Source organism: Dromaius novaehollandiae, chromosome 2 (assembly GCF_036370855.1).
Source record: "Dromaius novaehollandiae isolate bDroNov1 chromosome 2, bDroNov1.hap1, whole genome shotgun sequence".
In the NCBI taxonomy this organism is placed as follows: domain Eukaryota; kingdom Metazoa; phylum Chordata; class Aves; order Casuariiformes; family Dromaiidae; genus Dromaius; species Dromaius novaehollandiae.
In genome coordinates, this window is record NC_088099.1 from 2378202 (window position 1) to 2666559 (window position 288358).

The window sequence follows — 288358 nt, forward strand, 5'->3', positions numbered from 1 at the left end:
TGAAAGCTGCAGGAAAAGAAAGTGGCTTGATCTCTGCTGAGTTGGCTAGTGTAGACATGCATGTTTCCATTGAGAATGCCTACATTTACTCAAGAAAATTCACATCAAGGTATTTGTGGAACAGCTGATCATTAAAATCATATTTTGGAAAACCTCTACATTTTCTGCTTTTCTGAAGAGTCACTAGATTGGCTGGACACAACCCGACAGACTGCTTCCAGTGGATCACTCCACCTGAGGAAGGGCTGAATAAATTGCCTGGTACTTTAGGCAAGAAGCAGACAGGTCAAACTCTAGGGTCCTTGAGAAGGTTCAGTGAAGACTGAATAGGCATTGAGATTTGTGTCCTCCTAAAGCAGACATCTGAAGCAGAGCAGAGGCAGGATATCCCCAAATGTCTATTTCTCACCATTGATTGTAAAGAAATCCTGGGATAATGAACTCACTGACAGTGTCTACATTGTCAACAGCTAAAGTCAGCTGAGATGAAAACTGTTTTCCATACGACCTTGTGCGGTTTGTTTCCTCCTGGTTATACACACACACTCACACATTCATACCTCATTCCTTTTCCCTGGGACTAACTCTTGAAATACCAGAAAAGGTAACCTTCTCTGACACTGCCTTTTAAAAAGTCTGAGCGTATGAGCTTGAAACAGCAGTAGGAGCTTGCTGGTGGTGTTTTCTCAGCATATTCTGCTTCCTGGTCTTAAGCTCAAGATGGGGTCAACTGGTTAAAAGCGTTAACAAGGGTGAGATTTGCAGGGACTGTTTAATACAAAAGATATAAATGTCGTGCAAGCAGGAACAAGACCCTAGGATTCAGGTCAATGCCCTCATTGACTGAGCCAGTGAACCAGCACAATTTTGTCCCTTTTCTCCCTGGCTCCATTTGGTTCACGTTCTCAGTCAGCCAGGAGGGCAGCACTGACAGGAACAACAAAACAAGACAATTCCTAGTGCTGTGCCCTGTCAGGTGGACTGTATTGAATATGGTTATTAATTGCTTGAGGCAGTTCAGGCAGAAATCAACACATTCACCCTTCCCACTTGAAAAGCTCTGAGCTTCCACAGCCATGAACTTGCATAGCATTTTTTTCCCTTGAAACAACCTATCTTTTAACCAGTACTAATTTGGCCAAAGCTCTTTTTAATTGCTATATAAAAGCTCCCAAAGCCCTCTGGCATGAAATTATTAGAGAGCAGCTGTGACTAATTACATTTTTTGATTTCACAGGACACAGCTCCAGTAAGATTGTTTATTGTTGTTCTTGTGTTTTAAAACCAAGCTGAAATTCAACATGGCCTTGGAAGAGGTCATCTCCCCCATGTTTCCCATGGCACCAAATATATATGAAAGTGAATCCCATACTTTTCATATACAAACTTTGTTTCACTTACATTGACTTCCCTAAACTCCTAGCTACAGAGCAATATTGAGGACTGTCCAGCATGTCCCCAGTAGAGCATCAGAGAATGGCAATGCTTGACCTGGTCTCCAAAGCTCACAGCCCTGAGCTTTTTGAACAAACCATTCCAGGGTACTGTACTACAGTAAAGGTATCTCACACCTTTTTTTTTTTTTCCCAACTACCCCAAGTGATAATTGATAGCACTATTCCCAACTGGATAGATGTTCTTAGCTGAGCAGGAAAATCACACCATGGGCTCCCAATGAGCTCCACTTGATGCAATTAGGTCTCATTGCTTCTTGTTGTAGTATGATATGGTTGTAACACTTAGCGCAAGAGTTATTTTCAGCTTTCTGCCATGACCCAGATCTGGGTTTGGGTCTCCACATTGCAGATGCAGCTGGCTGTCTTGTTCCCAAGACTATTTATTCATGTTATACGTCAGATGGGGTACCTGAGGGGAAGAGATGGCAAAAAGAGTGACATTCAGCTTAGAAGATGCCACTTAGTAAGTCTAGCATTGCTGCCCACTATGTCATACAATATACCAGGGCACGCAATACATGATGGTATTGCAAACACTGGTTCCATGTACAAAACAATTTAATGATGTCTGATAATTATTAGTTGTACAAGATGGGATGGCTGAGGAACACATGTGCTTGAGGTCAGGTGGCTCAGGATCTCCCTATTTTACCACCTTCTCTATTTATGTGTTGCTATTACACTGGGTCTAGATGTTTGACTGATTTCAATAGCCTGGTTGGAACTGGCTAGTGAGCACGGAAATTGCATCTCCTTCTTCCCCTAAAAAAATGGCACCAAAGGGGTTAATCAATCCAGGCAGCTTGGTAGATGTACAATGAACCTGTTTCCTTTAATTAGTTTTCAGGGCAAGAGGAAAGAAATATTGCCTCTAGGACCAGAACATTTTATGGCATGGCAAGTGGAATAAACCAGGAAAGCAGCATCACTAATTAACTTGCTCTGAACTGCAGCAGAACCCGTGACTTTCTAAGAAGGAACTGCAATAGCTACTGAATTGCTCCCATGACCTTGTTATCTGGTGCTGCTGCACCAAGGGAGGACATGGTAGAAGGGAAAGACTGCTTCAGTATAAGTGAAACAATGCAACTATTATGGCATCTTTAATCTGCATGGACTTCAAACCACAGAGTTCTCCTATATATTTTACGTCCCTCCTAAAATACACAGGACTCCTGAGTTTACTTGCTTGTAGACTAAGCATCATGGAGAAAGGTAGATAGGATCTGAGGTGGGTACAATTAGCAGGCCAGTGGTGGCAGCACAGAACAGTGTACAAGTGTATAATTCAGCTCCCTGAGCAGTTGAGAAATTTGGGTAAGTTTGTCTGTGCAGAGCTCCAAGTTATGAGACCTAACTAGCTTCTGTAACCTGAATTGGTGTATAGTAGGATGGCATGGGCATCTGTCTACCGTGTACCAGTCTTGTTGAAATGCCTGAGTAGAATTCATCGCACCCATCTACAGGTATTTACATCTGAGCTATTGCCTAGGCCCCTTTTGTGCTAGTGAAGAGGCAAAATTCATTTGTCCTATATTAGATGTCCTAATAGATGCCCAATTTTCATTCTTTCAGATGGTTTGAATCAAACTATTTAACTATCAACATCTTGAGTGAAATTCAGTTGCCCAAATACTGGCATTGGGTGTCATTCCAAGTATCAACTAACACATCTTCACAGCTCTGGTAGAGGTATTTTGCCTGACTTACAGCCTCTGCTGATGAAAAGTCCTCTGTCATATCTGCCAGCCCCATACAGATGTCTCAATTCCCTATAACATCTCAAATGGCATTAAGTACCTGTGGTTAGGCAACTGAATCCTGTCTTCTCTCTGTGGGTAACAGCTGGTCACCCATTGCCATGTGAATTCAACCATTTCGCTGTGCTCTGAGCTCACATCTACCGGAGGTAGCTTCAGAACAGCTACCCCAAAGACTGCCAGCAACGTATCCATGCGTCTGTGGAACAGCTTCCTTTCTGTTCAGATGAGTTTTGCGTGCTTCCACAGTTATGCCAATAACAGGGCCTGATCTGGGTCTGTAAAAACTATTTTGAATATGTCTATCTGCTGATATGTGACAATTGTCAAGGCAGATTGCCTTCGTTATAGCAAGGGTTAACTTGCTAGTCCTGGCTCAGAATGACAAGTAGTAGATAAATGGGATGAGGTAGGCATTTTGAGCTTGCTTGGACTGAGAAAGTGAATATACTAGTCTTCAAATACATAACAGAGTTTTTGGAGAAGAAAGGAATAGTCTGTTCTCCAAAACTCACAGAGAATAGAATAAGAATCAGTCATGTTCTTAATTCGCAGTAAAGTGATAAAGATTAGATTCTAAGAAAACCTCCCTAATGGAGTGAAAAGTGAGGCACTGGAAATAATTGCTTGGTTGTGGGTGTGGAATCTCCTTTACTAAATATATTTAAGGGCAGGTTAGACAAACGTCTGTCAGAAATGATGTCAGAAGGAAGAAGGGGCTAACTAGCCCTCTGGAGATTTTCTTTGTTCTACGATTCTTTGATTCTGCTCTGGAAAGAGGCCAAAAATACAGCAAATCCCAAAGTGGATATTTAGGTGGATAGCAAGAATATTCAGCATAATCACGCTTAATGCTACTATGAATTCTGGAAGGACTATTTAGCTTCTTGATTCAGGATTTACTTTTACTGCTCTGGCTTATGACTAGATCTCAGTTGAGGACAGATTATCTTACATATGCTGAATGTGAATGTTACAGACTTTAACATAAGCTTTTTAATGAACTGCAGTAGAGCAGTCCAAAGAAAACTTTCTTATTCCTTGCTCTCTGCCCAGAAGAGGAAGAGGGAATCCAAGGTCATAAGATCAACCTAGCTCTAGAGATGAATTCCCCTCTTGGCAGAAGATTCCTTAATAGCTGGGGTTAACAGTGAATTAAAAAGAATAGAAGTGGAAGAATGTGCACAATTTAAACCTTATATCATCATAGATGATTATACAATTTCCTGTGACAATAAGTACCTCCTATTGTTTCAGAGACTCAGAGTGTGCAATACCCATGCCGTGGCTGATTTTTCATCTTCTTTCACCCTTGCCATTTTTCTTGCCTGGGAAAGAGCTATGTTTGACGGACAGATCTATGCTTTTTATTGCCTTCATGTTCTATTGCTGCCTATCTGTAGGCTTAGAAGAAGTTGGCTAGTGAGTGTGAAGCGTTTAGCTAGGTATGGCAACCTTATTAATAGTCTGCAGTACTTGAATATTGATTTAGAAGGATCAAAGTGGCTTTGCTAGTAGTTTGTTTTGAATTCTCTGTGTTCCAACAGTCTTTGACTTTGTTACAATTAACTAGTGGCCCCTACTCTTTTATTCAGAGCAGGTTGAGGGGAAAATATGCTTAAGGAAGTGTATTGCGGAGCTAATCCACTGCCATTTCAGTGAAGCAATAAAGGCTGGAAGAAGGCAATGATTTTGTTAAGGCGCAATTAAGAATGATTCACTAGATAATACAGTTGAAGCAATCAAACTAATATAGTAGGTAATGAATTCCAGTTATGAGAACCATACTGAAAAGAGTGCCTTAGGGAATCTTAGAAGATTTTGAAAGGTCATGTAGTGCTTTTCTATGTCCTTAGGCAGAATCAACACTATAGGCCATCCTTGACTGACGTCTATCTAACCTATCCTTGAAGATGCCCAGTGGAGGAGACTACTGCTCCAAGCAATCAATTTTAGTGTATCACTACCTTTCCACTATAAAATTTGGCCTAATCACTAACCTAAAACTTTTTTTGTTCTGTAATTTATGCCCAAGGCTTCTTGTCCTAGTCACCATGGACACAAAAAACACTTTTTTCTCTTCCAATCTGTTACTATTTCTGAGATACTTGAAACCTTTTTTTATGTTTCTGCCAGCCTTTCTTCTCCAGACTAAGAAAACACAAATTCTTTCAGCCTGTTCCCCTAGATTATGTCTTGTATTGGGACAATTAAAAGGAGAATCAAGTGCTTACTAGCCAAAAGTCCCAGACATTACTCTAGATGCTTTTCTAGAGAGGCCATTCTTGCACACAGTGGCAAAGCAGGTATGATGTGCTCTTATACATCTCAGAGAAAGCCCAGTGACCTGAACAGCACTGATCATGATGCTTCCTCTTTCATCGTCCTGTGCTGGTCACTGGTGTTTGGTCTCATGCTCTCTCACAACAGTTACCCTACAGTTTTGCTCAATAGCAGCATTTGAATAAAACTGCTCTTTAAGAAGGGGTATCTCCCTGACCACACATGACCAGCTTGGCATGCAGGTCTTTTTTCTTCTTGGAAGTGCAGGTTGGTGCTAATTTTGCTGAGTTTAGACACCTAAAGGTTAGAGGGCTGGCTGTGATCTGGTCATCCCAGACCTCCTGTGTCCCCCTTCCAAAGGGGACTGCTCATGCTTCTATTAGGTAAGATGAATCTCTTTCAGGAGAAGCTGTTCATTTGCATGGAGAATAGGCAGCACCAATATTTAACCACATTTGTAGGCACCTGAAGTGTGGTGAACCCCACTTGCAGCTTCCCTGTACCTGTAGGTATTTTTACTCCCATATCTCAAACAGAACGACAGAAAACCTGGAAAATTCATTTCAAGCCATCTTAACTCAGGTGGCTCTTAGCAGTAACAAACCTTCAGAAGCTTCTCCTGTGATGTCTCTCACTGAGAAGCAGTGTGGTCAGCACGCTGTTTTAAACAAAGATCCAAAACATTTTGTAGACTCCCTGTTTAAGGAAAGGAAAGCCTCAAGCTGCCACTTGTGTCTTGTGAATGAGAATTATTTTCTTCCAGCTAGCATGAGCATTTGTGGTCTCTGTTTCCTTTTTATTCCTCCTTTGGGACTTCTCTCTTTCCTTCTCTTCTTAGATTAAGACCAATTAGATAGATGTAAGGAAAAGTGATGAGGCCACAGTCCCTCCCATAAGGCAATCCTAATTCTCTAGGTCATGGTGAAAAGCTCTAGTAAAAATAAATCTTTCTGATGCCTAGCCTTCTGGATCACAATCTGTACTTCCAGAAATAAAATAAATATTTTTAAAAGAAACCCTCAGGTCATTCAAGGCCCAAGCAGTGGGACAGATCTAGATTGCTGGGTTAGGGAATGGGCTTATAACCACATCCATCAGGATATATTGTTTGTACAAATATGCAAAAAATCTAGTCAATACAATCTCACATACTCTCATCAAGACAATTATTTCTGTTCTTATTACCTACTAAACACTCCACATTTTGTACCAACAAAAGGCTGGAGGACTCATACAAAATGCTAACTACCATTATGCCTTTTGACCAAAGGAAACAAAGAAACATTTTTCACTTCTTTTTTTCTTTTTACATTTTTATCAGAACACATACCACCCTTCATTAAACAACTAGATTTTTCCTAGAACCTGCGCAATTCTGGGTTTATGTCCGTTGCAATAAATAGTTTTTCAAATTGAAATTAATTTTAACTACCATTCCCTCTGGGATTTTAAAGCCAAATTTCTAGTTTGAGAGTATTTTCTACTTTCTCTCTTAAAGCAGTGTAGGGACAGTGACACCTCCAGAAGGCAACTGAGTCTACCAAGTGAGAGAACTGAGTCTACCAAGTGAGAGATGTGTGAGAAAAGCAGTGAGAGTCACACTTGAAAACCAGCATCTTTCCATGGACTTCAGAGTCTCATTGACCAATTACATTATCTAGTTCCCTTTCAGTTGACCATGGTGGTTTTCTTCTCACCTTACTTCAGTCATCCTAAGATCCTTTTACATATACAGATATGGAGTAATTCTTCTCACCTGTTTCAAACATCTGCTTTGGGATGAGCTCAGCTGTGCCCTAGATTTGTGCTCATCATATCTCTACTGACTACGGAGGGAGCCTAGACTGACTATCTTGTATTATTTCCTACAGGTCACATAGGTAATCTTAAAAGAAATTAATCCCATGGTAAGTATTTATCCACTCGCAGAGTGAGCTCCGTGCATGTTCTTTGCTTTGTGCAATGGTGACCCATCTCCATATTGTTTCTTCATAAGGGTATGAAGCCTGTTTGAGTCCGTCCATTTTTTTCTCAGCTTCTTTGATTTGTGATTTGCTTTGGCAATCCTAATTGCATGGTCATGACATTGTGAAGGCAATGAACAATGTCATCACGGAGCTAGATTTTAATCCATGGTAACACAGAAGTAAATGACAGTTGCTTCCAAACCGACATTTTGCATTAAGGTGACATTGAGAAAGGAACAATACTTCATACAGGAATGACATGCTATGGAGTGGTGGAAGAAGGATTGTATCTGGCTTGCCATACATGAACAAAGTCTTATTTACAGCTGAGTCAGTTCATTAGCTTGTAAATCAGTCTGGAGCAAAGCTTGGGCTCACTCTTCAACATCTCCTTCAAGGCAATGCAACTGCCCTGCCATCTTATGGGACAACATGGAATAAGTATGAAAATCAGCCGTCTTGCACTGCTTTCCAGGGGATCATGTGGTGATCTGAAACAAAGGACTTTAGTGAGGGATCACTAGGGAGCCAGGCTACAATATTTAAGGTGCGATACCTTGTTCTAGCAGAAAATACTGTTCCCTAGCTAGGTTAGCATTCAGGAATACATCACACCTTCTTGCTTAATGCTTAGCCTCTTTGCAGAAACTTACCTTTATCAATGATTTAAGATAAGTTATTGGGGTTTTGCATGAGGAAGAGAGTGGCATGTTCCCTCATCCAAGTTCTGTTTGAGACGGTGATCTCAGGCAGCGGGCCGTGGCAAGAAGCTGGAGGTATGAATACCTTAAAGTTCTGTATCTAGATTCACCATATTTCATCTATTCAGGTCCATCCTTGTTTTATTTAGAACTTTTCACCTGCTACTTTTATGGTGTTTCTGATATTTCTAATTCTTACATTGAAAGAGATAGAAAACAACAATATCCTATTCACCTTCTGTGTGCCACTCCTGTCTTCTGTCATACCTCCTCTCTCATTTCTTCCCAAGATAAAGAGATTGGGTATATCTGAGCATTCCTTATGCAAAAAATAGTTTGATACCTTTGTTGATCCTTGTCATCCTCTCCACGTCTTCCTCCTTACTACAGTTCTCTATAGGAGCAGTCAGCAGGAAATTTACCTTATAGATAAGGCAAGTGTTTAATTGAACAGTAGAGCTTGCAAAGGTAAGAAAAGGGTCAGTTTGACTGAGGAATGCTGCCAAATATGTAAAGAGAACATGTCAAGTAGTCTTACAGGTTAGCCTCAGTCTCTAAGGGGAAATTGCTCTTTCATCACCTGCTATTGTAGTAATCAGAAATTTCACCCTCCACTTGAGAAGAGACTTGGTCACAGCTGGGGAGGTGCAGTAAAAATTTTATATTTTGAGCTATCAGCATTTCTTGATGAAAAAAAAAGAAAAAAAAAGAACAAAATAAAGCAAATCACCACAGCAGCAACTGCTTGCTCACCTTGAGTCCTGCAGCCTGCCTTTGGGGGACAAGGACAAATGAACACCTTTCTTTACTTGGAAAGAGCTTTTTGAGACTTTGCAGGGTTTTGATGAGATCATTCTAAATTTGATCTCTGTTGTGGTTGTAATAATAAGCCGTGAAAAGAGCAGGCGGGAGAAAAAAAATCCCACCACAACCATCTGGCTTCCACAAAGCAACACTGCCCATGACATTTGTAAATACTCAGAGGTTAAGTGAGACAGAACAAACTTCATCATTTCCTGAGCACCTGTCAGAAGTGGGCTGGGTTAGGAAGCGGATGAGCAGGGTGGGGTTGATGGTCGTATAGGCTGAGATCCAGCCTCCCAGGAACTCATACTAGATGCTCTACGTGAAGGGGAGAGATGCCCCCTAATGGGGGATTATAGAATATTCCTATTTCTGAAATCCCCTTTTTTCCTAGTTCTGAAGGCTTGTGTATTCACTGAAGTGTGAGTCCATATTTCTCATCACCCCCTTTGGAGCCTGGCAAGGAAAAAGCAACCACAGAATATTACTGCTCAGTCAGACCTCTTCCGTTTTCCTGACCTCTGTCCTCGTTCAATCCTTGTTTCCCCTTCTATGCCTCTTCTAGGAAGACTGGCCAAAGACTCTTTTGATGAAAAATGAAAGAAGAGAAAGGTTGGCCCTGTGGAACAGTAAACTTTTTACAGGGTACAGGAAAAGTCATTGCCCTTTAGGATGCATAATGAGTGAGTGTGGGTGCATAGTGGGTCATACGATGGAGAGGAGCTATGGTTTAAAGCTGCAGCTGGTGTCTGTAATTTCTCAGGATGTCCTGTGGTTGTGGGTTCCCCAATGGCAGACATGCTTGGCCAGCTGATCCCAAATTAGGTACAACTGATACAGGTACAGCAAGGAAGAAGCTTTGCATGGTGATGTAGAAAGTGGAAGGCATGAATCTCACTGTGGATGCCTGAGATTGGAGAGGGCTCCCTGGGACATACTCAAAAAGAGGACATTTTTACGCCCTTAAGATTTTTCATTGCTGAGCAACATGAAGGCTATTCATGCCGTGCTATATTTTGGCATCCAAAAAATATCTTCAGATCTATGCATTAATACAGAAATATGATAGTGCCTGAGTTTTGGCCTTCGTAGAATATTGAAGCAGCACTCAAAACTACCTAGCAAGGACTCAGACACTTAGCAGAAGCCTTTCTTAATCTTGCATCCAGGTGAAAGCGAAATCTGTGTGAAAGAACTTTTCCACCAGCCAGGTGGACACATTTAAAGCACAACAAAGCTGAGTGGTGTGAACATGAACCCACTGTCTCTAAGAAATTTAATATCAACCCAGAGAAAATAATTATAGATTTCGGTCTTGCATCTCGTGCCTTATCATGTACTGAGTTAATCCACACAGCAGGCAGGTAAGTCAGCTCACAGATTAAGGAATCCAAGTATAGGTCCTGTAATGCAAGTTTCTGGGTACTGGGTGTCCAGTCTCCACTGAGCTCAGTGGAGGTGCAAAGTTCTGCTGAGATGCCCATGCTCATGGCTAGTGCTGTCCAAGTTGATCTCATGGACCCTGTCTGGCCTTCATTTGGCAGCAAAGGAGGACACAAAGGTCAGATACCCTACTGTGTCCAAAATGTCACTAGAACAACATACTTGTACCTCCTGTTTCATAAGTCATGGATCCTAGAGAACAATTCAGCTCACCTGTGTGTCAGCTACTGTGTTTGATTGACTGATTTGCTCTCCAGGGTTCATTGACTCTTTTGAATGGATCTTCATTGACTATAATGGAAGCTTACTCATCTAGTGCACGTTGTAACACCTGTATGTAGACATGTATCTTAATTTGTGAGCTGGTGACCACCCTTGGTGACATTATAAAGCCAATCATTTATTTCCTATCTCCCTTTCTAGCCTCATAGGAAATTGCAGACAGATTTTTCCTTCTGGTGTTCTCCAAAAAGAGAACAGATATATAGAAACTACACGAAAATAACAAGCCATTAGGGAGATGTATGTCTGCAACATCTCAGGGGCTGAGTTCAGCTGGTATGAAATGTATAGCTTGCAAGGGCTTGCACTGTATTGGCCATAGGCTCAGGAAGGCAGCAGCTGGGGGACAAGGAAGTGCTATTTACTCTGAAGCAGGACAGCTCAAAGCCTGTGAGAAATAGACGGTAGCAGCTCTTAGCCTTGCTGACTTCCATTTGGACGAAACATCATCAAGAGCTACTTCTGTTTAGGAGGTGAGTCCAGGATTCCTTTTGGCTGGATGTATACTAATAAATTAAATTGCACCAGGGCATGTTCCAGAGCCTTGATCATCCATATTTTTAAATTCTTAATTTTGGTCTCTGGCATGTTTTTGACCTGTGCCAACTAGTGCTCACCGAGATGATTCTTGGGCATGGCTTGGGTGTCAGTGCAGGCCAGAGAGCATTCTCAATAGGCAATTTGGATGTGGCCACCTTGTTTGGGAGGATAAGAGAGGTTAATAGTGCGGATGTTACCAGGTCCTGCCAACTGGCATCAGGACAAGAGAATGGGCCCTGGCGCTGTTTATTTTACTATTATAGATGTGGCCCTTATGTCCAGATGGCGTAAAGAGGATGCCAAGACTGGTTTTGAGTGGTTGCCCAACCTTCCTGGAAGACTGGAAATAAAGCACTGGTTTTAAAAGAGCTGGAAGCCTTCTCTCTGTGGACACACAGCAGTCCAAGGGCAGACGATGCTGCTGTACAGATAACCTTTACTGCTGCTTCTCCTCTGGGTCTCCTAATTCCCCATGTTGGTTCTTTACATGGAATGAGGAGTGGCATTTGTGAACTCCTTAGATATAACTTTGGACAGAGTGGAAATTGTTGGGTACCACCAGTGATTTGAGCAATATGGACGGTCGCTGCACTCCTAGGTAGTTACTGCTAGGGTTCTCAACACATTTAAACCCAGGTGCTTTTAAGTTTTCTTCACTCTGTGTAGGCTTCTTCTGTGACATATTCTGGAAACAGGCACTTCTGCCTCATGGCTCTATATGTTTTTCTCCACTGAAGAGCTTAGGTGACCACCTCTTAGACTACATCTAGTGTGGAAAGTGAAATGGGCCAGGGATCCTTCCTAGAGTCTAAGGGCAAAGGTCTCAGCATGTTTCTCACCCATGTGGCTAAACTTACTTCTTCCTCCAGTGAGGTGCTGCTGGAACAGTCCCAGGCTAATCCTGTTCCCTGAATGGTGCTTGGGAACCTGCAACAATACTCGTTTGCCCAGGTCAAAACTGTCCTTCGACTGTGCTACCAGTTAAACAGTGTGGTTAATCCTTGGCCAGTTTCTAAGCCTACGCCCAGCTCCCATTTAATTTGCTAGTATAGACATGACCTTAGACTCTTAAGTTACAGCACGTAAATACTACCCTACCTTCCATGAAGAAAGAACATATTATTTATTGGAAAAATGTTATTCCATGTCCTTGGAGGTATTTTTACAAGACATCCAGAAACTGTGAAAACAACAGGAATCCAACATGCATCGTTTTAAAGATCAGCCCTGCAAACATTCTCTTATCTGGATTATTTTTTAAAATGTCTCTGTCTTGGAGTGAAGCAATGAGACTCATCTTCCCTAATGAGGTGCTTTGATATCTGTAGAAATTTGTACAGCCTTTGTATTATTTCACTCAGAACACTGGCTTAGAGAGTGGCTCTAAATTTGTCCAGCATTTAGGGGCCCTGGAGAATAATATAGGTCTCCTATAGGCCTCAGATCCCTTCAGTGAACTGTGATTATGGGCTTGATAATAATCCATCCACGGTATATCTGTCTAATGATAGGGTACATTTGGAAGGAAAATTATATGTAATTTTGCTGCAGCGATTCTTATTTTTCTGCTAAATTTAGGATATCAAGAATCACCATAGAGGAAGACCACACTCAGTTTCAGAGGAACCAGTCCAGATTCATATTGGTGGAAGAAAGAGCAATGCCAGGAAAAAAAAAAAACACAACAAAAAAACTATGATTTTGCAGTTCGCTTAGTTGCTGTCTGTAGTCTCTGGCCTCTATAGTTGTTTACATAAGAGGTCAATTCAATTATTCAGATCCATGACGCAGACATCTTCAGTAGTGTTCATTCATAAACTGGTACTGCATCTGTGGTTTATTTCTCCTTAATTCCATCCTCCTTGTGTGAAAACAATCAAGATACGAAAAGGCCAAAGAGAACTAATCCATTTTGGCAAAGTAATATGTTATCCAGGAGGTGCTAGTAACTTACCTTTGGATAGTTTCCATGACTCACCAGAATCCACATGTTGTTTCTCGTAGTACTGGAGTTTATTAGGAGATGGCATGGCACAAGAGGAGTCCCTAGGCACAGATGACACCAGGACAGTGTCAACACAAGGCAAGACAAACAGCGGCTGAATTTAAAACTGCTTCTCAGCCTGTTATGGACTTTATTCTGGTGTGCTCCAGGCCTCCTGGTTCCCATCTTTACTCTGTTGTACATTTTCTGGTTTCCTGGTCTTTGGCCTGCTCTTTGGTCCTCATCTCTGGATATCTTAGCTCCTTAGCCTGTATATTTTATCACATCTCCAGTTAGAGACCTAAACTGCAAGGCAAGATGATCGACTTCATCATCACTGAAACAAGCTCCTTCTGTTTAAAGCTGTTTCATTTTCCTCAGGCACAAGAAACTCCAGGAAAGGCTGGCACGAGATCCAGTGATTTTGGCAAGCCAGTTCGGATTGAATCAGAAGAAAAAGCTGGTTTGTGAAATCTACTACAAATCAGCTATGGCAAAAAAAGAAATAGCATTTTTCCAACTGTCTGAAGGAATATTTTTCACAAAATGATGGTTTGTCAGCATTAAATCTGTCTAGCAATGTCATGGCTGGTTTGATGGATGAACAGGGACAGGTCTTGCACTTAAATCTAGTCTAATGGAGACCATGTAGAAAAAGTATACCAGTGAATGTCATAGCAATTTCTATCCAATAGAAAATATTGCAAATCTTTGCAATCTTTGGGGAAAGAGAAGGGAATTAAAACACTTCTTTTTTCCTAATCAGAACTAAAACTTGAATTTGAACCCCCCCCCCCCCCCCCCAAAAGAGATATCTCTAAGTGGGCAGAGTTCCTTGTGTTCACAAAGTTTTTTCATATTCTCTTCCAAAAAAGCTGGTAAATTTTGGAGAAACCTCAGTCTCTGAACTTTTATTCGTCTTGGCTTCACACAATTGCTTAGGGGACAGCAAAGGTATCTTGGCACTGAAGAAGCCAAGAAAGCCAAGAAAACCATGATAGACATCCATGGAGACTGGCAGCTTAGGAAATAAGCAAGGAGCAAAGGTACCAGGCAGCTTCTGCAACACCAAGCCTGGGTCCATTGCTGAAACGAGGCAATAGTTTCATAGCATCTTTTCTGCTTGGAGAGCTGGAAAGTTGGCAGCCTGAACTCTGGGTTGGATGTTACATGCGTGACTATGATGCCAGAATGCCTGGGAAGGTGGGCTGGCACGAAACCAGCTGACTAACCTGACTGCCTGGTCTCCACTGATGGTCTTGAAGAAGTGATCACATTCCTGCAGAACATTACAGTATTGCACAGGCAGCATTTTCCAATAGAAAACTCCTGCCTGAGAAACTTGGACCTGCTCTACAATGACAAGAGCAGGCTAAAGTCTTGGAGGCCTGGTACTGTACTGAGTTTGAGCATGGTCTTAACTTCTTATCACTAGCCTGTTTAACTGTGAGGCTGCAAAAAAACAAAAGCAAAAGCTTAGTGCTAAATTTTTAATAGTGTAGGGTTTTTTGTTTTTAATCCCTCCTAGTAGAAGGAGACACCCTGGACAAAAGCACTATGCCAACATTTGAACAATCTGGGACCAATTTTCAGCTTGCCACAATCTTTCTGTGTATCTTTGGGCAAGTGCTTGCATCTGTGTCTGTGCCTGAGTTACCCACCACTAAAATGGGAGACTTGGATGTTTCACTACCGTGGTAGGCTAGGCTGGATGTAGTTCCCATTTCCTTCAGGAAAAAAAAAAAAGAAATAAAAAAGTATACTTATGTGGGGAGAAGAGGGGCCTGCCAGGGAAGTACTGATCAGTAGGGAAGAAGACGCAAGCTTGTGGAAGAGATACAAGCTATAGAGAGAAGGAGAAGGGAGAGAAGTAGAAGAGGGGGAAGAAATCTGGGTGTGAAGGGTCCATGTAGGTGTCCAGTTCAGCCAACAAAACCCAGGAGCTGCTACCACACAGTAACTGAGTGGATAGCTGTCTGTGACATGGTGGCCAGGGTTAGCATAAATCACTCCTCTTGACCTCTTGGCTGGAGCTGTTGAGCCACTTGGGGCTCTTTGTCCCTTATGTTCGAGCTGTCCTCTTGTTCCCACACAGTCACTAGGGTTATGTCCCTCCGCCACCGAAAACACCCTCCGCAAGCCTGGAACTGCTCCCAGGTCACCGTGTCACGAAGACGCAAATGGACAGAAATTCTGGTTGTCCTCGGTGAGGAACACCTCCTGCCTTCCCCATGGCCCAGCAGTGCTCTCCATCCCACGCAATGGGAGAAAGCTGAGCTGCTCCATCAACACCTGTCCAGCGCTAAAACACAAACCAACCTTTAAGTGTGAATATTTTCTACACTAACCCACTGCAGGAAAAGGAGACAGATGAGCCGGTCAGCAGGTGACATGTGTCCCAGCAGCTCAGATTTATGGGCCAGTTAATGCATCTTGGAGGACTGTCTGCCACCTGCCATCAGTGCTGCTATTTTTGTGTGAAAGTGCCGTAACACTTAGTGACCTGAGTGGTATTCTTCAATTAAAGCTTCTGGAAGCTAGTGACCTACCTCGTAAATGGTGGGATTCATCAATTGATGGGAAATGCTCTAAAGTGCAGGTGTACTTCGTATTATTTGTTACCTCGTATTATTTGCTTTGTTTAATGTGCATCCTGGCCAGTGCCAAATTATGCTTCCAGCTGTGACTGGAGCTAATTTCCCTTATTCTTGGGGCTTAGGTACTGGATGGAAGAGTGGGCCCTAACAGCTCTGTGGATAAAGATAAAATTTAAATTGCAGCACAGTATTAAATAATTGAACATTATGTGGAAAAATGTTATTTTTATTAGGGATCATGCAGCACGTTCAAGCAAAAACAGGTCCAAAACTGAGAGAGAAAACAGAAGACTGGAATAATAAGAGTGCAGTGAATTGAACAACTAAATTTCTCTCTGCTGTAAAATATTTTTGTGACCCTGTTGGTATTAACTTCTATGAATTTAGATTACCCAGTTATCTATTGCTTCGTCAAAACTGGTCTTTTACAGCTGAAAACAGCTTTGTCAAGTTCGGAAGTTCCTCCGATAGTGCTGAATGTTGTTCAACATACATTTCACAGGCTTCTTTTTGTTTTAAAATATTTTGTTTTGTTTTAAATAACAAAAAATGGAGCCTTTTACCAGTGGTTTGAGGGTGGGAAAGGGGTCCTGCTCCTGTTAACTAACAGATCTGGCATTCTGGCTTTAGTTAAAGCATTCTGCATGGTAGCAGCACTAAAAGACTTTCATTTGAAATCTGCTTGAACAATCGCTCTACAAACTGTTATGTTCTCAGGACAACGATGTTTTTGGCCACGGCTGCTCAAAACAGGAAGCAGAATGAGGCAAGCTAGGAAATGTGGTGTACTTCATTTCTGCCTTTGGTCTCACCACGTGGGCTCAGGATGGTGGGAATGGAGCGGAGGGAGGGAGGGTTTTTGCCACCTCCCCACGCGGAGGTGCAAGTGCCTCAGATGAGCACACCCGATAGCTGCTGCTGCTGACCACATCCTTCCTGTTCCCTGAATCACTATCTGCGGGCTGTGCTTGGTGTTTCCTCTGCCACAGGCGATAAAGCCAGCAGAGATGCAGCCAGCTGCCCTGTGCAAGGGGGGCAGACACCCACGGGGCAGCAGCCACTCTGGTGGCATCTCCCTGCAACCTAGCAGCTCTCCCACGGTGGGGAGGCAACCTTTTTCCTACAGTCTTCACCCAGAGTGGTGACTGTAGTGCAAATGCTTACGGTGTGGAGAGTATTTACAGATATTCACTTCGAGTTTAAGAAATGAAGGAAGTGTTAGACCAAATGAATGTCAATCTTGTGGTCCCACAAGCCCACATTCCTGTCTCTGACAACAGCCAGGGGAGAATAGTTCACACAAAGATGATATAGAAACTTAGAAGTAGGCAGCTATGGCACAGTATGGGATCCCTCAACAACCTTGAGTCCGGTGTTTACTTTTAGCATTGGTAATTGGAGGTCTGATTGCTCCTGTGCTCTACGTATGGTGGAAAGGGTCTGCAGGTGGTTGTGGCTATGGGTTGGACTTCAGCCTAAGGGGTCTCTCCTCTGCCTGCCGATCCCTGCCATGGGATTGCTATGGTAAAGAGTCCCTTAGCCATGTCTTGGCATTTTTGAAATGTCATAGGCTTCTCCCACATATTCTGTTAAAATCAATGATTCTGCACCTCTGAACTTGGCCACTTTGGCTCTTGGTTTCCCAATTTTACACCTTGCTGTGCACTGCAGAAGCACTCCAGATATCTCAACATTAGTTGTCGGTGCTTTTGAACCTCTAATGAGCAAGCAGCTCTGAACAGCTGGGGAGAGGAACTTTTGCACAGTTGACTTGGAATAAAGATATTTACCAATGCTCTTTAATGCTCCTTTCTGGTCCAGACTTGAGTAAAAATTCAGCCTAGAAGAAATAAAACCTGCTAATGGTCTTTTGGAAACAACCCATCCAACTCATTAAGCAGGACTGGACTTCACTGGCTTGAAATAAATAAATGATATACTATTAAATAAATGATATACTGGGGAATCAATATAGCATGCCTGTAGGCAAAAGCACAGATTTGATAGTTCCTTTACCACATAATATATGCACAACATTATCAGAAATAGCACATTTCCCAAGTGGCTTTAAGGGACATATGGAGGAGAAGGTCATTTTCTCTGGAGGCACTATTATTTTCTTGATAGTGTCTATCAGCTGCTACTGCACAGGCAAATAACTAATTAACTGGTGGATGTAAACAGCTCTCAAGTATTTTGCCTGTCAGTGTTTTGACTTAGGTGGCATTTGGTCACTCAGTGTTCACCTTTGAAGAACATAAAGATGGTGAAATAAAGGGAAAGTATTCTCCCGGCAGGCAGACCATCTCTCCTCAGCCACTTCTGCCAGCAATGATTAAATGGACTACCAAAATGAACTACCAATCACTTAATTAGCTCAGTCCAGGGTCGGTAGGTCTGGTTTTACAGGGAAGGAACTAAAATGGATGAAACTGGCTGTGGATAGAGAGAAACAGATCTGAGTGCCTGCTCAGATCCTGATCCTTGGGAGACCTAGCTAGCCAGCTGAATGTGGAAATTCAGAAGAGATTCAATATCAAAACCGTTCTCTGGAGGTGCTTGGCTGAACCTTGACTGCATGGAAGAAATGGGATTTTTAACCGACCTTTACTTTTTTGCAAAAGATGGGGCTTACTGGAGATTGGGTCACCTTAACCTGGAAGATACTAGGTGTTGGAAGCCAGGAAAGAAAGACAGGTAATTAAAAAGGCTAGGAAGCACCAAAATAGCTTAGTTGAGGACTATGTTTAGAGATTGTATCATCCTGAGTAAAGAAGTGTAGCTCGTTTAGAGTCACAAATTCCTTCTACTACGTAGGATTCAACCCCAGGACATTTAGTAAGCAAAAGAATGATTTAGGTATTTTTATGTTTTAGATGGGATAGAGCAAAAACTTACTGCAAGGGGAAAAGGAGAAAGTCATTTTCTCTAGAAGATTGCTGTAAGGCCTTTCTTTTTTTAAGCTTATATGAAGTTTATTTCCTTTTGGAACACATCCTCTCTTCTTGTATTTAAGAAAACCACAGAGACTTTTGTCTCCAGGGAATCATCTTTTCATACTAGCCAGGATACAATACATCAAAAATTAGAGCAAAACACACAAGAAAAAGTAACGATTTGCCAGGATTTCAAAATGCTCAGCATCACACAAGAGAAAGCTGAAGCAGCCTGGATGTTGCTATGTACCTGAGACACCTTGGTTAAGCGGAATGAGTTGGTGAAGTCATCATACCAGCTGTGCCAGTGTTTTAAGAGTATGCTGCATATTCACTGTGCATGGATCCAAAGCCATTAGTTTCTACTTTTTGCAGGCACAGTGAACACCTGGCCCTCACCTTGAGAAGCACAGGAAAGGAATGATGTGCAGGAAATGGAGAGGGAAACAGAGCAAGGAAAATGCTGCAGGAAAAATGAAGGCAAACATCTTCACTTGTTTGGAATGGACTGGTCAATAGTCTTCTGAAGCTTTTCTAAAGATTTCAGTCTGCAGCCCTGCTAGGTTTGTTAGCTCAGGTGCTCTGTCTCCAACCCTCATCACTGCCTAGACCCCATCAGCCACTGATACTCCGAGCTGTCCGGATGCTCCAGTCCTGCCAGTGCTGACTCAAGAGACCGTGTCCTGCTGCCGTCTGATGTGCCCTAGTTACCACGTCAGTGAGAGTATCTCTGAGAAAGCATAAAGAGATGTCCTGTAGTTGTGAGCAGAGCTCTTGATACCTTTTCCCAGTATTCCACCCCTGAACATCCACCCATTGGTCATCTCCTGCCTCCCTTTCCAAAAGATGCTAGGATTCAGGTGAACAATGTGATTTCTGGCATTCTGGTGTCACAGCCTTCCAATGTCCCATTTTTTCTGTCGTTAGCAGGGGCGATCAATTATTCTTATTAATAGGAGAAAATGGAGGCTTTTCCCCTCATCACACAGATCCAAGAACAAGGATCGTAAGGAAAGTCCTAGTACTACAACACACAAAGCTGTGAGGAATCTGCTTTTCCTCCCTTGGGCCTGAAATAAGAGGCTCAGATAGCTCCTTTTCCCCCTTTCAATCTCCTCTTCCATTTTCAATCAGAGGAATGCTTCTTCACTTATTACCCTTAACCCCAAGTGGCCAGGGAACAGCTCCAAAAGACTCATCCACCTGTGGAAAAGACAAATGACTCTCCAGGGCTGGATATATGGAAGCCCCAAACTGTCATTCAGAAAAGGCTAGTGATACTTGAAAGATTGATTTTGTCAAGCAAAGCTAAAGATTATATGTGCCTTGCTGTTTCTTCTGGGAGGTGAATCCTGCTGGCCTCTCTCACGCACATAGTGCATTTATGCCAGAAAACATATAACTGACTAAGGTCCGTGGAAAATGTCCCTCAGAGAGAGAAATAAGGCTTGAGGAGAAACGTTGCCTCTGCCTCTACAAGCTGGATGGTTGCCCTTTGCAGTGAAAGTTGAAGTGCAGTAGTGGGATCTAGATAACTCCAGCTTGGTGAGGACTGTACACACTTCTTTAGGAGGCACAGCTTTTCTCCTACAGTTTGCCAGATTCCTTGTCACAGAAGCCAGCTGGTTGCTGAGGATTAAGGTCTCTGCCATCCTCCACCAGGTGCAGAAAGAAAATGTTGGTAAGTTATACTCAACCAGACTAATTTTCCCTCAACCAAACCCACCTCTAGGGTCTCTTGAAGAGATTGCTCAAGTATTCAAGTGTTCTTTCTCTTCCCATTTTCCATTCACACGTCTAAATGCTGATTGGGAATATTCATTCTCTGGATGGGCTACTAGCCTCAGGGGAACAACTTTTCCTGCTGCCTCCCACATACTATGACTGAAGTCATCATCAGCACCAAAAAGGAGAAGAATGAATGATGTTACCTTGTTCTGATTTCAATATTGTTTTCAGGGTTTGTGTGTGCCACAAGGTAGGGTTTTATACAGTAATATTAAGCAATGAAACCCATCTCCTATGTCCCTCAAAACCCCAGACATTAGATATGGCTGGACTTCATTATGACCTTGTCCTGCTTGCTGTATAAACGGGGAGGTTTTGGCTAACAGGTTGTCTGTCTGCCTGGGTTGCCTGTCTTTTGACAACTGCTATGGATTGGCTTTGAACCTCAGAGGAAGTTCTAAAAATCAGCAGGCCGTAATTCTGTTGTTTGGGGGAGTGTCGGAAAATCCTGATTCCTATTCAGCTCAAGCTCTGCGACACAGTGGGGAAACTCTGGCATTTTAGGGCTAGGATAGAAAAACAGTTATCAGGTATAATTTATCCTACCTCAAGGAGGGAAAAATAGATTGGATGACCTCTGAGGTCCCTTCCAGCTCTTTTTTTCTGAACAGCCTTTGCTGTGTGGATGGATGCTGTGTTCAACGCTGGAAATGCTTAGTGGGAACCTTGCTGGTAGGATATAAAGTCTGCACCAGCCCTTAGCAAAGCCAGCAAAGCACTGCACAAGGGAGCTTATTAATGGGGGTGACTAAATGCCAGATTATTATCATATTTGTCTGCAAGCACCTGAAAAGTCATTTTTTCTTTACAGACTTCGTATTTAATTTTAAAATTGTATAAAGTGGATATTTAACAAGTTTTCTGAAACTGATCCAAATCCCATTAAAATCAGGGGAAAACTTTCCTCTCAATTTCAGAATTTCAGTGAGCTTTGAAAAGGCCCCTCTGTGTTTTCTTGTGATAAATATGCTGACAGCACATGCCTGATGCTAGCAGAATTGCAATGCTCTAGCCTTTTTGTGTGACAACTGTGAATATTTCCTTCATAATTATGATGCACAGTCAGCTTTGCTCTCTCGTTATAGCATTACTCATTTGTATATGGCTAGTCATTTCTGTGTCCTTTTTCTTTTTCCTCCAGATTTCACTTTGCATTGCTTTCATCATTGTGATTGCAGATTATTTCTAACCACCTTAAAGCCAGGAAAAGAAACAAAGCATCAAAATACCTTATGTGAGCATAACAAGAAGTCAGGCATCAAATCTACTGTCTCTTATAAATGTGGTAGCTGAAAGAAGATGTTTCAAAACACTAAAATCTTTAATAAAAACAAGAACAACAAGAAGTTTGAAAGCTGATATGACTCAGTACAAGCCTATCAGTTCCAAACCTTCTGGAGCCTCAGGGGGATTTGATCAACAGGCAAAATATAAAACCTGAGAGAAAGAAGATTCAAGAGAATTTCTGGGTATCAGTCTCTGGGGTCAACTGGAAAACCAGAACTGGACATTTTTCCCATTTTCCCCATTTCCATTTTTCCCATTTTTCCCATTTCCATTTTTCCCATTTTCCGATTTCCCCATTTCCCATACCTAGCAGTGGTAGGTATGTGTCAATCTGAGCACTGCCTCCAGAATCCTTACGAGAGACGTCAGTCATCACCTTATTCTGGTTCATCCCCGAGCAGAAAAACACTTACATAAGTGCGTATTCTCCCTTATGAATCAGGGCCCTAATTGTCTTCTGTCCTACTTATTTTAACCTCCTGCTCCATCTGACACGATGATCCAGGCTTTGCCTTTACGAATGATAAAGACATCTTTGTTCCTTTTTGGCATGCAGCACTTTTGCGGGAGTAAATAAACAAGGGAATAAACTCACTTTTTTGGTATTCCAGGCCCACCACATGGAGCTGTAAACCACCAGCTGCCCAAATTGGAAGACAAACTTTGCTTACCACTGCTCACCCTTGGCCACGCAATTGGAGATACAGACAAATCCACAGCGGTGCCAAGCATTACGGCTTCCTGAATTGTAATGAAACAGGAATAAAGCTCCTGCAATCAGTTGTGCCTTGAGATAATCAGCCTTTTGGATGCCTCTTTGCTTTGAAAGAGTGCAAAGATGCTTGCTCTGGCTCTAATTAAGCCAAAGGCAGGGTAGCAACATCTGTGCATGCTTCTGCTGGAGAGATTATCCCCGCTAAAAGGGGGGAGGAAACTCCCTCTTGAGGAAACTTGATGAAGTCCCTTGAGGAAACCCTTGTTCTAGGTGAAAACAGAAATTGCACCTTCCTTTGGAGTGCCTCTGATGGCTCTGTCTGATGAATCTCCTGCTCTCCTCTGCCCTGTGGACTGATGCAGAAAAAATGACTTTAAGGAGTAATAATGAATGAGAGGGGGAAAAAATCCCTGTCTGTTGCAATTGTTTTTTTTTTTTCTTTTTCCATGACTACTGCTCTGTAAATCCTACAGTTAACTGGGCACTACTTCAATTACAACTGGTTCAATCATACCAGGAAGAAAAAAAAATCAAACCAGGCCCTCCCAAACAGACATTCCCCCCTCTCCAAAGAAAACTTTTTGTTTTTTCTATAAAACTACAGTACAGTTCTGAACTTTTAAAAATAATTGAGAGAATGGAGGAATTCAAACCAAAGAAAACTAACCTGAACTTAATAGTTCCCACTGTTTATTGACTTATTTAAAAATAAAGAACCAAACCAAAAAACAGAGGAACACTTCTTAATGAGGATTATCAGCTATGCTGAATTGGTCCAAAGAAGGTGGAGCTCCGGAGGAAAGGAAGGTTTGTGATTTCTTTTTCTTTTTTTGCCAAGAGAGCATCAGTTTTCTGTATTTAAACGTGTTATTTCAGCATTCTTACAAAATCATGCCATCAGCAAATTCTTATTTCCTTGCATCATTTTATTTAGAAAGAACCAGTCCCAGCAAGTGATTCCTACACTACATCCTTAGGATTATATGACTATCCAAGACATGATGCCTACAACTGTGATGATTCCCAGCCTGTGTTAGTTCATATTTGTGGCTGCGACTTTCCATGATTCTGTGGTTTTGATTAGTTTCTTAAACACCAATTAAACTTCTACAATCCTCATGGAGAAAAAAAAAAAGAAAAATCTTGAAATATCTATGTACACGTGTTTGTGATTTATCAGTGCAACTAGTAATTTGCAGCCAAAGTTTAAGATGTATAAAAATAGACTGATGCACAATTTGATTATACATCTGTAACTCCTAATGTAATAAGCACCACTCTTTTCCCTTAAGACTGCTATTTTTTTTGCTGTACTGATGGCAAAAATCATCTCTTTAGATAATTATGTCTATACTGCTGAATGCTGCTTATTCACACTTCACGCCTAGCCACTGAATTTGTACTGCTACCTGCTATTACTGCTAAGCTTTGGAAAACCACCCCACCATTCTATTTCCCATGATTAATCATTAAAGCAAGGATAAACACTGAGATTTTTTTAGAAAAAGAACTTTATGTCAACGGAAAGTTTTGCTCAGGGTTCTTGAAGATTGCTCTTCTGTTCAAATGATTAGGAAGTTTCTTCTAAAATCTGGCACAATTTTACCTGTAATTTTAGCTGATTCCACAACAAAGGTCTTTAAATAAGTAAGAGGTGTTTTTTCCCTGTGAGGGAAACATCTCATCTCTACATCCCAAATGACCAGGACCAGGCTTAATTTGCTCTCCAGCTTTCTCAGGTTTCAAGGAACTGTTACATCTCATTTTTATTTTTAGGTTACAAGAACACTTTTTCAAGCTCAGAAGTGTTTACAATATAATAAACAAAGTTTTGGAGGAAAAAAACCAAAGTTTCCTGCTACAGATTGGAAAGCAAGTACATGTTCCTCAGAATAATAAGTGATCAAATACTAATTCTTGTGTTATTGAAGTCAGATACTTTATTGATTTTAAGATATAAATTATCTTTAGCTGGAAGTTTCTACCTGGCAACTCTGGAAGACAATATTACTGTCTCTGAGAACTTCTTAAAAACTTATAACTTGATCACATATAATTACGTCAGCATACTCTGGCACATAGAAATTAAGGGTGGGAACAAACATGCAGATTAGAATGTCTAATTTAGGTGATTATGTGTGCGTTGTGTAGCTAATCTGCCATTAGAGTTAATGGACATTTGGGAACGATGTGATTGCTCATATGTAGAAATCCAGTTCCATTTGAAATGCCCTAGATGATCCCACCTGAGCACTGGCTCCTGGTCCAAACGTCTGATGTTTAAGTAACTGAATTAAACCGTCTGTGCCAACGGGGACATGCAGATCTCCCGAGTCTGGAATGTGGCTTGTGACTGCCACACCATCTGCTCTTTAGATGACTTGATTCTGGCAGACATTTTTTACTGCTCACTTACAGACACAAAAAGTTGTTAACACATCACCTTCTTGTGCTTTAAATTCATATACTCCTTAATTCTTCCTGCTCCCTTTTTTATTAGACCCATGTTGTTAGTGATTCTTTATGCAAACAAAACTGCAGAGGAACTCATTTTATTTTGTGTTGCCCATCCTGGATAGCTCTTATATTTTATGATTTAATCACTTTTTAAAATGAATCCGCTTTGCATTACAGCTGAAGGCTAATGTATATCAAACAGAGGCTGTGCAAGGGTATGTAATGAGATGCATTTCAAGCACCTCTTGGTCTGTGCATTAGTTGAAATGTCTCCAATGAGTTCATAAAGGCAAGGCTGCACCTGTAAGCAACTTCCCAACCATCTGGACAGGATCCTGGCAAACGTGCTCTAGGTGACCCTGCTTGAGCAGGGGCGTTGGACTAGACAATGTCCAGAGGTCCCTTCCAACCTCAACCATTCTGCGATTCTGTGCCTTGGATCACCTGTTGCCACCGGTGCTGGTTGGCTCAACTCATCTCAGCAGACACTGCAATTTCACTTTTGCCACCTTTGTCCAGACATATCCACAAGGGAAACTCACACAATATTTTTTCTGGGTGGAAGAGACAGCTTGAGACCTTCCTGCCTTACCTACTGCCCCATTCTTTGAGTTAGTAGTCCAGACCTACCTGAAGAACCATGCTGCAAATCTTATCGGGGGAACTATGTGCGTTAAAATAACCCTCCAAAGTGAAGGACAAAAATTTGATATAAGCCAAGATTTTCTCCTCAGTGGGTTGTACCAGTACACACAGGGTTGGCATTTCACAAGCACTGAGTTGGCATTGTTCTGGTTGAAAATAAGTGGGTGATTTATTTTACATTTTTTGGACACCTACCAGAGAATGGGAGGGATCAGCCTTCTGGGTCTGATTCTGGAGAGAGCCTCGAGGGACTAGCTCAGAGCTGTTAGATGGCTACCACTAACCAAGATGAATTTCATACATAGAGTCAGAAATATGTCACTTGTCAAGCTGTAGCAGAATTTGGTTCCAAAGAGCATCAGAAAGCATTAACATTCTCATCGCACCAAGGATTTAAGAAGGGGAAAGGAATGAACAGAGAAAAAGTTGGGTTTTTTTAATGTCCTAAATAAAAGTGGACTTGCCAAATATTGACTTGGCTCATAAAGGCACTTGAACTGTTTAAGCAGCTGCCAGAAGAGAGCTGGAGGGGAAGAGTTCCAGCTATCAGTGGAATGGTAATAGGATACAGTTTTAAAAAGATAATTTCTAATTTTTAAAGCCAGAAAGTAAAACCGAGAATTTTATTTGAACTCACTAAGACCACCACGCTTAGTAATTTCTATCAAGCCCCAAACTCGCTGTCCTTTGCTGTGTCATCACTTTGACAATGGCACCCTACCCCTTCTCCCTCTCCCCCCCAGCTTTCAAATGATGAAGAATCTACCACACTTATCCCCAGGTAAACATGATGGCTGCAGAAAAGCCCTAAGAGGCAGGCCTGGATTTAAACAACACATGATCCCAGCCAAGGTAATGGATATAAACTGAATTTAATACATTGAAAATAAAATAAATTGAATTTGGAAAGAAAAATCTTATGACATGTGACTATCCTATTCTGTCACCTCTCCGTGCACATTTTCTATCTTCCAGGCCACAGTGGATCCTGCAGCCTCACAGGAATGTGTTACTCTGGATCCTGTCCTCCATGGATATTGTCCATGGAGAAGTTCTTAAAATGCAGTAGTGCAAGGAAATTCAAATTGCCCCATTCTAGCAGGAAAGTGGTCTAAGCTTCCTCACCAAGGTGTCTGCTCGTAAGCAGTTACCAAAGAGCTTCTGGCAACTGATGGGGTGGAAGGCCAAGGAAAATGGGAAGGACCTCTGAATCAATGGACTCAGCTACTCACTTATATTTCTTTTACCTCTTGCAATCTGGCTAATAGCATGGATTTCTGAACAGTGAAACAGTCTCCTAGAGATGGGATAGAAGAGCTCAAGCTCAAGTGCTCTGAAAAAGGGTTATACAAAACATTAGAGTAGATGTTGCATAGAGAAGTACCAACAATGTAAATCAAGATGAAGTGTATAACAAGGCTTTTTCATGTTCGTTTTAATTTGAAGTACAACACTCAAAACTGAATGAATTTAAGAAAGTTAATTAATCCCTTCCACCTTAATTTATTTCATAAAAAAGATATGGAACATTTCTTGGAGCTCAGTGCCCAGATGAATTCATTGCTGTTGTGAGATGTGAGTTAAGACCAGTCAGTCTGACCCTAACTTTTCTCATACTCTTCCGAACAAATCTCAGCAGCCATGTGCACTCACTCCTAAAGAGATGTCTGAATACTGGAAGCACCCTGTTACATTGCCTTAGATATTTCATTAGGATACTGTTCCTTATGTTCCAAATGGAAAAGGAACTGAAGCAGTACCATGAGGAAGATCCTTCTCATAATACTTTCAGCTGGAGTGGGAATAGGAGTCACTGAAACAGCAAGATTTTGATATTGTAGATGCAGACCCAACTGATTAGGACGAAGCACATGGTTAATCTACCAATTGTTCTATATCTCTTCCAGGCTGGATTCTCTGGACATTTTATTACTTAAATACTTGTTCTATTTATCAGAGCCAAACTGCTTGCTGTTAGATAAGACTATCATCTCTTGGCTGGCAGACAAACAGCTACAGCTATGTAAACATCTGGTGCCCCAAAGGCAGCAAGAACAGAGTTGTTGGTTGTGAGAGTGAGCCTTTTTCCACATGTCCAATTGATTTGCTGGACAGCCTCGTGCCTAAGCATGTAAGAACTGCTATGCTTAGCCAGGCCAAAGGTCTGTCTTGCCTGCTAGTCTGTCCTAAAAGTCAATGCGTAGGGAAAGAGTAGAAGAAACAGGGAGAGTATCTGGAATGACTTCTCAGGATCAGTCATTCCATGGCTCAGCAACTTCCTGTTCTGGTGGCTGAATCCAGACCCTTTTATTTAATAATAGAATGAGATGGGTCCTTCATGGTTTTATCTAGTTATTTTATAAGCCTTTCTATATATTTGGACTCCACAGCTTCCTGTAACAATGAATTACAGGATATGAGCATGGCAGAAGACTTCCTTTCATTTGCTTTTTGAAGGCTTACTTCAGAGCTTCAGTGGGTATCGTAGAGGTTCCTATTCATTTACTCTTACCTCATTACCTTTCATGAATTCACAGACCTTTTCATGACTTATCAAACTGAAGAGTGAATAGGGTATCTTCTGATGTGGACATTGGATTGTCCTTGTTACTCTTCTCTGTACCTTTTCTTATCCCTATGTGTCTTTTCCTGGATGGAAGGATTGCCAGAAGATTCATTATGTTGCACCATTTAGCTATAGTCATACAGTGATGTTTGGAAAATGCTCCTCACTTAAGCAGGCATAACACTGCAGATATTCTTTAGCCAAGTCAGGGAGCTGACAGTACCAAAATGTTGCAGTGAGCATGTTTACACTGTCAGTGAAACCCAAATGTGAGTCCGCTCTTAAGGCCAGCCTTGCCACATGTCCACTTTGTAAACCCTCATAGACTGCCTCAGGATCATAGCCACATCTTTTGGGGAGAGTAGCCTTTGCCTGTGGTCAAAGCTTGAATTCTAGTGGGGCTGTAGATGTGACAGCTTAGTACAGTCCAGTGGATGAACATCATTCTGAGCACTACTGTACCTTGACCTTTCTGGAATAACATGACTCACTGGTCAGTGAAGTGGATGCAGCTGGAGATCCAGTGATCACAAGCTAGGATTTGAATACAGGGTGAGACCATTCCCCATGCTACCACTGGCAAAGGAAATCGTGGTGCAGCTAAGTTTGCTTTCATTTATATTGGAGGAAGTGCAAAGGGCAAGCTACTACCTCCAGGTCAGCTCCAAGGAAGGCAGCTCCTGAAAGTACCTCCTACATCACCACCTTCTCCACTGCAGATCTCTATGTCATAAAATCTGCTTCACTGACATGTTGAATCTGCTGTCTGTGCAAAGGACAGTAGAACCAGCCTGAAGTTTCATGAGGTCTCATGGGGCCCACCAGCAGTTCCTCTTCCAAGCTTTCTCTGCATCACTGGTTAGCATGCACTCAAAATGCACTTTGTCTTTCAGTGGAGAGAAAAACTTCTGTCCCACCACTCTTTTAATGAAATCAAGGACTCATTAAAACCCCTCAAAATGCCCCAAACGCAATTGTTTTTATTTTTATTTTAATCTCTATTTTAGTCAAGAACAACATTTTATGCAAGGAAAAAAAGCACATCTTGTTGACAGAATACTCAATTACTCGCTCCAAGTCTTTCAAGGCCTTTTGGAGGATTGAACCTTTGGACTCTTGACTATTTGTAATAAGATACATAAGACTTTTATATACAGCTTTGAGCACCGGTATGGTTATAGTTAGGAACGCGATTCTCTAGGAACGTAAGCCCCTTTCCCCAAAGATCTGCTTCACTGTGTCTTTGAGTCATAGTGGATTCTTTAGCAAGCAAAACTAATATTTTACTTCTGTTGGTTCTGCAGAGCCAAAGCCGTTAACGGAAAAATCATCTCGATTCAGTTCCAGCTCATGCATCATCAGCAAAATGGTTGGCCATATTCCAATGGCAGATCTTTCAGGGAGGACTTAAGAGGCACACACAAAAGGTTTTCATCCAAAACTGAATTTGTGTTTCTGGTAATTATGGTGTGTGTGGGGGACATCTTTCATTTTATAAACCAAATGGATACAATCTGGAAGCCATTGAGTGAAACCAGAGAGTGGGAGAGAATTTAGAACTTCACCATTTTTATCGAGCTGATTTTCTGATGAATGGTTACACTTTAATGTGAAAGTTGTTTTGTTCTGGCCTGTGAAGGGCTGTTGGATGTGGAACGAAAGATGTGGAAATGCATCTGCGCCCAGAGATCGATGATATTCATGGCTATTTTCCTTTTGTTAAGGTTGCAGGAGAATGGTGACATTAAAGCAGACAGCCGGGCCACTTAATGTTTAAAGGTTGGATACAAAAACCTGGTGTTTCACTTAAATAAAAAGGCAGTGCTTGTTTTTTCAAATGAGTCCAGTCTCTATCTGTCTTTAAAGGCTTGAATTAAAAGCCCTCCCTCCCCCTGCCAGCCCCAAGCAAATATTGTTATTCTTTTTGTGGTGTTTAAAGTTTATGAAGTACTCACAAGTTCAGGGTTCTTTTAAGTTGCTTCCTTTCCATGGCGAAGCAAGGCCAGAGAAGAACACAGGAATGTCTGTGAGTCTGTTAATTCTCTTTGCTGAACCCTTTCTAGGGCAGGGAAACTCCCATTTTCCCTAAACAGATGGTCAGGCTTTTAGAGGGAAGCAAGTCCTCCCGGGATGCTTCTTTGGACCCTCATGCCACTGATTAGCAGGAATTGCAAGAACAGGACACCTTGATGATGGAGGCTTTCCTTTCCTCATCTTTCCCTTCTCATTCACATCGTTGCTCTTTAGCAATGAGTGTTTCCTCTCTTGGCTGACTTGTTTGGATACTTGGCCTTTGGTTTCAGCAGTCCCCGCCTTTATAGCCAATTTTCAGACAGGTCCAGCATATTGTTTTAAATCTAGACAGGACTATTTTTAAGATTACCCCTAAAGAAGATGAAATTCTCCTGAAAAGTTACTATTTAGACCTTAACAGAGGCCTTACCTTGTACTCCACACTGTTTCCACAGAGCACTTTTCTCCTTACCTAGTTAGATTATTTACTTACCAGGCTCTTTCCTCTCTTGCTCCCAGGCTCCATATTACTTATGTCAAATTGCCATCTTGTTCCCCAAGGGAAATACATTTTTATTCATAATGATATAGTTCCTGCAATTTAGTAAATGGATAGATCTTATTGGCTTCAGTGACTGGAAGAATGTCTAGGAGCTGAAGTGATAAATATTATGAACAACTACTGCCAAGTGAGTAAAGAAATAGCTCTAAAAATCAGCTGTTAAAATGGCTATGGAATATAAGTATGCTTCTCCAGTAGAAACACAAACAGATAAATAAGAGCAAGTCCCCGTCAGCCCATACAAATTTCAATACATTCCCTCCACTTGAGAGGCTGGTAGCCTGTTCTGTGAAAGCCAGAGCAAAACTGTGCTTCAGTATGGTCCAGCTGCCTTATACGGGGTTGGGATCTAGTGCTTGAGCCTTCAACAAGCCTGAAAGTTCACACCAAAACATCTAGGTGTTCTGTAATCAGCTAGAAGAGTTGCCTCTGCACTGGTTTTAGCATGGCTATGGGTAGCCAGGTGCTGCTGGAGCAGTACTTACGCACCTTTTCTAACAGCTTGTCATCATGCCCACTGGACATCGTGAGTGTGAGTGCTTCCACGTCTGTCTGGGGCAAAAACAACCAAGTCAGCTTGAGCCGTGGTTTTACAGTTACTAAAACTATGTCTGTGTGCTGTCACATCACTCAGCAGTGCGAATTTGATGTAGATCATGCAGGGACTCATAACCACATTGCTTTTAAACTAGGCAGCAGTGCAGGGTCTCTTCCAGCTGTATGCTCATATGCCAACTTTATATCTGCATTGTAGGAGGCCAGGTGACATCAAATCCACCGTGAAGCCTGTAGGTATGAACTTACGCTGCCCATATTGTTTAAACACATTTGAGCTGGCAGAGTCCAGGGCTGCAGTATTTTTGCCTTACTTGCGAAGCCTTAAATTTGGAGTGATTGTACCCTTCAGCCACAACTTCAGATCACTGCCTTAACTATTTTAACTATTTCAAGTGATTTTACTTGTAACAGATTTTATTTGTATCCTGGCAGGATACAAAGGTGGTAATCTCTGGCAGATGGCATGGTAGCAAACATCTGGGGGAATGATGAGCACAGCTGGCATAGTTGTTTACAACATGAATGGGAGTTTGTAGTTGTGATGTGTGACAAGATAGGACTAAGATGAGTGAGTGGCTCTTCAGTCTGGCAAGAAAAGAACTGAAAGGGCTGGCTCAAAAAACCCTAAGCATATTGCAAAGGGGTCTGTTTTCATTAATTTCTCTATTACAAGAAGTAGAGGTCAAGAAATGAAGCCCACAGGAATCAGTTTTGAAAGAATCAAAAGAAAGTGGTTCTTGATAAAATGAGTAGTTAATCTGTACTACTCCGTGTCGAAAGGCACCGTGGATGCTGAACGCTCATGAGCTCCAGGTAAGGCTGGAAAAATCAGGGGAGAGAAACAAGTTCAGAAAGTCCTTGAGCTGAAAATAGTTGGAGGCTAGGGGATTATAAAAGGGAGATGATGCATAGATTTAATGCCACTTGGTCTTTCCAAAGTATTTACTTATGCCCATTGTCAAAGACAGGATCCTGGGAGAAACGGATCTCTGGACCTATTACGGCAGCTTTTACTTTCTTTCATATTCAAATGCATCGCTTTCCGCAGTCTTTATCCCTCACCATCTCCTGCCTTGGTTACTTAAACCTTCCTGCTGCCGTCTTTGTGTCCTTTAATCCCAGTCCATCCACAATGTGACTGCTGAAATCACCTTCAGTGATCAGTGCTATTTAGCCCTGGACCTTCCTTTGAATTTTTGCCTTGTTCTACATGTCCAGACGCAAACCTTCTTTCTTCCTGTTCAAGCCCTGCATTTTTTTTTTTTATACTTATGATCCTTGTTTGTGCTTGACCTCTTTGGTGGTCATTTCATTAATGCAGGGAGCAATTAGTTCCATTTTTGTAGCTGCTGGGAAGACAAGTAGGACAGAGATTTGCTCACTGACACTCTAGAAACTGGTGCAGATAGACAAGAATTGATAGCAGCTTTAAATCACTTTGGTGCTAGTCTCCTCTTCAGGCTAAATTCTCTAACAAGTGACACTATATTGTGTTATTTTTATTTTTTGTCAGCATTTTATCCTTGAATCACACACCTTCACCAAGCGTACACATGAAGGTGTCTTGTAAGGTTATTTGATTCAGCCAGCAACTTCCTTCAGTGCTCTTTTAATAAGAAGTGTCTCTCTAAAAGTTCTTGAGAGATTTATTCAGTGTCTGCTCAACTCTACTGAGTACTGCCACTTTATGCTTGCCTTTAAATTTCAAGGTTATGCAAAAAACTCTCCTTCTCCCTGACTCTGTTCTCTGGTTGACTGGAGAATATCTGTTTCCAAAATAGTGAATTTAGTGCCTGGCATCTATAACGTCTCTGACGTTTGTAAAACATTTTTCACAGAATTGTACGGATGTCTAATAAAAATGATTCATTTGGCGGGACAAAAATCTGACAGTAATAAAACAAAATATTCTACATATAGTAAGAGAGAGAGAGAATGGGAACCACTATATTATGCTGAACCTATAAGTGATCCACTTATATTGGATCTGGCACGGCCCAAAGAAATGATCAATACTTCCATGGGTCCTGTCTACACTTGTAAAACAAAAAGCAAGGTGGAGAGTGAGCCAAGCCAGGAGACTTCAATGTTCTCCATTCCTTGACAGGAACCTGGCTCTGAATGTAGCTTAAAGGTTGCATCTATATTCATAAATAAAATCGGTCAGGGTCTTTCGGTGGTCCTGAGGCCAAATGGCACAGCATAGCCTACATCCATACAGCTGCTCTTTTACTCACCTAAAACAGAGTATCTTCATATACTGCATATAAGGAGCAGTACTTGGCCTGTGAGAACCTCAAAATAGGTGGCCAAGGCATCATCTGAAAGAATGCTAATTGGCATGGGACAAGGACAAAAAGAATTGACAGTATGAATGATAGAATTCTGGCATTGTGGAAGTTCCTTGATACTCTTAAGATTAGTCTAGCTGTAAAGAAAACCTTGATATTACCAGTTTGGAAGGAGGGCTGATTTCTGGTTTTATTTTTTTCTAAGTTTCAAATGTTTCTATAAGTTTAAGTTTGGTTTCTTGGCCATTTGATTAGTTTTGCCAGTATGTCTCTCAAAACAAGTACAATGCTTCAGGACTCTATAGAAACAACTTCTGGAGCTCATTTGCTGCCCACGTGACCATACCAGAAGCCTGCTTTGAAGCACACAATATCCTCTGATATTCTACACTTGCCTGAAGGATGACACCACTTTTGAGGAGGGACTATGGTTGAGGGAAAAGAGTGAGGGACCTGCTGTGTTTGGTGAAGGACGGGAATGGAGGGAGCAGCGATTCTGAAGGAACCCACCTGGGAGCATCCAGAGGTCTGAAAACTCCTTCAGTTTTCCTAGGGGACATCCTGGGAAAAGCCAATCAGAGTAAGGAGGACTCTTACCCTTGTTAGGGGAAGTCCAAATCACAGAAGATGTGAAAATATAGGTACATAGACAGAGTGCACTGGTACATTTACACTCATACTTTTGAGGGCACCTCCTGGTTATTTGCCAGGCTGGTGGGGTTTTGAGTTCTGACTCATGATTTTTGAACTCTTAGATTTGGCAACACTGGGCATCCTAAAACAGCCTCTAACAGGTGGTAATGAAGGGGGCTGGGGAGTGATTCAGCAAGAACACAGTATTTATGACTATAAAGGCAAGCTGACTTCTGGGAAGCCAGAGAATGCGAGATATTTTTAGAAAAGGAGGGACAATGAGGTCTTGTCTGCACTGAGAATTTTCCCCAGAACTCAGGCTGGCCTGGAAGCTGTCTGAAATCACTGTGCAAACAAATCCCCAGCTGCCAGAATCAATGCTACTGCCCTTTTAGTTTTAAGTAGATTTCAGAGGGTTTCTTTGGTTGCCAGCAGAACTTCGTGGGCAGCAGTTCTCTCGGCAACTTGTAGGGTGGCCATTACCGCATCCCTGAGCAGTAATGCGTTGTTCCTTGCACACACCCTCATGAAACAGGGCAGAGTTCTTCCTTCTTCTACAGAGTGGGTGGCCACAGAGCAGAGAGGATAAATGAATTATTTAAGGCCAAATATGAAGTATGTGGTAGAGTATGGTCATGATACCAAGACTTGAACTAACCCTCTAACCATTACACCACCTTGTTCTAGCAATGGTTCAGATCTTTTAAAATCCACTTGAAAAGACAGAAAATTTGCATATATAAGACGTTATTTGTCTCCACACACAAGAAGACTGAACAGATTTCAAGCCATCTTTTAAAACAATTGTTTTTTTTTCTATACCTTAATGTTCCTTATGTTGGAAGAACAAGACCTGGAAATATGGAGTAAGAGATTTTGAGGAGCCCTCAAAACAGCAAGTCCCAGGAAATGAGGGTGCCACCAAATAAATAATTTTTAAAGTTATCTAAGCCAGTCTCGTGACTTCTAGGTTGAACATGGCACATATTGTGTGTCCAAAACCACCTTTCTTCTCAGAGTTAATCTAGTTCCACCCCCCAACTCCAATTTTGAATCAGCTCCACCTAAATCACCAATGATTTCTGTCTAACCTGTTCTTAAAATCCTAAAGTGAAGGAGGTTTCAATACCTCATTACTCTTACCATTACCTCACAGAGATTACTTTGCTGTATTTAGTGATATTTTAGGTTTTTGAAAACTATTCCTATGCTTTCCCTTGGCCTTTTCTTTTCTAGTGTTTTTTTAAAAAAACCTTTTATTTTCTTTGGTAGGCTATTATTTCCATACCTCTGATGCTTCTCCTCACCTCCTCACCTTTGGCTGGACTACTTAGACCTACTTAGACTCCAAATGGAGTATGTGACATATCAGGCTTCCCAGATATTCATAGTAATTTTTTTTTTTTTCTGAGTTTCAGGATTCATTAAACCCTTGCCCATCATTTTCCATATTTTCCACTCTTTTACAAGAAAGGAGTTGCATTCAGCCACTCCTTTCCTATTCACATATGTGTGAATGTTGACATTTGTTTGTAAAACTGTGTTTAAGTAGAGCTGAAGTAGTAGAACCAAATAAAATAGGAGTTTAATTTTCTCTAGATTTTCTTTAATCCCTCTCAGCTATTAGCTTCCTGCACCTCTGAAATGTTTCTCTTAAATCCTTCTCTGAAAGCTCTCAAAGATTGAACTGTTGCTTATATGCTCAGTAAATAGAATCAAATGGACTCGTCTTTCTGTTTGTCTCTTTCCAGTACATAACAGGATGAAATATGCAGTTTGGGGAATTTGTCTGAAAAGATTTGGCAGCATTTTGAGATTTTCTTGGCCAGTGGGACAATCTGATTTGGCAAACTAGCTAAGAAGTTGTTGAAAGAATTAAACTTTATTATTGGATCAGATGTGATATGGCTGTTTTGCTAGAACAGTGTTTTGGAGGTCTTGTTTCCACTAGTGGATGTTTTTTCAAATTTTACAGGCTAAGTGGCTTTCTTTTATGTGTGTAGCATAAAAGACCCTTAGAACCCCCACAGAATGGATTTATTAGTCTGAAATGAACAGAAAAGGGATAATTTTCAAGCATTAATTTTTTCTCAGACTTTCACATTCAATGTCTAAGTCACTAGATGTATAAGTCGTTTGACCTAAATCGTATTGTAAATTTACAGTTTATTTTATGGGTTAAAATCCCAGAAGACAGAAGGTCAGTGCTTACATAAGCAGTATGTATGTCCTTTGTTCTTGCCAGCTCTTGTGCTGTGTTGAATTTTTCATGTCTGCAAAGGAGAATGATTGCTGTCTGAAAGGCTCAAAACAGATACTTTACTCACCCCTTCACCTGCAATCAGGAAATTGCTCCCCCCTTAAAGACTTCTCATGAGGAACGTACCCCTCAAATCAGTTTAAGGCTTGTAAGCATCTGAACTAAACAAACAAACAAACAAAAAAACCCAACAACAACAACAAATAAAACCAAACAAACCTCACTCCATGGGAAATGTAGGGCATCAGTCATATGTCAAAACTTTGTATTGGACTACGAGGTCACACGAAGACTTTTGCAGTGAGCAGGGGGCAGTGGCTTCTGGAAGAAAACCTGAAATCCATCTTTTGAAAGCCATGTCTAGTTACTTCTGGTTAAACTTGTTGTCTTTGGTAAATGCAGGAACTCTTATGCACCGGCTAAAATGATCAGATCAGTTTTCTCAAATAATAGCAACATTCTGTGAAGTCAGGTGTAAAAAAGCTACCTTTTATTCCAGCATGGTTCCACCACATTCAGCCTTGGCTTCTATTCAGTCCTTGAGCTAATGCTTCATCTTTAATTAACATCTAGGTTTCATACTTGCCAGAATTATGTAAGAACATATGTTCCTGGAAAATCCTGTGTTACTATCTTTTGCTGGACAACCCCATTTAACTATATTTACCCTGAAAAGTATATAAAACCCACATGGGGTAGATGGGTATTAACCCAGAAGTGTCAACAATCCAAGTCCTCCATTTACAGTCTCCTGGTTATACTTCCTGGCAAATTTACCTCTTTTTGTCTGAATTATGCAGCCCACATTTAGTTTCTTCGGAAACAGGTTATAAGTTGTCCCACTGTTTCACACCTCTAGAAATAAGAGCACTGAAATGTGGCTCAGCCTCTGCACCATTCTGACTACCTCCCAAATGCTAGGTGTAAAACCAAGCCTTAGGAACACACAGTCTCGGCAACACCAAGGCCATGGTCCTGTCTCACCTCAGTGACATGGCAAATATCCCAGCAGAGCATTTCTTCAGTGTCCTTCTTCTGCAGGTCTTCCTTGTCCCTTGCTCCCATGCCCTTGAGTATTGGGAAGCCAACATGCAGGCCACCTTCCCACATCCTAACGGAATGTCCTGAAGTTGTCTGGCTTTGCTGTCAGATTGTGCATTGTGCATTGTGCATGAGGCTGGTGCCCCAAATCCTCTGCTGAGGTCTGCGTGCAGAATGAGAATTGAGGTCTTGGCATTTCCTAATAGATTTCTTTCCAATCAGACCCAGATAAATCATTTCACTGAAATAACTTCCCATCTGCCCTCAAAAAACCATAATGTATTGCTGTCAAGAAAGTGTATGTTAGTGTTTCTCCAACTGCTTAGAAAAGATGGATGAAAATTTTAAATGAAATTGAATCTCCTTCCTTATGTCCAGGTTCTGTTTTATGTGGTGACTCTGTGATGTAATTGTTTGGAAGGTCATGACTCAGGATGCCATCGCTGGACTATCAGAATAAATCTTATGGGCAACAGAAGTTAGCTGTTGTGTGGATCTCATTGGGCTTTGGATATAGGCCAGTTCTTGGACACAAAACTGAGTGAACATTGGGAATTAGGCCGAAGATATTTCTCTGAAGGAAGGAAAAGAAGAAAGGGAAAGAAGGACAGGTGGTTCATGCTTGGCAGATTTTTGCAGCATGACCGTGTCTCTGACAGGCAATGGGGAACCTTAACAGAGCTGAGGCAGCAAGACTCATGTCATAATGTTCTGTGGGAAACATTTTGGCTGTGCAGGGTGCTCTACAAAAAGCAAAGGCTTTGTCCCAAAGACCCAAGGAACACCATACCTAATGGACCAACAAAAGAAGAGACAACACCCCCTTCTCCACCACTATTTAGAGCCTTCCATCATCTGCAACTTCCATCAACAGTCACTGGGACTGTTAGCATTCACTGCATTCACACCAGGAGCTCAACAAGACCAAAATATGAGTCAAGTACTGCTCTAATACTATCTGTATTGTTATATTGTTAGCCCAGTCTCTAGCATGGTTTTGGCCTAGGTCAAATAATATTTTCCAAAACAATTTCTGGGCATTTTTAAGGTGTTATTGCGAGCCAGGAGTCTTTCCAAATGGCAATTTGGATGTAACCATATTGTTTCAGATTTCAGCTGTATGGATGTGAGCCCTGGTAGGACAGATGGCTGAAGGGCCAGGGAACGGGTCTCATTTATTTACCAACACAAGGGCATCCCCTGAGTGCCATGAGAATAGAATTTGTGGCTGGACTTGACAAGTGTCTACCCCAAATCGGACTGTGCCTTGTTATGTTATGGCCATGTAGTTGGACTGTGAGTCAAATTGCTGGACATGTGCATCCCTGCTTCTACTATTACCACATTATCTGAGTTTTCCTTTTTCTGCCTGAGACATTTTCTGCAGGTATTTCAAGATGCTTACTGTCTCCTTCCTTGAATCACTTGGCTTCTTTGCCCTTTCCCAGCTGTCTGGTCTAGTGCATACTGTTGCTTTTGAAGATTAAGCTGCAGCTTGGTCTCCTCTAGTTCTGAATTTCTTGTTCTTTCCCTACTGCTGTCCAGCTCTGTGTGATATTCTGCTTTACCAACTCCCAGAAAGCTTCTGTCTTACTTTCTCCACTATATAAACCTCATAAAGGAGTCACACTAAGACAACTGGGATACCAAGCAGGATTCAGAGGTGAGATCCTCAACGGCATGAACAAAGAGCAAATGTAACTGTTTAGCCAAATCCAAAAGCCTGCTTATTTCCCGTCCTCTGCCACATCACACCTAACCCTGACCAAACCAGGACCTCTGAGCTCTGCCACCCAGTCTCATCTCACACTCTCCCTCAGAAAACCAGGAACAGTCCTGTGCTCCTCAACCATTCACCAGCTCCCCAGTCCCATGAAACCGAAGTCCTACGCCTCCTCATGCCAAATCCACTTTGGGCAGCTCCCCTCCAGCATTTCCAGGCCCACAGTCCAGCAGACACAGCCACCACAAGCTGCTGTTTTACACAATAACAGCTTGTTATGGGGGGAGGCTTGGATCTTTGAGGGACCCCAGAATTATAGGGCCCCAGACAACAGTTTGTGCCTAAAGCAAGTTCTGCTCCAGGTCCTGTTGATTCAGGGAACCTGCTCTGGAAGTGAGTTGGTTTTCAGGTTGCACTGCAACACTACGCTTCTCCCTTTGGGAATCTGCATTCACAGCCTCCCCATCCAGCTGATTTCCTCACAGCCTGCTGTTACAGCAGCCCAGCACGGGCTGTTAAGAATTGTCCCAGCAAAGAGGTCAGCTCACCTCTGTCCCTTGCGGTAGCCATGCTGGCTTTTGCCTGTTCATCCCTCTCCTGCCCCTTGGAGTTTGCAGGCGATGTAGCCTGAAGCCTGCTTCTCTATCGTGCTACTGATCCTGCTCAGTGAAGATGGGACTTCAGAGGGACAGCAGAATGTGCACCTAGAGATGTGAGAGCACTGGGCTTGGGATCCAGGTCTGACATGGGTGACAGGGCTGCAAGGCTCTTGGTGTTTACCACAAAAGTGTCTGGATGCCACTTGCAGAGACAGCAGCAAAAGAGAATTCTTTTGGACTCTTTCCCTCAACCTTGTATCTGCAGAGTAGCAACAAACAGCCACAGATCTGTGCTATATTTCCAAACACATCTGAGAAAGCGATCTGTGAGGAAAAAAAAGAGCCTGGGGCATTCAAAGCCTTGCCCACTTTGTGCACAGGGCAAAGATGGTCCCGTGAAGGACAAAGGTCTCCTGGTATGCCTCAGGCTGGCTGATGGCATGTGTTCCCCAGGACAGAGGATTCCCGATGGCACTGCTGTGGATAACATCTCACTGGTATCACTCCTCAGCCACAGGCTACCACCCAGTGGGTCAGCTTAGCCCAGCTCTCCATACTTCTGACTAAGAGAGAAAACGAAAAGGTGAAATGTATGCTAAACCCTTTCATTAATAACCAGAAATGTGCAGCACAAGCGACCCTCAGTGCATGCTCCCCCCCATACCTGTATCTGCTGTCCCCAAAGACTTGCCTGGACGGCACATTCCAGCCAGGATGGGACCTGCGCCCTACACAGCGGTTCTGTGCCTCTCCCAGCTTGGTGACTCATTGAACAGAAAGCCACAGAAATTCAATGATTAGCCTCTATTTCTATACACATGGGGCATTGATCCCAGGGTCTGTTATATGGGCTGGGGAGGGGGCAAATGGGACGGGGACAGGGTGGGGGGAGAGTGTGACTGTGTTTCATTTATAAAGTCAAGCCCTGTTCTAGTGAAAATCTAAGTTCCTGTTTCCTTTCCTCTGTATTAGACTCCCTGTCCTCTTACAGGAAGTCTTAATAAAGTCTCCAGGGATGTTTAAAATGAATTTTAAAAAAATCATAATCCCCATTGGCATCAGTAAGATACACCTCTGTTTGATAGCATGGAGCCAGGGAATATTTGAAAGCCTGTAAAATAAACTCATTAAACTGGTATTCTGAATGCACTGCCTATGGAGAAAGCCCCCTCTAAGCTACTTCCTATCTCTTGAGTGCAGAAAAAGATTTGACTGGGATTCGTAGCTGAGCAGTTCTGAGGGTGGGATGCAGGGAGAGCAGTGCTTCACTGTGTAAGAGGGACAAGGAGCAGGAGAAAGACCCTCGCTGCAAAATACAGGGCTGACTTTCTGCTTTCAGAAGTTTTGTTTCAAAATCATCCCTCACACTAATGAGGAACGAGCTGTACGGATCTTTTGGGGTCAGCCACAAAAAGGTTTTCCAAGTCCAAGCGGATGGTGAGAGGTCTTTGAGTGATAGAAATAGCATCAGTTAAAGACCACCACAAAGGGCCTCTGTTCTTGAGAGACTGAGCCAGGACCAGCAACCAAAGTGGTAGGAAATGATGGCCCTGAATGGCCGTGAACCCCGGCCAGCAAGCAGGACACACTACAGAGGACCAGAAGAACAGGCTGTCTATCCAAAAGCCATCAAAATCCAGCATCTGTCCAGTGTGAGACTGGCCAAGGGTCCCTAGAGCCCAGCCTCCTGTCTAGGATGGCAGCACAGCAAATGCCCAGGGAAGACAATAAGAGCAGAGTAGACACGTAATGATGCTTTTCTATAGGGCTCTCCCCATCTCCAGGTAAAAGGAGACTTTCTCTTCCCCAAAATTAGACTCCAGAGAGCACTAAGTACAAGCCTAAGGAAACACAAATTACAAAAATCTCTTTCTGTCTTCTTTCTTTTTCCCCTCATTCTCCTTAAAGCAGACTTCCTCCAGGACACTGGATCTGCTCTTCAGTTTCTCAACAGCAGATTTTAAAAGTGAACATGCTTTTCTATTGTGTCTTACACAGAATTTCTACTGTTTACTATGACCTCCCTGGAAATAAGTTTGTTTTAACAGGCAGTTTTATGGTAAGAGAAGATAGGGAAGTTCAGGGAGGCTTCATCACTATTATCATAGATCAAATCCCTGGAGCACCTTAAGAAGGAAATGTGCACAAAGCACTGTTTCACAAATGAGTGCTCACGTCCCATCCATTGTCCCGGATTTTGCTTGTGACATCAAGCAGACCGCCTTTTGTGCCCCAGCTACCCTGCATGACACTTCTCAGTCTGCAGGAGTCCAGACTAGGGGACTCAGTACATCAGGGACTCAACAAATGAAAAAGATGTATTTTCTTTAGCCAGAAAAGATTAGGATCATAAGAGTTTCACGGTTCTGTGTGCAGAAATATGGGAGTGCCCTGTGAAGTGTCATATGAAACTAGAAACAGTAGACAGTCAGAGTGATCTCACAGTTATTGTCTGAGGCATCTCTGACACACCTTGGTGCCTTTGGTGTTGTAATCCAGCTGAGTGTGCTTAGCTTGTTGGTGCATTTGCTGGAACATGCTCAAGGGACCCCTACTCACAACAAAGGAGGGAAGAAAAAAGAAGAGGGAAAGGAGATTTTTTCAACTCTATTTTTGAAAATAACCCCCCCCCCTTTTTTTTTAAGCATACAAAGCATGACCTCTTTGAAACCAATCAACCAAGTCAGCAACATCAAAATGCGCTATGATGGTGAAGAGCTCCATCTCTGGTCCCTGAAAAATTTGGGGTTTGTTCCATTTTTATTTTTGGCCACTGGGAGGGCAAACCCATGATTTGAACATCCCTACTTTACTGTGGTCCACCTCAGGTTTGGGACTCCACGTGTTCCCTGTTTGGAAGGGGGAATTTTCATTTTCTCCCATTCCCAGGGTAGGTCTCATCTGTTCTCCAGCGGTCTAATCGGGTGATCAAGGCAACATAGATGAGCCAACTGCTTTCCTTGCTACGTGTCAAAAGGGAGCAGGACACAGTGAGTTTACTTTCTGAAGACAGAGACAAGACACTGTTAATATTAGATCTGTAGTATGGAAGCAATAAGAAACTCCAGCTCTTGTCCAGAGTCCCACTGTGTAAGAAAGTATACAAACAGAGAACAAAAAGGCCATCTTTCTGCTCAAGAGACTCTGGTGCTGCTGTAATTACTCCACAGAGTTTTCATTCTTTAAGAAAGCTGGAATTTAACGGTGAAAAAGTATCATAACGTTTCCTATCAACAGATAAACCTTGTGTGGAGTATCTCCTGGCAGATCAGTGCAGAACCTATCCTCATTTTTTTGCTGCTTTTTATTAATATTAAAAGGCAAACCATTGAGGAAAAGGGAGAATAATAAACATGCCTGCAGCTTTTCCCTGGGCTTCAAAGGAACCAGAAATGAAACCAAAGGAAACCCAATGTTTCCAGCCCCTCCTATCAGTCTGCTCATCCAGATTCATGATCCTCACAGCAACCCCTTGGGGATCCCTAACTCTGCCAACTTAATCTTTGTCCACTAAAGCCAATAATTATTTTCCTGATACCTCTTGAGCCAGTGATGCCCTTGGGATATTAAGCTAGTGCCAACTGCACTCTTACCTCTATTAACCAGTGGAAGCATAGCATGGGAGAAGGGTGATGGCTCAGGTGGCCAAATGATACCACCAGAGTCTTCTTTAGACTGAAGAAGAATAATTATAACCAAAGCCAGGCTTCGTTTAACACCATGAATAAAACAAAACCTCCCGGCATGTACTACCTTTAAAACTGGCTTCGGATATTACAGAGGAAGAACAGGGTCCCCTCTAGTGGAAAGTTATGGAATATATCAGTCAGGAGATCCTGACAGTCCTTCTTCATCCTGACTGTGTAGTATCTGAATTTGTTTCCTCCAGTCACCTTTCCCACACACACACTGCCGAGACGATCTAATGAAAGAGGAGATGTGCCATTACTACCTGGATGCCTGAGCTTTGGGTCTTAAATCCTGCTTTTGGCATGTGAGATTCGTTGTTTCACTTACATTTGCAGAGAATTCAGCACATCTCCAATTGTGTCATTAATGAATCATTTTGCAAAGCTTCAGCTGTGGATGTAGTTTTTCCAGTGCAATTTCTCCATCTGGTGGGTGTAAGGAGCAGCTCCCGAGCTGCTCTTGGTCAGTGTGCAACACTACAGCAATACCATTTTACACCCACTGGGATCTGGCATTCAGGTTCCACCTGATCATTGTAATACAGTGGAAATATAGGGAAAACAGCACAGCAGTTTTAGAGCCATGCCTATAAATTTAATTCTCTCCATGCCCACTTTAGTGAGAGGCATTACAACAAGTTTTGTTAGCTAGGATGTTTTCCCAAAAGTCTGTGACCCCCAGTAATGCATTCCCATCATTCCACCCACACTGAAGTCACTCCAGTGAGTAAGACATAAGTTCATTTGTATCCCCAGATGACCCCGGCTCGGTCCTTTTCAAAGGAGAAACATTTCCTTCAAAATTAATACAATGTTTGTTTCAATGGCTAAGAATGCAAATTAATGTGACATAGTATGTAAGACTTCAAATGTATTTTGTATCTGATCTTGGCAGAAATGGATTCAAATTTATTGAAAAGGCTCCAGCAGTCCTAGATGCAGCATTTATTTTATTTTATTTTATTTTATTTTGGCAGAGAGTCTTTGGGGAAGAGGGTTAAGGAAAAAGCTATCTTACTCTGTGATAATGAGCTTACTGAAGAAGTGAAGGGACAGATTCTCATCACTGGAGCTTTCAGACCATGTGCATATCTGGTCCTCTTCCATCTTACCAAATAGGTACAGTTTGAGAGAATAAGAGTCAGCATCCATATTCTGCTGATCATAAGTACCATTAACAGGAGGATAACAGCACCACACCACGCAATATCTTTCCAGCCACAGGACCTGGAAGCAGTCCTTCCTGGCCACATCACAGCTGGATCCTCCCCTACAGAAGTTTCACCCATGAAGTGGACTTTACAAGACATAAGCACCCAATCAAACCTTCAAAATACATGGTGTGCCGGACAGCGAGCTTGTGCACTTCCAGGAGAGCAGCATCTGTGCACATAGGCAAAGAGTATGGCCTGGTCTGAATACAATATATTTTTTTTCATTTCTCTTCTTTTTGATGCCCTGCAAAAGAAATAAATTAAACAGGGAGCGAACAGAAGAAAGCACATGACTGTAACATGATGACTGACCCAGAACACCTTTTTATATCGGAATTAATGTGCTTTGGTCAACTCTGGCACTAGGAGTCTCTGCAGCTCCCAAAATTGAAGGTGTGTTCATGTGCACTGACACCTCATCAGGTTTCCTCTAAGGCTTTTACATCACTCTTTTGTGGGTGCTCCTCCGTGCCAGAGTTCCCTTTTTATCAAATGAAGTGAAAGCAACATTTGAGATCAAGAACCTGAAGTGTACAGACCAGGGTGGTGGGACAGCAAGGACCTGAGTGCAGGTGTCAGATGCCGTACAGGCTGATGGAGACAAAGTCAGGGAGTGTTGCTCAGAGGCAGGAGGGAGAGGGATGCTCTTAAGGTCTGGAGTTTGAGAGATTTGGGCTGAAGTCCTGGTTCTGATACTGCTTTATGGTGTGACTCCAGTTAAGTTACTTAGTCTCTCTTGTTCTTGTGAAGTTAAAAGCTCTTTGCTTTCAAGGGTCTGTATGATGCAGAGAAGATGAGATGGGAGCATGCTGCTTCTGTTGCTCTGGCTTCTCCCAGTCCGAGGAACATAAGGAGCAATTGCAGCAGCTATGAGCCTCTGCACCTGAAAACAGGTCTTACACTCCTGCCTGGAAGTTGTAATCCCCTCAGCTAATCCACTTTTATCCATTGAAAAATTAGATGTGGGACTGTGATTCAGGCATTTAAAACTAGGTGTTTATAGTGTATATACTCACATGCATCTTGGGTATCCAATTACCATTGATGGAGATTTAAGGCTCAAATCACTTGTCTGCACATAGGGGCAGAATTTCTCATCTAGCAGCATCCCTGAATTCTCCAAACTCCTCTGGCATGACAAATCATCCTTGGAGGCAGTGAACTGTCACCATTCACTCTCTTGGCCCCATCCTTGCTCCCCAAGTCCCTTCACCAGCTCTGATGCCTTTTGGACCCTCCATGAACTGACTGACTTCATTAACACAGCAGCAAACTCTTTTTGTTTTTGCAGTGTTCATTTTCTGCCAGGATGGGATAGGTAGGAGAGGAGAGGGAAAAGGAAAGGTGGGTTGAATGGGACCTGTCTTTGCAGTGATAGATCAGCTCACTGCATGTGTTGTAACCACAGGGACAGAAAACAGTTGGGTTAACATAAATCTGATTCATAGGGTAAGCCTCATAGCCTGTACTTGAGATAACTACCTCTTGGCTTCATGGTGTAGATGAACCTGCACCCTCGCATGTGCTCAGAGCCAGTGAGTCTGATGGTGATGACAGAGCTTTAGTCATCATGATAGCTTGCCAATTATTTCCACTTAGCTTGCATGTTTTGCAATTGCCAGCCTAAATACCGAGTATCCGTTGATCTCCAGGCATAAACTGCTGAGGTATTTACAAAACACATTAGCAGAAAAGCCACTGATGTTAAAACTACTCTCAAGAATTCTCCAGGAGGTGAGAGAAGCAGGAGCTGCACTGAAGTGTGTCAAAAGCTCTGGTTTCAAGACTGCTCAGAAAGAGCGAGTGAGAAGGCATGCAAGCACTCAGTCTGGCTCTGCTGAGATGCTGAGTTTCTGCTGGAATATGTTGAGCACCTTCACATCCCCTTCACATCTCCCCATGGGCTCTCGTCTTCTGTGGACCTCACTGAAGTGATGATGAAGTGAGGACAGCTACTGCCTGCAGCAGCACAGATGCGATCCACTTTTTTATTCTCTGTGCCTCCTACTACAGCCTGGTTTGTATGTCTTTCATTAGAAAAGAGAAAAGGTGGATAAGTCTTCTGGGAAATACACACTTTTTTATCTAGGGAAGCATTTTCCTTTAGCAGTTCACTGAAAGAGGCAGAAGAGAAAAAAGGAAAGCTTTCTCCTATGTGTCCAAGCCATCTCTCGGAAACCACATGACCTACGACTTAGAAATGCTTTGATTTCTCCATTCATTGGGCTTTAGCATCCAGAAATTACTTCATGTAATTCAAATTATCCATGTGCAAGCCCTATTTAGGAGATGAGTGCTAATTAATGTTTATCAAAAGCCATGAGGTCCTTAAGAAGAACATATTTTAAATGAACCATGTCCCCTCATTAGTTTAGGTCTTCGTCTCTGTGCAATACGATACTTATCAAAAGTCCTGGTTCTCACTCCAGGCTTCAGTGTGGTTTCAGTTCTTGTTATAACAGACAGTAAATTTTATTTACAAGCTACTGCATAGCCAGGTTTTCCTTTGCTGGAGGGGAAGGAAAAACAAAACAGTGATATGGTCTTTAAAAGATAATAAATCTGTACATCCAGTGGCACTCAACAGCCTGAATATATGGAGGGAGCATGTCCTATCTACTCCCTGTGCTTCACCCACAGCAACTGGACAGTGCCCTCCTCCACCCCAAGTCAGGTGAAGACTGTCAGCACTGCCTTTTAGCAGGGTCACTTCTTCTTTGCGGGGGTTTTGGCATTCCCACCAGCTTTGCCATTAGTTTTGGTGCTTCCTCCTGACTTTGCTGCTTCAGCTTCTTTTTCACCTTTCTTTCCACCACCTTGTTTCTTGTCACCAGTGCCCTTTTCTCCTTCTTTCTTCTTGGCCCCATCCTTCCCTTCTTTCTTGGATCCTTCTTTCTGGTCCTTTTCGCTTTCCTTCTTCTTGGAGTCTTTGGAGCCATCTTTCTTGCCCTGTGCCTTGTCCACTTTTCCAGATACAGTGGGGACTTCCTCTTTTTTTTCTTCTGCCACCTGAGCTGTGTGTGAGATAGAAAAAGAAAACAGAAAGATAGTTAACTTAGGGTGATATTAGCCAGGGAGGGGACAAAACTCCTGCTCCCTGCATGCAGATCTTGGACAAAGGAAAAACACTTTTACTGGGACTTTCTCCATACAGCACTTTTGCTCAGTCACCAGCAGCTTTTCATACCTTTGTTTTGAGAACACAGACTAATAAGGTAAAGCAGAAACAGTAATTTCAAGAGCTAAGTTGTGGCTCTGTGGAGGAGATTGCTTCTGTTGGTAGGAGCTGGTTCATGAAGATTATGAGCAGAGTCTCTAAGCATTTCCCCAAAATGACATTCAGTGTGGAGCTGTCTCCCAGGAGAGGGAACAGAAACATCTCTCATGTAATTCAATATAGCCCTGGCTCGTTTGTTTGTTCTTTTGTTTTTCTCTGCACGGGGGTGTGTCTCCTCCAGATGAGAGGATGAGAGTGGACAGTTGGGATTTTGCTGTGAATCTTTGCTCACAGACAAGCAGAAGATGACGTGCCCTGCACAGGGCTACAGTATAGCCTATGCTAATGTCATCAAAGGATTAGTTTCCTACCTGCCACTGTAATTAATGTCAGCAACATACCATGGGCCTACAGCAATTAACCCTAGTGCAGATTTGATTCTGTTCTGTTCTGTTTTAACACACAAACCAAAATAGATAGAGGATGCTTATAATGTCTTTACTTAACCCTCCTTGGCCTTCTTGGTGAGGGGAATCACCTTAAAAGTGTCACACTCTGGCTCTGCGGACTTTAATTATTCTGAATAAGGATTTGGTAACAGAAAAATATTCCTTATCTTTCTTTTTGTTTTTTTGGTTGGTTATTTTTTAAATAAAAGTGGACAATTTTCCCAAGAGCATTTCTGGGCTCAAAGCTTGATGCACTGAGCTCTAAATACAGATCACATTTCATATATTTCTTACAGAAAGTTTTTTCTTTGCCTAAGACCAGTAGGTATAAAGTTGTGCAAAAACATGTGAAAATGTGTTAAGTTTCCCATGACCTCCTTCACTGAAAATCCTCATTACAGAAGTCAGATAGGTGAACAGATAGCCATGTTACCACAACTTAGTAGTTAATCTCAGCCAAGATGTAGCAACAGCCTGTGAATGACCTCAGCAAATGGAGGATGATGGGTCACTGTTTAGCTTTCTTCAGTTAACACCTGGGCTAAATCAAAGTCCTTTATGTTTATCCAGCTAACATGAAACATGACAGTTACCTGGCTTGGGTGGTAACTTGGTGTGATCCTTCAGTGAGATGTCTCAACCCTCACCTGGAGCATCTGCCATCTAATTTGCTTTAGCAGCCCTGTTATAGATTGCTGTAGTGCCACTTTCAGATTGCATCAGTGTATTACCAGGGAGAATCAAACCTGAATTTCTTATCTTTGCCTAAAATATTCCCACAGCCTGCACACTAATATAAAATATCACTTTTTGGTCTTGGAAACTGGAAATTCATTTGAACATACAAATGGAAGGGGAATAATGCAGATTCTTCCTTACAACTGCAGAGGAAATCCTGACATCTCAAATGAGATGAGGAGAAAGAATAAAAAATTGTATGCTTCCTGGAAGAAAGCGGTAGGAACCATGTGAACTGCCAGAAACATCAGCAGAGGCTGCCTGAGTCCAAAATACACAGGGATCTCCCAGGCCATAGAACCTAATGGTACTTCTCCACTCAGAGCAAGGGCCGAGTCCTGCTTGTATTTCTCACACAAAATGGGAGACAGAAATGAATGAAGGAAATTGTACATAATATTTTATACACTGAACCCTAAAATCCATTTTATTTGTGTTCAGAAAAAGGGGTTGCTGTATATGACACTCAAAAAAGCACTTGGAGAGCCATTTGGCAGTTAGAATATGCCATCACAGTAAATGTCAGATAGATTCAAAAAATGCCAAGAAATGGAAGTATTTAACCATTATAATGTATTCATCATTAATAGCATTCGACTCAGAAATCTTGAAAGCATTTAATAGCCATTTGGTAATTGAAATTCTTTGTGTCATCTCTCTGGCCTTGACTGTGACTACCAGGTTTTGTCACGGTATAAATATATAAATAGTCAACAGATACATATATTATGTTTCACTAATATGTAAGTCAAGGTCGGTTGCTAAATGCCGGTGGAGTGACGTGGCAGAGCATTACACTCTGTAGAGCTGCAAACAGTAGGACAGAGAAGAAATCCAAAAGTTTGCATTGTAAATGCCTGATACATGAAGTGAAACCCTTTTGAGGACAGCATTCAGACTAATCTCAGGAGAAGGCCAAACCAGTGGGTTTGAGCACACAAAGCTTTTGCATCTAACGTTTAGGGGTTAGGGGTCTTCTTTGGAGTCAATTGAGACAAACAGGCACTTTTAAGGCACAATTTATCTATTATAGTTTAGCACCCCCCCTTACCATGAAAGGAGCCACATCCTTGAGAACCTTTTTCTTTTCACTGTGGATAAAAGCGGTTTAGAGAACTAGCCCTGATGCAGATATCTCCATCTATGCATATAGTGTGCTTGTGGAGAGATGAATCCCATCCCAGGTACTGGTTCCTTCAGGGTGGCTTGGGCAGACTCTTGTTCTGAGATTTACTTCCTTCTCAAAGAAGTAGGTGGCTTCAGATCATATGTATTCACTGGCCATTAGTCCAGATCAGCAGCTGCTCAGCAACCTGTTATCTGCCAGGGTCCTTCCCTGCAGCATGTCAGACCCATAATTTAAGGTCTCTTGCAAGGTCAAAGAGAGTCAGCTACTCAACCCACACATTTCATGGGGTGGGAGCTTGGGTAGTCTTTATGGTGCAGCTGACGTCTCAAAAACTGTTTTTCTGTGGCACCTTGTTCACGAGTCCATGATGCAATATTTTACCACTGTCCAATTAAATCCACACCGAAATAGCCAGTTTTTGGATGCAGCCTGTGGGCGTGTTTGTGGGATGTGAAGGCTGCTTACAGGGGTTCAAAAAGTATCAGCTTTCTGGGGCAAAACTACAATCCTCCTTGCCAATTACCTTTTCCGCATCTTTGGCATATTTTCATCCTTATTTTATGGGCTTTCCAGATGTAAGGGCAGGAAGAGGATGCAGCAGTAAATGGGTTAATTTGGCTTTCTGCTATCCACAGGCATGAGCCAGACCTTCACACTCCCTGGAATCCACTGATAGCTGGTCCTTATAGAGTCTGATATTTCGTCTTTTGGGCAGGAAATCGAAGTATACAACACTAAACACTTCCATGTGTGATTGTTCGTACAAGTAAGAGTGTATTAACTAGACCTTTGGATGACTTTTGACTTTAAAGTTTAATTTCAACTACTTACTTCCATGGCAGAATTGGAAACAGGACTTGCCCCAGTGTTTCACAAATCTTTAAGGTCTGAACTCAATAAAGCACGTTAACATGAGGTTAATCTTAAACCTGTCCAGCGAATCAGATTGGGGTAAAGTAACTTGTAACAGCTCCACTGACTGCAGTAGGTATATGCAAATTACTATCACAAGCTATTCAAGTGACTTAGCAAAAGCTCACACAAAAGGCTTCAGATTTTGTGGCCTGTGTCCTCAAAGACTGTCTGTGTCAGTAATTTAAATAGTACCAACTACTAAATGGCACTACTCTAGTATAAGTACTAGATTGTCTGCAATAATGAATTGAGAGAAAGATCTCTGACATGGTGTTGGGCTAGGCTGAGTATTACTCTTCCAGGCACAGTTTAAGAGTAGCATGAGTCAGGGATGATTTCCAGTAGGCCATTTGGATACCCACACTCTGCTTTGCAGGTTAACACAATATAACAGTATGGACAAAGGCTTATTCTTGCCAGTTGGGTTCCGTTCCCAAGAATGGTCTGGCCATCCTCAGTTTATAGTATAGGTATAGTTAGGTAACTAATCAGTCACCTCTGAAATATTGAGCTATGTGTAAGTGCCTACTGTTAAGCACATATTTCTGTATTTTGCTGGTGTAGGTCTAAATTTTACCAATTATGTTATCTGCCTCTTTACTCAGTTTCATGACTGCAGCATCACTGAGTTAGTGAAAATCTAAGATTCTATGAAGCTACAGACCACAGGGCTTTCAGAGCCACAGGAAACAGGGGAAAAAAAAAAAAAAAAAAAAGAAGAGAGACACAGAGAGAGAGAGATCTTTGTAAAAAGGAATTGAGAAAACAGAGGTGAAACACAGAAAGGGAACTGAGAAGCAGTGAGTCCCAGGCATGATGGATCTCGTTGGAAGCCATAGAAAAGAGAAGCCAAAGAGACAGACAGACAGGAAGGCAGTCCCCCTAATTTCCTTGCAGGGCCATTTCATCTTCTTCTTTCACCACAGGCAGGGAGTTGAGAGGTCTGGACTGGACATGAGCAGAGAGAGTTGGGAGATTTTCAGTAGAGCCTAGGGTACAGAATCAGGAAAGGTGAGTGAGAGGAGGGGAGACCAGTCACAGAAATACTCTTGGTCATCCTGTTGGACAAGCCATTTATGGGTAATGTGAAAATCTAACCACCCTTTTTTCTTCCTACTCACATCCCCCCAGGAACTGGTGCTTAACATGAATCAGATTCTCAGGAAATTTTAAACATGAGCTTCAAAGGAGTGACCCTGATTTGTGACAGTGGAGAAACTAGCTTTTTTTATCTAAATGACCATGCCTGCTGCCACAAATTTTGCAGGTTCAGAATAGTGCATGCGAATGGGAGGAGTTTACCAAATCTGTCCCATGGCAATATCTTCATGATTGTGCTGAGGGAGCCACTCTGATTTACACTAAGGGAAGACCTAGCTCTTTGCATTCATGCATACATAAAGCAACCCCAAAAGAAGAGGTGGTTTTCATGTGTAGGTGTGAACACGGGGTGTACCTCCAGGGATCTCTGTCAGCTCGTTGAGTGGTGGCACGGTCTCCAGTTTGTCTGCGTACGTCTTGGCTGCTTGCCGTTGAGCGTATCGCGCCTCTATCTCTTTCTTTGTGCGGGGAATCCGGCACTTGAAGATACAGCACAGGGTGATAACTGGGAAAGTGGAGAGAAAAGCAAGGGCACTCAGTTTAGATCAGCAGAGCTCTGTTTAGCACAGGCTGGCCTGATCACAGTGAAGAGACTTTAGCAGGAAGAAAGCAAATTTCAGTGAAGTTTCCTCAAGTGGGAGCCATTTACATTAGTGGAAGTATGTGGCTGAGGGATATGGTCACACAGTTTGAAGCAACTGAGTTACCCAAAGATAAAGAAATACTGTTCTTCAGCTGAGCTGTGGTGGTGGACTGGGCATGTGCTCCCCACCAAATACCATGTAAAGTGTTCACTTAAACCATATACACCACTACTGCACCCAAGTACAACACAGTCATTAGTTTTATTTTCATGACCACCCTGTAGATTCGTGAAGTACCATCCTATTCTACAAGGTGGGGGAAAGGGCATAAAAGCACTAAGAGCATAAATTCACTATCACTTTGGAAATGACAGCAGCAACTGAGATGTTACTATCATCCTTCAGCAGTGTGTTATCACTGTTATCAGCTGGAGGTTCCTGCCACCACATTTTAGCCATCCATTTTTGTGTCAGGTAGGTCTTGGGGCTGTGGACCTCCACCTGATAACAGTGAGGAGGAGCTGGGGACAGTAATGTTGTCAACCCCTTGAATTAGATCTAGAACAACAGCTCAGCCTATGCCTTAATTGACTTTCAGCCAAATCCATTTTGGGCAGGGCAAGAATTGAATCCAGATCTCCTAAATCCCAGCTTCATGTTCTCACTGTTCCATCATGAATCTTTCCAAGGGCTATGCTCCTTTTCAAGACTTAAGCATGCAGCTCATACCTTTACATCTAGTAAAATATATTTTGCCTTCATGTTTAAATCCATATATTACTTCATAATTTCCATCTGCAAATCTAATCATGATTCAGACAATTCATTACAATGAATTAGCTATTGGTTCGTTGCTTAGGTTATACAAATTCACAGGCTTGATCAGATCCCTGGTTCATCCATCTGCCACCACTGATAACAACAAAGCTGCAGCCTCAAGGAAAAGAGCAATGAAGCTGTGAAATGGGTAATCATAAAATTCGCTGGTCCATGGGTTACTAACACATGTCAAGAAGCATGAGCTCTCATATTCTTTATGAACTTTTGAGTTGCTTTCTCCTCCTTAAATCCATTTTCTCTTGCATCCTTAAAAAGTTTGGGGATTCTTCTAAATAAAAGCTTAGCTTTCAAATCTAGTTAAGTTCTTAACCTCATTTATATACCTTGTGGAAATGGATTCTGCATGAAGAGATGTCATATGATCAGTTTTCCATGTTCTGTCTTCTATTTTAACTGGCGGTCTCCCACCCTGTATCAACGTTATGAGAAAGGAGCATGTGTCCAACTTTCTCTACATCTCATCAGTTGAATCAGGTCCCCAGGCTTTGTATCGCCATGAGTGATGTATCAGGCCTTTAAGACTAATTCAAGGAAAAGAGAGAAATAATCTGTATATTTGTTTCCAAGAGTGAGCGTTTCTCATTAACCAGGAGTAAAAGCACTTTTGCAGAGGGCCTGCACAACACCGGCACCTAGACCTTTTGGTGGTGTAAATTTTCTTCGCTAAACCAGTTTGTTTTGCATCCGTCCAGCCTCTCCTAAGAAAAGGGGGATCATGTTAGCGAGGAGCAAGCTCTGCATGACCCCTTCATACCCTGCCTCCACAAAGAGAAGGAAAGTAGAACTTTTCTTAGTGTTTTAACCAAAATTGGTGTAGTGTCGCCAAAGAAAGTGCAGCAGCTCCCCTTCCCCTTTGCTGAGTTTTGCTACCAAAAATATCTCTCTCCTTAAACAGTTTGCTGCAGAGGTGCTGTAGTGGAATCACACACAGGGCAACCTAAAAGTCACAACAGGACAAGCCACCTGAAGCAGAAGTGAATTGCCTAAAGCAGGATGAAATTGTAACGACTTGTAATTGGAGAAGCAATCAACATGCTTTTATCCTCACTCTTCTGCAAGGGTCAGCAATAAGCTGGGGGTAATGGAGCTTTTATTTGTGTCACAAAAGGAAAGCGAGGTGCCCATATGGTACAGCAGGATGTTGGCAGCTGGTGGGTGGGTAACCTGCCACATCTGGGAAGCACATGGCTGGCTCTGTCCTGCTGTTCGGTGCAGCAGTATTTCACTGTGCAGCAGTATTTCACTGTGCACCTGCCCACAAAACCCGCTACGTTGCAGACAGATAGCAGAAACTTCTTCAATCTAGGAGGCAAAAAAAGAGAAAAAAAATCCAGCTGCTGGACTTGGAATCAAGCTAAGGTCAGAATAGAAATAAGCATATATTTTTAATGGAGACAACAAGCAGAGAAACAATCTATTGGGGGATGGGGTATGTGTTTTCTCTCTAACAACTTTTAAATCAAGTTCTATCGTTTTCCTAAGAGCACTCTAGAAGTCAGCTAAGCAGGGAAATCCTCTACTTACATGGAAGAAAAATCAGGAAAATTAGCACCACCTTTCCCCATAAATGATGAAACTATCAGCTTTCAAGTGAAACAGGGTTAATCAATGTCCTTGAAGGTCAAGGACAAGATGCCTGCTAATATCACAGTAGTTGGCTTAGCTCTGGGGGAGTAGGGGATGTTGAATCTCTTGCAGCTGTATTTCTTTTCTATTACTAAAGACAAAAACGGTAGTTGCTACACAACACTCATAAACTGGGCTCTCTGTTTAACTTTCTAATGGACATGAAGTGGTGCACTGTGGTACTGGAGACTTATGTTGTCTTTGGACATGAAATGACTCATAATCAGCCCCTGGAGCAAGAGGATTATGTGAAAATAATAGAGTGCCATTCCTATTTCCAACCCTACTGCAAGCTATGTTTAGTGCACGGCTTGAGCCATGAACAGAGCTAAGTATTAGACCGAGTGCTATTACCTTGTAAAAGAACAGGCAAGTGAATGAGATTTTGGTGCAGGAGCTTTAGGCCACTGAAAGCGATGAAAGGAATGATCATTTTTTGCTAGTGTGGAGTTGCTGCCTGCTGGATTCCTTTGCTTTTCAGTCCATTTCACACACAGGAGACAGTGTGGGTGGAATTCATCTGCACAGCTTTCTGTGTCTAAAAGTGAGATTAGAGTCTCAGCCGGTCTCTCCCAGCTCCCTTTACCACTGAAGAAGAGAATGAGGCATCTTCATCATCACCACCCTTACTGGGGATTTGGCTGCCTGGGCTCAGGGTCACATTAGAGGCGACGTAGCTGGTGGCCTTCAAAGAGTTAGAAGAAGCTTCAGTGGAGGCTCCCCCCTCCGTCACTGGGGAGTGACTTTAAGCTGGTGCTCTCGTGTCTGGTCCCCGCGTGGGCCACACTGCAGTGGAGTTGCAGCTGTGCCCGTGCCTGGCCATGTATCTGGTTCATGCACAGCCTGATGCATGGACGCGACTTTATGGCTTGGCCTCAGACCTGCCTTGTCACTACGGACTTGCCTGGCAATACCTGGGACGCATCTGACCCCAGTTTCTGTCTCTACACCTGAGCTTGACCCTGACTTGCCAACCTGAATACCTGGCTTGACCTCAGACCTGCCTCATCACCGTGGACTTATCTGGTGATCTTGGCTGAACCTGGCTACGGTCACTGGACCTGTTCTGCCCACCTTTGCCCTTGCTGAGGACATGGCCTCTGCCGGCCTTGCCACCACGCTCAGCTCCCAGCTCCCCTTCCCATAAGGAGCAGCCTGCCCTTGCTGCCCCCTGGCAGGGTCAATGCAATGCGGCTCCTTCCCTGGAGAAACGATGCTGCCATTTTTTCAGGAATGCAGACTATAGATCCAAAGGTCCACACTTAGCCTTCATGTGAGGATTGTTGTTTAAGAATATCCATTCCCATATAAGAACAGATCTAGAATTGGACCATATTGTCTTCTCTGAGAGTTAAACATCAAATCACCCCACTTCCACAAGTTTAGGACACTGCCAGTTATCAGCTGAGCCACGTTAACTGATGGGCCCATGTTCTCAGGCTAGCAGAGTTATGAAATAAAACAAGACAGTTAAAACCTCCCACGGTGGTTATACATACAGTGAAAGTAGCTGTAACCGAAAGTTTTTGTCTGAGATACAGTCATGTGCAGGAATATTAACTACAACTCAGTCAAGTGTTGATGAATTGATCATTTTTGATTCTGGGTCCATAAGATGAAGTATTTGTGGGATCAGTTTGCTTGGATGTTACTTTAGAATTAGTTGTTATGCCTCTCATCTAGGAGAGAGATGACCTGACTTCAAGTCTTGAATATTTATTTTGTATTAAATATTCACTAGATCTCTTATTTTGCAGGTGAATGCTTTAATCTTGCTGTTATCAAACAATGTTTAGTCTCATTCTCTCATGCTGTGGCCCTTTTTTTCCTTTCCAGGATTTCAGCTTTCATTTTAATTGTTCAGAAGGCTTCTAAAATGCAGGCTAAGTAAACTATTACCTTAATGCTTGTCTGACTCCGCAGGGAGCTTAAAACATCCCTAAGATGTATCACTGTCCCATTAGCACCATGGAAGAGCCATAAAGATACTCAGTATCCAGAACTGAAATGGTGACATTATTCTTGGTTTTTCTCATCAAACTGCATAAGGCAGAATAAGAAACTTCTTGGGCTAGATAATGTAGTGGGATCATTTGCATTTCTCTCCTTTTTTCTCATCTTTTCTGTATTAAGAATATATGGCCTTGTGATACTATGATAACAAACATCTTCCATTAAATACACAACTAAAATCTAAATCTTTTCTTTTTTATTAACATGCTGTGGATTGCTTTGCTGTTTAGCTTCTAAAAATCACTTTCTCACCCTTTTTTCCTTTTCAATTCTCTGACCTACAAGGTTGAATTCAGCCATCTATTCTGAAGGAACATTTATATTTTAAATTAAAACTCAGGCCTGATTCTGCACATAGTGTTCTCTTTCCACACTGAAGATTCAAAGTGACAACATGGCAAATCATTTTTCACTGCTTCAGCCAAGGTGAGCATTTGAAATGTAATTTTTTGGGTAGGAAACAAATACTTTTTGAACCTTTATGAAATGGGATTTTGAAAGCAGTCAACTTTTTGCCATCTATGATGACAAAGGAAATATTATAATTGGTACTTTTATCTTTCTTCTGCAAATACTTAAAAATTCTGACTTGGGAAATAATGAGGAACTTGAAAACTTTTTCCTTTCTGGATTTTTAACATGTTTTTGTTATTTTTACTGGAGCAATATCTTCCTAATATCCATATGCAATACTGCAAATGGTTGAGGACCTGAGAAATGGCACCATAAAAACTGTAATTTGAAAACATCATCTGAAGTACAGGTTCAGAACAAATGTTAAATACATAATTGCCACCAAAACCAATCAGATGCCTATGGCTAAATAATGACTGTATGTATGTGCACTCCAGCTAGCTTAAACTAAAATATTTGGTTTTTAACTGGGGAGAGCTAAGAGCATACATATAAGTGTGAGTAGTTATACTGGCTTAAACCAAATATACCTGTGGCCAAGTTACCCTTTCCATGGTCTCTATTCTCTTCTCACTGAGACCAGTTTAGCTCATCAACTGTAACACAGTTGCTTCTGATTTACCTGGAGAGTAAATTTAAAAACCAAAAAGACCTGGCTCTCTTAGGAGTTGGGAAAGATATAAATGAAATATCTTCTCCAGGGACTGTTTGGTCTAATTCAGCAGAGCTATGATTGAGAACTGAACAGTTCCATAAACTGAATGGAAATTGGCTGCAATACACAGTATATTTGCTTCACTTGAAACTGAAAAAAACCCCATAGTCTGCCAATGAAGCATTTAATTAACATTTAACAAAGTAGCCTGTGCTCCTCTGAGTTAATTAGGCAGCCATTCCATTGTTAATAATGCAAGCAATTAATGCAGATGTATTCAATGGCAAATTAACTGCAACACTTGTGTGTAAATGCTGTTTGAGAAGCCTGGAGAGTTGCTTGCTGTATGAGTAGGAAGTTGTTTTTAAGGAAAGAGTTAGCATATTTTGGGCAGTCCAAACAACTTGCAGTGGTGCTAATAATAGACTAATCATGATAGTGCAAAGTTCAGTAAGAACTATTAAAGTCTTAAATAAAACTAGTCAGGGCTTGGGTGGCTGCTCATTGGACTGGTCCATCCTGAGTGCTCAGCTGCTGTGATCATGCTGCTACGGCTGCCTGAACCACCCCACTTAAAGATGCCAGTGCTACTACCAAAGCTCCTGCCAAGCTCCTTGTGTCTTGGAGAGGGCCTCTGAACACAAGGTCCAGTAGAGCAAGGCTTTCCCTCTAAAGGACATGCAACGCTTTGAGGTGGTGACCCAGTCTGGGGTTGAGATGACAGCAAGGAACTACTTTCTTATAGAAAAGAGAGTGAAGCATGGAGAGTGAAAACATCATTTTTTTAAAGTCCAGGTCAGAGATGGATTAGATGCCCTCCTAAGATCCTCTTCAACCCTATATCTTTTTCCACTCAGACTGTTACATACAATTCTTTCAAGGAAAATCCACTACTCTGATTATGTACTAATTTCCAAGCAAGCAAAACTAGGAGCCAAGGAACAAGGGCTTTTACATTGCAACTACAAAATGACTTCAAGCAAAACATGTTTTTAAACATGTGTACCTTTGCAAAATGCCCTGAGGATATTCCAAAAGGATTGCTGCAAGGGGCCAAGGCTGCTCTAATATTTGCTCAGCCGTCAAGCTTAACTACACCGCTACGTGTGATACTTTCCTGGTGTCTGGAAAAGAACGCCTGCCATTAGATCACATCTGACCTCTCTGTACATCACAAGTTATTATGTATAATTAGGGACCCAGTGAAATAACTTGTGTTGGATTGAATCCCGCATTACTTTGGGAAAAGGTGGAGAATGTGGCAATGTTTAATCGCCCTCCCTGCCACATTTATTTCTCAAATTCCCATTTGAATTGACCTGATTTTGATTTCCAGACTGCTTTTGCATGTATCCAACAGACTGAAGAGACCTTTAGTATTTTTTTTTCCCTTGTAAAGTCCTTCAATGCTGCAATCAAATGGCCTTTTGATCTTCTTTCTGACAAGCTAAACAGACTGCGCTCAGTGAAACTCCTCCTGGAAGACCTTCAGTGCCTCCATGCATTGAACAGAGGTGAGGGTTTTTTGGCTTCTTTTTTCCTACAAGCCCTCAATTTTTCAGCTTTTGTTTTAATACACAGGCACAAGCATTTCACCAAGGACAGCAGACAGAGGTGAAAAGACCCTCGTCTGTCTCACTTACCCTGGTAATACATCCAAATATCTCTTTGTGGCAGCATCACCCTGAACGGGTTTGTTTAACTGCTTGTCCACTGTGCTCTGAAGATATTTTTCAGGCACTGAATGTCCATTTCTTCTGTATTCACTGCATCTTGCTTCAGCAGACTCAGCTGACTCTCCCTGTCTGGCTCCTTCCACCCCTCTTCCCATTCTCCTGTCTGCTGGCAAGGAGGACAGCTTCAACAGCAGCCTCTTTGTACTTATTTTGAGCTCACTAGTGAAAACGTGGGTTACGGTTGGGCCTTTCACCAAAACCAGCGTTACCCTGGGTAGTCATTTCAGAGAAATTAGATTTCTGAGCTAAGAAACTACAGGACAAAAAGAAATGGGTAGTCACTGGGGGCTCCCTGTGCCATCTGTGTAGATGCAGTCAGGGTAGTCAGTGTGCTTGAGGGTTCATCTTATCCTAAAGTAAACATCTAAAACATTAATTTTCCCAATTGTTCTTTCCTCTGGTCGCTAGAGATATCTAACCTGACGGTGTCTTAGATAGTTGGGAGGAATCCAGATGACAGCATCAACATTAGACACTATTGCTGGTGATCTGAGCTATTAATTAACAAAAGCCCTTAATTAACAAAGCTGCTGGTATCTCAAGCTTTCTGTCTCTTTCTTGGGGTCCTTTATGCCTGGCGGAATAGCTTCAGAAGTTAAGTGGAGAGCTCTCCCTAACCTTATTGCAGAGATGTGGGACTGAATCTTCTCCACTGTGTCCATGCAAGGAGAGGAGCTGTCACAAGGAGAAGCCAATACTGCAGCTGAGTGAGGCAGGATATAAGAATAATCCTTTTGCCTAACAAGGAGGGATACCTGTTGTCAGGCATTTATTCCAAACACAGTCAGCAAGCTGAGCCTGTCTTTTCTGTCAGACTAGAGCTAGGAACAAAACCCAGGATCCCTACACCTGCAGCTCCTCTGGTGACTAGGGTAGATCAGAACCAGACTTGGGTCCAATCTCTGCAGTTCAGACCCGTCTCCTCACTCTCACACACATGCACAAACTTTGTGTAGTCCTACATTTACACACAGATCCTAACTCATAATTAATTGCAAAAAAATATATGTCTGCTACCTACATTAATTTTCACTATCTGAAGACCAGGTTATTGAATGTTATTTACCCCTGTCTCGAAAATCAGCAAAATCGTTATGTTCTTTAGGTTGATGTTAATTGGATTTTCATGAGACGGTCGCCTTTCACTGATTCTCCACACCAGACAGAGATAATGCCTAGGTGAGTCCAAGCATGAAATTGCACATGAAAGGCAAATGAGAATAAAACTTGCGAGGGTCTATTGAAATGATAACAATTACAATAATAAATCAGAACTTGAACAGTTAATCAAGTGGTGAATAGGGTTTGTCCAGGAAGGCTGCAAATATGAATTCACTTTCAGATCCATAAAGCCATTCTCTGCAAGACATTCATTGTCCCATGCGACTCTCAAGCCTGTACACACGCACCTCATGCACTGCAACACAGCAACGCAACCTTTCCTCACAACCCCCATCTGTGACTCCACAATCTGCATGTGCACAACTCTGCAAACCCTATTGCCTTGAGCACGTATGGTCACTGAGCAGGAGGCAGGATGAGGCAACAGGCCAGGCTTCCAGCTGGTGGGGACACCCCCACGAAGGAGGTGTGCTGAAGGCATCTGCCCCTGCTATAGCCCAATATGCCTGTCCTTCCCCTTGCAGACTCCAGACACAGCCCTCTCCATGTAACTGGAAAGTGACTGCCACATTCAAGAGAAGTCATTCCCGGCCAGTGGCATCTCCAATGCTTTTTAGCTGCTGGAGGTCACAGCAGCAAATTTTGTAGTAGACCTTAGTGTGTTTACATGTGGGTGTGTGTGTTGACCTGTATAACAATGGAAGTTTAAGATAACATTATTGTATAAAACAAGAACAGCATAGACTATTTATTATCAAGATAATAAGACAAGACTAGTTGTTATTCATCAGAATACAAAAAAATGGCCATTGCTTTGTAAAGGTTTTTGTAACTTTCTCCTAGACATCCCTTTTTGTGCTCAGCTTGAGGTACATATGCTGGTGGGTACAAGTTTGGGATCTTGGGCTATTGTGCAGGTACACAAATGCACAACAACTCTGAAACACATTCAAACATTAATAAAAAAGGCCTTAAGAAAACTTATTGCATGTGGTAACAAGATTTTGTGTGGCACCTTGGACTCAGGACAATAATGGGGCTTAAGCTGTTTTCCCCATGATAAGAACCACTCCTTGTCTCAAGACTTATGCGTATCCATTTGGACAAGGGATATTTCCTTTGGTAGAAGCCAGTACTTCCTCCCCTTGCGATCACATCTGCACTTACTATTCTGTGCATCCCTGTAAGTGTTTCTCATATGCTAGGCAAGATGTCATCATCTTTGCTGCCAGTGATGCAGCATTTGAAGTTATATAGCCAAAGTCTCTGTCAGAATCACCATGTGAAGCAGCCCTGAGCCAGTCTCCATCGTCTGTGTTTCACTGGAAATTCTGCATATTAGTGGAAACGTCTGTCTAGTTTTGCCATCCAAAAAGTAATGGCTATTTAATGATGTAAATCTTCTGCTTGGTATTTGCACTTCAACACCAGCATCAAGTAGGTAATTAAAGCTCTAACACTTCAGATTAAACAAGGTGAATGCAATTAATAGAATGCAGTTCAACAGCTTTGCTGGTGCCTGTTAAATAATACTTGATTCCTAGGAACCTGTTTATTCAATGTGAACCTCACTTGTGCTCTCACACTATTTTATACTCCTCTTGAACCCTTGGCAGGTTCAGTTCTAGTTTACACAGGGAGACGTGCAAAAGTCTTGCATCTATCAGTCCTGAGCATTGCTCCTGATGGCAGACCTGGTTCTTCAAACTTTCTTGTCTGAGGCTATATATCAGAAGACAACCACTGCTGCTCTTGGTTGGGGCTCTGTATTATGATTTGACTGGCAAGGGTGAGAATGGGAAAGCATCTCTAGTAAGTCTTGCAGGAGGATACAAAGGTAGCAAAAAAGATATCAGAATTGGGCCTCCTACTTTTGCAATCAGCTTCTGCTTTAGTCCACTGTCCCGTCACTCCTCATCCAGGTAAGCCCTAGTCCTAGGAGCAAACCTGTTTCCATGGTCCCAGAGCTGTTCTGGTGACAGTGATGCCACTAAAACACCAACTCTGAATTAAAGGTGTCTCACTCATGGAGGCAAAGTGGTCTAGTGCACACCCTGAGCTTGGAAAGCTCAGCAGTTCCTTGGTGTGATGATCAGGTACCTTTCACAACCAGCTCAGACTTCAGCTTGAGCAGAGCACAAGGCATGAATCCACACTTGGAGAGCTGCCACGGGATGTGATAACAGCTCTGCTGCCACCCCACCCCCCGGGGGAGGTTCCTGCCAGAAGTCCCTCAGTCCATCCTACCTTATCCCTCACACCGTCTCTTCAACTGCGTAAGGATTCAAAGCTAGATGACAAGAGGTGTCTCCCTGTCTGTGGTACCTGAAATACAGCTGGCATTGAAGGTCTACATCTGGCTGGCATGATACAGGTGAAGGTGGACTCCGGGAAGGAGCTGAAGGGCACTGCTTCCTCTTCGTAGTACTGTCCCTGCTTCTAGCATCCTTTTCATGCCCTCTCCCTTCTACTTATGCCTTTCACTCCAAAGCGATGTACCAGCAGGGATATTGAGGCCTTTTGCTCTGTGTCCTGATCTATTTGTTGGACCATCTCTGCAGAAACCAGTGGGGCACTGCTCAAAGAGGTGCTCCCAGATTTGGGAGGCATGTGCAGCGCTTCCTACTTCTCTCCCTGGTGTGCTGCCGCCAACCCCACGCCTGGAAGTCATGGAAACATGGAAACCAGCAGACTTCAGACCTTGAAACCAAAGTAACACCCAGTTAGGAAAATAAACAGCCCACAGGCCTGCTTTAAAATGTTGATGGTGGTTTTGATGGCTTTGGGGAAGGAAAAAAGGAGTTAGTACAGAGCACACTGGTCAGGTCTTGGTCCCAGGTGCTGGCTCTCCCGACGATTGATCTGGGCCACCCTCTCCTCCATCACATCAGTGTAGTTTTAAAAGGATAATACTTTTTGTGCAAAACGCTTGAGCTCTGTGGATGAAAGAGGCTGTGCAAGATTCAGGGACTCTGTCCCATCCCCTCTGAGCGACACTGTTGGGTCTCAATTCCTCATTCACAGGTTTTGTGAAAAAAAAAGCCAGGCATAGCAAGAAGACAGCAGTTCTATTGAGCAAATCAAATCCTCCTGACAGCTAATCTCATCTCGGGTGTCGACTGTTGTCTTATCGTAGCCTCTCCTAGGAAGAGAGCTGGACGGCACGGCTGTATCTGGTAGATACTCCTGCATCCCAGGGGTCTCTTGTCTTATCAGCCGGTATTCAAATAAGCAATCCAGTGTGGCTGAATTATGCTAGATGCTGAGAGGCATCCTGACAAGGATTTAAAGGCACACTGTCACAATGCTGGCCAGGCATTAGGCCTGCCTTGCTCTACCTGATTAAAATGTCTAAAAGGAAAAGTTTCCTTTAACGAAGGACAAAATGACTGTGTAAAAATCTTGTGGGCAGAAGAGCAGCAGTGACTTGACTTGTTCTGTGCCGTACCTGAAAAACCTTTTTTTCTTCTTTCCTTTCTTTCCAAGTTTTCCATGTAGAGGGTCTGCTTGCATTGAAAATGAGCTCTAATGTGGCCTTCTCTGACTGGAGCAAAAAAATTAGCATTCCTGATTTTTTTAGTAGATAAATAAGAATCATATAATGACTGAACAGCATGTCCATGAGAGTTACACCTCCAGCACGACCTGAATGCTCTCTGTGTATTCTGTGAAACCACATTTCCTCCAATGGGCTGCTACATGCCTGAAGTTTTATTTGTGGCATGACTTTTATCCTGTCACAGAGCAGAAATAAAGGAAAAAGATGGATAGAGGGATGGGCTGTTGGACAGAAGGAGGCTGGAAGATGCCTTCATATGGCATCTGAGAAAACTGGCCATCAGCTGCTCCAGGAGAAGCAGCAAAACTTTCTACTAACAGGTGTGCAAACATTTCAGCTCTTCTTCTGGTCTCTGGTGGTTAAGAGTCATGAAGCATCCTGTTTGGCTTGTAAACTGCCCCAAAACCTTGTTATGGATTAGAAGACCTCCCCAGAGACTTGTCATTCATTCCAGTGACATGTATTGACAACATAACTCTTTGTGTTCTTTCCCCCCCCCCCTTCATTAAATAAGGATATGTAATAGGGTTTGGAATTTGGCCATTTTCCTAGCATTTGTTATGTGATGATGCCATCTTGTGGAAGTTGCTAACAGCGGTTTGAAACTACATCTAAATCACATCTACATTTGCAAGCCCTGCTGCACAGCAGGAGCGGGTTTGTGAGATGAAAGCACGGGGGACCTGCCGTCCTTGCTTGGTGCCCTTCATCAGAGCAGCTCTAGCCTAGTCCTGCGGGTGTAGGTGCTGTTAGCAATTATAACACTCCAACTGGAACATAGTGGGACCATTTATTTCTGCAGCATATCTTCCATTTCATCCAAAAGGAATTGAGTTTGAGGGTCCCACGACCACGCTGATGTGAGTCAGAGTGAGATAGGCAGGGTCATTGGCTTCAAAGGCATACTCCTCATCTGAATTCAAATGACACAGCAGGCACACCTTGAGGCCTTAAAGCCCTGATAAGGAGATGAGATTGTAAACCAATGGGATCAAGCCTAGACCCTAGGAAGAAGGCCTCTGCCTCTGGTTGTGCCAGGTCCTGCTTTGACTGGGAGGTTGATGGTGCTCCTGGAACTAGAGAAAGGAACCACACAAAAGCTCTTCTCCAGCTGTGGTCACCTTGGAAAAGCCAAGTGTTGTCCAGTGTCCTGGGCTGATATCAAGACAGCTTCCAAGACCTTGCTCACAGGAAACCTGCACTTGCTGCTGGGAGGTGACACTTCACTGGGAAAACCTGGGGAACCACCAATGCTTTGGGGAATGCAAAGGAGAGGAGGAGGGGGAAGATGTGGCTGGAGCAAAAGGCAAGAAAGAGGTGAGAAATGACTTCAAAATCCAGTTAAATGCATGTTGTCAGGTTTGAACCTATCACATTTTGACTTGGACTGCTGATGTGGTTAATTTGGGGTAATAATTGTTTCCTCATATAATACATTGTTTTCATAAAGCTGGTTGACTGTATAGCTTAAGCTGGTGCAGGTGCTTTCACATCCACCCTGTTCATCGAAGGAAACAGTTTCTTCAAACAAAAAGACTGTGCTATAGAAGCAGAGCCCTAAAGTGGCTCTCTTCCCTGTTGTGACATACTGAATCTATCTATCACTCTGACTGCTGAGACTCAGCAAGCTGAAAACCTGTAATTTCCTAGAAAATACCACCACTGCTAATATATAACCTAAACCACCTGTGTGGTTTAGTGTGGGATCTTGAACCTTAAAGCAGATGGTACTTTATAGTTGAGTGTCACATATCTCATTTGTTAGTCTGGCTAAATTCAGATCCTCAAAATAATATAACTTCTCATTATTTATCACTTTCATCATTTTTAAGTACCTGGGCTGTAACTTTCTTTCTATGCTGCTTTCTATAATAAGTTTCATTACTGGGCTGTCACCAGAATGATGAACTGTCATAAGTGTTTGCTTCTTGCTACTGAGATTTTTAGGTAACTGAAGAAAACTTAGCTTCTTTCCTTCAAATGGCATATCTTGGTGTGAAATCTGAGCTGTTAGTTTGCCAGCATGGGAGATTTTTCTTGCTTGTAATAATCCTAAATAAGTTGGTAATGCCAAAGCCATTTTCTAACCAATAACAAGATAATGAGACTTACTAGAGGGAAAAATCTGTTTACAGTAGGATGTCTCCAAACCAAAGGCAACCAGCCAAGTGAACCCCTTCACAAGTCTACTTGTATTTTAAATCTGCCAGTGTTAATTTTGATCCCTGCTTCTTGAATTTTAGGGAGTCCATAGGGTTAAATATTTGGCCATGCTTATTTTGTTTTACAGAGGTTTTTTGCAATTGTTTGCAAAGGGTGTTGTGGCATGTGATGAATTAGCATATGCTTCACTGATTGAGAACAGTTCAAAACCCCTAAGAGTACTTATCCTGGAGGCTTTGGGTGTAGGGTGTGTTATCTGCCCAGAAAGGGCAATGAGGAGAAAACAAAACAGAGGAAAAGGCTTGTACTTGCTTTGAAAAGGTGAATGTTTCTGCTTTACAAAGAGCATGGGCACATAACAGGAAAGATATTGGGGAAGAATGAGAAAAAAGGATTAGCTGGAGCAGAGCAGTAAAAACTGGGAGTGCTCAGGTATGAGTGAGATTAGTTAGCCAAACTGGCCAAGGCAATAGGAAAGAAGAGACCCATTACTTAATGATGACCAAGAGCAGAAAAAGCGATGCAGAAAGCTAAGGCACTCAAGGCCTTCTTTCCTTTAATCATCTTAAAATGGTTCATTGTTCCGTGTATGAAATTAATTTTAACAAGGAATTAGGACTACAAGCCAGAATTGGAGGAGGAAAAAGGTTAAAAAATATCTAGGAGATATAAGGCAGGGGGATAGCCCTCTTAGAAGGGGTAAGGATCTGTGGCAATCTCTGAGCTGATAGTAATTGCCTTCAGGGTCTGGAGACAGGCTCTGTCCCTGTGCTCATCTGTCCCCAACAGGAAAAAGAGAACAACCCAGGGAGTTACTGGCAAGTCAGTGTAACTTCATTTCCAGGAAAGCTGCTGGAAGCAATGTACTTATTAAACTCTTTGCAGATGCCCAGAGAGTAACAAGAGGATGGGAAATGGGAATGGACTTATCAAGTGTGGCTTGTATCATACTGATCTAGTTTCTTAGTATGACAGTACAGCTGGCTCAAGGGCAAAGCAGGAAATCTCACATTCCTCATAAGGTCTCTTCTCGTAATGTCTTGACAGTGTCCTACGTGACACTCTCAATAGCAAGATAGTGGAAGTAGTGTGCATTGAACAGTGAAGCTGGTTTAAATACTGTTCCCAGAGTGATCTGCAAGGGGGTGAAGCTGAACAAAGACTTTTTGGTGGGGAATCAGTCATACCCAGACAGATCCTCAAAGCCTGCTGGGGAAGTGCCTGATCCCATCCCACCACAGTCAACAGGTCTGAGCCAGTGGCTTCCTAATGCCTGTATCCAAAAAAGATTTTAGGTCACAAAACACCTAGAACAGGGGTGAGGCGCCTAAATGTCAGATCTGGTGCAGACCTCTTGAGGTTTCTTTGCTTTGGCATGTGGGACAGCACAACAAGAGATCACACACAGCCTCCAGGGCTGCATGAGAAGGTATGGCTCTTGCCAAGCTGTGTGACAGGGCAGGACCATGGCTGTCATGTGCATCTGGGGCTGCAGGTGGTTCTGCATCTGGCAGAGCAGTCCTAGCTGCAGCACAGCCCTACTGCCTCTCATCTGCTCTGAGATGCCACCAGCTGGGACCCGTTGATCCATGCGCTACCAGATGAAGCCATGGTGGCCAACCTACAGGTACTTCAAAGATCCCATCCTGCCTGCAGCAGCCCCTCATGTGTAGCCCTGTGACTCCAGAGACGACAGAGCCATGGCCATGTGGTCTGTAGTCCTCCTTGGGTCAGGAACGGGTCCTGCTCGGGGAGGTGCTTAGTTGGTGCAAGGCAGAGAATTGCGACTTACTGACTGCCAGGACAAAGATGGCAAAGATTCCAATCACCTGCCAGAGACGCAGCCCCCAGATCACCACTGTCTCTGAAGTCACGGGGTCCGGCTTCTTTTTTGGGGGTTCTGTGGTGGCCTGGGAAAGAGGGAAAAAAAATTGTGTGTTAAGAATTTGAACGGTCGCTGTAAAATGGCACAGCAGTACAGAAACTAGCAGCCCCAGTTCTTTGGGCCTCCAACAATTTGGAGTCTTCAGGGAACAGGGCTTTCAACAAAGACCTCATTTACAGTTTGTACTGATTTAAAACATGTCTGAACTGTTGCCAATTTTCATGATTATAAAGCAATTCTTTTTGCCTTTATTTCTTAAAAAATCACGGCTTAAAATCCACAGGCTCCTGAAGCCTTTCATATTTTGTATTCATCATATTTTGCAGAGCAAACCTAGAGCAAACAGAGCTCAGATGGCTGGACAAGCATGTGGAGATGAGGCAGCTCTGTGGGTCAGGGCCTGTGGCCAGGCACAGGCAGGGCTGCGAGGCAGCCGGGGGCTGTAGCCCAGGGGGGGATCAAGCCCTAAAGCTTCTGCTTGGAGCAGCTCCTAGGAGATCAGGGTCAGCCCTTGCTGTGTTGTCTCTAAGCTAACCCAGAACCCTTCCCCTCCTGGGAAGGAGGCAGGATGCTCCTAGGACCCTGGGAATAACTTGCTGCGTGACTGCCAAGCCATGGAGAAACACTGCAGAAGAACTGCTAGATCAGATAGGACAGAAGGAATTGTGTATGAGATAGCAATTGATGCTGACCCCAAGCTTGGTCCCTTCTTTCTCATTCTCATCACGCTCTTATCGTAAGGGCTGCTGGCAGAAGAGGCAATCCTACTTCCCCGACTCTGGGCTTGGTTTTGGTGTTGAAAGCTATTGGGTGTGGTTCACCTCTTGCTATGCATTCCTGCCTTGACCATAAGCCAGTCCCTCTTCCTATGCCCAGACTTCAGGGGGGGCCTGAGAGAGGGCTAGGTCATGGTGAACCCTCAGTTCTTCCTCTGGTTGCTGCCTTCACCCTCAGGACAACTCCAGCAGCCTACAGCTACCCCGCTGCCTGCATTTTAGAAGCAGTATAGGAAGGAGCCAGGGGGCTTGTCTGCCCCACGCCAGCCCCGCTGCCACTGCTATAGGAGTTACAGTGGCAGAGAACTTGTCCTGGCCAAGCCCATCTCATCAGCCCTGCAGGCAGGGCTGGCTCTGGGCCTGCGATAAGGAAAGATGTGAATCTCCACTTGTCCTGCCCTGGAGCTCCTCCAGGCATGTGCCTCATCCTGGGCTCATGTCCAAGCTCTCTGAATGCCTGTACTCTGAAGATACAACAGATGCTGCCTGAACTTCCCTTTTCTAGCAAGGGAATGCTTCACAGGAGGCCAGGAGGACTTTGTAACTTGAGTAGCAAGCATTTCTGTAGTGCTGTTTCAGAGCACCTTGTGTTAAAGATGTGAGTGGGGGTAAGATTTGATCTCTTTAATGTAGGCATCTAGTGTCATTTGAGGTGCTGTGGGGTATCCTCCAGCTGCCAGTCCGGCAGTGCGTAGGTCTTGCAATGGTCCTGCCATATGTGCTAGCTGCTGTATGGATGTCAGACACTCGAGGACCTCTCAAATAGCACTAGGCAGCTGACTTCACAGCAACGGCCTCATCCCCATGGGATATAAGACAAAGTCAGGACATCTCACATCTATACCTTGTTCTGTTTGCCTCCCGTTGGATGAGCATCCAGTGCCTCAGCTTCCCCACGGGTAACAGAGGAACATTACTGCTTCCCTTCTTCTGCTTTGAGCTACTTTGAAGGAAAACGCCGTGTGGATTTGATACAGGAACAGATACTGGGGCTCAATTATAAGTTGGGGAAGGGCACTTGATTTAATTGCCTACTGTGGGGCCCTGATCCCATAACTCCTGGTAGTGAAGGGTTGATGAATTCTTGAAGGGCAGCAGTATGTACAGGAAGCAATTCCCACACACAATATTCTGTAGCTATCAAAATGGTAAAGGAGAATTGGATAGCTGCTTAAATTACATTTAAGCACTGGGGATCCAAGCATGTTGCCAGCAGACTCTCCCTATAAAGTTAGCTCCACAGAGTGGAGACATCAGGTTTCATTAAATACAAGAGAGAAGGGTTCCAAAGGTGGTCACTCTGGACTAGAGGTTCCAGTTCTGTAGCCCAGGCTCTGAGTCCTACAGCTCCAGCAGTATGAGAGATTCATGTGATTCAGGAAGGAGTATGTATTGTAGGGAGATCAAACTACACAGACAGTGCTGAGGAGTCAAGATTAGAGGTTAGACCAAGGGATTCCAGCCCTACTTCTGTGTGTAAATAACAACTGTGAACAAACAGCTGTGTTTTTAGACATACAGCCCTCAGGCAACCTGATCTCACCTTCAGCATAATGCTCTTTCCCCCAAAAAAAAAAAAAAAAAAAAAAAGTACTTAGCTAGCCAGTATGTGCTGAGAGCCCTGAGGTTACCTGAGAGCACATTAAATGTGTAGAGACCCAGCTGTGCTGTGGTCCAAGAGGAAGGTCTTGGCTTCTCCCTTAGCTTTTTCCCTTGCAATAATAAACCACGAGCCTGCCCAATGGCAAGGTGGTGCCGTTTCATTTCTTTCTGTGATGTAGCCCACAGGATCCTTTTGTAGTTTCAGCATATTCATATCATGATCTGGCAAAGAATTTAAGTAAGGGATATAACCCTAACTGCTTTTGTTTACTTAAAAATACTTTCATTTTTACAATTAAGCGGATGTTCTTCCCCCCGGCTGAAAGTGTACATTTTCTTTCAATTTAAATTTGGCTTTGGGGACAGTCAACTTCTTTGTGTGTTCTTCCCCATTAAAAACAGGAAAAAAAAGTCTTAAAATGAATGAATTAAAAAGGAATTTGAAAAAGAACTATGAATTCTCCAGGTCTCTCTCCATTCATAAAAAGTAACTTTCTTTTTAATCTAACTTGCTTCTATGTTTTGGGTCACTAATGACAAGTCTGACAAAAGAAATGTGCTCTTAAATCCTCTTCTAGATGTCACATCAAGCCTGGTTATCTTTCTGGATAGCATGTCTTTAAGAGTTGTTTGGGCTGAGAAGGGGTTCTTTGAATTAAATTCTCTGGCTTATACTGTATCGGTGGTCAGAAAAGATATGAGAGTGTCCTGTTTGGTGCATGTCTACAAAAAGATGGGATTTCGCTAAAGGAGTGTGTTTGATGCAACATGAAGAGGGAAGCACAAGGGGCCAGTGAGCAAACCTGTGAAAAATAGGAGAATAACCATGGTAGCCTTATCTTTTGGAGCTGATGTTGTCAGCTTTCTTTACGTGGTTTACTGATGATCTGGCTAGTACAGAGGAAGATCCCTGCAACCCATAGCTGTATCTGTCTCTTCAGCCTTCGGGATTGTTTCAGTCTTAGATTGCCATGTAGCTGCCTTACAGACCACACAGCCACCTTGCAGGGTGTTTTAGAGGAGGCAGAGACTCATCAATAACGTAGATGACTGACCATTCTTTACACCATGGAGGTTTTAGCTCTGCCTGCATCTTATCCTGGAAGTCAGGTATCAATGGACTATCCCTTTAGAGGAACATCTGGCCTTTGATATACAAGATAGAATCCAATAAAATACAGCTAGAAATGTCTCAAAGTCTCCAGCCCATCATTCTGTTCTCTCTAGGCTTTTGACATCTATAGTCTTGACTTCTCTGTCCAAACTTGTCACCCCAGGTTCACTTTAGAGTTGCTGAAAGGAAATAGGTACATCTATGCTGCAATCTGTCTGACCTATATTAGGTACTTGAGATGAGGGGAATTGCATCCCCGGCTCCTGACTGTATTGAGTAGATCTTCAACATCTGTAGGGAGAGTCTGGGGTAAATAGCTTTAGAGATGCATACCTTCTGTTGAAGAAACCTCTGCGAAGTGACAATTCAGGTGGAAATTGGACATGGCTGTGATGGCCTCCATGACAGTTAAGTAGTGTTAGACAGTGAGATACCTAAGTCTCATTGCAGATCCAGTTCTTAGGTTTTTTTTTTTTCTGTGACTCTGTTCTCCACCTCTGAAATGGGGATGACCATACTTCATAGCTATGTTGAGGGGACAAATAGTATGAGTAATGAAGTTTTCAGATGTTGCAATGATTGGGGGACTACTTGAGAGAGATCTTGGGTTGATGCATAGTAGGAGAGAAATCTCACTGTAAAATCCAGGAGACAAGTTATGAATTTCCTGCAGAGCTATGCTTAAAGCTATTTGACCTAACGCTCACAAGCTAAACCTGTGGTATGGTGAGAGCAAAGGTGATCAGGTATCATGATACAAATCTGGAGGGCTTCAACCACACTAGTCAGATGGGTTGTCTAGGCCAATGCTGTGGTGCTAGAGCAGCAGAGATATGGTGGGACACACACCAACAAGAAACATTTGTTCTCTCAGACAGTGGCTTAGAAGATCGGAGGTTAACTATCCCTCCCTGCCAAAGAATTTGTGATGTGCTGTGTTGCAGTAAATCATAGAGTTAAAACCTGCTAATGACCTTTTAGAACAGTTGCTAGCAAAACACATTCACTGGTTCATATTTGAACTTAAGGCCTGATTTGAATTGACAACAGCCTTTTGATAGAAGCTAAAAATACTTCACTTCTAAAAAGTCTCCTAAGCATGCACATCTGATTCCCCGCAGTGTCCTTTCCTTCTTAGCCCATGGAAGTGCAGTTAAAACACAGCTGTAATGGATACCAGAGAGACTGAATTGGAGCTGGAGCTGTTCTCCAATTACTTGCCCATTTGTGCAATATAAACCATATTTTAGTCTCTTCTTAATGAAGGATGTTTCCTACTGAGTCTGGAGTGCTTTGTTTCCCAGTGGGATCCCAATTACACTCCATCTGTGGTGGACAGGATTGCTGCCTGAGCTTGTCTCTTCTGTCTTAGGTACTTAGCACCACTTGGTGCCACTTCATTTCTATTTGTTCCTGATAGTGCAGGGAGTGGGCCTGGGGCATCTCATACTCAAAAAAACAGCTGAATGAAAGAGAGTCTTTTCAGAGTGGTGTGATCCTATAGATGAGTCTGGGACAATCGACTAGGTATGAATCTGCAATACTCATCACTAAAGGACCTCCTTCATAAACTGTAGGATTTCTTTATACTGGTTACAAAGCAGCTGGCAATAAAGAAAGGAAACAGAAGAAGCCCCGGGGAGTAATCAGGGCACCATTTTAGGTTCTGAAAATTTTGTCTAATTAGAAGACCCTGGAGATCTAAGTTCATTTCCCGTCTTGCCTCTGGCTTTCCTGTGTTACCATGAGCTGCTCGCTTACTACTGATCTTGGAGTCAACCTCTAGCATAGCTTCAGTCTGAATCACAGGAGACGCTTCCTTTTGAAGTTCTCAGTATGGCTTTTCTCTTCTGCAAAATCGGGCTCCCCCAAAGGGTCTCTCCTTCCAGGTTGCCTCTGGGCAACTTGGAAAGGGAGTTAGGTGTAAAGAAAATCCCCTTCAGGAAGGCGAACTGTGGGGGTTTCTGCTGAAATCCTGCACATCTGGATAAGATTTAAGTGCACATCAAGAAAGGAGAGAGGATACAGAAAGGGGCATGGCTGGTGGGGCACGGCCCCATTCAGCAGAGTCCCCAGGGCTGTGCCAGATGGGAGCAGAGAGGAAAGCTTAGCTCTGTAGATGTCCGGAGGGAATGGATTTAAGGCTGATCATAGCTATTGCTCTAGGCAGTTTTTGGAGCAAGTCCTTGGAGGATCTAGCATCAGTGCAGGGAAGGGAACCTGCAGTTCTGGAGGCCCAAAGATTTTATTTATTTATTGATTGATTGATTTTACACACGGGTACTTGCTGCTTAGTCAAGCCTCGCTCATTTAGTAATGGTCCTTCCCTCTGCTTTGTCAAGGCACTTGCAGGACTGTGTTGCACACAGCAGCATGATGCTCCACACTTTCTTGACTGGTTGGGCAGTCAGTGTGAGTGACTGTGTCTGCTATGAGGAGTCCTGAGGCAAGAGAGAGGCTTTACTGGACAGCCAAGGACTGTTTTCTCATGAGGCTCAGCTCTGAAGACAGCTATGCTTGCAGGCATATTCCCCATCTACAGCCATAGAGAGCAACCCCTCATACAGCCTGGCTCCCTGTCTCATGACCAGCCACAGGGCATCTCATGCACCAGAGCCTTAGGACATTCAGCAGTTTGGTAAAGTCTGGAGTACGTTATTAGTCAACATTAATCATAAGCACAGAGTCCTCCAAGAATACAGTATAAAAAAGTACAAAAAGTAGGTAGATTACAAATCTGAAGGTGAGGCAGTAAGAATCCACCTTCTCCTTTATAATTGGTGAAGGCACCAGTTTTTCCACATCACACACAGGTTTGAGTCCCATATGTTGCCCCCAGTGCCAATCTCCAGCAAGAATGTCGAGTGGTATGTGTTCATCTCTTCATGTGACACCCTTGCATAGGACTGGCTCTATTGCAAGAACAGTAGAATAATTGTAATTGGAAGCAGTAAACCAAAGTCAGAGTTTGTATTAACAGTATTGAGCATGGAGCTGTGGGACTAGAGATACTTACTGCTTTCCCTTCTAGTTGGTCTCTTTCCTCTGGGGATCTCAAAGCATGTAGTGCATCACCCTTGTTAAATAGAAATAATATTTCCAGTTCAGGGTAGAAGAGCTGAGATTGGGCAGTTAAGAGACTTTTCTCAAGATCACAGCATGGATTAACAGCTCTTTGGGAAACAGAATGGATTCCAGGGTCATCCTCTAACTGCTGTACCACTTATGTAGAAAACCCCACAGAGATGCAACATGCAGTAGATATTTAGATGTTTAAATGTTCTTCAGTCCAAGTAATCACAAGTTAAAACATAGCAAGGATGAAGAAACTATTGGACTGGTAAAAAGCTGCATGACAATTGTGGGAGGGGAAAAAAGATGCAGATATGCATGAAGATAAGGGATGAGTTGAAGTACCGGGTGCCCAGCTGCAGGCAATTGTGTGCCTCAAAAGGAGAGCCTAGGTCTCTGGATCGATGTAGGAGTAAGTGTTTACTGTCAGGACCAGGAAGGATAGTAATGGGAGCACTTACTGCCAGTTTGTGGCTAATTCTGCACAGAGTTGCATCAAACCAGGTTGAATTTGTGTTGAAAGACAAACTAAAACAGGGTTGAAGATCTGTCACTTTCAATGGTTTCACAAAAGCTCTCTATTTGCCACTTTCTGTAATACTTTGGTTCAAAATGTTGCATATTTAAGGCAAAAGTGCAAGGGGAAAAAGCCACAAGCTGTGAATGAAGACTGCTGCAGAGTCCTGAGCATTCATGTAGATACTTTGGTTTAATTGCTGTAACTTTCCATCATATGTTCTTAACTGGGCATTGAGAACGCTAGGGTCAAAACATGCAATGAAATTACTGTATCACCATGGTCAAGCTACCACGGCTCAGTAAATCACCATGCAAGCTGACCTGTGGCACGTGTCTGCGTGCATGCACTGGGACTAAGTAGCAGAGGGCTAAGTCTGCATTACTACACATGCTGACTGGACGAGATGTCTGAGCTCCTAAATGAGTTGAAAAATGTAGCACTGAATGCCCCGCACTTAATCCCCATTAGCTTTTGGAGATGATACATACAATGGCAAAAACATCTTAATGAAAGCAACTCCCAGTAGCTATTGGAAATCAGAGCTGTTGATTTGTGCATGGGGATAAATGTCAAGATTTGGAGTCACTGATTTGTGCTTGGCAGTAAATGTCGAGATAATGGAGTGATTGGATCAGGGACAAAGGAAAAGATGTAAAGGGGTGAAACTCTGCAGAGATGGAACTGTGAGATAAGGCAATTCTTACCTGGTCATAAATAAATAAATGGAGCTGGTTCTCACAGTTCAATGAAGGATGAATTTGAAAGGGGAGGTGCCCTTGGCCATGAGTGTGGTCCAAACTGAAGATAGATAGATGGATGAAGAGGCTGCATTTAGTATTAAGATAAAAAGCTGCCAAGCCAAAATACTGACAGTATTGTTTTGTAGGCTGAAAACAGCTTCATTAAAGAAGACTCCAGAAAACTGGAGGGAATAAAAAAAGATTCCTGCAAAAGATGTCAGGTTTAAAAGGAGTCATCTTTAGATACAGGAGGGTGTTAGGAATGGAGAAAATGCAGGCAAAAAGCAGCATCAACAACACACAAAACTAATAGTTCAACTGGGAAATGTTTCTGGAGGAAAGCAGATGAGAAGATTTCAAAGAAAATTATGCAGACACACCCAAGGTGTATATGTAGCCTCCTATACAGTATTGTTACCATAAAGTGGCTGGGCATTGTCTACAGAAATATGGAAAAGTTGGGCCTTCAGGAGGGGAGAGGAAAAAAGAAAAAAGGCAGAAAGGAATAAATGAAACATTACAGTGTTCCCTGTGCCTCCAAGAAGGCTCTGGGCTGAAAGAAAGTATAACCATGTTATATCAAAAAGATTTACAGCTCAGTTTAGTAGCCTAAACTTAATGGAGACATTGACGTAGCCCTTGGTAAACACTTCACATAACACTCGTGGAAGATCTGCACTCTCTGGAGCAGTAGCTGGAAAATGGGCAGAATATAATGCAGTGCCTAAAATAAGACTAGACTTCTAAGTTTAGACAACTGAATCCTACTCCTATTCAATACAAATGACCAGTACCAAAGATGGACCATGGATGTAGGTGTCCTGCAGGGTGATTGAGTAGCTCCCTAGGCTCTGCTGACTGTAATGACTGTCTTCATTGGCTATAATGGATGCCAAGATACTCAGATCACTTACTGGCACTTACCGTAGACATGTATATTTAAGTGTCTTCACCTGCAGGCTATGTTGCTCCCTTGAGTTAGGGTAGATGCATTCCCTTTTAGATTATTAAAAATACGCTAGTTAAGCCTGAGTTAGTTACTCTAAGGTTATGTGATGGCTAAGATAAAGCAGGTGCTTCCAGAGGGTCACTTATCCCAGTCTAAGGCAAGTGACTTATCTAGATCTGATGAATAAATGATTATGTCTTCCCATTATTATAAATGGAGCCTATGGTGATTCACTCAGATTGAGGTGTTTCATTTTTAGATTCCCAGCTTAGAGCATGTAAATCCTGCCCTTGACATCCAATTCTTTGTCTGACTTCTAGGAGTAGGGAAGAGAGACCATGGGATTTTGAGCCATCCCATAGACCAAACTGGCCTCCAGCTGGAGCTGGAACAGGCTTTAGGGGCTGGTTATGCCCTATGCCTTTGGCTTGCTGTGTCTTGAGCCCTGTAGGGCTGGTTTTGGGAGGGATCTAAAGTGAGCTAAGGCTGGACTGCATGCACGGTACCATGGACTCACCACCCCACGGGGCAGGCTTCCTTGGCTGGGAAGACCCAAGATCTGCCTCTGTTTCAGAACGGACTGTGCCAAAGGCCTGGCCCCTAAACCCTGCTTGGTGGCATGTCCCCAGGTGCAGCGGAGGCCCAGGCATGTCCGCCCATCCCAGCATGTCTCGGAGCTGCCTCAGGCACCCAAGGAATGAGTGATCTCTGCATTACCTACAGGTGTTTCCTTTACAAGGGCAGGGAGGAGGCAAAACCGTCTCCTTAAGGAGCAGAACCTAAACTGGCATTGGACACTCAGCACTGTAAAACATTAACTAAACCCCAAAACACTAAATCACTTCCAGGCAAGTTGCATTTTCAGGTCAGAACAGCTTGACATGGGATCTTTGTTTCCGATTCATTCCCGTCAGGCAAACTGTCAACAGTGATGGGGTGAGTGTGTGTGAAGAAGTACCAGCCCCAGTGGAAAAGGAGTTAGCTGCTGGAGACGGAAGCTTTATTTGCTTCATTAAGCAATAGCGAAGAAAAATCGTAGAAGGCCCCACTTCTCAAGGTCTCTTTAAAATGCCCCCTCTAATTAGTCTTGACTGGTGTTGCTGCTTTGCCTGCAGCCTGGCTGAGCTTTGAAAAAAAAACTAACAATGTTTATTCCTAATTGCATTTGATTACACATATCTAAAGGCCACAGATGGTTCTGGGGGACTGAGCTTTAAATGGGTAAACATGCATGCTCCCTCCCTTCCTCTCCTTCCAAGTAGCAGGAAGGAGATGGGCAGTCTGAGGATGACCTCCATGCAGGCAAAGGTTGTCTCGTGATGCCAACAAAACTCCCGGTGGTGGTGAGGAAGCCCTGCCAAGGTCCAGCTACAAGGTCCAAAATACAGCAGCGCTAATAACTGATATTTGGGTTCATAGGCAAAGGCTCCACTATACTACAATGGTGTGCTTAAAGAAAAGAGATGGATCATAATTTAGAACAGTTATTTATTTTAAGGAGGCAATATGTTTAGGTATAGATGCACTTACTCTGCAAATAAGGGAAATGTGCAGAGAGCATTTCCATTTTTTTCCTAAAATTTTTGCTTCTTTGGGTCTAGTGACTTTGCACACTCTACAGTCTCTCTCCCTCTCTCTGAGTCTGTCTCCTTAGCTGTGACATGGAATTTTCCAGAAAAAGGCTTTGCAATTTTCTATCTTTTTTTTTTTTTTTTTGAATCCAGCCTGACTCACAATACCTTTATCTTCCTTACAGATGCCCTTTTTAAAACTAATACTTACCTCTCAAAACATCATGTGCGTAGCTCACGTACATCCATCTCTTGGGATATTATTTTCCTATTTGCTCTCTTTATTGTCAGCTATTGAGTTAAATCTATGCATTCACATAGGGAAATCAACCTCAGGAGTCCACTAGAACTACTCGGTAATTTTGCCTGCCTTCATTTGAACTGTAATCACACCTCAATATTTTTAGATTATTGCAATTAACATCATATCTGTCACATTCGCTTGGAGGCAACAAATGAGAGTTGCTGCCTCCTGAGCCAAATAATACACAGCTAAGCGTAACATAAACTGAACTCCACTTATGTTTGATCTGCAGGACATTATGTCAGGCATCTACATGGCAATTTGAAAGCAGAAGGACTTGGAAAACACCTGAGAGGTTTAATTATCACTTTTTTTTTTTTTAATGGCCTTCAATCTATCTTGCAGTGAGGGAAATTATCTTGTTACCTAACTCTATTGGGACCAGCCTTGCTTTATCTCACTGCTGAAGCTTTTCATAACAAGCAGAAAAGATTAGGGTTTTCTTCCCCTATTCTCAAGCCTATGCTGCTGCTCTCGCGTGCAGTCCAAGCTAGAATAAGGGGAGACCAGAGGCCTCTTTATTTTTCTCCCTGTGATGATAATGAGAAGAATGTAACATTTTCTGGTCTGATAAAGCTTCTGAAATGTTTCTTTTGTGTCACTTCCTAGAGCAGAGCTTTATCTCCTGACTAAGGAACTTCAAACTCCAGTCCAGAGGGAAAGAGCTTAATAAAGGGTGACAGCAGGAGAATTCAAATCAGTAAGGGGCTAATTGATTAAACCAAATGCTAATCCCAAACACCTGATATCTTTTCATCCCACCCTCCAACTTCCCACTCAATCCAAGACTTGTAAGAGATGATGGAGGTGCACCTTGATTCCTTTCTCCATGAGGAATGCATTAAACTCCATGTCAGCCCCTCCTATGATAACCCTGATGGGCCAAAACTCCACCCAAGGAGGTGGGACCCTGCTATAAAATGGTGGAGAGTGCTAAGGTCCAGTTTTCAGACTTTTTTTTATAGTTGTTTACTGTTTATTTGTAGCCTGATTCTTTCAAGTGTCTGCAGGGAGATAGAAAGGTTTTTAACAGGAGAAAGTTCAGGGAAAAGAAATAAGGACTAAGAAAAGCCTTGGGATAGGAATGAGAAGATAATGGGGTCAATGAGGACATAGGGATGACTGGGAAAACATGGTCCATTCTAGCTGGTTTATCAGAACCTAGTATTAACAAAGTGGCCCAAGTTAGCACAGAGACTTCTCTGTGCTTTCCCAAAACACAGCCTGGATGGTTTTCCAGTTATGCTGCTGAGTAGAGTATGCCTTAAGCTGGATACAAAATAGTCATAAAAAAGTTATGGTGCTAGTTTTCAGCCCTGGTCTAAATGACAGCTAAATCTAAGAAGTGATGGTGTTTATATTAGCCTCCATGAGAAGAAATTTCTGTTCCAGGGCGCAGGAAATATTGATGATCCTTCCTACCTAACTTGTCCTAATTCTGTTTCCAGAGTGTCCCTGCTCTGGGGACATGTTGAAGGGGCATGTCGAAGGTCTGATGGGTAAAAGCAGTAGCAGCGTTAAACATGCTATTGCCTCGTCCCTCCTTCCCCTTTCCCTGTTCTTGAAATACAGAGCTTGTCCTAGTTGGGACTCTCGGAGGGATGATGGGGAAATGGTGAGAAGCTAAGGAAGGGGCCAGTGCTATGTGCATTGTATTAAAAGGATGTGACTTTATGGGAGCTGCGTGCATCATCTGAGCAGTCCTGTGCAAGAAACAAAAAAGCCAAAGATGTGCTCTGTGTCATTTAGTCTTGTCCTCAGTGCTGGAGCCTTGGTGTAATGCTGGGAAAAGCCTTTCTCCTCACTTCTAGGTGCTCATCTGGCACCAGGTAATGTCTGAGTGCTTTGCAGTCATGAACGTGTTTTAAAGGTGGAGTGTGGAGGCACTGAGAGGTACCTGGCAGAGCTACTAGGGCATTTATCTTCACAAACCTGCACATCCTAAAGCTGAACATGGACATGCGGCTCCTGGAGCAGAGTCCCCAGCTCTGTGTGAAATGCTGAAAGTCTCTCTTGCAACGCACCTTACCAGAGGGCTCCTAGCAGTTGGTGCACTGAATGGGGAAGTGCCTAGGGTGGCCTGTGGGTCTAATCCCAAATTTACCCAGTAAGAGGGTAGCTTGCTAATCCTTGGACAATTAACTTTCATCCTGCGGGTTCACATATTCTTCTAAAGACCCTATAAAAGAGAAAAGCTCTTTGTCAGTGCATTTGGACTTGCTGTTCAGAGGCTCTTATTGCCCTTCTCTCCCAGGTGGAAAATACACTAGAATCTCCATTTTTGGAAAGCTTTGAACACTGTTCAAAAAAGATCATCTTGTTTCTTTACTCTTCCTCTCTTCCTTACTGTGATCTCCCCCTGCCCCATCAAGCTCACTGAAATATTCTGATGTACAGTGCATTTGACTTTCTCTGTGTTTGTTTTGATAGGCTGGCTTAGCATAAACTTAATTATTCAGGATGACTACATTGTATGATTACTTAAAGCAAAATGTCCTTGCAGAGCTTCAGAACGGGCTGTAATTCATCTGCCTTTAGGAATACAGAAACTGACTGTTCGTCTAATCTAATTTTTGGATACCTGCTAGTTAACCTGCTGTGCAGCATGCATTTTCAGATGAGATTTGCTCCTTCCTAAGTGCTATGAGAAGTATACAAGTTTTCAAGAAAGTCTGGTGTAAGTAAAGCCAACCAGAAAATTACACCTGTTCTATAACGATTTTCCTAGTTTTGACATTTAATTTTGTTCTGCTTTGGCATGAAGATAAAACCTGCAAAGTGTGTGTCTGTGAAACGTAATGATAGGGAACATCTATCTTCAAGCTGAAAATGTCAGGCTGCTTATTCAGGTGGCTGTCTCAGCGTTTAGAAACGGCAAGAAAGTAAAAGTCTTCCTGTCGGGGCTGATGCTGCGTCTGCAAACCATTCTGGCTTCAGTGAAGCATATTTTGTCAAATGTGCTCTGTGAGGAAAAGTTCTGCCTCACTTGTAACCTTGAGAGCTCTTGTAGGCTGAATGGCTTGGAAAAATCTCTACAGCAGTCTGCGAATTTGTAAAGGAGCTCATAGACTTGCTTTGCTGGTGGATGTTATATCAGGGGAACCTGGTTCTGTGTAGGTCAGATGGGATGTCTTGGTAGACCCATTTGAAAATATTGAATTAAATAACTTAAACAGTAGTGGCAGAACTTGGTTCACGGGATGGGTGTATGATCCCAACACGCCTGTTGCCTCTCATGGGTTGGTGGTGAACTGCTAAAACATGCAGACCAAAAGCTGCGGAGAGCAGACCTGGCCTGATGAGAGCCTCTGTTGGGTAATTGCTAAGCCAGATTATAACATTTGCATTAATTTCCCCGCGGTGTGCTTCTGTGGCTGATCCCTTCTGCAGGCAGGTGGTTTGTAGCCCTGGTCCTGCCCAGGGAACCATTTTTGGCCCCGTTTTCTTTAGCCACAGAGGCAATGCAGAAGTCCAGCTGACACCTCCTGCACGTCACCAAGTGCTTTGACCCATGAGCTGCTGCAGCACCGGTATGGCCTGTAAGGGAGGTCCCCAGCCTGGCACAAGCACTGACAAAGCCAGACTTGCCTTGTCCTGCTCTGTAGCACACGTAGTAATTACAGGTCAATTTGGGTGGATTCGTCTAAGACACATACATTATAGATGTCTATGCTGTCTCGGGGCCGGTCCCTTGAGACTTCCTTTGGAAGCAGACACAGAGAGATAACAATTTTTGAGCTGTGCTGACATGAGGAGCAATGTGCTGCTAAGGTGGTAATGAGTTTTTGCTATGCTCAAGGCTATGGCGCGTCAGACTCTTTGCTCAGTCCTCTTAGGCTTAAAAAAGCTCTGCTGTAGAAATATGCTGCCCCTCAGCACCAAAGTACCTGTGCACTGGGATTCAGACCCTGAGCTGTGAAGCAGGTTTAAGTGTGCTCTTCCCTCCCGGTCCAACCTGGCCTTGCCGAAGGGAGCCAGGGCCAGGGGAATATGTAGGTGTTTTCAGGGGGTGAGCTCTGAAATTGAGCCATGAGTGAGGAACATCACTTCAAAAGTCAAAGTTTTGGCTGAATGAGATGAAATGAGGGAAGGCAGAGGAAGAAAAATGCAGCCTGAATGTTTAATCTGGAGGAGTACACGGCTGTTCCCGCTCTTCCTTCCCGAGCCTCCGATGTCAGACACTTGTTGCACATGCAGTACTAGACTAGAAGATGCTGTGCTGTGACTTTGGCCTCTTTGGGAATTAAGCCCTCTTTGGGGATTAAAGCAGCCCTTAATTGCTTACTGTCCTCAGCAGCAGCTACTGGCATTTTAGAAGTGGCTTCCTCCTTACGCTAGGCCTGGCAGAAAGCAACAAGTGTTGCCTGAAGAAGCCTCTAACTCCTTGGAGCCACCTTAAATTCTCTGCTGTCTGCCGTACCTGTCCTCCCTAGGTACAGTGCATGGAAAAAACATGATTCCTGAGCACCTTCAACCCCAAATCTGCAAAGCAGGGTGCTCCTTACCTCAATTAACTGTCCCATGGCAGCTCTGGAGCAAGACAAGAAGAGGGAGGAACACCTCATCCAGGAGAGAGGATGCTGCAAGGGTGGATCCCACGCCATCTTCCTTCGCGGGCGTATCACCGGCTTGCTCCGCTCTGTAGCCCAAGCCGGAGAGGTAATGAATAACGGAGCTCGCTGTCGGCACCGTTCAGCATTTAGCAGAAGCAGTCGCCTGCTGTCCCATCCCTTCTTTACTGCCTTCCTTTCTAGCCCGGCAGTTGCAGAGCTGACGCTGGGGAGTCATTAATTAATTAGACTGGTGTCGCTTACAGAGTGCTCTGCTGCTCCTTGGGTTGGGCTTTGCAGAGGGGGAGCGCAGGGAGCAAAGTCGTGTTCAGAGCTCTTGCTGCTCCCAAGAGAGGAAAGCTTATTATGACCCTGTTTTTTTTTTTACAGCTGTCTGACTGATTCCAGCTCTCTTGCTCTTGTTTTTCTCCTGGCCTGTTGAGAGAAGCCTCTCCCCTAATGAAAAAGGGCTGTAAGCCAAGCGGATGCATCAGCAGCATCCTAGCTACCCTATGCTCGCAGAGGCCGGTGTTACTGGAGATGAGTATTTGATGCCTGGGGAATTTAACAGCATCTTTCATTCCTGAAGGATCTTGTGGATGTGTTGCTACACTCTGCAACTTCATTTAGTCTTGAGCTCTGGATAGAGCTGGAGGCAATGGGGAAGAGTGTCTGCAAGGGAGGCCGTAGCAGCTAAAACTGCAGGGTGGCCTTTGGGCTGCTCCGAGCTGCTTGTAGCCCATGGTGCAACCTGCAGCTGGTGAAGAAAGTTGTCGGGATGAGATGGTTAGAGAAAGCGAGCCTCAAGTGGGTGTGAGGGATCGTGGGACTGCCAGCTGGACTGTTCTCCAGCCAAAAAGCAAATGAAGCCTTCCGCTACAGGGTCAGGAGGAGGCCGGATCTGCTAGATTTAGAAAAATATTAATAATCTTAGGATACAAAAGACCAAGCCCAGATGAATGCCCTGAGCACGTGGCTATGAGCTTCTCAGCTGTGGCTTTATTTCCAGTAAAAAAAAAAAAAAAAAAAGAAAAAAAAAAAAAAAAGATCACACTGGGGCTGAGAAGCTTTTCCTAGTACAGGACATGCTGTTACAAAAGGTTTCTCCAGAAGCATTCAGTTTCGATGTGCTTTACTGCCGCAGTTTCACTTGAAAAAGAAAAGGCGGGGTGGGAAGAGGGGAGAGGCTGACTCAATTCGAGCAGCAGGCACTAGCAGACTAGTGTTCTGGTCAAACTCCAGCATGGATAAGTCAGAGTTGCTAACTTAAGTGTTCTTGTGTTTTTCGTTTTGTTGTTTTTTTCTTCTTTTTACAGTATTGGGATATATGTTCTCAAAGATCCTGTTCTGAATCCAGTCACCACTAAGCCAACAGGAGTCATGAAACTGTTTTAAAATAACTCTCCACTCTTTCTGGCTATGGAAAACATAAAGCTCTGACATCATCTCCACCTCTTTACCAAGAACTCAAAAGAAAGAAATCAAAGATCCTAAGCTTATTTGCCTTCTATGGCTGAATCATGACATTTAAAAAGCATTGTAGAAGGCACGGCTTATCATATTTTTGTAATAATTGAGATAACTATATCTTCTACTAAAAATAGCTTTTTGTAGCGTTCTTCCCAGGAGAAGCCTGGGATTTTAGGTAAGAGAACAAAGAATGAGATCAGGGAGGAAGCTGAGCTTTTCTAGTCACTGCTGCTAATGTGTTCCAGTACTTCAAAATAACTAGGTATAATTTAAGGAAAAATAGCTCCATAGCAAATTAATATTTTATGAGCTCAAATAGGCAGGCCAGCTTTAAGGTCTGCTTTACTGATTAGATTCTGAGGATTAGAGGAAGGTGGCACTATGCCAACCTGTGCCTTGAACGGGAGGAAAAGCAGCTGTGCAATTCTGCATCGCATTTGCGCGCTCTGCAGATTTATTCGGTGACTGCTAGCTGCTGCGTTTCCCTATGTTAGGTGGAGGGAAAGTGCATGCTTGGAAAATTGGTGGGTGTTGTGTTGCAAGGCCTCGGTGAGAGGCAACGGATGGTGGCAGTGTGGTGGCAGGGAAGTCGCGTGTCTGCCACAGAAGTTGTGTGCTTTGGCCCTCTCATGCCCTCATGGTCCACTTTGGATGTTCAGAGATCCTGAAAGGTGGTACATTGAGCTCGTCTTACTGCTTTTCAGCATGACTTCTTATGTCAGCAAAACTTCTTAAGGGAATGGTGCTTCTGGGCTTGATGGTTTCATCTCTCCTCCTGCCCCTTTCCCCTGGACTTGTAAATTGTTAGCTTAATTCAGTTGAAATTGGCCAAGAGATAAAGGTTTCAAAGATACTGAATATCTGTGCTTTTCATTTAAAGTGTGCTTTTGGGTAAAAGGTTAAATCAGTTGTCCCCACTGAAGGAAGACGCATGAGAAAGCAATGAGTTGTCCCCACTGAAGGAAGACGCATGAGAAAGCAATGAGTAAGTATGAAAGCAATTCATGTTGGACACCAGAGAACCTGCGTAGGGTTGAGTTGAGATGCAGGAAGCGCTGGTTTGTGTCTGCACCTTGCTAGACACCAGAGAATCCAACCACAGGGCATAAACCCAGGTGAAACCGGGCTCTGTTAATTCTGCTGCTTGTGGGACTGTTTTCTCTTAGAATAAATTGTCTAAGCATTGGTGGCAATGCACCTCCTGTGCCCTGGGTCAAACGCAGTATGTTCTACCTAAACCTCTGGGGTGATGTTTCCAGTGTGGAGCTTGTTCTTAGTGTCTTGCCTATGGGCTGGGAGTTCAGTGCTGCTCCCTTTCTTTTTCTCATGTGTTTTATTTTGTTTCTAATACATACAAGGAAGTTAGATTGCAATTTGCCAGCGGGGAGATATCTCCCTTCCAGGTACTGATGAACCAGGCTTGCCATGGCTCGAAACACTGCTGGAAAATATCTGTGCCAAAAGTTATGCAAAAATAGAACAAATAAACCTGCAGTGATCACTTTTTTCCCAACCTCCAGGCTTCTTATTCTAAATATGAGTCACTGAAACTGAGTACCTCCTTTAGCTTTTAGGAGAGAAAAAAATGTATATATTTTTTTTGCAGCCTCCAGAACTTGCCACACCAGTTAGTAACTTTTTCAGGCTTCTTGCCTTGAAAATACCTGGTGTAGGACAGAGCAGAATCATTTTTTGCATTTTTAAATGATGAGATTTCATATCGACCTTCTATCTCTTTGAGCTTTTAGAGTTAATTTCTAAAATTTTCCTTCCCGGCAAGGAGGACAAGCAAATTCCCTACATGACACTGTCTACTTCTAATTTGGTAATCTGGCCTCTGGAGCTGGGTATTTTGTAGCGGGGAGGGGAAAAAGAAAAAGAAATGTTGCAAAACTTGTGAATTTAGCAACAGCAGGGAACTGGGCTTTGCAGAGAAAAGGGAAATAAGTGACTTTTCCCACATACAGTCCTACCAGCAGTGATCCCTTGCTGGATGAGGTTTATCATAGCCCAGATTGCAAATGCTCTTCTTGTGTATTCACAGATCAGCGGATGACCACCAGTCCCCCAGTAAAGCCACATACGCTGCTAAACTTGTTGTCAGCTTCCTATTTTTAGCTGTATCTTTTGGAGCCTCTTGGGAAATAAATGAAATGTTGATCTTGCTAAATATGTCATCTCGCCAATCACTGGAGCACTGGCGTTGTTGCTACGCAGAAGGCGATAATGTTGTTTTGGAGAATGCTGCGTTTCTGAAGTGCTTGAGTTTGTTCAGAGTTGCAGCAGAAAAAAAGCATCAAACTACTGAAAAGGGATGGAGACGGGACAAGACGGAGCAGGCAGGAGTTGCCTGCCGGAGGGCATCCTTGTTCTCTGCCACAGGCAGGCAAATGGCTGAAGAGTCCCATGGACCACAAGGTCTGGAAAGGTGCAGAGAGCACAAGAGCAGGGAAGTGAGCCTGCTTTCTTCATCTGGACTTTGCTGATACCCATCTCTCCTAAAATACCTGGGATTTCTTAACAGAGACTCCTAATGCAGACATGTTTTCTGAGAATGTCTCGTGGGGAGATGATGCCTGTCTGGTGCATGTTCGTGCACACTGATACGTCACGAAATTGTTATTGGGCAATGTTGACAGAAATCTGAGAAACTAGCCCAGTGGGTAACTCTTTTGTGCAAGTCACAGCCCTGTTACATCACCAGCTCCTCAGGGTGAGCACCGCTTCCCTTCCTCCAAGCGCTCTGAAGCACCCTGAAACCACAGTGATGGGCACCGCACAGGGTTACGGTGTTTGCAGAAAAATGACCTTCCCCACTTCGAATGCATATTTCTGAGTAAGTGGGGGAAAAGGGGGTTTTGGGCAGGAAAGCAAACCTTTCATCTTCCCTAAGTCTGGGATTCTCATCTCTGTTTATCAGCCCCAGTAACCTCCATGCCCTCAAGCTTTGAATTCCACATTTTCACGGCTCTCCTTGCTCTTACCCTGGAGGAGTAAGTTCGGTAGATGCATAAGGTGTTTCTCTGCAGAGCTGAAGAGAAACGACGTGTCCACCACAGCCGTGTCCTTTTAGAAACACCCCTAAAGCTCCATGTATGAAGAGCTGGAGTTGCATCGCCCATCCGTGGCTGTGGTTTCCCTTTAAATTCCCTAAAAGCCGTTCAAGCGTCCAGTTGCTTGCTGAAACATTGATGTGGAGATCTGCCAGTGCTGGCAGCCTGCCAGGGGTTTCCATGTCTACCAAGAATGTTTTGCAGTGCACCTTGGGAGAGGAACATTACTTTGTCGATTCTTTTTTTCCCCCCCCTGTACAAAGTGAGTAAATAAAGCAGCTGAAAAGCTAGAGCAGGCGCTTTTCGTCACCAGCTTTTTCCACTCACATGGCTGCGTATCCAGGCTGACAGCTCGGCCCGTGGTAAGGCAGGCGTTTGCTCTCCGCGCAGGTGGCATTTGTCTTGTGTGAGATGTTGCTGAACTGCTTGTGGTCTTGTGGGAGATGGGAGTTGATCGTGGTCCTACTGCAAAAGATTTCACTCTGTGCAGAATGAAGATCACTGAATTATTTCTCTGGGGCTGGGGCGATGTTTGGTGTGTGCCACTGTCTCCACCCAAAAAGGGTATTTCATAGGGCTAGGGGAGGGTACAGTCACCTTGAAGACAAGGCAATGAGGGGAAGAAAACGAGGGAAAGGTGTGTCAGGTAGGCTTTGAATTCAGCAAACGCTGGCCACCTCTGCTTCTGTAAAATGTGAACACTGCTTGTTTCCTAGCTGCATGGAGCCAAAATGCTGGAGAAGTCCTTCCCTGTGCTGATAAGGTGTGTGCTGTGGGAGGGGGAGTATGATGGTGCGATTCACCGCAGCGCTGTTGGACAAGGGTGCCCGTGTTTCTTCGGCATCGTGTCTCCGGTTGGTTGGACTCGTTGCGCAGTGAAGCGTCTCGTGGTTGCGGGCGGTTTCCAGCCCGGCGGGGTGGGAAGTAGCTCTTCCCATTCAGCTGCCGATGGGGGAGATCAGACCCAGCTGGCGTGGTGCCTTGGGAAGGTCACTCAAGGAGAGGGCCACCAGTCTTGGGTGGCAACAGAAGGAAGGACACTTCATCTTGGGTTGCTCTCCCCCTTGGTTGCCACTTTCACAGCAGGTTATGTAGCCGGTGGAGGTAGCTTTGGGGACAGTGTTGTACTGACTAATCATTGCTCTTGCTGCAAATGTGGGTTATGGATGGTCTGTCTGGTCTATCCTGCTGCCTTAAGGGTGGGGGCATTTGGGAACTGAGAGGGGTAGGAGGGGGGAAAGATTGGACCAAGACTTGCTCCAGTCTATGTTGCTCATGTGGTGTCTAGCCCCTCATAATCTTCTCCCACACTGCCTATGTTTGCAGGTGAGTAGGGCCTTTTCTCACCCCTCCCAAATCCAAAGGCAGCTTTCTTGTGAGATGGCTATAAAACCCAGCTGGGTGACAGGTGGGGAACTAGTCTTCATTGGGAAATAAAATCTAATTGATTTTTGCTGTGCACCCTCCTGCAGCAAGGATTTCACATATCTGTAGCTCTGCACCCTTGCTCCTCTTCCATGTCCCCACGTGCCAGATGCCTCTAGCTATTGGATTCCTCTGATGCGCTAACTGCAGGCATCCGACATCGGTTCCCATGGAGCGGGAGGAAGGCCCCAGTGTTGCACCTGGGGTTGTGCCACACTGTTCAGAGTGTTTCAAAAAGACTTGGGAAAAGTCACTGTCCCCCTCCGCAGCCAAGCACTGGGGACCCCTGCACTGCTCCCCCGCTGGGACACTCTGCAGCCCAAAGAGACTCATGCAATTAGGTACTCGCTTATCTCGCTGGTGCCACTTCTCCGCTCCTATTCAGACAAATCGTACGTCATTTTCAGAGCCTGAAGGTTTGTAATCATTCTGCTACAATGAAAGAGCAATACAAGGCTTTTTTAGGATTACACAGCTTCCTGGAAACTTATCCATGCAGCTAACTAACTGCTGGAACGCCCACATAGTTTAAAATGTGTTTCTATAAAGGAAGAAGCTGTTCTGAGCTGAGAAATGAGAGTTTGGTGCTGCCATAGGAAAGCAGGTTTTTCTGGTTTTTTGTTGTTGTTGTTTGTTTTCCAGCTTTCTGCACGTATAACAACTTCTATGGAACTGGGGCTGACTGCAAGAGGCTGGTGTTTGTTTTCCTCTTTAGCAAGGCCTGTGGTTGGGGAAGCTACCACAGAGTGGTGAATAGTTTTGAACAGTGAGTCATGTTTCATTCTTACAACTACGTGGGCATCATAGGTTTATTTAAAGAAGCCTTCATTGTTTCTGTTCTTACGGAAGGAGTAACCCTCAAATAGAGTCCCTCTGCCTCTCTTGGCCTGGCCAGTTGGCATTGTAGAAGGTAGCTGCTCTAAGGATGAGTATTTCTGATCCATTTTGTTCTGTGGAGTATGAATTAGAATGGCTTTATTGGGCAGTAAGCATACTAGTCATGTTGCCCCATGTGATACGGTTCCCCAAGTGCACTTGAACTGGTGTCTTTGGGTATGATGTAGGGCTTGGTGCAATTGCAGAGGAGCCTGGTGTCTTCCCAAAGTGTTTGTAAACCATTTGAGCCTTCCAGCATCCTAGGAGCAAGGCAGCACCCTGACCTTTGAAGGGCAGCTATGGCCAGATGGCTGGGCACCCTGATGAGCCTCTCTGCTTTCAGGGTATAGATGTGAGTATTGGAGGGGACATACCTTGAACTGAAGACCTTCCCCCCTATCATGGCCATCTAGTTTTCCTGCCTTGGCAGCTTCATCTTCTGGGCTGTGTGGGACAGGAGCATGGGACCAGTTGGTGCAGCTCATGATGTAGTTTCAGCACCGCCTTGTTACAGCTGGAGTTTGTCTGATGGGCTAGGAACTGGTACAGCTTGACTAACAGGCACAGGGGGATGTGCTGCTCTTGGGCATCTTTTGGGTCTTGGATCAGATGTTTAGTCCATTATGATAATGGCTTGGTCTGATGTGCTCCTGTTTGTTTTAGAGCAGGGAAGAGCTGGAAAGGGATAAAAAGAGAACCAGGGGCTAACTGGTGCAGGCTGTCTGCACACGTTTCAATTACCAAAGCTACCATCTGTCCAGGGTCTGTATGTGCCTTTTGGATGACCTTGCACTTCTACTAGTTAAAGAAGTGGTCGCGAGTCCCTGCTGGTGGTGAACCTTAGGCAATGCTGGTGCTGAAAACTGGGTCTGTCATACACTAGACACTGTGTGGCCGTGCCATCAGAGACAGTACCAGGACCAACTGCTCCCTAATAGAGAAGAGCACAGGTAGGGTGGGCTTGCCAAAGGCCGCATAAACATCTGGGGAAGTGGAATTTAGGTTATCTGGCTGTTAGACCAAGGCTGAAATTTCTAGACCGTGCCAACTTCCAGCTATTCTTTCTCTCAACTCTTGAGGCTGAGAGCCCATTTGGGATAAGTACTGTGACATTTTAGTTGCATCTGATCTCTCAGTCTAGCAAACATTGAGACTGGAGGTTGTGGGAAGAGTCAGTCTCTTAATGCCACCTGGGGCTTGTCTGCACAAGGTAACTAGAGTGTGGTAAGGAAAGGTATTGATGTGCGGTACACTGTGCTAACTTTTCCGCGCCTTCTCTCCTTATGCTCCCAGCTTTTGTGTTGCTCCTGCTCCTGGCCAGTCTTGTGTTACAGTCTGTCCCTGGTCTTGTCTGGTAATCAGCCCCATCTCTCACGGAGAGGAACACAGATGCAGACAGATGACTCTCTGCAGTATATGTTATCCAAAGCTCTTTGTACATCCTCACGTAAGCCTGGGGAACTTCTGCAAGTGTTTGCTTTCAATAGTGGTTTCCTATTGATTAGTTGCTCAGAGGTAGGAAAACATTGCATGTTCCCATTGTTTTCTTGTACCTTCTTTTCTAATTACTGCTGCCATGCAAGTCTCTCTCACCCTTAATGGAAAAGCTTGTGTTGCCTCAATAAAAAGAACCTGGAGGAGTTTGATTAGCAAGAAGGTTGTGAAACGTCTTTTGCATGAGATATAAATAATTACACACTTAGCACCTGCACAGTTTCCCAACAATATGCACAAATAACCATCCTTCTAGCCTTGCTAGGCACATGAGTTAAAGAGTAAAAACTTCAGTCAGTTACTTGATGTTGAGCTGTATCTGAGACTCTCAGGATGTCTGGAGATGTGAATAGAGCTACTGTGGTTTTTGTTTTGTTTTGTTTTTTTGAGGGAATGGAAAGCCATGCAATATTGGGATTTATGCTAGGAGGAACTATCTTTTGTTGAAAAATAGGATTTCACACCTGCAAACAGCCTCTCCCTAGGGTAGGTAGGAGCTGAGGTTTCACTGAGTGAAAGTTCATGGGAGTGGGAGGCTGCAGACTGCCACTACACCAGAGCATGCTTCAGTAACCCTGTATTGGAGCTGACATAATGAAAGATATTCTTTGAACTGAGTCATACAATGGAAGTTCCTAGAATAGGTGGTTCCTGTAAAACGGGGTGGTATTGCCTTGGCAATACCCAGGACCTGGTTTCAGTAGAGGACCTTGGTCTAAAAGTCAGCTTTGGTAGTGACCTCCTTGATGGAAACAGCCACTTTGTTCAGGGAAGCTGTATTTGGAGGAATGGAGCCATTTCCTCAACAGATGTAAACCGGGGCAAGATTTGGTGGTGGATCCTGTTTTCATAGCTAAGAACCCTAAGCAGTCGGAGCAAGGTGAGCTCTTTTTCTTTAGAGGTTTCCTTTTCAAGCCCTTTATATTTTTAAAGGGGTGAATGCTTTTAACTGCCTCAGGTGGTTGCATGCCAACTTGCTGTGCCATCTGTTTAAGGGCAAACCTCTTAGAGACAGTACCGAAGCTTTTTTTTTTGCCCTATCCCTTGAGTGCATATTCCCAGTGACTGTGTTAAGCCTGGATTTAAACCACGTTCCCCAGGGTGCCACTTGCAAACGTTAGGAAATAGAGACTTAAAAGTGAGATTGAGTGGGGAGAGAAACATATAAAGCCCCTCAGGACCATGCCTTGACCGGCGTTGCTGGCTGCAGGCAGGTGAATGATGGTGGTAGTCCCTAAGCTCCAGTCTAGAACTGGTATCAGGTCTTCTGTATTTAAGATCTGTGGCTGCAGATAGCTAGAGGCCATTTCAATAATAAAGATCTGGTTAGATAATGAGAGGGAGACCTAGAGCTGATAGGGAAGGTTTCTAAAGACTTTTGTGGGAAACCACTGGCTTCATTGAATTAAAAAACTGTTAGAGCAGGCTTAGTTCTGACAAAGCTCAGGACTTACCCTCCTTTTTGGAAAAAGAGGAAAGTACCAGTTATTAATGTGTTTCTGACTTGCTTTGGTTTGCTTTTTACAATTGAAAGTCTCTTAGGCTAAAATACATGTATAATGTATGTGTGTTTGGGTGTATAAATATATATATTTCACTCTGACCAGGACTAAAACTTCTTTGAGGATGTGTCTATTTCCAAAATATCTTTGTTCCCTCCAACCTTGATTTCCAGGAGGATGGGGAAGCATTAACAGTATTGCATTCACAGGTGGGAAACATGTTTCGTACACAGCTTTAGGTGCTCTTGCAGCATCTGTGCTCTCATCAGTGTCCTGTCTACTGTAGAAATGTACTGGCTAGCAGAGTGCTTGTCTACGCTTACCCTATATTAGTCTATATCGTTATAAAATGCTAACAGTATATACTACCTAAGCGATGGACCACACTGTGTTTCGCTCTTCCTACCCAGCCCAAGCCTCATCTGGTCCTAAAGGCTGGATGACCACAGTGTGCCTCGACTCCCTGCACAGCCACCATGGGAACCTTGAGTTTTCTGAGCTCTAGGATGGCTCAGCTGTTGTTCAAGTAGCAGCAAATTGCTTTAAGGTAAACCAAGGCCCATTTCTGTTCATCCTGAAGGTGTAATTTGTGGTGATCCGGTAATGGCTACGCAATGAGTGGAGGTGTCCATGGAGGGGGGGCAGATCAGCTGAGTGTGCAAAACACCCTGGTCTAGAAGCTGGAGGCCTTATCTTCTCCACTGAGAGCAATGTGTAGGGAGAAGGGTACGGGAGGAGGGATGTCAAACTCTTCAGAGAAAGATATAGAAAGATCCTGGTTGTCCAGTCTGCTATTGGAGCTCCTAGGAGCGAGAGTGACTATGGCTGGAGACAAGAGGAAGAGCCGCAAATAAGTAGGAGAGTACCAAGAACTATGTTGCACAGGTGATGACTTGCCTCGTCTATGTTCAGGAAGGATGCCTCAGTGGTGAAGTGCAAGGAGGCAGGTGTTAGGGCCTGGGGCTTCTGCTGTTGCCCACCAGGGTTAAAGCCGAGAGCCAGCCTGGAGTGCTTGGGCCAAAAATGACATTGGTGCAAATGCTGAGCGTTTTGGGAAAACCACCTGAATTCTGATGAGAATCAGAATTCTCATGAGGAAACGCAATCAAACAACAAAGAGTTGTTCAAAACCAAATTTTTACAAAAGTCTGTCAGCACAATTTCACCACAGTTTTCAAAAATGGAGTTAAAGAGTAATGTGGGGAAAAAAAAATCATGAATCTGAGGTACAAATGTTAAACTGCTTGACCAGAACTGTGCAGAAACAAGTCACAAAGCTGAGCATAAGGCCCAAGCCCAAATGCACTCAATGGGTCTGACCTGTCAGGTGGGCTCTCTGGTGACTATTTCCCCCAGCATGGAGCAGAGCACCTGGGACTTTCACGCAATGCCTCAGGGGAGCTGGAGATCCCCAAACCTACAGACATCACTGGCACCATCATAAGCTCTGCCAGGGAGAAATCACCCTCCAGACCCTGTATGTATGGAGGAAAGGGGTCAGGCCTAAGCCCTGATTGCTAGCTCTGTCTTCTCAGAGGTTTGGGGAGCAGATAGGCCAGCCATGAGCTCATGGGGACCTTGCTCAGCCTTTCCCTTCTCTTGGTTGTATCTTCCCTTGGATTGTTCCCTGCTGCATGCATGGATTGCCTTTCTGTTCACCCATGTAGCGAAAGCCATCGCATTGAGTTATGGGCACATCCCGCTCTGAAAAGACCCCGGGAGTCCGGCAGAGTGGGAAGGAAGTCGACACAATAGAAAACTTCTCCAAACAAAAGGCGTCTTGGACACCACCTCTGTCTTCTGCTACACCCTGGGCATCCTCTCTATATTAAACCAACTTGTCCTGAGCCTTTCAGGCCACGTGAGTTTTAGTAACTTGTAAAAGTCCTTGAATAGTATAGAGCTGGGGCGGAGGAGAGCCACTCAGTCGTAACATGTCAGAGCATCTGGGAAAGAATGGGGCTTTGTTTTTGCTCTCCAGTGTGCTCTGAAGCAGAAGAGGATGGCGTGGGGCTCTTGTTGATGAGCATATTTACTTTTTTTTGATGTGGAGAGCGTGTGTGTGTGTGTGGTGGCTGTTCCTGCTTTGACAAAACACTTGTGGGGATTTGTGAACTGTGGACTGACTGGAAAAATCTAGGGCTTTTGTGCTCCAGCTTTAGGAGGTGGGATGATGGCTGAGCTCCATAGATGAGCTGGAATGGACTCTGGGTTTTTTTGTTGTTGTTTCTTTCTTTATTTAAAGCAGGGTGAGTATTGTGACCGCTGGCTGAGGTGCAGCAGCTTTTATGTTGGAGCGGGGAACAGGCTTTGCATGCATCGCATGCAGTCTGTCGCACGCTGTCTGCAGCAGGCTCTGAATGGCAGGAAACGTCCTATTTCCCAGGGTTTCAGTCTGGCTCCTGTGAATTTCGGCAAGCGCAGAAGTCGCACAAGGGGGGCGACTGGCAGAAGAAAGGAAGAGTCCAGGAGCTACATCTGGCGAGCTGCCGTGGAAATGCTCTGTAGGGGAAAAGGGACATTGCTTGGATTCGATCTGAGAGCTGCCACTCAACAAAGCAAACACATTCTGTCATTTTTCTTCTCAATTTATATTTCTTGTTTCCTTACTACACGTGCTGCAGTAGCCCATGGCTTGCATCAATCAAGAAACGTCCGTTCAGAAAAGCAAACAATAAGCAATTGCTTTAGAAACCCTATTTACGAGAGTTTCGTAACTGTCTCCCTGGGCACTGTGGGTGTCTCGTCTAATGAACAGGCCCAGATCTGTGTTTCAGCAAAGGAGGTGACGGGATGTGGGAGGGAGAGGTGGGTGGGGTGAGCGGCGGCTCTGGAAGCACCGAGTATTTCAGGACTCGGAAGCTCGGAGGAACTGCCGCTCTAGCAGTTACCGCGGAGGAAATTTAATTGGCCCCCTTATGTAAGGTACGTTGCTCTACGCACTGGTTACTTCTGGGTTTTGCTACTGGTGTTGTTTAGCTGGTTGTTATCCTAAAAGCTGTTAAGGCAGGCTCAGTTTTACGGTGACACACGTACCGGAGGAGGGCGTCAGCAGGCTGACGGGACTACTGAAGGTAATGCTTTGCGAGTAAAACTCCCGAGGCAGAGTGAAGTTTGGGAGTGTTTTTTTCAGGAAGAGATTCTAGCTGCGCAGGTGAGCAGAGGAGTGGAGTGCATTTTCCCGGGGTGTAAAATGCACTGGCGTTTTCCACCTCCGTGTTTCATCTAGGCGGCATGTTGGCTCTGCGTAAAGAAGGTATGTTGTCTTTAAGGTGTCTAATTCCCAGTGCGGCTCACGCTTACCTGAGCTGGGAAACCCTCTGCTGCTCTCGCCTCCTGTTTCCCGTGGAAGGATGCTGGTGCACGCAGCTCCTCGGCAGCCGGCAGAGCCCGCGTGTGCCGGGATGTGCTCCTGGGTGGAGGGAGGGCATCTCGGCCCGCACGGGGCAAGCAGCCACCTCACCTGGCAATACGAACCTGACGAAAGCAGGTTGGGAGCTGTGCATTTGCACGGGGGTTGCACAGCTCCCCTGGCAGAGCAAGGAAACCAATACCGACTAATTAGTCAGGATGAGAGAGGCTGATAAGATCTCCTGGGTTTCTATGAGGGAGGGATGTGGTCAAGAGCTGGCAGGTGGTTGCAGTGTTTAGTGAAAAGTCTGGGTCAAAGGCACAATTATAGGGGAAGAGTAACATGCTTAAGACCTTTAAAAATTAACAAACAACTACATGATTAGAGCCTGACAGAAGAGGAGCAGCTGTAGCTCACGGGAACGGTCGTTGTTTTTAAACTTTAGCTTAGTTTAATCTGGACCAGAGCCAAAGCTGCCTCTCTTTGTCTGTGGAAATTTCCTATGACCTGGGAGCTTCCTGGACCTTGGAGCTGCTTCCTGAACTTGGTATTTTCCATACTGCTATTGCAATGATTTAATTCACAGTGAGCTGCAATATAAGATTTTTGAGGATCTGTTTTGGCTGGGAAAGCAGGCAGAATTGTCTGTCAAAACCCTGCATTCAATTTTGTGATGCGTTTTGGAGGCAAACAGTATAAACAAGTTCAATAGGGATAAAATAAATTCAAGCACAATAGGTCCATAGGCAGATATTAGAAGTATCTAGGATTGTAGCCTTTGACATCCCTTATGCAACAGTGGAATGGACCTCAGAAAGTGGCCAACCTTATGTTCTTTCTCTGAATAACACCTCTTATTGCTGCTGTCAGATGAGCCGGATCACTGGCCTGACCTAGCAGGGTATTGTTTACATTCCTGTTGAGCTGGGGAAGGCTCATGCAAAGTACTTTGGGCTCCACAAACAGGAATCTTCTTGTAAAACAGTTTTGTCAGAGCTTCTGACCAGCTCTTCAGGTCATCAGAAGACCTGGGTTTTGGCACTCAAAGCACCTCCGTGAACTGTGGCATCTTGGAATGATGATCAGAGGTTAGAAAGGCCTGATGACTCTTTGCAGGTCTGCTCCGCCTTCTCTGGCTTGTAATTTGTCCTCTAAGAGCACTTAAAGGCTTTGATTAAACACTGGAAGCTTCCTGCTGGAATGAGTCTTTTGTGAAACCTCGTGTGCTAGAGGAGAAGTTCTGCAGTTCTGCAGTTGGCAGATGGGAACGGATCGGTGTTAATGTTTCTGGTGTCAGTATTGAAGGGCTCTGGTGAGTTCAGAGGACCCAGACAGAAAACAGAGGGAGTTTGCGTGCAGTGATGACACTGTCCCAGGTAAGTCTTCTGTCTCCATTCCTGTTTTCAAGAGTGGACTTTAGCCCTGCCCTATTTCTGACAGGTATAGGGGATGCCATGCTAAAGACAAGTGCTTAGGTACTGCAAGGTTCACTTGGGAGGGCAGATCTGGGAAGTTTTATAAGTGGCATTTCACAGTGACACCTCATTAGCTTTGGGGCACTATCTCTAGCCTAAGTTAATGTCTGTGAGATGGGAGGAGAGGCAGGAAGTGGTGCCAAAAGGCAGGACAGCCAGAGGATGGATATGGAGGCTCACATGTGAACATCAGGTGGAGACAGCCATCTGAAGAGTAACTGCTGCCCTGGTTGTTTTATGGCCGTCCTCTGTCTCTCAGCACATGGTGTTACCGTACATTGTAGTCCGTTGTAGTCCATCTCATCCAGGAAGAAATTCAGCTCTTCCACTGTCCTCCAATATTGTTTGTGTCTTTGGATTGATTTCCAGGCTGTAATTCAGACTCTGACGCTTAGGGTCTGACTCAAAGCTGCTTTGAAACAGATGATAACACATATTATAAAACCCTCATGTGTAGCACTTCCTTCGTTATCTTTTACTTTTTGAGGCCATGCTGAAGTCCTGTTTGCTCTGGAAGAACAGTGAAGATCAAACAAGAGGAGAGGTCTCTTGAAGACAGACACTCCTGCTCCCAAATCTGCTCCCAGAGCCATGACACAGGAATAATAGGAAACCCAGCGATGGTCCTCTGAGCTTTCCATAACTTCTTCACTCCAATCAAGAATGCATGAGTTCTCTCTTCTCATGACCTCCTCTCCTTTGCTACCTCCAGACAACCTGTAGTTGTTTCATGTCAGGCTTGGAGGTATCTGGTTTCCTCCTATAACTCCAGGTCATTTTGTGGTGCATAAAAGTTGCTGGATCAGAGCAGTTCTGTTTTTGCAAGCATATGCTGCTTGCAGGTGTTTTTGATAATGGGAGGTGCAGTGCCATGAGGGATTGAACCACCATCTTGCCTTATCATACTTGCCATGTTATTTGCAAAGGTTGAATTTTTGTTATTTGCAAAGGTCTTAATTGCAATGAGAGTGATCTTCCCTAGCCTTTGCTGTCGATAAGTAAAATATCTTACTTGATCTAACTGTTTAACTCTTGTTCTTAATGGACAGAGACTGAGTGAACACAAAGGCCAACTCATCTCACTTAGGCTGAGTTGAATTCAGCATCTCCTCTGTCTCTTTCTCTCTGTTGGTTACAAAGGGAGTCTAAGGTGGATAGTTCAGCTTTAGATACTTGGCAAAGGCAGATGGATTCTGGCCTTTTCAAGTCAACTAGATGTTTACCATTGTCTTTAGGCTTGGGAGTGAACATCGTAAGCAAGGCACGTGAGTTCCCAGTTTGGGTTTGGGGGAGAAAAGGTTTCTATAAAGCGCTCGTGTTTCCTGATTTTGCAAAAAAGGGAAAAATATGTTCCCCTCCCCCACCCATAACTTCCTGTTTTTTCCTGTTTTTCTGTGTTGAAGATGGATGAGGACAAAAAAAATCCAAAAAAAAAAAAAAATTGGGCTGAAAAATCAATTACAAAACCTTGATGCTTTCTGCAGAAAGTATTGAATGCTTGTTTGACCCTTCTTAAGCTCCTGCCTACGTGCTGCTGTCATAAATCTGTTGAGCTTCAAATGTGGTTGATATTCTGACAAGCTGGCGTTGTCTCTTCTTTCAGTGCTTGGGGTCCTGCAATGGAGGTGACCAACAAATGATTTTTATGCCAAATGCATAAAATCAGTGGTATCAAGCCAGGCTATCTCACCTCTGATAATGCAGATGAATAGATACTCGGAGAAGAAGAATATAAAAGCTGGGAAGTGTTGTAGTAGCACTTCCTTCATATGTGTTTCTTGCCTCCTCAGGAACTTCTGAGCTGGAGTTGATGCATGTCTTTTTATTAGCTTTTAATTGTTTTTTTTTCTCCTCCATGGACTTGTCCAGCTGCTTTTAAGTGTGGGTGTAATACACTCGCAGCAAGCACAGACTCTTGTGGCAATGAGTTCCATGGTTTAATTAGACGTGGTGTGCAAGGTAGGGCTCCCTCTTGTTTGTCCCAAGCTTCCCCCATCACTTGAGGGCAGAGGCGGTTGTGCCGTGTTCCTAGTGTCTGCTGCATGGCATCAGGTATGTGGGAACCCGCACCAAAAGTCTGCGGGTCTTATGCTTAGTGTGAGAGGCTTGATGGGTCTATTAACTCTGTTTTTAAACTGTGCTATGGACTGTGCCTGCCTGCTTTTATTGTTTCCTGCTCAGCAGTTTCCCCTGATGGCAGACCATCTGGTTCCTTTGCAGACAAACTTTTTCTGGCATCTGCTGACCCCCTCTATCCCATACTAAAGCCCTATCCAAATAACTCTGTTACCTCAGTTGTTCCCTTCCTCTGTTTTGCTGATAAAAGCTGTCTTGGGATTTCTGGTTTTATTGTCTTTCTGCCCTGTTTATTCCCAATACCTCTTAACTCACACGCTGGGTGTTTCTGGCAGCTTATGAGGTGACTCCAGTAAGCTGAACACTAATTCACCCCGAGTCACGACGGATCTGAGGTTTGACAAGAGCAGAGTCTGAATGGGAGCACTCGCTTCACTGTGTTCGTGTTGGTTAAACAAAGCTTGGAATTGTTTTTCCACACAACAAAATGGTCTTTGTGCTGGTCGTAATGCAGACTCAGCTGGAGCGCGACGCGTGAGGGGGAGCGTAGTTTGGAATTGCAATTAGCTGCACTAGAAACTTGGCCCTGGCCGAAAAAGAACAAAGGTTTGGATTGAAGGAGAAACGACGTCTCGCCATGGGCCACTCGAGCTTGCCCTTGTGGCCGAGGGAGCTCCTGAGTTTGTGGACTCTGAGCTGGCACTGCAAATGCAAGAGGAGGTCCTGTCCTGCTAGTGGGCATCTTTGTGTGATTGTACGTCAAACCGAGCTGGGGAACTGATACATATTTAAAAACTAGTCTGGAAAAGAAGAGTAGTGGCTAGGGTCCAAGTTCAAACAAACCTTTCCTTTCTTCTTTCCCCCACTCTAAGACCAGCCCTTAGTCTTCATCCATTTTCCCCCCTCCCTCCTCTCCCCTCCAAACTTTTTTTTCAGGCAGCTCTTTGGTCAGGTTAATCATGATGGCACAAATGTTGACCTGACAGCAGGGAGGAAACAGATAGGCCTATGTTCAATTCAGTTTAAGGTCCCTAGATGCAGCTCAGAAATGTCACTGTGATGTTGCATTAAGTGTTGATCTGGATTAGCTAGGTTTGATTAAGTTTTGAGGGTGAAAATCTACTGGCAGGCTTTGTGCAGAGCTGTATGTTATTCTGCCCTGTAACGTGCATCCTCTGGAGCTATGCAGTGCTTGGGGAAAGGCATAAAGCTCATGCAAAGGTTAAGTGCACTGGTAATGGTGTGTTTTCCCTGCAGACTTAACCCAGGTGTTGCTCACCTAGGTTAGTGTAACAAGGGCGTTAAAACCTCTACAATAAGGCCCTACCCAAACAATTGCATTTTTTTCAGTGCTTCTGGACGTATCCATGGTTTGTAGCAGTCTGGTCAACAGCTCAGCTGCTTTTTGGCTTGTTCCAGTGAACAGGGGAGAACTTTTCTGTTCTTCTGGGTACCTAGAGGACAGTCTGGTAAGAAAGCACTTTTAGGTAAGAGACTTCTCAGCTTTCAAATGCTTTTAGGTTGCATCCTGCTGCAAAGTGGAAGGGCATTTACCAGTCCAGGTGTAAGTGCACGTGCTCTATAGTGCACCCTCAGAAGGGTTCAGCTGTTTTAGGTAGAAGCAACACCATTACCATCATGATAGAAAGCAGGCCAGAGTGTGAAAGGCGATATTGGAGAAAGAGTTTGGGGATTACTGTAATGGAGAAATGTCTTTAGTACCCTATAGGCTTCAATTTAAAACTCTTATGTTGTTCCTGAACTTGAGCTTGGTTTAAAGCAGTTTTATCCCTGCCTCTGTAAAGATGATGTATTCACCTGAGGCTAGTAGAAAGGTACATCTTCAGTCAAGTGGCAGCGACAACTTGTTGGTGTCTCAAAGGGTCATGGAGTGAACACTTGGCCTTTGAAGACTGGAGGTGATGTAGCGATAGACTTGTCTCATTGCTGAGGCAACAGGAACGGGAGAAAAAGATCATGAGCTGCAAAGACAGATGAGATTAGCAGGGCTGAGCTGTATGGAGTAATGAAGAAGCAATGCTCTTTAGGAAGGCTGATGCAGGGACAGAGAAAAGTTTAAGAACAGAATGGGACACAAACATGGTCATGGCATTTATATCTCACAGGGTTTAGTGTTAAAATGCCCTGAGCGCACCCTAAATACGGCACTGAATTTGGATTCCTAGCAGAGAAGTCTTGGTTTTCATTGATTGCTAACTGCAAGTTCAGCACGGGGGAATTCACAAGAGGAAGATGGAAAATGAATAGTCCCTGTTTGAAGATCCATTTTGTTCCTTACTGTAGAGGAGGTGATAGGATTATCTGACTGGATGTTTGTTTCCATGAGAAACTCTGAGTCATGTCTAATGTCTAGGGTTTTTTTCCAGCCATTTTCCTGGTGGAATAGCTGTCTCAGAGCTACAGACTCCAAGTAGATCAGTGTTCTCCACAGCTCTGAGAGAGAGGCTCAGCAAAGCACCAAAACATCTCTCTGCTTGGTTTCTTCTCTGTTCCAACCAGCCTTCTGCCAATTTTCTCAAATCGGGTATAACACCCTGTTGTGGCTCCTCAAGAGCTGTATTTTCTTGCTGAAATGTGCATGCAGCAGCTTTGGATAGTCCCTGCTGAGGATGAACGCTCCCTCCATTCAGATGACTCGAGCTGCTCCCATCTATCCCCGGCATCTCCTGTCTATCTTTCAGCAACTGCTTGCCTTGGTTTTACCTGCTGCATCACTGTGGTTTCTGCCCTCATTGGCATGCTCAGCAGAAAAGTCAAGAAAGCGATGAGCTGCAGAGATCTAGCAGCTCTTAGAGATGTTGTTTCTCAAACTCATTTGTCCTGTTTCTACGTGAATGCTATTATTTGCATCCTGTCCCTAATTACAGACCCGTGCTGATGTGGATTTCCATGCTGTTCATTGGCTTATGCCCTCCTGTACCTTCTTGTAGAGAGAGGGAACAGATATGTCTCCCAGTTTGGAAAATGTTCTCCTGGAGAAAGCTCATCATTCCTCATGAGAGCCTGAAGCAGGCTGGCAGCTGTCTTGGTAACCAAGAAGACTCCATCCTCAAAAGCCGTAGGAGACTTTCAGATTTTGCGCGTGGGACCAGAATCGAGACAGCCATACCTACCAGCAAGAGAAGCTGCCGTGCTTTGTGCAGCTAGCAAACGCGTCCTTGGAGGTGCATCTCTTTCAGCTCTGGCTGTCAGGAGGGCAACATCTGAGAAGGGTTTTGATTCCCAAGCAGCAGCAGAGCCATGCATGAAGGGCAGACCGAAACACTGTAAACAGACATGAGAGTGGGTCTAATCAAACTTCCCTTGCCTTGCAGTGAACAAACACAGAAGTACAAAACCACTGAGTCGTGTGAGCACTGGGTCCAAGCAGGAGGGAGGCAGCATGTGACAGCCACAGGTTTCTGTTCAGTGCTCCCATCAGCCCAGCGGCTCTGCAATTTCCATTTGTTTTTCCATATATTGCGGATGCGCAATGTGACCTCCGCGTGCCCTCGGATGGTCTCCGTTGTTTCTTTCACGCTCTGTGGCTGAGTCAACATTGGTTTTGTCCACTGGGTAACTAACTTCAAACCCTCTTTGCCTGACTGGGCTTGAATAAGTGAGCAAATGCTTTTTTCTCATAACTGATGGGGAAAGGCTGGAAGTGGTGGCTGAAACTCACCCGCACATCATTGAGTGATGTGATGTGGCAACTTAGGTCTTTTTGTGGTGCCAGAACAGCTATTTCGAAAGCTGACTGGTGCCACTCACTCATTCAGCAAACGATCTCTTACTGTCACGTTCAGGCTGGAACTAGACCGCAAATTTCCAGCGAAGGGCAGGAATGTGATTGCCAAAAACCACAGAGTTAACTCCATGTCAGGTGGCAGAAGAGGTTGTCACACTTCAGGTAACGGAAAAGGCTATCCAAATACTTCTGGTTTCTGCAGAATCAGCTTCAGTGTCTGTACATTGTGCTTCCTGTCGTGGCTGTTGCGGAGGTTTCTCAACCCAAGTATAGCATTACGGGAATGCCTCAGGGCAGTCCCAGTGAAGTCTGAGCTCAGGTCTGCATGAGTAATAGACCCTCTAAAAAACAGACTTGCAGGTGGTTGCATGTGGAACCAGCTCATGTTCAGAAGGGGCTTGTGAACTACCATGGCCATGTAGAGCAAAGCTGTGTGCGTCTGCACATGTGGTTTGAATCATTCAGTTTTCACTAAGCCATCTGTATGTAACAGATGGTGGTTTTTTCTGGTTGTTTTGATAGAAGGAGATTTGGGGAAGACCTTTGGAGTTTGGCATCTAGCATCCATTCCTTTTATTCTGCCCAGGATGAAACCTTGTCTTGGAGGACTGAAGAAGTGTAGATGGAGAACAAGCCCCTCCCCTAGCAGAGGGATCAGAAATGGTGGAATTTTCTTCGCTCCTTCCCTCAAAATAGACAAAATAGGTTTTAAACAAACCATTGAAGTCCACTAGCCTGCTACTCAGTGATCCTAATACAGCACAACTGACTTTTATTGAAGCATTTGAAAATGAAATGCTGTCACATACCAAGCCTGATTTCACTCCCTGATTAAGCAAGTTACTTATGCCTAGAGGTTTGTAACAGGCTGGAGTGCTCTCTAGTACCTGTGAGAGGAGGGGAAAAAAAAAATCTTTATATCTACAAGGCAGAGGATTAAGTGTCAATGGAAAACAGACTTCTAGATCTGTCCTGTCCTCTTGGTGCTCTGGGGTGGAAGCTGGCTGGCTGCTGCTTTGTTTTGCTTTTTTTCCTGGCTCAGTTATCCTCTCTGGGAGGGGACAGGAGGAGTTCAGATTCCAGCTTTTTGACCTATTTGCATGCATAGAGATTCCCCTGGGGCAAATCCCCAGCATTCCTGCAAAAAATAGTCCTACAGTCTAGGACTGGCTTGATGTATGAAAATTTCCATACTATGGGATATGGAACTTCTTAGTACTTCCCACTTTGCAAACACATGAAATTTAAGAGCCTGTGGATACTAACAAGAATATCATCATTCACCTGTGCAGTCAGTTGTGTTTGGACCTGAACATCCATGTTAAACCAAGGAAGCTGACCATCCACACTGCAAAGCTTCCCATGTTTTAAGGCACCATCTCAGCCCAAGCTCCATGATGACCTGAAAAGGGAGCACTTGAGCAGCATTTGGTGGTTTTAGGGAGCTCAAATATTAATTCAGTAAGTAATCAACCCCCCTGAGAAGCTTAAAAGTGAGGCATTCCCACCTAAGCTAGTCACCCAGGTGTCCTTTCCATAGTCCATGGTGAGATGCCTGAAGCACTTTTTCCTATGAAGGATAAAGTAGGTTTAGGCTTAGATGTCTAACTTCCAGACATTTCAACACAAGGAGAATGAATCTCGCCTGTGGTTTGTGCAGATCAGGGCAGAGGTGAAGAAGCCTCAGAGTAGGCCACCAGAAGCTAGTCTGGCATCAGCTCTTCCTACGGACAGTGCGAATATGCTATCTACACCTGTGTTAGTAAATAAATGAGACCTGGTCCCTTGGCCAGATGGTTATGGCATAGCCTATGTTCATATAGCTATTTGCTCCTTAGCTCCCAAAACAGCATGGCTGTGTGCAAACTGCCCATTTCAAATGGTCTCTGGCCCATGCCTGAGAATTGTTGGAAGAGCACACGCCCCAAAACTGTGCCAAAATCTGTGCTACCAATTTGATGATGTAAACTTTTGCAGCACGAGGCCATATGCTCATCAGTTTACTATTGTAAACGTAGCTTTTGAGAATGCACTACAACCAGGCTGAGAATAAATGTGGACAGACCATTTGCAGTCCCCAAAGTTTGCTGTCTTGCTTCACTAAATTGAAAGAATCTCGAGGTTGTAATTTTTCTTTTCCCCTTTAGTAATATCAGCCAACTCCACCCATAGTATTTTCACCACCTGGGCTTTTTCTGTATTAGTCTCATGACATGCCGTTAGCTGGCTGTGTTCACTTCCCCTGATACGTTTCTTTTGGGAGGTAGGGCTAGAAGGCAGGAGGAGGAAGCTACTGGAGTTTGTTCACGTAGGTTTGTTGCGCTTTTTTTTTCTTTCTTTTTTTTTTTTTTTTTTAATGCTGCCCACTTCCATTTTTGGCAAACTCTTTCTGTTGACCCAGCAGTTGTGACATATAACCAGCAGTGCGCAGTCCTACTCAGAAAGGAGTAACACCAGACCTCTGCCCCTTTGGAGGGTTGGGTGCTTTGGCATGGCTCTACGGCTCCGTATGACAACTTTTAACGCCAAAAGGCGCAGAATGTGGCACTCAGGCCGAAAACTGGTGAGCAAAATGGGAATAGACACTCTGCTTCATCTGTTGCTGCCTTGTACTTCAGTGATTTTCTTCTGGAAGTATGGATCTGGCACTAAGCAAGATTAAGATCAAGTTTAGGGCCTTCCCAGCCACGTAGAAAGGTATCACAGTCCGCGTGAGATGATCTTCAACCGGAGAATCAAGAAAACTAGGCTGTAGCTTCAGTGGATATCTGTGACACCGGCTCATGTTGAGCTACAGGGTTTCTATTTCCTTCTGCAAAATTTCAATTGCTTTTTGGGGACAGCAATTGCAGCTCTCTGGATATGCTGTCCAGAACAGGAAAACCTGAATGTTCGCGCTGAGCTTGGAAGCCGTAGGTAGGTGGATATTCGTGCAATGAGTTTACATGTGGCTTTTTTCTTGCGTCCAGGACATGTGCACGTCGGAAGCAACTGCATCTCTGCTCCAAGCAGAAGAAACCTTCTTGGCATGTTTGGCACGGATAGATGCCCTCATCCTCAAGCCTTTGCTCCAGGCAGGTAGGTCAGAGAAGACTACTTTTTTGTCCCTAATTTTTTACCTTGAGTCACCTCACTGGTGCACCTGTGAAGAGAATTATAACTGAAAACTGATGGCTGAGGACTCACTGGAGGCTGGCTTACAGGAGTAAGTGAAATGTAGAGCTGTCTCATTTAAGACAGTGAGGTCTTGAGGCTGCATGTGACCTTTCATGCAAGCCTAGGACTGTGGTTCCTGTTGTTTTTAGAGGTTTAGAGGTTAATCCAGATTCTGCCCAGTGTAAGCAGAATCATATATTGGGGAAGATCTGAAGAGACAAAACTTCTCCCTTCAGTTGATCTGGCATTCTTGGACATTCAATCCCTTCACATACGTCTGCTCTGAGGCTTGTTTCCATTATGGTGTGTGGAAATTAGAAATGCTTCTTGCACGTGTGACCCCTAAACTGTGCCCATTCTGCCTCCCTGTTCCCGATCTGTAGTTGTGTCCGTCTTGGAAAGTAACACTTATGAGTGCAGCTTCTGAGACGGCAGTAAATCAGATCAGGTCCACTGGAAAAACAAAGCTATGTAAATATTCGTGAGCTCTTCTGGCCCAAAGTGGTGTGACTGGATTAGGCCCGTAGGGTAGTTCCTACTCTTGTCACTGCCTTTTAGCCTCCAAAAAGGCTGGGAACAGCTGTTTGGGCCAGGGGCAAAACTTCTCAAAATTTTCCTCCAGTGCTCGTGCCTGAGCTGAGGCTTAGCCTCGCAGGCTGCCGTGACTGCGTGCCCTACAAGAATGGAAAGGAGAAGGCCTTAGCATGGGTAGCCCTTACGATTATTTACAGGAACCCTACCTGAAATAATCATCACCTCCTTCCTCCCAGGAATTATTTTCCCATAAGAGTATATATACTTCACCTTGACAAGTTGGGCTGAGTACTGAATCTGGGCAGTGCCTTCTGCAAGATTTCCTGGCATTCAAAGCTTTTTCATGGCCTTTCTTTTTTTTTCCCCCCATCTCTTCCTAAAAGAACCTCATGACCAGAAAGGAAAGGACAACTTTAAACTCTTAGTGCTACTGAATGATCGATTTCAAGCTCTCTGGAACTTCACAGAAGAAAATTACCGGATACTCAAACAAAAATGCAGCGCTTCTGAGTCATTCTGCATCCAGGACTTTTATGCTGTCTGGAAAGGAGACCTGTTTCTAAGCCTCTACATTCAGTAAGTACGGAAACATTTCACACTAACGTAAGGGACCCAACTTATCAGCTGTTTCTACCATCTCTGGTAGGCTGGTGCAAAACGGATGCATTAAATTTGTTCAGTACTGTTCCTTAGTGTTTAGTCATTAAACAAGGAAGTGGTTGCATTCAGTGCGTGGGCTAAATGCAACAGACTACAGGATCCATCTAATAGACCATCTAACAGGTAGTGTTTTTCTATCTGTGACCGTGCTTTGGAAGAGGCATAAAAAGCAGGATTTTTTTCCTTGCAAGTATTTTTTTTTTTAGGCATCTTAAAAAATGAGAGGATGAACAGGGTAACACTTTGTGACTGGGGAATTTATGACAGCAAAGCTTGGGCTATGATCAGGAGCAGAAAGGCATGTACAAGTAGGCTTATAGGACTTATATGGATGAGGGGAAGACGATGTCAGCAGGCAGTTCATAAACCTGTTTTTACCATGCTGATTTGTTTTTGGGAGAGTGTGATAGTAAGTAATGGATATAGCATGGTGTGAAAAACATACTGCCCCATAGCTGATTCTATAATTAATTACATACGTGTTCCCCATCTGTCTGCAATGCAAAGTAAAATGCTTCACAAAATCACTGGAGTGTGCCTAACCTGTGTGTTGATGTCCCAGCATGGAAAAGGGTTTATGGGCACCTGAGGTGACAGAGATCAGACAGTGCTCAGTCCTGCATTCATCACGAATGTGGCCAAGCCACATGGGCTTGAACCATAGGTGCAGCCTGGCACTTGCAGAGCAATGGGAGGTGAGAAGATGGGGTGCACTGGCTCCGGGAGCTTGCTGCTCGTCCAGTCTTGGTTTTGGTTTTTATGGGTGTGCATGTGGATGGAGGAGGAAGGAAGGAATAGTTTTTGTTTTATTTGGATGACCACTTCAGAAAGAGGTGGGCAAGAAACTTTGCGTTGCGTGAGTGGGATTTGGAGCAGCGTGTTGTTCATCTTGAAACTGATTCAGTGAATCAAAATTGGTTTGCCTTAAAGGCAAATAAGAGTTGGAAACTTGTGCTGAGATTTCAGCTGACACAGAACAGGAGCTTCTCTGGAGGAGATCCCTTTTCCCTCATTTTGAAATGAAAACTTGTTTTTTTGTTTTTTTCAGTTTTTTGGTGTCCTGTTAAAAATGAAGAGCTGGTTCCTACCTGCTTCTGCTGACTCACTCTGTGCAGTCCTGATCCTACTGTGTTTCATGCTTATTGGAGTGATAGGAGCAAGCAAAGACCCTCCTTAGGGTTCTGAAAACCAGCAATAAATAGATAAGCCTACTAGATGTAATAAATGATAATTAGTTCGGACAGAATACATGACTTGTGTGAAATCACTACTGGAAGAAGGCATGATATTTGCTGACAAAATACGTCTCGATCTCCCTCTAGTGTGAGACGAAATACATTGACATGAATACATTGACTAGAATTTATCAGCAGTGATAGACTTGATACTTCTATTTCGAGCAACAGAAATTCATGCATCTGATGCTGATATTTTAAGCTCAGCCTTTGTAGATTTGCTTTCCAGGGTGGTTGCACAAGATTACTTCTGCTTATGCTAAATGCCAGGAAGATTTAGACTTCCTGTAGCAAAACTAGTGCAAGCAGTCAACAAAGCAGTTAAACCAAGGAGCTGGTGCGGAGAACGAAAGTGGAGTGAGCTGAAGTGAGAGGGTACAGTAGCTTCCTCTCTCTTTACCCACCTTGCAAAGGTTGAACTGACCGTGTTTTCAAAAGAGCTTGCTTCCACTATTGCTTAAACCTTGTAGATTTGCATCTCTAACTCTGTTCATGCTTTTTCTTTTTTAACAGATATTTTGTCACTTTTGCAAACTATGTTGTAGTCCAAGGCTTCGAACATGCCACAAAGAGCAAAAGGTCAGTGGGCTGAAAAATGCTTATTTAGCAACTGACATGAACATAGTAATGTTGTAGGCAGGAAGGTGATTCCAAAGAAGCAAACATCAAGCTGATCTGGGAGTCTTGATGTGGCAGGATGGAATGATCTGCAGGGAAAACATGCTTTAAGACACTAAAGCAGAGTGAGCAGCACTGAGCACTGCCCTTGCAGTCATCTCGGCCAGCTGCTGCTCCTCTGAACCAGCTCCTCCTGCACTCTGCCAAGACCCTCGGACCAGGTGTTGAAAGGTTTCTCCTGCAGTTCTTTCCCCCTCTTTCCAGCCTTGCACAACTTGGAGATTTTGAGGGGAGGAATCAGTAAATTTTAGGGGTTCAGGTAAGAAGTGAGAAAAGTTGAGACGCTAGAAAGGATTCTGTGAGAATCTGGCAGGAGGATTCTCATGGAAAAGCTGAAAATGGAAACTTTCATCTGTCCCCTTGCAGCCCTAAGCATATTGTATGGAATGTGCGCCACGGCCTGCGTACACCAGCTAAGCAAAACACATGCAAGGGAGGGGAATGGGGCTCTGGGGTGCACGCACGTCAGCTCTTGCAGAGCTCATCTTGTCCTGGAAGGGTTCCCGCAGTACAGGGCCATGACTACTTATTGATCCTGTAGCTCTGTTTGATTTCCCAAAGGATCAGAAACCCCAGAGTGAAGTCTTCCTTGCTTGCTCTGTAGAGAGGTAGACATGACTTCTTGTGGACGCTGAGAGAGAGACCCTGAACCTATGGCCAGTGTAACATCCATGCAAATATCTGTTAGCTGGTCACTATTTAGGTGGGGGGGAGGGATACATCTGGCACTTCCACCTGAGCTTGTGCTGATGCACTTGCTTTACAGTCAATGATAGGCACCTCTGGGACATGATTCACCCTATCTTACTGTAGATGCTTAAAATAGGCAAAATACATTGACTCAAATTATGGTGTTTCAGTCCCTCTAAATAGGTTAGCAGTTGTATGGAAATAGCTTTTCTGTTCAATAAATTTCCATTGCTTGTCCCAGAGGTGGTCAGAGTCTCGAGGAAATAGCAACTGAAGGGATGAGAACTAGACATGAGTAGATTTGCAGTCACTTTATCTGAGTCACTCTTTTGCTGTGCAAACAGTTGTGGAAGTCATGCTATGTTCTGTCTATCTGTGGGTGTGATTCCTATTTGCAAAGGGTGCTGGGTGAGGGGCCGAATGGATGGAGCTCGTCTGCCTCTTTGCCTTATTTCTGTGTATCTGGTGTGCAAATATGTTTGCACACCACTGTCTCCTGCTCTCTGAGGTCTTTCTGTACCATGTCTGGGAGTGAGGTCGCCTATCATGTTTGGAAGGCAGAGGCGTAGCAATTTTTTTGCAGAAAGACTAGTTAGTGAACCTTTGTCTTAATTTGCAATCTTGCAGTGAAGCCTGGAAGCATCACAAGACAGTGCTGAAACAATTCCTCACAGACTTCACCACTGAGGCCTCCATGTCACTGGCCTTATACGCTGTGCTTCACAAGCCTATCCGAGATCACGTTGAGCAATACGTACTGCTCCTTACCAAGCTGAATGAGGCTTTTAAAGAGGTAGGAGGCTTCATGTGATGTTGCTTGACTGGCTCAGTTTGACATCTCATGCAGAGCTTTGGGGGGTTTGTGATGATAAATGAAAAAGCTGCCCTCTTGCAAGTGCTCCAAAGCTTGGTGCACACCTGTGGATTGAAAATACTCCTGGACTGAAGGAAAATTGGGGTTTACGCAGCCACTCTCAGCTGAGTGCTGATATATTGGCAGCTCTTTCCCTCTCTGAGGATTCAGAGCTACTGAGGTTTTTCTGCAACTGTAGCCCAGAGAGTGGAGGTCCTGCACAGCCATGCCTGAAGCATTTCTCAAGCCCTGCTTTCCTTTATTAGGGCCCTGAAAAGGACTTGGTTACCAGTGCTGTCAAGGAATATGTGAAGCTAGGCTCTTTCATCAGCCAAGTCCTGGATGAAGCTTGTTTTACCAAGGCCTTATGGAAATCCCTGGGCTACAAATTCACGGTGAGTCAGAGATGCAGGCAGTGGCTTGGTGGGGGGCTCCTTTGGTGCTGTCACCATGCTCTGTGTCATGAGTCAACCGGCCTCTGTGGAGGCTGGTGTCTTGAGCTGCGTGTCCTCTCCCAGATCCCGATGTTTTTCTTCGGGAATGCAAGAGCTATCCATCCACCATCTCTACCTCTGTGGTTCCTTCTGCAGGAAATGCTCTGCGTTCCCGAAAGGAGGCTGCTGGAAGACAGCAGAAATCTTCCCATCTCTGCTAGCACGAATCGATCAGACCGAATTCTGCTCTTTGATGATGTCCTTGTGCTAATTCAGGTGAGTCTTGAACCGTTCAGGGTGTTTGGAAGGACAGTGTAGATAAATGACACTAAAATTATGAATCGTTTAATGCTGAAACTGCAGCAGAGCTCGGTCAGCTGTTTGCAAAACCCTGTCTCAGATCCTTGCACCTGCAGTTTCCACTGGAGAATAAGAGAAGCCCACTGAAGTAGGAAAAGGGGAACACCCACATAACATTTTCCCCAGTAAAAACATATGATCCAACCACGACAGGCACCTTTCTTATAACCCATGCCCACACCTGCATAGGAATCTGTTGATTTCTGCCCTTGTGCATTCAAAGGGTCCTGATGGGTTAAAAATCTTATGCTGTAAACATTCATACATAAGACTGAATCTGATGTTTTGTGGTGGACTGTGCTAGTGGCCTGGGAGCTGGAGTTGATGATGCAGGTGTTCTTGGGGCTATTTCAGGAATTTGAGGCCTGGGTGTGGAACAGACAGGGAGTGTCTATACCTGTGGACAGCTAGATAAATAATATGTGTTCAAAGCTGTTCTACAGCATGTATTAACTAAGTCCAACTTGGCTTGCTTTGACTGACAGCACCTTAATGCTGTAGTGTTCTTGCTAGAGCTAGTCACCCCAGGCTCCCTTTTAGTTAGAGAAGAGTAAAAGGCACTTTCTGGGTGTGGTTCATCTGATCTGTTTTAGATGCCTACATTTAGGATGAGTTGAGTCATGCCCTCAACTCCATTGTCTAGAGCAGGAACCAGGGATAACTAGCTCACATGGAGATATCGGCATTGTAGTCATCTCTGTTCAGTCAACGGTTCCCGCCCACTATGTCTCGTCTGCTGCTTTGACTGTTATTAAAGCTTGTGGAGGCATAACTGGACTGGTACAGAGCTGGCTAGCTTGGGCTGCAGAAAGGGGACTGCCAAAAAAGGCTGTAGAGCTGGGAATTTGAACCTCCCTTCTTACCCTGTTCCCCCAGACGCAACAGATACATCAGTAATTAACTCATGGTGAGCTCCATGGTGCTTGCTAGTACCTAAGCTTGTTCAGCCACATCCTTGCAGACAGCAGCTCTGTAGTGAAGGCACCTGGTATTTAGACAGGGAAGGCAGATATAATCTTAAACGTAGTCTTTACCTAATATTCCAAACATTTTAGTTTCTTCTGTTTGTTGTGCTGTTGCTTAAAACAGTGATTCCTCAAATGTTGTACTGCGGGCTGTTGCATGGCAGTAGCATCTGGAGTCCAGATCCAAGCCAGATCATGAGCAAAACTAGGGCTTGCTGGGTGCCAGGGATGATTCTGGTGGGTTGCTGTGTGATAAGGAAGAAATTCTTGTAGAGATAAGTGCCGTCTAAAAAGGTATATTGGAACACAAGTTCTGTTGCTACTAGTTGTAGCCATGGCTTTATGGACCACCACTTAAAAGTGATAAGCTAAGAACTTCCTTCCCTCTCCTGCATTCCTTCAGTCTCTGAGCTCTGTCATCCTAGTGTGAGACAGACACATGGACCACAGAGGAGGGAATTTACGCTGCTGCCAATCTTGCTCAGGTGTTCAGTGGATCGACAGGGTGACAGCAAACCGTGGTATTTATGTCAATAATAAGAACGTCTTCTCTCTTTCTGGTTCTCCAGGGGAACAGCTTCCAGAGTTTTGATCTGAAGCTTGTGTGGGTAGACAAAAACTGCAGGGAGAAGTCGGCTGCAGGAGTGTAAGTGAAATACTTCCACTTGGAGGAAAAAGGGTTCAGCTTTACTGTGGAACTGAGAGAATGATTCAAAACCTTGTCTCACCTCCTCTCTGTTCATGGAGGCAGCTGGTTCCGGGATATGGGTAATCATCTGCCTCTCGGATGGGATCACAGCAGCTCAGACCTGCACTGCTTGTGTTTGCTGACGTCTTGAAATCGATCAGTAACAATGCTTTTGTCTGCAGACCTAAGGAACAAAGTTGAGTTGATTAGTTGAGTACTACTTTGGAAGGAAAAAAAAAAAGAAAAAAAAGGTTGTGAAAGTATCATTAGCTTCTTCTGAAGAGGGATGAGAAGAGCAGCAACTGCTGCTTGACCAAGAAACATATTTTTCATAGTCTCTCTAATGTCCTTTGCTTCACAGGTATGTCCTCCGCATTATTACACCAGAAGAAACGTTCTTTCTGTCTGCCAAAGATCCTCAGATGAAGGTTAGTTCGGGCTTTTCTGTTCCTCCTGCAATACCCTGTACTAAGCATTGGAATAGGAGAGGCAGAGGGGCACATCTCAGAGGGGCAGCCCTGTGTTGGCAGCCCCATTTTGGATGCAGAAACATTTGCTACTGAATGGAAGCTGAAATCCTGTTTAAACATCAGGATTTTGGCTTCCTGATCAGAAGACAGCTTAGTGGCTTTGCATCTGCTTAAATTAAGACCTTTTCCTCTGTGATTTGCCAGAGGTGGCTTAGACAGTCCATGGTAGATGAGTGGTATTGGGGCCCTGGATGTCATCTGCTCTGGGAACTAGTGTGTGGTGCAGAGGCCCAGTGAGCTTCACAACTGGAAACCATGCAGCCGCACCAGCCTGGCCCTGTGTCAAGGGCAATTAGTGACTGTGGGAGTCAGGCTCAACTGACTTGGAAGTGTTAGTGCCTTTTTGCAGTATCCAGTTTGCTGGATTAGCCCAAGCTAATACCTCTTACTGGTGCTGCAGATGGGCACCAGTACAGTTAGCTAAATGGCAGAGTAGTGGAGAACCCAATCTCTTGTTGCTTCTTCTGGAATGTGTCCTCTTGGGATTTGTCTTGCTTTTTTCACTTGTTACTCCATCACTCCTCCTCCGCCCCCAGGCTGTTTGGCAGTGGAAGCTGAACCAAGCCATCCGCCAGGCTCTGAACGGGAAACGAGATTTCCCTCTGTGGGGCAAGACCGGAGAAGGCACTGAGCCTCCGTCCCGCCGCTTCTTCACCTATGTCTTCAGGCTGGAGGGCAAGTTCAAGAGCGCGACCTACGAGGGTGAATGGCACTGGGGAAAGCCACATGGCAAGTAAGGAGCCCTTTTTGCCCTCCTTCTTGAGTGGGAACGTGAAAAGATGGCCCTGCTGTTTCAGTACAGCACTGCCTGGATCCAGCCAGGATACATGCAGACTAAGACTAATCCCAAGAGTATCTGTGAGTGTTGGATGCTCCATCCTGGGCTGAGGGCTTGGACCACAGAATGTGGACTGGCAACCACGCTGGGTGTGCCGGCCTGTCTGGTTCCTGCCTCACTTGTTTCCACAGGGAGTGAATCTGGTATTGAGGATAAATTCAGGGGGCAATTGGGACACATTTGCTTGTTTTCAGGGCTTGGTCAAAGTATGAGCCCTGGCATGTGATCTATTGTGTTGTATGTGTCTCAGCAGCAATACTGGGTTATAGCGTAAATTTTAGAAGTTGTCCCTAATAACGTGGTAATGATCACATTGAAGGCATTGCTTTTGGTCGTACCTGTAATTAGACTTGAGATAATGTTTAATATCAGGTTCTTAGCCCGAGGCATAAAATTTTACCATCAGGATGACCAAAAAAACCCAACAACAACAACAAAAAAACCCCCACCACCTTTGCTTGCTAGTGAGGGAAAAGTTTTCTCCTGTTCTGTCAATAACTATTTTAACATCCAAACTCATATCAAAAGAAGAACTGTGAATAGATGAATAAATAAAACCTTATATACAGAAGTTGCTCAAATGCAGCTTTGGCAGGATTCATTCTTAAACTTGGGTTGGATTTAGTGAATAGTTCTAATGCTCTGCAAAAGGGAATGGCTTGTAATTTAAGGTTAAATAGCCTCAACCAAGATCCCTTTGACACAGAATTAGAGCATAGTCTCTGGTTTTGTGCAGAAGCCTGAAATATGAGTAACTCCCTCAGACACCAACGCAGGCTGATTTTGGAGTTTTATACTTCCTGAGTTTTGTGCAGTGTGTTTACAGTTGCTATTGAAGCAAAAAAAGGATATAGAGACTTGGTTTGAAAGAGCCTTCTTAAAATATGCAGAGTATCCAGAATCAAAAGCTTAATACTGAATCTTATGTGAAAGGGCTTGTGCCTTACTTCACAATAGCACAAAATAGGTGTTTGGGGCAGAGCTTCTGGGCAGTCATCACCCCCACCTTCCCCAGCATCTGTGCTTTTAGCAGAGATCTGAAAACCACTGGGGTGGCAACTCTGCAGACACAGGGACAGCACCTCTCCCTGCTTTTTGTCTCCTCCTGTCTTAGGGTTGGAGGAGGTTTGTGATGAAAAAATACCTTTGCTGCTTCAGTTGACAAACTTAGATTTAGTGACTTGACTGAGGTATCCCAGGGAATTTGTGGCAGAACTCAGTGATTTCAAGTGCATTTAATTGCTGGGCTTTTAATTGCTTAATTACTAGGCTGTCCTTCCCACTGCTGAAATTGCTTTTGCATGTGACTTGCTACCAATACATGGTTACAGGCCAGTAAAGTTGGCCTTGATGGCTTGTCCACCTCCTGAGGGAGAAGCTGGCATGGGAGAGCACGTGAGCAGAAAGCTCCGTGTACTTCGTTCTACCCATCCTTTCTTCTGTCAGCAGTGGTGTGAATTGTGGCTCTCCAGCAGCTTCACCCTTCTGTCCCACTATCCCTGATGCCTTGAAGTAGAAGTAGATCAGTCTTGCTGACAAGTAGCTTAACTATCTCCATGGCTGGAGCAGGCATCTTCTCTGGCTTGCTGTCCTTTGCTTTGCATTCGTAATAGCAAAGCAAATTGAGATGCATAAGTCCACTTAGATGGATCCAACCACTTCCTCGTATCTTAATAACAAACCCAATCTCTTGGCCTTTTACCTGTCTAGTGTGGGTGTTTAAAGCAACAGCCTTGGTGAAAGTCATGCTGATGCGTCACAGTTTTGGTTCCGCACCATTTAGCGTTGTCTTTGGATGGGGAATGTGTCAGGAGCCTCCTGCATCTGTGCTGATGCAAGAGTTAAAACAGCGAGTGGGTGCGGGTGGAGTGGGAGGCAGGGAGGAAGGAAGAACCCATTCACAAGTGGGCATGGCCATGCAATAGTTTGACCATCACATTGACCATTCTAGTCTCATCGTTGCATCATTACCTTGCAAAATCATGTCTACAACCTACGTACAAAACAGATGGAAAGATACGAGCTCTTTAGGCTAGTGGTTGTCTCTTCTGTTTTCAGAAAGCCTGGCGCAAGAAGGTTCCAGGCCATGCTGTCATTAAGCTGTCTGTGGGGCTATGCACTGCTGAAATTTTGGCTGGCTTAATCACACACCGTACTGTAATTACAAAACAATCGTATTCATTGTTATAAATTAATGATCCAGTAACACTGCAAAATACTTTTGAGATTTGTGAATTTGGAAGAAGATTCTACCAGCTCATTCCAGGGCATGAAAACCTGGTAGTATTAAATCCTTACAGTGCAAACCAAAGTCCCAGTGGTGCCTGGAGAACTTCTCTGACTCTGTCCCCCAAGGAAATGTTTTGGCATTGGCAATCCCTGGGTTGTGCCTTTATGTGGGTCTCCTGATGTTGAAATTGCAAATGTTGCTGGCAGTCTCCCCTGTGTAATGCTTGCCTCGAATTGCAGGGGGACACTGAAGTGGCGTGATGGACGGAACCATGTTGGAGATTTCAAAGATGGATTGGAGCATGGGTAAGCCTTAAAAAAATAGTGTTTCTTGCTTTCAAAGTACAATGATGAATGGTTCCTACTAGAGGTAAAGCCACACTGGCATTTTGTAGGGTGGTTTTTCTCCTGGTGTGGAATTCATCTCACTTAAATGTGGCTGCTTCTAGCTCAGCTAGTTTGTTCCCTTTACAGTCAGTGGAGAAATATATTCACTGTTACAGTCCAATTCACCTGACCTATTTTAGACCCCCGCTTTAGGCTGAATTAAGGAGTAGAGTGACTGGATTGTTAGTGACTACAGTAAAGGGAGCAGGCTCAGATGATCATTTTAGATGGAGACATCTCCATTTTGTCAGATGAATCTCATCCCTAATCTCTAAATCTAGGTGAATTTATTCATGTGAAATACCTTGAAAAAGTCATTTTTACATAACTTTAAAAACTTATTTTAAATGGGCAATTGCTTTGCTAGTCTAATTCAGCCCCTAATCTAGGGAAGGGAGAAGAGAGAGGGGAAAAAAAATTACTCTGTAGAAAGGAGTAATGAGAAACTGTGACTTCAGCTCACAAGGAGATGAGCTAGAACAAGCTCTTCCTTGGAGCAAGTCAGTAGACACCTGGGAATAATCTCAGAGGTAGAGCTGACCTCAGATACGTAAATTGGTTTGGGAGTGTGGAAAGTCCTTAGTTTTTACACTTCATCGGATACAACCGAGTTGCCTTTCCCTTATGCTGACCTCTGTGCTGACATCTGTATGCACCCCGTAGGTTTGGAATATGCCTTGTCCCACGTCAGTCTGAAGACCGGTATGACTGCTACAAGTGCCACTGGCACGAGGGCAAGATGAGAGGCTATGGAATCTGTGAGTAAGTAAAGCACAAAGACGGACTCTTGGGGAAGGGAGGTTTCACATGCTTAAAGGATGAAATGGTCCCATCTCAATGAGGAAGGCCCAGTTACAGTATAAAACACAGGGTAATGCAGGCCCCAGAAGTTAATACTTTGCTTTTGGCCTTTTCTGTTTTTGCTTTGGAGACGGGCAGTATGGCTTTGTCAGAAGCCTCGAGTCTCCTCAGCGTCAGAGTAGTAAGACCTTCTCCAGAAGCTGTAACCGTTGTAGCTGCCTAACACAGCAACTTCTATGCCCTGTAGGTGAGGATGTCATTTTGTATTTGTGCTTGTAGTTGTAGAGCAGAGAGCATCATCCAGCTTTCAGGCTGGACAGACTTAGTGGAGGACGCAGCTCTCTCTCACCCCTGGCTGGTCATGCTGTCTTAACTGAACCTTGTACAGAGTAGCTTCCCTACTGGTAGATGAGCCTCTTGGTGTAGGAGTCATAACTCATCCTGAATTGCTGAAGTGGGCTGCTTCTCCCAGTTTGCTTGGATTTGGTTTTCTTGCTCCCTCAAATTCTGGGCTTAAACCTAGAGCTCAAGACATGCCGTTCAAGATTTTCTTACGTACTCACCAAAATGCTCCTGGAAACGTCATTTGCACACTTGTGTCTCAAAGCGCTGTTGGGAATTTGGAGGGAGCCCAGTCTGTAAAGAACTGTATTGTGGGATTATTGTGGTGTCCCAGCCTCAGCCTCTTTCTCCTGTCCATCTAGAAGGCCAGAAACTGCAGTTGAGGCCTGTTCAGCAGGTCGTAGGCATAAACTAGTTTCATTTGCAGCCTGTGGGGGTTAGCTGGACAAAGCCAGCTCGCTTCGTTTATGTAACAGTGAATACAACTGCATCTCATGTTTGATTAGCTCACACATGGCTTGGAGTCAAATGTGTTGGCAAATGCAAAGACTCGTCTACCCATCATTAGTATGCTTTTGCTGAGCCAACTGTGGCAAAGGAAAGCACACAACCCAGTTCCTTACTTCAGTTCCTCATCATGGGGCTAGGCCATCGTCCTTCCTTCAACTTGCATGTTGTGCTCCATAGTTACGAATCAAACTCGAAGTACAAGACGTACAGAAATCTGTAGGGAACGCTGAGCCTCCTGAGCAATGCTTGGTACATGTTAATTGCTTATAAGCAATGCCCTGTGTAGCTATTGGGGTACAGGGTACTTAATCTCGTGATGGTCTAAGCCAGGAGAGCAAATGTTAACAGGCCAAGGGAGAGATTAAAGGAACGCCCTTAAAATGCTCTCTGTAAAGTGTAAAATGTTTGTGTGTTGTTCAAAGTATAGCTACTGTGACTGTTAGTGCTATATAATGTGTTTATATTTCAAGACTACTGGTAGTGTCAGGAGCCATAAGAATATGGATAGAGGGGATAAGAGGAACTGAAGTATATTGCACTTGTGCTAGTGTCTCTGCTATCGAATGTGAGAATGGGTCGATAATTATTGATGATAGCTCTGCTTACTGTAAGCTCTTTCTCTGTTCAAGAAGTCTAGGGCCAGCAGGGACAGAGCTCTGGGGAGCTCTTCCCAGGTGGATGATCCCAGGAGAAGGGGTGGCTGGTGGGCGTAGAAAGGTGAAGGCAGATCTGGCTTCCTGCTTGGTTTGATCTACTCCCACTCTGGATAAACCAATGGTCATTGAGACCTGGCTAGCAAGAGGTCAAGGACTGAGTTACCTCTCCCAAGGTAACTGCAAGCTTTAATGATGGGGCTCTTCAGGCTTCTCCTAAGCCATGTGTCCTCAGATAATGTTGAAAGCTGTGTGTGCCGTGGCCAGCTCGAATGGTGCACATTCCTACTAGTGAATGACTACAGGCTCCAGAGCTATCAGTCAAATACTTGTAATATTTAAGTCAGATGAACCCAATCTAATCAGCTTCCTGGCTGCCTGCTCCAATAGTAGCTGTCCAATAGGCACCACCTTAAGTTACGTCTGTGTCTCTCTGCAGGTATGGGAATGAGATGGTCTACAAAGGCTACTTCAAAGACAACCTGCGTCAAGGGTTTGGGATACTGGAGAACCCCTCGGCTGATCATCCATTTAAATACACAGGACAGTGGGAAAATGACAAGAAGAATGGATATGGAGTCTGGGACGACAAAGATAGGTAAAGGGGGTATGGATCAGAGCTGGCTTTAAGTACCTGATAGTTTTGTCCTTCTATTTGGAGGGGAAAACCTCATGTTTTGGTGGAGAGGATTTGGGTGTGACAGGGAGGAAACGTTCAGACTCTTGTAGGGCTCGGAGTCCTGGGGAAGCGTTACCTGAATTGGGTTTGTACAGTAAGTGCTGTATGGAGCATTATGTATCGCCTTCTGAGGCTACCTTTAGTCAATATAAAATCAATTAAGGTGTGGTGAAACAGGGCAAAAACTTAATTCCTCTTTTATTGCGTTCCAGAGGGGAGAGGTACATAGGGACGTGGCATGATGATCACAAACATGGACAAGGCATTGTAGTAACCCAGTCAGGGGTCTGCTATCAAAGGACATTTCATGCTGGTAAAATGGTGGTGAGTACCCATTTTCAGTGGACTCTCTGTATCAGTGGGACATGGAATTCCCCATCAAGGGCAAGATTAGGTTGAAAAATAGAAAGCAAGATTTAGGCACTAATGTTTTATCACAAGAACATTTTTTGAAGAGCAAGGCCTAAATTAAATCATATGCTTCTTACTACCTTCTTGAGCTTTCTGTACAGTTAGGAACTGGACATGAGACGGTCACTTTTTCTTGCCTATGCTGAGACACCTTATAGATTTGGTTGTTCGACCGTCGGGTCTCAATTATAGAGTGGAACTCATGTGAGATGCTGTGCAGGTATATATGGTGCTACATCTACCTTACAGATTGTTGAGTCTTTACCTTGCCAAGATGGGCTTACCTGTGTCAAGTCTGCTCTCTAGCTCATTGAAAGTCAATATGTTGGTGTGGAAAGCAAAAGGGACTGGCACGGTTAGAGCTGGCTGGGGAATAAAAGGATTTAGTCTCATGAAAAATACACACTTAAAAATAGACAACCCCCTCCCCCCCCCCCCCCCCCACACACACACAAATTTAGGACAAAATATTTAGCAAGGAAACTTTGTCAGAAGGGCTTTTCATAAACATTCCATTTGTGGAGGACCAAAATAAAGCCCTCTTTTGGGTTGCCAGCTGCCGAAGTCTCCTTTAACTTCACAAGGCTTCCAGGTGGGGAGCAGTCGTTTTAGCTTTCCTAGTGGAAAATTAACATGGCCAAAATGCTTCCTTTGGAAACCTTTTATTTTTGCCAGAAAGGGCACTTTCCATCAAGAAAACTATTCCAGCGGAAAATGTGTTACAGCTCTAAAAATGACCACATTTTCTGGCTGGTATAGTTGCATCTGAACCTTCAGGCCTGAACCTCAGGCCAAGCCCTGACAAGAAGAATCTTCCCTGTTGGCATCAATTATCCTGTGTCTGTTCTTCATCTCGGCGCTCCTTCTCTGAAATGCAGGCTACTGTAAGCAGCCGTGGGAGTTGGGAAGTAACGGAACGAGTCATTTTATGAGTGCTTTGGTGCACTTCATTAAAACAACGTTGACTGCATGAAAAGAGACAAAGCTAATTCTACATGGCAGCTGGCTTCCTCTTTCCTCTTAATCATCTTGCAAAGAATGACACAATTGCTACAGTCATCAAAAGGTCATAGGATTGGGAAGGCCACTAGTTTCATCCATATGGTAATTCTTGGTTACTGCTGTTTGAGCAGGAACCTGCATTTAGTTCCTTGTTTTAGGGAAATAAAGGTAATAATATTCTTTAAAACTGCCCGATTACCCAATACTACTTCTCTAAGTACTAGAACTTACTTGTAAATAAAAACATGTACAACATGCTCGATTTTGGAGTATGATACTAATATAACAAGAATACATCGTGAAAGTAGGTAAAGCTATAGTGAGATAAATCTGCATTAACCAAGTCAGACCTAGGCCATAAGTGAGTGGTCACAGAACTCTATGCAGTGGCATCATAAATGGCAGATTTTCTTGTCTATGCTGAGCTGAATATTATTCATTTTTTTGGCGCAATATTCTAGTGTCAAATTTATGTGGGCCAAAGTGGGATAAATGTCCAAGGCCTTTGTCGATGGTTATTTGGCCATCATTTTACATCCAACCTAAGGAAAATGTTCATGGTATCAGCAGCCCTAGAATTTGTGTTTTAGGGAGTGATATGACAAAATGTGATGTGTACTAGTAGTACTCAGTACTACTTCTCCATGCAATGATGCCTGATCGGTTATCTCTAGAGCACCTCCTTGCTTTTCTCTTGAGTATTGCTGCTGATATGTTTGGCTTGCAAAAGGGTTTTCAGAATCTGCACCTTGTAAATAGCCCTAGTGGCTGTTTCTGGATGAGACAGGGTAGGTAGGAAGTCCATGTCATGTATTTACTACTTGTGCTTTCAAATTTAGGGTTCTGGGATTCTGCTCTTGGAAGATGACTCTGTCTATGAAGGCAACTTCATGGAAGATCTAAAATTTGTTGGAAAGGTGAGCATTTCTTTCACCTCAGCCTTTCCATACTACTGCTAGCTTTCCAGAAGGCTGAGGGATTCTTCTTCAAAGTTCACGTTCTCCCCCTACACTTTCCCCTGATCTCCTGGAAAAGAACTTTGTTTTTGCTTTTATTTTATTTTTTTTTTTGTGTGTTATCTGTCACATTCATACAAGGAAGGCTGCAGCTGAGAGATTTGAAGTAGCAGGGAACTGAGGGCTTTGGGCGTTGTTTTGTTTTTTATTTATGGGTTTTGATTTGTTTTATTGTTTGTGGGGATCTTTTTGGCAGCACTTTGCAGTTACAGTTTGGGATGTTTTTGTGTTCGTAAAGCAAATGTTATGACCTTTGTAGTGGTTGGGAGCACGGGAAACAATGCACAAAGTAAGTGGAATGGCAGTACCAGTGCTATGCTAACGTAACTGAGATGTTAACGTAACTGAGTTATCTTGAAGGCTTAATTTCTCAATCTGACCATTGCACTGGCATGCTGAGCATTTTGCAGTTATCTTTAACAGAAATATTTGGTCAAAGTGCTCATAAAGTCCCCTGTTGCAGGGAAGACTAGTCCTCTAGCTTGTTACACAAATATATGGCAAGTCTGACAGGAAGCGTGAGGGTAAATCAAACTGAGCTGATGTCAAAATAGATACTTGATGATGGAAAGGATTGCAAATAATGCAAATGAGCACTGTCATTTAGCAACTTGTCATGGCAGGAGGGGCTTTTTGTCATTTTCAGCCGGAAGACTTGGGGTAGATTTGGCAGAGACTGATTGAAGTGCTCAGATGCAACATCCTCCAAAATTAATGTTTAGTTTGAGTGGTTAGTCTAGAAAAATCTGTTCTTTATCTGAAGCAACAGTGCCTCCTGCTATTAGCGATATGGATTTCAGGCTCATATTCCAAGCCAGGCTAGTTGCAATATTGTTTGGCTTGGGAAGTAATTTAATTAAAACCTTTTAAGTTTGAATCAAGCTACTGCATGTCTTCTCCCATATTTGCCCCAGAGAATTTAGAGTTATTCTTGGTAGCAGCAAGCACTTGAAAGCTTTTATGGTGAATATCAAATGTTTCCCTCTACCTGTGAGGCCAAACTTGCATGTGGTTTTAACCAGCAGAGGAAAAAAACAGGATAAATTGAAGTTTCATATGTTCACTCCAGGTTAGAAATAACTACCTCCAAATTTAAGCCAGCGATTTTTATAACACAAAAAGGATTTTGAATACTTGTCAAAAAGCATAATGTAAGAGCCCTCATTTCTCTTTCTGGGTACTCCGCATATAGTTGTCCCCCACCAGAATCCTATGTGTCATTTAATAGCCAGGATTTTGACCCATTGCCTCCAGTGATTCCTTCCTGAATGACACTATTGCTTTGGATGCTAAAAATTTACGGCTTGGTGCTGGAAATTGTTCTTAGTTGCTGTTTCAGGAGTTGGCTCTGTGAAAAGAGAAAAGAGAGATCTCAGTCCAGCTTGTTTCCTCTCGTTAATGAGATCTTGGCAAAATAACCCTTTATTTCTGTTACAGGGAAAGCTGTCATTTGCCAACGGCTTCATTCTGGAGGGAACCTTTACTAACAAATCAGGCCAAGGCCTTCAGACTCAAGGCATCCTGAACACATCAAACGAGCAGCTGGATGACAGGATAACCAAAGCGTGAGCAACAGCATCTGACTTCTTGGGTTTTGGCTTGTATTTTGACAGTACTTAGAGGAGACTTGGATCAGCCCCTGCAGAGATCAAAGCAGTCCTTGCCTGAAGGAGCTGATCTAAAATACTAATATATACCAGGAGAAGAAGAAAGGAGAGCAGAGTTTATCATTTAATCTGTACACCCCATAGACTCTTATCCTCAGGACTGAACCCTGCAAAGGGATGCTCTGGTCTCCAGGCTGGAGGCCTGGGTTCAGCCAGTGTCACCCAGGGGTCTTGTGACTGGGTCTGTGCCGCATTGATATGGCTCATTGAGAGTGGGGGTGGCTTTCTGCCCTGAGGCAGGAATTCCTGTCCTGGGTGGATTTCCATAGTAGCAATGAGGAATGTATCCTCCCTGGTAAACCTGTAAAATTAGAAACATCCGTAAGGGGAGCAAAAACCCTGTGATCAATTCCTCTGCAAAGCTTCTGATTGTTGATGTTCCATGCAAAAAGAGTTAGATTCTCTTGGCCCAAAGTACCTTGTTGCCAGGATGATAGGCTTGAGTTGATTTCTGCTGACCTACCAGTCAGGTACTGCTAAATTTCTCTGCTCCCATAGTTCTTGTGTTGATATCCGATTTTGGAGAGCTTTCTGTATCTGAAGGTGAAGTCAGAGAAAATGGAGGTGGGAGGTAGAAAAGCCTAATGTCATGTCATGTTGTGCAGTCAGTTGGGCCTTGAGGACTTCCCAGTAGAGAAGAGATGGAAGGGAATCTATGACCAGTTCCTGGAGTTCATCCATTCTGGCTGCAAAGAAGAAACCGAGGAGTCTTTCACGGGGTTCCACATACAGACGAGCAAGGAGCTGCGGAAATCTCAGGAGTACCTCTTCTGCCAAAGGTGATTATTGCGCACTCTTGTTGGGAGGGAGGAGCCCATTAGTGTAGAGAGGATAGTGGTATACGTTTGAGTTTGCCCTGCATTTGAGTCATGAACTCGTGCACTCTCCAGGCATTCCTGTTCATGAGACAGCATCACTTTCTTGGAGGAGGATGAATTTTAAGCCTGAATTTAAGTTTGGGCTGTTGAGGCTTGTTCTTATATGTGAACATCTGGGTGGGATTCACCTGATTAAATGTAGGCATCTGCATGAGCGCCAGGCATCGCCAGCTCCTTTTGTTTGTTTGCTGATTCCATCAGTGGATGCAGGCCAAACTTATCTCCCTCAAAGTAAATATGTAAAATAGATCAGATGAGCCTGTTCAGGACGCAGCTTAGGCTGGTGTTAAGGGGAGTGAAAGGTGATGAATTTATGTAATGACAGCTGTTGTGGGTAGGTGGGGCCTTTCTACTTAAAAATGTGGCGCTTTTCAGGAGAACAGAGTAGAACTAGTTTGTTCTAATAGTCTTATTGCCCCTTTGTATCCACCTGCAATACCAGTTGGGAATTATCCCAGTACTTTACTGCTTGGTCTTAAGTCATCTTAATTGTTTATAACCCATAAATGAGGCTTCACTCTAAATGAAGCTAGCACAACCTAGTCATGGCAAGAAAGGCTTTATTGGAACTTGATCTGAATGAGGGTGGTAGAATAATTACATATGGTGGAAAGTAGAAAGAAAGGCCTGAGGTACAAAGGGATAACTCCTTCCCTCCTTCCTCATCTCATATTTTCAGGGGGACTGAGGATGTGTCCTGGAAGATGGAAGATATTCTTGAAGAGCTAGTTCAGCACCAGGAGCTCGAGTCACTGCACTGTTATTTAGACAAGGTAAGGTTTAATCATCCCAAAGATCCACATCTGTCCACCAGACATGGATGTAGGTCCTCTTGCTTGCTGTTGCTTGCTAATAGCACATACAAAACAGCCAATGACTTTGAGTCTTCTCCAAATTATGTGTGAATATTCATGCTTGAGAAGAAGGGAGATTCTTGCATGCTTTTTTGGAAATTCATTTTGTGTCCAGGAAATGATGATAAAGCTTCAATCTCAGTTCTCTGTGTGCCAGGGAGTAAACAGCTGCTGGAAATGATTAACAAACTTCCATGCAGTTTTGGTGGCTGGTTTTCACTCACCCAGACATTCCCTGAAACACGCTTTGCCTTCTCTTGGATATCACAGAAAATTTTACGTAATACAGCAGTTTCTACTAAGTGCATTTCTGCCCGCTAATGAGAGGAGGATGGGCTTTTGGCATCAAAAATAGACCGATATTATAGCTGATTACCTCTAGGCTTGTCCTCCTTTGCTGTCAACAGATGGCTGGGTTGCCTTTGAATGTTCTCAGCTAATGGCAAGGGCTGACTTGCCAAACTTCATTTTCCTCCTCTGTTGTGCAGGCACTGAAGTCTTCTCTGCACCCACTGGGAAAGCTGCTGAAGGCCTTGATGATAGCTTTTCAGGCAACATATTCTGGGATTGGGGCCAACAGGCATTTGCTGACTATGGCACAGGAGGAAGTCAAGTACTACGCAAAGAAAATATGGGAGTTTTACCAGTAAGTCAAGCATGTTCAGTACTTGCAAGAGATATGAGCCTAGAGGGCTTGTGAAGCAGCCCTGACACCTTAAAAATTATTTCACATCTTATTTCTTGGGAGACTTGCTGCAGAACTGTGCTAAATAAAGATGCATTTGCACTAAGCTCATTTGGAGTGTACGGGCAATGGGAAGGAGGCCTTTGCACAGTGCTACCAGTCTATAGGTATAGCCCAGGCTCTCTCCAAAGCCAGTGAAAGGAATATGCTGTATGTGTACATTTGAAAGCCTGCTTCATGCCTCCAGACCTTTCAGGTGTGGTGTGGGGAGGGAAAGGCACCTTATTCCTCTGTGGCACAAAGTTTCCTAGGCTGATGCTTCTGCATCAAAAAAGGCAACTGCCCCTCTATTTTAAGAGAAAACAGCTTTGGCTTGGAAATGTCAAGACACCTCCTATCTAGCTTTTTAGAGAAGAGACTTGTTTTAAATAGGACAACTCTAGACATTTTCCAATGTTCATAGATGGATTAGAGAATTGGCTGGTGTGGCAGGTCCTGAAACCTCATGTCCTTTGCATGGGGGGGGGGTACCAGGAGCTGGTGCTCAATGAGACTGCAGTTAGGATTGCCAGAGTGACCACCCTCCCCTTTAGAAACTAGAGATCCTTCAAAACACTCATGCATCTCCTGGAAGCTTCTGCTGGTGATAGAGAATACCCTCAAATAGTGAAACATGGTCTGCTAAACAGGGCATGACTCGTGAAGCTAGAGATTGTGTATAAGGCTCTGTTAATCCAGTGCTTCGATATAGAAGAAAATAGGATGCCTCCAATAGTGAATATTCTTTCAAATTCCTGAAGAGACCTAAGCTGCTCTACAGGGACTCCAAAGAGCTGTGTTGATATCCCACGTGGTGCTGAGGCAGCTGAGCTCATCTGTGAATACCAAATTACCCTTAATAGATAGAGGGGAACTAAACCTTGATTCTGCTTGTCTTCTAGGGGTTTGCTCCATCTGGCACTGGAACAGAAGGGCCAACTGCCCGCAAAGACTGTGGATGGACAGACAAAGTAGGTATCACCCTGGCTGTTTAATTTTAAGCTGCTTGGGCCTATAGGGTGCTTCTAAAATACATTCAGTGCTGAACTGATCAGATTTGTCAGGAGCTGTCCTATGCGACTTGGGTTTTCTGCCCACATTTTTCTCTAAGAGTGCATAGCTGTCAGTATGCTTTTCATGCTTCTCTGCCAGAAGAATGAGAGCAACTTTTTCCTAATCATGTAACGTATCAGAGTAAAAGGTGTGGAGAGTCAGAGCTGTGTGGGACATAGCCTTGCAAGATAACCCACACCAAGTGTGGAGTAGCTTGGCTGTGCGTGAGACAGCAGTCCCAGTGCTACTACATGTTTTGCTTTAGCTGTAGGAACTTGGTCAATGCTGGGATGGAGACTTGCATATCAACACTGAGATGTAGGCAGGCCTGGAAATAGGGAGCAGTGCAGAAAATGTGGCAGAAGTAGAAGAATACGTGGGGTCAGAATCCTGGAATAGGAAGGTAGGGATAACTGGAAGACCTAGTTTAGGGGGTTTGGGTTGGGAAGAAGCTGTGATCTGCAGCCAATCCCTTGTGAGTTGAGTGAATCCAAAGGTTTGATGGAATGGTCAGCAGCTGTAAAATGGCTTGATCTGATTTCATTTGCTCTTTTTCACTTAAGAAATAAGTACTCCACTAAAAACTCAGAACAGTTGGAGATAGGTCTCTGGTGCTCCGGATTTCTCCCAGTGGCCAAGGAGACCTTGTTGTAGGTAGCACTGTTGGAGAAACAGCGTCCTGTTCTACAGTGTAAGATGTGTTTATATCTTCAGATTGTGGACATACACAAGAGTGTCATGTGGGTCACTGCTATCCAACTGTGGCACTGAACTCAAAAGAGGAGGGAGGAAGGGAGAACAGGTCAACCTTTCAGTCTCAGAAGCTGGATTTTCCATTGTGTCCTGTACTTTTGGTAATATCAAGGTTACAGATCTCACTGTAGGATTCTGCTTCATTTTTCTCTGCTGTAGCGACCAGAAGGCATGCAGTATTGTCCTGCCTCTGATCTTGCCGTGCTTCTACCCTGAGCTCTTCATGCTGTACATGCTCTATCATGAAAGAGAAGATGACCTCTACTGCCAAGGGATCGTGGACCTAAGTCTGTTTCCTGACCTCAAGCTGCTAGAGTTTCTGGATGTGCAGAAGTAAGTCAGCTTTTTCATCCTTGGATGTATGTCCTATGATGGGAAGCTAGCAGCCAGGGAAAGCTCTGATGGCATGGGAGAAAGCGATGTTATAACATCTTGGTTCCTGGGCACACACTACGTCAGCTGTAGAGCTGAGGCTTTTCGTAGGCTGCAGCACAAAGTCTTGTCATAGAGTGCCTGCAATGCTGTGTCTGGAAGGACTACACCAACTAGTGGAAAGCTGCTCTTATGTATGCTGATTTTCCTTTTCCTTTAGTGAAAATCCTCTTGTCTAATTCTTAAAACACTGGTTTGTTCCAGCTCAGGAACAATCAGATAAAGATTATTAATGTGCCTATAGCCCACCGAATGACACCTGCTGCAACAGTTGTGGGTGCTCAGCCTCAAGACAGGGGAAAGGCTTTGGAGCCAGACACTTCCTCCACCTATTCCTGTGGTGAGATCAGTCTCTAGAAGTGATATGTGAAGGCTTATGACTTGAACTCAAGAGGCATGTGATGCTTTCTAACGTAGCATAATCTGTAGCTCAAGGGCTTAGGCAGGGTGTAAGAGGAGACCTGGAGTCTAGAGACAGTTTGGCTCAGTCTAGACTCAGTGAGATGAATTGCATCTGAAAGTGCCTAAACTCCCCACTGATTATTACAGGAGCATTTGTGAGTGAAATGAATCCTATGCTCAGGTCAATGAGTCTGAACTATTAATTTTTCCTGTAACAATGGAATAACAGGAGAGAACTCAGCCTTGAGCACCTACAAGGCTTTTCACGTCACCTTGAATTAGACTAAGAACCAGTCAAGACTAACCTGGAATGGAGTTAAGACTTAACTGCCTTCTAAATCTTCTCTGTAATCTCCTTTTAGACATCTGTGGCCTCTGAAAGATCTCACCCTGACAACCAACCAGGTAAGAAATAGCCCTAAGAGCTAGCTTTGGTACATTAGTGAAATGGAGTGGGGCTACGTGTTCGTGGTAGCTAACGATGGAGCTTCACCTAAATAACTAGAGGGGCACCGACAGCTGAAGATGAGCTCAATGGACTCGGAAAAGCTAAGCAAGGGATGTTCCGGATGTTCCTGAAATATATAATCCTGTCTCCCTTTCAGAGGCGCTCCCTTATCAAGGACAAGTGTTTCCTGTCTGCTACAGAGTGCTTGCAGAAGCTGATGTAAGTCGCCTTCCATAACCTCCTGTTGATAACCAGAGCTGACGGGGACTTTCTGTATTCTGGGAAATGCCAGAACTTTATGCCTTTTTACAAAAGCAAATCAGGCTCAGGCTGAAAATTTAAATAAGCTTGTAAAGACGTTTAGAGAAAATTTGTTTGTGATACTTTTTCTTAAATAATAACTTCTACAAAGAAAATATTTTGCTCCAGAAAAATCAAGACTGTTTAGTGTGTTTAAATGCAATTGTCCCCTGGCAAATATTTAAACTTAATTTTGCTGAGATATTCCTGCAGAAAAACTGACTTTAATGAAATGGAGTTTGCTCACGGGAGTGTGCATAACAAATCTGGCCCGACTGTGACTGTCAAGTCATGATAGAGCCCGTTGCTCTGGACGTGTGGATGGAGCTATATGAGGGTTATCCAACCTGTGTGGAGTGCTGAGATGATAGTGGAGCAAAGCAGAGCACAGTTTAACAAATGTTGCTTGTTTTATTGGCTTGAGGGCCTGCGCAGGGGATGGTGCCACAGCAGTGAGTGGGAAGGAAGAGAAGGGGAGCAGGGAAGCATGGTGGGACCCTGCAGATGGGACCTCCCAGGCTCCCTGTGTATAGAGTTTCTGGAAGAGCTCTTCAGATGAAAGCCAGTGCGACTTGTCCTATGAGGAAAGCAGCCCAGGAGTTGCATACCCTTGCAGGAAGTTATGGGCAGAAAAACAGACCTTATAGATGTGACACATGTATTATTTCCCTCTCAAGAGCAGTTTCCTGATAGAACTGCCAAAAGTGGTTCATCTCATGCTCTTTAAATTTTGTCTTAAGGACTGCAACTCGTTTTAGTCCTGTCTAAAATAAAAAGCTTGACATTAAGGTGAGCAAATCATGCTCTGGACTTGGGAAAACTCAAGGTCCATCTGGACAATATTACATTCTAGTGACACCTCCTGGCACCACCTTGTTGACCCCTTTTTGGTGCAGTCATGTGAGATGATTGACAGGCTTTTTTTTTTTTTTTTTTTTTTTTTTTTAGTGTGAAGGTCTGCTTTGAGGTTTCTCAGTACTGCTGCTTTGTCTCTGTAGCTGTGCAGTAGGAGCATCTTTTAAAAGGCTGTTTTTCACACCGACAGCACCACGGTGGATCCCCGGGAAAAGCTGGTGATCCTCCAGAAGACGTATGAGGAGATAGAGAGCACTGTGTCTCGGGTGGCTGAGAAGGACTACAAGCTCCCCATGGATGACCTCTTGCCGCTGTTGATGTATGTTGTGTCGCGAGCTAAGTAAGTGGAAGTTTTTCATTTCCCATTCCCGTTGCTGTATGCAATCTCACTCGCAGAAAAGCCAGCCACATTTCCAGGCAAAATGGCTTTAATGGAAAACCGGGGGTTGCATTTTAACACGCTTTTCCTAAACGGTGTCTTCCAAGGAGAGACTTGAAAAGTGTTTCACTCGAAGTGTTTGCCTTTGATGGTTGGGCTGTTCTCATTGCTGTCCTTCCTGCAGAGACTGGACTTATTTGTTCCTTTTTCAAGGGGTTTGCAAGACCCATAGTAAAGGCTGTTGGATTGGTTTGTGCCCTGTCTCGAGAGGAGAGGATTTGACTCCTTATTGACTTCTGATTTAAGGGAAGTCACTTAGCCTCTCTTTGCCCTTGTAACCTATTGAGAAAACTGTTTTATTTTGCATTCACAAATCGTCGTCCAGTTTTGAGACTTGGGAAGGCCTTGAACACTGAACGCCTAGTAATTAGGCTTTTCCTGTGTAGGAATAGCTGTAAATGTAACACATTTCTGCAAAGAGCGGCTGTGTTTGTGCTGCTTTTGCTGGAACTTGCAGGAACCTGCTTGCATTCAATAAAATGAAACTGTGTCTTTTTTCTGGCAAGTTTGAGTCAAAGACCTTGACTGACTTTCTGGGTGTTCTGTGTCTAAAGAAGAGTGAAGGGATTAAACCTGGGCCCTAGTTGCAAAATCCAGAAGCTGCTTTTGTGTGTGTGTTGCACTCCCATTGGATGGATGCTGGATTTTATGCTAGGGAGTATTCTCAACTGTAGATGACAGAGGAGGGGCATAAGAGATACTGAGCATGTAAAATGGAAGATTTTTAATTTATTATGAAAACTTCTGAACATCTTTGCTGAGATCCGATCATACAGGATACCTCAAAGACTCAGCCTTGGGTAGATCAGGGTGATGAACTTCCAGATCCATGCCTCCCTCTCTCCATCATCTGATTTCCAATGTACTCCCACAAACGCTGGTGCCCAGAGAATTGCTACAGGGTTGTGACTGCTGCTCTTTCCTAGAATACAACACCTGGGTGCTGAAATCCATCTGATCAGAGACTTGATGGACCCCACCAATCAAGGAGGACTGTATGATTTTCTGCTAACAGCACTGGAGGTAAAGAAAAGCTTTTGACAGTGACAGTTGCAAGCTGCAGTAGGACTTTCTTAAACAGTAGAAGGGGAGGGAAAAAAAGGTCCTTTGTCCAAAGATATTGTGGGCTTTTCATTACTGGAGAGAAGAGACTGCCAGTAATACAACAGGGGAAAGTTCAAAGGCAGAGAGATCTGTCTAGTTCCCACAGGCAGGAATTCCAACGTCAGTATGAGACTGGAAACCATCTAATGCACAAAACTGAAGTATTTTTGCAGTGAAAACTGTCAGGTCTGTAAGAACGTCCAGATGGGATCAGGCCTTCTGCAAGGGATCTAGCCAAGAAAAACAGAAAGTCATAACCTAAAGTCCTCTCAGAAATCACAAAGATATGGCAATATCTTACTGATGCAGCAAAAGTAGTATGGAGACACTGATGCTCTCTACTCCCGTTTAATTTTAGAGGGGTGTTTACATGCCTAGCACAGAAGGTTATTTTCCTTCTAGTCTATAGACTATGCTTATCATTAATTTGACGTGCAGATTTAATCTTCTGCCTAGCCTAGGGGTACAGTGGAATTTTACTAGACGTGCAAGAGACTAAAATTTGGCACGAAGACCTTGTCCTTAATGGTTTGTTCTGTTCCTTGCCCAGTCATGCTATGAACACATTCAGAGGATGCGACTCCATCAGAGAGAGAACTGCCATGGGACTCACAGCCCCTGAGCCGGGACCTGACCCGTCCTCCCTCCTGCACTTTGCTGACCATACACTGGCGGATGAAGAAGCAGTCAAGTCGCTGCTGTTTTGGCTGCCTTTTGAAAGGGGAAAGTGGCTATTTTTCAGAAGAAAGTTTCTGTTTTATTGGAAGCGTGCTACTCTCCACTGAAATTGTCCTTCAGCTTCCCCTTAGAAATTCGTCCCTTGGTGAAACTCAGCCCTACTTTTATTTTATTTTTTTTGACGTAAAGGTAGAGCAAAGTTTTGCTGGGTTTTCTTTTGGACTAGCTACGATCATAAAGCACAGACGTACAGATGCTGTTGGCTGATAGCCTTTGACATGCAACCTCAGCTTGCGTTTGGAAATCTCTTTGTGGAAAGTGGCTGAGGTTTCTTTTGCCCTGTAGATTTATCTCACTTTCCTGCAAACAGCAATCTGCCTCCTTCCCCTGAAATGCCAGTTAACTGTCCTTTCGGTTGCTGTGTTTATTTTGCACTGGTGAACTGACATAAGGAAGAGGTTATTTTATAGAAAACAGTAAAATGAATCCAAAGGAACTGCTTTGGTGGAACTCCATTTCTGGTTGGTAGAAATGTGGCAGGGACATGAAAGGCCTCTCAGTGCCCATAAACAACCATTTTTGTGGAGTATGGAGGCTTTTCCTGTCTCACTAAGAAGAATATTTTTCCATTCTTCCTAACTATGCCAGACTCAGTACCTCTCCATTGCACTGTAAAGCTGCTATTGACTAACTTTATTTTTATGAGACTTGTAAATATATATTTATACTCTGCAGAATCCTATTTAATCTCAGGGATATCACACTTGCACCTTGAACACGCTGGTGCTGCTTTGTTGTTCTGTAAGGGCTCATGCGTGCCCTGTACAAAGGACACAATGTTTGTCTGGAGTGACAGATCTCAAATCCTGGCAACGCATCGAAACACCTGGCCTTCTGCACTGACAGGCCTGCAAAAACACTGCTTCTCTTAGGTGCATAGCTTTGTGCTGACAGACCATCCACTGCCACCAGTAGCGTACAAATCGGATCAAAATTAAACTAGTTTTTATAATGCCTTTATAAAAGGCAAAGGGATATTTGGTAACCTGCTGTTATCAGATGAAAATACTAAAGAATGAATTGCTTATTAGAGCAAAAGCTCTTTTGAACTATTTTTTTTTATTTTTATTTTTTTTTTAGTTTGACATTAAATTGTCCAGGTTTCTAACTTCAGGAAACAAACAACAAAAACAAATAAACACCCCCCCCCCCCCAAACTCTACAGACTGTTTTCTCCTGTTTAGCACAAGTATTATGCTTTAATAAATAGTACACTGGTTACAATAGTTAATATATTGGTATGAGACTATTCCTAATGTATGTTTTACAGTAACTTTATATTTAAATAAAGCTGTTTAATTTTTAAGAGAGATTCCAGGCTTGCATACTGACTTTATTTCAGTCTTGTTGTCTTCTGACTGTTCTGAGAACTGCCTTCCCCTCCTTGTCTTTAGAACATCTGTGGCTCCCTTGATGCCTTGACCAGTCATGGATGAACTCCAAATTAGTTTCCTAATGTAACCACAAGAGAACCTAAAGCCAGACCTCACATTTTTGTTCTTTACAGAGTCCATAAAGAAAACTTGGCTTAAATTTTAAGCTCATTTCATGCAGTTTTCCCCCACTGTTTTGCACTGATCACACTATGACTTAGCAGGCCTTGTGGAGGAGGGCTGTCACATCATCAGAGCTGAAGATGCTGTTTTGCAGTGGTTGGTGCCAGTACCAGTTGCACAGCATGCAGTGAGACTGGGGATTACAAGGCCAAAAAACATGCTTTTTCCTACTAGTACCCTGATTGTCTTCTCTAACTGTTGTTCCTGGTAACACCTCTATGAAATCTCACCTTATTCATGTAAGGAAGAAAAGCTCCAGCTGCCTGTCTTTGAGAATGTAAACAGCCATAAGTGGCAGCTGTGAACATTTAGTTTCAGAGCTGCTTAAAACTGGCAATTTTCCAGTCCAAAGAAACACCTTGCCAGAAGGTTGAATCACTGAGATGTAGTCACAGCTGTTAAAAATGTTTTCTCCATTCTTCCATACCCTGGGTATTGATTTTAATTTCAGGTACCATTTCCTGGTCACAATGCAGAACACCTACTACAAAATATGACGTGCAAAATGCATGCACTGTACAAACTCCACAGGATGATCTAGAAAAACAATGCAATTTTCCAGGCTACTAAAGACTTCTAGTATTGTACTTTCTAAACATAAGGTTATTAATTGCTTTTACTGGTCATCTGTGGTTGAGAAGTGAGGAAGTTTTGGATCAGTAATTCAAGTGAGCCCCAAGGGGCAACTATGTTAACAGTATGCAGCCATTTGTGCTTTGGGCTTTCTTGTCAACCAGTAACAGCAAGAGGGATACTTCCCTGGAAATGCTCTTTAGCCCAAGGGTAGCATCCAGGTTTTAAGTTGTGCTCTGTAACCATGCAATAGTGCTATTTGGTGTGTTGAAAGCATGGCTTTTTTTTTTTTTTTTTTTTTTTTTTTTTTTTAAGAGACAATATGAGGCTATTTGCTAGCTTCCCTGATTAATCAAGTCTTTGCTTGATAAAAATACTGTGCCTTGAAGTAGTGTATAGCAATGAGAGCGTACATTCACGCTTCTCCTTTTGAGCTTGGGTGGATCACATGGTAAAATTGTTAGTGGTAGATCTGCTATCAGGACTCTGCCTTCCTGCTATGTTAATCTAAACCTGCTGGGCCTGAAGTAGGATGAAGGCTGAGGCTATCACAGACTTTCAGCTGTAGAGTGCTGTCACTATACAGGAAACTAGTACAGAGAGCTCCTGCATATCCAAGCTACAGCTGTTGAGCCAGCTCAGCCTTCAAGAGACCTAAATAACTAGCCTTCCATAACATGAAAAAAAAGGCTGAGCTACTCCTGGAAGCAGGACAGCTTTTAAAGCAATGAGGTTGTGACCAGAGACAGCAGAGATTACCTGTTGGAGCCTGCAGTACAGGTTAGGGTCTGTACACTGCTTTCAGAAACAAAGGGAAGCATGGTGCAGACCGCTGTAATTTTGGCGCTGAGCCCTGCCAGACCAAAGCTTGTTCCACAGAGAATTTTTGTTTGCCTTCACCGAATGCATACTCACCAGCAGGGATCAATTTATCAGCCTCTACAATACCAACATTATTGTTTTTTTCCATTTTCTCTCCCCCCCGCCATGCAATTATTCAAGATACTCAAGTGTTGGTAGTTTACAAAGTATTCAGTCTTCTTATGAATGTACTCCCTCCCTATTCTATATTAAGGCTCTTTGTACTTAAATTGCAACAGCTATTTAACAGGGAGAAGTCATTCTTCACTCATTTTGTAAAAGGCTCATTTTACAAAGAACTGACTAAATAGGAAGTTAGAGTAGCGCTGTATCTATTGCTGCTTTCAAGTGGTGGAGCAATGCCTCCGGAGGTGGAGAAAGTGACGTCAGGTCTAGTTTCTTGAAATCTTCATTAGCACTCAATGATGTTAACACCTTCACAGTCCTCTTTAAATCAAACACCGCATGGAGCATGCCCAAGGTGGAAATAGCAGCTTTCGGAGTGTTCTTTGCTAAAGCTTCATCATCGAGGCCCTTTTCCAAGACAGAAATCCTGTTCTCTGCAATAACTTTGAGGAAGTTGTAGAACTCCTTATAGTCTATACCCGTGCAAGACTTCATGATCAACTAAGGGGGGGGGGGGGGGAAAAAAGCAGCTTTGAGAAGAAAGCAATTCCTTTTTATTTACAGTAAGAATTACAGAAACTATTACGCTAGTAACTATCTGGAATCCTAAGTAACTAAGTTTAATCATCTTTAGTTATCTTTTTTGTAACTCCTTAATGACTAACAGCACTAAAATTCTTTGTCTTATTGGAAACTTCACTAGCCCCAAAAGCAATACTGGCTTTGGTACTACTAAATGGCTGCATTTTTGAAGCTATTTTTGGAGGATATCAATCTAGCAGCAGTAACAGCCTCCAGAAATTAACTTTACAATTGCTTTGCACTTAAGGGCTTTGGGGCTTACAAGATACAACACTGCTCACTTTAGTTATGCCTTCTGGAAACAGCACCTTGCGACAGAACCTGTTGCCACTTTTGCCAATTTTGCTTATTGTAGATTCAGTGTTTTATAGTGAATGGAATTCAAACTCCTCCTGTCTGGGAGGGGTTTTACGAGTTCTGTTGCTTACAAGAAGAAGCACTTGTCTTTTATATAGGGGGAGGTAGAGTCTACATAAGCAATTAATCTTTATGCTAATGCTAAACTCAATGATTGAGGAATACCAGCTGAAGCGTTAGTTTTTCAGACAACATCGTAACCTCCTTGACATAGCAAACATGCACTGGCACAAGCCTTCCGTTATCTTACTAAAGCAATATATTTCCTGAGAAGTGAAATTGTCACCAGTTCCTAGTTTATTCAGAAATGTGCATTAATTCCAGGTATGAGGTTAAAGACTGGACTGTCTTACAGCTCTAATAAGGTGGTGCACTGCATCCCTGAAACCCTCTAAATAACAGGCAGTCAGACAGCCAGCATTGTGTTATACCTGGCATTGTAGGTGCCAGTCATCCATAGGGTCCTTCCATTCATTGATTTCCCGCTGGACAGCTGCTAATTCATCCTGCAGGAAGCACCACATTATAGCCACGTTGCAGCCATTCACCCAATTGTGGTTAATGGAAATGGTATCCTCCTGAAGAAAGAGTTTAAACAGTTATTACGCTCTACTTAGGAAAGTGTGAGAGAACAACTGTCAATTCATTGTTGCTGCAAAGAAGTAAAATCACATTCTACAGTAAGTAAAATGCCTCTTTGGGGACCAGCATCACTACTGTGCTGAAGGGCTGGCTCCTTCTAATGTCCCTGAACAACCAAATCTTGTTTCACTCTGTAAAATGGCAAATGGCTCTAGTTCCTTTGTCTGAGCACAATGTTTGTTGGGGGCAGGGAGCAACAATGAGGAAAGATAGGGGAAGAAAGGAACAAGACTGTAATCATGAAGACCAATTGTTTTGTTAGCATTTTCATCAGTCAATTACAATTTATAGTTAGGAACCAAGATTAACAGCCCAGCATAATTCCATCTTGTCCAACATCCTGTGTCTCAGTGACCAGTAGCATCTCATATGGAAAATAAGAAAAGAGGGTGCAGATAGATAGCTCCTTCCAACCATACATGCTCCCAGCTTCTAGTGGTCAATGATCTGGGGAGCTTCTGAGTTCAAGATTTTTTTCTTGGTCATCATGTTGATTAGCCAATGATGATCTTTCCTCCAAGAATTTGTCTCTAATTTTTTTTCAGCTTAGTCAGACTTTCGGCATCCACAGTAAGCTGCAGCAGTATAGGCTTGATCCGACTCAAGCCTGCTGCCTGATTCTCTCTCTGTGTTACAAAAAGGTTGGTATCAGTTATCTTACCAGATTGTAAACCTGATGATGCCATCCACTGGGGATGAAGACAATTTCCCCTGCTTCCTGTAATATTTCAACAGGGGGTTGGCTTTGGGTGTAGCGAGGGTAAACACTTCTATCCTGAAGACCAGGTGCAGTCACATCGAAGGGCAAGTTGCCATGGCGATCTTTTAGGTATTCCTCCTGTCCCGGGGGGTAGAGCAACCATTTCTTTCTCCCACATATATTGGCTGACCAGCTATAGGAACGGAAGACATCAGCATGGAATGGAGTCCTGTGGGCCAAATCAAAGGTTTAAGTAAAGACAGTGCCTAAAAAACATATGATAAATTCAGGTCTGTGAAAAAGTTCTGGCTTCAGACATGTACACAGAAATTAACCTTCACTATGCAGGTGAATCTGAACCCAGAGTAGTCTTCTTCATTTAACTTTTACTGTTTTAACTATTAAAAGGCCACTATATCTACACAGTTTTGCAGTGTTTTACACCCTCTGCGCTTCTCCATCAGTTACAGAATCTGTGCCATAGATACGTCAACGGTAGGCAATTCTATGATGTGAATTGATTGGAATACTGTAAATGCAACTTTATCACACGTCAGATTTAATTTTCCACCTGCAAAATATTTGACTAACTCCTCAGTGCCCCTCCCAGGCTTCTGTTGGCTCTGTGGATCAGAAGAGGCTGATGACCCCTGCAAGGCTTCACTGCTCTAAACCTGGGGCTAGCTGATACTTTTTGTAGATGCTGTGTTTACATGCCATGGCACAGTTCGAGGACAGAAATATTGTATGCCAGTGAGCAGCAAAAATCACTTCAGCTGATTGCATCAAGATAGCTCATATCCAGAACCAAATGAGCTGCTAAAGAAACAAAGCTTGCTGGGTTCAGGTATAGCACCATGCAGAATAGCTGCACTGTCTCTGCAGGCTGATGCTATCCTGAAATACAATGTGACAATCCCCTAGAGTATCCATCTTAAAAAACATTATGTAAGGAGGACAGAAACCAAGCTGCCTTACCATGAACCTTTAGGTCCCATATAGACAAACCGGTAATCATCCACACCTATAGCATCCCAGTATTCATTCAGCCAGTCGGATGTGAAATACACAGGGGTCGTGTAAACATCTTGCTCTGGGAAAGCTCTGAAAAAGATAATGTGTTGAAAGGGGTCTCAGAAATTTGCACTATTTTTTCTTCTTCATTGTTTCCCCAAGGCCCAAGCAGAGACCAATCAAGTCTCTAGCATGCCACTCATCGTATGCTACCACGTTCTTTATGTCATTCGCAACTCCAAGTTCTTCTGTCTAAACACGCAAAATGCATGCAACAGTGCTTTTCTCTCTCCTAGGAAAGCTGTGAAGGTTAAGAATTATTTGGGAGAATGCTTTTAACCATGTCAAAGGCAATCTCTGATGAACACATTCTCTTTAAAGGAGACATTTCCAAGACTGGCTGTCCAACTGGATGACAGACTGGAGGTGTGAGCCTTAGGAGGAAGACAGGCTGTAGGACTTTGAAAAATGCCTGACCTCCTCCAACAGTATATGCTGCCCCTTTCCCATCCTAGGCCACATGTACAGACTCTTTGTAGCAAGCCACAGGACAGATACCTGGAAAAGCAGACAAACAGGGAGGTGACGACTGAGTAATTTCCTCTATCGTAAGTCATATCATAAGTCACTCACAAGTGAAAACAAAGGTTCCACAACAAGAGCTGATCACAGTAAAGTTGGATTAGGAGCAGGACACATTTACAGAAGAAAAGTGAATGAAAAGAGATAAAAACCCTAAACAGACATGGGGAATGGACAGTGCATCCACCTAACTTGCAGCAGGATGGAAGAGGAAAAGGGAAGCCTGCAGAAAGTTAAGAGAACATGAAAGACTAAGAAGGTTAACTGAAAAGAAAATGAATGCTCTAGGATTATAACTCATACAGAAAAAAGGACAGAATGCTCACTGAATTAAACACGATTATAAATGTCTCCCTTCCTCCTAAGGGCTAAGGTTTTCACCACAATGGCCAAAGCAAAAGCCAACCGTACAACCACACAGTTCCCACAAGGATAACATATAGTCATTTAAAACATCATACATGAAAAGGTAAGTGCTCACAAACATCATCCTCTTAAACAGGTCGCTGCTTACTGAAGAATCTTGCCGTGCGTGAAACCCTGAGAGTGATGCAGTGCAAAAATGACACTTCATCAGGAAGGTGCTAAAAATAGCACTGGTAGCATTTAAATGCACAAGCATTAAAAGATGAGTGTTATGGCTCTGCAGCAGCTCTCTGCTGTTTGCGACCTGCAGAGGATTCCAGAGTGCTCTCTTACCTGCTCAGGTGCCAGTCCTTCAGATAAAGGCACCCTCGAGATGAACGGTAGTCATTTTTAATGTACTCTTTCCAGTAATTTATGTACTCCTTGAAAGGGATCTGCTCCTTTGGGTTAGAATTGTACTCCTTGACATCACAGTTGGCAACAGGTACTATAGCCTCTCCTGAAAGATAAACTTTTTGAGTTCATGTGGGAACAGAACAATTGGTGCTGAAACTGAACTTTTTTTTACCTTATACACAGTAGTGGCCTCTAATATCTGAACACCATCATGCTAAGTACACTACAAACACATTTGACAACAATCCCTAGCCCAGCTCTCGCCCCCAACACCACCATTCTAGGCGAGCATGATTAAGACCAGTCTACAAAGTTATTAATTTTTTGTGACCAGCAATTTCGTCTTACCAAACTACATTTGGAATTGAGTATTGATTCCCATGAAACATATTAATGTTTTACAGCCTGAAGACATAGTCTGAGATATTTCACTGTAAATTTCTCCTTTGCTCATTCAATGTTTTTGGCCTACAGGACTGTTCCTTTGGTTAAAATTAAGCAGGCACATAAATTGCTATGGTTAGCTTATATCATCATTTTATTTTATTTCGTTAACAGAATAAATTCAAGATTGGAATCTGAGGGAAACAAAAAGTATGAGTAAGTACAGAAAATTAATACAATAACTTAGAAAAAGGTCTGGAGAAAGTACTTGGTTTTCATTAGTGCTTCAATTCCTAAGCAACAAAAAAGCTCACAGACATTTAGCATACATGTTTCAATTCGGTATTAAAAAAGTCATGACTTACCAAACTTCTGCAACAGATAATCGAAGTTAGGCTTCCCATCCCAAGTAACCCAATTTCTCCTGCTGCCCCAGCCTTCTGTGAATTTAGCTGAGAAAATACAGGGATGGTTGGGAATCAAATAATCCCGGAAAAAGTCTGAGTAAGTGAATGATTCTACCTTTTCAATAAAGTCAACGTGTCCTGTCGGGAGGCAGAATGCAGTGTGAGATGAACTGCTGTAGTCACGAAAAAAGGCGGTGGAACAGGCAAATGTTGCCCTGTCCATTCAGGCTGGATACCTTTCCTGGCTCAGCCAAGACAGTGCTGACCAGATATTACCCAGGTAGGCTAAAGCAAAAAAGCTACAACAAAAACAAACAAAAACTAACAAATAAAAAAAGGCTTTAAAATGTGATTTGATTCTCTACATCTGTGAAAACTCACAGAAAAATATAAATGTCCAACGGCAAAATGGAAGGTTGTAAAGGAGCACCCCACCGCGTGGGGCTAATTAGGATCCTCCATGTTTTAAAACGCTTCACGGTGGCAGGACGCCTGACAAACAAAGTCACCCTGCAGCCAGCGAAGACGCCACTTTTCCTCCTTGGGCGACTGCGTTCTCCAGCAAGGGTTGATCCCTTCCTAAAACAGCAAACATTAATTTCAGGGGGATGTCCCTGTTAACTGAATTAATTACTGGGGTGGGGGGAGAAAGAGAAGGAAACCCCCCAAAATATTTGCCTCTCTAGGAAACCGATCCAGCCCAGAGATGGTGTTGGGGCTCACCCCTTTGTTGGGAGAGGAAATAAGGGGTGTGTGTGTGTGTGTGTAAACAAAATTTTTGCTAGGTTCAGGACTTTGCTCTTAGGGGCACACATATCTCTTGCAGCACTCCTTTCAGGGTTTTTGCCTTGCATCTCAGAGCTCAAATTTTTAGTATCTTAAAAATCTCTGTTTGTGTGTGTGCCTATATATATAGATATATATACATATACACACACACACACACACCCCTAGTAAATATATGTGTGTATATATATACACACATATATACACATGTATATGTGTGTATACCCACACATATGGGTATATATAAACAAAGATGTATATGTGTGTATATATACATGTGTACATGTGTATGTGTGTACATGTATCCACACACGTGTGTGTATATGTGTGTGTGTATACACATTACATATATACACATAGGTACGTGTGCATATATATATATATATATATATACACACACATATGCACATATATACACATACACAAATACCCCCCCCCCCCCCCATCGGCCAGGCAGTTCCTATACATAAAATAGTGAGTAAAAGGGTAAAATTAGTAAATAACCGTGAGTAAGAGGGAGGTTGCGGGGGGTGACCAACCACTGGGGTCTGTGTGAGGGAAGCGCCCGGGGAAGGGGAAGCCGGGCGGGTTGCCCGCTGCCTGCAGGGCCTAGGGAGCCGCCATGAGGGGCCACCCGCCGCACCCCGCTCCGGGGAGCCCGGACGCCATTAGGCGACGCACACAGCCTGTCCCTCAGCTCGCCCCTGCCGGTCGCGGCCCGCGAGAGGGGAGAGGGCAGCGTGACGGCGGATACTCACCCCCTGCCCGCCCCTCGGCGCGGCTGGAGCCCGGGGCGAGCCGCGGCGGCGGAGGGAGCAGGCTGCCGCGGCGGCCTCCGGAACCTGAGTGCGCGGAGGGCAGGGCCCTCAGCGGGGCCAGAAGAGAGCGGACCGGACGCGGCGGCTCGGCCAATAGCGGCGCGCGGCGGGCGCAGGCGCAGAGCGTCGGTGCGGGTGGAGGCTGCCTGCGCCGCCCGGCCGCTCCGGAGGCAGGTGGGTGCGGGGGGCCGGGCTGGGGCTGGCCTGGGCGCGGAGGGGAGGGACGGATTCTGGCCTGGAGGTGTGGGGGGATGGCGTAGAGCAGGGGGTGTGCAGATGGGGGGTGTCTGGCCTAGGCTTGGGGGAGAGGTGGAGATGGGGGGGGGGTCTGACCTGGGCTTGGGGGAGAGGTGGGGATGGGGGGGGGGAGTGTCTGACCTGGGCTTGGGGGAGAGGTGGGGATGGGGGGGGAATGTCTGACCTGGGCTTGGGGGAGAGGTGGGGATGAAGGGGGGTCTCACCTGGGCTTGGGGGAGAGGTGGGGATGGGGGGGGGGAATGTCTGACCTGGGCTTGGGGGAGAGGTGGGGATGAAGGGGGGTCTCACCTGGGCTTGGGGGAGAGGTGGGGATGAAGGGGGGTCTCACCTGGGCTTGGGGGAGAGGTGGGGATGAAGGGGGGGAATGTCTGACCTGGGCTTGGGGGAGAGGTGGGGATGGGGGGGACCTGACCTGGGCTTGGGGGAGAGGTGGGGATGGGGGGGGGGAATGTCTGACCTGGGCTTGGGGGAGAGATGGAGATGGAGGGGGGGTGTCTGACTTAGGCTTGGGGGAAAGGTGGAGATGGAGGGGGGGTTGACCTAGGCTTGGGGGAGGGGTTGGAGCTTGCAGGGGCCTGACCTAGGTTTAGGGGAAGTAGGAATTGGGTGGGGGAATTCTGGCTTTGGTGATGGGGGGGTGTTTGACCTAGGCTTGGAGGAGAGGTGGGGATGGAGGAGGGAGATCTGACCTAGGCTTGGGGGAGAGATGGGGATGGAGGGGGAGGGGTCTGACTTAGGCTTGGGGGAAAGGTGGAGATGGAGGGGGGGTTGACCTAGGCTTGGGGGAGGGGTTGGAGCTTGCAGGGGCCTGACCTAGGTTTAGGGGAAGTAGGAATTGGGTGGGGGAATTCTGGCTTTGGTGATGGGGGGGTGTTTGACCTAGGCTTGGGGGAGAGATGGGGTTGGAGGAGGGAGATCTGACCTAGGCTTGGGGGAGAGATGGGGATGGGGGGGGGGGGGTCTGACTTAGGCTTGGGGGAGAGGTGGAGATGGAGGGGGGGTTGACCTAGGCTTGGGGGAGGGGTTGGAGCTTGCAGGGGCCTGACCTAGGTTTAGGGGAAGTAGGAATTGGGGGGGGAATTCTGGCTTTGGTGATGGGGGGGTGTTTGACCTAGGCTTGGGGGAGAGGTGGGGATGGAGGAGGGGGGTCTGACCTAGGCTTGGGGGAGAGGTGGGGATGCAGGGGGGGGAGTGTCTGACCTGGGCTTGGGGGAGAGGTGGGGATGGAGGGGGGTTTGACCTGGGCTTGGGAGAGGAGTTGGAGCTTGTGGAGGCCTGACTTAGGTTTAGGGGAAGTACGAATTGGGGGGGGATTTTGGCTTTGGTGATGGGGAGTGTCTGACCTAGTTTTTGGGGAGTAGTGGAGATGAGGGGGTGTCTGGCTTAGGCTTCAGGGAGAACTGGAGATTGGGGGAAGTCTGGTCTAGATTTGGGGGATGGCTGGAGATTAGTGGTGTCTGGAGTAGGCTTGGGGGGGAAGATGAAGATGGAAGGAGTCTGGTCTAGACATGGGAGAGGGGTGGAGATTGGGAGGGGTCTGGCCTAGGCTTGAGAGAGGGTTGGAGATTGGGGGTATGTGGGTAGAGATGTAGAAGAGGAGGTTTGGCTTAATTCTGGGGAAGGGCTGAAGATGAGGGGTGGGGAGTTGGCCTAGGAGAAGGAATGGGGAGTAGGGAAGCTATGGGGAAAGGGGTTGGAGTTTCCGGTTTAAGAATAGGAGAGAGGAGAAGGTGGGGTAGAGATAGAGAGTGGGGGTCTGGCCTAGGGTAAGGGACAGGGATGTTGACCTAGAGCTGGGAGAGGGGAAGAAATGGGGGCCGGGGCTGGGGTCTGGCCTAGAAGTGGAGGAGAGAGGGGTATTTTGGAGAGCTCACCTGGGCCTGCAGAAGGAGATAGGGTGGGACAAGGAGGTGGACAGGGATTTCATCTAGTGTTGGGAAACACTGTGGAGAGTTCTGGGTGTAGGGAGGTAACTGTGTTGTCTTCTTCCTTTCCATCCCAAAGACTTTGTTCTAGGGTGAGGAAATAGAAGGGGATGGAAAGGTCTTTGTGGAAGGGGGGAGGCCCATCTTGGGGTGAAGAAAGGAGCAGCCTGACTTGGGGATAGTCTGGAGGGGAGAAAGAGAGGAGGGAATTGTGGGAGGACAGACGAGGGCCCATCCTTGAGATGGGGTGCGACACCGTGGGAGGAGAGAGGAACAAAGTTTGGGCAGTTTAGAGCTGTCTGTGTTTAGGGTTGGAGTGATTGGTTAGATTGTATCATAAGGCTGATGAGGTTTAACTTAGATGCTGTGGGAGCTGGTGTGGGTTAAGGAGAGGGAATTGAGGCAGTCCTGCTTAAAATGAGCAAACAAGAAGCCCCCCAAATGAACAAACAAAAAATCCCCCAAACTTAGTTGTTGACGTCTTGCTGCTTTGTGTTGCTCTGTCTGGGGAACCTTCAACCCATGCTTTGGAATGGCAGGTGAGAGAAATCCCTCAATCTGGAGCCATTCGTTGATACTGGGAGACCGTATGCCAATAGGTTAAAGGTTTTCTTGTTTTGTTTTGTTTTTTAGTGTGGGTCTGTTGGTCTTTTGATATTGAGGGGGTTGAATCTTTCTGTGTGCCATAGTGAAGTAAAAAATACTGCAATTCCTCTCTTGCTGCTTGTCTTGGAGTGTCACCTCTGAACACTTTGTGCCTTGTAGAGTCTCTTGGAGAATCATGATGTTAGAAGCCTGGTGGGGCATCATGTTAGACCTTTGGTAAAGAGAAAGGGGAAGTAATTTGTCAGGCTTTATAAACATTTCTATTATGGGGGTTGTTGGGTTCACAGAGGTGTTAGGCTCATTATTTACCAGACAGTAGCATTTCTGAATAAACAGTCAAAGATACTGACCTTAAGGAAACCTCAGGCATGAAGGAGAACAAAAAATAAACACCAACACATCAGAAGCGTGTGCAGAAAGCAAATGTGGGTTGTTATGCAGATAATTAACAAGGACAGATGAATCTATGATTGAGTTCTGGAAGCTCTGAGGTAGACGCATTGCGAAGGGACTGTTTTCTGCATGCAAGTTGACTCTAGCACCCTAGCAGTGTATGCAGAGGCATCTTCTCACACCTGGGCACTTAGTAATACTTAGTTTCATTAAATGATCTCAAAGCACTTTGCAAGAGAAGGTGAGTCATCTCCTTTTTATAGATGCAGCCACGGAGTTATGTATTAGCTAAAGAATTTTTATAATGTGGTGACGCAGCCGGAAATATAATCCACATCTTTTTGCTTCTAATCCTAGTTCTTGCTATACGCTGCTGTGTGTAACTGTCTGTGGTACTGCATTCAGTCTGGATTACTGCTGTGTCAAGAAGACAAATTGGTTTTGCTCAAAAAAGAGGTGATTTGCAGATTACAGCAGGATGTGGACAATGTATCCACGTTCAGTATTGAATGAATTAATTATGAAAATATTTAGGTCTTCCATCCTTTTCCACCGCACACCTGGGAAAATTGTTTAAGGATTGTAATCCTCTGAACTTTATAACCTATTCCTGACTGTGGTTATAAGTAAATTAAAACCTTTTTCTTCTGCCTGCCTAGTTGTTTAGATTGCATTTTTGCTTAGTTTCCTTTACTTTTATTTCCTCCACTTTTATTTCCTCCTTTCCTTTCTGTATTGTCTTTTCAGCTAGCAGTCCTCCTTCTTTCCACCTTTGACCTTTTGTTTTGCTAAGCTAACTAAGCTGTGTTCCTTTTAGCTATTCTCTCTATTTCCGGATTGTCCCAACAGCCCTTATTTGCATCTGTTTTTTAAGCTCTGGTTTTTTTTTTAAGTGCAGGTACTGGAATGGTATGTGTTATTGCAGGTGAGGCTTTCTCAGTGTTTTACAAAACCATGAATACTTCATGTCTTGTCATGCAAGGCATTCCTAGCCATGTTTTAGGAGGAACAGAATGGGGACTGATACAATGCTAAACTACAAGTGATGGGGTCAAAACAATATTTTGGGGGGGGGGGGTAATACATGCTAAATGACATTTTCCAACTAACTTCAGAAGGTTGCGAAGTTTGTTTTTGTTTGTTACTTTGGTCAAGTTTCTCGCCTGTTTTAATCAGGCTACTTGAAGTCTTGTGTTAAATTATAGTATGTTGCTGAATGCTCTTAAACAATAGCTATGTTCTGTAGCATTGCTGGCTGTTTTTATTATAGAATGAAATCATTCTTGCTTCTCCTTATGTGCATTTACATTTCTGCAATGTTCACATTTCACCTCTGAGAAAGGAAAAAGTTGTGCGGATGTGATAGCAATTAAAACTTCATTATATTGGTAAATATGTGCTGGAACAACGAATTGATTTAATTATGAAATAGATACTTGCTTGGAAATTCTGGCCCCGGGCACAGAAAGAAGCTGACTATGAGGGCTTTGAGCTCTCAGGTGAGTCAAAAGTCGTATGACGCAAGGCATGCACACATATATATACACAGGTCAAGTGACTGCTTCTTTTAGTCTGCTGGTGTGAGAGGACTTGTTTTTTTGTCCAGGATTAAACAGACCTTCTGTATTCTTTTTATATATATTTTTTTTCTTTTTCGTAACGGGCATAGTGGGATTTTTGCTTTAGCTGCAATTTTTTACCCTCTCTTTCGTGCTTTGAAGAGAAAGAAATACAAAAAGTTTCTCCCTGCGGATGGACAGTTCTGTAAAGATAGCTGCCTCTGAAAGGCTGCCTGAGAATGTGGTGTCCGCGGATAGAGGTAAGGAAATTGTGATATGGTTTAGGAAGATGTTTGTATGGCTCAGTTGTGAGACTGCACCGGGCATTAATATTTTAAAGCCTTAATGGTAGAGAGGAGACTTGAAAGAAAGCACGATCTTGATGGGAAGCTGCTTGTGTCTTAGAGAGTTTGTGGAACTATGAGCATTTGAAAACAGGCTCCAGGCTGAGATTTAACAAAAGTTGAGTCACTTGCTTGTTTAAAATTTGTCCTTCCCTCCTTAGTACAGCTGTGCCTTGTTGGAAGTTGATATTGCTGTTAGCAAGGTCTAGGAGTTGTTTTTTGGATGGCATTATGTTCTGCCGTGTCTGTTCCAGCAGTGAGTACCGGAAAACCTGCATTTGGTTCCAGCTTTCTCCTGTTGTCTTGTGCAAGACACACGGTCTTTCGGTGTCTCTGTTTCATCATTATTTATAAATCCTTGGGGCTATAGCTTGTTGTGAGCAAGGTACTGACATTTATGAGACTTTCAGAAACTGGTGCATGTACCGAAGTTGCACAGGACAGATGAAAAAAGGATATTAACTACTTCATATGGGCTGGGATCTAGCTGTGTCACTACTGCTTTACTGAGCCTGATACACTATTTAGATAGGAGGCTGCTGATGGTTTTTTGGGGGTTTGATGGGGGCTCTTTCAGTAAAATTCTTTTGCCTTTACAATATATTTAGTATATGAGGAACTTGAGGGTACAACACAAGATGTTTACTTTGGCTTAGTGTCTGATTGCTATCATATCATCATTAATAATATTTCTGAGGGAGAAGCTGAATGTGGTGTATCAGTGCATATGCTGTTTTAAAAACATACTTGCTGAATGTCTGTCAGTCTCAAACATTTGATATATAATATTGGTGAGGGGGAATAATATCTCTGGTTTATGAAAATATGTTACAGAACTGAAAGGATCACAATTGATCTGAAATCTACACAGCTTTAAGCAGTTAAACCTAATCTAAAATTGTAATTTGTAACTCTTGGTTAATAAAGCTTTAACATTATGATTTATTTTTAACTGTCACTGGTCTTGATTTTAATCTGATTTATGTTGCTTAAATTGATGTAGTTGTTGGTGATAGTAACAAAGGGTATACTATTGTAAGCACATAACTGCGTATCCGTGTTAGAAGCTTTTGCCACTTAAAATATCTTGCAAAAGCCTCTGTTCTGCTTATTGTGGTTCTGGAATCCCACTGGTAATGTTTCTTCCTTTACAGTCACATTTGACCAACTGTTAAAAAGTATTTTTTTCTTTTTCTGTCTTTCTGTGAACAGTTTTTTTTCTTCTATGTAACAGAAAGAAAATAACCTTTAAACGGATGTTACAATCATTGACTACTCACAAAACCCGAACTGGGGAAAAAAAAATCGCATCATTTTCCCTTCATCAAATCTGTCTGATCTAACATCGCTGAATTAGAGGAAATCACCTTTCTTTTTTAGATGAAGGAATTGAGGCAAGCGCTTTTACCTCTTTCTCCAAACTAAGCAGCAAATAATTGATAAAGCCATTAGAAGTTATATTTGCTAGAACTTGTTTTGTTATTGTTTTGTTGACTATAGCTATTTTTTAAATTAGATTTCTCTGGGCTTTCCTCCCACTCTGGTGGCCCGTTGTATGGTGAGAAGTCTCTCTTTCCAGAATATGATGTAGCATGAATAGTCTTTATTTCAGTAATGATGAAGTTTTAAATGTGTATGACTAAAAAAAGTCATTCGAACTGGACCCAGTGTTAGGAAGCTTTATTTAAGGGGTACGTGCGAATGTGTGAACTTCAGTGTTCATTAGCGTTGTAGCAGTCCAAGAGCCCTAGGAGATCTTCAGAGTATGCTTTAGGTTATTCGCACTACTGATACTTGGAAAAAGCACTGTTAGCTTTTTTTGCTGTGCTTTAGTATTCCTAGACATTTCATTAAGGGGCTCAGATCATACTGAAGTCAAAGATGTAAGTGGTGTCAGTGTAAATTGTCTGTATCAGTTGGAGTGGGGTTTCGTGCTGGAGATCTAACTTTTTATTTGTTATGTCATATAAGTAGCAGAACACTTTGAGATAATGTTACGTCATATAAGTAGCAGAACACCTTGAGATAATGTTGTATCACTAATCTGTAAGTTGTACTGTGATACATCAAAGGCTTTGAGAAGATAATACGTGAGTAATTGAATTACCATTACTTAATGACTGTTCACAAGGAAGTTGTGGAATGTAATTGGTCTTTAATGTTCATGCTGAAAACTCTAGGATTATGAAGGAAATGTTACAGTGAACAACCTGACCCTTGGGTACGAGAAGCCTTCTGGGGAGTGTGGGAAGAGACGCAGAGCTAGATACGTTTCATTTAAGTTACAGTTCCAAATTTGAGATTGTTTTGATGTAAGCAAGCCAGGCCTGAGGCATGTGACATCTCCGTATTTCCTTGCTGGGATTCCAGGTGGCAGTGAGTAAGTCTTATGGGATTCGTGCTGGGTCATCAAATGATGTCACGGGCTCCCAGCAAAGCGTGGGCTGTCAGAGAGGTGTGATGAAATCACCATTGCCCTTGATGTGTTTCTTCATGATGAGCTGAACTGTGTCTGTTCTATTGTATCTTTTAAGCATCTCCCTGTTCTTCTGCTGACTGTGGTGCTATCGTATTTGTTCAATTGCTCTGAGCCTGCAGCACCTCTTTCAATACTGCTATGGCATCTTCTTCATCTTGGCTTTCATTTGGGCCGAAAAGATTTTTCTTAGTAGCAGAGCTTAATTATTTTCCCTTCTTCCCAAACTATTTCTCAACATCTTTGATAGTTACTGAGCAACGTCAAATATTTCACAGAAGAAAAGCTGCCGATTTTGAGTTATGTTTTGACTGCATTGTTCTGCCAGCCAGACTTTTTGCATTCACTGGGCCTGCTTTCCACACCTGACAATTCAATTACATTTCAATTTTTTTATAGATGGACCCATGTCATACAGTCTTTACTATGTTATGTTACCTGTTCTTCTTATTGTTCTGTTTTGGAATGAAGTTGCTCTATGAGTAGCAGAACTAACGGGTTCCTGGAGATTTGTCCCAAACACTGCATGTCTGCATCTCAGTAACTGATTTTTCTCCTCAGGCAGTTACCTCCGGTCTCTCCTATTTCCTTTCCATGTCAAGATATACACACTGTACAGACAAAACACACCTTTCCTGAAGATGCCCAGCTGCCTCAGCCTACGTGCACGTACTCGTATGTGCTTTGAGGCAGGGATGACTTAATCTTGGCCTGAATGAGCTTAGGGAAAGAAGGAAAAGCTTCTGTGAAGTGTGAGCTATACTTTCTTCCCTTGTCTTGGAAGTCCTGCACATGGGTGAGCAGCTGGCTGTGATTCAAACAGCCTATTCCATCAAAACATCCCTCTGACACTTGCCTGGTCAGAGGGATTGCTTATGTCTGTAGAGAGGTAATGCTCCGTGGTTGTGGGTTGAAGGCAGGAAGGGACCTTTCTAAGCTAGTTTTAAGTGCTAATAAAGCCTTCCCAAGGCAGTATCAACTATATATCAACAAGAAATCCTGCTGTTCTTCAATGCTGGGATTTCCACCAGTTCCCTATCCAGCTTGTTTGAAGTTAGTCCTAATAATAGGGATGAAGTGTCTGTAATGTCTAAACCTACTGTTTCCTTCTTGCACTTTAAACTCATGACTTCCTAGCCCGTTCCCAGCAGTGTGGAGAACTGATTAATGTCCTTTTTCTTCTGGTCCCTAATGCATTTGAAGAGCGTAAACCATTGGTGATAAACAGTCAGTGCTGTATAATTTGGTTTTCACTATTAACCTGGTTGGTTTTTTGATGCTTAAAGAATGAGGAGTGTTTAAAATCCTTCTTCTGTCATTGAACATCCCTTGTTTGTTACCAGTTTTGGTGGTGATCGTGTGGAGTCATGGGTATTATTTAAAGGAAGCATCTCAAGGCTTTTGGGAGGAAAAATAGTGTCAGTGCTGGTGTTGTGGCCCTGTATGTCTAAGTCCAAAAGTTAGTAGGGAGAGGTAATACCTGTGAGACCAAATGACAAAATTGGAGGAAAAGGGTGGGAGAATATGTGGGCTGTGTGTATCTTTTTTTCAAAGAGGTTGTAAAAAAATTCTGTTGTACCATAAAACCAATATGGTCATTGAAACGAGAAGTTTTAGTATCCATTTGAGTTTTGTAAGCTAGGGTTTTTTGCAAGTTTTTCCTGAGACCGAGAGTGACGGCCTGAGATAGTTGTGGTTTCTGAAGAATACTACTCCATTTATAAACTGGGTATTTCTCTTTTTCAATAATTATGAGTTCTGGTCAGTGGGGGATTTTGGTTTCACTCACACTGTTGAATATGTTGGCTAGACATTCTGGGGTGTATTTTTAACATCTCTGAGTGTTGATATCTCAGCCTGGAAGGGAAAGGAGTGGTTATGTGCTGTGATTCTTGTGGATATGTATTGAAGAGCTTGCGTTTTGGCACCTTCTGCATTTTCTTCAGGACCTGTTGGTCTGTGGGAAGTTTACAGCTGACGATGAGTGTGATAAGGTTGGAGAGAGAATTTTGAAGGGTGGGGAGAGAAGATGGGAAATAGAAAACTTATTACGTGATCATTTTCCAGTAAAAAGTGATATGTGAAAGACTCAAATTAGTAAAATTTTGTTATGATCCTGTTTTTGGTAGTTTCCCCTTCACCTAAATATATAAACATATGTGTATGAACATTTAGATTAATCTGATTATAAAGTGCCTCCCCTGTCCAAAACACTTGGCGCACAGCAGATATTAAATGTCCAATGTTAATCCAACAGTTACTTGCGAATGTGTTTTTAAATCATGTGCTGCATCATGAGACGATTGCAAGGGGAGGCAGTGCTGTTATGGAGAGGGCAATATTACAAACAGTCCTGTTTTGAAAGGGTAAGTCTTTCTGAAGTAAATATTCAGATGGCTAGGGATGGTTACCAAATTTCATGATCCACCTGCAGCTATTTCCATACCTGTCTTGTATGCACACCTAAAAGGATACAATGAGATTATAGGAAGCCGGCTGTGGACTGGATTAATTATTTATGAGGAGTGTGTTTATAACTTCAGCTTTTATATGTTGATAAGGATCACTTGCATATTTTTCTGTCTCTTACTCTAGTTTCTCCCTCTGGCTTTGAAAGCATTGTTCTTGCAGAAGAGGATCTGAACGGCAAGCTGATGAACCAAGAGATACGTATCCATAGCTGGCCTTGTTCTTATTACTTGGACACCAGCAAACAATGGGTCTCTGGCAGACTCTCACTGACTCCTCTTGCTATCAAATTTACAGCTGACAAAACTGGTGAGCTTTTGGTCAACTTCCATCTTTCTGGTATCAGTGAGATCAAGAAAGAATCTTCAAATTTAATCTTTAGCTCCCTCACCATCTTAGAGAAGAATACCAAGCACTGGTTCAGTTCTCTCCAACCGAACAGAAATGTGGTGTTCAACATCCTTGAGCATTTCTGGAGGGAGCAGTTACTGTCAAACCAAGGCGCGGGAGCAGAAGCTGGGGCTCTGCAGTCAACAAAAGGGAAGGAACTGACTGGCTTATTGGCAGGTTCACAGAAACGGCTGGAGGACACGGCAAAAGTGCTGCATTACCAGGGCGAGCAGTTTGATAACATCATGAGAGGACTGAACAAAATCGAAGGCGATATGGATGTAGCAGACAGGTACTGTAGCATCCTCCGAGCTAAGCAGTAGTTGTGGGATTGTGCTGTATGTGTGTAGAACTTGAGGGACAGATCCACAAAGTTCTTTAGACCTAAGCTCTGTTGACTTTCATTGAAAGCTCAAGCACATGATGGTCTTCTGTAGATCTAGTTCTTGTTATAAGATTTTGTTTCTCTGTTTCTGTCCTCGTTCGGTTTTTTCCTCCCTCAGGAAATTATACTTGTGCCTTTATGCCTGACTTCTGTCCTTCACATAACTTTGGAAGTCCTTTGTGGATTTCAGCCACAATTGGCAGAATGTTAAAGATCTCCAAAATATTAAATACCTGTAAGTTTTGAGAAAATAGGCAGCTGGTTAGAGGAAAAAATGTTTCTTTCCTCTATAAACGCCCCCACTGAAAGACAGGCTATGGAGTTCCAGTTCTTTTTAGATGTCCTAGAATATACACAGAGGAGAAATACTGGACACTGGGTTTGGTTAACCTTGCCAGTAATGGAGCGGCCAGTTTTACACCACAATTCTGCTTTTCTGGTTCTTTTGAAAGAGTATGATGAATATGGTAGGTGGGCTGGTGACTTGGAGACAGTTTCCTAGAGTTAGCAGGAGACAGCTTCTCCACGCATGAAAATAACTCTTCAGGCTGCTCTTTGCCTACAGAGTATATGTAGCTGAGGAGCTTTTATTTCCTCTTTCCTTCAAAAGAACTTAACGGCCCAGCTAGAAACAGCAGTGAGGGCTGGGTCTGCGGTACAGATGTCGTCAGAGAAATGGCTGTAGAAACAGTGGTCCCTGATTTGTGCTTTAAAATTGCACTGCTTCTAGCCTTATATGAAACACTCCCTGCCTTTAGATCTCTGTGGAATTAGTTCATTTTGTAAGGAAAATAATGGCCTGTCTTGTGCAACGCTGAACAAACTGCTGAGCTCTGTCTGCAGGCTGATGATGTAAGAACCAGAGAATCAAGCTTATGCTTCTTCCCCACCCCAATACTAGACTATTTGCGGTAGTGTCAATTAGGCGTTTAACCCAAGTAATTCCAAAAAAATTAGCCATTAAGTACTGGATTTAGGCAGCTGAAATAAGAGATATGGAGCACATTTGAGATGTTGCATGTCTTTAGCTGGGGCAGAACTCAGTGTGAACAGTAAAGGGTTTGTCTCTCAGTCAGAACACTTTGACTTTGCTATTTAGTGATTAACATTTAAAGTGAATTTTTCTATGCTATTTTGTGTGCTGCAAGTTGGATTCAACAGCAGTCTGAAATAGACAGTGAGGTTAAGAGTAGTATTGTAATGTTTGAAGATATGCAGCTATGAGCTTCTTTGTGGAACCTCAGACAGCTGCATAAAGAAACAAACACAATAAAGTTCAAAGTAGTTTCTTTTGGAAGAGACATCTGTTTTTAGATGGGTATCATGTCTGAAGAAAGTGTTGATTTCATAGTGATTCTGGCAATATTCTGTATGCCCTTTAATGAAAAGCCAAGATAACTGAAAGCTTCAGCAATAGCTTTTTAAGCTCTGTAGCAATAAACAATGAATAGGAAAATAAATACCTGCTCATTGTTTTTGGAAGAGAGTTTTGTTTTGGGTTAAGATGCATTGGGAGGTATTATTTGTCTTCATGAATCTGAAGAGTTAGATGCTGTGATTTAAGATGGAAAAATAAAGGAAGACATTGACCAAATGTTTGCTGAGATTCTGTTTTATCTACAGTATCTTAGAGTTTAGCCAGCTTGCTCACAGACTAAAACAGAGTCCAGAAGCCATTGGCCAAACTGTTAGATTTGTGCTGTGCTTTTTGGGGAGTTCTAACACTTATTTTCTAATACAGTTTGTCTCTGTCTCTGTGTGTGTGTTTTTGCGTAAAGCTGTATCTTTCCAAATTTCTTCTCTTAAACCAACGACATCTTTCTTCACTTCCCTAAATAATGTAGAAAATAGGGAGGATCATGATCAAAGCTTATTTGATTGCTGCACATTAGTTAATTCAGCATAGATAAACTTAGTCACTTCAATGTCTTTCTCTCTTGCTTGCTTTAGAATCTCGGTGGGAAATAACTACATGGATAATATCATGCAGGACCGTTTTGCATGTATAGCAGATCATGTGCAGAAGGAAATTTTAGTTATACTTGTATTAGTTCAAGGTTGTGTGAGCAACACCAGTTTTTTGATGGTGTCCCTTTTAAAAAGAATCAGGGTGGCCGCCTTTATCAACCTTTTGTATTTAAAACTTTGCTTAACTTTTTCTTGCCTGTATGTGTGGGCTGTTTCAGATTATTAATTCTGTTAAATGTGCTGTGCACCAGATTCTGCACTTGTACATGCCTGGGTCCATGCAGCTGGCTTTGGTGGAACTGCGTGCAGATAAGCAGAGCTGAGTCCATCATGCTAGCGGATGTTTGGAGACCACAAATAAGCATAAATCCAGATTCACTGGTTCCTTTTTAATATATTCATATTAGAAGGCAAGGTACTTTTTTTGCAGATTTTCTTTTTTAGGAGCGATCATATAGTTTGTTAATATACTAGTGCTGACTTCTCTGCCCAAGCCAAGAGAAGCTGGGTAGATCTTTTGTTAGGTCTGCATAAGAGAGAAATTTTCCTGTAAATGCGACGTTGCATGACCAGAATGCAAGTCCCTTGGGAAAGAGGGGAGTGAGTGGGCAAAGGGACAAAGCAATAAAACGTAAGCAAATGCACATGCTTTTCCCATAGGAAAGGCGATGAAGCAAACCTGTTTTGCATGAGGAATTTAACTCTTCATAAGTTGTCATTGCCCTAAGGTACCTTGTTGTAACTCATTCATACACTGAGAGGAGGACAGAAGACATGCTTTGTGTTTTATAAAAGTGAGATCAGGCCAGATGTGTCTATTTAGTTGCAGCAGGTATATTAGAGTATGACTTTTAATTTGGAAGATAGTGTGTGCTAACAGGGCCTTGTTTTGTTTTCTTTTTCTTTATTTTTTTTCCAGTTATTCTCTGCGTTGAACTTCAATTGAACCTCATAGTTCCAGAATTCAGCCCTAAGTCTGGGATACTTTGTCATTTCAAATTCTGTTATTGTAGAGCTGTTTTTTAAGGAGTGTCACAGCATTTTCAGAGGGCAGCAGAGAGCTCCAGACCCATTACTCATCTTTCATGCTATCTACATAAATATCTGATGTTCCTACTGCAGTTGGGAGTAGACTCTTGGAACAATTCATTCTGTCTCCCTCTGTTATTCATGAATTCAGTGGTTTATTGAATGTGACTTTTTTTTTTTTTTTTTTTTAACAATATGACTTTTTCTGCTTTTTGTAGCAGATTAATTTCTTTAAGCAGGTCTATTTTGAAGCTGGTGCAGAACTTTGGTAGCTAGTAGCCAAAGTGTGTTCAGCTAGAGCTTCCTTTTTCAGATTAGACTGTGTTTGCATCCAAATTAAATAGGATTTTAAAACTGCAGAGTCTTCTGTAGAACTGCTCTGATTCTCTCATGGAAAATAAATTATTGCAAAAAGTATCTTGGGAATAGCACTGCTGTGGTGCATGTTTTATTGGGCGGTACCTTTACAGAGCTAACTTAAAAGCAGATTAAATCAGCTTACTCCCCAAAATACCAAGAAGGCAGTAATGCTTTGTATTTCAGTCTGATAAGGCTTTTATCTCTGAGATTTATGTGATTAATAGTCTTTTGGAGCATTATGAAATGACAGTGTTTTGTTAAACATATCTTTATGGGTTATCTGGCTTTATTTGGAGTGTCCTCTGCAACTCGCATGTCAGTGGAACATGCCTGGTCACTAGATAGCCTTTAACGTGTCTACGGTGAGGAAGAGACAGTGCTCGTTTGGCCTGACTTTCTTTAGAGCTGTAGGGTTGTTCGAGCAGCAGATGCATCCCAGAGAGCTGATTGCCTCTTCCTACATCTGTCTGCAGCTGGAGGTGGGCACTGAAAGCTGCTGTGGGTGAGAGGGGAGGTGGCTGCTTGCCCAGTGCCTGGTGGGAAGATGGGTTGCGCGGTGGGAGAGGGGGTATGCAGTTACTGTCGATCGCGTGGGGAGATGTAGTTGCCCTCAAAGACTTTCTTCCAGGCCCGGAGGCAGAGTCATCCTGCTGTTCAGGATGGGTCACCTCACCTGGCCTTTCAGACGAAGGGTAGATTTAAAGCAGTTGGGTGCAGAAGATGGCTAAAGTTTGACTGGGATTTGTTGTCCTTACTAGAGCTGGGGATTTTAACAGTGAGGGGAGAAAATGTTTGTAGAAGATGATGTGGGGCAGCACTCGTGTTTTCCAACAGATGTTCCCCAGGCCAGCCCACTACAATGATGCCAGCTTCTTTCTTCCCTTTCTGATGAGGGTTTGCTCTTTTAGTAGGACAGATTTGGGAGAAGGGCAGGGGACAAGAAGAGAATGGGAGAAACAAAGTGTCATAGGTGCGAGTATGTCTTTACCTCTAATCCGTCTAGACCTAGAGAGGGATGCTCACAGATGGGCAGCATAGCACTTTGGAAAATTAAACTAGAATTACTGCCTTTCCCCTCATTCCCATTTTTCCGGTGGAAAGACTGCCTGTGAAGCGTAGACCCAAAGAGATCTGTGATGCTTATTCATCCTTGGGAGAAGAGCCCAGAAGGGAGGATTGGCTGTGCTGATAAAAAATGCAAAGCATTATCGTGTCCCACATCTCATTATTTCTTCCCTTTAGTTGTACACGCACATGTGTGTGTGTCTTGCCTGCAGCTGATGGACTTAGTTGCCTGCTGTTCATCTTCATGGTTAGAAATGAGGAGCTTGACTCCCTGTGTTAATTCTGGCTATAAGGTGCTAATATGGTCTTCCTTGGGGAAGTTGCTTAATTCCTCTATAAACTGAATCCAGTTATCTTTAAGCTAAGGCACTGGTTTGCCAACAAGGCCTGTCTCTGTAGAGAGCTAGGCCAATATTGAAGGTGAGGTAGAGCCCAGTGTGGGCAATCTCTGCTGGGCATTTCAGCTTGAGCTTTGTACCTGCGTTGTTATAACTAGCAATGGGAATTTGGGAGTGGGGGCAAAGCAAAGGGTGATGACAACCTGTGGGGCTGAGGCAGAGAGGAATAGAAAAAAAGCGGAAGGACTGAATGCCAGGTGTGGAAACATTGAGTTAAAAGGCACTGTTAGATCAACAGATGGGTGTAAATGGGCCTGAATAAATCTAGTAGGAAGCTGGATTTCTCACATGAGGACAGTGAGGTTCTGGGACCGCTTTCCAACGTAACGGCAGATGCAGGAAAGCTTGTCTTTTTTTTTTTTTTTTTTTTTTTTTTTTTTTTTTTATTTAATGGTTTGATCCTGGTAAGTTGTGGGTGCATTTGAGATGTGAAATAACAGAGTGCTGGATTCAATAATAAGAAATCTTTGCATCTGTGGTAATTTGCTTTGAAATGGTGGGGTAGCATGACCCTCCAATTGGCTTTCATTCTTCTAACGCTCTCTTTTCTCCTCTAGGTTGTTGACTGAACTCGAATCTCCTTCTTGGTGGCCATTTAGCAGCAAGCTCTGGAAAGCGCCTTTGGAAGCCAAGCCAAAGGAAACTGCCACAGTTTCCGATTCAAAGAACCAGGAAGGAATCATAATTAGAATTCCAGTTATTATCACCCACAGAACAGACTCAAATGTCAAGCCAGGAAAACTCACGCTCCTCGCTTCTGGCCTGGAAATCAGTGACTGCAATTCTCAGGTCATTCACCGGTTTGAATCAAAAGATGTAGATGATATCAGAGTTCATACGCCATATGAAATTAGTGTTCGCCAGAGATTTATTGGTAAGCCCGACACCTCTTACCGGCTGTTGTCAGCGAAGATGCCGGAAGCAATCCCGATCCTGGAGATGCAGTTCAGCAAGAAGATACAGTTTTTAGAAGATGCCCTGGGATTTGTTGGTGCCAGGGAGTCTCCTCAGGTAGATCTGGGCACCTCCATTTGGCAAGCAGGTATGTGACAGATGGTGATCCATCAGTAAACGATAACACTAGCTCCGAAAGCTTCCAAGTGGTTTTCAAACTCAGAATATTGAACGATATTTACAGGGCAAGGCCTTTCCTCCCTGCCCTAGCAGTGAGGCTATGTTGATGATAAAATGCAAGAAATAACTGCTAGTTGACTTTAGGCCCTCTTGGCAGGAGGAAGGGTGTGAGGGTAGAGGTGACAGAAGTGTGTGGTCCTGTTTGAATGTAGTTGGATTTATTTTCTCAGGGATACTGTAGCAAAATCTATGAGTGTAGATGCTGAATCTGAGGTGCCTCTCGGGGCCTGACTGTTGGAACGTGCCAAGCCCTCTTTAATGTTGTGCTCTCAGCTGCTGTTTTCACTAACTCTGCACCAGTCTGTGAGAAGGATTAGCTTAATCTGAGTTTCTTTCATCTGCTGGTTTGCATTTTAACTCCAATGTCCTTTTTTTCCAATGTCACCAATTCAGTATTATGCCCCTCTGTGGAAAGGGTAAATCCACTCTCCTCTTTTGACTACTTGCTTCAGCGTCCTGTATTGTTGCTATTTTACTTTTGGCGATTTGTAGCTGGAAGCATCTCTGTATTAAACCTGTTCTTCAGTTAATTGCAGAAAGTTTAAAACAAACTTCCACTTCAACAAGTTTTTAAATTGTATGTGGGATAAATATTATGCTAATTTTCCTTTCCAAAAAATGAAATTTAGTTGTTTGAGAAGTTCATGTTTTTTGTTTTAAAGAAGAAACTGAGTTTGGTTTTCTGAGATTTTAGATCTCTGATTAAATGAATGCATAGTTCAGTCATTTTAAGAAAACATGGCAGGAACTGAAACCCTTCACAACAACAATAAAATTCCTTACTGCTATTGCTTTTTTCTAAGGTCCTGTATGAGTTTGTTTTTGTAATTCAAGCCTGGATTCACTTGGAGAGCTGGTGAATCCTTGTCTTTAAGAATTTAATTCTACAAAAACATGACTGGATCTTCTCTTTTTCTTAATGATCGGTGACAGAAGAACAAATTTGTGAATGAATTTATTGCTAGTGTATTTAAAATGAGGAGAAAAATGATATAGTAAAATAATAGATGAATCTATTTCTGTGCACCAAGCTAAAACCGGGACTTCAGCAGGAAGGATAATGTTCTGTTGTTGACAAGTCATCAAGAGCCATAGCTTGGAAAAGCTTGTTAATTTTTAAGGAAATAAGTCTTGGGCATCTGGCACTAAAATGTCAGCCCAACAACTTAGAGGAAAAACAACCTGCTGGTTTCTTAAGCACTGAGTTATTCCAGCAAATTGGTGTTCAGTTCCTGATGGTCTTAAGGCTGGTTACATAAAATAATTGGTTATACAGCCCTACTGTGCTTAATTTCCCACTGCTCTGCTCTGTTTGCATCTAAGTCAGTGAGTCAGGGATATTGCTCTCCTTCTCCTACCCCCACCTGCGTTTGGACTGTTTAATTTGGAAATGTCAGTGAAGAGAACTGGAGGTTATGGAAATCCTGACTTCTCTAACTCCACCAAAACCCTTGTTTGTTCCTTCCCCGGAGTCTGTGGCTCTCTGGCTTTGGTCGCAAGATGGCAGTCACGGACTGTGTTTTAACCCGTGGGGTTTTTCCATGGCTGCTCACGTGGTGGAAATAGTGATTTTTTTTTTTTCTTTTTTGTTTAGGGGGTAAAAGAAGGGAAAAAAGTCTGTCTGTACACAGAGACAGGCGTGCATAACGCACATAAAATTTGTGTGTATATTTTCAGGTACTGAATGTTGGTTCAGAGGCGTATAGGAGAAATATCCTTGCAGTGGAGGTACGTTTGTCTCAGTGAACTGGCTCGTGGCGTTCACTGCCCTTCGTTGTGCAGTTCTGAGCAAGGAGCGTTTTAACTGTCGTCGTGTCATCTGGATCCTACCTGTTTTTAAAGCTGTGCATATTGCACGTTTGCATAAATAAATGCAACCAAACTGCCCTTCCTAAGAGTTTTGGCTTGATTTGTGTAGAAGAAGCATGTCTAAAGTGTTTTGTACACACTAGATTATCCCAAACTATTTTAAACTGTTTTGCATTTCTTTTCCGACTGTATTCTTTTGGACTAAGACGGGGCTTTTCCTTGCATGCTAAGGACAGAGCGCAGCAAGGTCTGTTTTGTACCAGAGATTCTCCTGTGCTGCATCAAACCAGCGCTTTTCCCGACCGATGTGTTCAGTAATGGTTGAGTAAGGTGCAAGAAATCCCATGGTGTGTTTGTGGGATAACAATCCGAAAGCGGTGCCGTCTTAATCCTGCAGCTGGGCGCTGGCATTCGTAGCTTTTTATCCCTTTCAGAGTTGCTGAATGTTTGCTGCCGACCGCTGTAACCGAGTGTTCTTGTTATTTTGAGTTTCCAGTACTTTGCTCAGAAGCTTGGTAGTTTCTCGTCCTCACGTGGTGGCAGTGCAACAGTCCAACTCGGTGTAACAAAACTAAACAAAATTTGTTCTTCGATGACTTCTAAATATTTCTGCCTCTGTATTCAGTCATCCCTCCTTTCTGTGAGAAAACTGAAGAGAAATGCCTGATCTCCTTCCCTTCTTTTGGTGTGTCTTTGCTGTCACCTCCTCCTGTTCTCATCTTCAGTAAAATGAATGGAGTGAAATGGATAGATTTCTTGTTTTTAATGAAATAATTAGCGTACGGGGACATTCAGCTGATAAGAAACACAAAGAAACTTGTCTGGCTGTTTGCTGCAATAGGAAAGCCTGCCATTCCCTCCCCCAATTTGTCCTCTACGGGAGATCACAACAGTAATTTGCCATAAGCGGTGGCTTTTTGTGCTTGGTTCCTTGCCCCTCCAAATACAAGAAGCATTTGAGCAGGGTAACAGTAGTACAGTGAATTATTTGCCTGTCTTAAATCTTGAGTCCAGTAACTGTCAAACTGATAACCAAGTAATTCCAGGGATTATGATTTTGCAGTAATTACTCGAGAGGGATTTAGGGTTTGGTACTTCTGTTTTAGCTTTTGTCTCGCAGGTGGCAGCGAGAGGGCATTAGCTTCCTTCCTCCTCGGTGCCTCTGTAAGTGGGAGAGCGTTTCGGAGATGGCTGGAGTGCCTCTAGAAGCAGAGATGTTCGTCTCGGGTGTTTAGCACCCATTTGCATCAGATATAACAGCCTTTCTTTGCCGCGATGTCCCTGCCACCCTACTGGGTGGTATCGGATAGTGCAATAAGAGCTGGTGCTTTAAATAAAGGACAGGTGACATGTTACACCAGGAATTGCATCCCCGCTGCTTTGCTGGGGGTGGCTGCTGGCGTCAGGGTTGCCCTTCTGCTGCAGAGGTTTGCTGACTTGGCTCTTGGACTCTGTCCCCGATCCACCACCTTTAAATTCTTTAATTTAAAAGATTAAAGCGAGAAGAAGCAGCAGGTGAAGATTCCTCATTAGTCTAATTGGGAATGCATCGCTGCTGCTTTTTCCTCTGCTCAGATGAATGCCCAGAGCATAAAATAAACCCGTTCTCCAGGTGCTGCCTTTAATAACAAGTCATCTCTTGGCAGCCTGGTATCCTCCAGTTTCTGTATTGTACGAAATACATCTGGAAGCCTTTCTAGCAGAATACAAGTTGGGCAAGGCCAAGGCAAAGTTGGGCCTAGCTTCTCTGAGTGCTCTTGTCCCCTCCAAAACTGCTCCTGCGCAAAGCACAGATCACTGTTTGCTATTACTGCTAGTCCGCTCCGTTAGGACAGGAGATGGCAGTCTTTGACCATGGGAAATTTCTCTTGCAGCCACAGGACTCCTGGGAGGTGTGGTGCAGCCCAGCTCTCCGGTGGGAGGAGGAGAAGGGATGGACAATGAGCAGGTTCAGCTGCAGAGTCAAGAAAAGATCTCCGAGTTGGAAACAAAAGAGCTGAAACAGGTAGAGTTGAGATAATCCTGTCTGTGGTTGTATGTACTGGTCATTTCACTCCTTCCATAGTAACACTCATATTCTTCATTCATCAGAAACATAGTCTGCTGTCCTTAACAAAATATCCCCTGACTGTAGATGGACGTATTTCTAAAAACCAGTCAAGCCTGTGATGAAAATACATTGATAACTTCCTATTTGTTTTTAATTATTTTGGACAAATTGAGAGTTATCAGCAGGCCAAATATATTAAGAGGGTTATAACCCAAGGAAAACCCTCAAGTTTAAGTTGTTTCCTCTGAAAAAGTTCTTTTGTGTGTGTTTTCTCTATCCAATCTTACTCCTTTTACTAAGGATTAGCGGTTCATCTTCAGAAATATCCACAAACCTGAGCAAAGTGTTTTGTAAATGCACAAAGAGAACCTGTAGTTGGGAATTAAGTGTGAAATCTAGCACATGAATAGATAGAGAAGGAGAAGTGGTTGGAGACTCTACTAGGAAAAAGTTATTTATTTAAAGTAATCCAGTCTGGTATTGTTCCCCTAAATGGTTCTTTAAGGAATTTCTCTTGTAGCTGATGTTTAGAGTCTTTTTAGTGAAGAAACCTTCTTTATCCATAGTATGTGGTTGATCCAAAACAGTGAGCTAGCTGGAAAAGCAAAGAAATGTGGTTTTTACTTGTTTTTCAATTAAAATAGATTTACTGTTGATGATTGCAGCCACATCAGAAAATATGGCTACAGATTAAAGATTATTCTTGAAGTATGTTCCTATCTGTTTTTCTAGCATCTGATTGTCTCTTTAATATTGCATTTGTAGCTTAGTGATAGCATCGTGAGAAGTCTTTGCTAACCCTATTGCTCCTCAGTCTAGACTGCAGTTTTGCAGCCCCTTTCTTTTATTTTATAACTGGGAATTATAATAAGCAACTTCTTGTAGCTGAGTGCGTTTGAGAGTCACAAACTCATAGCAGTGACTCAAGAGTGACTAAAAATGAAAACTTGCAAGAAAAATTAAAATTAAAACTAACTGCAAGGCAGTTAGGTAAGTGAGGGTTTAACCTGTGCAGAAATCCAAACTTCTGAAGTTCTCTCTGCTGGATAGTGGACCAGAAACAGTGTTAAATGCTAGTGTTGTTTAAAAACAAACAAACAAACAAAAGCCAAAACAAACAAACAGCAAAAACCCCACTATCGGGATTCACCAGAGCCAAAGAAACAATTTTAGTATTTTTTCATACTATGCCAAGGCAAAGAACTTTTAAATCAGTTAATGATCTGGGGTGAACTTCAGGGTCAGGGGGAGGATCTGAGTGCCAAACTGAAAGGCCATGAAAAGGCCTGTTTTTTTTCAGTAATTACTAAGCATCTGTCCACTGAGAATCAAGCCTCTTTAATCATACTTCCAGTCATTAATAATTTTAAGGTACAGGCACTAATTCCTGTAAATCTCCTGTTTCTCTCCCTTACTAAGGATCGATGCCTAAATGTGTCTTTTTAGACTGAAACTTGCTTCTGTAACCAAAATATAATGAAGATCTTTTCACTGCAATTAAAGACCTTATCCCCATGATCTGTCATTTTGTCAGAAATGTGCAGTTACTGAGGCAGTGTTGACCTTTTGGAGGATTTTAAGGGAGAGCATTTCTCAATCCTATTTGTACAAATATCACCAGTCTGTTATTCATGGGTGCATACACTTTGTGCAGCTGTTATGTATTCAGAAGGGCTAATTGCTCCTTTCTTAAATGTCAGCTTTTCAGCACTATAATTCTGATTTGCATCCAGACACAGAAGAGCTGAACACTGAAGGGTTGTTGGTCACGAAGGGCTGTTGAAGGTGCATATGTACTTTGCAACACCTTGGGGCTGGTGCCTACCAGGGAAAGCAGATTTGAAAAGTGTGTAGGTTAGATGTTTTCTAATGGGGTTCATAGGCAGCATCACGGCAAACACCAAAGCCTTTCAGCTGGTAAACGCTTAGGGTCTTGCAGAACACCCTCCCTTGACTTTAGAAGCAGCGAGGTGAAGAGCTAGGAGCTACATCTAAGTAAGCCTTTTAACGGACATCTAAGATATGTCAAGGTTTTATTTAAGTTTGTTATTCGTGTTCAGTTGTTTTGTAATTGTGAAGCAGATTGAGCCCATAAATAGAGTGCAGGGCAGAGAAGCAAGAGCCTTGAGTCTTGTGACCTTAAGAAGTAAGTCATGATCTAGGATGTAGGGTTCTCCTTGCTGAGGTGTGGTCTGCTGCTTTGTTGCAGCTGCTCTCAGAGATGCTCTGCACCATTTCAATTCTTTTCCTGCTTTGAGAATGAGCAGGAAACCATGGCTAATCATATTCGCAAAGCATTTATAGATCAAGGATGAAAATCATTTTAAGTAAGAAGTGTTAATGTGTGCTGAAGACAATGACAACTGTAACATCACATTTCTGTGAATGAACTAAAGATATTTGAGGTCCGTGTGTTGATAACTATGACATTTTTTTGAGCTGTTTCATCTCTTGAAGATTGTTTATGATCATTTATTCCTTGATTATCTTTAATACAGTGTTGTGTTTTAAAAAAACAAAACAAACATCTTAAACGCAGAAGAGGTTTTTTTTCTAACTTGCTTGTTACTTGTGGTGTGGAGAAGACCAGTAGAACTTTTTAAATTGAAGAGGTAAGGGGAATTTGTGATAAACAGAGAACTTTCCTTCCCATTGCTTAGCTTTCTTTCTGGTTGGCCTCTCTTCCCTTCTCCTCAACAAGATGTGCTCACAGTGATAACAGTAGATATTTTGCAACAGGACTTGCTGAATGATATTAAATTCCTTCCATTAGAGCTGGAAGCACTGAGCAGTCTGGAATCGCGACTGGGTGCCTAAGTAAAAGACCTCGCCAGGACTTCATGGAGGGACGGTTAAGTTAAAAACGTAGAGTTGGTGGTGGTGTGAGCTGTGCTCCTTAGCTGTGCTACGGAGATGGAGAGGAGAACGAAGCCCATGCAGTTCCTGTGGTCTCTGGCTGAGCATCTGCCTACTGCCTCGCTATGGCCAACATAATGTCACCGGGTGTGGGAGGGGATATGATAATACAGTATTAGCTTAAGGGCTGTGGTTGAGGAGGAGGAGTTCTCTTCACTGGTTTTGAATTTATTTTGCCAAACCAGTGCTTTCTAACTTTGCCTCTGCTAAACCTCCCCTGCCAAAGAGCTGTTGCCCTGATATTTATTGAGTCTGCGGATTGTGTGTGCCATAAAGATGGAGATGGTATATAAGGAAGCCAATTCCTTAACATTTGAGAAAACGCACATGTCTAATATCTTTGTGATGTTTCCTTGATGTCTCTTCCATTCTTAATGGTTCCATTTCAGTCCCTCGCTATATTCACAGTCTCTGCAGTGTTTATTTACCCTTTTATCATGCCCTCATCTCGGGAAAGCATAACTGTTGGGTTAGAGAAAAAGCGTTTTGTTGAGGAACTGTTCATTCCAAGTGCTAAATACCAGATTTGCTCATAGGGTGGCCATGTGCCATGGCCAATAGCAAGTGACAGACAAGTAATCTTAACAGACACATGTAATAATTGTGCCCTGAATTTGTGTTGTTTCTTGTTTTGAAGGCAGAATCTGGGGAGAGAGCTGAGGTCCTCACAATTAATGGTTTATATTTGCTTGTGTGTAACTTAAAGATTTAATGGTACCAAAATAAAAAAAAAAAAAGCTGTAGTTAAGCCTGTGAGACTGCTTGGGTGTTTTTTCCAGGCAAGACCAGTGAGTAGACTTTTCCCCAGTACTGGGAGTGCTTGGTACATCCTGAGAAAGTAAATAAAATCAGACTTCTGTATTAATCCAAGAAGAAATAATGAGAGAATCAGCCACTAAGAATAAGATGATAATATAGCTGATGGCTGCAATCCAAACCTATCCAAACAGCAAGCATGGTAAAGCAATGTAAATGCATATCTTTTTGCTATGGCAAGTTGCATATGACTTTTTTCTTACTCCTGTCATGTATGGCTTTGACAAACACCCTCTAGTAAATTGTGCTGTGGTGGTTTGAGATGTTGCTGCTCCCAGCTGTCTCCCTGCCTCTCTCCAGATGCAGCAGATGTGATGTGGGCCAGCCCCTTAATTGCTTCAGTGCAAAGTCGCTCAAATTAAATAATCCCTAAGTGTGGGCTTGATTTCACAATGGGACTGTGAAGTATGTAAGTATGTGTATATATGAAGTATAATACTTGGAGTATTTTAGGTGTGGCCCCCTGTCCTAGCTCTTCTGCAGTATGTTAAGCACAGAGGTGGAACAGTGTGTTAAATCATCACAGTTAACTCTCTCAAAACCCTTGTTCACACCACAGTTCATAGCACTGCAAATGATAGTTTTTTACTTCTCACTAACAGGTGAATTTGACTGAGGAAATCTCATCCAAGAGCCATTTCCAGTTATGGGTTCAACGTGCTCTGCTCTAGCATTCAGGCCTCATCGCAGTTGCTCAGGGATAACGGAGTAGATTAAGCGAGGATTTCAGGGAGTTCAAACTGGTGAACTTTCTTGTACTCCAGCACTTTCTTTATCTTTCACTGCTGGATACTCAGTGTACTGAGATGGTATTTCACAAGCTTTAGCTAAACTACGTGATTATGGTGCCATCTCAGGACTTGAACTCAGATCTCCACTGTGAGTCCTTTAGGATACAGACAATCTTTGTAGTGGGCCTCACGCTTTGCTTTTAGACCTTTAGGTGATGTGGCAATATCGTAAATAATTGCATTAACTACTGAGCAGGTTCATGGACTTGGTTCATCTCCCATCACTCTAGTGGTCTGCGTTGTGCATGTCTCCAGCTAAGCTAGTCACCTGGGCTCCCACTGCAGCTGGAGAAGAGAGAAGTGGGCAGTGCTTTAACTCCTCAAGTAGATATAAAAATTGAGCAGATGAATCATGGCCTAAATTGCACTGCATTGTGCACTGTACTAGATCCCCATAGACTAAACAAGCACCTAAGATCTCTAGCTGGGATGGAAGCCTCTGCTCATGGCAAGGCCCAGGTCGGCTATGATTGAACACTTTATGCAGGGAACATTTGGAGGGGAGTAGCAAATTTACATCCCTCCCCAAAGTGAGAACTTTGCCAGGGAAGATTAAGCAACTTGCCTAAAGTCGCACAGAAAGTCCATGGCAAAGCCAGGGGACTAAATCAGACTTTCCAAATTATAATCCTGTGGCCTAAATCTGAGGCTGTTCAAGTCGCTCTTGATGTGAGGATGACCAGTGCCTGAGGGAAATGTGCCTTTAAAACTTCTTTGATGGAATCATATCTGCTGTTTGGCTTCGTGTTACAAATAGAAAAGAGTTTCACACTGAGTTTTCATGTCTTGATTGACAACCCAAATTATGGCGCAGAAGGCAGCGCTTATCTTAGCAACTGGCAGAACTACAGTGCTGATAACTAGACATCTTGCCATCATCTTGCTTTGCAAAAATTGTGACCAGGCTTGGCCAGACTTCGTAGTCCAGTACTTGATCCAGCAAGCTCTGGAGTCTTTGCTAGAACCAGCACCTTAACCATTTTGGGTCCCACGAGCTAGGCAGTAGCTCTCAGCTTGAGTGCTTGAAGCTGCTAACAGACAAAGGGTTAAGGGATTTATTACCAGACTCTTTTAGGCAAAGAATTAACAGATGAAAGTGAGCCACTTGCTTTTCTTTTCTTTTCTTGTTTTCTTTTTCTTTTTGGTATGAGTGACCACATCATCATCGCCCACAGTGTTTCAAGTCAGAGCCTAATTGGCAGGTAAACCGAGCAGAGCCCTGTAGTTGACTATATTTCCATTTTACTGCTTTCATACTTTAAAAGCTTTTTTGTTCTCAACAATTGTGTCTTTTTGTGTGTTTTAAATGTTAGTATGCTTTAATGAATGTGAAACCTATCAAAAGTAATTTGGTTTAAAACTAAAAATAAAATGTTTCTGATGGCAAATATGGGCATTTTGGGCCACAGTTTTAATTTATGAATAAAGTCGTTGCCTCTTTGAGAGATCGGGGGTGGTGAGTGTCCCTAGTTCCTTTTTGTATCCTCTCGTGCCACCTCCTGCATTTGCTGCGTAGGTGTATTCGAGGTTGGCACTATGTGTAACCGTGTTTACCTCCTGAACTCACCTCGGCAGATTTCACAAATTAAGTTGGGTTGGGTGAGGAGGTAACTCAGGAATGAAGAAGTTGACACGCTGCTAACAGTGCTTGAGGAGAGATCTCCAAAAGTGTGCCTTGCGGCAGCAGATGATGGAGAACCTGGCTGGATAGAGGAACTCTTCTGGAGCGTCCATCAAGCCAGTGACAGCAGACGCTGCTGCTTTTGTTCTGCTGTTCTGAGAAAAAAAATCTGAATGCTCTTAGATAAAATGCTTGGTAAATTTGCTGAAAAAATGCCTTCAGGGGTCTTCTTTAAACCATCTGCAAATGGTGATTATACATATATATAAATATGTGTGTGTGTATTTTTTGTGTGTATATATACATATACATACATACATATATATATACATGCCTAAATGGCTTTCATTGAGGGGGGAGGGCAGAATAGGGGGAAAGTATCCCAAAACTTCTAGGAAAATTTCCCATATGCTAGTCCTTCTGTGGGGTAGGTGGCAGGGGCGAGCTTGGACCCAGAACTCTGTCCATGCAGCACGTACCTCTCACTGCCATCCTTTAGGAGATGCTGAAGCAGTGAGGTCTCACTTCTGTTAAATTAGTGTAAGGAATAAAGTGTCTACTGGAGCAGAGACTGAAACCTAGTAATCTTTTCTTTCAGCTGACCTTTGAAGCTGGCCATGCTGTTAGTTGGGGGGAGTGGACCAGATGACCTCCAGAGGTGTCTTCCAATCTTAATTATGCTATAATTTTTATTAATGCAAGTCTACGTTCAGTGTTGCTTGGTAGAATTCATTCCACATAGTAGCGACCACTTTATTTTATATATCTATATGTCTATATATATATATATATATATATTTATATAAGTGGAGGAAGCTCAAAGGAAGGACTGAGGGAGAGACACCTCTGAACTTCCCATATCCAAGTAGTCAAGACATTCCCGTGAGAGAGCCAAGACCTTATTTCATATCCCTGTCCTGAATCACACTAAACAAATTTGATCGCGTCATTTGCCTTTTTAGTGCATATCCTAAACATGTCTACCACCTCCGGTTTGGGGAATTCAGCCTCACTTTCCTGTTAGACTGCAAGAACCTAAAGTGTTTCACTTGGGATAGAAACAGAATTTTCTCAGCTTGTAGTTTTGGTAAGAACAGAAAAAGGTAGATTAGTCTTGATCTGTGGTTTGTTGTGTGTTTTTGCTTTGGCAGTCAAATTGCAAAAACAGTTATTCACACAGCCACGTTTCTCGCTGCTTGTGATTTATGGAAGGAGCTTGGCGATATTTTATATGATAAATCTTACTGCTGTGGCTAATGTCCAGCTTGAGTTGATGCATTTTGTCTGTATAAAATTCCCCTGCTGTTCCAGTTAGATATGATACTGCTCACTGCTTTTCTCAAACCAGTGACTTTTGTAACTGCAAACTGTTGAATTGCTATGGAATTCAGCCCCAGATGTGGAAAAACTGCTGGTGTTTGATAGCAGCTTTCTGAGAGCTTATTATGTATGTTCTAAAACAACAACAGAAAAAAGAGGGTTTGAGGTGCCAGCTGTTACGCAAAAAAACCTTAGACCAAGGAATAGAGTACAGCTCCTTTCCCTTACTTTATCAAAAAGCCACAGATGTATTGTGTTAAATAGGTTGCAGTACTGGTACCTTTAGTAGTATTACCTAGATGCTAATTACTAAATTACGACCTAGGTAATATAGTAGTATTACCTAGTACCACCACAGTTGATGTCATGGACCAGTAGTGGTAGAATAATTTGTTTTCTGGGAGATTACTATTACAATTGATTGGTTAAGCTCCTCTTATGAGCCAGGCAGTGTGCTATCATCGTGAATCCTTCCATGGATGTCTAAGGAAGGAGAACGTGTAGGCCAGCGGTGACAGGAGAGGAGACCCCTTTCTAATGCGAAGGAATTGAGAAGCCACATATCTCAATCCAGATGATGTGATGTAGGTCTGTCTTCCAAATCTCCCATTGATGTGTCTGAGGAAAGACAGCTGAGTCTTGTCAAGTCAGCTGTGCTGGTCATGTGGTTTCACTTCACACTAACAGACTTATTAAGGGAGTAACCACAAGGGGGAAGAAAAGGCAATAATATAAAAAAGAGCCAACCTTACAGCGTAAGGACTTAAGGTGAATTTCTCTTGTGCTGTTTGGATCTCTGTTCTTGGAATCTGTTGTGCGAACTGATGAAAATCAGAAGTTGAAAAGGCATAAAGGTAGGTGTAGGTGATGGTAATGGATGACTCTTGGCCTTAAGAATTTGACAACTAAGCTTTCTCACTCTCACTGAACAGGCTTCTGCCCTATTTGGACTACTGTTTATAGGGTTTTTCAGACAAAGTGTCCTATAGCAATCATAGAGTAACTCTGGATATTTGCTTACAATCACACATATGAACAGTAATTTGTGAAGTGCTGTGTAAATTGGCTGATTAGCAGTATAATGCTCGTAGCCTGGAACAGAGCTGTAGCCAGTGCATGTGTTGTTTCTCATCAGAGGTACAGCTTGAGTCGCTTTGGCCACCTTGGCATGCATTCATACTGCACCACCCCTCTAGTCCCTTGAAAATGCTTTTGCTTAGTTGCCTAAGTCTTGCTTATTCCCTTCTGCTCCACCCTGTGTCACTTCCTTCTCCAGCAGATTTTAATGAAACATCTTACCCTGTTCTTTGACCTGATCCCCACTTAACCTTTAGCCAGAATCCTTTCTGGTTTTGCAGCAGCGGTGTTTGCTACCCACGCTGGCTCTCGGGATGTGTAGTACCTCAGGACAAAGCACTTCTCCGAGATGCAGACCTACCAAGGAGATAATAACAGAGCCAACAAAAAGTTGAATTTACATTGATTTTTACTTCTGATTTTCTTTTCCTAGCATTTCAGACTTGATTCTTCTGTTCTTTAGTCCAATTCATCGTCGCACATCTCACTTCAGTTTATCAGCACAAGAATTGCATCTTTTTTTTTTCCTAAGCTGTTGCCAGCACGGTTTGGGGCATGAGTTCAACAAATGAGATGGCCATTTAAAGCAAAGAGTTAGCATGTCTGTAGCACTTCTCGAAAAGCAGTCTGATCGTTCACTGAAAGCTCTCAGTCTTTTCTTCTGACAGATCCTAAAGAAGCTGAAGGGCCTTGCCTTAGAGACAGAGGCAGAACTGGAGAGACAGGACGAAGCTCTCGATTCCATCACCACCTCTGTAGACCGAGCGACGCTGAATATCGACAAGCAGAACCGCAGAATAAAGAAACTAACGTAGCGCCCGCAGTGGCCGCTGGGAGTGTGACGTGAAAAAGAGGAGGGTTGGGGAATTGTATTTTTAAAGACTGTTGTTTTATAGACACTTTGATTCTAGGGGAACTGTTTGCAATGTTGTCTGAAATACAGTGCTGCTGATACTGCCTTTCTGAGAGTGGAGCTGCAAAAATGTCTCCAGACTTAGATGATTTTTGAAGACCGTTTTAGGGTTAAAAAGGCCAAGATTTTTAATCGTGGTGAAACAATGATAGAGAATTCCTTACTACAGATAATCTGTAAATATGAAGTGGTGTGGTTTCATCTGAGTCAACTTTTATGCTGCTGTTTTATGTTGCTGCTTTTGAAAGGCATTTTTTTTTATTGCAACAAAGAAGTGAGGGAGAAATAAACTGCATATGAGACTACTTTAGATGATTACAGCCTATTAATTCTCTCTCAAGGTCTTTCTTGAAAATAGGTAATACCTAAACTAAGGCCCAGATGTCTAACCGCAAGTCATTGGGCCTTTTTTTGTAAGTTAAGGCTGAAATGAGCAAATGATGGTGATAAAACCCTGTGATCATTGAACAGATATTTTGAATAGGTTTCAGTCATGCTTTTAATGTACCCAGGAATTTTATAAGAGTAATGAAGGGTTAGTGGCCACAGCATTATGTTGCCATGTCTGGGAGAGGAAGAAGAGATGGTTAGTTAACATAGACGTATTGGCTGAGACGTCTACTTGATGAGCAGATTTAGTTGTGTTGCCATCCGGCAAGTGTTTTGCTTACTGTAGTGACTTATTAAATTAAGTGCCAAAGTTAAATATATGCTTCTCTTCTGAAAAGGGATTGCTGATTTTTGATGAACATCTACAGGTGCCCCGTTTTAAACCACACAATTAGTGAAAGAATTAATTCTGGAGTGGAGGAAGTGATTTTCTTCACCAGCACACTTGTTCAGGACATCTCTCGGAGTTCACTGCCTGTATCCCTCACTCGCACACAACGGCTTTATATCTTTTGATAATAGTCTGACAAATGGTTGCAGTGTCCTCAGGGCATTATGAACATAGTGTCCAGTTAATTTGTTGCCTAAATACCTTGTTGGAGCTGGGCTGCCACATCTCTTGTGGTTGTTAATGGAACGATTCTTTTCCCTTTGCTTTCCCGTCCTTCACTTTCCAGGGAACTCCCCGTTGTTTATGTTTACATAGAAAAGATTCCTGATAACTCATATATTGCCTGTAGCAGAGAACTTGAAAGACAGACTTGCTGGTCACCTCACATTTCACTGACGTCTACAGTTTACCAGCTATTTTAGTTCAAAGTAGCTGTTGTAATCTCTTCTTCTTCTTTTTTTTTTTTTTTAAAGTGTTTTAATATTTACAAAATTCTTCTTGTGTTGCTTTCAGAATACAACCCACAACACTGTTGGTGCAATATTTTTAACGAGTGAAGCTTTGAACTGTTTATTCCACTGATAGTTGATATGATTTTTTTCCTGTTTTCAGAGTAATACCGCCTACCTTCTAAAAAAACGTATAGTAAATGACATAGGGTATGTTGTTTTCAGGACCTTATTCTACCTTATTTTGTATTACTTCATGTTAGTTAGTATTGGAGTAAATTGTACTTCAGCACTGCAAGTCCTTCGTTTACAGTCCAAGTAGTTACTGGCATGCACTATATCTAGTTGCTGAATATGGTGATTATATATACATACACAACATGTACCGTGAAATAAAATATTGTCTGGAGTTCTATTTCTTGTTTGTTTCTGATACCCAAATCACTGTTGTTTTACTGTGAGAAGAAGATAATGTTTACATAATTAGTTATTTAATTAATTTAAAAATACACTTTGCACAAAATATGTTAACTGAACCTGGCGTTGATTGGGAACAGGTCTCTAACCTGAATTAGTCTAAACCAGGATTGCCAAAAATAATAACTGCACTTAGTTTAATTTAGCATTCTTCGTGCCATAATTTTTATTGTTGTGGTTTTTAGCACTAGCTGTTGCATTTGATTCTGTACTTTGTGTTTTGTCTTAGTCTAACATGTCCATGCTTGAACAAAATTGTAGTATTGTCTGTAAGAAGTGAACCTTTCTAGAGCTGTACATTTGCTGCCTAGCTGAATTTCATCCGCCTGGAGGACTTTCAGTCTTATTAAATACCTTGGAATAGTGATTTTTCTCTCTTGCATTCATTTGGCAGGGAAGTGGTGATAGAAACATGCTGTCCACCCTTTGTCATGCTGTAGAACAGAACTTAATTTAGGATTTTTTGTTTACTTGTCTTTTAGCACAGGCTTCTCCCCCACCCCCCCTTTTTTTTTTACAAAAATATTTACTGGTGGATTAGTATCAAGGTGGATATCAGCCATCCTCATCTTGACCATACAGAAGGCTGGGGGGTGAATGGCAGCACAGTGAGCACCGTGTTTGGTACTTTGTCCTGGAGACTCTTGCACAGCAGCTGCTTGAGCTCTTAGGTGCTGGACTAAAAACTGCTTAACTACTTGTTTGTTTTATGATTTGAACAGCCTCTTGGTACACAAGTATAAATTTTTTTCTCTGATCAAAGCTACTTTTAGCAAGAGGAAAAAAAACCTCTTTCTGTTACTGCCAGAAGTACTTAAAACCTGCTAAGTTCCCTTTTTCTGGGCTAAGCTGAAGTGTTATCTTCCAAATAATGTCACTCATTGGGACTTGAGCTTCATAAGTGAAGATACAGCAAATAAGATATGAAAGAAGAAAATAATCTTGTTCTCACTTCTTTAGTGACTGTTATCCATGTGAAGTTTAGGAACATTCTTTTTGGATAAATTATGCCTTTTATATGCAAAATTTCCGAGGTCTTTTTATGTCTTTTACCCCATGTGAAAAGTGGGGGGCCTCCATCATTAAGATGCATAACAAAAACTCCTACAATGGAGATTCTAATCTGAAAAATAAAAAGGTTTACTTGGGAAGGCCTTTCAGCTCAGGCAGAGCAGACCTGCACCGTGCTGCATCATACGGTCATTTCATAATCCTGTGTGTGTTCATGGCAGTAATGAGCGAGCCTGAAAGGGCCAGAGCTTAAATATATTTCTACCTGGGAGTTTGAACGTCTTCTGTGGAATCACTGAAACGCTGGTAATAAACAGGGCACTTTGCAATCCTCAGATGAGTGGTATAAGGAGCTTTTAGAGGCAATTAATTAATTGAACTAAAGCCTCATAATAGCTGTGCTTTGAAAAGCTAGTGCTTTGAAAACACTGATTTGCTCCTCACGGAAGGAAATGGAGAAAAGCTGCTTGCAGACATTCAAGTCCGCCTCTGGTAAAAGCGATTAAGAGAGAAAAGAGCTTGAAAGCATTCTCCACGTGCAACTTTTAATATGGCAAAACACAGCAGCGGTAGCCCTTGCCTCTGCTCTCTGGGTGCGTGAGCAGTGTCGAACCTCAGCCTGGTAGAGGAAAAAATAGTTTTGTAGCTGCCCTAGTCGTAGGTTTAACAGCTGGGGTTTGCAGAGTAAACAGCACTTGGCTGGCCGAGCACACCGGCGTTGGGTGTTTGACTCGCAGCAACGGGGCTGCTCCAGCCTCCCCTCCGCGGACGCAGCGAGAAGCTGCCGTCTTGCAGCGACGATCGCTGGGGCTTCGTCCGCCAGCTTCATCCCAGGGACAGTAGCACAGCATGTGCTCACTCATCCTAAACCGGCGTTTTCTCTGGAAAACGTGTTGCCTCATCAAGGTAAATACAGTGCGTGGGGCCAGCTGTTTGGGTGCCAGGGCACTGAAGACAAAGCACCCTGGATTCGAGCTGCCTTCTTTTTTAAGTGGAGCAATGTTTGCTTAATGGTTTAAAAGTCCAGTCTGGCTTCTGTCGAGTGGTTTAATTTTAAACCAGTTGTTTTTTAACCCTTTTTTAGTTTGGCAGTAGAGAGGTTAAAGTACCTCAACATCAACCTCAGAAGTTTGAGTTGAGGGTTGATTCTGGACTCTTGATTGCTCCCTAAAAGCTTAATTGGGGCCTGGGTCATTCAGGCTGGGGGGAAGCAGGGGTTGAGGACAGCCAAGAGTGATGGTGGTCACAGGGCCACCTTGCCAGCTATTGCCTTATAGCAGGCAGTGCCCCTTGACTACACTGGCCTGATGCACTGTGGTTGCTGATACTTAGTTAAGCCTTAAGCTGTCCGGTTTCCAAAAGGTGCGTGGCTGGGTGTTAGCCATGGGCTCTGTTGCACTCTGCTTTCCTGCTTTGCGTTGTGGATTTGATGCAGCAAAGCAAAACCTGCAGAGCTAGAACTCCCCTGGCTTTTTATGCGGCAGCTAAACTGTTGACCGTTCGTGGGGGTGAGACGGTTGCTAGTGAGAAAGAAGAGGGAGGGCATGGGAATCATCCCTCTGAGAAAGACCGTGTAGATGGGTGCAGACTAGCTGCACTGGCTGACAGTTTGCTCAGGAGCCCAAACTAGCTCAAAAGCTAGTAATCTTGAGCCCCAGTGCACGTTCAAAGTGCCCACCCTAGCATAGACACAAGCTAGAAGTTCCTTCTGTTCCTTCCCTTTTTGGATACCTTGAATGAATGTTGAGCTCATCACCACCTCTGTGTGATCGAAATCCCATTCCCTGTTTCTCAGTTGGTGGAAAGCGAGTCACCAGAGTGATCAACAGATTCGTTAAGGATCAGCATACAGGAAGGCTAAGTCCCAAACTGTACTGAGATCTCTTAAGTGTGGAAGGGTTAGGGTCATCTTTTAACACTTGATGATGCTCAAGAGTCATTTCATCATCGTACAGTATTTATCCTAGGCTTGTCAAACACATGCTGTTTAGCATTTTGCTTCTAGATTAGGCAATGAGTATGAATTTCTGTGAGCTTCAGTGTATAACCTCTGTGAGGACTGACTGAGTCGAGTCTTTCTCTGAGTTGAGAAAGACAGACCTATTCGGAAATGTTCTGATTTGTTCCATATTGCACATGTTTTTAATGTGATGGTTTTTATGGTGGTGAATGTTGTTTACGGCCATGAAGTCACAAATAGAGACAGAAGAAGGTAATTGCAGGTACGTAGCACTGCCAAGGGCTCCCTTCCATTACAGCATCTCCAGTCAGCACTTGCAATGTTGCCAAGTTGCTGAATGCCAGAGGCTGAAAAAGGAATCTGTATTCAGTGAAACAGTTTTCAGGTCTTGAATTCTCCTTAAGAAATGAATCTGTTGGGCTGCCTGCATTCTTTTCCTTGTAATTTCAAAGTAAAAAGCAAACCACACCACAGGCTTGCATCTTTCCTCTAATGTACCACAGAGACAGTATTAATCACAGGTATTTTACACAGAGGTTGGGCTGAGTTTTTGACTGAGCCAACTGGGTATGCCGCACTGCAAATACTGGAGGATGTATCAGTTTTAATGCGTCTCACGGCATTCGTAAAGGTTTGTAAAAATCAATGCCAACGTTGTACAGAGGTGGTAACAAAGGCATAGAAAGTGGTACATACCGTGGTAGGCTTCAAAATTCATGTCTGCCTATATAGACCACCTGATTTTGAAGATCAGAAAGAACCATCATGGTCACCTATCTTGGTTTCCAGTATGACTGTTTTCCAGGCTTTTACCTTTAGCTAAAACAATTCCAAACTGGAAAACATGTTTTCTAGAAAGGCAGAATCAAGATATCAAAGCACCTTCAAGTGGTGATAAACATATCAGACCTTTTGCTCATCTTTTCAAATGCCTGTGGTTTCAGAAGAACAGTTCTCATTCTGTTCCTTGGCCATGCTAGACTGACTTTAAATGTAAGTGCTCTCTTACTACTTGCTGATCACTAAGCTGTCTGAATGCAAGCTTTTCAGGAGATTATGTTTATAGTCCATGTATGTATATGCTTTTGTAACTGCTGAAAGTGATATTGTGGTGAGAATTTTTCCCCGTACAGGTCAAGTTTTCAACTTGATGCAGTTCAGTTCTGAAATATTTAATAAATTCCAGCCTCCTCCTATGAACTGCTGCAGTGTAGGAGAAATGTGCACAATTATAATTGTGAATATAGGTGATAATCAGACCATGGGTTTCATGCTACATTTTTCTGTCTGCAGTCCCCTCTTCCTCCTCCTGAAATGAGAGAATCTTGCAGAATCTGGATCTTGCACCTTGCTGGCAAAGCAAGCCAGGGAGCTTTTTGAGGGTGGCTATGTTGGGAGCTCTCGGCGGGTCAGCTGTGCTCGTTGTCCATTTTTACTTTCTTAACCTGTGGTAAGTGAAGACATTTATGTGTCTTGATGAAGACTAAGACATTTGCATTCACTGGGACGAGGAACCACATGCAGTACCTTGGAGTTGCCAGCATGACCTGACTCATCTCACCCAAGAGAGTGGAGTGTTGTGTTGACACATACACTCCTTTCCTCAGTTATTTGGAAGTTGTCGAGTCTCCAGCCAATTTCTCCCTTTTTCTTTTTTGATTTTTTGATCTTTAAGTCCTGTTTCCCAACCAGTGGGATATTGCGCCATTCCTCTCCTGCTTTTGTTGAAGACAAATTGGTCTCTGCCATGCCTAGGGGCAGTTTACAGCAAAGATGATATTTAAGTCTTCAATAGCTTAGTCCCCTTTTCTCACCTTGTTTATAGTATCAGGATGTGGCTTAATATGTTGGTCATTCTATATAGCATCTCCCACCCAGGACTTTTACTCTGTTAACCTAATATTCATAAATAGCCTGATGAAGAGCAAAACTGCTTGTTCCCAGGAGGGAAGGGAATTTCTGGATGTAAGGTTGATAATTAAGAGAGATTTAGGTTCAGTGACAGCTTGACCAGAAGTTTCCTGTGTGATCTTCCATGTGTCACTGAAATTTTTCTCTGCTTCAGTTCTCCACCACTCAGCTGGGTGTTATGATTCATCCTTTGCCTGTCTTTCAGTTACTTAATAGTAAACCTTTGGGACATGAAATCCCCAGTTTATTTGTAAGCATTTAGCACTATGAGGCTTTGATTGTCACTGTAGTAGGAATAACAATACTCTTGGCTGAGCTATTAATAAGTTGTTGGTGGAAGCGGGCCCTGAACCCCAGCTACCCAAGTCTCAGCGCAGCACCTTATCCACAGGTTCCTTCTCTTGTCATTTACTGCCTTGCACCAAAAATAAGGAGGGGTTATTTTTCATTGTGACTTTTACAAAGCTTTATGTAATCGCTTGGCATTTCCCTGATGGCAGGGAAAATAAAAATGAATGTCCCTAAAAAGCGATCATTCTGTTTACTCAGGACTCCCCCAAATTGTCATGCAATAATGCATTGCTCTACTCAGTGTAAAGCTAGATGTTGAAGGACAGCTTGTATATGGAAAGATACCTCGTGAGCTGAGCGCTGAACAGTAGCAGTGAAACTCCTTTGTGTTACTGATCAAGGCATCATGCTAGCACTAGAGTTGACAGAGTTTATTGCAGTGGGCTCTCAAGAATTATTTTTTAGAGGCAGAATTTCCCCTTGGACACTAGATGTTCTCATTGCACTGAGATTTGTGGAGGAAAGGATCCCTTTATGGTACTGCTCGACTGGTATATAGGACATACAGGATTTCTCCCATTTGGTCTTAGGAACTTGAACAAAATGCATGTGTTGTTATTTTTTGTTTCCTATTTAATCACTGGGGGGGACTCACAGAGAGAGACTGGCACCGAGAGGCCGTTCTTCCATGTCAAACTCGGATGCTTGCCAGGGCCGTTGCTGCCTCTTGCAGAGTCCCCTGGATTATGTTCAGACCCCGTTCCTCGTCCCATCCCACCTAGGTGTAGGGAGTACATTTAGCCTTCTGCAAACCTCTACAGCCATCTCTCCCTTAAGGATCCTGCACCATCAGTAGGTGTAAGGAGTAACAGCCATGGGGTTTAAAGCAGCTTGGGAGCCTCAGATAAGTTGGAACCCGGCTCAGGCTTTTTCCAAGCCAGTGCATTTCTGAGCCAGTCCTGTGAACCTTTCATTTAAACAGACTCCAGCTCTTTGCAAGACTGAGTGTGCGGTTCTGGCCACAGACTGCATCATCCGGAGCCAACACCTGGGAAGGAAAGGGAAAAAGAAAAAGGAAACAAATTCATACTTGCGAAAAACCAAGAATGACCTTTACAGCCACAAGTCAGGTGGAAAGCCATGAACTCAAGGGAGGGGAGGAGAGAAGATCTGAATGGCTGGCCTGAGCCGCTGCTGAGTGCGTTATCCAGCCAGCCTTGCTGAGTGATGGGAAAGGTTTCTTCTAAGGATGGGAGGTTTCCCACCGCAGTCTCCTGGCTACCTCAGCATTTCTGAAGGTGTGGCACGGCGCAATGGCCAGGCTCTTTGCCTGGGTTTATTTGAAGCTTAAAGCTGTTCTTCATTCCCAAAGGATCTGGACTGTCACCTCATCAAGGGCCAGATTCTGATCTCTCTACTTGATCACCCTCCAACGTCAGCAAGGATATTTGCTGAGGAAAGTCCCATTCATTGCATGCTTTGGTAGCAGACTCTCCCCTTTTGCACCAAGAGAAACCTCTTTTCTGGTCCAGGGCAGGAAGGACATTCAGGATACCTCAGGAGCCCTGCTGACTTCATTGGAGACCATCTGACTTTTTTTTTTTTTTTTTTTTTTTGGGGGGGGTGGAAATGGATCATTTCCATGTTGACATCTACAATGAAATGTTTCAGTCAAGAAAGAACAACCTGTACATCCTCTGTGCAGTGCCGGGTGGGAAGCCAACCTTCGCTGTCTCAACTGGAATGTGTGAATGGATGTATTTCTCAAGTCTTTTCCACCTGTCTGTCAAGAACTGAAAATCCCTGGGCTGAGAGTGCTTCCCAGAAACAAGGAAATCCCTGCCATATCCCAAGGACTCTATATGTGCTGTTGATAATGAGCAATATGTAAACAGTCTTTGACACAGGAGCCAGAGCCTGGGTTGCCCTCTTTCCCAGAGAGGTAAACACCTGGAAGATTGTGGAGTGCTCAGATACTTTGTTAAGTGGGACTTGCATCCCTATATAAATATGTGGACATATTTCTTTCACACATTCCTACAAAATACAATTTCAAGCAGTATGTTGTTTGAACAAAAGTCTAGAACAGATAGATTCCCAATATGGACCATTTTAGAAATAATCATTAGGAAGAACAGAGATTTTTAAAAACATTATAATCAAGGGACTTCTGTGCTGTCTGGCTGTGAAGTTTTGCAAACTGTATGAATCACTATATTCTCAAATCTGTTAGTTTTATCACAAATACTGTGGTATTTGATGTTTCCCTTATAACTGCAACTCCCAAATTATGGTGTCTAAATGAGAATCTGATTTGTTACTCCATGTGTTCAGGCTGCAGAGACGAAGCTTTGACTTCAGAACAACATTATTAACTTTTCAGGAATAAAAAGTCAAGTTTGGGCATTTGTCCATTTTGAAATTAAGATAATTTTGGCACTTCTATAATGCAGAGACCCGTTCTAAGGTAGGAAGCTGACGGTTCTGTGCTCCTTCTGTGATTAATGGGAAGAGAGGTCTTCCTCCAAAGAAAGATCTCAGAGCAGACACCGCACTGAAATGCTGAAAGTTATGTTATGCCAATGTCCCTCTTGAAGCTGGCAGTGTGATAGCTACCAAGGGGATGTCCATGACCCACCAAACACTGAGAAAGCATGCAGAGGACCACTCCAGGCTTGTCCTCCTCTTACAGTGTTCGCAAAGCAACCACAGGTGGATAAGGAATAATAGGCCAAATGGATCTTTGGTCTAACCCAATACAACTAGTCTTGGGTTCAAGTGAGTGCTAGGGTGTAGATCCCAAGAGTGAAAGCCACTTCTTGGCTGACGTCTTTTGTTGCTTTAAAGCTTAGAGGACTTTCTGCATGATGTTTTAGTGAGCTGCTGTTGAGGCTGGCTTGCTACTTGCCTCTTGGGTTCACCCTTGACTTTACAGAGCAGGAGGGGTTCCAGCTGCCCTGCTCTTAATGATGAACTCTCTGCTGAGGGTAATGGCAGCGATTTCAGGACTTGGTTGCAGGTGGGCATTTCAGTGCAAAGTTCCCCCTGCGGAGCACCTCAGCAGTGAAATGTGGCTTTGTTCCAGGTTGCACTTTGTTAATGTAAAAGAATTAAGTGCAGTAGATGACTTAGTACTGTGTTACCACTGTTCAGCAATCCCTTTTTCTTCAGCACAACACTTAATCAGGTGTTTCAGCCCCAGTGCAATTTAAGCATATACTAAATCTTAAGCACATGTTTAAGTATTTTGCTGACTAAGGGTGAGATTTAATAACAATGCATGGTTTTTATATGGCACGTTCCATAAATGTCACATTGTATTTCTTTTCAGAGGAGGTAAATATCATTTGATTAATTTGAAATGGGGAAACCGAGGCACAGGGTGGTACAATAAGTTGTGTAGCGGCATGCAGCGGTGTCACAGCCAAACTGAAAATGCAGTCTTTGCTTCTACCCCAGTGAATTAGTCACCATGCTAGGTGGCTTCTGTAGGTTCAGTCTTGATAAAATAGACTTAAAAGTGATAAGGGAAGGACAGTCCTAAATACCCAGAGCCTGGATTTTGCCATAGACCCCTCCCATCTGACCTTGGGGAATCAGTAGCAATTAGGTGCTTACACACCAGGAAAAAGCAAGGCTGGAGTCTCTCCAGACACGTCTGTATGATTGTAACGCAGCCTGGGGTGAGAAATCACCGTTTCTCCAGCATCCAGCTCAAAAACCGCGTAGAGGTGCTAGTGTGGGTCCCGGAGGCAGCACGGCCACTAGCTCGTTGCCCCGACCCTCCTGCTACCAGCAGGTGCTGGGGGCTGGCTCAAGGCTCGGGTGTGGATATAAACACCGTAATTTTGGTACTGCGGCTAGAATTCAGGAATTCAAATCCAACCAGCCCTTGGGGCAGGCAGCGCGAAGGCCTTCCTAGGAAAGGATCCCAAGACATTTTGGCTGCCCGATGTCAGCCACACAATTTTGCTGCAGGGACATGGCAGACAGAGAGAAGCTACCAGACCAGCTAAAAAAAGGAACGCTTTTTATTTGCGTATTTATTCTGGTGGTTTGCTTTTTTAAGCCAGACCTAATCCCGATCTGGCTTACCGTGCAGTCACATAAACGCGCGTGCCAGCACAGCACAGACAGCCATGCAGGGGACGGGAACCAGCAGCCAGGCAGGCGTATTGCTTAAACTGGTGCAAACAGTGATGTCACCGAATTTGACATCGCAACCTTAGAACCAAAGGCATCATCAGTGCCATTTTTACCACTGATTACATGTGCATGAAGGAAACTGTTGGATGACACAGGACAGCTGTAGAGGACCCAGCTTGCAAGGTTCATCCCACAGGACCACTTGTGATGGGAAGCGGAGAGAATTCGATTTGCCCTGCTTTTTTGATTTTGCCTTCGGAAGTGCTTCTGGAGGACCTCGGAGATGCAAGGTCTGTTTCCAGCTCTGCTTCTCCTGGGCAACTCTGGGAATACCCTGCCTTCGTTCCGTGCCTCGGCTTCGCTGCATGTCACATGGAGCTGATGGCTTGACCTCCTTTGGAAATGGCGTTAAGGCCCGTGGTTGAAATGGGACATAATAAGATCTCACAATATTATGGTTTATTATTGCTTCTTTGTTCTTATCTTGCTGATGCTAACTAAAGACCATGCTAATCTTTCTTTGCATCTAGCTTTTCCCTCCCTATAGTGGCTGAAATTGCCCTAATAAGTGGTTTTCTTGCCCGGTTCGATACATCTATACAAATACGAACCACTGCATTTTCTTCTCAGGAAATGAAAGCATTCCATCATCCTCTGCGCTAGCTGGGAAACCCAAGCTCATCAGCTGAACCGGCATCCCCAGGTGCCTCCTCAGCGCTGGCCGATGGGAGGGCCTGAAAAAACATCCACGCAGGCTGCGGTGGAAAGCCACTTAATGAAATTTACAGTGTCCTCTGGACGGGCAGCTCAAGTGCTCTGCAGAAAATGAAGGGTTTTTGACTTTCTGCCCGTGACAGGTGGAAAGAATTTGCACTCAGATGTTAATAACAGATGCCATTCTCCCTTATGATTTCCTTTGCATGCTCAGGAAGGTGTTTTCGGCTCATGTTTGGTATGTTGTGCCCCTGGGATTCCGGTTACTTTTATTGTAATAGGATTTTAATTTTAGCTTCTAATATGAAATTATGCTAGTCTCCAGGTACATGAGAAAATAATTTCCATACCAGCTCTCTTCCATCCCTTCATGGGCTGCAGCTGGGCGGGAGGGGGGAGATTGGAGGCCAAGAAAAAAGAATATAGAGCCGGAGATGAAAAAGTGCAAAAGGTGAAATGCATGGCTGATGGCACTTTAGCATCGCTTTCTGAGACCTCCATCCCCAGAGGGATTAATTCATGCTCAGTAAAAGTGTTGAGGCCTTCTGCGATACAGCAAAGGCATCAGGCAAGCCTGAAAGGTCCCACTGGCCTGGGTTCTGTGCAAATGGGAATGATCCTGGACATTGCAAGTGCGTGGCTGGGCCTTAGGACCTGGCTTCCTCCCACCTCTCTGTAGACACTTAATAGAGCACCTGTGTGAGGACTGTGGTTATCTTAGGGATATTCAGTAGTCAATGGACAGAGATGGGCAGCTCTTGAGGGCATTTCAACCTGTCCTGCAGAGGGAAGGATTGTCCACTAGTCCTGGCTGCATCTCTCCACTGATTACAGAAGAGTAGAGGATGCCCACAGTCCTAAACTTAGACCTTAGGTGAGATACTCATACCCTGAGCATCTAAATATTACAGAATTAGCCTTTGAACCGAAGCGGAGGAGCTCAGCGTCTCTGTGGAAAGGGTAGATGTCGCAAACGTTCCTCAAGGGAACCAGATTTAATCGAAGTTCAGTGCACTCGGCATTTCAAAGACTTGGCCTCAAAGTTACAAGGGAACTCGGAATTCTGAGAAATTAATATTTCAGGATGATGTAATATGCTCAGGCTAATTCCCAGCTATTATTGCAAGCACAATATACATTTACACTCACTTTTAAATTTCTCGCTCTTATTAAAAAAATAGAAGTCTACAGGTTTACTGAAATATTAAAACCACATCAAATGGGTTGAAGCTCTCCATTACTATTGTTTACATTGGCCAAAAACCCCACTTCTGATGGCTTGAATGAATCCAGCAAAGTTGCAAAGGACTGTATACACTCAGCTTGATAAGAATAAACACTGTAATAGAGCAAGTCTTGGAAGGAGTGACAGAGAGCTGACAGGACATGAAAACAAACTGATTATTTCAGCATAACTAAAACCTAACTGTTCCTATTGTCTGATTTTGTTCCTTTTCTCCTGAGAGTCAAAGATGTGACCTGAAATTACAATGTACAACTGTGTTCTCAGAACATCTATGATAAAAGTTTCCAAAAAAAATCCACAATTTTCCAAAAATTGGGTGGCAGTTAGATTTTAGTACTCTTTTCAGAGGTTTCTAGTCAGTCATCCAAAGTTGACACGTTCAACAGTGACAAAAAACGGCTCTGTATTTCTTGTAGTGTTTTAAGAAGCATTTTCACAATACTGGTTAGTTAGGGTTTTCTTTTAAAGAAAATGGGTATATTTCAATACCAAGTTCCAGAAAATGTGTCCTGTGCTCTCATAATCCTAGTCTGTAATTCCTAGTTTCATAATCCTTAGATTTATAGGTTCCAGTCTGCATTAGACTGCATTTCTCATTGCCATTCTTTTTAGAAGACTGGGAAGGGAAAGCAATGCATCCACCAGGACCCTCTGATGCTGCTGCTTCACGGACGCCTGCAGCCTTGCAGACCCATTTGGTCCTTTCTTTCAGACATCGCTGGTTCTGAGGTTCTGCAAACCAACTACATCATCTTGAAGGCCACAGCCCCTTTGTACTCCAGCGAGGACAGAAATGCAAAGATACACCTGCCCAGGTTTTTCCAGGTAAGCTGGACTAAGTCCAGTTCTATAGTATGCAGCAAGATCTGTCCTCTCACATCATGTTATTTTATTTTAAATTTGCAAAGCAAGAAGGGATACAGTCTTGCCTAGTGGCATAGTCTGAACGCCATTCCTATCAGCCACAAATCTGTGACTGGGATTGACCTGCATTCTTTAGGCATCCCATGAATTTTGATGTATTTAAAGCAACTTGGCTTGATGTGAGCTGGAGCACGCAGCTGAACCAGAATGTTTCAATCATCCTGAGGTTTAGAGCTGGCTGGTTTAGGGTTATAACTGAGGGCACAATGTGGAATCCATTGAAAAGGCCATAATAACGTTGGAGCTAAACAGATGAGAATATCATTATTTTTGTCTAAGTGACCAGAAAGAGGAAAAAAAAAAAAGGGCAAAACCTAATCTAACGACATTCAGCTTAAATCAAGGGGAGACCACTCCCAAGATAGTCTGTGTCAGCAGAGGCAGTGTTGGAGAAAGGCTGATTGAAAGATGGTACCACCTTAGCAGATGGCACCAAGAGGTCCCATGCTCCAGCTGCCCTTCAGCAGATGTACGCAGTAGAGGTGAGGAGGGAGAAAGAAAGAAAGCAGGTCTGAAATCAGCCAACAGACATAAAGGGCCTAAAACAAAGCATGGTTCACATCATGCCTCAATTATGGAAGGACTCAAGCCTGTCCGCTCCCTTCTCTGTGTTCTCCATCCCTGTCTTCTCCTCCCAGCAGGTGCATTGCCTGCTGCCTCCTTGCAGTCAGAAGCCATCCAAAGCAGTCCCTGCTGCACATTGCCCCTACCCACAGCAGGAACTCTGCCACAAATCCATCTTCCTCCTCCATTTGATCCCTTTAAACCTCTTCTTTGACCCACCTGAAGCCACAAAATGCTTTGGCTGTACTTAAAGAGTTGGTGTGCTGTGCCAGTCTGCACTACGCTGGCCTGCTCTTACCCAAATCTGCTCTCCTCTGTGACCCAGCTGGCTTGTGTCTTGGGGCACAGTTTTGCAAGCAGATTAAATGAATCCAGTCTGTGCTGCCGGTAAATTAGGTGGTCTTTCCCTCCCTCTGCAGCTCCCAGCTGTGTGCACCTGTCCCTGTTAACACTCGCTCAGTTTGAGGGGAGCCAGATGAGGGAACTGACCTGGCTGCAACCTAAGCCAGGAAAAAATATTAGTAGCTTTCATCCGTGTCAAAAATCTGATCCAGTGCATCAGGCAGCCACCTGAGTATTAGTGTTGGCATGGGGAAGTCGCTAGAATTAAGCGAGGAGGGGAGAAACGTCATCAAGCATGGACTTAGACCATTTGAACTATTGTGAAATTGGAGGTTTCATGTCACACCTAATTTGGTGTGACTGCAGGCTGCTGACGGAGGGAATGGCCTGCTCCGTCCTCCCTGCATCCCCAGCCACATGTTCCCTCCCTCTCCCGTGTGCTGGATCTGCTAATTGCACAGCCACAAGGTGAACGGGATCGATGAGCTGATATGAGCTGAACCTCCTTAGTTTCCCATCCGATCAGTCAGTTACTCTGATTTACCATGTGGCCACACAATTACTGTGAGAGTGTCAAAACCACATAGCTGGGGAAGGAGGAGGAGAACCACTGCTGTCCACAGGAGCCTGCAGTTTGCACCAGATTCCAGGTAACATCAACCCACACCCATAGACAGTGTGTGTCTACGCTGCAGGCACCAGGACTGGAAATGTATATCAGCTGTCTCAAGCAGTGATGTAGCAAGATAGATGTGACAGTGCAGGGCTCAACTTGGGCAGCAAAGTCGGCCAAGAAGCTAAGACTTGTGGTTCCTGTTGTTACCACTGGATCCCCACGGCCAGATCACCCAGCAGCGCAAGGGCTGACCCAGATTAGGTGTTTCCTAACTGGAGTCACTCACATTAATTTGATGCTTTGTTCCATGGGGCCGTGGTGGTTTAGACTCACTGCAGGGAGTGTTGAAGCCAGTTGCTCTGCACCATCCTATGGCCTCAGGGAATTCACCTGTGTCGTATTAGGTGCTGCAGTGACGGAAAGCCTACTGTGCAGCTCGACAGCTGTGAGCTACCTGGGAATCTGCAGCTTGGCACCGTGGCCCTGCTTTTGATATCTGTCAGCTCTCTAGGGTAGAAGCCTTACCTAAGCATTCAGCATCTTGCACAGATACTCCCTGGGAGGATTCTCTGTGCTCTGCAAGGTGGCACTCATCCCATAATACCTAGGCTCATCTGGGGCCGTCCAGGACAGTTCATTCAACCTGTTTCCCACCTTCAGACATCTTCTTTCTTGGGGGAAACTTGGTAACGGGCTGTCGGCTGGATGAATTGTTTTGGAGGTGGGAGCATTTTGCATTCAGCTTCTGTGTCTCTTGCTGATGCTGCAGCCTCTCCATCCCAGTGGGTTTGGGATTCACCTGGACCAGGGCAGGAGATGGCTTCGTAAGCCCATGGGAAAGATGGTAGCTAAGAGCAGCCACCAAGTCACCCAGCCCAGTCCTGCTATTTCCCTGATCATGCTTGAGAAAGGTGAACAGGAAGAGCTGAATGAATTGTTCTGGCATGGTCAGCTGCAGCAAAATACTATCTTTTCTGGAGATCCTTGGGACTAAGAGACTATTACCCGAGGACGCATGCAATGCACTTGACTGGGCAGATTCACACAGATTGCAACATTCCTGGGAAGCATTGGATCTACCATCCATAAGGTGTTCAGCTGTCCATGTCTTTGGAATATGTACTGCAGAGGAGCAAGCAAAGGTACAAACCAAAGTACTCCTAGAACAACCAGTGATGTGACACTGAGCAGAAGCCCTCTTGACCCTTTCACTGTTTTGCTTTCTGGGATTTCCCCAAAGAATTAAGCCAGACCCACAGGCAAGAAGATGTGAGACAACCAAAAGTCAACCCAGAGCTGCAGCAAAACAAGAGTTTGAAGGATTTATTAAGCTGATTTACTGTGATGCAACAGGTTGCACAGTCATATAACCTCCATCTCCTGTGTATAACACTGCAATGTATGGCAGGACAGGGCTCAAAAGGCCTGTGTTATATTCCTGGATTTTCCTCATCATAGGTAATGACAGACAAATAATTTGGCTTCACCAGAAATTGGACTGGGCTCTACACATCTTTATGCTTCAATTTCCTCATCTGCAAACTGGGGATAATATTACTTCATTACGGCATTGAGATCATATAGCATTATTACATCTGTAAATCTCTCTCTGATCCATCTGTTCTCAGTACGCTGCGTGCAACCACGTGGTTATTTGTTGCACGTTGCTCAACCCCTAGTCTCCCATTCATCTCAGCTCACGTTATAGAAATCATCACTTGGGGCTCCCTTTACGGTCAGTAGGAAGAAATAGGAACTTTTAGGGCATGATTCATCTGACCTTATTTATATGGTTGCTACTGGAGGAGATGAAGACCACAACTCATCGTATGAATCCCACCCTCTGTATCACCGTGCGTGGGGTAGAGCTCCAATGGGTCACACTTGCTCACAAACAGGGTAAAGCTGGAACAAGGAAAGACACACACTTGCCTGTCTGTGTGTGGAGCTGGTTATCCTTTCTGCTAATAACTCTTCTTCTTTAAGAAAGTATATGATCTTACATTACCTGACACCTCTATCCATCAGGATAGTAGTGGTTAGACACGTTTGCTCAAGTTTTCTGGTTGAGTGATCGAAATTAATATAGAACTGAGTAGATCAAAAGTGGTATTTTTGATGACAAATCTTGAGAGAAGTGGTCTTTTTCAATTTTTTTCTAAACTGTTCATTTTTTTATTTTTAATAGAAAATTCTAAAACATTTTTCTTTCCAAGAAACCACTCTTTTATTACAGTGGCAGAAGACCAGTGTTGGCTCTCCTTTATTATTTCCTTCCAGAATAAAGGATAAAAGGCAATGTGTTGAGGGGGATATGGTTTTCCACTTTTTTGCCTTTTAAAAAGTGAAAAAAATAAACAAAATTTTATCAAAAATAGATTTTCACAAAAATAATTCTTTAGCTTCAGAAAATATTTTCTATTGGAAAAAAAGGTCTATATAATTTTTTGACCCTCCTAAATGTAAATGCTAGTCATCCAAAAAAGCCACATGCTTTGTAATCTCAAATATTTTTGTCCAAATAAAATGATTGATTATATCACTGCCAACCTCCATTTGATTTATGGATGGGGAGCTGACAGAACAATGGATGCAGTGTCCCATTTCTGAGTGAAATTCATTGATAATATCCATCCTATAAAAAGTAATGACCTGAACATGACTGAGCAGTATGGTATCCTCCTCACCTAATTTTAGACATGTAAAGTTAGACCTCTGACTCTGAGCTAGTTTTCTGGGGCTTATGGTATGATAGATATTTTTTTTTTTATTTCTCGCCATTGACTATAGGGAGGCTCAGGTAGTTATTTCTGACTTTGATTATCAACAGTCCCACTTTCTGTCTAATACAAGCATAGCTGGCAAAACTTACATTTTGTGTTTTAACAAAGATGTATTTAATAACATTGTGTTTGTGCATAACAGCATTTTCAAATCAGCAAGAAAGGGTGGTTGAAATGTGCCACTTTCTTGACTCCTAATGCTGAAGTGGAGAATAACGGACAGAGAGAGACAACTGAGTAGGTTGGAGACACATTGTACTCGGAGAAAAATGGTCTTGCAAACAGATAGCAAAGGTGTCCAGTTGATCAGGATATTGGTTAAAATGACTGAAATGTTTGAAAGACTAAGAACCCTAGATTTCATTTTCAAATGAAAATCATTTAAACCTGTAAGAGTGCATGTGCCAAGACTCCAGTCAATACCAGTCAAGAGCTTGGTGGTTTCTAAGAAGTGTTACTTGATGTGAATGTCCTGTGACATTTTTCTACCCTCTTCCCCAATGAATTAGCACCTTCAGAGAGAGTGAAAGGCGAACTGATGAAAAGTTATGCTGATTGTGATGGCGAAAAGTAGGAAATAAATTGTAAATATGAATTAGGTTGTCGGCTCCATCTCAAATGTGCTGTGTTATTATAACCAGGCCCATCCGTGCCCTGAACCTCAGTTCCCCTTCTGTAGGATGGAGCAAACAGATGACACTTTGTCTTGTCTCTTGAGGAACCTGCTAAAAGTCACATTTCCCCACTGCATCTTCTCCCTAGTTACATGACCTGCCATGTGCCTCTCTATGGGCAGCTCCCCATGCCTTGCACGAGGGGAGATCTAAAATCTTTCTTTTCAAAAAATCAAACTTTTGGTCCTGTCTATCTATCTAGCTATCTCTGATCTGTCTGTATGTATACACAACTTTTCCCAGCATTCTCATATTTTTTTTTAGAGTAAGTCAGCCCAAAACATTTATTTATAAATGGGAATAGAAATATACTTCTTTCTATGATTTACATGCGTTTAAAAAGAGGTGAAAAAAACCAGCAGTCACAGCCAAAGAGAAAGGGAAAAAAAGTCCCTTTTCTCAAGGGGTGTTTATTAGCTCAGGTTCTCTCCACCATTTGTTTTATGGTAAGGTGAAAAATGATGCATTTCAGAAGCTTTGCGCATTCTCTCCTGGCCCCTTCTGCCCACTGGCCCCTCTGCTTGGACTCCTTTCCCTAATGGCTCTCTGAAATAATAACCTGTGGGCATTTGCTGTAATAAAGTACAAAGAGCTTGTTCCAAACAAGTCCAACTGCAAGAGAGAAGCCAAAACCAACTCAAAATGAGATTTTTCTCACTCTGTGCATTTGCTATACTTGGAACTGGCAAATAATAAATTGAATAGTATGTGGAAAAACATGCAGCCCTAAGGATATAGAAGAATGGCTGGAGCTGGGTGGGTCTGTAGCACTTTTACTGTCTAGGTTTCAACAGACTGTGGCTCCCAGACCCAGACTTTGTTCCTTTTCTTTCCTCTTGGGTCTCACTCTACAAACCTGACTCACCTGGAGAAAGGCTTCCTCACCTCGCAGTGGAGCAAGTCTGTTTTAAAGGCTTTGGAGAGCAGGTATAGGGGCTAGGTAAGTAGAGATACATGTGTCTCCTGAATTCAGGGCTCTCTTGGCTGCCTCTATAAGCAGCGGTGGAAAACAGGTTGTTCCACAGGGCAAATCAGTGCAACTGTGCTAGAGCCTGAACTGGACTGGACTGTCCCTTGAGGAGGCCAGTAGCTCTGGGCCTTACTTCTATGTTAGTCTAGCTGGAGCGCTGAATTGTCCTTTGCCCAGTGATGAACCCTTCAAAATCAGCCAGACACATGAAATCTGGGTCTCTCTTGTGTCGTTTCTACACGTCAGGGCAAATCTCTCAACCTGCTGTGGGATTCACCTGCCCTATGTTGGCCTTCTGCAGAGTTAAACACCTACAGTCCATGAAGAGAGACTGGGCAGTACCAGAGGGTGAATCGTCTGGTCTTAAGAGAGGTGTCTGCGGCATATAGCATGACTTGTCCCCAGGGATAGCCAGTCTGGGATGGCTTGCAGCGTTAAATGAGGCTAGCCATCGCACCTGGAGGTGTCTGAAGCTGGATGAGGTGGATCCTACCAGTGCTCTGCCATTTGTGGTCCAGTGGTACATCCAGGGTTGTAGCAGGGATTGTCCTGGGCTAGATGCTGAAGCAGAAGCCCACCAGCCCACGTAGCAAGGGAGAGGTTTTGGCGGTAGGCTGGAGGGGAGGGAGTTTGTCCTCTAGCAGAGCTTTCTTCAGGATGGACGAAGCCGCTGTAGCACAGAGCAGCTTCTCTCCCATTTGCCTTGTCAGACAGATGTGGCTCACCAGAGACCATGCGGAGGCAGAAGAGCTGGCACAGAGTGGGAGAGAGGCAGCAGTGCTGGGCTGCAGGTGGAGATATCAGAAGAAGAAAGTGTTTTCATTTTTCTCTGTCACTGGTTTCCATGTTCTGTTGCGATAGGATCTGTATGATGAGAGACAGTCCTTGTCTGAGATCAAGTGCAGCCTGAGTAGGCATCACAAGCACAGGAAGTGTTATCATCATCTTCCTCACTTTGTGATGAAGAACTGAGGCTAAAAACCCTAAACCCACCAATGTTTAGGTACTTAACTTCACACTGGACTTATAGTCCTTATGGAAAATAACCCAAATTAGGTACCCTGATGAGAGAAATTCAGTTCAGCACCTTCATGGATCCAGGACTGAGGAATTAAGTTACTTTGGGCAGTGGCTCAGACCCAGCAAATGATGTCAGGTTTGCTGTGAACATTTCCTCTTTGCAGAGTTCTCCCAAGCCTTTCGCTTGGTTGCTGCTGTTGTGCCTTCGTGCAAGCTGGTAGCTACCTACAATGTGGTGAGGACACAAACCAGACCAGTCAAGTGCTGCTAATCCTCCTAACACCTTTCTACTACTCCCCTGTGAGCCCAAAAGGACAGATCCATTTGCCAGGACGAGGAAACTATGTGACAGCCCCTAGGAGCATTGTTTTTAGACGAGAGCACCAAGGGCAAGTGCTTCATGCCTCAACACTTTTGTACTAGCTTGACTGAAGGTGCTTGAGGAAATCAGACCTGCTGGGACAGTGTTGGATGACCGCGTGGGCTGAAGGAAGGCAAACCTTATTTACTCTTATTCAAACTGCTTATGAGGAGGGATCCCTGCAGCAAAATATTCCCAGCAAGCTCTCAGGTTTCATCTCGAATAACAGTAAACTTGTTCTTTCCTCAAGAGGGCTTGGGGATGAACTAGTACCCATGCACTGTGGATAGTCAAGACCAGAACCCGGGAGTAAGCCAGGATGCCAAAGCTATTTTGCAGTTAAATCTTACATTTAGACTCTGCAATGGGATGGGATGAATTACCTGAAGAATTCCCCTCTCTGTCTGAGTCAAGAAGGAGCCTAGATGACCAGCCCAGCCAGATGAAGTGGCCCAGAGAGTTGGTCTGCACTAGCAGTTGAATGTAGATCTGAGTCCCTTCCCTAATCCACACTCATCCATCATCCATATGAGCACACCGCCATGTGCAGACTTCAACCTAAACCCTGGAGTCCTCCACTGGGGGAGGATTTGCGAGGCCAGGATGTTACCGTAGTCTGGAAGTCTTGTTCATGTGAAAGAATCGGTCAGAACAACAACTCAGTCCATCTCTCGTTATGATGCTTTGGATGAAAGCTATGCATGCTTTCAGTCCCGGGGCAAGCAGGTAGCAGTGTAGACAAAAAGCCATGTGTCACAACCTTCCCACTGGAAGTAGTACTGGTCTAATCTGACTTTCTAGGAAGTTCCCACCATAAGCACAACCAGGGGAATTTTGAAGGGAAAAGAGTCAGAAAAGGCAAAGTGTAATATTCCAACAGCTATGTTCATACTGAACATGATTGTAAGCTAATTAATATCAGATCTATCTTCTGCGTGTGGACAGCACCAAACATAAGGAGTGTCTTTCCCTTATTCTAATTCAGGACCTTTGAGCTATTCTCTTGGGAAACCCAGAAAGGCTGAGCAGTTTTTCCACAGTTCATTGACAAATTGCTACAGGGTGGATGCTGTGCAAAGAGGCGTAGTTCGGTAGTTATCTATGTCAGATCCCAGCTAGAAGGATCTTGTGTCCCGTATGTTTTCTAATAATTCACAGACTCCTGGATTAGGGTAATGTGGAGACTCCAGTTTAGTGCAGGGCTTAGTAGCCCTCACTAACCAGTGATGTGTGAATCCATCATGTTGGGAAAATGCCCTAAGTCAGCATGACCTTGGATTTAACTCCGATGCCTTGGGAACCTCCAATCCCGAGGACTCCAGCCAATGCAGTCACTGCATTGCCAGCACACGGAGCGCAGCGTTGCAAGCAAAAGGCATGAAAACTAAAGAAACTTGCTTGCGTCATGCATGCCCTTGCTGGGGGGGTGCTCCAGCTGCGTGGTTTCTTTCTCCTTCTCTGAAGCAAAGCGTAGCTGTGCATGGCCCATGGTGGGCAGCCTTTCAATTCCCTCCGATGCCTGTGTGTTTTCGGAAGTGGCAGCCAATCTCCATTCAGGAGGAACTCTCCATTTTATGATGTGATAATCAGACAGAATTGGGTCCACAGGCGTGTAGTTGATGCCCAGGGTAATGACTTCATGGCCGCATCATATTAAAGGCATCCTTATGTGAAGTATTAAAAAAAATGAAAGAAAGAAAGAGAGAAAGAAAGAAAAAGAAAGAAAGAGAGAGGAAGAGGGAGAGATAAAAAAAGAAAAAGAGAGAGAGAAAGAAAGAAAGAAAAAGAAAGAAAAAGAAAGAAAGAAAGAAAGAAAGAAAAAGAAAGAAAGAAAGAAAGAAAGAAAGAAAATAAAAGGCAGTTACCTCAGTTTGGAGGTTTATGTGCTGATAGCATCACTCCTGCCAGAGCAAATTAGGAGGGAAGAAGTCAGGATAGGGACATGGTGTAAAGCAACCAAAAAAGCCAAGTCCCACAGGTATTTCACATTTTTAAGAACCAATGGAAAAAAAAAAAAAAAAAGTGGTGTCTCTGTCCATCTCTTTCTTCCTCTTTCCTCTTTCTGCAGATAACCTGTTCTTTCCTCCCTCCCTCTCTTTGTCTCGTACCACATGAGACCCCAGTCTGGCAGGTAAGTTTGGGCGATTATGGTTATACTCCTCATCTCTTTTCCTCGTGGTTGCCTCAGGGACTAGCTCAGACAAGCAGGAGTCTGATAGGGTCTGGGAACTTTTCTGGGCAGCCCCAAGGCAACTCCTTCTAGCTGACAACATGGAAAGCGGGCAGACTGTTTTCGAGGATGACCTTCATTGATGTTGAAGACACAGATTTCAAGGCAACTCTTGCGGTGTGTTTGTGTCACTCCTTGCCTGCTGGCAAAGCGGTCTCAGCTGGGATCTGCAGATGTACCTGCAGACCTGCCTGATATACCTCAGCTGGGATCTGCAGGCTCTTGGCACGATTAATAAGCAGTTCTTCACATCCTCAGTACTTCCACCTCATCAATGTAGTCTCAGCCAAGCAGCTCTTAGAGTCAGGAAAGGTAGAGGGAGGTGCTGTAACCGCAAAAAGGCAGCAGATTTTTCACCGTAGACATGTGTACACCATCTAGCACAGCCAGATCATCATCCCAGCAAGCTCCTATAAGGTGTGGCAGTAATGCAAATAACAATGCTATTTGATTATACACATATCACCATGCTGCAGCAATTATACCTTGAGCTGTATGCATCTTACAGAAGAGAAAAACAAAAGAAAAGTTCCAGGTTAGTCACAGCTCCTTGCTTAGCGTTGCCCATACTAAGTGCTGAAATACATACAAGTATTTAGACACTGAGAAATCGTCATAGCTGTCCGGTGAGAATTGCGTCGGATCTGATGGAAAGGTATGACTTGGGGTAACGTGCTGCTCAGAGCAACCTTCTGCCTGAGGTGTCAGTCATCAGGACTGGCCAATGTTTCTCTGAAGACAAATATTTCCACTGTCAAGTGTGTGTTTTATCAAAATGGAAATGGTCTTTGGAAAAGGACAATTTCAGTGTTTCTCTTAAAAACATTTTTATGTATTTGTATGTATTACGTAACTGAGAGAAAGATGTGTACTTGAATTGTTCTTGACTTAAACTGGGGACTAATGACATTTTCAGCTAAAACCTTGATTAGAAAAGAAAACACTCATTGTGAGCAGATATTTTGAAGTGACAGATTTTGGTTTCAGTAAACCAAAAATATTATTTATCTCATGTTCAAAAATTTCAACTTTTTAATCAGTTTGATATTCATGAGTTAAAGCTTTCCTTAGAACATTTTTTCCTGCAATTTTTGGTAGATATTTTGTATTTTCTTTTCAGATTAAATAGTGAAGGGAAAAAAAAAAGAATGCCAAAATGCTGGAATTTCCAAACAGCTCCAGCCACTCTGCACACAACACGTTGTTGTTTGAGGGTCCAATCCAGAGGTACTCTGCCCAGGCACTTCCGAGGGATTATGGGTGCCTAAACCAAGGCTCTGGATCCCACTCTGGGCTCATATGTCTAAAATGTAGGCATTATGGCAACACTGAAGAATGGAGGACATTCTTGTGTAAATCTAGCCAGAGTGGTTTGAGAATCTGCCAGATATGGAACAGATCAGCTGAGCACCCTTTAATCTGCTCCAGTGCAAAGTTATTTCACTTAGTTCAAGCTGTCAGTCATGGTAGTTTGCAACAGTAATCTTCAGTGGAAGGGTATTAATCACAACTAGATGAAAAAGCTTTTAAAACTAGTGCAGCTAGATTTGCAAGTGGTTGTCTGAGTACTCCCGAAATCCCTATGTATCTCTGGTTGGAAATGCTACATACTCACCCTCTTTTGGCTGGTGAAAAATTGACTTTAGTGTCTTGAGAGCAGATTCATAATTCATTCTTGTACCTCTTGAAATCGGAGAGGCTTTGTCGTAGGGAACAGGCTTTTATTGCTCAGCAAAAATAAATCTTCCCACAGAATACAGAACACAGTCAAATGCTGTTTGCAGACAGCGAAAATGCCCAGTCCAATGAAAAGGATCCATTTCAAAGAGGTCCATGAGCCAAAACTATCCCATTCATTAAACTCCATCACTTCGAAGCTCTGCACCCCACAAAATTGCCCTATAAAGAATGTCAAGCAATTTGCAGAAACAACTTGGGAGGTTTAGGCCCTATTTGATTGTAAACACCTGCTAATGTTTTTATTTTTCCTTCTATTAATATTCCTTCACCTTCTTTCTCTTTCTCTCTCTTTTTAAATTTTTTTATGCTGTTCTGGCAGCCTCGGAATAGTGATAGAAAAAATAAACACTAGGAAAGTAAGAGAACTTTGGATAGGCTGCGGAAGATGTTAAAAGCTGCAAAGCAGCCATTTGCTGTGTGTAAGAATTTTATTGGTCCTATATAACTCTGATAGACTTCTTCTCAAGTCTCACCCCCTGGAGCCCTAGCGCTAACAGCTAACAGCTTCCCTGTGTGGATAGCTAACTACTAGAAACTTCCTAGAGCAGAAGTCGTTTTGAAGAACAGTCTGATACAGTGTTCCAAGAAGACAATCCCACAAACACCAGTAAGCTTTGGATCCACTTCAAAAAGATCCAGAAATATGCATCATATTGTTTTTTAGGATCAGAGACTAGAAGGGATTTCTTCATGTGTTCCAAACCCATCATTTTGTACAAACCCTCCCATAAACTGATCCTGTTCCAGCTCAAAAATCTTGAGTAGTTGCTATGGTGCCGTTTTCACCATTCTTGACTAACACCCAGGTCTTTTCCAGCCCTAAAGAGCACAGGTACATATTCCATCAAAGCACTTTGGTATTTCCCTACAGTGTCCTATGGTCTATTTGACATTGCAGGATTTCAAGTGGGCTGAGCTTCAGACCTGTCTTCCACTCTCTCCTTGCATCACTTCCACTGGGGTGGAACATATTTCCACTCTGTCATTCTTCTGGATGGTGTCCTCAAGGTTTTACTGACCCATGTAAATTCCTTCTGACTCTCCCATATGAGAATTCTCACTTATTTTAGTCCTGGCTTTGGCTTTGCTTCTTCAGAGGGTAGCAGTTTACTGCTTCACTTTACTACCTTCCATTTGACTGCAAATACTCTCCTAGTTCTCTCGTAGTCTCCTACAGCGTATCTCAATGCACCACGCTGCATTGCATCCTGTCCTTGTTGGGTGGATCCTGGTTCTTACTAGCAGACTCAGCCTTGTTTCTTTTTGTGTAGCAATTTACCTGCCAGCTTGACAGTTCTTTAACTATTTGTCTTCTGCCTACCATGAATTCATGCTGCCGTAGTGATCTGTCCTTTACATGAAGGAGAATAGTTGTTCTCTAGGTCATCAAGCCCTATGTAAGACTCCTAGCTAGCTTTTGGGGTGTTGTGTTGCAATGTTCCATAACTCTGCTGCAGAACGTTGGCGCTTTTTGTCTGGTACATTATCCCTCTCAAAATCAGCCCTCAGTTTCCAGAGCTTAACTCTTCCCTGATCCTTCTAAGAGAAAAAGATGAAGAAATTAAATGTAAGCCTGTATCTTAGAGCATTAAACATGAAACGGGCTGTTCAGCATTCTGCCAAGGGAGAGTGAGGGTGAGATTGCAGGTTTTCTTCTGCAGCTGAAAAATGTGCTCTTTAAATAGCTTGCTTTGCACTGTTGAATGGCTTCTGTCAGCTGAACATTCATTGGTGGCTCATTCCAGCCATCATCCTATTCCCAGCTATGAAGAATACATTCATTTAATGGTGCCAGATCTTCTATCAGCCAAAATTATGAGTCTTCCTTTATTAAAAAAATCCTTTTCCCTTTACACACAGCTTATGCCTCCCTGGTAGTAAGGGGTAAACTCCAGTAGCACTTGGTCGCTGAAAGATGGCAGTCCAGATATAAAGGATTTATTTGGCTTTCTGTTTTACCCATGGTCTTCCATGCTTTGCTGCCTTCCCAGGAGTCTCTCAGACAGCCTGTGCCGAAACGCAGCCCCAGATGTGACAGTGTGGACACAGACATCAGCCACACTCAGAATATTTGCTATTAGCAGCGGGCTGGACCATCTCCTCTCATTGTACTGGCCTATCAAGTGCAGTAGCTTAATTTTTTAATGTTGCTGTTTTGCGGCTGGATTGTACAGCCCCTGCTATGACCCCAGGTGAACTAAGAGAGTTGTTCTGCTTCAAAGTGCACATGAAATTCTTCCTTTCCACTCTTCTCGTTCAGCTCTGTTTGCTAAAGATATCAGCTGCTTCAGCACAGCCTTGTTTCTAGGCCTCTTTTTGTCTATTTTTTCCAATATATCTCTTGATCTTCAGGTTTGGTCTGCAAGCTGTGGCACTTTGTGACTAATATCTGGAAATCTTACCTTTTTCAGTGTTCTAGGTTCATGTTCTTAATGATACTTCTTTGGTTTCTTTTAAAAGCTGCTTTGTTCTCTTGCTCATCATGCCGTCTTGGTGGAAGGCTGGCAAGTGCCACCATGTTTCATATACTGGGTGCTAGGTAAAATCAGAGGATTTACTGATTTAATTTAATTTAGAGGAATTACTATCCTAACTAGATATGTGCTGAAGGTCAACCAGTTCTATTCCTGCAAAGTTCCTTGCGGGCTGCCCAAACATCCGCTGCCCACTTTGTCTCATAATTTTAGTCTCCTTTTAGCATAATTATCTCACCGTGCCTCTGTAATTAATTCATGATGGCTCTCCTCCACATCCTGCCCAGGTTAAACCTAGTACATCACTTTGCATCCCTCCTTGTCCCAGCATGATCTGAGATCAAGATGCAATATGGTGATGTATAATTCCTTGGTTAGCTGAGGCCTAATTTTGAGGGCCTAATTCTGTCTCTCCTTCTTGGAAAGCTTAATATCAAGCTGCTGTGGCTGTACTTTCTTTCAAGGAATGGGATATCTAGGAGATGCTTTTAGGGAAAATGACACATTTTTTGATGACTATTAGTGTGTTGTCCCACTATACTGATGTCTCAGTGAATGGCTTTGTTGTATGTTGCTTTCTCCTTGTTGCGAGCAGCAGTGAATTGTGGAAGGGAAAGGCTTGGATTTTTCCAGGTGATCCCTGTGCAAACACCCTCTACCACTGGTTGTAGTCTCACTGGCCTCCTCCGTCCTCACTATAGCAGATGGGGGAATTGCTGGAGTATGTTCCTGACTTGTGGAGCTCATTGCCGCGGAGTTTGGTCAAGGCCAGCCACGCACCTGAATTTTTTAAAGGATTCTCCATTTGTGTCAACCAGGGCTTGGCAAACAGCATAAAAATGAGTAGGACTGGGAGCTCTTACACTTCTGAGTGTAAAGCTAATTTACTGGGGAAATAAAAATTCTTCTCTATGGTCATAATAGTCTTTCATTAGCTCCACACACAGTCATTTTGCCCTTCCCTCTGAAGTATCTAGTACTAGTCACTACAGGAGGCAGGAGACTGGTGTAGGTGGATTTCTATTCTGACCCGATCTGGCCATTCCCAGTTCCCTCAGGGTGTGCACCAGAGCTGGGAATTGTTTTAAAGACAGAGATTCAAAGTTTGTGGCCAAATCCAATATACTACCACAGCTTAGCACTGCTTAAAGCAGAAGGCTTGTATCTCCATCTCTGTTATGGCTACCAAGGAAAAAATGAAAGAATCCAGAATGTGTTCTTGTGACACCCACTGCCACACTGATCACAGAGATCAGTCATGGTTTTATGTTTGGCAAGGAAATTCCCTTCCATTTCACTGATCTTGAGGTTTGAAACGTACCACTTTATAAAGGATCAGTATTCTACACAAATTTAAATTTCATTATTTTCTGTTCTTGACCTTGAGCTGTCATTCCACTTAACCGTGAGCAAGAAAGAATAAAGAAGGTCACTATGGGATTTTTGGCAGAACTCAAGAAAAAAAAAAAAAAAAAAAAAGCCCTCATTTTTTAAGACTCCTTTGCATGAGTCAGAATTTCATCTTAAAGAACATAATTGCTCCATTGCTCAATTGTGGCTTGGGGTCCTATTAGCAGAGAGAGAGGGAAAAAAAATGCTTCTTCACTAGTGAGCTCTCCTCCAGACTGCAGCAGCCGTGCCAGCTTCACGGGGATACATCTGCGGAGGGGAACATTAATTCCACAGTGCCTGTTTGTTATTAACACCCTGCTCTGCCTGTGCACTGTACTGGACGCAGTAAAGCTGCGTTTATGTCTCCGCGGTGGGGGCAGAGGTGGAAGGCAGGAGAGGCGAACACGGAGGAGACATGCTTGAGAAAATTCACTGGAGCAAGCGGGACCAGCGTAACGCCGAAGCAGGGCAGTTCCCGGTGCTTTGGTACGTACCGAAGGTGCTGATTGAGACAAAACCCCCGTGAATGATTACATTTGCTCCCGCTGCCTTCTCCACTGTGGCCCTGGTGGAGCAAAGCATGAAAGCACCAGTCAGACACTGGATCCCTCCGTTACCCTCCCATGGGTTATCATGCTAAGCACGTAATATGCTGTGAGTGCTGTCACAGCATTGCTGTTGTTTTGGGTCACTGCACTGATGCCTTAGTGTGGCTGCAAGTAACTTGTGCCCACATTGCTCCATGTGGGTAATATATTTCCCACAGGCTCTGAGCTGAGGGCCCGGTGTGCTGGGAGCAGTGCTATACGCACAAAAAGTTGTCTCGGACGGGTTCACTGAGAGTATTTGCTCTCTTTCTGACCCATCCCTTTCCCAAAATACAGTTTTGTCCAACTCAGAACATCATGACATCAACTTGGGTCAAACCCAACAGATAATTTTGGTGTGAAGTGAAAAAAAATAAATAAATGAAAGAAAAAACGGAGGAAGTGTTGCAAAAAAATTATTGGGGCATTTCCTACATGGAATGTTTTGACTGTGGGGAGAGAGATAGGAAGAGGCTTACATTGCATTTACAAAAACAATGCCCAAACAACCTTATCTGTACGTCAGATCATCGGGACACTCTGCTGGGAGGCAGCAGCACGGATACGGAGCCGTGGGCTGATGTCGGCTTGTCCATCTTTCCAGGCATAGCACAGGGCCTACTGGAGGCAGAGGTTTGCACTGCAGTGGGTTTACCCCAGGACGTGCTTCAGCTCCTCAGCTCTTGGTTGAACTTTCTTTCTCCATCCCTGTGGATATTTAAATATTGCATGAAGTGTAATACCTTTTACAGGGGATAACCCACACTTAGTAGATAAGACACGTTCCTGGCAGCAAAATAGCTGGAATTTAGATCAGGCAGGTCTTCCACAGCCAAGGGGGCAAATATTTCAACCACCCCGATGTCAGCTTCTCCTTTGCTTGGTGAGGGGTGGACACGCAGGGCTCGATTCAGCTGCTCATGCATAGATACCGAGTGCCATTTCAGGAGCCCAGGACTGCAGCTGCTCTTCCAGCAGGGCACAATCTTCTGTAAGTCCTGTCTCTCCTTGTGTCAGTACGTCAGATACCCCAACGTATCACAAGAACACTAGATATTGATGTGTGGTGGACTGAACTGAGCCCCCAAATGGCAAGTGAAGTCCAATAAAGTCCTCCATAAAGAAGGTAGAACTAGGAAGCCCATTTTACAAATAGGGAAGGAAGGACTATTTTTGTGTGGATATGCAGGATCTAGAATGATGTCATATGAATAGTGAGTAATATGACTACTCTGATATCTAGCAGAAAATCTGTAGTGGAGCAAAATTCCCCAAACTCCATATTCCCCCTCCAGCACTTTAACCATAAGGCCATCCTTCCTTTTATTCTTGTCTAATTCTGACAGATTTATACCAGTATATATTTAGTAACCCGAGTAAATCACACTTTTACAGAAGTGAGAATGCCTTTTGCTAATTCCTGTGCCTGAAAGCTCTGTCCTAGGGGAAAACACTTTGTTCTGCAGTGAAGCAGCTAACATGGTTTTATTTATGTCACCTTTCTTAATAGGACCCTCATTATTCTGTAGCACGCTATGTTAATGTAAGTGATCGATTTTAGACTTTATACATGGCAGCCCTCCCTTCCCCTCCCCCTGTATAAACAGCTCCATTTCCAGACATGCAAGGATGCCAAGTTCACTCCCTTCTGTAGACAGCTGGACTTGCCAATTTTGCTGTCATTGCACTTTCTGATCCCAAAGGTCATGATTTTCAAACAGGGGCGGGAAAGCAGATTTGGATGATGGAGAAGCCAATCCACCTCGTCACTCTGGCTTGGAGTCAACCAGATGGAATATTTCTGGAGGTGTAGAAATGCCCGGGTCATCTCCCTGCCAGTTCTTACCCATCACTGAGAGCTTCTGACGTCCCGTCTGTGTAAGAGTCATGTCAACTGTGCACAGAGCGTTGACATTAGGCTGAGGCACCATTTCAGTCAGTATGGTCCATCTCCTGGTCCACATCTGCCCTAGAGACTGATTTCATCAGATCTTCCACCAGGGCAGAGGGATGAGGGAGCACCTCTGTGTTCTTCTGAAACCAGAGTTGGAGGCCAGTTAGGATATCCGAGGGCATCTCCAAGGGCATCTCCGATCATACCTACGCTTTCCCAACTGCATCCTACTATGGATGTCTTCCCCAGGGCAAGCTGAGTCATTCTGGGGGCTCCACTGACTAGATTGTCCTTCTCTAAACTGGGAGCTTAAATCCCCAGCGCTCACTGAGATAACTGTATATAGGCACCTAAATTTACGTATCATATTCACTGAGCTGGGTCCTAGCACTCCTGACACTATTTCACGTAACAGGCGGAGACTGGGTCTTCCTTTGCACTTGTCCAATGGGCCTCTTCCTTAGAGAGTTTCTTTAAGGATGGTATGATTTTAAAAGTAGTACTCGAGATGCTGGGATTTATAGGGTGTTTCTTTCCCAAAACACTTTTAAAACCTTTGCAGAATGTTCCTCTTCACACCAGGGCAGAGCGAAGCAGCTGTTTAATGCAGCGCGAGGACAGTGCTGTCCTCAGAGGGGAAATGACACAGATTGATATTTTGAGTGGTCGAAGCCAGTATGGATGATGCAGCCTGCTGCTGGGGAGGGACCCTCGGACCGTCAGCCCCAGCTGTGTAAGCCAAGACTGCTACAAATCCTGCCTTCGCAACTGCTGTAGCATGTGCCGATCCATTTCTAGGGACATCTGCGCACACTTTGCATCTGTGTCCTTCAGCTCAGCAGCAAGGCCCAGGGCTGCCTTTCCTCTGGTTTGTTTTCTGTGCCTGGCTGTTGGTCAGTTGGATCAGGGACCAATCTGTCCTTGATGCTCAAAATTCCCATGGGGTTTCTGACACAAAAATCCTACAGACCCAGGACTCTTTAGCTTCTGCATTAAATCAGAACGTGTGCATTCAGGCTACCAATGGCTCGTGTCGTTAGGAGACACGGAAAGCCTTGCTTTGCTGACATGAATGACACAGGTTCATCCAGAAACCCTCTTCCACCACCCTGCACTTAAAGTGCAGGCTGGGAACAGAATATTGTGAACTCTGTGGCTCCCAGAGGAAATAGAGAGGGAGAAAAGAGGAGGGAGGAGTGTTTGGTTCTTTTTTTTAATCTCTCTGGTCTCCCACTCTCTCTTATCTCCAGGCCCTGTTTGTTTTTCCTAAGTGCATGCAGGTAGCTCCTCCAGGTTGTCATTTTTCCCACTGGGCTCTCCAGGCGTGAATGGAAAATGCAGGCACTGTGCTGAATTCACTAGCAAAAAGGAAGCAACAGAGGGTGCTTATCTCAATTTCACAAAAGCTTTTTCAACTGCCCTCATTGTGTGAGGCTTGTGTGATGTGATTGATGGAGGACTTCATCCGGCTCTTGGGGATGCTTTTCCTTTGGTTTCAGACATCCAGAAGGTCTAAGCTCCCCAGCCAGGGCAGTACAGAGGGCCATGACTATGGCAGTGGCAAGGCAAGGACAAGTTTTGACTTTTTGCTCAAGTTCAAAATGTTGGAGGTAATAAACCCTCATGGTCACAGGAAGCAGATCGGCTACCATCAGAGCTGTCTGAAGGGGCAAATCCACACTGGAGAAGTTGCTCCAATCAAAAAATAATCTGATCAGTCCAGTGCAAGTTCCTGGTGTGGATGGTCTTAACCCTTGTTTAAATTACTTTCGCTTAATTTGGTCTCTTCTACCAAATTCCGGAAAGTCTCAACCAAGGTGGTCACCATTAGATTGATTTGACACTGATTTTGTTACCAACTTTTTTGATCTAGGTAAAACTTCTACTTGGTGAAAACTGAATGATAGTGAAATTTAAAAAATGATAGTGAAATTTAAAGATGGCTTGTTCTCCCTTCCTTCCTGTCATTCTTCCTTCAAAATGTTTCCACTATAGTGATACTTACTTCATTGTTTTCATTATAAAATCCCTTTTCTTCTTTACTGAAATCTCAGCAGTCCTTGGAGGAATTTAGGCTGAGCTGCGCTGAATAACCTGGGCATTTGCTATCCATGTGGAAAGCAGGGGGTTCATACTGGGTGAGGCAAGGGATCTCTTCTGCATCCTCAAAGGTGACTGAGGCCAAGCACTGGAGATCGGAGGCACCATCCAGTGAGGAATAGACATGCAGAAGGGAAATGGAAATCCTGGGAATTGTTGGGGCAGCTTGTGGGGTGGAGTAGGGAGCTCATGCTGGAGGAATTGTGGGTTTGTGCCACAGCCAGCGAGGAGCTAGCCAGGAGGGGCCAGGACTGGGCTGAGCACAGCTACGGAGGGAAATATTCCCCCCAGCAAAAGTGCACGCAGTTGCAGAAAGTCCAACACCCCTGGAAGAGAAACACTCATCTGGTTTTTCAGGGTCATTTGATAAGCTGACACGCTGTGTGCTTTTCTGAGTGCTTTACTCCAATTCCCCCCCTTCTCTCCCAGCCAAAAAAAGGTGCTTTCACCTCCCTGCCTCTCCCCTGAGCTGCAATGATGGATGATGAAAAGCCGGCAGCAGCTCTGTGCCAGAGGGCTTCCTTCGGCACACAAACAGGCTGAGCTGAAGTGCCGTATCCTCACCCGGACAATTATTTGCTCTGTCCTCCTCAGCAGACTAACCTTCCCACTCCACAGGCAAGTGCTTCCCCCTTGAGCTCCGATATCCCTCCTTCCCTTTGGACGGCGAGCTGTCGCTGAGCCAGCACCAGCAGCACCAGGCAGCAGACGAGCGGAGCTGCAGGCACGGTGTGCGCAGCACGGAAAGCCGATACGGCCGCTGCTCAGATGTCCTTCAAGAGGCTAGACACCTCTCAGCAGCAAGGTACAGGTATTTGGTTTTACCCCGTTAACAGAGCCAGGAAAAGTGCAAAGGGCTTTTTTAATGGTGCCTTTTAGGGCTGCTCTAAATGGTGCCTGGTGGGAATGGGGTCTTGAAGAACAGCTGTTCCCGTTTCCTCGTGCTTCTGGCTATCTATCTGGGTTTTCGATGGCCTTATTCTGCTCTTGAAACCGCATCATTTGAAATCTGATGGACTAGTCTCAGGGGAAGATTCGCAATCACCTGACAAATCATCACCATGCTGTATTATATTGGCCTGTTAAAAAAAAAAAAAAAAAAGGACTCCCTATCGCTATTTCACGAGTAGTGTTTCCCTCCTCTGCTACACACACCTGCCAAGGAAAATCTCCTCATGCAATGCACTTTGTTGATTTTCAATTCACGTTTACACAGAAAAGTAGAAGAGCAGTAGACACATGGCTTGAACTAAGAAAGTAAGAAGTAGGGTTTGGGCAACATTAGGCCTGCAGGATGAAGTCCGCCTAGCAGATGAGTGAGACCTGGTCGGTTGCTGGAGTAAGGAAGTGTGAGAGGAGGTGGCCTGCATAAAGACAAGGCCTATAATGAGGTCAGTTGAGGTTGGTCTGAGGTAGCGAAGATCAGGAGGTTCTGAGGGAAGGCTAGGAGTGCTGGGAAGGGTGGAAGACCAGCAAAGGGAAGGAGGATGGCTGAAGCAGTGAGACACAGCTGTTTACTTCCAGGCACCTCTTTGATGGGAAAGTTCAGGAAAAAAAGACAGCCTCATTTGTCTAATTTAACAGGAATGCCATCAAAAGATGCATTCTATCCTGCCCATTTCATCCCATACCCTATGTCGCTTTCCCTCATATCCCTTTAAAAAGCCTACTGAGACTCCACCCATTTGTGCTGCTCTATGGTGTCTTGGGGACTGTCATTGAGAGCATCATCTACTCGGTCATAAACACCTTTGTTTCTTTTTATTTTTTTCTGAAAAAGGAGAATCTCTTTACTTCCTATAGCATGGACTACTGCTGTACAAGCCAATAAAGTTGGGCAGGGACCATTTTCAGGCTCTGTGGTCTATGGCACTTCATCGTTCTCATCCATATGCCCAATCTGTCTTCTTCTCAGACAGGATGGCCACATCCAGGCGGACTGTTGGGAACGATCCCTGGCCCAAGCTAACATGCCCCAGCAGTGCTGGGAGAGTGCTGGCCGGCACAGGCAGAGAGGAGAGATGGGAAACTGAAACACTAAGGTGAAATGATCTGCCCAAGGTTGCAGAGCGAAGGACTGGACAGGGATCTGCTGAGCTGCAGATCCTGAGTTTAGGACTGAGTGTTCACAAACCATGACCCATCCTCCTGTCCTTTCACAAAACAGTAATGAGATTGCCTTAAAAAACTGTATTGCCTTAAAAAACTGTAATATCTTCTTTAATAACAAGTTTGAGGTTCTTGAAGTTGCTTTCTGGTGTCAGAGCTTTTAGAGTTCATACTTTCACATGTTTCTCTATGACCATCAGGGCTAGAACATCTCTCTTTTTTTCAGCAGAAGCTGGGATTGCCACATTATCATATTTCATACAATAATACAAACCTTACAGATTCTCAGTAAAACACTGAGAGCTGCCAGCCCTGCGCATCTCAGCCCATTCTGGAGGCAGTGCATTAAACCAAGGGAGACATGAATTGTTATTCTGGTCACTCTTAGAGGACAGGGACCAGCTTTCAGGTGTTGCCTGAACTCTGACCCTCTTTGGGACCCAGGCAGGGGCATATTCAAACAGAGAACACAGAGAAAATCAGCCAAACTTCTCCAGTGCCAAGGAGTTTGGCACTAAGCAGCTTTTTTGCTGCATGGTGTCTGGCAGTGCTGGGTCTTATTTTCAACAAGCCCCGTTAAAGGATTACAAGAGCCTAGTTAAAATAATGCCCTTCGAGCTTATTCATTATTGGAAAGAAAACAAGAATAAACAGAAAGGGTTCTATCATCCATGGTGTTATTGCTTCTAGTGCTTTGAAAGAAGAAAAAAGAGCAAACCTGGCAAGTATGAGAGAAATATATAAACACATACACACACACTTGTCTACAAATATAAAGTAAGTTCTGTTTCATTTCTGGTTTATAGCCCTCAAAAAGAAAAAAGAAAAGAAAAGAAAATCAGCAGCTCCTTCCCCACACACGTATTTAATGTAATTACTGCTGATACTTTGCCATTGCATGAAAAGTTTTACCTCTAAGAAATAATCAATTAAAAAAAAAAAGGAAGAAATTCCAAAAGGGAGTTGCTATATTTACCTTTTTAATAGAGTTCATTAAACCTGCATTGTAAAGCGGAGGATTTTCATGTCAGCCGGAACAACAACAAAAAGTTAAACTGTAAATATTGTTTGCCACAAGCTGTCACGTTTTCCAAATAAAACAGCCTTGCATGGAAGGCTGGATGGCTCAATGGAGAGCTAATGGGGTAGGGAGCCTTTCCCCTTAAGGCTGCCAAGATGAACATTGTCCAGCCTGGGACAACAGCAGACATAGAAGCTCCTGATTTGGCAGTTCACAATTTATCCCTGCTGAGAGATATCCTCCTGTGCTTTTCAAGGAAGGTAAGAAGCAATCTACCCTGTTTGCAGATGGAGAATTTGGGAATCTCAAAGGAATGGTAACTCAGCAGGGTTCTTAGGGTTGCTCAGAGGACTTCGGCAAGTCCGAGAACTTCTGCTTTGGTCCATTACCAGACCCTTCACCTCCATGCCAGCATCATGCCAAGTCACATACCTGCAACCATGCGTCTTGTACAGTGGGCCATCTAGGAAGGAAAGACCCTCGTGGTGTTATGGGATGAGGGCAGGAGCAGTGCTGGGACTTGTGGAAGTGCCATACTGAGCTGCAATAAGGAACGCTCCCTCAAGGAGGGCCCTTCTGAGGGAGAATCTTGCTAGATAGGTATATCAGCAGCAGATGCAGTTACGAAGCCTCTCTTCTGCCCCAGGACCCCATATGCAGATAGCTGGCATCATTTAAGATTGCACCAATGACCTGCTTCTGGCATATGGGAGTCACTAAATTGGAGAGATGCTGATGTTGCAAATGCAGGAGCAGGGAGCAGTGAGAACAGCTAAGCAAGAAGCTTCGCATCTGGTGGGGTGGAAGGAAGTAGGAGGCAGAGCCAGTGGCTGGCATTTCACTCACCAGATCAGCACTGCTGGAAGAGGTCCTCATCCCCAAATCCATGTCTCACCATAGGAATGACCACCCTGAGCCAGGCCAAAAAGCCATCTAGCCCAGAACATCAGCTGATTCCTAGGGAGAAATATGACAACAGGGCAAGAATGGGGTGCTCTTTGCCTGAGTAATGAGTCTGCCCCCAGCAATTCAGGCCAGAGGCAGTATCTTTGTTTAAGATAGGTATTTCTTCCATCTGTTTTCTGAACCATGCCAGATTTAAACAACTACAGATTCTTATGGCAAAGAGTTGCATAGTTTGTTCAAGTATTGAATGTGCCACATCCTAATTTCATTTGACCCTGCCTTGTTCTTGCACTGGAGGAGACTGGGATCAGTCAATGCCTGTTGACTTGTCTTTGCCCTGCATAATTTTATAGCCCTCTATCATGAATAGTCCTACTCTCTTTGATTATTCCTCATGAGGATGCTGTTCCATTCTTTTGGTCTTTCACTATCCCAAAATATATTTTAATTTGGTTTATCGAGGTTTTCAGACCTTGCTTAGCTTGATGACCTGTAGTGAACAGAAATATGCTGGTCTGAGGCTGACTTCTTTCTTCAGATGCTTTCTTCAGCCCAGCGGCCCCTTCCAATGTGTCTGCATCACAGAGACTCACAGCCCCCCGGTATCTCTTCCCACCACTTTCAGCAGGCCACTTTCAGCAGACTAGCAGGACAGGCACAAAGGCTCATCCTTTAAATAAATTCTGGATATTACATGATGATAAGATCCATTGTTTTTCAAGAAGTTTCCCTTTCTTTGCTGTTCACAAGCCTGAAATTCCCTGGAGGCAGGAATTCTGCCAGCCAGGATTTAAACAAGGGCCAAGGACTGTTCTCTGGCCCTGAGGCCATGGGATGGAGCGATCTGCATCAGCGCTATTAAACTTTATGACCTCCCAAAATGGGTAGCCACATCCCACCTGCCTTTTGGGGTTGGTCCCGAGACTGTTCAAATTCCCAAAGGATATCTAAGAATGGTTTGGGAAAGAGATATCTGACCAAGACTAAACTGTGCCAGGGATTGTTCTAATAGTTTTCTGATATGTAGACAGAGTTGAGTCCCTGGGAACATTCCTTGGCCCCATCAATTTACCAAAATTGGTGCAAACATCCAGCCTTGTGGCTGAAGGGGGAGAAAATGAGACTTTGCTTCTGCAGCTCTCTAGACCTATGAAGTTGTGTGAAGTGGGTGTGAGACACACAACTGGTTGCTTCCTCAAGCTTCCCCACAGCCAGACCATTGCCTCCTCAGGGAAAGGGCAAAAGCCTAACTATGCTCCAAATCTCTAATGTTTGAGATATAATCTGATATAACCTCAGATGCAGCCAGCCAATGGAGATTTAAATCTGCTCATCACCTGCACCTCATTTTTTTCTTTAGCTTTGTGGGTGGACAGTGACTCTCAGGCCATGTAGATATTAATGTCCCATTTTTATGAGTACATTTACACGCTGAATTTTCCCTGGACCTTAGAATTTCCATTCATGTTCAGTCTGGTTGCATATCTTTCTAAATTATAGAAGCACGCTACATCTGAAACAGCAGCTCAGTCCTTTTAACTGTGCAGAATGGAAGAAAACAGCCTTTTTGCAAGCAGTATATAGTGCTGTTAAATTTATAATCGACAGCACATTTTTTACCGAAAGACCGTTCCATTGCTTGCAGTTAAAGAAGAAAAAATCTGCAGGCCAAACAAACCCTTGTATAATGGAAGGACAATACTGCCGAAAAGATGGTGGTTGGCCTGCTGTCACTCCTGCTTTGCACTTTCAATAGGCATCTAAAGTCAACTGATCCACAAGTAAGGTTGAAAAATGAGCAAGCTCCTGAGGCCTTGAACTCCAAAGACATCTGGGTGGCTGTGTTCAGTGATCTCGACTTGGCTGCTTCATCTCCTGGTAGAAGTGTGATTGTCACCAGGGACTGGACCTAATCCAAAATGCTCTGCAGCCAGTTGACAGGGACCCATTATTTCCAGGAAATTTTTTGCACCAGCATCCTTAGAAGGAAAAAGTGGGAAGGATGCTGAGTTCTGCCTTGACTGGGAACTCTTGCTACAGTAAAGCATTAATCTGTATGCTTATCTGTTAGCACAGAGTCATCCCAATGGGCCCGAGGACCTGGGTCCGACATCTGAAGCCTGTTCTTAAGCATGTGCTCTTCCCCATGCAGAGAGCTGTTTGAAGAAGTGTTTAAATTCTGCTGATGTCACTGGGATATTTTAAGCACTTACCTAAACACTTTTCAGGACCCAGCCACAAAGGATGTAAGTTCTGGCTCAGGATCAGAACATTTAACAGGAACTGACTATTATGTATGGAGTTGGACTATAAAATATCTAGACTTTTTTTGTCTTCCAAGCAAAGAGTATTTATTAACTTTGAAATTTTGTTACATAGGGAGAAAATCTTAGTCAAGATCATTGCTAGGACAATCTCAAAAAGCTTCTTAAACTGAGCATAATATCCTTATGATAAGACTAATTCAGGAATATTATTTGGTCTTCAGATGAGTAAAATGATCTTCTGAAGTCAGGGCTCAATCTGTAAGAGCTCCTGAAGTATAATCCTGTCAAAAAATAAAAATAAAAATAAATAAGGAAAAGCAGGACAAAAGCAGAGAGACAATTTTCTTGAAATTTGGCAGGGGAAAGAAAGGAAGTGGAAAATGCTAATAAAAGTCTCAGTTTCACTGGACATGTGGGTGGCATGGAGTCCATGGCTCCACAGTCCTTTTCAGAGAGCAGAATATATACTCAAGATTTTTCCTTGATCCTTGTTCCAGCAAAGCATTTCTAAGCATGTGCGTAACTTTGTGAGCCCATCGGCATTCCCATAGAAATCAGTGGTACCATGTGTTCCAAGATAAGCAGATGTTTAAGCACTTCAAACATTCAGGCTTCAAAGAAGATCAGAGACAACAAAGCAAGCAAGCAACAGACATAATTGCTCGCTCTTGAAAAAATCTTTTGTAAATTTTTTTGTCTCTTTCTTTTCTCTTTTCTTTTCTTTTCTTTTCTTTTCTTTTCTTTTCTTTTCTTTTCTTTTCTTTTCTTTTCTTTTCTTTTCTTTTCTTTTCTTTTCTTTTCTTTTCTTTTCTTTTCTTTTCTTTTCTTTTCTTTTCTTTTTTCTTTTCGAAAATCTCAGCTCTTGGAGTCTGGTGATTTGGAGAAAAGCTGAGATTCCACTAGAAACAACAAGTGTATTTCTAGCACTTGTAATTGCCAGGAAAAGCTCAAGAAGGCTACCTTCCAAGTCTGAAGTTTTGATTTTTTGTTGATGAAAATGTCATGATTTTAAAGACAATCTTGTCACTTTTTAACCTGCAAGGGGGACAATGGTGTAGTTGCAGGACACAGAAAACTGCTGTCACAGCTTTGCAGCAGTGCAGTATAGTGCATTTCTTCTCATTAAGACAAGGAAGAGGAATGGGGGAGATGGGGAACAACTTTCAGCAGCGTGGACCTGACAGACTCAGACCTTTCATCTAACAGCTATGTTATACTTCTAAATATAGTGTCAGGCCAGTCATTGTCATGGTGTATTTAGGTAAAATATTTTTAAGGACAGATACAAGTCTTTCGGGATAAATGCAAAAAAAAAAAGTTTCTTTACAGAGAAAAGCAGGTAAAATTATCAGAGCCTCAAACACAGGCTGCTTGTTAAGCTACAAGTTTAGCTTTGGGAATGGTAGGGTTTGTTTGGGGCTAATTAGAAAGGCAGGTGTATATTCAGGAATGCCAAGCAGACAAAGAAAAAAACCCACACTGACAATATAGACTTGAAAAAAAAGCTGAATGAGAGAACGTTTTCTGCTATCTAGAAAGAGATTTTGGACTATGACAAAAGAACCTTCTGTTGCCATATTCTGACAAATGGGGCCTTAGCTGCAGTCACTGTAAATTAATACATCTCGTCCCTGCAATACCTGATGCTCATTTCTCCCATCATAAATATTGGTTTATTTTTCAGCACAGAAAATGCCAACATTGGCACTGGCAGTGGGTTCTGGTATCCAGAAAGGGAAACTGCAGCTTGTTCTTCAAGGAGGAAATAATGGTGCAGCTCATTGAACTTAAAAGCATCCAAAACTTTATAGAAGAGGACTGAAACTACAGATTTTATAGGAACGACAAAGAGCCTCAAGCTTTGCAGAAAGAAAAAGCAGTAACGATGTGACCTACCTAAGAAGAACGAAGGAAAAATGATATATTTAGTCTGTACAATGGAGAAACTTTAAAATAATGAAGATGAACAAAAACAGTTTCATTAATGTCTGGTATTCTACAGAAAACTAGCCACCAGGAGAAGATTTTTTTCCCTTTATAATAAATGTAAAACTTGCCAAGACTGAACAGCTGTGTCTTGTATGTTTTCAAAAAAGCATTTGCCCAGATGGAGAAAGAGGGATCTATCCACACTGAAAAGCTTAGATGGAGAAGTTCCATGCAAAAATTTGGAGGAACAAGGGTTAACCTCAATGTCTTTTTTAGACTTGAGCGTAGAAGTCAATATTGAGGGGACCTACGCTACTGAAATGTAATAGACTTGTGAAAGGGCAGATAAGCGTTGATATTGGCTTAAATCTGGCTAGCTTTGGAACAGGGAAGGAACTCAGTGGGACAGGAGTCACAAGACTGAACCTCCTGATTTATCGCTAATGGAGATAGTCACTGGGGAATGTGTGCAGCTCCAAAAGTGGGAAAAACTGAGTCTGAAGATTGGAAGGTTGCAATACGAGATAGCCCAGCGAGGTGGTGATCTCATAATCAGTCTGGGTTTGCAGATGGCTAATAACCGCGTGATCAGTGCCCAGAAAAGCTGTGGAAATTCCTTTCAGAGATGTGGTCCATTTGAAGCCAATGATTTGTAGGCAATTGGTTTGCAGTACATAAGTGCTCTTGCTGGCAGAAGCAGAAACCATTATACCAGGCCTCTGCAGGGATAGTTGTCCAGGAAATCTGGGAAATGTCTGAGCTGCTTTGGGACTTCAGATCCTCTGTGGATCTTAACTGTTAAAATTCTCAGTGGCTGAAAGCAAGCGGAGATTCCTGTTCCTGACCCTGTGGATGGCACTGCTCATGTGAGCACACCTTTGGCTGTTCCTGGCAAATGAGCCAAGACTAACTATATAAAATAATCCATTTCATTTGGACTGAAATGAGCTAGGAAATGATGGTACAAACACCTAAACCATCAGGTTGGAGGGAAAAGCGATCCAGCGGAGGAGAAGTGGTGAGAAGCTGAGGACGAAGTCCTGCTTAAGAACCTTGAATGAGGAAAGTCCCCCTGAATGCAATGTTCATTTCCTCCACTCCTGATAAGCTCTCTTAGCTTCAGGCTATTGACTTCTCGGAGTGGGTCACTCCTGACTTGATTCAGCTGTTCACCCCACACGTTGGTTCCCAGTGCCGTTTGAGGTGCCCTAGAGGGCCACATCTAGCCTCCACCTGCGGCTCCGCAACCACACGGATTTCCTGTAAGTCCGGTGTCCAATGTGCCAGCCACATGTAGATGTCTCAGACACTCCAGGTAAATGATTTGAGCGCCAGGTGATATTGCCATGGTGGGATTCAGCCCTCAATTAAGACATCTAAATGAAGGTGTCTCCATGTAGGTATCTGCATTTTGAGATTGATGTCCGGGGTCTTGATCCAGTCCCAGAGTATCCAAGACATCCATATGCGTATCACAGATTTCAGGACCTGCTTTGACTTCCATGAGCAAAAAGAAACTCGATGCCTTAAACTGGCCAGCTCCCAAGCTTTCAGACATGGCCTGTCTACACTCTTTCCCTGGGACATGGGGTCTGCTTTTATCTGGCAGAACTTACGTGTTGTTATGAGATGTATGAAATAAATGCTGAGGGATTTATAATTGAAGAGTAAGTCCAGCTTCCTACCAGCTTTACCTTTTATAGCACCTCTCCTGCCAAGTCTTGAGGATACCCAGAAGACCCTGACCCTGACCGTGCCTCTACCAGTGCAACAGGGGCTCCTAAGAGGCTGGGTGCCTAGATAGTCACCCTGGCCACATCCTGGCCACGAGTTAGTATGAAAGCTAATGGCAGACCATTCTCCCTTACATGCCCTGATTTCTTCTTAAAGAAAACGTGAAGGCCTGTACAGTTTGAGAACCAAAATATATCTTTCAGTCTGGACAGCTGGGGGAGTTGGTCTGTGAAGTGTGGACAATTCCTGTCTCAGCATAGCTAAAACCCCTGATATCTTGCTTCATAACATTTCTTCTCTGAGGTGTTTAATTTAGGACTGCTGTCTCTCTTGGCTCCTGTAAATCAGAGCTTAAACTGGCTATTTCTCTGCTTTGACCATGGTGAGAATTTAGTCTCTGGACCTAGCTTAGACAACCCATTTAACTATTAATAGTAGATAAGATGAATTTAGGCCTAATTTTCATAAACTACAGCCTTGCAGAGGCGTACATATAGCCCCAATTTACCATGAGGGATACTGAGGCACAGAGAAATAATACGGCTTGCTCAAGATCACACCATGAATCAGTGTCAGAATCAGTCACGGGACTAATTGCAAATAGGGGTCATCCTAGCCCTGGATTTCACACTTTAATCGCCCACAGTCCCTTGCATTTTACTTTGCTCATGGGCCATTTGGTGCTGTGGTACCACACAAACACCCTGTCTCCCTTCCTCTCTGGAGCACTCAGACATACACAGACAGGAAAGAAAATAGCTGCGGACAAGCTAAGGGATTTTAGATACTAAAGTCCAGATTCTGCTCTGAAAGGTGTAAATCCCCAGAATCTAGTGCAGTTCCTCAAAATTCATAACAAAGTTATTTAGGCCAGAATTTTGCTCCCAAGGGCCCGTTTCAGCTTTCATATTACTGCACATAACTCCCACAAGAAAACTGGTAGTTTCGCCCACTGACACAAGAGGCTGAAATCTGCCTGTTGCTCAGGTCCTGGAGTGAGGATCCACTCCTCTTTTCTTGATGCCGTGCAAAGATTAAAGTTCGGCTGCTTGCTGAGCACACCGGCATCACCGCTGCATGTAACGGGGAGATTTACAGCTCTCATTACATACCAGAAGAGTTAAAGGCCATGCACCTCATCAGGACCTGTTCCCAGTTTATAGCTGCCGCCCACTAACGATCCCAGATAATCGCTCCTTGAATGTTCCCAGTCACCTTGACTTACTGCTCTTTCCCCGTGAGTCATGCAATGAGTCTACAACGTGGTATGTGGAAAAAAAAAAATGCTTTCTTGCATCTGGATTTAATTACCTTCATTTTTAATTAAGTTCTGTGGTTTTAATATCAATAGCGCTTGCCTGGAAAGAGTCTCTTTGCCTGGATGTTTGTTCTCCACACAGGCAAATATTGCTGGTCACTTATTGCATCCCGTTTCTTTGTAAATCCTCTCTGGGTCTTTATCATCAGCTAGCGGACTTCGCTGAGCTCCCTGATGGCATGGCTCATCCAGCCCATACAGGGCAGTTCAGTATCCTTGTATTCACCTTGAATCAACTGCAAAGTCCTCTTCTCCTGACTTTCTGTTTCAGGAGGTGATTAATTCCTCACAAGGCAATAAATAAATAAATGAATAAATAAAATCAGTGGAAGTTAATGGTGTTTTCAGTGGATGAAATGGGATGAAAGAGATGAAAGGGACAGCTGGCTTAATGAGTGAGTTTCTGTGGGCAGGACCATATTTTGGCCTCTGTGTGTTTGCATACACACCACTAGCACCTTGACCTGCTGCAGAGGCTCTTTGGCAACACAGTCAGCATGAATAAAAAGATGGGGAAATTAGAAACCTGATAAAAGGCAAACCTTTTCCACACACTATGAAAGTAGACCATGGAGAGCAGTGAAGACAGGAATGTGACAGGATTCAAAGACTGATCTTTTACGTGTCTAGAAAAAATAGGCAGTTCATCACTAATATGAATGGATTAAAGGTTTTATTAAACCTCAGTTTTGAGGCAATCTCTGTCTATGAGACACCTGGGGTGAGTCTTAGCAGGTCACAGATTTTTCCAAAATCCCCTCTGCAAGGAGGCACTGCTCACGGTAAGAGAGGGAGCGCACACCAGAAGCAGGGTTCTTATGTCCCTCTATAGCTTCTCTTTAAGAGAGACAGCAAAACAGAGTAGACATGTCAAAACTGGGCTCTTAAAGTGGTGGAAATGTTATGAATTGTCAAACCTATGACAGAGGATTTACATAGTACTTTGTCAGTTATCGTAATGTTATTCCTCATTATGCTGGGCTGCTTGAGAGCAAAAAATCAGATGGTTCTGCAAATTTAGTGATCACTTTCATTTTCAGATGTTCTTCTGGTGCACGGGCCTATACAGTCCTGTCTGCTAAGGGACTGCATCTTTCCTAGCAAACCCTGCTTAGCTTTTTATCCCCCATTAAACACGTGTCTCAAAGCCATGAATGCATCAATAAACCTTAATTGCTCTGACCTGTTGCACCTGCACACCTACCCTCCAGCCTTCAGTTCAGGAACTGGATTTAAGCTCAGGCTCTTGATCCTGGTCCTTGCCTGACCCTGTTGTAGGGAGGCCTGTGCTCAGACCTGGTTTTGCTGTTCCTGCTCTGAAGGTGGACTTGCCTCATCACTTTGCACTGGTTTGGTGGTCACTGGACTCATGGTAGCACTGGTGTGGGGGTGGGGATCACCATGGCTGCAAGAGATGCCTACAAAGCTGGGACTTACCTCCATGGCTGGCCATATTCTCCTGCAGGGTTTGCAGGTCAGCCTGGAGCTATGGGGCAGCTCGGGGACAAGGCCCTGCAAGGCCTTGATCCAGGCCCCATGGCATTTGGCTGGGGGGCAGCCGTGGGGTCTGGCTGCCATGCAGCCTGGCAATCACCAGAGAAGTCCACAGCGAGATGGCAAATCTGGGGTAAGCACTAGTCCATCTGCAGTGTAGCTCAAGCAGGGATCAGGGCCTGGGACAGGGGCTTGTAGCGAGCTCAGTGGTCTGGGGATGGGTGTCCCAGATATGGCTGGTGAGGCCAATTAATGGTTATTGGTGCTCTCAAGGCCCTGACAACATGCACACAAAAATTGAAACATCACCCAGTCACATCCCAGCTTGGGCTGGCCTGCCAACTAGCACGTTTTTGGAGAAAAAGAAAGTACCATGGGGCACTAGGTCCCTGGGTTGCCAGCTGGCCAGCTTCATCCAGGTGTCCCTGGCAGGACGAGCATCTCTGAGGCTGAACAGATATCTTCATTTGGAAGGTGCCAAATGTTAGCGCTGTGGTTACCAAACTATGGGAAAGTGCTCCAAAACAAGTGAAACACAGCACCACAGAGAAGAGATTGTGGGCACTGTCACATGCTTCTTCGTTATTAGACTGGTCCTTCATGGTATACCCTGAAGCGACAATCAAGGTGGTTTCCCAACCATCTAAAACACTCTACAAATGCCTCGGAGGGTTGCTGTGCCTGTGTTAAGTGGAGAACAGAAGCAATGGCTCGATGTACTAGGGAATAAAAAGCATGGGCACATCACTGTACTGTGCAGTGAAGCACTCGGCCCAAGCTAAAGAGCTTGGCTAGCAGGGCACCTGCTAATGTGGCTGGACTGTTTCAAGGTCTCGTGTGCACACCTCTGCACAGCTATGGACAATGTAGATGTAATTAGTGCAGACTGATCATTCTAATGAAATTAGAATTAGTGCAGATACATGCAGAATGAATTCTAATGAAAACAGCTATGACTTCGTGATTATCACCAAGGGTGAGCACCCAAAAAAGGGCTGAAGTATTAGGGGAAGGAGCAGAAAAGAAAAGCTGGAGGATGCTACAGAGATGAATAGAGTGAAAAAAACCTTACTGAACTTAAAAATAAGCATGGGGGATTTCAGGGAGAATATAAAATTGTTCAGTGTAAGCCCACAATCCTTTGGGGCTTACACAACCAGCACGCAGAAAGCATCTTTGGGAACGTATCCCTAGAAGATCATTTTAAGTGCTTAGCAGCCAATGCCAAGAATTTGCTGCCCAAAAATGCCTGAGGGAAATTCCAGGGTACAATGGCTGGTTTCAGGTTCCCTGGGCCAGCTGCGGCGGCTGCATTTCTGCTTCCCAGAAGAGGTCAGTCTTTCCCAAGGATTTGCAGTGCATTCCCCACCTCTTGCAAGGGAAGGCACAGGCCTAGAGCAATGCTTGGGTGGGGAACAACAGGGAACAGAAAGGGCCTGTCTGCAGCCCCAGGTGAAAGGGAGCTCATTGCAAGTGTGGATTCACCTGGTTAAAGGGACAAACAATTGACCTAATGTTCTCAGGATGTGGGAATTAAAACAGCCTTGGAATGAGCCAGAGAAGATACGAGGACAAAATGCTCTCCTCATTCTGGATTCACCTTTTCTTTCAGCAAAATCTTCTCTCACATGCACACATACATATACCCACAGTGAAAATCCTTTCCCCGGCTTTAATGCTCTGGCATAGATCTGGGAGAGACTTATTCTGACATCAAGGTTGGGTCTTAAGAAAACCTAACAAAGCCATGCTCCCTAGGTATCAGTCACAATCACTAGGTTTGAATTTTGCACAGACTCTGGGGAAACAGGACCTAGAACCGTGCTCCTTCAGCTGTAAAAACAGGTATCTTTCACCCGCATCAGGTAACACCTTTAGCTTGTCCCACTAATGGATTTCTAGTCTTCCCATGAGCCTGAGTATTCACAGTGGGCTGTCACAAGTCCTGCAGACTAGATCCATCCTTCTGGGTTTATATTTTTGTAGCCCATTTATCATGGTCTAACCCTTGGGGGTCTCAGCCACAAACAAGGTCCTTTTTTTAACTCTTGTGGCTGCTGTGAAAAACTTCTCAAAAAACTGATACTAGGATGACTGCCTGAATCTCCAGAGATCCTGAAATTTTCCCTTTTAAAGATCATGCCACCTCTCTTCCGTTGGTGTCTTGTCCAAGGTTTAGCTCCAAAGTCCTGAAGGTCACACTGGTGATAACCATTTCAACACTGGTGGTTCTGGTGGCTCTAAGGGCTGCGAGAGTGGGGTGAAACCCATGTGAGGGAAACTTTAACTTTCTGCGAGGAAGGGGGTATAAAAAGAAAGTCCACTGAAAGAAAGATGAGGAATAAGAAGAGCATGAGAAAGGAAGAGACACACAGAGTTAGTTTAGTAGGTCGTAACAAGAACAGACTTCCTTGCTGCACGGTGAACTGAGCTATAAATCACTAGGTAAGTAATGATTAAGACCTATGTTCTAAAAGGTCCTTATATTGTGGTACTAAATATTTTACCTCATAAAGTTTCATGCTTTCCCCTTGATCTCCATATCTCCCCTTGACTCCGGACTCGTTGGAGAATAGGTCCCTTTTTTTATACCCAAAGCCATTTTGAATGCAGGATCCAGCCTGCTTCCTTGTATGGGTTGGCATTGCTGGGCAACCTGACACCCGCTTGCAGAGCACGCACGTCACAACACGAGCTCGTCAAAATCCTTCAAATCAGGTCAAAATGTTCCATTAGGATATTTACAAAGAAAGGAAGGGAAACTATTTCATTTCATTTTAATGCTGTTCTCTTTTCTTCACATGTCAAAATGGCAATCAAAAAGGGAAAATGTTTTAAATATTGTTTTTAGCTATTTTTTTTCTCCCTTGTTATTCAAGTATGTTTCTTTATTGCCAGAAAGGCCAAAATCTAGGTTTTCAAAACTTAGTAGGCAATTTGCAGGCTCCCCAGATTACTCTGTGTATATCATATGACTGTGTTAAATACGTCTTACCTGTCTGTAAATGTGAAGATCAGGCTTTCATCATGATATTTATCTTATTAAATACAGACATCTACATCTGAGCTGGTAACCTTTTTCCTTCAATGTAGATGGTACTCAAGACAATAGACTAGACAAAGCCCATCCCATCCTACAGTATGAACATAAATTTTATCTTTTGACTAAAATGTTCATGTTTCAGTTTGGGCTTGCTTTTTCAATTATATTTTTCACTATCTTAATTAGATAAGTCACCTGTCTCTTCCCTAAACATTCTCATGGGGAAAAGAGTTGCTTGACTCATGCTTCCTATGAAATGGGTCTGTCTGCTTACAAAATTAACAATTTCTTTACCCTGTGAATGGCTTTTGAATGGCTAGATACTATTCTGACAGAATTCACAAACTCAGCAGTGGATATTTCAGGCTGTGAGCAGGACCATCTACTTTGAGTAGAATTTGGGTCAGGGAGCTTTAATGAGAGAGATCTGTCGTCACATTTTAGATCTCTGTTGTGTAGGGTCTCCATCTGAGATAGTTACTCCAGGGACCCTTTATAATCAGTGGAAAGAAATTAGCACTTGCAGGTTGCAATTCATTTGACCTATTTTTAGATGGCCACTTCTGAATGAGCTGAAATGCCCCCATTCCCCACCCCCCAAATGTTTATTACGTTCCATTTAGGAACATGAGTTGAACAGCCCAGATGGTGACATCCACCCTGTAGAAATCTATATCTGGTCAGAGGAACCCCATTTGGTGACAGGTGTGGGTGGAGACGAGAGATTGGAAAGTAGGCAGGATTCCTTCATATAAAATAATGCAAAGATATCTAAACTTTGAAAGTAATGAAAGTACAAAGACAGGGAGGATGGCTTGGTGGGGGGAGATTTTAACAGCTAGCTTGGGAACCAGCTGTGATTCACCCAGATAGTCCATACTGCTTCCAATGTTGTTCTGGATGTTTTCCAGAAAATTAAGTAGTGGTTGAGATTGCGATTAACTGTGCTGAGCAAAGCTAGATAACAAGGAAGTGGGTTTCAGGCCCAGCTGGGAAAGGGAGCTAACTTGGACTGTAAGACTGAAAAAGAGAAAAGGAAAGCATCTTTTTTCATGCTGAGAAAGGGCAGCGTGAATTAGTGGCCTGTCACTCCAGAGCTCCGTGTTCAAGTCTTAGCTTTCTCTACGACTCTTTGTGTGCCCCTTGGCACATGGCTTCATCTTTCAGTCTCTCCTCATCTGCCAAAATAGCATGAGTCCCTTTTTTTCATCAGCTTTCTCCATTTTGACTATAACCTTCATTTTTCCCGGGAGGCACCTGAGAGAATGGGAAAACATGAACACCACATGCCTTTTGGACACCCAGAACTGCAACACAGCACTGAGGCTCTGCTTTCATCTCGGCACTGCCCTTGACCATCTGCGGAAGGGCAGATAAACTGTGCTGTGCAGATGCAGAGGGAAAGGATGTGATGGGAAAGGATGAGCCTCATATTTGTGGTGTAAAACCTTGCAGTTCTCTGTGTCTGAACAGCACCCCTCATTGCACATAGGGCCAATCATATCAATAGTAATCACTAAAGATCTGTTTGGAGATTAGTTTTATGGCTTGGAAACCATGATAGGAATATATCATATAGGCAGGCTCAGGGGATGGAGCAAGTCAAACGTATTTGGCTGTTATTCTAACTGCAATACCCTGCTTTAGCCTACTTGATCCCAGTTTCCTCCAGAGAATTGGCTTGTGTTGGCTATAGCTTCTTCTCACAGAAAGGAGCTCCCTGTCAGTGCAACCTATGGAGACTTTATTGTCCGTTTTCAGGAACAGAGACCACAGAATTTTGTGGATGTGTGTTCAAGATCTATTTACACGTAGACCCAGATTTCCAGAGAAATCCATCAAAAGATGGAGGTGCTATGGCAGCTTCTGCTGACTACGTCAAGCAGGTTCTGTGAAGCCTGGGAGAAGCAGTGAGTGGTAAATTCAAACTGTTGCTGTCAGCAGTAGTTCTTATGGTCTAGAACCGAGATTCATACAGGGCAGGGTTTATCTCCCCTCATTTTAAATGTCTGCAGCTGAATTATTCACGCTAGGCTTCCAGGTGAGGCAAAAGTTTGGGGAGTGATTCACTTGACCTATGTAAGATACCTGCTTTGGGATGATGAACTACATTTAAGTATTGTTGGTGTTTAACTTTAGGTGGGCTTTCTGCCTAGATGCGTTAAACAGGAGTTGAGGCAGCAGAAAAGTGGCAGATTTTATTATGAAGGCATGTATCTGTTCATGCTTAGTGTTTGTGCGTTGAATGAATTCGGTGAAGAACAGAAGCAGCTGGAATAATACATTGTTGAGGACCAAAGGGAGGTGACTCATGGGACTGATCAGGAAAATAAGGCTTTACAGTGTGGGCAGTAGGAAAGACGAAACCAAGAGCTCATTTACTTTGTCTTCCTTTTGAGTGTGGAGGAACCACAGACTGCCAGTGGATCCATTCCTGCTGTCCCCTCTTCCTAGAGAAAGAGGCAGGGCATCCAGGGATGAGTTAGTCAGAGCAAGCGGGCCATGCAGAGGGCACCGGGCAGGGTGGGCTGGTTGAACGCAACTGGTTTGGGAGCCCCTATGGTGCTGGTGGAGTTAGGAACTGGGTCCTGTGGCTGCTTGGACCATGGTGCATCTGCATGTAGTTTCATGAGCTCATCATGAACGGTAGCACCACAATATCCTTGACACACCACAGTGAGCAGCATGCATGGGAGGTGGACTCCTGTTGCCAAATTATCTGATTCAGTCAGGAACTTTTTAGAATACTATGGTTATTTTACTTTTTTCATTTGACCAGATGACACTGTACAAATCAGAGCTGAAACAGTTCAGTATCAAAACCAGGCTGCTATTTCCATGCAAATGTGTTCTCTTGAGACTGTTTTGTGATTCCTCACCCTGAACGGGCTCATTGACAGAAATATAAGGGACAGGGGAAGAAAAACCCAGTCAGGTTTCTTTCTGTTATCTCAGTCTTCACTGAAGTAGGCTGGTTTCCATTGCACTTAAGTAGATTATTTTGAGTCAAATATACTTTTATTGATTTAACAGCAAAAAATATTTTTGTATTTTGCAATTGAAATTAAGTTTTGAAGTTGAAGTTGAAAATAAATATTTAACTTGTTTTGGTCCAAAATTAAACATTTTTTGGTTTTCAAATCACAAAAAAATTGTTTTTTTCCCCTAGGAAAAGATACTTTCTGCAAAATGTAAGAGCTTATTTAACTAAAACCCCACAAAGTTCTATTTCAGACTTGTTTGAAGGGAAAATTTGTGATCATGCTTAATTTTTAAATTTGACAGAGAGAATGTGCCAGGTTTTAGTCACTTGCTTAAATGACCTACTCAGCAGCAGTCAGTAAGAGACCCAGCCACTTCTGACTCACAGCTCGGTGGTTCTCGCCGCTGTGCAACACTCTCTCCCTCTGCAGGTGACTGTTTCAGGAATGAGTGTATCATGTTGCAGGTCTTGAAGGACTAATCATCTCATTTGTTTTTGTAGGACATCCATCTCTGACCATATGAGCGGTAACATGCACGGGACTGACTCATTTTAGTCTTTGTTGTTGATAATCTTTAGATAAGTCTTTGCTATCCAGCAAAACCCAGGTGATATTAAAAGACATCTGTTTTCATCCAGGATGGTTTCTGAAGTTTTACTCAGACAAGCAATTACTCTCAGTTAGTTTGTTTTTTTCTAGTTAAGTTGAAACCAGGGTGTTTTTTTCCCCTCCAACTTCACTCTCCATGTCACCCTTGTAGGCACCAGTGTCTAGTTTTCAAGAAGAGGAAGACACATTTCCATCCTCTTCTCAAGGTTGTCTTCTGCCACGTCTGTATCAAGGGCAAACATGTTTTCTGTAATAACCCTGCAAGCCCCTATACTAGGGCTGGCTGTCAGGATGAACTTCGGGTCCACATTTTCCCCTCCCTTTTATGTTGTCCCTGCCACAGCTTTCCCCCTGCCACCACGTCTGGGTAGCTGGTGCCTCCCTCCCTTCCAGGTGCTCCCTTGGGAGCAAGGCCTCCGCTCTCTCCTTCCCGCTGCCTTGCTTTGTCTTATCTTCCCAGCGCCAGGAACAAGTTCCTCTTTTCTTTTCCTCCTCCTCCTTCAAGGAAGGCATTGATTAGAAATTAAAATACTGTGGGTCACCCCCCCTTGTCCCCTTCCCCCCACCCTCCTCATTCTTGCCCCAATCATCCCAATGCTCTGAGTATAAATCATTTTCTGTGGTCTGCAGCTCAGCTGGAAAAACTAACAAAACAGGTCTATAATGTCACCAGCATCTAATTTGGTGGATTTATGGGGTCTGGCCTTAAGCACTTGCTGCTTTACAGCATGTGAGTTCACTCCTGCAGTAACTCCCTCCAGACTGCAGCTCTTTATCCCTGGCTGTGGCCATCCGCAGCCTCCGGAGCTTTGCAAAGGGCAGATCTCACTCCCGTGGAAAATGGGAGCTCTCCTCCCTGCTTCAATCATCTCCCTTGCCTGATGGTCCATCCTCAAGAGTTGCCAAATGCCAAGAAGGGTTCAGGAGTGGTGATGTGCTGGTTGCAGCAGGCAAAGAGAGCAACAAACCAGTGGGTGCCAAGGCAGACCTGCTGGAGCTCACGTATTGAACAGGAGAGGCACGAAGCTGGCTTTCTCCTTGGGCTCCCTCACCAGCAGGCCTGTCCTTCCTTTTAAAAAAAAAAAAAAAATGGGGGGGCAACTGTCAGCGCCAGATGTGTGGGAACCACAAAACAGGATGCAGCAAGCGTTTTGCTGAGGACATACTTCTTTAGGAAGCTTCCAAAGGAGGCTTGTTGGAAGGTGCCGTTCCCTGTTATGTAGCTTGACCGAGGCAAAGGACGCTCGAGGTGTGGTATAACGAAGCAACGGTACACATCCCTCAGCTGGAACGTTTCTCATTGCGCCAGTGTTTTGGCCATTTTCAGGAGCAGACTGTCCCCTGTAAGAACCAGTGCTGGTGACAATGAGCTCTGACCATCCATTCATACTCTGGCATTTGCCCTGGGGGAACAAGCTTAAATTTAAACTAGTTCACCCCTCCAAGCCAGATGCTGTTCAATGACGTGTATTTAGCATCCCATTCTGTTATCAAATACAGATGTCAAGTATATAGGACCATAGCTTGCAAATTCAGTGTCAGGCCCTACCTGAACATAGCAGATGTTCCCCACTAACTCCAGGTATGCCCACAGCCAGCTCAGATCTGGCACTTCTCCTGGGCTAACAATTTGTCTCCAAACCCAGAGCACTGATGCACTGGCACACAGCAGGGACACTGGAGTGACTCTGCCTGGAGCTAGACACCAGAAGCGGGGTGACACGCAGAGTACAGATACCCGGACAGCTTTGAAAAAGCTTGGCTTGAAGTGGCAAAGCCAATGATGAGGTGCTGGCAATGAAATCTGCTGGATGCAAGGTGGCTCTGCTGGGGTGGAAGCTCCTCAGGGACATCCAGGTGGTGCCCCTAATGGTCTCACTGCCAGAAGTATGGGACTGAAGCAGGACCAGCTCTGGCAGACTACAGCCATCTCCTCAAGGCTACCTCTCGGAGTGACCATCCTTACTGACCTGTAACTATCTCTGGTATCTCTACATCTGTGGCTGTACAAGTGTCTGGCTGTGTATATATACATATATATGTATATATATGCACACATATAGATAGATAAATAGATATATGTGTATCCCAGGTATAAAACCTAGGATAATTCAGATACCAGGATCTGAACTGAAGAAGTGTTGGCTCCCCTTTCTATTCCTTCATTTATGTATTTGCAATGTGGACATATATCTGTTTTCCAGTATAAACATACTTTCGGACAGAAGTATGTGCTGCAGTGCGGGTCAGGAAAGGGATGACAGCTCTGATTTACATGCCATTTCCCTTGCCTTAGCATATTAAGCAGGTTTCTTCTCTGCTCGCCCACCCCTACCCCGGGGGCATTCACATCTCCTGAAATGTGCTGATGCTTCATGGAAACCTGGGGAGAAGGCTGTCTGGAGGACAATCTGTCTCATACCTCATGTCTCTACGCCTGAGTAGAGCCTATGCATATAGCCGCAGGGATGTCTGGTTCAGGTACTTGCCTTAGACATTGGTAAGATGGGGGGGATTAATTCCTGGCTTTGCTACTGATTCCTTATATGACCTTGAACAAGTTGCTTAATGTCCTGATGCCTCTCCTTCCCCATCTGGCTTGAGGTGTCCTTTGGACAGTGTCTTGCAGACAGAGCCTGGAAATGCAATGCCTGAAGCCCGGTTGGTTTTGGTAGGTGATAACAGTGATAAGAATAAGAATGACTTGGGACTGGCTTGGATGTTTTGAAGGGTAACTAGCTTCCACCGTCTTTGTTTCAAAAGGTTATTCAGCTCTTGTCTGCTGTCATGATGTCAAAACAAATCAGAGGGAAGACAAAAAAAACCCCAAATTATTAAGATTTTCTGCAAGAATTTATCGAATAGTGGGGATGCAGGCCCTTGTGGCGCCTGTGTCTGTCTGAGCCTGGCTGTTCCCTCTTCCCCCAGGAACCTGTGGAACTTCCTGGCTGCATGAGAAAGGGACGTAATGCAACCCTCAAAGGATGGAGAAACTGAGGAACAGCTTGGGGATGGGAACTTGTCCAAAGTTACACCACAAACGTCTGGGAGAGCCGGAACAGAAAGCCAGATCTATGGACTCCCACTGGTTTACGTATGCGTGCAAACCAGAAAGATCATCCAGACTCACTTCTGAAACCCACAAAATGTCCACAGCCCCTGTTGCTGTGCCAATAATTCTGAGTAGTTTTATTGATGATGTTTGCCTTTACTATCATGCTTATTCCCTAAGGGAAAGATGATCTTGTGGTTAAGGCATTGGTCTAACATAAAGGAGGAAAAATACTTAGGAAAGTGTTCTTTCTTTTTTGTGAAAATTTTTGATGGAGCTGAGAAAGCGCCTGTCAACCTCAATTTTTGTTTAACAGAAAAAAAATTCTTTTTCCACTCCTTGAAAAATTTCACCACAAATTTTAATCTTTGTTCATTTTTGACAGCTATAAATGCAAAAATGTTTCTACCAATAGGATGAAATATTCTGGCTAAAAAACAAAACAAAAACCAAAAACAAAAGAACTTATCTCCCAACCAAAACCTGAAACAACTAGTTGGAATTTTATGCAAAAATTCCCATTCATAAATAAACCTATTTTCCTTTCCTTCCAAAACGTTAATAACTCAGTATAGGACAGATAGATTTTATTACTTGATCTCTCCCCAGACAGAGAACAGTTGCTCAGACAAACCTATTAGAGAAAATGGCACTACAATTCTTGCAAAAGGAAAGTGCCATCATCTAGGCCCCACAACCTCTGTGTTCATCAGTTCTTAACATGTCAGAGGAGATACTACCATTTCTCTTTCTCAGTGGCTATATGAACTGCAAATGGCTCACTATTTGGCTGGTAATACGGATGTCATCTAAACAGCTGCCTCCACAGAAGCCAAGCCCTTGCTATTAAATAACCTTTCTGACGTTCATTAGCAGCTCTGGAGTCTTTTAAAGCAGAAAGGAGCAAAATTATTGTGAAAGCCATGTTTAGATAATACATTGTCATTAAAGTCTCTCATCTCAGGGTCTCAAAATGTTTAACAAAGCTGAATTCTGTCAAATTCTGCAATAAAGTTGTCCCTTTGGACTAGCTGGAAAAAGGCAATTGTAAACATAGGGTGGGATTCATTTTGCTAAGTGTCAGTCATCTAAGAGGCATTAAGTGTAAGCTCAATCTGAGCTCTCTAGTCAAGGGAGAGGCATAGGCACCTCCAGGAGATGATTTACCTCACCTTTACCAGGGCAGGGCAAACCAGACCTCGTGAGGCACCTTTTTGTCCCATTAGACTGTGGATGGAGCCAGGATGACCGGCTTAGATGATCTACCAGCTTTAGAAGGCTATAGGCGAGTAAGGGAAACCCAGTTCAAGGTGCCTGGGAAATAAAGGATTTGTTGAGCATGTTACCTCAGCTGCATTAATTGCTTACTTCTTTAGTTTTTTTCTTTTTTTTTCTTATCCTGCTGTAGTTTTGAAGAGGATGTGACAGTTGGGATCTTCGTTAGTGGCCAGTTTTCAGCCTTATGGCTGAAATGAAGTTGCCATGTGGTGTGTATGCCATGTGGACTGCTGTCCACTGACAAAGAGACCCAGGCTAATGGACTACCCAGGATTACACTTACTGAGGCTGATGATAGCGTTCATTTGGCAGTTCCAAACTCCCCTAGAGCTCTTGGAGGTAACTTTCTGTCATTGCCAAGTCTGCTGGATCTCAAGAGATGAACTCTCTTCCAGGTCCTTTTTTACAGCTTTTGATGATCAGGAGGCAGGAAGGAAAGACCTTAGAAGTGAAATTGTCCCAACAGATCCCTCAGAGACATCCTACTCCCTCAGCAGTCCTTGCAGCAGCAGAGCCCCGGCATGCATTTTCCTGTCAACACCCTCCGAGAGAAATCTGAGCCCTGGTGTTTAAAGCCAAATGCTCAGCTTCCTTCCCTGCCTGCGTGCATGCCAATCTGTTAGGCTGGCCTCCTGCCTGTTCCCAGGTGGTGTGCCAGGATCAACAAGCCCCAGATACCAAGGAAAGAGATGTGGCCTGGGAGAGCCCCTTGAAGCCATCGTGCTGACATACCCCCGAAAGAAGATCCTCGCCGTGATGACTCATGACAAATGGCTGCCCCGTGCTTCGTGGTGGGGAACACGAGCATCTTGCTGACTAGTTGTCTGGTCTGCTTTGCTATTTTTGTGCCTAGCAAGGACCCAAGTTGCTGGAGGGGAAGGCCAGGCTCTTTGCCATATTTGGAAAAACAAGGGAGCAGACAGGCCACTGTGCTGCGGGACTGTGTTATGGTGAAATGACTTTTTCGACCCGTTCAGTGATGCGCCCAGCTGCAGCACTGATGAACTTTGGTTCTGGTCTCCCTCTAGCACTGCAGTGCTATTTGACCCTGACCAAGTCTATCTGCCATACTTTCTTTCACACTATTTGTCTTTTTTAGACAGAACCTCTCTCTGGGTGGCAAATGTCAGTTATTTTACATCTCTACAGTAACTCACACAGTGAGACCCTGTCCAGTCTCAGATGGCTCCCTCCAAGAAGCAGCCCAGAGAAACACAGATGTTCAAAGACTTTACATTAGGAAGGATTCCTAGCCCCAACTAACCAAAAGCACTGACTTCTACAGGCACTCCAGAGACAAATACAGAAGAATAGAAGCCCATATAGCTCAGCAATTTGTCTTTAAGAGTGATGAGTAATAAATAGGAAATGTTTAAATACAGTGATCTTCTTCCTTGTTCATATTTCCATCAATAAATGTTTAGGAACCTACTGATACTATATTTGCTGCCCCTTAAGCACTCACCTTTTGTGTTTGTCTATGCTTCTTAGAGACTTTTTTTTTCTGGCCTTCATGAAGTCATGTAATTACAAATGCACAGTTTTCACAGAACTGTAGCTAATTCTGTATGAAATGAATATAGAATGCTCTCAAGGGAATTTTTCTTCTGGCAGATGAAGAGTGGTTCATGCTAAAAGTAGGAGTCCCTGTAAACTAGACTAGAGATTCATAACTAGAAACTGAAGATTGTAATACTTGAACTCACATTTGCTTTGGGAAAGACACTGCATGGGAGATTAACTTCTATTGAGGTGTTTGTGTTAGATTACCAAGATTATCCATGATAATATCTGATTTCAACATCTAATATAGACTGGGAGAAGTGTAACTAGCAGCTGTATAGGACCAAAACAGAAAGAAGAGAGAGCTCCATGAAGCTCTGGAAATGAGAAAACTCCTTGTCTATTGTATTTTCTCTAGTCATTTTCTTGGGACCCAGCACAGAGATACACCTTTCAGTTTGCCGGCCTTACAGTAGACCTACACATCAAGTAGTAGGATCTGTAGGGAGGGAGAAGTGGCCAGATGGTTGGGATAGAAGTTACTGGTTTGAATAATGCATTTGCAGGATTTCTATGTTACTCCTTCCATGGTGGAAAACATCATGAGCTAAAGTATCTAGCTAAATCAGCAGCTTCATCCTTCTCTATAAGATACACCTCACCTAGTCAAATAAAATAGGTTTCCTCTAAGTAGTTATCCAGTCCTTCGTTATGGTTAGTAGAGAATAATAGACTCCTCCTGCACAGAAGTGTTCTCATCGGTCTCAAATACTGCTCAAGGGATGGGACAAACCAAACTCCAGGGTGCCTGTCTTCTCCCATTGACCACAAAAAGAATTTAAACCTCAGGACAGCAAAAGTTGGGGAGATCAAGTTCATCTATTATATAAGTCATATGGTAAATGCAGGTATGTGCATCTGAACTAATCTCACTGGCTTCCCCTGCAGTTTGTGGAGATTCAGACAGTGGTGCCCGGGCGGTGATTTTTATTAAGGAAAGGTCTGTAATAAGGCAATGGACTGCAGAGGACCCTGCAGGTCCTCACTTTCTCCAGTGCTTGCAAAGGGAGCCTGGAGTGACTGGTTCAGCCACACTGTAGATAGCCATGTCATGAATTTTACCCTCTTATATTTCACTTCTGCATCAGCAAGGAGGGATTAAGAGAGAGACACCCTTCCTCTCTATATTAGGCAATCCTGCTAGTGTTGTTCAAAACAAGAGCAGTCTCTTAATTGTTATGTACATCCACTAGGACAATACTGGAACCTTACTGGAAATACTAAGCTTTGCTCACCTCCTTCCGGAGAATCTGTTTCTGCTGAACCAGTTCTGGATTTCTGATCAGCATTTTGGGTTTCTGTTTCTCATCAACTGCACATCACAAATCTGACCAGATAGTTGGCTTCCTTTTAAAACATCTCCAAGTAAAAACAAAATCTGAAGCTTAATTATACAGTAGTAAATTACCCATTGAAAACTGTTCATGAAAAACAGAGCAATTTCATCTCCCAACACCACCACCTCCACCCTTGGAATAAATCCTGAAAAGTATAAATAGTGAGAAGCCAAAGAATTAGGGGGGATGATATACAGTGGGACTCTTGTTCTGTAATACCAAAGTGTGAGAACCGAGGACGGTGAGTCTGTCTGGGTGAATCACGCGCTGACTGTGCTTTGCTTACAGCCTGTTTCTTAACGTACAGTTTCATTGTCATCATATGTGAAATTGTTCCACTGCAGACAATCCAGCAAGGGAAGAATTGAACACCTTATGGTTTTTCATGGAAAAAAAAAGTAAAAAAAGAAAAATAAATTGTCTGTTTGATATACTAGTTGGACGTCAAGCTTTTAATTAACGCTGCTTCATAATAATGACTTAGGCCTGGGAAGGGTTTCCTGTATCATTGGTTGCACCTATGCCAATTAAACATTTGCAGGGCTGTACTCTGGCACTAAGACCAGCTGGGCTAAGATAGTCTGTGTTCATACTATTACAATGTCTTACCCTCAAATCAGGATGGCCTCATGCAAGCAGTCTATGCAAAGTGGTCCCTAGCTCACACTAATTTCTAAGCTTAATTTAAAATTAAGCTTTTCTCAGTGCTTTACTATGGTGTTGAGTCCACATAGCAGATGAGCCAACTCACTGCTATCTGAGTTTCAGAGTTTCACCTCCAGCTACCACGGAAAATTGGACTAGAATATTATATATGAGTTCTGGATCTTCATCTCCATAAAACCTAGGTGTGATTCCACTACCAAAGTCTGTTAATTTCTTGAAAATACTCATATAGGATTTATCTTACCTAACTTTGGTCCCTAAAAGGTGTGTGTCTTGAAGAACCTGGATATTTAACCTTCCGCTGTAGTTCATAGAGAAAGAGAAAGGAACCCTCATGTGATAGTTTGTCCCACCAATAGTGTAAACTAAAAAGAAGAGCAAGAACAAGTAACAATGGGCAGGAATATTTTAAATCAATTTTGTGTCGAAGCAATAATAGCATGGTCAACTTGGTAAGGCTCATAAAACACTGAGCGATTGGACAATAAATTAGTGATTTTAATTTCTTGCACATATGGAATGGGGATTTATCTCTGCTAATGTTGGCATCTCCACTGAGTCATCCCAGGCTTCCTTTACAGCTGATACACACTCGCTAGCACAGCCACAGAAATATGGATGTGCTGTTTGGAAATGATCTCTGGAGGCCTCTAGTCCAACCTCCCACTCAGAGCAGGAATAGAAAAAAAGCAGCCATCAGTATTGTCACTGGACATATCATCAAGGTTCAGAAGGTTCATGCTGAAAAAATCACAGGCTTATGCGGATTTACTTAACGTGTGATAAAGTGTGGACTCTGATTTAGTAAATTTACTTAGGGGCCAGTATAGAACAAATGTCAGCGACTTAAAAGTCCCACGCGCATAATGCATGTCAAACCACCTTGCTCCACCATGTGCTTAGCTTCTTCTCAAAGCAAGATAGGTCCTTTGCCCCAAACACTCTGTTGGAGAGACTATTTCCAAATGTTCCCCTTCCCCAGTTAGGAAACACAAGCATAAGGCAGAGTAAAGCCCATGAGGCACCGTGGCAGTACATGATAATCAAAATATTTCCATGTATCTCTCTTACTTTCAGGTTAAAATGCATATTTTAAAATAATGGTTTTTCTTTTCCACAGGAAGTAGACACTTCTCACAAGAAATAAATCCTGTTACCAGTAGCCACATTTCCTGTTCAGGGTCCTTTTTGATGGGGCATTTTGACAAGGCCTCCCCGTCCACATGACAAAACTCCAGGCAGAACGTGTCTGTGCCTTTGCTAAGATGCAATATGAACAGTGAGTAACAAGGTGAAAGGAAAGGACTAAAAGGCTGGACAAACATCGAGAGGCAGGAGAGAAAGAGAGGCAACACATCTGACTTTCCTCAAGCCCACCCTTAAGGAGAATTTTTTCTAGTCTTAGCTGTCGGGGCAGCCTCGGTCCTGTTGCTTCACAAAGCCAAAATTCCTGGCATCCGTCCTTTTGCAGCAATACAATGCAGCCTAAAACGGACTTTCTCTCTTTCTCCTTTCATGTTAACGGCAAAGGTAGGCCAGTGTTAGCAATCCCTCTGCAGCTCTGGTTTGATGCCTTGCTGAAGGGTGATAACATATCCCTGCTGACAGGCAGAGGGGTGATTAGCGGGGATATAATGAAGGTAAGTGTGCTGGAAGGAATGTTTAGGTGCGGTTGGTCACTGATGTCCTCAAAGGTGCTATTGTTGCTCATGTCAGGGCTAACAATCTGCCTTTCTGAAGTGCAGAGATAAGGATCTGTTGCCATCTCTCTGGAGAGCCATCTGACCGGGCTGAGTGAAGAATGAGATACCGATCAGCTTCTGTGGCTCATTCAGCGTGTTGGAACAGCTTCAGAAAGCATCCAATGTCGGAGCAGAGTGGACATCCCCTCCTTTACCGCGGACGTATCTTGTCAGCTCTGTACCAGGATCCTGGGGCTCAATTCTGCAGGTCCTGGTTAGAGATGCCAAGCCTTAGGCTGCATTTATATTCCCAGTTATTCCTCCAGGTAGAACTTCCCTTTAGAAATGCCACAGTCTGGTGGCTTTTCTCTTCATTAGAGTAAACCAGGGTGCAACAGAGGACTTTGCTGGTCTATCTCACCATGTAATTGTCCAGGTTTACACTGCCTGGCTTCCTCTGACTTTGGCAGAATGAAACCGCTGTAAAACTGGAGTGCCAGAAGGGTATACACGCTACTTTCTTTTGGTCCAGCCAAGTTTCTGTTTCAGGGAGCCATCAGCCTTGGCAGTCCTGCATGTTTTCATCAGAACGATGGCTCCATGGTAGTCTTGCGCAACTGAAATGGTGTGATACAATATGCATCCAGCAATACCGCTCAGACAGAGCGTGAGATTGAGGTCTAAACTCCTATCGCTCAGACAGAGCGTGAGATTGAGGTCTAAACTCCAAATCTATTGGTATCAGATATCTACATGGCCCAGGGGCCAGGTATCTACCTGCTACCCCCAGTGCTATAGGCCATGGGAGATGGGACCTGGCCTTTGTGCACTTAGATGCTCTGATAGCGCAGATTAATATCGTTCCACTGCGCTATGCTTATTTTCACCAGCTCAGGATCAGTCCCTAGTGCTTTGTTAAAGGCGTGAAGTGAGATTTTGCCCACCTGGCAGCCAGAGAGAGCACCACGCCATTGTACAATTTGCCATCCCTTCTGGAAGAAAAGCATCTCCAGAAAAAAAAAAAGAAGTCCTATAAAGTGACGAGACTTAGGTTTAAAAACCAGAGAAAACAGACCGAGTGACTGGCTTTACAACATGTCCCACTTCAGAAAGTGAGGGAGGATGTGGTTTGTCTTTGTTTTATTCGCTTTGCTCAGTACTATGGGTTTGTCCCCACACCGAAAAGGGAGATGTTAACTCCACTTCATGCACTGATTGAGGGGGGGATCAGAAAATTGTTCTGGTTCTGTATTTGCTTCCTTTGGGTTGTGTTTCTTTCTTTCTGTCTTTCTTTCTTTTTTTTTTTTCTCTTTCTCAGTGAGAATTTATGACTGATGATTCAGAAAGTGAACTGGTGTTTATTTTCCTTTTCCTATGATACTCCACACTGCCTATGTTCCAGGAAACATGACATAGCTGTTATTGCTAGAAATGAGTTTGCTGCCAGTCGTTTACATTTACAACTGGATTCTGAAGGCAGGAATTCCTGGCAGTACTCCTCAAACTGTACAGTTTTGTTCCTTGCATTATCCCTGGGCATTTTTTTTCAGATTTGCAAATCCAAACAGAAGATAATTAGGAATTGACACTCATGACCAGGCATTGGGTATGTGTCTATGTTATCTCCCCTCCTCACTTTTGGTTAATCCCCTAAACAGCTTAACACATTATCTCGTTATTCCTCCATGTAGAACTTCCCTTACCATTACCTAGTGCTTGCATTCTGCAAGATCTACAAGAATTTGTAACCATTTACAGCCATGGACTACACCCTCAATGGGGCAAACTCGCATAGCTTCATGGATACCCACGAAGCTAAATTCTAGCTGTGCAAATGGATACGACGCCAATGAAGTCAGCAGCAGTAGATGCACAACAGACACACGTCAGGTTTATAATATTGCTACCCAGCACCCAATAGCTTTAGGGAGAAAACTAGCTGAACAGAGAAATTATAACTCGTGCACTTGAAATGACCAGTTGTGTTAAGCAACTTGAATTCTCTTTGCAAGTGGGCGGAACAGCAAGAGTAGATCACGCATTTTCAGTAGGACCAAAAATGATGTATTTGTGGGAAGATTCCTCAGAACGCAGCTCGTGACACAGTAGTTACACTTATACTGAAGCTCTGAATGGAGATGAAGATGAAAGCCAAAGGAAAGAAGGATGCAAGGATATTCAAATACATCTGGAGTCTGTTTTTGATTTCTTTACACCATTGTGAACAAATACAGTCAATAAAAAGAGGGGTCATTCCATGCACCGATAGAGGTGGGCAATGTTTTCTCAAAGTTTTTTCCCCCACAGTTCTCATGAAAATTTTGAAATTTGCTGGCCTAGAAGAGCAATTCAATGAACAAGAATTGATTTTTGCTGGTTTTGGCCGGCATCAGTCTGCCCCATCATGTCTATCTGGGTCTTAAGGAAATTACCAGTGGTTAACAAATAAAAACCGAATTGTGCCAGATGTGGGACATTTTGGCAGCCTTTGATTTCCAACAGTCTGATTGTGATTCCTTTATTCATTCACTTCAGGGAACAGAACTTTGCAACAAAGTTCTGCTTGGAAACGGCCAGAAAATTGATGCTTTTAATAAATGAGAAAGAAAAAAACAAAGAAAAAGAGCAAAAGTAAAGAGCAATTACAGCTGAGGCATTTTTTGTTTTGAATTTTCCTACTGGAAAGTTGGAAAAGATCATTGAAATTAACAGGTTTTGTCTGTGCCTAAACATTTGTATTACAAAGAGAAAATGCCTTTCCTGTGGGGCAGAACTCAGCTGAGATGGCTTACTTTGCTTGGAAAAAAACAAAGGCAAAGCAATTTTATTTTCAGTGGTAGATTTCCAAGCCATTTACAGTGGATAGACATAGTTCCCTGGTCTATATGGAAAAGGTTAACAGACCATGGAGCTGTGACCACAGACCTTTTATCCTAAAGCATTTTCATCCCACCAGGCAAAGACTGTCATATTCCCACCCAGGACTCACCCTTTGCTTCCCCGAAGCCCTGCACAGCTTGAACACTTCTTTGCACCGAGCATTTGATATGCAAGTGAGCCTTGAACATTTCTTTAAGATTTCCAGACCCCTCTCAGCTCCTCGAAGCTCGGCTGCTGTGTGAGTGCTAATGCTGAATAATCAGCTTCAGATTTTACCTGGGGAAGACAAAAAAAAAATCTTTATATGCAAGAAATGGAAACCACACCAAAAGAAACCGGTGTGACAGTCCTGTGCTAAGCTGGACTGATGGAGGCAATATTTCTGCTAGCTCAGTTGATAAAACTGGGCCTGCTTTAAGGGTGAATCTCCTTTATTATGAGTGGAAAAGCAAGGCACATCAGACAGTGAATTACAGGGGATGGAGCAATGAGATGTGAAGGGCTCTGATCATCAGTTTGAACTCACAGTTCAGTTTCTTTGTGGCATTTAAAATATATCCAAGTGTTTTAAATGGAAAATGCTTTACCAAAGGAGGTGTTATATACAGGATAGGCTGGATTGTGAGAACTTATCTGTTAAAATAGTGGTAGGTTTAGATTAAAGGTTGTTCCCCTCCCATACTTATTTCCCCTGAAGTATTAATTGTCAGCAGTTTTATCACCTTTCAGCCTTGGCTTAGCTGCCCTGAACAAATCCGACGTTCTTAGTCTTCCCAAACCAGCCAGGCTCCCCAGCCCCGGTATCCAATAACCCTGTTGTGCACCTGCTCCGGTCTGAGCTCCAGCAGCAGATTTGCAGAGAGGTAATGACTTTTATTACTCAAATTTAAGCAGGCTGGAAAAAGCAGGCAAGCTTTTGCCTGTCAGATTAGGCACCTATACAGGATGATCACAAAATAGGCAAGAGAGGAAAACTTGCGATTGCTTTTATGTTCCAGCAGCTAAACAGTTCAGGTGGTGGACTGGGCTCCAGCCCTTGCCTTAATGAGCAGTTCATTATTCTACCTGCTAGGAACAGTTTTGATATAGCCAATAATGAGCAAGGTCTCCTAGGAAACACAAGGTTGCCCTGTGCGAGATGGGGACCCTGGCTTCTGCCCCAAATAAGCAGAGAGGGGAATTTGAACACAGGTTTTCCCCCTTCTGTGGAATGGTTTAGCGCTGGGCTATAAAAGAGGCATTGTTACGGTTTCTGTTAATGCTGCTCTGTGAGAGAGTACGTGTGTTTGCACTTAACAGATGAGGGTATGGCTGGTCCGGGGATCCTGCAGCGCTTTCTGGACACTTTAGCACCCGCAGGCATGGGATTGTGGAACACAGGCACGACTGCGGTTAGGTGGGATTTGGAGAATCTACCCTTTTTGATCGAGGTTCATAAAAGATGTATCTGTAATACAAATCAAATATACATAGGCGTTCTTTGGCTTGCAGGCGAACTGGCATAGGGCAGCTTGAACCTATGCTAATAAACTTGCTGACCTCCGAAACAAGACAGCGGCCGCATAACAGCAAGCTGGTTGTCACAGGTCCTGATGCAGACAGGGACACGCAAGCTTTGCACCTTCTTACCTGACAAAGCAACATGGCCTTGTCCATACTGGTAATGGGGAATGTGCTTTGACCTGTGCTGGTCCTTGGCCTGCGCCAAAAGCATGCCAGGAACCGTATAGACAATTGCATTCCAGTGGTTAATTTAATAGTACAGAGGTTGCTAAGAAGCTCTTATGCCAGTTTGAAAAATTAAGGCCCAGACTCAGCCATTATGATGCCAAGCATTAAAGCATGTAAAAGGAAAATTTGCAAACCCTAGGCTTTGACATCTCACTCCAGCACTTGAGAAGATAACTTCATTACTCATTTCTCCTTGGAAATGGGTGGAGAAGGAGGTGCCACCTTTGGCAGAAGAGCCTCGTCTCTAGGGCACAGAGTGGAGAAATGGGAAACTGGATTCAGCTCCCTCCTCAGCCTGAGGAGATCCAGGCTTTGAACACCTCCATCTCAGGAAAGGCACTTAACTGCAATATTGAGGGTGAAGGGATCCCCTTTTTTTGTTGTGAAAGGCAGGCCTCTATGGTGAAAGGATGGAGCAGAAATTTGTAGCTCAGAGGATGAGAAGATTTCCCTGGGAGTGGGTGATACCTATTCAAAATACCCAGGATCGTGGTGCTCATGGCATTGATGCAAAGATGAAGCTGTCACTCTGAGGGAGTTGTCAATGTCTGAGCTTGTAAAAACCACCAGACAGCATTAAATCTGATGAAGTAGCTGCAAATCCTAATAAAATCCTAATAATAGCACTTACGAACATTATTAGCAAAGAAGTCCTTCAGTGCAGTGATTATGATGTGGTCTGTAATGTTACAGAGTTACCATTTTCAAATGAAAGTCTACCCACATTTTTTTGCAACACTGTGGAGATCAGTGATGATAAATAAAATATATATATATTTTTACATCACTAAGTGGCCCAAAGGCCATTTGCCATCTGGCTCCTATTTAATAAACAAAGCGAATGAAATTAGACCAACAGAATAGTCAAGGACTCATTTGACTTTCAGATGGGGTTAAATACACACATCCCTCAACATCCTAAGGAGAAATATTTTCAACACAAATAGACACCAGAGAAGGCTTTCAATGACGGCTTTCAATATTTATTTCAGTGGAGAATTACAGGGAAAAGGAAAAAAAAAAACAGGCCTTGAATTAATCATGTTCAAAATAACACAGCAGTAAACACAGACATGTTGAAGCTAGCATTTGATTATGATATAATTATATCATACTTGATGAGAGGCATTATATCAAAGCCTAATTTTTCCAATCCCAGATTTTCAAGCAAGGAAGTATCTATAGATCATCTTGCCTAATTTACCATAAAAAAACAATTCTTGTAATTTCACCCAGTGGTCTCTGCATTGGAGCCTGTAACTTAGGTTTTACTTATTTCTTTCTTCCAGAAAGGCATCTATCTATGGAGAATAATCTATACATTTATTTTTATTAGCCAGACTCATCATCCAATTAAAACACAATATGGGCTTATCTGACAGGTGCTAATGTTAATCTCCTGCATGAACTCCTTATTGGTTGGACCCTGTAGTATCATGTCATTAAACCCACCTGAATTAAATAGATGAATCAGTGCACTGCTCATCCCCGTGCTCTCCGTTGGCCCGAACCCAGCCAGTCTGGCTTTCCAGGGTTCAGGCCTAGGCAATGCCGGCAGGAAGGCCAAAGTCTATTTATGACCCCTGAAATCAGTTGCACATGTCTGGGGAACTGCTTACTTTGAGCAGGAAACTGCCAAAGAGCTAGTCCTACAGCCAGCGAGCTCTCCGGGGAGTTATCTGGGCCTACTGACTTGAAAATGCATAACCCGAGCAGATAATATTAAACACAATTTTTTGGTACAGGTGGGTTGGAAAGTTGATTCTTGTGATATGAATCCAGCTTCCTGTGACTTTCTAACTGCAGAACATAAATATGTATTGAATGCACCACTATCATTCCTCAAAGCATGGTCATCTATGTCTGGAAATGGGCATTTATTTTTATTACAATGTCTGTCTTTTCTAAAAATATTCAAAACAAATTCCTAGGTCCTGACAGCTGTGGAATGTAGCTTCTCTCATCATATTTCTCCATTTAATGCCTTCTAAATTACTGGCCTCATGCCTTCTTCCCCTTACCCCCGTTAGATTTTAACCTGGATTCTGCAGGAAACGAGGCTGATAAGATCATGTTGATTTTCCATCTGTCTGTCTGCCTCTCCCTATTGCTGGTTGAACTAACTGCCCATACCAGACAGAGGGGTAAAGTTCTCCAAGAAGTTAAGCATCTATGAAACTTATGAACATTGTTGACTGATCAGAGGAGAAAGTCCCTTGTCCTTCCTGAGATGAAAGCTGGGCAGTTGATGTGCACAGTCTATGGGGCCAACCAGTCAGACCAGCACAGCCAAAGGTGGGGTGAACTGGGAGGAGGTGGGCACTGCAGTGTGGTGGGGAAACGCTGGACACTGGGGAGGAGCTGGGACACTGTTTTGAGAAGGGGACAGGGTACAGAACACGAGTCTATGAAATTCATCTTCGTTAACTCCACTGACAATGCCACAATGCTGCCATGAACGGAAAGTATCTTGTTTATGTATTTTACCACTTGCAATATTCATTTCCTCTGTGAGCCAGCTGGATTTTTATGAAAAGACATTCTTTGACTGGGAATTACAAGTATTTAATACACTTCTTTTAATAGCTCCCAGTTCTAAATTACATTTGCTCAGTCTTAGTTTTTCTCGTGGTCCATTTCACTGTCAGCTTTCCTTGACGCAGACAGATTTGCTCTTTTGAACTGCATGGAGTCAAATCACTGATGAACATAAAATTGTAAAGCAGATCTCCTGTGCTTGCTCTGGTTTTCTGAGCTCTGACTGCATCATGTAGACCTTACCAAACATTTTTCATCAAAAGCAATCACAGCAATGATGTTGTACCTGGAATGGAGGAAAATAAGAGAGGCAAAAGTATATTATCTTCCATTCGACCACCTCACAGAGTTGAAAGAAGGGACTAGCTTTTTGGCTGCAGAGGCCTTTCTGAGAGACATCAGGATTATTGTCATATGGGAAAACTGTAGTGAAGGGAATCAAAGACAATCGTCAATTAGACTAGGAGAATCGGAATAAGTCTCCTAAATGTTTTTAGGTTGAGTGTTACACTGTGTTTCCTTCCTTTCATGGAGATGAGAAACCATTTGCACAATTCTTTTACTGGCAGATGTGACCAAAAAGGGTCAAAATTCTAGCTCATAAGAGATATATTGTACACAGCAAGCATTTTACTGGAATAGTTGGGAGCTATTCAACTGTCATCTTAAATGGGGACACATGTCCCCATCATAAATTATTTGTTTATGCTACCTATTGGGTAATAAGGATCTTTTTATTGTTGCCTATAAAATACAAATGTTTGTGGATTAAACAGGGTGAGGACTGAGTAAGCACAATGCTATAACTATCCCTCCATAACTAATTTCCTGGCAGAAGCTACAGTGAAATATAGCACAGGCAAGTAGTGTCATCTGAAGATTTGGGGGGGAGGGGGGTGCCTTTAGGATGATGTCTGGGAAGGCAGGAAAGTCTGCTGTGCTGACAGGAAGGAGCTCATCCCATGAAGAAATGGAGAAAACCTGTTGGTCTCCAAAATTACTTTGAGTTCCCTGTAACTCCGAGCTTTCCCTTGGAAATCCAGGAGCCCGCTTAATTTATGATTATGCTTATGAATATTTTAGCTCATCTTTGGATTTCACATGGCCATTTCAATAAGTCTGACACTTGCCCATGACTACATGAGGTCAGCCGACATGAATCACCTCCCAACCTGCCGTGCCGGCTGAAGTGATGGCATGGTGAAGGGTGGGGTTTCCTGGCTTGTTTTCCTTCCAGCAGCCAAGGCCATGGATGAGGGACAGCAAGGGCACACCCTGCGACATCAAGGCTGGAGAAGATAAAGAGTCTGTCATCCAGGGACAGCAGGAATTTCAAACCGGGCTACCAGCAGCTCCTGAAGAGCCTGGATGGATAGATGGGTAGGGTCCTAAGTAGGATTCATCAGTCCGAAGGCATCTGAAAGCCACAGGAACTGATTCCAGTCATCCTAGGGACAGTGTCTTCATTAGCTCAGGTGAATTGCTTTTTCCTCTACACTGATAACAGAAAGAGCTGTGGGTGACCAGCTCAGGCTTGGGTGTTTAAATGCAGTGAGATTAAACCTGCCTCAGAGTTCTTGTAGTATCATGTTTCTTTTTTCTTTAGGGTTCAAAAGATGCACACATTCCTGATTTTAACTGCAAAGAGCTTGTCAATAATATTGAAAACCACTGTCAGCAGACTTTGAGGGGTGGAGCACCAAGGGATATTTACCTTTGCCCAGACTCGGAGTTGGAGGTCCTTCCACTGGCATGATCATTCCCCTCGATAAGGCATCGTCTCTTATTTCTCACCTAGTCAAGAACCCCAAACTTCTTCTTCAGCTATCTTTCACAGTGCCTCCTGCAATCCTGACTTACAGGTTTGAGCCCTGGCCTGTCCTAACTGCAGACTAAGAAAAAGTGCACATTCTTGCCCCTCACACCCTACCTCCCTTTCAAAGAGCAGGGATATGAGCTGCAGAGCACTTCAGGAGGTCCCCTGGTCTGGATGAGCAGGAGGCCAAGGCTGTAGATTGGCTAGTGATTTGATGCAACAACATCTAGAACAGTAACCAGAGATATAGTCCAACATTTACAGGTTAAGTTCTGACCATCTGGGTGCCTTGGACAGTTCCTTCATGTGCAGTTGTTAATACTATGGATAGATCCCAGTTACTACTGATGATGACACTGAAAGAGTGACTAGCTCTTCCTTAGACTTTAGATTGACCTGCTATGGGGTTTGTTTGTGGTCTTGTTTTGCTCAAAAAATGCAGAAGCAATCTAACACATTGCAAGTACAGAAAATGCATCAAGATCTTTCTGAAAGGTTTGCCAGAACTTCTCTCCTTTTAACCCACCTGCCCAGCAAACACAGGCACTTTTCGACGTGAATCACTGGGGTACAATTCCTAGGCTGAGTCAGCTTCTTGCAGCAGGGAGCACCATGGGCTGGGCCTCCAAAGGCCCTAATGTTGTGCCCAGCTGTGCCATTTCACAACGGGGTTGATCTCAGTTAACTGGGGTTATCTTAAGAGAATGAATGTGACTGTAGATAACCCAAGCTTATATTGCAGTAATAGGAGATCAAATGCTGTGGCTCTGGCTTCCTCCTTCAAAGGTGATCAAAGGGTAGCATGCCTCTGCCTAAGACCAGTCTGGACACCACAAAGACTATTTCTCCATGAAGGAATTAGAAAATGAACGTCATCCACTCCTGAGAAAGCACTGAAGAGAAGAACTGGGGTCTAGGATCAAAGACACAGAACTGGAGATCAGGATTCATTGGAAGAAAAAGCCCCCAAAGCCATTTGCATTCCTGTCCTGTGATGTCAGGACTGCATGAAAACCAGATGCAAGAATCTTTCTGGCTTCTAACATCACAGAGAACTGAGTATTCAGCCCGCAGCCCCTTGAGAGCATTAGCAGCAGGGGTTATCAGGGAATCAGATGAGGGTTGCATCCCTCAACAGCAGCTTCAGGCACCCACACTGATGTTGGCGTGACCGAGCACAGCAAATCAGTATGCGTGGAGGAATGTGTTTTCCCATCTGCAGAGCAGATGCAGAGTTAGACATGGTAGGAGAAAGGCAGAGAGTGAGTGAGGTATTCACTCGATTAAATGCCACCTCATGGTTCTGGCACATCGGCTGACCTCATGGCTCCAAGCTCACCCTTTGAGCAAGATGGTTTTTGCTGACAGCCCTCTGGCTCCGCTCCATCCCCAAACTCAGGTGTCTGGAAGCTTTTATTTGCCACATGGATACTGCCTTCGCCCATAGTATCTTGGAAAGCACAATAAGAGACTATAATGATATTGAAGATCAGACGATGTGGGTAGCCTTCCACTTCAAGAAATGTGGAGGTGACTGAAATCATTACATTCCTTAGGCATCTTCTTTCCAGTAAAGGAAAACTAAACCAAGCCTGTGGAGGGAGCTTAATCAGTCTAAGCCAGATCCTCAGGTGATGTAACTCAGCATCATTTCACTGATATCTATGGGATCATGCCGATTACCTCCAACAGGGAGGTTGGCTTCTTGTGCTCCTTGTTCCACACCAGCTGGTCTCACTGCCAGAAAATGATCTAAGGTGCATTTAATTATTTGCAAGTCTCAGATAACCTGACTGCAAGCTGGACATGGCTTTTGCTGAGGTAGAAATGTATGGGTATGGTGGAAATGAGCCAGGTTGGTTCTGCTGGGAACCTCAGTTGTCTAAATGTTGTGTGCTGAAGGGCACAGACTTCCTAAAGTGAGGCCTTTGTTCCCTCCTTATTCATTATGAAGGAATGTCCAGAGGGAGGACAAATCCATATAAAAGTGGGTGCATACCTAAGACAGGCAGGATACGGTTTTCCATTGTTTGGAGAGAGAACATGGTCATCAATATTACAAAGCCAGCTCCACAAAGTACCTAAGAGATAAGTAGGTGTAAAGTCATTCTTCCTCTCTTCTTTCCCTGCTTCATTCCCTGCTGAAATCCTGGAGCATAAAATATGATTTACTGAGTAATGTGAGCTGAAGTGAGTAACTGACAGCTCCCGCAGCCAAAGTGGATCCCAAATCTCAAAGTGAAACTCAATAAAAATCCATAGATGTTCAATAGATCTTATCTAAAGCCCTAAAGGGATTTACATATACTCACAAAAAGGCCAGCGGTCATTGGGCAGAGTGCGAAATCCCAGGGTGTTGCAACCTTTGCAACATTTAACCAAGTACAACCCCAAGGAATGCAGCAGGGTCATTTATAATTTACAGAAGATTTGGAGAGAGACACAAATACTTCCTCCTAGAAATACTGCCTGGAATGAGACTTCAGTATGTCAAGCCATATTATAACTAACATGATAAGGGTAACGATATGCTAACACTTAAGTATTTGCCTGCTTGTAAATGAAATCAAAGAGAGTTTTCAATAACAGTGACATGCCTTTTTGGACAGGCATTGATGAGCTGTCACATGTAAAATTTTGCAAGGTGCAGCTCCGTCTAAAATTTCGGGGTCACTGGGGAGAGAACGAAAAGCTAAATAATGCCTGTACTACTGAGGTTTAAACATTGTGCAAAGGCTACAGCTGAAATATGAGAAAATAATATGAAATAATAATATGAAAGCTGGACTTTTGTAGTGACTTTGGTTCCAAAGGATGCTGGAGAGTGGTAAACTATCATGATTGTCCTAGAAGCGAACAGGTTTCACTTACATATTCCTGTTTAGGAACCTCAGAGTTGTCTGTACTGCTGTTACTAACATTATTATTATTTTTACAGTAGTACTTTACAGTAACACAGAGCAGACCCCAACTGTGCAAGGAGCTGTTTGAAGATAGGAAGGATAGAAAGAATTTATTCCGGAATCAACTTACTCTGCTCATTCACATGCATAACTGTGATGGGGAGTGGTGACAGATAAACATAGGGGGAAAAGGAAAAATGGATAAGAGTGGGCAAAATGTTTTATTTTAGGATAGACAGAAGGACAGTCGGACAGATTCTGAAAACCAGAAGGATGGAGCATTGGGAGGGGAAATAAATTGTTCTATAAATTCACCTCTACCCATTAACCTCTATCCTCTCACAGGCGCATTCTTGAAACAGAGAGAGAGAGAGAGAGAAAGAAAGAAAGAAAGAAAGAAAGAAAGAAAAGAAGGAAAGAAAGAAAAAGAAAGAAAAGGAAAGAGAAGGATGGAAAGGGAAGGATGGAAAGGGAGAGTGGGAGGGAAGGAAAGAAGGGAGGGAGGAAGGAAGGAAAGAAGGAAGGAAGGAAAGAGAGGGAAGGAAAGAAAGTAGGAAGGAAAGAAGAAAAGAAAGAAGGGTGGAAGGGAGGGAGGAAGGATAGAGCTCCCAGAGGGAGGGAGGGAAGGAGGGAGAATGAAAAGGCTGAATGCTTAAAGTCACCCCCTTCCCCCTCCGTTCAAAACACACTGCAGTATTGGTGAGGCAATGTAAGATTTCCAGCTGTGTAAAGCCACAAACAGTAAGTATAATTTTGCAAATATTTGCCCAAGAATAATATCCTTGCAGAGTTATCCTTGCTTTGCCCTCATATTCAAATGAGCTACTTAAAAAGAAGCTTTTTAGAGAGACATCTTGGGCAGGACGTGCATCTGGAAAGAGTGATGCCCTTGATCATTGTTTTCTTCTTCTGCAGCCTGGTGAAGGCTGCTGTAGGTAGGAGATCAGCAGTCAGCGATACTCAGCAGACGGCCAGACCAACAGCCAGACCAAAGTCTTGCTTCCAGGGAGAGCACAGGGCGCTAGCAGCTCTCCCAGCCTCTTATCAAAAGATCTGGGGATCAGAAGGACCAAAATGTCCTGTTATTTCTCTAGAGGGATACTGATACTGTGGAACTCTTGTTGGAGCTTTCTGCACCCTTTATTGGGGCAAAATCTCCACATTTTTAAAACTGGTGGTTGGATGTTCACCCAAAATAAGAACATACCACCTCCACTTAGCTCAGATTAACATGCCTCTGGTGATGTCCGTAGGCCAAGCTGGAAGTAACAGAACAGTGACATCAGTCTAGGTGTCCCATGGCTAGGGTAACATAAGCATAGCTATACTGCAGGATGCACAGTGAATACATTTGATTTCCAAAGGGATTTATAGGCTTCTTCAAGCAGGGCAATAGCTGTCCTGAGAAGAGCTGTATACACTCACAGGTATAAAAGGATCAGCAGGAGAATTCATGTATGACTGTAACATGTGTTTTATTTCTCTTATTCAAGAGTAAACAGAACTGAGAATAGGAATGAAGCAATCAAGGATCGATGGATTTTTGTTTGCTTTCTACAGCCAAACTGAGAACTCCCTGCTCTTGTCAGAGTGCATGAGTGTGTGTGTGCCTGTGTGTTTTGGTGGGAGTAGGAGCAGGGGAGGGAGGTGTTTCTGAGTGCAACACCTATTGCATTAATGAGAGGTCAATGTGCAAATTGCCTTGTCCTCACCAGCAAGAGCGCTGAGCGATAACAGTGAAGTGACGCTTGCTGCAGGGAACCAGCTGCTCTTGCAGAGGCTAGTAGTAGGAGAAACAAACAAACAAAAATAAAATAAAAATAAAATAATCCACTGAAAACTTCCATAAAAGCAAATCAGAACTAATTCTCCCCAGCCTTTGAATAAAATCTTCTGGTACTGTAGACGTCTGCATCTGCTGAGATGAAACTATCTCTAGGAGTCTTTCCATGCAACTGTGGATATGCATTAATTAAGGGAAATAAGCCATACTTGAAGACCTAGTGTTTTTACACAGGTCCTTGACTATAACTGAGGTCTCTAGATGCAGCTTTTAATTAACCCACCTGTTAGCTCAGTAAAGGCAATGGGCCAAATGGACTCTTTCTGCTCACTGGATTGTGTCGTAGCCAACTACTCAGCAAGGATTTGATTCAGATCCCTTGGCTGGACCATGCAATTCATGGGAGCCCTAAGTGGTCTGTCATTGTAGTAGCAAACAAGCTCGTGATTGCATGGCTTGTACCACAATGAGCTTGGTTAATCTCGAAATGCTCAGGCCTACTCTTCAGTCTATTGTTGGCAACATATCCACAAAGCAGGACATGCTGTCACAGAAGGAAATAAAGAGATGGATGGATGTCTTTGTGGAAAAGCCAGATGGTTAAGTGAGACAGCTGGCCACAGACAAACAAAAATTATGGCTAATGATCAAGCCAGGTACCAGCCAGAGTCAACAAACTCCATACTGGCTCATTCTAAATTTAGTGTTTAAATTTAGCAGGACACCCTGATGTGCATGTAAACCTCTAAACTCTCCCTCTCCTGGAAAATGTTTTCCCTTCTCTAATTTCATGCAGCAGACATTTGCATTTCCAAGAGCAGCATTGATGACATGTTTGAGAGCTTAAATAGCAGAAAAAAAGGGAGAGGAAAGGAAAGGATCTCATCTGATTATCCAGAAGTGCCAGCATTCAGTAACAGCTCAAACCTCCTGATGGAATTTCATCTTCCATCCCTTGTCACTCAGTCCCTTCCCTTCATTTTATGGCATCCTCACTTCTGAGTAAAGGAAGCTGGTGCAGACATCCATGTCTCTGACACACCCCCAGGAAAGGACACATCTGAACTCCTGTTTCACCTTGAGAGCACTCGCACTGGTGGAGAAAATTTCTGTTTTGTAAGGCCGTCAAAACTGGTCCTGTAGACAAAATTGCATTTTTCTAATGAAATAAAATGCCTGCCTCTGCATCATTTTTTTTTAATAATGAAGGTATTACATATAATTTGATTCAGAGTCGAGACACATTTAGGCACTGTAAAGGCTTGGAGAAAACACTTGACTCGTTTAAGTCAGATTTCCTTAACAAAGGCCAGTAACTGAATTTCAGGACAAATACACCGAATCATCTGTCAGCTGAACTTGTGCATTGCTTGCAGAATGACACCCCTTCGTGGTGTGATAACCTCGAGGGACATGAAGCACAAGTCCTGCCAGCACAACTTGCTGCTGTGTTTGAGGAGATGAGTCTTTTTTCTCATTCTTCTTTCCTGTTACCTAGATTCAACCTCTGGCCTCTAATTCTCCCTTCTCCTTTCAAGATTAAAGACCTCTTTGCCAGACCCTCAGCCTTTGCACAAAACACCAGAAACCTCTAAAAACATGACCCAGCCAGTGGAGAACCCCAAGTTTGTCCTTTACCCTGCAAACGCGCACGTTTGCTTTACCAATACCAGGAATCCCAGGGGCTCCCCTCCTGCTAATAAAGGTAAGTATGTACATAAACATTTGCAAGGGGCGGGGGGGGTGATGAGGTGTTAAGTGGAAATTTCTTTACTTAGCAGTGTTGATTTGTGAGCCTTAGGGGAAATATGCTAGGGGCCTCAGTGAAGAGGCTCTGGATTGATTTTATTCTTATCCCACTGTGTCAGCCAGAGCTATAATAAATAAATGATAATAATAACAATTAGATTTTGCTCTGTTATAGGGCTATTCATCCAGAGACCTCAGCATCTGGGAAAAGGGGGCATTGCTATCTCTGCTTTCCAGATTTACTTGCAACCATACAGCAAGCTACTGAGGGTAGAGCCCAGGCCTCTCTGCGTCCTGAAGAACTGGACTCGCTGCACTAAGGGAGTTGTTAAGACGAGGCTGCCTGCATTTAAATAAAACTTATCATGCATACTTTAGCTATTGAAATCCTGGCTGGCTGGAATGCTGGGGTTAGCCAGATTACATTTCATACATGCACGCCTGACAATTTCACTTACCTAATTCTTACATTCAAAGAAAAAGTATGCCGGTGCCTCTTTCGTGCAACAAATGGATCCTATTAACTCAGAATAGCTTTGGTTTTAACTTTATAGTTTCAGGCTTCCTGGTAATGTATTGCAAGGTTTATGCCTTGGCTCTTCAGAATGAAGAAAAAAATACGTGACCAGGTTTTAGCCAGGACATGCTGTTTCTTTTGGGTGTGTCTGGGGGTATATATGAATTTGAAAAAAAAGTATACGTATTTTTGCATGCAGTTTCAGTGTTTAGAATTAGATAGCTGTCTGATAGGTCAGAAGTTCAATTCAGAAATCATCTGAGGTTCCAGCTTTCATGTCTCAGGATCTGCTTGGTATGAACTGGACTGAAATCTCCCCCGTGCTGGTCCCCACCCATATCCTGGTGCGACTAATCTGGTTCATATGCCTCTGCACTGGTCTGGGTTTCCAACCCCTGAGAACATGCTTTCGTGTTTAGAAAAGATTATCAGGGGGATTGGGCTGGATCAAGTCAGACGGGAGACAGGACCATCCCTGCCCAATTCAAAGGCTATCGGGTATTAGGTTGTCTCTTTGGAGCCTGTGTCCAGTGATGCAGTCAGTGACAAGTGGAAATAAATGGAGTTACCACACCAAATGCCATCCAGAAATTGCCCCTCTGAAATATCCCACAACTGAGGCTGCTAAGGTGGGAGAACTCTCTCGACTTGTTCACTTTTTAGCTACCAAGCAGGTGAGTTTCCTTGACTTATGTCACGGCGCTGCAGATCAGGCTCACCGCAATCTGCGCCCTGGAGCCAAGGCCCTGAGAGAGGTGTGGGGTGAAGCCCATCGAAATCATGAGGGTGGAGAAGGTTATGCCGGTAGAAATTATGTCTTCCTTGCTTTTGGGTCTTCTCTGACCTCCTCAGCAACTCCTACACCTTCCGGTGGTGGTGCGTGCCCTCAATTCGGCAGACTTTGGTAAGTGAACTCCATCCACTGACTTGCGATGACTCCCGACTTACACGACACGGGAAAGAATTGGGCCTGAATCTATGCAGTATTACTCGTTTCTCCATAATACAGTGGAAGATTTGCTAACACCAATTCTGGATTTAAGCAGCCTCTTATCTAAAGGTCTAAAAGTCCTATGCAGTTTTTTTTTCCCACAGCGTTCTTAGAAGAAAAGAAAAGAGAAAGTCATCCCACAATACTGAGAGAAAAAATGAAGGAGACTAGTTTAAAAAGTGATTAGAGATACGGAAAGGCCCAAACTGAGCTACTTCAAAATGAGTTCACTTTTAGAATACAGTGAATATCTGCCCTCTGAGAAACAGACCCTTTGAAGTGTCTCCTCCTGAGATCCATAAATGACCTACCATTCTGAAACTTTTGGATAACATTTTCTGCCTCGTTATTTCTGGGTCATTTACCAAATGCTGTTTCCCCTAAAGAAATTGCTTCTGTAGGCTGAAACACCCCTTTTTTGCCTTTCCATGATGGAATGCATCCACACAACTTTTAATTTGCTTTTAAAAAAAGGCGTGTGTATCAAATAAAAGCAGTTGAAATGAGAATGAACCATGCCACAAAATTGCCTCTCCCTTTTCACCTCCTGCTTTGGTCATAAATTTCTTTGCACAGGATGTTTTCAAGTTTCATTGCTTTCTTTCTGTATCAGAACTGAGGCATTTTTGCATAAATTGATAATTCCAAACAAATGGGAAATTGCCTCCTGCTCTGCTCTAGCAAAAATTGATTTCTTCCAAAGTACGAAAGATGGCTAGAAGGGAGGATGAGGTGGATCATGATTCAAAGGCCTGCTGAACAGACCGTGCGGGCTGTGGAGTCTCCTCTCCTAGTTCATTAACCCTCACAAAACACTCTGTTCCTGAAAGCCATCAGCAGTGAAACCCCACCAGTTCCACTGTGGCCAGGCTTTCCCTTTTGATTTCCATGCATATCTCCATTCCTGTGGCTGGTGAGTTCTTTTGAAGAATAACAAATAACGGCTTCATCTGTACTAGTAAACTAAACACAGCCTGGCTCTGGCTCAGGCATTTCTCTGGCTCTGAGGTTCACTAAGCATGGTCTGACCACATTTATATTATTAAACTCCCATAGTCTACAAAACAGAGCGGCTGCATCTGAATTGCCTGTGGGGAATGGTCCCTGGACTGTGCTAACTTGTGGTCCGGGTCAAAACCGTGCTGGGGACAGTTGCAGCAATTAACCAGTCTGACTGACTGAACTTCAGGGCCTGGTAATATTCCTTGACACTGATTTTTTTTTTTTTCCCCCTAGGATGGATGTGGCCAAAGTGCTCGCTTTTCTGTTGCCCGGTGTCTTGGGCTGCCTTTTGAGCTGGGGAAAAACATTTGCAACACAGCTCTGAAGCCAAAAAGCTGTGTTTTAATTGTCCCTATTCCCAGAGGAATGTCAGCATTTCAGGTGTCACAGCCAAGATCAGGCCTCTGTTATGTTAGGCTCTGGGAGATGGGAAGACTGTCTTCGTTTGGCAAAGCTGCCTGTCTAAATAGAGAGTGCAGAGACAGAAGAAAGAGGTATAAACAGGACTAGAGCAGAAAGAGATTTTTCATCCTCTCCCCAGAAGTCTTCCACATCCACCCAGCGAGTCCTCCCTCTCCTATTTTTAACCAACGGCCCGATACCAGAACAACAGTCGCTTGTCATTTGATCTGCCTGAGCCACGAAAGACGGAGAAATGAGAAAAGATCCCCCAAAACTCGGTGAGCCCGAGCGCTGGCGGCGTGCCAGGGAATGCGGGGAGGATCGGGCTGTGGGGTTGGAGGAATGCAGGCCTTCCTATCTCTTTTCCCAAACATTCCCGTCTGCAGCAGACTAAATATTTTCACATGCTGCTGCTCGAACACCCAAGTTCACGGCCGAGCAGAGGAGCAGCGCGACGCTCCTGCGGTGATGGTCCTCATTACAGCCTGGCCCCAGGCCAGCTGCCTGGCACTGGGTATCGCGTTGCGGCTTCTTTTGCCTCCTCTGACGTTTTTCGGACTTTCATCTCCTTCCATTTTTCCAGCCCCCATCTGTGCTCTTCAGTATTGACTGGTTTCACCCCACTGTCCAGTATGTTTTGCTCTTCTCAGGGCATCGAGACCTCAGAAGAGCGTGAGACCTGTGTGCGTGAGGTTCCTTCAGCTGTAGGACATGGCTGACCACGATTATTGGAGCCCCAGGCGCTCTCGGGAGGTCGCTGGCTGGGTGTGGGCAGAGTTAAGTTCAGATCACAGCCCCCTGCCAAAGACTTCTCTTATGATCCCTGGCAAGTCACTTAACGACTCTTATCCACCTCTTGGAATTGGGGTGAAAGCTGTTTCGGTGCTTTACAGAGGTTATTCTAGGACATGTTTATTTATAATTATGCAGTGTTCCAGTGTTATATTGAAAGAGGTAGTTCAAAGAGAGAGATAAATTTCTTGACGAGGGAGGTGTTTGGAGGCTTGATTACAGCCTTTCATTAGGCATGTATACGAGCAAACAAGACTGGGACCACCTTGGCCCTGGTCCTGGCTCTTCTCTGACCCTCGGTGCCAATCTTTACCTTTCTAGGTAAGATTCAGCTAGCGGATTCAGATACATAAATGTAGGTAGGTGCATGAGAGCTGAGTATCTGTGACCTCATTTTAATTGATGGATTAATAAAGTTAAGGAGCTGTACATTTCTCCCTAAAGCAAAGACCTACATTTTGTCAGCTGAATTTGTCTCTAGGCTCCACTGAACGAAATTACTAGATCTGCGTCATCCATCTAAGGTCCACTGGGAGGTTCGGTGCCTTGTATGGGGTTCAGTTGCCTGGACACAGATGTTTGGGGCCATTCAAAATACCCTGGGCTATTCCACCTGGGCTCCTGGAATTTGCCAAAAGGGAGGAGGTTTCCTGTAGATCCTCTATTGCATCTGCAAGCCCTGAGTGGATGACTTGGATACTCTAAGGCATTTCAAATGGCGTTAGGCACCTAAGTACAGGCAACAGAGTCCCACCCCTGGTGCATACGGAGACACTTTCTTGTGAACGCACCTGGGTGTATAAATCTGTGAGCAGAATCCTGCCTGTGGTGCCCGTTCTACGTGCATGGACAGCTGCAGTGCAGCATTAACAACAGAACAATAATGACCTGGATCTTTTTGAAAAGCACATGCTCAGTAACAGTGAGACTAATTGGGAATCCGCAGCCTTACATGCAACTTACACATTGCACAGCATCGAAAGCCAGAAGGTACCACGATGAACACCTACTGTGGCCTGCTGCTTTAGATGGGTGATAGTCCACCTAGTCACTCCCTTAGCAAAACAAATAATCCTTGCAGAGAAAGAGATCAGAGTTGTGCTTCTAGGGAGATATCCAGTTTCAATGTAAAAGTACCGAGAACTAAGAAAGTTACCATTGCACTGATAATGGTCACTCATAAATGAAGCCATTTAGAAGAAATAGGACCTGAATGTCTGCTGACAGCTGGTACATCCTCCCTTTAGACTAGCATTTGGAAGTTTTATTCTTTTCACCCACAGTCCTGTGACACCATGGTGGAAATAACACCAGGGCTGGAAGTAGGGCTGTCAAGGGTAACTAGAAGGGGAAGGTTTTTTTGAACAAGTTCTGACAGGTCATAAGAAATGAACATTTTCCAGCCTACTTACCAGTTAGAAAAATCCTTATACTTCTAAACCATCCAAATCTGAGTACTTAGTGATATTTTAAGATTTAGATCTTCCAGACTTGCTAGAGAATTTGAACTCTGGCTGCCCATCATGTCTGCTCCCTTAACTTCTCTACATAGGCTGCATTCCACTGTTTTCCGCAATGATGCTGAACACATCTATACATGGTTAATATTTTCACATAGGCTGCCCATAGATAGGCATCTAATGTCATTGGAGATGCCTTAAGGTACCCAAGACATCTGCAAAGGACTAGCAGAGTTAAAGGTCACTTGCCTTCTGCTGGAGGCCCAGCAAGATGCACCTTGGTGCTTACAATGGCTTTAGACACCTGTATTTAGGCAAATGAATTGTACATTTGGAGAAAAATTCAGCTCCAGATTAAGATGCTTACTTTTATACTTCTGCATACCAGTGTCTGTGACTCAACTAGATGTTTAAGCTCCTCTTCCTTTGTCCAGTCCCACAGTGGAGAAGTCATCTTTTGGTTTTTTTGGAGAGCTTGGCACTCCTTGCACCTGGAATATGTATGGTAGTGAGGTGCTCTGTAGTCCTTTATGGCTATGGATGTTAGTTCCCTACTTTCAGCCAGACATTTCTGAAGTCTACCTTTCCCTTCTCCCTCTCCTCGACATACACATCTGTGCCTTAATTTATTGATATATAAAGGTTTCCAGAATCTTTCAGTGAGATACAGATTTTCCTAACATAAAAAACTCACTACCCATAGTAAAACTGTGTTCTCCCTAGGAAGGGACCAGGAAGCTCAGGCAGAAAGGACTTTCCACCTCCTGAAACTTTGTCAACAAAGAAGTGTTACTGTGGTGTAACATATAACCCAGTAATTTCATCCCTCTCAGTACTGCTGCACTTGCAGATTTCCACTGATTTGGGTCTGGCAAACCAAAATATATTTCAAAGCTGGCTGAGATAAATCTGCATGGAGCTCTATTATACTATATACATAAAACCATTTGCGGCCACTGCATCTTCCTTTGGATGCTCCACTAGATTGACCATGAGAAAGCTAAATGTGTTGGTGACACATTTAAGGTCCTGAAGTCCAGCAAGGGGGGACACCATCCCGTGATAAACAGTGACATATGAGAAAAAAGTGAATTTCCACAGTATGCTTTCTGTGTTGTCCAGAGGTGACTTTTGAAATCAGGGACATGTAGCCCTTTCTTTTCCTACCTCCTTCCCTCCTGTGATGTTTTCTCTATGCATGTGTGTCAGGAAAGGAGAAAAGCAAAAGAAGAGCTCACATGGAATTTTTCTTGTCATAGAATTATTTATATTAGGGTAGATTTTGATATAGATTTTTTTTGTTTGTTTTTAAAATTCTGGTGGCCTTTGCCCTTTTTAGTCCTAGGGACTAGCTACAGCACTTGAAGAGATATCTCATCACGAGTAGTCTGAATGAGTTTCTTATTTGCCCTCATTAGTTGCATAAACCTGTTGAATATGAATTTCAGTGCTACTAGATGTTCCTATAGAGTAGATGGAGATTCTTATAATCTTAGAACAATCAACAAATGGGTGTTTTTGAATCTCTTCCCTCACTTGCCAACCTCTGTGTTTTCCTTATGGTCTCAACAGATGCTGGCTGCTGGAAAATACCTGCAGGAGGGTAGATACACTTTAGGCAACACAGCATTTGCTGTTGAGAGATAATCCCCTGTGAAGTCTGACTATATTTCTCATGGTTCAAGCACTCACCCTGAAACTCAAACAACTTGGTGTGTGCCTGGCTTGAAGCACTGGTATCAGACTAGGCAGGAAAATATTTCTGCATGTTGTGTGCTTTGTCTTTGTGGTGCCTGTTTGCATACACGTATAATTTGCATTCCTTTTTATATGGAAAGGAGATATCCAATATTAGCATTAAAGGAAAAGCAGTATAGTGGGGTATAGTGCCTAAGCAGAAGTTAAAATATTTGGCTTCTCTGCTTATCCTTATCATAGACTTGCTGAAAAATGTTCAGAGTAACTTTAGGACATATCTACCTATCAGCAGAAGATGGGCTCGTAACCTACTGTAGTGCACCTGTGTTAGCTGGGTCTAGATGGCCCAGGTGATGGGAGTGATGAGGATATAGCGCTGTTAGTTTATGCTAGAAAACAAATGACTTTCCCAGGAGGATTTCTGCTGTGATCACTAGCAATACTGCTAGCTAAAGCCCCTGCCTCAGGCTTACCCTTATAATTGTCCATGGTAGCTAATCCCACTAGCAAGTGCAGGCTGCACTCATCCATTTATCTGCCAAATATCTGCTTCACTCTATCAGAGGAATCATGGGCTAGTGCCTACAGCAGGTGGGACCTCAGGCTATAGGTGGGCATCACTCAGATTGTCATGCCTCAATGAGCCCTATTAATGAGGATATTAGTTCTTGTTTTGCATCATGTGTGTATGTTTAGTCTCACTACATTAATGAATAGGCCATTAGATAATGCCACTGTGACAGAGGCCCTTTATAGTTTGGTCTTGTCAGCCTTGCATATACTGTATTTAATAGCAGGCTCCAGAGTACTCTCCATCCAGGCTGTCTTCGAGAAAGCCAAAATTTGAGTCTGTCTTCTGGGAAGCCCCTTCTAGGGGCTAAGCCCCTTCTAGGCTAGACTTAGGGCTCTACTGGCTGACCATTATAATCCCATAAAAGGCAGGTGGACTAACCGGAAACCTTAAAAAATTACTAAGCAATGATGAATGCCCTGTAAAGTGATTTCTGGAAGAATTTCCTTCCTCTGATGGGATATCCCAGGAATATGCTCCAGCAGATAAGTGATATAGGTATATAAACTGTTTGGCTGTAAGTTCATTGTGAAGGGACTGGGCATGGGCAGGACTGTATATAACAGTATAAATACAGTTCCGTGCTTCCACTCCCTTCTAGAAAACAGAAGTAAAATGTCCTTCCTACACTCTATTGCTCATGACTCTGTCCAGCTGGTTTGAAAAGGCCTTATCTTTCAATACGTCTTATTGAATAGAGGTTTATGGACTCAGCTTTTACCCTAAACCGTCAGAATCTCTGATCCACTATTTCTTGACTGAAAGCCCCCTCAGACCACATCTGCCTGTGATATGTTTATTCAGTGCTGGGCATAAGAAGATCCCCACTGCTGGCATTTCAGTGCTACTGTTATCCAAATAGCAGGAATAACCAACCAACAAACTGAGTGTCTGAAACCACTTCCTAAGAACGTTAGTGGCTCCATCAGGAAGCGCTTGGACACATGGGACCATGTTTTCCATCGAGGAGAGTCTGAAAAAATCTTTCAGCACATGCTAGAGCTCAAAAATTGTCACACTCCATTATGTGCAATTCACCCCGCTCCCAGTTTTGTTTCCACATTAACATTTTTTGCATTTTTTTCCTTCTATTTTCAATCTGTTTGCCATTTCCTCCATGTTCCCATTGTCAGAGCTGAGCTCTGGAAAAGGGGAACATTTCCCACTGGTTCTTCCCGTACTTGCCCAGTACAATGGCGTTCCAGCTTTGACTTCTCTGGGGAGGACATTTTATCTTAAGCTAATATTGAATTTCTGGGATTAATATACCAGCTGGTTAGGAAACAAAACAAGCCAGTTCCAAGAAGCATTTGCTTTCTGATAGCGAGCAAGATAGAGAGTGTTGATTGGGTCTTGATGACTTCTAATTATAGAAGACTAAATTATAAACATTAGCAATCTGAAAATTTGAAGCCAGAACTTTAGCTAGTCCAGTAAGTCAATACAGCTACAGTGATATGCATCAGAAAAAGTCCTAGGCTTAATCCATCAGGTTCTTTAGGTACCTTCCTCGTAGCCAGCTCCATGGAATGTCAAGTACCAGAGTTAAATTTAGGTGCAGATACTCCATCATGGTCCTGAATTCTCCATCAGGATGAATTTAGGTGGAATCATGATGCAAAGGAAAATGCACCAGATGAAAAATGGATGTTATGCCTAATTAAAAAAAAATAATCAAAAAGCCCTAAGGTTTCGTTCCTCATACTGCCACAGAACTTTCTATAGACTATAGCAAATTGCTTCACTTCTTCTTCACTTTGATTGCCCAACAGTGAGAAGAGGAAAGAAACATCTTCCTGCCTTACAGATCCATGCCACGAGTAGGCTTATTATGATTGTGATCCTTGCATCCTTATTGCTGTTTTTGACCACCTAAATTTTCCTGGCTTTTAGTGGGAGTTAAGCCTGTAAAATTCCCTGGACTTAGCAGCCAGCAGCCAGAATGCATCTCGTGTTGCCTAATTAAAGTCAAGAGGACTGGTAGAATGTTTTTCTCCACAGCCATAATCTCTCTCACATTTTGTTCTGCTTTGATTGTACTGGGCACGTGTGGCCTATGAAAATCTGTGTTGGGTCATATGACAGGCGACAGGCTTTGACTGTGGCTGTGGCAAGGGAGTGAATATACCTTGGAGAAGGCTCCTTAGAGCTCAAAACCTTGCTGTGCATTTCACATAGCCTTCAGAAAGTGGCCAACCTCTTATTAATTTTGGCCAGGTCGTCACAAATAGGGTAATTCAGAGGAAAATAATGGCTGGTCCCCTCTCTCTCCATTTTATTGTCTTCAGCGAGTTAAAGCAATGTCTCTGCTTCTCTTTTTATGAGGCAGTATTTAAATATTTGGAGAAATAGGCTGGGAAACTGGAAGCTGAGATGTTTATTGACTACATGGAGCTTTACTATAAGTAACAATAATTGGTCAGTTCATTTCATCTCACAAATTCATTCACTTAGGGCCCTCTTAACTGTATGTAATTTGCCTGAGGACAGAAATCACATTTGGCACTCTGTAGCATCTAGACTGGGCAAGGAGGCTTGGTTTACGACTGAAAATCTTTGGCATTGTCACAGCGCAATTATTACATTACAAAACCAGGTTGATTTACCCACATTTTCACCTCCTTACTAACGGTTTGCTACTAAGAGGATCTGAGGAGCCTGATGTAGCAGAAGACCTCAGGGCACTGGAGACACACCTACAGGTCCTGGGCACTTTCAAGCACCATTTATCATGTCACCTTCTCAGAGGAACCAAATGGAGCAAATAAAGCTGAAATGCTTCTTCTGTAGCCGACCACAGAAGTTAAAGCTTAAAGAAACTAGAGAAAAAATGTTAAACTTGCTAAGGAAGAAGAAAACTGGAATACAGAGCTCTCGTCAGGCCAGGGACACTCAGACCACTGCTTGGGGGATGCTCACTGGAGGTGCAGATTCAAGGGGAGGGCGGAAGACCCTACCCACACAGTGGCTGGTCCTTAGCATCCTCTTTATTTTCCCTCTCCTGCTTGCTTCACTTCCTGAAGTGTGATGTGAATCTTATCGGGTTCCTCTCAAGTGCTGTCCAGGTCACCCATCTCCTGGTAAAATCTTCTAGCCATAATGCTGCTATCCTCAAAAGGTCCTGGCAATTCTGCCTGTGGCCACATTTGAAGAAAAAAAAAAACAAAGGGAAAGATTTTGAAGCTCCTCATTTCCCCCAAGACATTGCACAGGTTCCCAGCATACGTCTTTGTACTCCACCTTGGCGGTCAGACACCCAAAACGAATTGTGGCACACTAATTTTAGGCACCCTGGCTTTTCCTAAGTGACTGATTTAGAGTCCAGCTTTGTTATTAGTTTAAACTGAGAAAGGTATGGTCCAACCCTCCTCTCTGACCACTTTTCCCCCCATTTGCTTTTTGGATAGATCGATTTTCCTTGGCTTCATTCACAAGAAAAGTGGTTAAGGACAAACGTGCTCAAGGGTAGCATCGATTTAAATGGCTTAAAGCTGTCATAAAACCCCATTGCCACCGAAGGCCAACACTCAGATAGTATTATTCCACCTCTCTGTGTAGGACATACCTTCTAACTATGTAATTAACAGGGGGGAGGTGGCTTAGCGGGTGTTTAGATTAGCGATTAGCACTGGGCAGATGTTCTTCGCATTCTTGTGTGGTGTCCAAAAGACTGCACAGCCCCTTCCTGCCTCTTTTTAACCCTGCCTCCAAACACCCTCATTCAAACAATTCTCTAGAAATACAATTTCGTCATTTCACTGGAGCAGAATCAAGTAAACTTCACTCTGGGGACAGAAAAGTATAATTTCCTCCATTTTTTGCGATAAGGAGATGGAAGCACGGCTATCAAATTAGCCAGCAAAAGGCTCTCAGATGCATTTCCCTGGGCCTAATATAGAGGTAAAGTCAACATTTAGCCTTCACCCCTTGTCATAAGAAGGGCATGTGTCCAACGGTTTGACACTTTCCCTAATGAAACTGTCTGGTCTAATAAAAGAAATTACTTGACCTGCAACACTTTTCTCCCACACAGTTTAATGTTAACATGGATATGGCAAAGCTACAGCTATTCCTCCCCATGCTTGTATCATGGGTAAGCAGATCAGATTCTCGCATCCCAGTGACTGAATGGCATCCTGAAGTGTATTCCCTATGATAAAAGTCAAAATAAACTGGAATTCATATGGCAGTGATTCAGGGCACATGCATGTGCATGTGTATATGCATACATTAGCTCCTCTAAGGTGGACATCTGCAGTGCACTCGCCAAGGTTTGAGCTGGTCCCCCATATGTCTCTACGTAGAAAATAGATCGAAATAGGCATTTTAGGATAAAATTAATTTGACTTCAGACATCTGCTTTAGGAATGGTGCCCTCAACTCCAATGACTAAATTGAATAAGTCTCCATGGACTGTAAATTCGAAAGACTGGCTCGGATGACGATATCTGCATTATAGACTCTCTAAAGTTAAGTGAGATGAATGCCACTCTGAATGCTGCTTTGTCATTTCAGTGGGGGCTTCCCAGGCTAGCAGGAAGCTTGAATTTCCTTCATGCTAAAAGAAGTGTTTGGCATGAAAGCTTTTAAAGTCTTCTAATTTCTGGAAGTTTTCCCACTTCAGAGCAGAAAATGACAGCTAATGGCTGGATGACATTGGGGAAACCATATCCTTCTCATTCTTCTGTTCGTAAACACAAACTGTTTCTTAGGCATTATAAAACCCTGTATAAAATAATATAAAACCCTGTAGCAGCACTGAAATAATTTTCATTACACTAATTTTCACCTGTCAAGGTTTTACTCCAAAGTTTCACCGTGCACTTTGGAGAGCAGCTTCTTTTTGAACTAAAGGCCCTACAAACACAGAAAAGTTATCATGCCATCACGGAGCAATTCTTCTTATTGGCTGAATGATTATAATTCCTTCCATGAGCTGTAAAGCTACACATATGGCTTTACTGCTCCAGAGTTATTTTAATAAGGATTCCCCTTAGGGCTGTCCAGACAGCAGATGGCATCGTATGTGAAAATTAAACTCCTGAACTGAGGCTCCAAACCTATTATGAGGCTTATAAAATACACCTGGAGAGTTTAGGTAAAGTGGAAAAGCCAGGAGGTTCTCAGTGAAAACGGAGATTGCTGAATGCACAGATAGAAAAGTCCCTTTTTATTTCTCAGTGCTAGTGCAATGACTGACTTGTCTCGGACTTCTTTTCACGAGCCCCAGGACAGAGCTAAACGCTCTCTCATTTCTTGAGCTGCTGGAGCTTTGTGCCATATAAATTTAAAGAAAAACCACTCTTTTTGTTGTTGTTGTTGCTGCTGCTGCAGTTCAGTTTTAATTGCTGAAGGGCAGATGTGGAGTTGTTTAATACACAGAAATTCTGTAGTGATATTGAGAGTTTCCCCTTCCAGACAAGGCCTAAAGAGTCTGGTAATAAGCAAGTAGATACTGATTCGCCTGTATGGCTATAAGCAGAAAAGGGCAAGTGGTATCTGAAACCATCAGTGATAGGAAGCCTGAAGTGCCCTACAAAATGTTCTCACTTAGAAATGCTCTTCTGCGACCTCTGTGCCCTTATCCCTCTCCTTCCACTTGGTTCCAGCACTCCTGGTTGTGGTTTCTGGGCTTAGTTATTGGTGAGGGCAAGAAGCTGGAGGTGGACAGGAGCAGACGTGAGTTCATCTGCCCAGGCCTTCAGACAGTCAGCAGTGACTGTAAGGTTACGAAGTGTTCAGCAAAGAAATGGGTCTATATTGCTAGATTTAGCAATGCGGTGAGCAAAGGAGATGTCCCACAGTGCTCTTTAGTTGCAGAAACCACCCCCCTGAAACTGTGAACCCTTTTCCCTATATAAATACATTAAAAAAAAGAAAATTGTGAAAGCACCTATTACTCATCATGTGTTTAGCCATCTCTCATGCAACCACAACAGAACATTCATATAATGGTGGAGATAAAACAGACAATTTTCCTGACAGCCTTTACAGCTTACACTATCCCCAAATGTTGCTACAAGTGGTATAGTGGAGCTTATTTTCTGAAGTAGTAAAAGTTGGTAATCCAGGATGGGATTTAACTCACAGATTAAGACTCCCAAATTGAGATGCCTACACCTGAGAAAGCGTAAATCCATAATGCAGCTGCCTACAGCTGAGCTAATTCACCGTAACTCCCTTTATAGGCAATGGAGAGAACTAAATGCTCTCTATATGGGCACTAGGTATCTAAACCCTCATGGCAGTCAGTGGAGATCGAGTCCCAGCACTCAGAGGTCACTATTGCTGTGGTATTTATATTAAACATAGCCCACAGCAGAAAGTAGTGCATTTAGCACAACTGCTCTGCAAGACAGGGAAATGCTAATAGAAGCACTGAGGTACATCGGTCCAGCTACATACAACCCCCACATAATTTTAGGAGAAGAATTCAGCTCACCTTTTAGGATGTGGTGTCCACACCTACGTATCCATAAGTACCCCAGGTTTCTGAGCTCTTCTTAAAATCAATGGTTAGCTGGGACTTTGCTATCCATATCCATTGCATAGCTATGTTCATTTGCTTAAACACAGAGGTGTCCTGTATCATGCAAGTGTTGTAGGGTATCCCTCCTGACCTCCATATTTCCCCGCTGCAAGAGTGAGGACAGCCTCTAAATCTGTCAGTCTGCCAAATATGACATCTGTGCAAGTGTCTTAGACACTCTCAAATGGCACTAGAGGGTTGTATTTAGACAGGTGAATCAAGGCTTAGTGGAGTTTCTTGCTAGACTCTGTTGACTGTGTTGACTAGCCCTCCACTGCCTATAACGTGAGCTAAGACACTCTGCTCACTTGCAGACACCTACATGCAAAGCAATATGTGTCTTATGCTGCAAAATGAATCCCACAGCTGGTGTGCCACACTACTGGAACTGCTCCTACTCAGGTGAATCAAACTCTTGTTTAACATCCCTATCCGAATATCTCCCAGCAACACAGGAAATGAGAATTACCCCCTCCAAGATTGAATGCCAGTTTGCAAAATATGTCGAGTGCACTGGGGTACTTTAAGAAGAACAATGTTATATAAACACATGGATCATCCACATCCAGGAAATTTTATAGAGGTCCCGAGCTGTCAAGACCTGTGCCAGCTATGAAACAAGAGATGTGCTTTCAAAATGTTCCTGCCTGGTTTTGTGGGCATGACAAGATTCCACAGGTGCACGGCTTACTTCCACTTTACAAAAAGTAAACCTCCAAGCATTCAGAGAGCATCCCTGCCATCAGTCTTGTTTATATGAGGTGCAATGCGCTGATTCTTTGTGATGGAGGTGGCTTCCATGAAAGATATTCTTCTCTTCCTGCAAGTGAGAATCTTTCCAAAGAGGGTGTCAGGAAGAAGGGCAACCCGGTTCAGATAGCTAAACAAAAGAATCCAGGGCTCTCTTCCTCCCACCTAACTTTGGGTAACTGCAATATAGTTGTGCACTGCTGAGCTAGGCACCCTGGGCTCCATTTATAGTCAACAAAGAGAAGTAGCCACTTTTAAATGTGATTCATCATACCTATTTTAGGCAGCTATTTTAGGAGTAGATGAATCATGCCCTAAACTCTGTTGACTAGCTCTCCATTGACTCCAAGGGGAGCTTAGGAAGGTTAGTTCAGCTGCAAAAAATCGACATTCTAGCCATTTACATTTGGTCAAATTAGTCCCATTTACAGTGTCCAGAACAGTCCTGCAGTCCAGAAGTTTGTCATGGCATCCCAACAAAAGTATTCAGGGCACAGAGAAGCTGGGATCCATGGATCGGAAGAAGCACTGGCACAGGGCAGTTACAATAGTATAAAGTAGGGGCAAGTAATGGCAGGAATGAGACACCATTTATTTCCATGTCCAATGAACATTTTCAATGACATTCTCTCACCAACCTTATGGAAGTGTTTTCCAGAAAACCAAACCAAACCAAAAAACAAACAAACAAAAATCCACTCTATCCTTTCCTCATCATTACTTCACTGCATAGTGAAATTTTTATTTACTCTTTTAACTATCTTCAGCAAAACCTTTCCAAGAGTATGGCAGGGCATTTGGGGATTCTTCAGTGGGAAGAAATAAGCTGAAGCGACACACACAGACCAGATAGGATAATGAAATCTGAAGGCATAAGATTACACTGCAGATATTTCAAAGGATGTGGTTTCCACAGAGACATTCACTCTGTTTTCCTTGGCAACTTTTTGCATTAGTCTCCACTCTCATTACAGATTACTCTTTATCTTTCAACCCTTCAATATGCCTAGACTTGAAGAGGTAGAGGAAAGGGCATGCCGAGAGTGCAGAACAATTTCTGCTTGGGCAGGACTTCAAATAGCGAGTCACCCAGCTGAGCTAACCGTGTTCTCCCCAGAAACAATTTTTATTGTTTTCTTATCAAATTTTATTTTGCTCTCATCCTGCTCTATGAACCAGAGGTGATGCCACTGATGGAGTGACACCGATATGAGCACTTTCAGGCCATAATTCTGAAGAAGCTTTGGTGATCTTACAGGGTCAACATCTATCTAAAACTCTAGCTGAGGCCAGTCGGTGCTTCTACAGTTGTCACTAGAATGGCACATGTTCATAATTCACCAAGGGGTTAGCTTTGGTGATGGGCTTGGGTGGAGGTGTGGAAATGAGGCCTTAAAATTCAACTGAAGGAAAAGGGTTTTTTTGGTGGTGGGGGTAAGTCTTTCCCCGCTCTTTCCCTCTCCAAGCCAGACTACACAGGGTTGAATTCAAACAAATACATGCCTGTGTGCTTCCCCTGGGGCAGGTATAAGGGCTCCTGATGGTTTGATGTTCCCTGGCCTGCAGAAGATAGCCCACGAATCAGAACATGATGGAAGAAGACTTTCCCACCTATTGCCTTTGCCTCACTCACATTTGGGGACTAATGATGCTAGACAGACTGGAATAGTTTCTGGAATAAAAGAGTAAAGCCGTGATGTGTATCTCCCCTCCTTCAAAACCTTGCCAGCAAGTCATTTGTGTTGGAAATCCTAGCATTGCCTCGGGGCGAAGGTATAGATTTGGTTTTGTCTGGGAAACATTGCTGTACTTTTCTACTGCCACAAACTGGCCTTAAAATATCTGAAAGCATTGGCTGGGCAGCTGCGAGGTGATGATACTGGCTGTACACTGTCTTTTCTCATAGTCCCCTGGGACAGGGTGGAGGGGATGTCCTGGGGAAATGGGATGTGTGCAGTGCTGGGGGGAAAGGCTGTGCTAAGGCACCACTGCTTTGAGAAGCTTAGTTGCTGCCTCCCTTCCTAATTTCTCTCTTCGATTCTGAGCTGAATAGCACAGGATCTGCAAAATTATAATGTTAATAGGAAGCAGTGAGAATTGTACAAATCCAGGAAAGATGATACCTAGAAACAAGAGAATGAGAATTGTTTCTCTCTAGAATGGAAATTGGGTTAAAATGAATCTTCTGAGAGATGAATGCATTTTCGTTTAACCAAAACTTCCTTTTAGCTTCCTCCCTCAACAACAACATTTCAGGTGCTGGAAAGACATTCAAATTCACATACTCACAGTATATTCACATACTCTAATTTTTAAATGATTGTCGTTAGATGTTCATTTTTAGCCACCCACACGAATGTTTCTCTGCTCCCATGTGCCACTGAAAATCTGGTTTTCCTTCTGTGGTGTTACAGGCTACAGCCTTAGCTGGTGTAAAATGGCATTTTTGCATTTGCTTTAGAGTCATGTGCCTTTACACCAGTTAAGGTGGATTCATCATGAACCAATGCAAAATAAAAGAGACAGGGGACTTTTAACACCCTTTGCATAGGTTAGCCGAGTGTTACACCTTGAGACTAGTGCTGTGGGCTTCTGCTTTACACTCCACCGCAGGTAAAGCCATGCTATATGTATTTGCAGATCCATACCATGGCTTCTCTCCTACTCTGCACTTGATACAGACATGGATAGTCATTTGAGGGCTCATGGTGGAGCGGAGACCTAAGCACTTTTCTGCAGGCTGGGAGCACGTTTCATCACAGGTCCCCAGGCTCAAAGGTGAGTTCCCTAGTTTCAGCTGACTGAAATGCCTTGGCTAAATGCCTTGACACTCACACCTAGAGCATCACCCAGGGAAGCTAAAGGTTCGGTGGGGTATCAAGCCATACCCTTTCTAAAAACAAGTTCAGTTACACCTCCTTAGCTCTGGTTGTGTGACCCCAATACTTACAGATAAACCAGAGCCATTCTGAGTGGTGCAATTGCAGCAGTATAGGCAATTGCTATTGCTCAAAATGTTAAAGAAAGTGCAGTTCTGCCCACAGGTCCTACAGTCATATTTGTACTCAAGGTGTACCCATGCCCAATCCAAGGCTTTGACCTTTTGACTTCACATGGTCTAGGAGCACTGGTCTACTGATTAAGACCTCAGTGGCTCAATACCCTATTTGATACAGGGCAAATAGTATGAGGAGGATTTTAAGTGGGACAGAAGTATCTAATTTATAGTAAAGCCAGTATGAGTGAAACATCAATGTCCCTCGGAAAAAAAAAAAAAAAACAGGCCTTAATCTTTGCACCTCAGTTTCTCTTCTGGCAAATGTGGATAGTGACCTTTCCCTATCTCCCAGGGGCTTTTTGTTGGGAAACATATTTTAGGCTTAGGAGGCCCTGTGCTGAGGAGAGTCACGGAAGCACCTTAGACAGACACAACTTGAATTCGACTTTTGCACGGGGTTGTGCTGTCACGTGCAAGCTGAACAATTCTAATTCACCGAGATATTTGCTCGAGGGCAAATAATTCAAGCAGAGTCTATTTTGACTTCCTACTGGCAGAATTCAGAATAGAGATTTTTTTGCTTGACACATATGGAGGACTTGCCAGGAGAAATTCCTATCCCCGGTATACTTTATGCAGCTAAATAAATACCATAACATGAATAAATATCATTAGTAATTGCTGATTGAGTTCAAGTCCCTCCACTTTCACAGAGGAAATGTTTTATTATAAACCTCAGTGAAATCTAACCTCAAACTTAGTGAGTGATCCCCCCCCCCCAAAAAAAAAAGAATGTATTTTGGCAATGAAAATTGCTAACAAGTGAATACCTTACCATCTTCCTTCCTAAATATACTAAGACTTTGCCATAGAACTATGGTTGTTGCTGGAGTGAGAAAACAGTAGCTGGTAAACACATAGTTCAGCCCAGCAGCAAATGTTCTGCATTTTTATAGTGCCAACCACCCAGCAGACTCATTTGAAAATGGTGGTCCCTGTATTCTGCAATGCAGAAGTTTTAATACGAATAGAGCATTGTCCAGTGCATCGTTCATCCTGCTGGAGGGCGTTTGTCCTGCTGCTTTAGCTGTGCTGGAATCAATCTTCCTATTCTGCATAAATTTGGGATGAGAAAAATGTTTCCAGCCTGCACATAGTGAAGGCTGTTTGAAGTCTTCCAGAAAAGGGAAGGGAAGGGAAGGGAAGGGAAGGAAAAAGAAAAGAAAAAAAAGAAGAGAAGAGGAGGAAAAAAAAAAAAAAGAAAAGAAAAAGAAGAAAAGAAAAAGAAAAGAAAAGGTTAGAAGACCAGTGGAAAGTGTATCAAGTTGAACTACGAACACCAATGCCTTCTGTTTTTAGCAGGCTGAGAACTTAGTGTCTTCCACATTTCAGATGTGCTCTCTAACCACCATGCTGCTAGCTATTTTATAATGTGTCTGTTCCCCTCTGTTTTTGACCTTAAATTCCAGCCTGGAGCAGTGTGACCTTTCACCAGGAAAGGCTCTGGTGAAACTGGTATGTTAGAGTCATAAAGAGCTGTTGTGGGTTTTGTTAAGTTGTAGGACGTTGCCTTTCCAGACTTTATTAATCCAAATATTAAAACAGAGGGTAGCTCTTCCACTAGTGTAAACCCTATCAAAATTGAAAATTGAATTTACATCCTATGGGAAATTTAGATAATTTAGTAGTTACAGCCCTTTAAAAGAGGAATGAAAAATCAGAAGGATCAATGTTTTAATAGAACACAGTTTTATTTAGATTTGAAAATGCTGATGGGTTTGGGGCCAGGTGAAAATGAAACAGTCGCCTCCCTGAACTGCTGCAGTGCCTCGCAGGACCCGAAGTTTCCATCCTCCTTTAGAAGCAGTTCTCTCTCCCATTTCCCCAATGCACCCTAGCCATCGCTTGCCATTTCATTTGAGGTCAGTCAGAGCTATATGAAATATTTCATTTTGAATCCACTAAACAGAAAATCATGCTGAATAGCATCTTTTCCACTAAAGAAAGAAAAGAAAAAAAAAAGGACAAGGAAAATTATGCAAACCAAATCTGTTTCTGTAGCCATTATTTATTTGGGAATGTTCAGCCTCCCTAGTAAATCACATATGCATTAATGTGAACACAGACGTAAGTACATATATAATACATACACATAGGTTAGTCTTCAGCTGGTGTATGTTGTTTGCATCAGTCTCTTCATGATGTTCCCCTTGTCTTTCATTTTTAATTTTAAACAGTCTAAGAGACATGTAGCCTACAGTTCATGTCCTACCCACCCCCTTAACCTAACCACAGACAAACTCATGCTATCATCTAAAAGCCTCTGAAGCCCCCTTGAAAGTCAGCCACTGAGGAGAAGGGCCATCGCAACTCTGCACATGCCGTCATGGTTGTAACAGGTTTGTGGTCGCATGTCCTGCTTGGAAAAAACACAATGAGGTTTGGAGCTCAGCAACCCGACCTCTGGATAGGTATGAAGAGGTGAGGACCATCCACCTAGATGAAGTCTCGAGAAATCCTGATCTCCTCCAGGACCATTTGTAATAGGAAACAGCTTCTGAATTACGGCAGGCTGGTCCATCTGCAGTCCCCATGTAGACGTCAGGGAGCGGATGCTCAAAGTCCTCACGGAGAAATCTTCCTGTGGTCCCTTCCAGTTTGCTCCACGGCCATTATAAACTTTGCATTCCGGCTTGTTCCCCCACCAACACTTGGGAGGATCAGTACTTCCCAGCCTGGAGGGAGTCATTTCAAAACTAATATTGTAACCACTTTTTTTGATATAACTTAAAGGCAGGGGTTGGTGAGCTTGCCAACACTGGACTAACAATTGATCCAGAGCAACAAACTTGTGCGCACAGAAGTGAATATGATGTGACATCCAAATTTGTTTTTCTTCTAGTGATATCATGACAAATCATTCTGCTATTGTTTATCTCAGTGCAATCTGTAAAGCCATGAAGATTATTCAAGTCACCCTGGATTTGCTGTGGGACAAAGAACGCAGGATGTGGCTAGATACAGTGAGCATAGTTTTCAATCAAATTTCCATAAAATCCTCCCCCCCTCCCCTTCCAAACACACACAAACAAAATAATCACAATATTGAAATAGAGCTGGTTGTGAAACTTCCTTTTGTCCTGTGAGAACCTCAGGTTTCAAAAGTGTTCCTGTCAAAACTTGACAATTTTTGCAATCCAATAATCTGTGGAAAATTCAGGTTGAGTCATTTGAGATATTTTTTAAGACCTTTCCTTTAAAAAAAAAAGTAAAAAAAATAATAGAATGTTGAAACAATAGCCATTTCAAATCAAAAGTAAAAACATTTCCTTCAAAGAAACTCAAATCTGTATGTGACAATAACTTCAAAACAATTTTTTTTTATTTTTAATGGAGGCCCTTTTTTTTAAGAACTTTATGGAAATGGCTGGAGCTTGGTGAATCAGGGCTCTTTCTAGGAAAAATGTGTTAGCAGAAAATTCCCAGCCAATTCTAATACACAAATTCCGTCCTTCCGTGTTTCCTAAGCAAGCAAGTGTGAGGAGGAGGGAAGAGAGAGGAAAATGCATGAAAGGCTGCCAAAGAAATGAAAAGTGCCAGTTCTAAGTTGTTTTTTTCTTGTTCAGTGACCTAGCATGCTCCTGAGAGCACCTAGTCCCACTAGCAGCTGTTCTGCAAGGGAAGGGGAGAAGAGCGTGATGCCACGGGGCAGCACCATCCAGCAGCACGGGTGCATCCCCAGCACCCAAGCAAGAAGAGCTGAGCAGGTCCAGTGACAGAAGCCAGGGTCAGCCGACAGCCTGAGACTGTCATTTCATCATTTCATGTCAGCTGAGGCCATCATTTCTCATTGCAGCAGTGCCCATGTCAACCCAGTGAACTTGTCCTGGACTCTGTGTAGTCCTGCAGCGATCCTGGTCTTGCACAGTTGCATGGACATGCTGGACACAAGCATTTCTACTCTGCTGTGTTATGGAGAAGGAACTATGGCACAGGAGAATTAATAAATTGCCCTGGTCATACAATTATGCAGCCAGGAACTGACCTTCAAATTAATGACCCACGCACAAGAGCAGCCATTCTCTGGCTGAATTCTTGCTTGCTCTCTGATTCTGTCCCTGGGATAACATTATTTATATTATCAAGTGGTAGTCTCTCCATTTTCCCTTCCTCATTCCTATTCTTCTGCCCTATTGATAGCCCAGACTATTCAAAAACCCTGTAGTGAAGCAGAGTGGATCTTTTACAATTTAGCAGGTTTGCTCAGGAAACTTGAGAGACTTGTTCAAAATTCCCTTTTCAGAGAATTTTCTTTGAAATGCAGGTAGGATCCCATCCATTAACCAGGCAGAATCCCTTCAAAAATGTGCTAGGTTCCCCTCATCAGGACCTCTATCACATGCTCTGCCCCAAAATGAGGTAGCCCATGACTTCCAGACCATATAGACACCCCATGGTGGAGATGGGTGCCTGCATATCCTGGGAACTCAGTCTCTGTGAGAGCTTTGTTTCCCCGAGTTCTCAATATTTCTGGACCCTTGTGAAGGATGGGGAGAACTTGCCCCAGATGATCAAAGGCTCTTAAGGGCCCTGAATTGTGTGTTCAGCACAGGAACAGGCTGCCCGTCCATACAGCGGTAGCCCAAGGTGCAACATAAGGAATCAGGACTCCATTGGTGGTGGGAGGGAACCCAGCTCTCCAACACAAAAACTTAAATTTCTCTAGGTTTCTTTTATTGGAATGTCCAATTCAGAGGCATTTTGGAAAAAAAAAAAAAGAAAGAAAAACAAAAAAAAACAGTCTTATTTGTATCTACATAGAATTTAAAACTGGCTTTTTACTGAATGTTTAAACATTTGACTAATGTCATCACAGAGAACATCTTGCTCTTTTGCTCAAGTATTTTCTTCCCTTGAGAAGCTGGCAGAAATGTTATCAACCAAGAATGAAATCAGTGACTCTAGTAATTAGTAAATTTAATCCCAGACCCCCTGCCCCCGCAGAGGAATTTGCCAGGAAGGAATTCAGTGTGAGGTTTGGAGAAAGATATCTGTAATATCTGTACATTAAATTCTGTTTGGCTTATAACTTCAGACCTAACAGTTGTTAAGAGAATGTTCTTTTGTACAGTAAGACAATGAATGAATTTGCCCCCAGGCAGATGGAAGTTGAATTAATGGAAGCTGAAATTCATAAAATTGCACTGTGGTGATCTGAAAGTTGGGGACATAAGTTAATACCAACAAGGTAAAAACAGCATCTCCAGAGGGTGATTCAAACCCTGCTAGGTAAAGTAGGTAAAGGGCAAGGAAAATGCCTGAGTTTTGGACAGATAAAATGAAATGACTTGAGTTCCCTGCTGAGATCTCAGTTGTGATATAAGGGTCATGCTCCTTAGTTTGGCCCTTCTAGCTGTGCCACAGAGAACCTGCCCTACAGACTTAAAAGCTCTTATTTCTCCTAATTTTTGACCAAATTGAGGGGAAATACCTACATTTGAACAACTTCATTGCATAAGAATTTTTAAAAATATTTTTATCAAATAATCTTAAGAATACTTGAGTATATGTCAGAGCACAGTGATGTTAAAAACAAAAAAGGTACGTTTCAGAATGTTTGCATTGCTTTTTTCGTTCCCTCAGCTAAAACATACAGTCAAAATTGAGACAAATTTGCAGTTTGGTCATCCCAAACCTGGTGTTTTCCAGTCTCTGCTCGCTTGTGGATAGAAGGTATTCACACTACCATAAGGACCTTTGATAAACACAACATGCTGAGGAATTCTTACCCAGAAGGTAAGAATTTTAAGGCAATAATTTGAGTGAGCTGCTTTGTGGCCACTGACCTCTTCCATCAGATAACTACAAGGTTCTTTAAGGCAATAAAGCCCTCAGTGAAAGGAATTTAAGATGCTTTGTCTTTTTCGGCAGAGCAGGAGCATCACAAAGTGGTTAGTTTACCTAGAGTCAGGACTGAAAGGAGGTAAAACCTATGGGTGTTTAAAATGAGGGAAACTGGGAACAGCCTCTTGCTGTCAGATTCCACTCATTCATATTAACCCAAGGTTTCCCCAAAGACTGCAGAACAAATTTCTTCTGTACAGGAAGTGCTCAGGCTGGAAGGAAAGTGCTAATCCTCAAGCTCAAAGGCTGTAGGAGGAAATGTAACGCTTCCTCTGGAGACTTTTCAGGGGAGAATGGTTGACCACAAGAAAATAAAGGCTCCTGCAGCTAATTGTAAGCCTGTGTGAGAAGGCTGTTGAGAAGGCACCTAGGAATGACTGTGATTCCAGCCTATGGATTAGTGGAACAGAGAGGAGGGAACAGCCTAGGCCAGATTTTGGGAGATGGTGTGCTGTCTGACATCTCTCAGAGGATGGGAATTCTGCAAGAAAAGAACAAGGGAACAGGCGAGTCTGAGAACTGTGGACATTAATGGCACTGTATAGACCATGGTGACAGCTAGCAGGGACATGGGCTCTAGTCCAAGGGTGCTGTGTCACATAAGGTCAAAGTACTTTGACTCACTTTCTCTTCTTGGTCTTCAAAGACAGGAAGATCTTGTGGGCATGAGTTACCTTGCTCTATCTGTGTATTATTTCTATTTCAACAGATCTGGATATCCTCTGGAATCTAGCCTTTGAATGAGTGGAAAGTATTTGGTCCCAAAGCTAGAGTCATCCCATTAAGAGAACATGAGCGTTCATTCGTAGTTCCAGTAACTTCAGAAGCATTCCCTGTAAGCATCTCTACCCTTCCCAGAACAGGGCAGAGCTCAGGACTGAGATGTTAAAATGAAACTTAAGTTCCTTAAAACCAAAAATTTCAACTCACCCAGATGTGTTCACTGCACTGTGGATCTTTTCTGGACTGGCATGTTTTCCTGGCTAACTGGGGCCATAGCAGAATGCTTTTGTGTATTGAAACGGTGAAAAATTCTTAACATCAGAGTAGAATTATAATAAAAAAGGAAGAAACTCTGAGAAATAACTTACCATTTTGTCGTCCTTCCAGAATAGGATCAATTCTACCTACAACCTCCTGGAAACATGTTTTTCTAACCTGCTAAAATCTTTCGGTGATAGAAGTTGCCCAACAAATTTTGACATGTCTAGGTTGTACAGATGAATCCAACTCTTGGCTGGTTAGATATGGTAATGCTTTTTAGGAATGTTTTGACTTCATTTTTTTGGCCTGGAAAAGGTGGATGTGTTGAAATGGAACATTTTCTCAGGATTGTAAAGATCCTGATGGAGGACCTTCATCATGGAAAGTTTTTTTCCAGATGAATTTCTGAGCATTGTGGGAGGATGAGATTTCCCCTATGAACAGACATTTCCTGCCAGTTGGGGATCTCATTCATTTTGGATGTAAGATATCCCTGCTCAAGATCATCCTCCACCTAATTCAGATGAATGACTTGAATGGAATCTCATGACGTGGGTGAATAGGTTGTCTACCAAACTATTGCCTCCTTTTGGTCAGTTCTCACTTTCTTTTGTCTTGTTTCTTTTTCTGTTTTATTTTTTTCTGAATAAAGTCTTGGTTTCAACTCAGTATGGACTAAACATCATAGGAACATTATTTCCCCATTTAGCTTTAATACAACATGAATAAGGTTGATAGAACTGGCTTTCAGAAAAGTCAAAATACCTCCAAAACAATTTGCAATGCCCCCTTTGGGATTACGCAGGCTGGTCATGTGTTGGCTTGAAGTTTGGGTTGAAACTGTTTCAGCTCAATTGAAATCAACTTTCCAAATGTATTTACTCAGAGTGAGATCCATGAAGTGCAAACACCCCAGGCCTAATGGTGCACGGAAAATAGAAAATACAATTCCTACTCGATTGCTATGATAAATGATCACCTCAGAATCCCAATGGCCGTGGCAGTCTCTCAATGTGTTCAGCTCCTACCCAGCACCAGGTGAATGGTGGTCGTGGGTGAGTGTGGAGCTCAAATTATATTGCTGATCTTGGCAGGCCCTGGATAATTTAACAAGCCTGATTAGATACTAAATAAATATTGGCTTTACAATATGCTCACCAGTGTTTAACTTGGATAAAAGAGGCCACAAATACTGTTGCACTGGGTGATCTGGCAACAAGCACAAACACTTTAAAAGATCCATTCAGACTGTGACAAAAGTGTTTGAGAAAAAAAGTTTGGTGGAATCATTTTCCTCTAATGAAAACCCTCTGTTCTGCATTAACTGAAGAAAATCAGCTAGGTCTTCCCCTCATGACTTCAATTTACACGTTAGTCAAATTTAAAGGTCAAGCAACTTTGTGAAAAAATGAAGTCCCACCAGAGATGCCAGACAACAGTTTAACAGCTATGGACTGCTCCACAGCAATACAGAGAGTTTCATGAAACCACTTACATCACAGAGCGTGTTGGTGAAGGGAAGTGCAAAAACTAAGTTATCATCAGGAATCAGACTCAGGAGACTTGTCAACCTCATTCACTTGTCTGAGTCCCAGAATCCTGCAGAATGCCATATTCCGTGGCTTTGGTAAAGCTTTGAATGCTGAACTTGAGACTCCTCACATCTGGTTGCACATACATAGATATTTAGTGTCATTTGAGCTGCTGGAACATTATCTGAGATGTGGAGGTGGCGGATAGGATAAAGGTTGTAAGGGAGAGCTACAACTTCTGGAGCAGGAACTGGAAGACAGGTACTTTAGGGCATTAGGGATGTCTTAAGATAATTAAAATGTCCTATCTTTAGGTAACTGGGTCCTGCTCCAAGTGTCTCCATTTGAGCTGGGTGTCTAAAGTCCTATTACAGGCTGTGGAGAAATAGCCAATATCGCTAGTGGAGCCTAAGAGCAGTTTGTATGATCCATTGTAGGCAACCACATTAGGATAAATTCAGGACCAGCTGGAGAAAGTTTGGGTTAAAGTAATTCAAAAGATCAGAAGTTAAGAAAAAAAAATATGTAACAATAACAGCAACAACAACAACAACAATAATAATATAATGAGGACAAACAGAAGGAGCCAGGGTTGTTCAATTTGGAGAAGTCTGAGGGAATAGGTAAAATCTTTGATGTAGCAGAAGCAAATAATCTGCTTTCCAGATCCATAAGTGGATCCAAGAAGAAATTCTGAACATCAAATGTGAAAAGCAAGTGAAAATGAGCTTAGAAATGATAAGAAACAAAAACAAAGATGACAAAAAAGCAAAAACAAAACCAAAACCACACAGCCAGCAAAGTAACAAAGTACTGGAACTGACTACCTGGTGAGGAGGAGGAAGCATCTACTTCTTGGTGTATTTAGAAACTCATTAGACAGTTAAGGGGGAAAAAACCAAACAAACAAACAAAACATTAGAACTGTTTCTGCCTTGCAGGCAGTCCAGATGGTCTTGTGAGGTCTCCTCCAGCCCTGTTAATATCTGATTCTCTATGTCCTGGACAAAAACACAGGGCTGTTCTTTGAGAGTGTAAATCTGTACCGTTTAGTTGTATCAACAGTCATGCTAATATACTCCCACCTTCGGTTGGTTCTCAGGATAGTCCTTAAAACAGTAGCCAAAAAAACACTGCTAGTGGGCATTTTCAAACTCTACATACATGCTTTCATTTACAAGTTTTTATTTCCTTATTCAGTGATGAGGTATTATCTTATCCTCCCAAATTCTCAAAGGCCCACAGAAAGTGAATAAAACACATCTTCAACTAGCATCAATTAATGTGGACATCCTGTCTTACAGAAAATAATTTGGACTTCTGTGAGAAGAAGCATTTGCCCATCAAGGCTCTCTGATGTTAACATTACAAAGTTTGTATTTAAATCACCTTTTTCCTATTCTAGATTTTGAATTTGTTGCAATTTTTTTTTCCCTTGCTTCTTTGAGTTGGCCCCCAAGCTGGTATAAATCACAGTTAATTTGAAAAGAACTACATGCAATTACACCAGCAAAATTCTTGGCCCACTACCCTTCCCAATCAATTTTAATTCCAGCTGTCCACAAGGGGAATGCCAATCAACAAACCTCTGCATCAAGGGACTTTTTGTTTCAGATCTCCCCCAAATTCATGCTACTGCAGCTTAGCACATTCTCCCTGCTCCCTGAAGTGAGCAAACCAGACCCGCTGCACTGTGGGTGCTTGTCAGCATCTAATCCTGCCAAGCTAAAATCCAACCCTGGTTAATTAGGTGCTGCACTAGGTGTTTGGTAACCATTTTCTTCATCTAGCCCCTCCAAGATCAAGAAACAATGGTGGGGTCTCCTCGCATCCCTCATCTCATCTCCAAGCTCTTCTAGTTTATTAGCTCTAGTTCCTAAGGAGCGACAGAGCATGAGCAGGAGAGATGTGTGTGCTTCCACTCCCCGTGGCACTGTAAATTATATGGGGTAATGTATTACCTAACTCATTTAACTTGTCATGCTTTGCTCCCCTCAGGGGAAAATCTGATGATTTTAAAAGCAAATGTTTGGGGCTGTGCTGGTGGAGGTTGCTTGTTAAAATGGGACGAAAACTGAGAGGGATTGAAGGGAGAGCTGGCCATCAGGTAGGGCTCAGAAACTTAAGGTTCAGTAGTTTCTGCGTGCCCCTGCAGAAGACCTACATGGATGCTGTGGCTGATAATGCAAGATTAAGGCCAAATGGGATCACATATCTTTTAATAATGTCATAATAGTATGTTTATGTTCACATGTCCACTGAATACTTCTTGTAAATAATTACACATATAGATGTATGCACATGTCCACATCCTCACCCAGGCACTGGACGTTCTTTAGCATAATTTTTTCCTTTAATCATCCAGTAAAAAGTGTCATTTTGTCATATTCAGCTTCTTAAGGATCCAAGTTGCTAAAGCAGATGAGCTAGAGACATTTGCAGTTTAATTTGGTGTAGTTACATTAACTTCCTATTTTTGAAAAAGAAGGATTTTTCTTGTAGTCTTCACTTACTTTGATTTCATTATATGTGTATGTATACACATACAAATATATATTTCTGATCTTCAAAGTGAGATCCGGTCTTAGGGAATGGTTAAACTACATATAACTATGCCTCTCCTTATTTTGGGATGCTGCAGTTATAACAATTCTTGATCAAAAGTAGATAAACTAATTTAAGAAACAGCTAGAACTCTCCTTTTTTTTTAAGACAGATAAGATACAAAAAGATGTTTTTGAGTATCTTTTTTCTAGAGAACCTTTGATGTAAGAACACTGATGCTGTTCTACTCTCTGAGGGAGTCATATGTCCTCTTTGTTCAAATGATTTCTTAGACCCCTGTTTATAAGCTTGTTCATCAGCCATCTTGTCTGGTGCCTGATTAAGTCCAGGACAGCATTTCAACTATATTGAATACATTATTTTATTAGGAATGTACTGAAAATGGTGTGCAATTCATGAAGACTGACTTAGTGACACCACTTGTATTGTCTTGTGGAAATATTAGCAGTAAATTGAAGAAATTTTGGCAGAACCTTGCTTCTGTAACCCACCAGCTATCCTGTGGTGTGAGGTGCCCATCCTTGGTGGGTGAGGATTACAGTTAAACAAACCAATACTTGAGTTCATGTTGAAGGGAGTTGTGCCTTGACCTCTGAAGCCTAGCCCAGCACTAGGCTGGTAGTCCTCTTTGTGCACTCTTCATTACTACATACACCCATCTTAACCCTAGGCTAGATACACTCTTTATTGTTTGCTTCAGATACACTGGGCCTGACCTTTTCCTGGAGTAAATTGATGTAAATTCAGCTTCATGGATTATGTCAAATAATGCCAGCTAGTGAAATGTCTCTTACTGCTTGAGAGGAATGATATATTGGCTCACACCTGGAGATACCATGGAGGGCTCCAGATTTAAGTGTTGCCTTCTTGATGCAGAAATGCTCAAAACTTTGCAGTTTGACTTGTCATCTTTGCATCTGGAGTCATGAAATATTTTATTCTAAAATTTTTCCTATGTATATGCCAGTCCTGAGACAGTACAGGCAAATGGTATGGAATATGGACAGAAGTCCCTTTCCTACCAGCACCAGTGCTTCACTCCAAATGAGGGACCACCTAAGACAGGGGTTGAACTCCTCAGAGAATCTGATGGTTCTTATTTTTTCATATTTACAATTAAAAATCTGCCTTTTTCAAAAAAAAAAAAAAAAAAAAGCCGTAAAACCCATAGATCATAAATGCCATAAATGTCATAAAGCTAGGAAATGATAGTGGAAGACTCTGTATGTATAAAAGCAACTCCTGGTGTTGAAGATGATGTTATTAAAAGTGATAGTGCAGTGAAACAAAGCAATCTGTAACAGGCCTCTGTATCATGCATTCGTCAATGACAAATGCATCTGCTCTTCATCACTTGGCCAGTATAGGATCCATTTAAATATAGATCCCAGTACAGAAGTGTGCATGATCTAGTCATATTTTCACTTTCTATAGTCAGATAAAATCTAATCTGTTCAAGCAATGGGGTTCTGAAAACATGCTAACCATACTAGACATCATCTGGGAAGATGACGGGGAGTTTTGCTAAACATTTGGCAGGATGGGAAGCAATTAATCTCATTATAAAACAGAAAATAAAAATACATCAGGTGAATCAGTCCACAAGAAGCCATAAGACCCATTTCCTTCCAGTGACTATAAGGGACTGACCTATAAACACCCGTGTTATAGATATCAAGGGCTCAGTTCAGTTTCCTTAAAATAGACATGTTTTGGCAAAGGAATTCAGGCCATAGCATTAGCTGAGATGACTCTTATCCTCAAACTCTGAGCAGTAATGCCCAGGGCAGAGGTATTGTGCCTCCAGTGCAAACCCAGTGACCTGAAGTCCATGCTTTATCACAGTGTAAAGTCAATGAGGGTCAGACCAGTCCTTGTGGACACAGGATCTGTGTGAAAATGTGATCCGGTCACCTTGGCACCTTGTATTGTTGGAAGAGCTCTAGTCAGCAATACGCTCCTCTGTGGTGCTGTAGCAGAGGTGAATATGAGGGAGCTGACCTGACAGAAGCAGAGATTTGGGTGTAGAAATCACCAGAGATAGTGAGAAAATTTCATGATTACGCAGCTTTGCAAGGGCTGGGGAACAGAAGTGGTGAGTCAGGGCAGCACTAAGTCACCCATCAGCTAGGAATACTTCGGTTAGTGGGCTGCACCCTCTGAGCATGTGGCAAGTCCATACAGAGGAATAATGAGAAGACAGGGTTGTATCCAAACCACTTTTGTTACTACAGCATTCCCTGTGCTTTGTCTTATTTTTCATGTCTCACATAGCTCCCATTGCTTCATGCCTTGGAAATGGATGCAGCCACTTCACTTCCATGATGGGAAAATGATCATAAGTCTCCAAGGCCTCTTCCATAATCTCTGGGCTTTTCTCCCTCTCTCCTTTTTTTCTCTTTTTCATCTCCAACGTAAGGCTGCACCAATGTCATTCTTACTCCTAATTTGTTCCATATTCCAGAGCTGTTTTAATCCAAGTTTCCTCACACCCCTTTGCTATTGTCACATCTGTGATCAGCCCTGACCAGTTTGACAGTGGTTTCATTCAGACCAAGTGGAAGACCTTTCTCTACCGCAGACCTTCAACAAACTCTTTGAAAAACAAGCACATTCACACAGTATGCCCTGAAGAAGGAGGTCACAGGCATGATAAATTCATTTCCATCCAAAAAGTTCTGTTAGGTTATCTTGGGGGGGGGCAAAAAAATGGGACAACTAGGAGAATTTGTGGACTCAATCTTTCTGAGAAGAGGCCAGTATAGAATGGGTAACTCCTGATTCAGTAAACACGATTGCTATCTTGGCTTTCAAAGTAACAATGGGAGGCTCTGTCTCACGTGTTGTAAATCTTCTCCTCCAAAAAATAGGCAAGGAGGGGAAATCATAATATAAGCAGGCCATTGTGTTATTGAAACAAAGATTCCTAGTCAGAACAATTTTTTACCACCTGCCACCCTCCTTATCTACAAAACCTCTTTCTTCAGCTTTCATAGCTCACAAACTATTTTATTTCATCACACCATGGTAACACCAATGGTTTCAAGTCCCTACAAACTCTTCCTCTGCAAAAATCTGCTTCATAGCCCTTCAGAAGAAGTCCAAACATGCTGTCACAGAGCTGACAGGTTTTATGTAGAATTCGGAAAGGTGGAAGCTCGTACACAGACCCTACATTTCCCAACATCTAGTTGGGAGCAGAATCTTCTCCCCCCACTTTGTTACACACGTGATCAGTTGTGCCTGACCCTTCATTCTGGGATGCCCAGAGAAAAAGCCATGAAAAAGAGCAGCCCAGAGAGTGCAATGTGTTTTCAGTCGTGCGTACTTTCACAGTCCTGCTCCCATGGGCTCCACTGCAGCAAAAAATGAGCCTTTCCCACTGACAGGGAAAATCCTACAGGACCCTTAAATCAGTTACAAGCAACCAGGGTCATCAGCGTCTCCTCTGCACCTGATGGCAACTCTGCACTGAGGTAGGAAGAACGGTCCTACTTGAGATAACACAGTGGGTGGGGTTGGAGTAACTGGAGAGCCTGTATTTCCTAATTTGTCACAAAACTCCCTCCCCCACCCTCATTCCCCTATCCTGCAGCCAACACTTGATTTTTATTGCCAGGCTGGTTGCCACGGAAACAACCTAAAAAGAGGTAAGGTAATGTTGCAGTGCTAAATATAAGCACGGCATTGCGAGAACTTAGGACTCTCTTGCGGCTGCCCTCAGAGCTTGTATAGCACTGCTGCATGAAATGGGACTGGAGGAAGGTGTTCAGCTGCAAGGGGCCATGGTGATTTGCAATTATGGGAATAAGCAGCTAGCAAAGGGCTTTCCTGGTTTTAGAGACCTTTTAGCCCAACAGACACAAGGTGGGTGGCAAGGTCCCATGGAAAGAAAAATTTTGTGTGTGTGTGTGTTTATTTGCTACAGGTGAAAGCGCAACCCGTGTCTGCATCTGGAATCATCATAGATCATTTTCTGTCATATTAGAACTAGGCAGTGTTGTTCAGGGAGGCCCTGATCCACTCTCCCCACTGCAGAAGGCAAGATGCTTCCAAAATGGGCACAGGACTGGAAGGGAAGACTGCTGAGTTTGGACTCCCGAGACTCCAAATACCCTTACCTCACCTGAGGAAGGTAACTAAAGCACAATCTAGCTGGGACACCTTAATTAAGCACTTATTCACCCTGAATTCCCCCCTTAAAAAAAGAAAGGATAGGCACTTTCTGAAGATAATGAGGATAAGGCACTTCTGCTGATGTCCTTCTCTATCTCTGGCGTCCTGGGGTGTGAGTCTCAATGAAATGATCACTGTTTAGGGCCATGATCCTTTATGTTCTCCACAGGCAGTCCACAGTGCACAGTATTCCTGGACAATACCAGTCACACAGCAGTCCTTAATGCTACAGAGTAAGCATAAGACCTTCGGGAGACTGCAGACATGTGCCTTTGGTGGGAGGGAGAGTCTATTGTGCTCTTGGTGTCGCAGGAAATATGTGAAGGAGAAGGGTCCTGATGGTCTTGTGGCCTTTTCTTCTGACCCCTGGGTGACTTCTGTCAGCCGCTCTGGATGCAGAATGTCCTAAATAAATCTGAGGGACTAGGATGATGATGATGCAGAAAGTTCATCTCTGAAAGGTTTTGTACAGCAAATGAGCAGGGTAAAGGCTGTGGTGGGATTTCAGCTCAGAATTCACACGGAAAAGGGGACTTGCCTATGATGGCAGAGCAATCCTGGCTCCTGCAATCAAGATCCTGCAATCCTCTGACACTCTCCGGCATTAAGCAGCGGTGAGCTGTTCTGAGATGTCCCAGAAGAGGGCAATCATGTACATGCAATCTAGTACAAAGCTGCAGCTCACTTCTACTTGAGGCTGTTTATCATCTTGAAGCCATAGAAGATCGTAGCATTTTCCAAGACATTCACCTTAAATCTCCCTTTGGCTCTGAGATGTCACAGTGTTTGTGCAGGTCTGTAACTGCTGACCTCCTGGTGAGGTCGACTTAGCATGCTCAGTGAAGTATCTGCTTTGCCTAGTGGTGTTTGTATTCAATTCTCAAGGAGGCTGTGGATCCCACTATCAGCCAAATGCATAGTAGCTCTTCTGATTCCCGTAAAAATAAGCCTTGATGTGGCAAAAGTGCCATATTTGTGAGTTCAAGATTCCCTACGTTGTATCTATACTGATATTTAATGTAGGCCAAATCTCTCCAGCTGTTCTTATGCTTTTCTCAAGAAGTATCCTGGGTTCCCTTGTATCACATATAGTCTTTTAATCACAAGTCTGAAAACTGAAAGATTAAGTTTTGTGTTCTGACTTGCCTGGCCAGGACAGTGGAATTGGGGTGCAAGTGGCCAGAAATCAGGAAAAAGGAAATACAGGATGCCTTGCAAAAGTTTTCCTCTTCTCAAGGTCTATATCCTCAGGGAATTTCAAGCTTTTGAAAGACAATGAGGTTCAAGAGGGTTTCTCTTTTACCTGATATCTCAGCAGAGCCACCACAGTTGTACAGTATCTGTGTGTGTCTGCAGTGCAGAGAGGGCTGTCTTAGTGCTGAGTGTAATTTCAACATTAAGACTCCCGGCATGGATGGGTCTTTACATCTCTCATAAGTCTTTTAGATGTGGAAAGACATTTTAAATATTGGACTCTGGGGCACAGACTGTCCTGTCCCCAGAGAGACCCCAAATGTCTTGGTGATAAGGTGATTGGTGCCCTGTGCATGTGTAAGTAATATTCTCCGGTATCATAGTGAAAGACTCACCAAGCAGCATCTGCCTCACTTATTTGTATTAAAAGAAGTCCTGTAGACCCAGTTATACCGCTTTCCAAGTAGCAGAGCTGTTACCCCGAAGCATCTGTACTAGAGAAAAAGGAAATTCTTCTATATTATGCATTTTTTCCACACTCCTTGCTGCAATCTGTGATTCCTAGGGTCAAATCTTCATTGGCATTGCAACTCCTAGCAACTAGGTGCTGTGTCATGATGTAAGCAAGAAGCAGAAGCTTAAATCCCCATTTCAGAGAGTGCAGCATTGTTGGAGAGGTTTCCAAATTTTTGCTTCATTGCAATAATTCTCTACTATAAGGCCACAGAGGTTGGCAGAGTTTGGCATCCTCACTGGGGAGGTGAATTCATGACCATGCCAAAGCTTTGAGCCTTTTTTCTACTTGAGAATGGGTTCTTGCACCCGCCACACCTCCTTCAAGTAGTGGGCTGGGTTTAGGTTTATGTGCACTACTGTGTGTCAGAGGAACTGGATCATCAAGACATCCTTGACTATTTTGAAAGACCCATTTTGGGTGCCATATTACTTTGATTGCAACTAGGCCTCTGAGTAGCCTTTGCCTTGTGGACAGCACTAGGTTCAGGCGGTTGGGTGAAATGCAGCTGTCCACCACGTGAGAAGCTGAGAAAGAGCTCTGAGGATGTTAGTGGTGTCTCAGTGGTGGATTTTGGCACCTAAAGAACACGGTAGGGCC

General features: G+C 43.5%; 4 protein-coding genes and 1 long non-coding RNA gene across 16 annotated transcripts; 3 read left to right on the forward strand and 2 right to left on the reverse strand.

Annotated features, from left to right (window-relative positions):
• Positions 1-44518: 44518 nt before the first annotated feature.
• Positions 44519-84466, reverse strand: TMIE (transmembrane inner ear). The gene is made up of 4 exons (XM_026095953.2): positions 84095-84466; positions 68849-68966; positions 52700-52849; positions 44519-47809 (listed from the first exon to the last, which is right to left on the reverse strand). The coding sequence occupies exons 1-4, from the start codon at positions 84191-84193 to the stop codon at positions 47502-47504; spliced, it is 675 nt and encodes a 224-aa protein (XP_025951738.2). The 5' UTR covers positions 84194-84466; the 3' UTR covers positions 44519-47501.
• A 4434-nt stretch (positions 84467-88900) lies between these two features.
• ALS2CL (ALS2 C-terminal like) lies at positions 88901-136220 on the forward strand. 5 transcript variants are annotated; one of them, XM_026096051.2, is made up of 26 exons: positions 88901-89024; positions 107580-107688; positions 108684-108876; positions 110709-110774; positions 112191-112356; positions 112683-112811; positions 113007-113126; positions 114745-114821; positions 115225-115291; positions 115930-116126; positions 118701-118766; positions 119511-119609; positions 121593-121751; positions 122045-122156; positions 124085-124162; positions 125699-125826; positions 126534-126707; positions 127486-127579; positions 128149-128306; positions 129287-129355; positions 130350-130523; positions 131387-131429; positions 131630-131691; positions 132818-132967; positions 133993-134089; positions 134721-136220. In XM_026096051.2, exons 2-26 carry the CDS (start codon positions 107583-107585, stop codon positions 134790-134792), a joined length of 2856 nt encoding a protein of 951 aa, XP_025951836.2. In that variant the 5' UTR covers positions 88901-89024; positions 107580-107582; the 3' UTR covers positions 134793-136220. The 5 variants fall into 5 exon arrangements, with proteins under 5 accessions (XP_025951836.2, XP_025951821.2, XP_025951829.2 ...); XM_026096036.2 differs by lacking the exon at positions 88901-89024 and adding an exon at positions 96783-96884; XM_026096044.2 differs by lacking the exon at positions 88901-89024 and adding an exon at positions 97069-97215.
• A 490-nt stretch (positions 136221-136710) lies between these two features.
• Positions 136711-145139, reverse strand: JMJD4 (jumonji domain containing 4). Of its 3 annotated transcripts, none has more exons than XM_026096072.2 (7): positions 144999-145139; positions 143413-144033; positions 142601-142766; positions 141284-141409; positions 140267-140534; positions 139395-139541; positions 136711-138525 (listed from the first exon to the last, which is right to left on the reverse strand). In XM_026096072.2, exons 2-7 carry the CDS (start codon positions 143675-143677, stop codon positions 138214-138216), a joined length of 1284 nt encoding a protein of 427 aa, XP_025951857.1. In that variant the 5' UTR covers positions 143678-144033; positions 144999-145139; the 3' UTR covers positions 136711-138213. The 3 variants fall into 3 exon arrangements, with proteins under 3 accessions (XP_025951857.1, XP_025951866.1, XP_025951863.1); XM_026096081.2 differs by lacking the exon at positions 144999-145139 and adding an exon at positions 144780-144913; XM_026096078.2 differs by lacking the exon at positions 144999-145139 and adding an exon at positions 144745-144913.
• Positions 145140-145144: 5 nt separating this feature from the next.
• Positions 145145-177204, forward strand: SNAP47 (synaptosome associated protein 47). 6 transcript variants are annotated; one of them, XM_026096102.2, is made up of 6 exons: positions 149353-150059; positions 155215-155397; positions 155656-155770; positions 161241-161725; positions 165501-165631; positions 174886-177204. In XM_026096102.2, exons 1-6 carry the CDS (start codon positions 149993-149995, stop codon positions 175030-175032), a joined length of 1128 nt encoding a protein of 375 aa, XP_025951887.2. In that variant the 5' UTR covers positions 149353-149992; the 3' UTR covers positions 175033-177204. The 6 variants fall into 6 exon arrangements, with proteins under 6 accessions (XP_025951881.2, XP_064361714.1, XP_064361715.1 ...); XM_026096096.2 differs by lacking the exon at positions 149353-150059 and adding an exon at positions 145145-145232 and having other exon boundaries at positions 155215-155770; XM_064505644.1 differs by lacking the exon at positions 149353-150059 and adding an exon at positions 147186-147780 and having other exon boundaries at positions 155215-155770.
• Positions 177205-212037: 34833 nt separating this feature from the next.
• On the forward strand, positions 212038-217157 carry LOC135327271 (uncharacterized). Its single transcript, XR_010387371.1, has 2 exons — positions 212038-212177; positions 216775-217157. It is a non-coding gene; the product is annotated as an uncharacterized LOC135327271 (long non-coding RNA).
• Positions 217158-288358: the final 71201 nt, after the last annotated feature.

Coding starts and splice junctions, on each gene's coding strand:
- TMIE (XM_026095953.2), bottom strand. CDS start 84,193: ATGGCGTGGGATCCACCCTTGCAGCATCCTCTCTCCTGGATGAGGTGT. Junction 68,967..84,094: donor CCATGGGACAGTTAATTGAG/GTAAGGAGCACC, acceptor CCTCTTTCCCAG/GCCACCACAGAACCCCCAAA. Junction 47,810..52,699: donor GCTGACAGAGATCCCTGGAG/GTACACCCCGTG, acceptor TCTCACACACAG/CTCAGGTGGCAGAAGAAAAA.
- SNAP47 (XM_026096088.2), top strand. CDS start 149,993: ATGGACAGTTCTGTAAAGATAGCTGCCTCTGAAAGGCTGCCTGAGAAT. Junction 155,771..161,240: donor GATATGGATGTAGCAGACAG/GTACTGTAGCAT, acceptor TTTCTCCTCTAG/GTTGTTGACTGAACTCGAAT. Junction 161,726..165,500: donor CACCTCCATTTGGCAAGCAG/GTATGTGACAGA, acceptor TTTCTCTTGCAG/CCACAGGACTCCTGGGAGGT.
- JMJD4 (XM_026096072.2), bottom strand. CDS start 143,677: ATGGACAGGGCAACATTTGCCTGTTCCACCGCCTTTTTTCGTGACTAC. Junction 141,410..142,600: donor AAGGACTGGCACCTGAGCAG/GTAAGAGAGCAC, acceptor TATCTTTTTCAG/AGCTTTCCCAGAGCAAGATG. Junction 139,542..140,266: donor ATCATCAGGTTTACAATCTG/GTAAGATAACTG, acceptor CTCTTTCTTCAG/GAGGATACCATTTCCATTAA.
- ALS2CL (XM_026096018.2), top strand. CDS start 107,102: ATGGCTCTACGGCTCCGTATGACAACTTTTAACGCCAAAAGGCGCAGA. Junction 116,127..118,700: donor TGGGGAAAGCCACATGGCAA/GTAAGGAGCCCT, acceptor CTCGAATTGCAG/GGGGACACTGAAGTGGCGTG. Junction 128,307..129,286: donor AAAATATGGGAGTTTTACCA/GTAAGTCAAGCA, acceptor CTTGTCTTCTAG/GGGTTTGCTCCATCTGGCAC.